The sequence below is a fragment of the Mustela putorius genome, unplaced genomic scaffold, assembly GCF_011764305.1.
Source record: "Mustela putorius furo isolate JIRA1106 unplaced genomic scaffold, ASM1176430v1.1 tig00000698_pilon_pilon_pilon, whole genome shotgun sequence".
NCBI classification, from domain to species: domain Eukaryota; kingdom Metazoa; phylum Chordata; class Mammalia; order Carnivora; family Mustelidae; genus Mustela; species Mustela putorius.
Window position 1 is genome coordinate 1435093 of NW_025421449.1, and position 263657 is coordinate 1698749.

At 52.0% G+C, this 263657-nt stretch overlaps 1 protein-coding gene and 1 long non-coding RNA gene across 11 annotated transcripts; one reads left to right on the forward strand and one right to left on the reverse strand.

The window, feature by feature from the left end:
* Nucleotides 1-5520: 5520 nt before the first annotated feature.
* On the reverse strand, nucleotides 5521-14387 carry LOC101670095. Its single transcript, XR_200698.3, has 4 exons — nucleotides 14018-14387; nucleotides 13705-13915; nucleotides 9067-10999; nucleotides 5521-6460 (listed from the first exon to the last, which is right to left on the reverse strand). It is a non-coding gene; the product is annotated as an uncharacterized LOC101670095 (long non-coding RNA).
* Nucleotides 14388-78303: 63916 nt separating this feature from the next.
* On the forward strand, nucleotides 78304-219953 carry COL13A1 (collagen type XIII alpha 1 chain). Of its 10 annotated transcripts, none has more exons than XM_013044277.2 (41): nucleotides 78304-79274; nucleotides 93931-94003; nucleotides 136675-136682; nucleotides 141148-141174; nucleotides 143917-143952; nucleotides 146398-146424; nucleotides 148748-148798; nucleotides 155159-155194; nucleotides 156018-156044; nucleotides 157071-157097; nucleotides 161001-161027; nucleotides 161128-161154; nucleotides 161983-162009; nucleotides 164952-165017; nucleotides 168476-168583; nucleotides 170697-170723; nucleotides 171556-171591; nucleotides 180793-180837; nucleotides 181686-181718; nucleotides 182415-182441; nucleotides 184960-185013; nucleotides 185791-185877; nucleotides 187390-187443; nucleotides 188270-188314; nucleotides 188714-188782; nucleotides 189763-189786; nucleotides 191956-192018; nucleotides 193052-193096; nucleotides 193463-193615; nucleotides 194224-194322; nucleotides 195587-195631; nucleotides 198046-198087; nucleotides 199004-199030; nucleotides 199980-200060; nucleotides 203309-203344; nucleotides 206055-206108; nucleotides 207212-207265; nucleotides 208275-208310; nucleotides 214886-214963; nucleotides 217686-217724; nucleotides 219626-219953. In XM_013044277.2, the coding sequence occupies exons 1-41, from the start codon at nucleotides 78981-78983 to the stop codon at nucleotides 219626-219628; spliced, it is 2217 nt and encodes a 738-aa protein (XP_012899731.1). In that variant the 5' UTR covers nucleotides 78304-78980; the 3' UTR covers nucleotides 219629-219953. The 10 variants fall into 10 exon arrangements, with proteins under 10 accessions (XP_012899731.1, XP_012899737.1, XP_012899733.1 ...); XM_013044275.2 differs by lacking the exon at nucleotides 214886-214963 and adding an exon at nucleotides 213877-213963 and having other exon boundaries at nucleotides 78308-79274; XM_013044276.2 differs by lacking the exons at nucleotides 164952-165017; nucleotides 214886-214963 and adding exons at nucleotides 163815-163871; nucleotides 213877-213963 and having other exon boundaries at nucleotides 78310-79274.
* The last annotated feature ends 43704 nt before the right edge of the window (nucleotides 219954-263657 follow it).

Consider the following 263657-nt stretch of genomic DNA (forward strand, 5'->3'; position numbering starts at 1 on the left):
TGGGGCAGAATAGGAGTCAGGGCACCCTGCCCAGGTTCCGGCTGGGAGGTGTGAGAGATTTCAGGTCCCTGACAAGGGCAGTCCCCAGGCAGCTCCATCCACTCCCAGAGGGGTTTGTGTGTGTGGGCAAGAGGGAGCCACTGGTGGGGTTCCTCCTCCCAGCACACTGTTCCAGGCTGCAGACCAGGCTTAATGCCTACCCCGAAATCTCTCACAGATGCCAAGGATAGGGTGATGGGGCTCCTGTACCTTAGATGCCTCTACTCAGAGGAGCTAAGCTTGTTGTAGTCCCGGAAGCTAAGGATTAATAATAATAATTATCAAAATGATTTTATTCATTGAGAGATTACCAAGTGCCGGAACCTGTGCTAAGTGCTCTGCACATATTGATCAATCTATTCCTCGCCACAACCATATGAGCCCATTTTACAGATGAGGAAATGAAGGCACAGAGAGATCGCATAGCGTGCTCTGAGTCAAACGACTCGTCAATGTGGAAGGGAGCCAGGATTCCACCCCAAGCTGTCTGACTGCTCTTTATGACGTTACATGACGTTCCCCATCAAGCAGGGGCTCTGGGGGGATCACACCGGGTTTGGAGGAAATATCCCTGGGAGGGAATGTTCATTCATTCATTCCTTCCATCACTCAGCATTATTGCCTGCCTGCACCATGCCGTGGCTGGGCCAAGCTCTCAGGTCACAGGCTGAGCCTGGGAATTCCTGGCCCCAGGGAGCCCTTGAGTAGCCTGGGTAGGGGATAGGGAAGTGGAAAAGATGCCAGACACCGGACGCCAGTACCCACCACTGGGTGATGGGGGGTCACAGAGCAAGGGACCATGCCCCATGACTCAGTTTCTCTTTTGCCCTCTGGGCTAGGATTTCCAGGGTGAAGAGGAGTTAAGCCAAAGGGAGAGGAGGTCGGGGACTCGGGCTGAAGGAAGAGCATGTAGAGGGCCCTTCTCCCAGTGCGGGGTGCTGGATTAGGGTGGGATGAGGGCCAGCAGAGGCGGCGAGCAGTCCAGGAGTCTGCACTGAGGTCCAGATGATACAGCCCATCTCCAGACTCCAACATCACCCCCACGGCCGTGTCTCTGCGTCAGGTAATAATGGCTCCATTTACTGACCCTACTGTGTGCCAGACATCTCGCTAAGCCCTCCCTGTAAACAATCTCACTGAATCTTCCCAAAAGCTCCGTGAGGGGCAGCTCTTACTAACCCCATTTAACACAAGAGAAATGGGGGCTCCCCATGGCTGTGCTGTTTGATCATGCTGCACGTTGTGTGTGGTCCATTCGGCAAAGGCCTAGATTTAACCACAGACGACATTCAACTCAATTTTGACAACAGGGGCTTTGGGGACCCTGACCCATCAGTGAAGTACTGCCGAGGAGCCTGCCGGAGTCTGTCAGCTGAACCCCCACCCTACTGGTCATCCAAACAAGTACTTGGAATTGTGCTGGGAAGAGAGTGGGCACCAGAACCTTTTTTAGCTCTTCCTTTCCTTGTCATTATTTTCATTATTAATTACTCTGCCCGGGATTCTGGGGAAAGCAGGCCATTCTCTTCCATTTCACCATGCGTTATCTTCCAGATTTTCTAAGATCTTATTTATAGGTTATTGTGCTGCTCAGGAATCTTCCAGATCTCCCCCTTGTCTGTAGGAAAGAGGCCAGTTGCTCTGCTTGGCACAGCTCTCTAGGACCGGCCCCAGGCTCCTTCTCCAGGTAGATCCCCCACCTCTCCCTCAAGGAGGCCCTTCTCCACCAGGCTGCCACCCCGCCCCGCACCCCCCGGCACTGGGCCTCTCCCTATGGTCTTCACCAGCCATTCCTCCTCCACAAATGCCTCTTCAACCGGCCATCTCTGCCAAGAAGTGTCAGACTCTTCTAGCCCTTAGGGGGCACCCACTTTTGAACGTCCTCCAACTGCCCCCGTTCTATTCCCTCTTGTCCCCTTGTCAAGCAGCATCAGACACAGACCTCCGTCTCCCCACAGGGCAATCACAGAAGTCACTGCTAAGGTCGGGAGCTGTGGCGTTGCTCCTGAGTCACTATTTCCTGGACTTGGATGTGCTCACGATACCCCCCTGGGGATCTTGAAAAGCCAAGATCCAGGTTCATTAGGACGGTGGGCCTCACTCTGCCTTTTTGACCTCCGCCCAGGTGACCCTGATGCGGCTGGCCCTGGGGCCCTGCTTAGAGCAGTTGGTTCTCAATCATCGAGACCCCCCCTTTTAAATGGCTGTGGGTGGGCCAGGCACTGGTAGTTTTGGAAATGCTCTTCCGGTGACTCCAACGGGCATCCGGGACCAGCGCTGTGATCCAGACTGTGTAGATTCAAAGCTCTTGGAGGACAGGGTCTGGTTCGGGACACAGGGACAGGTGAGAGGAGTCCAAAGCACCCTCGCATTTCACACTGGGTGCCTACTAACTGTCAGAGCACTTGGAGGGCGTCAAGGGAGGGCATTCCCCCCTACCCCCTGCCCCCGACAGCCCAGCCCAGACAGGATTTTGAACCTACCAACACCACCCACCCCTGTCGCAGGCAGAGCAGAATTCGGGAAGGCCTGGCTGTGGGGAGGAGAGCCCAAGGAGACGGGTGCCACGAGCTCCCTCCTCCTGCAGCTGCCTGGTGGGGCCAGGGCTCACCGAGGCCCCTCACCCACACCCCTGCACCCAGGAAACAGTCCCCAGTGCCCACTCAGCAGGCATGCGGCGCCCTCTGCTGGACGTTTGAACCACTTCTCCCCAGGGACACCCAGGGTGAAGAGTGGCCCTGAGACCACTTCCTCTCACCACCTCCGCCCCCCCCCCCAACACACACACCCGAAATCTGGCAAGGTCAAAACAGGGCGGGCTGTTCTGGGTCTCCTCTGGATCTCCCTATTCCAGGACGGGAAATACTTGCTCACAGAGCCAGATGGCACTGAGGCCCTTCCTGCCCCTCCACCTTTTCCTTCTCATGTCACTGGGCCACATGTAGAGGCTCATGTTTAGAGGCAATGGAACTGAAAACATGACTTTTGCTGTGTGTCCCCAAGAGGGATTCAGCCCTGAGCTCCCATGATTCCTTGTCTAGACTCCCCCGTGGGGCCAGGGAGAGGTGAGTGTCAGGACCAGCTGTGATGGGAGTTAGCATTCTGTCTGGGGCCTGGGCTAGGCCCAGGGGTCAGCCTGTGGCTAGGGCCTGGGGTCATTCTTGCAAAGTTTGGGGTCAGCGGTGTCCAAGGTTGAGGCTCAGGAGCCAGGAAAGCACCAGTGGCCAGGTCCATCTCATTACAGCCTCTGGCCATGTGTCTGCCCATGGTGATGGAGGTCAGTGTCTGGGAGACATAGGCAGGGCAGAAAATGCTGGAAACAGAGACAGCCCTGGTTTCTTCCAGCCCACTCTGAGTCTTTACTGTTCTTGGGGCTGAGAGGCAAGGCATCCATGCACGATGCCTCATGGGTGTGATCCATAGAGGGTCCAGGGCTTTGGCTCTGTCTCTGGGTTTAACGCCTTGTTGTAATCGCCCTTGGCTTTATCACACGCGCATGCTTGAGACCAGGCCAAGGTGGACAATACTGAGGGAAGGCACCCCTCGGGCATTACGTTTGGGGAGAGTAATTGATGCTGCTGTGGACCAGGAACGTGGAAACTGAGGCCTGAGGATGGGCTTCATGGGTATTCTAGAAACCCACACACTCACCTGGAATCCTATGTGGAGTTCTGCATGTGGGGTTTTCTGGGGCTTTCTTTCTTTTTTTAAAACTAGATTGTCATCTGGGGCTTTCATCAGATTCTCAGAGGGCCGTAACAAAAAAAATTAAAAAAAAAAAAAAGTGCTGGGAATCCATACCTAAGCCCATCCTCGGCTTTTATTTTTTCCCCCCAAAAGCACCTTTGTTTATCATAGCTTTATTGGGCTATAACTAACAGGCAATAAACTACACACTATATATTTATAGTGTCCAGCTTGGTAAATTTGACATTTGTATACTCTGTCAAATGATCACCACACTTAAGACAATGAACACAGCCACTGCCCTGAAAATTGGTCTGCTTTCTGATCCTATAGATTCATTTCTAGAATCTTATATTAGTAGAACCATACAATATGTACTTTTTCTGGAAGGGTGTCCCGTTTCTTTCACTCAACCAGATTATTTTGATATTCACGCATGCTGATGTGTCTATCAATAGTTTATTACTTTTTATTGCTGAGTGGCACTCCATTGTGTGGATATGCCACAATTTGTACATCCATTCCCGATTTTTGGCTGTTATGAATAAAGCTGCTATGAACATTCATGAATACATACCTGTGTGGACATATGTTTTGCCCTCTCTTGGGTAGATACCCAGCAGTGAAAAGAAATTGCCAAACTGTTTTCTAAAATTGTTGCACCATTTTGCATTCCTATTGGCAATGGACGACCATTCCAGTTGCTCCACATCTCGTACAACACTGAGGTTAGTCTTTTGAAGTCATTTTTAGCCATCGGACTGGGTGAGTAGTGATATTTCCTTCTGCTTTTTCTTTCTTCTTCTTTTTTTTTGCATTTCCCTAATGACTAATGACATTGAACATTTATTTATATGCTGCTTTGTTATCCAAATCATCCATGAAGTGTCTGTTCAAATCTTTTGCCCATTTAAAAAATTGGGTTGTGGGGCGCCTGGGTGGCTCAGTGGGTTAAGCCGCTGCCTTCGGCTCAGGTCATGATCTCAGGGTCCTGGGATCGAGTCCCACATCGGGCTCTCTGCTCAGCGGGGAGCCTGCTTCCTCCTCTCTCTCTCTGCCTGCCTCTCTGCCTGCTTGTGATTTCTCTCTGTCAAATAAAATAAATAAAATCTTTAAAAAAAAAAATTGGGTTGTGTGTTGTCTTCTTATTGAATTGGAAGAGTTCTTTGTACAGTCTAGATACCAGGCCTTTGTTGGATAGATTTGTTGAAAATGGTTTTCCTAGAGTGTGACTTGCCTTTTCATTTTCTAACCACATCTTTTGAAAAGCAAACATTCACAATTTTGATGAAGCTCAATTTATTTCCTTTTCCTTTTATAGCTTGTGCTTTTTGTATCCTATTTATGAAGTCTTTGAGAAACCCAAAGTCACTAGGATTTCTCCCGGTTTTTTTTTCTCTCAAAGTTTGATAAGTTTAACTTCTATCTTTAGCTTAATGATCCTTTCAGTTAATTTTTGTAAATGGTGCAAATTACTAATCAGAGTCCTTTTTTTTTTTTTTTTTTGTATATGAACATCTGATTGCTCCAGGACTATGTGTTGAAAAGATTATCCTTTACCAATGGCCTGGCCCCTCTGTCAAAAATCTATTGACTGTGAAAAAAAAAAAAAAAAATATATATATATATATATACGCATACATACACTTTTGGGCCACCATTTTCCTTGATCTTTATGCCAATGCCATACTGTCTTGATTACTATAGTCTTCTAATTAGTCATAAAATCAGACAAATTAAGATTTTCAGTTTTGTTATTTTTCAAAGTTATTTTGACTGTTCTAAATCTTTTGCATTTCCATAAAATTTTAGAGTCTGTTTGGCAATTTCTCCCAGAAGCCTGCTGGCATTTTTACTGGGATTCCATTGAATCTATACATTAATTTGGCAGAAAATTGGCATTCTTATAATGTTGAATCTTCTAATCCATTAACATGACATATCTCCCCATTTATTTGGTTCTTTTGCTTAATTTCTCTCACCAATGCTTCATAGTTTTCAGTGTGCATGTCTTACACATCTTTTATCAGATTTATCCTTTAGAATTTCATAGTTTTTCATGCTCCTTAAGTGGCAGTATTTTTAAATTCCAATTTCTGATTACTCATTGCTAGCACATAGAAATACAAGTAATTTTTGCATATCAATCTTGCATTCTACAATTTTCTAAATCACTTATTCTAGTAAGTTTTTTGTAGTTGCTATAGGTTTTTGTGTGTAGTCGATCATGTTGCCTGCAAATAAAGTTTTGCTTCTTCCATTTGACTGAGATGCTTTTTATTAATTTTTCTTGCCTTATCACATTGGCTTCAACCCCAATATACTGTTAAATAAGAATAGTAAGAATGGATTTCCTTTCCTTGTTTCCAGTCACACATAGTAAGAAGGTATTCATCCTTGGTTTTTATTTGCCCTGTTAAGTTCTAGACAAATTCAAAGGGGTGGCCTTTTAGGACTGATTTGAGGGTCCTGGAGTTAGCCCTGGGCAGTGTGCTCTTCTTTCCTGTGTTTTGGCCGTGCATCATGGCGACTTCAAGTGCCTCTCGAGGGCAGAGGTGGTATATTTGACTCCAATCCTTTTGCTGTGCTTGGCGTGGTTGGTCAGCTTGACAAATCCTCAGTGCCAACCAGGTCACCGAATCACACAGAAAGGGCCTGTTGTGTGCCCTTTGTTTTCCCCCTAAACCAAAAGCAGTCATGCTTTCCTCCTTCCTTCTCTTCTCCCTCCAGAAACCTGAATGGAAGGAGACATGAAAGAGAAAAGCTCAGGTTTCTCCAGCATCAAGTTACTTTCATGAAGTGTCCTCATTCAAAAATAAACCTGAGGGGATGAGGGGAGGAGGGTGACAGAGACAGGAGGGAGCTGTTAGCATAGCTCTGCTTCCAGGCTGTATTTTTATTTTAGGGCTGGCATTTAGGTTTGGCCTGGGGACAAGCGGCTGGAAAATGCAAGGCATTTCCTCTTCCTGTCAGCTGGAGACACTATGTGTGTGTGAGTGTGTATATGGGCCTCTGCCACCTTCCACTTAGCACCTCTGAATGACCAACAAAATACACTTCCTCTACAGGTCTGCTACGTCCTTGGCCCCACCAAGCCCTTCCAATCCCATCTCATCTTTGGACACTTTTAAGACTCCCCCTACCCCGGACCATTGCACATGCTGATTCCTGCAGGGAGAAGACCCCTTGCTGCCTCAAGGGCAGACTCTGTGCTCTCTGAGGTCCTAGGTGGGATATTTCAGGAAGACTCGATGATGTAACAGGCTCATTTGTTCACTTATTTACTCATTACTTGCTGTGGGCCATGTGTGAATTACTTACTTCCTTGGTCCTCATTTTCCCCATTTGTAAATGAGGATGGTCATAAAACCTGCCTCATAAGAGGGTTGAGAAGATTCATTAAGTTAGTAGGTATAACGTCCTTGAAACAGCACCTGGAAGGTAGTTAGTTTTCAGTAAAGGGTGGTGGTATCATTTGATCGTGTATACTGGCCTTGAGCTTGGGCAGAGGCGGGGGCTGTGGCGGTGGACTAGACAGACATGGTGTCTGACCACTTGTGACTTATTCTGTTGGAGATCTGTATGCTGCCTGTGACTTTATTTTTTATTTTTTTTTAAGATTTTATTTATTTATTTGACAGAGAGAGTGCACAGTAGACAGATAGGCAGGCAGAGAGAGAGAGAGGGAAGCAGGCTCCCTGCTGAGCAGAGATCCCGATGCGGGACTCGATCCCAGGATCCTGAGATCATGACCTGAGCCGAAGGCAGCAGCTTAACCCACTGAGCCACCCAGGCACCCCTGCCTGTGACTTTAAATTCTCAGCTTTGGAGCAGAGCACTGCTGTCTCTACAAGGAGTGAAAGGTCTCCTTTATCCCTACAGGTTGATGAAATATATAGTAAGAGACATGATGATAGTGATGTCATTGGCACTTTGTGGAGCTCTGGCTGGCTTTGCACCTTCTCTGCTTTATCTCACTTTTCAGGGGCTCATTTCCCTTATTTGTAAAATGAGAAAAAGAACAGTTAACATGGATGCTCACCCAGGTCCGTTCTGATTCTTTTCTTCACGAATGAATCATCTTTTTCTCTCACTCCCTATCATCTTCTCCTTCCCATACAGGTATCAGGGCTGATCTTCCCCAGGACCCCAATGGATGGCACTCCCCAGAGTTGTACAGTACACAGCCTGTTCAGCTGTATAACCTAGCCTGTTTATGATCCACCTAAGTTCCTAGAATCCCATCTCCTGAGTTTATGTAAAGAAGAAAAATATATAGCCTCAACCAGATGAACTAGGAATGGCAAACAAAATACACTTATCTGAGCCCCCTTTTTATTATTCCATAAATTGGGAAGGATGTTCCACTGTTGGTTTCTTTTTCCTGAGCCTTAATTAAACAAGCACTTATTGACATTCCAGTCATTCATTTAACAAATATTTATTAAACACTTATAGTGGGTGAGGCACCGCAGTAGGTGCTGGGGTACAGCCGAGACCGAGGTCCTTGTTCTCATGGAGCATGAGTTATAGTTCAGGGAAACAGAGAAGAAACAGGCAGACAAATAGGCAAGACAGTTCAAGAAGGTTGGGTACAGTGTAGACAATGACAGAGGGTCCTTGGCAGGCTGGTGTGAGGGGACAGCTTTAGACCATCATGAGGGAAGTCTTCTCCAGGGAGATGACATCTGAGAGGTCACCTGAATGACCAGCAGCCTGCCACATGGACATGGATCTCTTCTCACTGGCTTGGCAGGAAAGGAGTGAGGCCACCTCACACTCTAAGCTTCTTTTCATCACTCCTTGCTTTTTCTCTACACCACTACTCCACTTCCCCTTCCTCCGAGACGGGATCCCCAGTGGCCCTCCATCTGGAGAATGGAGAAGTCTGCAAATGGAGACTCATATATCTTCATTCAGACTAAAGCTGCCCCTTCCTCCTTCCTCCTCTGACAGTCCCAAGCAGAGAAGAGGGAATCTTTCAGGTCTTGCTGTGGGAGGATGTTTGGGGCAAGTCTCCCCTTGGAGCCAGCTGTCACATGGCTGTGCGAGGGGCACCTGGAAGAGAGGTCACTCATGCCTGCCTCGCTTTCTCAACGGCTGCCCTGCCTGGGATGATGGGAAAACCAGAACCACTAGTTCAGGCTGGTGAACAAGGATAGTGTTGTCTGCACTCTCTAAAGGAACGTGTGTAGGAGCACAGCAGCTAGAGGCGGAGGGCTGGAGTTCAAACCCCATCTCAGGCTCTTACCGGCTGGGTGACTTGGGGGAAAGGTACTTGACCGCTCAGGGTCTCAGTTACATCATTTGTTATAAGAAGCAAGGAGTAATAGTACCCACCTCACATGGTGCTGGGAGGCTCCTGTGAGTTTATACCCATGGAGCCTGGAGCGGCGTTTGGTATGCAAGAGCACGTGTGTTCACCCTGATCTCATTTTTCAAGAGGATTATCTAGCCGCTGGCAAGTTTTCATCCATGTGTCAGAGACCTCTTTCCCAACTCTTGGTGCACGCATAAGAAACTTGACCTGGAAGAAGCAGAGCTGTACGCAGGTCAGAGGGAGTATCTGAATGTGTGTTTTTAGTATAGGGGAGGGGAACAGGGTGTGGGGGGGATATAAGTGGGGCGGGGCTGCCCTGGTTTTCTGCACCAGTGTTTTTAGCTTGAATATGTAGGTATCTACGTTTGCATCTCTAAGAGGCATTTCCTCACTCTGTCTATTGTGAAGGTTTCCATCCATCCACCTATCTGTCCATCCGTCCATCCATCTATCCATCCACCCTTCTTCGGCACTTATTTTTGCTGAGTGTTGTGTTGGATTTACCAAAGTCAACCCTTTTCAGCTTGAGTTCCCCCAGAAAACAGAACCTGGAGCAAATCTTGTGTGCTTAATGGTGAGTGCAATGCCCAGGAAGCAAGAGTGACGGGACAGAAGTAGAGCAGGGTGGAAGGAATGCAACGCCTAGGCGACGTATTTCCAAGCTGGCCTCAGTGTCTCAGAGAACGTGGCCATTTGCTCAGTTCTGAGGACCGTCCCAAGAAAGGTCCTGTGGAACCACTAGGTCCAGAACAAGCCACCACGTGGGGAGAAAGTACAAACGGTGTTTTGACTGGTTTCTCCCCGCCCCCCCATGTAAGTGCCGTGTCATTCCACACTGCATGGCTGTCCTCCCCCCAACACCCCCGGCAGCTGGCATGATGTCCACAGTGTCCAAGCACGGTTCTGCCACCAAGTGATTGTGTGCAACCCCAGGCACATGCCCTGAACCTCTGTTGTCCTCTCAGGCAAGAAGCCCTTGGAGGCTTGTTGTGTAGGGGTGCAGGAGGCAGGACACCCACTTTCAGGTGGGGCATGTGGCAGTGCTGGAAGCAACTGCTTTTGTCCTGTGTCTGCGTGGAGGGAAGGAGCATTCAGCCAGGGTCACAACACCAGACCGCAGCCTCTCGACCACCCACTAGCCCGGAGAAACAGGGTTCCCACCCACGAGTCTGTGGGGACGGCCTTGACCCGGCATGGTTTGAGGGCTTCAGGGAGGAATTTGCCCCAATGACACCTTCACCCCCGACTTTCCATTGCTCCTGAAAGGAGTTTTGAGTTAATTATCCTTGAATTTAGAATTGACCTCTATAAGACATTCTTCAAATTAAAAAAAACATTACGGAAAGACACATGATATTTACCATGTTCACCATTTTTAGGTGTGTGGCCCAGTGGTATTAAATACAATCACACTGGTGTGCAACCATCCCCGAGAACTTCTTGTCATCACAAACCGGAACCCCACAGCCATGACCCAGTGATTCCAGTTCCCCATCCTCCTGGCCCCTGACGACCACCCTTCTCCTTCCTGTCTCTCTGCATCTGATTATTCCTGGCACCGTACATGAAAACACGCAATATGAGTCCTTTTTGCAACTGGCTTAATTTCCCTTGGCATGACTTCTTCAAGGCTTGTCCATGTTGTTGCGTGTGTCAGGAAGTCTTTCGAGGCTGCATGGTGAGCCACTGTCTGATTACAGCACATTTTCTTTGTCTATTTATTTGTCCATCGATGGGCACTTGAGTTGCTTCTGCCTTTTGGCCGTTGTGATTGGTGCTGCTCTGAAGACGGGTGCACAAATATCTGTCGGAGTCTCTGCTCTCGTTTCTTTGGGGGTATGTACTCAGAAGTAGAATTGCTGGATCATACGGCAGTTCTATTTTTAACTTTTTGGGGAACCTCCATATTGTTTTCTATAGCGGCTGCACCATCTTATATTGTGTGGGACTTTCCTGTAAAATAGGAGGTTGTGGTGTGAATATAAGAGGTCCCCCGAATGAGACACCCACCAGATGCACCGAATTTCCCTCTTTCCTTTTTACAGTGGCTCAGGGTTGCCAACTGGCTGTGAGGTACAGTCATTACCCCCTTTCATAGAAGAGCTTGTAGACCGTCCGATTTTATGGCAGGCAGCCGCTGTTCTTGCGTACAGCCTCTACGCGCCCTCCTTCTGGGTTTTCCTTTGGGAAACCTCCTCTACTCCCAGCATGTGCTGATCCAGTGGGGGCTGACCCTGCCCCAAAGATCCAGAGTTGAACCAGACATTCCATTTTCCCTGGACATGTTGATCAATTCAGCAGGGGTTCCATGACCCAAACTCGGCCAACAAGAGCCTGCGAGTATCTTCTGGAAACTTGCTAAGTGCTTGGGGAAGTGGACTTTGTTGTCAACTGGCGTTGCCAAACGGTTAGAAAGCGAGTCTTCAGCTGCTGATAGCTGTGTCTGCCACTTCTTGGAAAGACCCTAATGGAGCTTGAAGCTAACTTGGAAACACAGAGCAAAGAGGTGGAAAGAGGGAGACTCCAGACCATGCCATTGGAGCACCTGGATCTAACTGTACCTGAAACTGTGAGATCTACTCCTGGACATTTCCATACGGAAGGCAAGATATCTCCTTACTAGCCTAGGCAATTGAGTTGAATTTCTCTCCTTGGCACCTGAAGGGAATCCCAGCTAATTGAGAGGTTAAGAAACTTGCTCAATGTGCCTCAGGCAGGCAATGGTAGTACTGAATACTTAGACCCCGAGGGGAGTTCTTGGCTTAGATCTGGATCCCAGCTCTGGGTCAGGACGAGCCCCTGTCTAACTCTCCTTCAGAACTCATGCTGTCAGAACTCATGGGACTCTTCAAAACTCCTTCAGAACTCATGGGTCAGCATGCTGTCAGGGCACAGCAGCCTGGGACAGCTGGAGAATTGCAAGAGCCAGCCCAGAGGCGAGGCCTGGTGGAAACTGAGCCCTTCTGGGAGCTGGCAAGTGACAGCCCTCAGACCAAATCCAGCTCTCCTGTTTTTGTAACAGCCCACAAATTAAAAGGGAAAAACACCAAAACAAGAATATTCTGTGACACATGAAAATGTTATGATATTCAAATTTCCTCTTCCATAAATCCCATCTTCTTGGCTCAAAGCCACGACCATTCTCCAGCAAGTTGTCTCTGGCTGCTTTGGTTGTGCAGTGGCGAAGTCTAGCAATTGCGACCAAGATGACTACAATAGTTACTGTCCAGCCCTTTAAAGCAAAGGTTTCTGACATAACCTCAGCTCTCCCTGGCTCTCTTCCCAAACCACATGTCATGCCCCCTCCTGCTTCCTCTTCCTCCAGCTTTGGTCCTTAAAGGAGCAGGACCCCACAAAATCAGTGAACAGATGGAAAGTACTCAGCACAGCACCTGGCACATCATTAGTGCCCCTGAGTGGAAAAGCTGCTGTTGAGCGACCTGACTCAGCAGTTAAGGACGCACATCACGGCTGTGTGTCGTTTCCAACACTCACTCCCTTTGTGACCTTGGACAAGCTGCTACAGTATCTCTGGCCTCAGTGGCCTCCTGCAAGATCAGATCATAATAGTATCTATCCCAGGGTCCTAGTGAAGGTCAGATTAGTCATTCTGTGTAAAGTGTGCTTGGCACACAGGAAGTACTTGGTAAGATCCTAATCGTTTTTCCTATCGCTTAATCTCCCCGAAGGAGGCTGAGGTCTGCCTACTTCTGAACATGGCCCTGTTCTCACTCAGGGTCCCCCAGCAAGGCCAAGGCTGTGCCAGGAGCTAAGAGCCAGCCTCCAGACTTAGAGCACCGGTGCCTTGTCAGGTGGGGGCTTCGTGCTGGCCCTGGCAGAAGGCGGCCGAAGGTCTCACCAGCCAGGCACTTACATGGGGTCTGAAGCCAGGAGATCCTGGGCTTGGTCTCCCTCCTGTGAAAGTGCGTGTGTATGTGCATGTGTGTGCAGCTGGAGGAGACGGGTTCATTTTGAGGGAAAGAAAGAGCATGTGGGCCCGGGGTAGGGTGAAGAGGGCAAGCTAGGGACAGCAACCTGGACAGTGAATATGGTCCCATCTCCTCTGCCCAAGTCTCTCAACCTCCTAGACCCTCAGAGGGGGATGGAGGAAAATCGGCAGGATCAAAGGGTCCTTGGGACTTCTGCCCAGGCTCAGGGCCATCCACAAATATGTTCTAGAAGTCGCGTAGGAGGGAGGATCTCTGTGACCTATTGCCTGGAGTCCCCAAGGCTCCAGGTTGGTCAAGACCTCAGTGGGAGTGTGCTGAGTAGCCGGGGCCTGGCTTTCTGACCTGTCCCTCATCTGACCCAGCCCAGACCCCTCCCTATCCCCTCCCTGCAGTGTATAAGGGCCAGAGCCTAGCCCTGCCACTCCCCATGGGCATAAGTGTCCCCTCCATTACCTGGAGGGCAGAGTGGGGGGGGGGGGCAAGAGGAACTTCCTGGACCATTTCAGCCTCTGTCCCTCCCCCAGCAGTTCTCACAGAGGTGACAGGAGAAAAATGGGTGCCGAATGGACACACACGCACACATACAAGCTCAGTGTAATGCAGTATATTCTCAGAGACACACGTGCATATATCTAATGACACACAAACCCAGGCACACACCCTAGACAGATATGATCACACTCCCCACACATGCAGAGAGCTACATACCCTTGACTGTCACACACGCAGCCCCACTCCGACCTCCGCTCACACAGGCATGTCCTGCAGGCTCTTCCTGACCTGTTAGCGCGACTGTGCTTATCTGGGCCAGAGCAAGCTGATGTCAGCCTTCCGGAGTGACTGTGAGAACCGCGTCCAAGGGAGGCCACCAGAAGGTCAATAGGTTCTTACACACCATCTGGGCCAGTGGCTCCCATACCTGGAAGCACACCTTAAAATTAAAAATTCCCAAGCCCTGTTCCCACCCTAGACCTAGTGAAAGTAAATCTCAGGGAGAGGTGACCCAGGTAGGAGGGCTAACCTTGCATAGGCTTTCTGGGTGTTCTGAGGCTGGCTGGATTTAATCACCACTGGTCTAACTCAGCCTGTCGCTCTTGGCCGAATGGAGGCCAAGAGACAGAGAGTGACTTGTCCAAGGTCACACAGCAATGGCACAGGAGAACCAAGGCCAGAAGCCACATCTCCTGACGGTCAGTCCCTGGGCTTCGGTTCCATGGAGATCCTGCCCCCTTTCCCACACCTCCTGCCCCTGAGTGCCCCTCCTGACTTTCATCTGGGCAAGGGGGTCCGCTGGCCCTCCTATTCTGCAGGGCCTGGAAGCACCAGGCTCTGCCCGTGGCAGGCAGTACCCTGGAGCAGGGGGCTCTCTCCAACCCACTTCTCCCACCATGTGCCCCCCGCCTCCGGGGCGGAGGCCCAGCTCAGGGAGGGCAGGGGCTGGGCTTTGTCACAATCCCACATGTTCACCACAATGGGCCGGGCCCCCACCCCACTCCTGGGGCAGGCCGGAAAGCGGAGTGCGCACACTGCCCAGACATCTCCACTTCGCACAGAGCCAAGACACACTACCCAGATGTTCACAGAGCTAGAGGCTGGGTGTCAGGGGGGAGCAGACCCCTGGGTGGAGGTTGATGCTTATGTTGGAGAGGAGAGGGTGTATCTGGTGCAGAGTCAGGGTAATTTGGCCCAAGTTGGGGGTGGGGGTGCAGCCTCAGGATGGCAGTGTTCCCCCCCAAGCCCCCCACCCCCATGTGGTGTGCTAAGTGGGGCAGATGTGGCCTTTTCTGAATAGGAACCAGACCCTAGGGGCAGCAGCCAGGGTGCATAAATATAACACTAGCTGACTTATCACGAGCACCCGCCATCTGAGCTCTGCCCCAGCATCTCATTTAGCCCTGGCAGTGACGCTGTGGGTGGAGCACACTTACTGTCCCCTCCTCTGGGCAGCTACACAGGGAGGTCACATCACTGGCCCAGGCTCACTGCGGCCCAGGCTCACCTAGTGAGCCGGTGATCCTGCTGGGTTTACCCCCTCCCCTCTCTGTCCAAGAGCACCCTCAGCGGTTTCTCAGGACCAGTCCCAGCATGCCCTGGGATGCTTCTTTCCCCCAATATCATTTGCATTTGAGAGAATTTTCCTTGTGAAGATGGGAATCTGGGAGGTGGCCTTTTTCCTCGTGGTTGGAACTTGGTGGGGGGTGGAAATGGTAGGAAGTCAAGCCAGGCACGACCCCCATCCCCCTTCACTGGTGGGTGGCTGGGGGAGGGGATGCCAAGTGTCCGGGGACTTCCTAGGCAGAGAGAGGCTGCTTCTTGAAGAGAAAGTGTGGTGGGGGCCCTGGGCTGTGGAGGAGAGGGACAGAGAACTTGGGACAGGTGACGGCTCAGAGGAGGGAGGGGTCCCATCAAACGGTTGAGCAGGACAGCCTCATAGCCAAGGTGTGGAGGCCCTGGGGTTTGACCCTGGATGATGGCTCAGGGATGATGGGCCCAGAGACATTCCACATCCCTCACGTGTTGCTGATGCCCTCCAAGGACATCGTCTTTGGGCCTGGGGTAGTGGACGGAGAGAACAGGGTGCTGGACTCAAACACGGGGTTCTGGGCTCTCAAGTCCGTGCTCTGCCACTGACCTGCCGGTTAGCCTGTGACTTGCTTCGCTGGCTCCTGGGAACTGCTCTCCTGGTTCTCTTCCTTCACTTATTTGCTGCTTCTTCCGCATCTCTCCCGCCTCACGGAGCATGGGACCCATCCTGGCCTGTCTCTCCACTGCTCTCGTCCTTCAGGGACACTCAGGCGAAGAGGATGGAGTCTTGCATCGGGAGAGCAGCACGAGTGAAGGCTTGGTGTTACGGGTGGGGGTGAGGTGGTAGGAATTTGGCAAGTTGGAGGTACATGGTGTATTAAGGTGGGGAGAGGGCAGCAGTCTCCTGGGCCCATAATGAATCATTTCCAGAACCTGTAGTCTTTCAGCTAGGGGACTATCAAGAAAAAGTAGTTCTGGGGTGCTTGGGTGGCTCAGTGGGTTAAAACCTCTGCCTTCAGCTCAGGTCCTGGTCCCAGGGTCCTGGCATTGAGCCCCACATCGGGCTCTCTGCTTGGCAAGGGAGCCTGCTTCCTCCTCTCACTCTGCCTGCCTCTCTGCCCACTTGTGATCTTTGTCTGTCAAATAAATAAATAAAATCTTAAAAAAAAAAAAAAGTAGTTCTGTTAAGGCATAGAAGGTGTTTGGGAGAAAGTGACCACCAGACTCTGAGTTGTCTCCTCCTGTGCATTGGGGTTCCTCCGTCCTCCTGGGACCATTTCTTGGAGGAAGGGATCGATGTCAGAAGGGACTGAGGATCCCTCCCAGCAACTCCCCATGGGACCCCTGCACTGCCCCACCCCACCTCAGCTGCCCTTGGGTAAGAAGGTTCTGGGTTGTCCAGGGCTGAATGAGGTCAGTGCTAAGCCTGTGCTCAGACAGGTTAATAGATCCACGCCAAATGCAAACACTGACAATTTTCCCACCTCTGGAAGGGCCTCCTGAGAGGCTGTCCACAGGGCTTTCTTGGCCAAGGCGGAGGCCTTCCCTACAACCCACCATGGTTCCCTGGCCGGGACTATACCAAGTAGCAAAGGGATAAAAGAGCTTGGACCTGGGGTGTTTGACCTTAAAATTGCTTGTCTGCCTGGCAGTGCTGGGAGGAAGGGAAGCCTCTGTCCCTCTTTGGCACTCCTTGACCATCTTGGGGAAGCCTTGGCTGCCCCGGCCAAGGGAGACAGCAGACCAGTGTGCATGTCACCTCTTGGGCTGCTGTCCTGGACTTGAACTGCCACAGAGTTGCAGCATCTAGGCTCTGTCCTCCCCAGCATACTGGGCCATGGGGCTATCATCTGTTCTGGAAGGAAGGGGACAGGATCCTCTGGGTGTTGTGCTCTGGGGACTGGGACCTGGCTTCCAGGGACACCACCTTCAATCCCCTTCGGTGACCAGCTCACCAGTCAGACCCAAGCTGGGTGCTGTAGTAGAGAAAGAACTGGGTGGTGCTGGTGGGGGGGGGGGTACGCAGGCAGGGGTCACCAAGGAGTTTGTCAGGGAGACTGGCTCTCCCATAACCTGCAGGGCGATCTGGAAAAGCTTCTTCCCCTCCCTGGGCCCCATTTCCTCCCCTGTACAGTGACTCATTGGCCTGAGGCAGCTCAAGGAGTCCCCTTGTTCTGCCTCTCCTGACCTGGATGCTTTGGCTGCAGCCAGGCCTCACCTGACTGGGAGGGGACAGGGGTTCCAGTCCTGGCCGCAGGTGACTAGGGACAGCCCACTGTTCAGCCGCAGCTACAGAGCAGCCAGGATCAGCGGGGTCACCGCCTCCCACATCCTCCCCCATCCTCGCAGACCCCCGGGGTGCTGTTCTGCTCCTCACTTCACCGGTCCATTTGGCCCTTTCTGGAGAGTCCAGGCAGGACTCTTGGAGTGAAAAACAGTAGCTCCACGAGAGCCTTCTGTCCAGGGAGGCCAAGGCCTGCAGAATGTTCCCGCCCCATGAGGGCCTACACGGCATGCCAGGCACAGAAGGCATGAACTGCTCAGAGCCTGGGGGCCAATGCGGGTCCTCCATGAGTCCCCTGAAAGGCAGGCAGAAGGACACCCGCAAAACACTTTTGAAACCTGCCTCTGCTGGGAACAGGCCAACTTCGGGGCCTGGATTTAGTTCTGTTTCAGCTCCCCGGGCCGGGCCACAGAGTGGGCCCCCTGTGCCGAGCCAGGGTGCACGTGCACTAGCACGGAGGTGGGGGCTGAGTGTGCACGGCAGGGGAGGGAAAGGAAGCTGTGTTTTTATGGCTCTGGTAATCAGCTCCTTTTAAAATTCAGTTTCAATTTTCTTGGACATCACTAACATCTCCTCCCAGCCCTCCCCATGAAAGAAGTTCATCCATTACTTGAGGGCTAAGGGCAAGAAGGCACCGAGAGGTCACTTCTCTTGTCCAGGGTTCCATAGGCCCTTACAGGGAGGGGGTGATGTTGCCCACTGCCACCCCCCACCAGCTTCCCTTGCCCCACCTGCGCCCCTGTTCCCCAAGCCTTGGAGAAGCTCCAAAGTCACCTCATTAGGACCCCGGGTCTGTCCTGTGTCTGAGACCCAGCTGGGGGCAGAAAGTCGCCGAGACCAGAAGCAGGAAGTGGCTGGAAGTCGAGTGGGACTCCAGAGTGAGCACCTGGCCCCGAGCTGGGATGACTGTGCACTTGACAGTTCCTGGGGGGCGAGCCAGTGGAGCAGCTGTGGCCTGAGAGCTGGCCTTGGCCCCTGACCTGGACTTCAGGGAGCCTGGCACACCCTGGACTTCCTCCCTGGCAGCCAGGCCCTGCCACAGGAGCCACTCCTGGCAGGACAGCTGATGCCCAGGCCTTCGTGGGGTGAGGGGGCCTGGCGATGAGGGCACCCACCAGCCTGTCATCTCCCCTGCATTTAGTCCACAGCGGCCTGTGGTCTCCGCATCTGTCCCCTGGCACGCCTGCGGTCAAGGGCCTGGCAGGAACCTCCTCTCTTCCTTAGTCTTCCCTAAACCAGAAAGGGGCTCCTCCATTAGGCAGTGCGGCTTGATTTTTTGAGGGGGGGATAAGACTTGGGGGTGTGTGTCCTGATATAGATGAAGAATATCCAAATTAATGAATGTACCTCCATTGCCTTGCAAAACTCAGCAGTGGCGTGACTGGATACCAACAGAGCTGCGCTTGGCTGTCCCTGGGTGTCCCCTTTAAGGAAAAGACCAGAGACTCTAGAGACAAGCCCAGGTAGGTAGCCAGGCAATGAGAAGTGGCTGGCAAGTCTGCCTTCATAATATTACCAATAAAATAACAATAATGGTGAATTCATATACTCCTTGCCATTGGCTGGACGCTCTGTTCAGCACCTCTGACACGTTCATTCATTGAAACCTCACAGCCCATGAGTTAGGTATTGTCATATTATCCCCAATTTACTGATGAAATAAACAAGGAACAGAGATGCTGAGTGCCTTGCCCTGGGTCACAAAGCCAGCAGGCTGACCACACAGCCCCTGTTCTCCAGCACTTATGCAAATGGCCTCTGCACTCTCAGGGGGCTGAGGGGGCCCTCTGTCATCCTGTTCCGTCCTAACTCGTCCTCTGATTTGGCTCTTTCTTCCTGGGTGATACAAAAGCCCAAGTTTGTTCATATTCACATGTGACCTCTTGCAAAGGAGCTACAGGAATAGATTTTTTTTTTTCCAAAGATTTTATTTACTTATTTGACAGACAGAGATCACAAGTAGGCAGATAGGCAGGCAGAGAGAGAGGAAGGGAAGCAGGTTCTCCGCTGAGCAGAGAGCCCGACACGGGGCTCGATCCCAGGACCCTGAGATCATGACCTAAGCTGAAGGCAGAGGCTTAACCCACTGAGCCACCCAGGCGCCCCTGGAGTAGATCTTTTTAGGTCTGTGGGTCTCCCCTGCAGCTGCCCTGGTCTCACTCCCCCCCCACCCTGGCACCTCTCTTCCCATGCGCTCAGCCCCATTGCTCCTCTGCGGGAGTCCTGATTACAGCCTCTCCCTGCGGAAAGCAGCCCTCTGCGTCCTCCCTGACGCTGCGTCCTCCCCAAACAGCTGAGCCAGTGCAATATGAGAAGGGAGAACGCTTGCCAGAGGTTTCTGGAAAGCATCCAGAGGTCATGCTGGTCTGGCTCAAGTAGCTTGGGCCTTGACCACTGCCCTGAATAGCCACCGTTCCGCCCCAGGGCCACTCCCTCGGCACCAGAGCGGGTTAATTGGCAGGTGGGGAGTCCATGGGGCTGGAAGCTGGTCTGCAGTTGAAGGAGGCAGCAGGGGAGCCTGGCATTTGATCCGGTAGCTGCCACACATCAAATGCCAAGGAGATCATGGAGTGAAGAGTCCAGATCTTCAGCCTAAAAGTGCCTTCCTGGGCCCGATCCCAGTCTGTGTACTCAACCCCCTCCCAACAGGTGGCCTAGCCACCCACCCACCTGACCAGCCCACTCTTACCTGCCACCATCCAGCTGATACCCGCCAGCCTTCTGAACACGTGTTCCCAGTCCCCTTCCAGACTCCCAGCACTTCCCCCTACTCCCTTGCAGCCTGGGGTATCCGCCTTGCCCACACCAAGCCACCACCCTACGCAGGTCAACTCCAGCTGCATCCACCCACCCTGATTGCTGGCCAGCCCGCTCAGCACCCAGCCACCCCTGCCACAACTTCAACCCACCCACGTGGCCCCTAACCCCCCATTCACAGCATCGACCAGGTCACCAGCCCACTTCCCAAATACACAGACCCCCAGACCCCCATTTTGTGAATCAGTGCTGCTATTTCCCAATCCAGCTCTGTCCAGGCTGTAGTAACTGTGCCCCTGCCAGCTCTTCCAGCCCACCCCCCCAGAATCATTTTAGAGACCTCAGCTTTGACAGAAGTATGCTTTACTCAGGTCTTGAAGGAGCAAGACAAGTGGGGCTGGGCACTTGAAAAAATCGCCGCTCTCCCCCTGAGTGTTTGAGTACCGCCCTCCTGGGGAAACACCGGAGGGCTTTGCACATCTCGTAACCCCTTCTACTGCAAGATCTCTTTGTGAAGAGACACCAGATTTCAGAAGCGAGGAGGCAGACTAAAGGGCTCCCCAGCGAATGAAGGTGAGGAAGCCCCAGACAAATGAACAGAACTCTTCTCTCTCCCTAGAATCCAGAGCTAGAAGGGCAGAGTAGAGCCCTGGGAAGGACTGGAGGAGGGGGGCGGGGCTTGGCTTCCTCTCTCGGCCCCACCACCCCCATGGATGACCTTGGGCACTGGACTGTGGGAGTCTGGGTTTCGGGGTTTAGATCCAGCTGTCAGGCTTGGGCACTCCAGCTCTAACAGTTCCTCAGCCTCTGGCCAAGCCCCGCCTGGTGTCTGGTTCTCATATTAGCCCCCATGCTGAGCAAAAGGAAGAGCAGGCAAGGGAGGCCTCTCCAAGGACTTCCTGAGCTGAAGCCATGTCAACAACATCGCCACGGCCAAGGGATGGAAATAGGCATTATCTTACACGTCAAGATCCACTGACTGCGAGGGGCTGCCTGGATCACAGTTCAGAGAAAAATTCTGTGCTCGGGGATCAACTAATGATGTCTGCATAGATAGCAGAATAGGAAAAAATGGACAGGAATGCCAAGAACTTGGAGACCCTAATGCCAGCCTCTGGGTTTATTTCCCTATTAGTACCTTCAACCCTACAGTAAAATCTTGTCTAAATGAGCCTCCTCTCAGCCATGCTACAGGTGAGCCTACCCCTGGGCCAGATACCAAATGGAAAGCAGAGCCCTCCCTCCACTTCAACTCAGCATCATGGTGGCAGGGGTGACTACCTGGAAGTCTTCCCCAAAGCCTGGCTCTTGGGCAGCAAAGTTGCTGTAGAGTGTGATACCTCAGTGGGCCCTTTTTCCTTCTTTACATTAAAAAAATTATCAAATTTTCCCATGAAAATACAGTCCATGAGGGCAGAGTATGCTCTTGTGTCTGCTATTTCCCCGTGAATAAACTTCAAACCCTGGAGGATCTGAATGTGTTATTCATCATTCCTTCACTTCTTCCTCTCTTCCTTCATTCACTCCACATTCACTTCATTTAACCATCCACCCAGCTACCCACCCACCCAGCCACCCATCCACCCACCCATCCACATACCCATCCCCCTACCTACCCACCCACCCACCCATCCATCCACCCACCTATCCACCCATCCACCCACCCATCCATCCACCCACCCATCCACCCACCCATCCACCCACCCATCCATCCACCCACCCATCCATCCACCCATCCATCCACCCACCTATCCACCCATCCACCCACCCATCCACCCACCCATCCTCCCACCCACCCATCCATCCACCCATCCACCCACCCATCCATCCACCCACCCACCCACCCATCCTCCCACCCACCCATCCATCCACCCATCCACCCACCCATCCATCCACCCACCCACCCCACCCATCCACCCACCCATCCATCCATCCACCCAACCATCCACCCACCCATCCACCCACCCATCCATCCACCCATCCACCCACCCATCCTCCCACCCACCCATCCATCCACCCATCCACCCACCCATCCATCCACCCACCCCCATCCACCCACCCCATCCATCCACCCACCTATCCACCCATCCACCCACCCATCCACCCACCCATCCTCCCACCCACCCATCCATCCACCCATCCACCCACCCATCCATCCACCCACCCACCCACCCATCCACCCACCCATCCATCCACCCACCCATCCATCCACCCAACCATCCACCCACCCATCCACCCACCCATCCATCCACCCATCCACCCACCCACCCATCCTCCCACCCACCCACCCATCCACCCACCCATCCTCCCACCCACCCATCCACCCACCCATCCATCCACCCACCCACCCATCCCCACCCATCCACCCACCCACCCATCCATCCACCCAACCATCCACCCACCCATCCACCTACCCATCCATCCACCCATCCACCCACCCATCCATCCACCCACCCATCACCCACCCATCCCTCCACCCACTCACTTCCTCACTCAGCCAACATTCCCCAGGCCTGGCTCACCCCCAGTTGCAGGGAGTCTCTGTTAACCTTCTCACCAAGGCCAGGGAGGCTCTCAAGCTCGTGAAGGGTTGAAATATAGACTAAAGGAAGCCCCACCGTATGGTCTCGGGGAAGTCACTTCCCCTGTCTGGCTTTAGTTTCCTCACCTGCACGTGGCCAGTTGCATAAGAAGGAAAAGGGAGAAACTGCCAAGGTAAAGGGCAAGTGAGACACTTCCTGGCCATGATAATGTGAGTCCTGCTTCCTGCCCAGACCCAGGGGAGCTGGGAGGAAGTTAGGGAGCCTGGGCCAGTATCTAGGAGCCGCTTCAAGTCTCCAGCTGAAGACTAGATCTGGGGATTGTAGCCTGGTGGGGCTTCCCCTGCTGCTGCTCCAGTGAGGTCTGACTCTGTGTGTGGTGGTGTACAAAGACTTCTTGAGGCAGTTGTGTGTTCTGTGTGTGTGTGTGTGTGTGTGTGACACGCTTTGTATACATACACACAGTGTTTCCCAGGAACATGGATGGCGGTACGCTTCCACCCTGCAGCCCCTCCTTGGAAGGGAGTCACAACCCTCCTCTCTCCATCCAACTCCCCTCACCTTCTACCTTCCTCCTTCCCGTTGCCTGCCTCCCTTTGCAGAGGCCCTGTTAGCAGAGGGGTAAGAATTTAAACTCTCGACTGCTTGGGTTTGAATCAGACTCTGCCAATTACTGGCCAATCATGTGACCTTGGGCCTAGGAGTTTCCCCATCAGAAAAATGGGGGTACTGGGTGACTCTGGGGCCAGTGCAGCCGGTGTGTGTACAGCCCAGCACTCTTGCCTGCCCTATTCTCCCTGCCTTGGCGCAGTGCTCCACTAAAACCCCAGGGCCTCCGGTCCAGATGGGGGAGGTGGGGGCGGGGAGGAAGACCCATTTCCCAAAAATATTGACTTCAGCCCTTAACCCAAGCAGCTGGTCGGAGCTGGTGGCCTCTCTCTGAGATTGTTTATATAGCTCTCCTTGTAAACACAAAGGACGGAAAACAAACCCTAAAAATGTTTGAAAATAAATCAATGAATGAGAAATCATTTGTGGGCGGCATGGGCAGGATCTGGGGCAGAGGGGACAACCACTGGCCACTACCTCAGGGATTAAACGCTGGAGTGGGGCTGGGGCCTGACCCCAAGGCTCTCTCTAGCTGCACCCCACCACCACCACCACCATCGTTGTCACAGCTCCCAGCCCTTCTTATCTTCCCAGAGAGACCTGAACCCTGCAGCACCATCGCCTGGTCTCAGACATGATGTAAGCTTGGGAGCCCTAGCCAGGATTCGGCCCACCTGTGCCCAGCTCTGGGTGTGACCTCGAACAAGTCACTTTCCCTCTCTGGGCCTCAGTTTTTGCAGATCTCCAAGGATCCTTTCAGGATTAACATTCTGTGATCCCTTCTAGCTTGGAGAGTGGTCATGGAAGCCCTTTGAGAAAAATAAAGCATCCCATCATGAGAGACTCATTCACACAATGCTGGGAGGATAGGGCTCACTCCACCTCTTGGCTGCCAGGAAGAATTCTTTTTTTTTTTTTTTTTAAAGATTTTATTTATTTATTTGGCCGAGAGAGTGAGAGAGCATAACCAAGGGGAGCAGCAGAAGGAGAGGGAGAAGCAGGTCCTGAGCAGGGAGCCTGATGTGGGACTTGATCCCAGGACCCTAGAATCATGACCTGAGCCGAAGGCAGACACTTAACCATCTGAGCCACCCAGGTGCCCCAGGATGAATTCTTTTGGAAAATTCTTGAATTGTCTGTTTTAGGACTGTTTGGGCAAAATCTAGGCCTGAATGCCCTCTGAAATATTTTGGGGGCATCTGTACAAAACAGAGAAGGTCTGTCCACTTCCTGTCCAGAGACAGATGGTATGTCCTGGGACTGATTGTCCCCCAGGAACATGCCACCCCCCCCTCCCAGTTCTCTGGCAACAAAGAACCACTCCATGTTTCTGGTCTCTCTCTGGCCCAGAGCAGATCCAGTGTGCAATTCCAGCAGCCACCCTGAAGCTGTGGGGCACAGCAACCTTCTCTGCCAGCCAGATTCTCCCCCAGTCTGGGCCACCAGCAGCTTTGGCTTTCGAAGGTCTGTGTAGAATGGGGAAGGCAGGGGCGCCTGGCTGTCTCAGTCAGCTTAGCATCTGCCTTCTGCTCAGGTCATGATCTTAGGGTCCTGGGATCGAGCCTCTCGTCGGGCTTCCCTGTGCAGTTGGGAGCCTGTTTCTCCCTCTCCCTCTGCTACTCCCCCTGCTTGTGTTCTTCCTTTCTCAAATAAATAAAGTCTTAAAAAAAAAAAAAAAGAAAGGGTAAAGGAGGCTTTTAATCACTGTCCTGAGTTGCAGACATGGCTAATCCATCACAGCACCCCATCACGCTGAGCTCGGACAGGACCTCAGGCTCTCATTGAACGCAGTCCTCCAGTGTTTCCAGTCAACTAGTACCAGGTGGGGATCTCCCCTGCCCTGCTTGCCTTCTGGGGTCACCCAGCGAATAAAACAAGATGGCAGCTGGAGGAAAGGAACATACTCCAAAATCAAGTCCAAGTGCCAAGTCTGTTTCTAAGTGATACAAGCCTGCAGAGCTGAGGAGAGGGCGCCCTTCCTGAACATACAGGAGAATTAACCCATAGAGCCAGGAGCAACTTGTGGGCAGGGACGACGCCTGTGCCCTGGAGCCCAACACCTAGCCTGGCACACATGGCCTGCTCACAAATTCTCGTTGTGTGAATGAGCGCACACCCTCCCATCTCTGCCCAGCCCATGGCCACCGACCTAACGAAGAGGCAATGCTTCCTCACTCCTCCTTTCTGGAATAAGCCAGCCTAGGCCTGAGGGGTGCAGGGACAGACAGCTCCTTGGGAGGCAGATCCAGGGCCCTCTGCTGCAGAGAACTGCAGTCAAACACCCTCCCAGGCCTTGTCCACGTGTCTTCCTTCCTTTCTGGGCCAGAGCCTCCTGGGGGCAAGTCGGCCTTAGCAAGGGGAGGGGGGTGTCTGTTCAGCACCTTCTCCTGAGTCACCAGCTAGATAAGCCAGTATCCAGGCTGCCCGTGGGAGCCTCTGGGGAAGCTGGGGCCCGCATCACAGAATATGACAACTCGTGTGTGTTAGCGGAGGGAGAGGAGGCCGGGCAGGGAGGCGGCTGGCTAGCCCCTGCTTATTTCCAAAGCAGGCAGGTGAGGAGAGGAGAGGTGGATTCCCGCAAGGGGAAATGGAGTCTGGGCTTGGCCGGCTCTGTTCTGTGTGTTTATGAACAGGAATCTCACGCAGAAGTCTGGGCCTGCAGACTTTTCAAAGCCCTCTTCCATATTGGGTCTGAGATGAACCAGGTGAGGCCCTGGGAAGACGTCCATGCAAGGTTGGTACTGCTGCTCTGTGAGGAAGCTGGACCAGAGAGGTAAAGCAGCTCACCCAATGGCACCCAGCAGACCACACTGACTCCATCTCACATGAGTCCTAAGTCCCCGGAAGGCTGTCCCTTAAGAGCCATAGAGCACTCTGAGAGGGTGCCTAGGCCCTGGAGTCAGGCTGTCAGGACCCAAACCTTGTTGCCACCACCTTCAAGCAATGGGACCCTTCGGCATAAGACTTGACCTTCCTAGAATTCACTTTCTCATTGGAAAACTAGGGAATATTTTACCCACTTTATAGAGGTTTTGCAGAATCATCTCTCTCTCTCCCCCCTCTTCTCCATGTACTGAGGTTTAGTCATTCTGTGTCATAGTCTTGAAAGTCATGAAGTACAAAGATAGACAAGTTGCCAACTTCGTCCTGGACTGTGAGAGCCAACAAGCAATCAAACACAGTGCGGGCAGGGCCGCGACTCTACATATTGGCCTGGCAACGCCGAGGAAGGACAGACTGACTATTGGGAGGAGGGAGGGAACTGGGAATCAAAGTACTAAAGGCTGAGTTGGAGCTTCCCAGGTAGACACACGCGTCAGAATAATATGAGGGATGAGGAAACACTCTTGCAAGGACCTGGAGGTGTGAATCAACACGGCAAGTCTGGACAGCAGGGGGTGGTTTGGTGTGGCTGGGCATGCTTCCTTGTAGAAGGGAGCCCCGAGGGGTTGTGGGGCCCGTGTCAGGAGATTTGCAGCAGGCCAGGCCCCACAATAGACCTGGGGAGGGTTTCTTGCAGGGCAAGATCTGAGGCCTCTGACCTGGGCTGCTGCTTCTAGGGCTGAGATTCAGGCCAGGGCTGCTCCAGCATCCTTGGGGCAGCAAGGAAGGGAAGGGAGCAGAGGAAGATCCAGAAACGAAGACCTGTTCCAGAAGCCAAACCAGGAGCAGACATCCCAGGGCACACTGATGCCTCTGGGTCCCCGGTTGTCCTCTAAAGATTCGAGTTCCACAGCAGAAGTATGACCTCAGGAGGGCACAGCCCTCATTGTTCGCTGGTTTCCATTCCCAGGCATCTGGGGACCCCTGGGGAAAGAGGCTCCTGGGCAGGGCAGAACAGAAACCTCACTTTCTGGAGCAGAAGCAGAGAACTCAGAGACATCGACCGGCCTAGCCAAGGGCACCCAGCAGATCTGGGACAAAGGAGAGGCTGAATGGAGGGCTTCTGCAGTTGGGAATGCTGGAGCTCTGGTCCTAAAATTATGGGGGAGGACTGGGAGTAGGAGGAAAAGCCATTTAGGGGGCCTATGCCACTGGGTTAGGGGATTTTTGTTTCCAATGCCAGGGATCTCGGAAGATCCTCATGCTGACTACCATGAGTGGGCATGACATGGGGAGAGCAGAGAGGATGGCTCAGAGACAGGTAAAAGCTCTTGATGAGATGGGCTTTTGGGAAGATCCCCCTCTGCCTCGGGCTGGGGAGAGAAGGGAGGGCATGGGACCTGAGGCTATGGAGACCAGAGCCCAACCCCAAGGATCTCTGATGGGAAGGCTATGGGAGGCAGGAGGAGTGGACATCAGGAATAGCGCTCCTGGGAGCTGCAGTCAAGGACCTGAGTCCTTCATTGGACCATGGGAGGAGGAGGACCACGTGGCTTCTTCCAGATCTTTGCAACTCTAGAGAGAAAGGACCTCCCAAAATAGGACCCCTTCGTATGCTTTTTCCCCTTCTTCTGGGGAACCCAGAGTTATCTCAGAAATGATGTCATTCCTTTGATGTTTTACCCAGAACAGTAACCCTAGGGTGGAACCTTCAGACAAAAGCATAGGAGAAAACAGCCAGGGAGTTTGCGGGGGTCAGGGGAGGAGAAGCAGCTTGTAATCACTGAACACCAGGGGGGCAGCAGGAACCAAGGGAAGGAAAATGAAACTCTCCTTCTCTTTGGGTGACCTGGTCTCAAGTCCTTGCTCCACCCGTGTGCTCTGTGTCCTAGGACTCACTGCAGGAGTCTGGCCGCCGCAGGGCTGGGTTAGTACAAGCAACTTAACTGGCAGGAAAAGACTTGAAACAGATACAGCCCAGAAAGGGTCAGAACCCATAATATATCAGGAATGGTTACAAACCCATAATGTTTTGTTTACAGACAAATGTTTGTTATAACATGCTACAGACAGAACATTTACAAATGACACAATGGAAAAGCAATAGCAAATACTTTGAACAGACATCTTACAAAAGAAAGGCAAATGATTGATACATACATGCACACATGCTCATCCTCATTAGGAATCAGAGAAATTAAAACACAATGACAGTGTTATCATCAGAGTGACAAAACCACCAACATTATTATGGTCAAAGGAAAGGAGGGAGGTGGCACTAGGACCCACCTGCACTGGGATGGGAGTATAAATTGCTATAGTCGCTTTCCATAGAAATTCAGCCAAAATTAAACCTGAAAATGCATCACCTAGGATCCAGTAATCACACTTCAGGGAACCTACCTGAAGAAACACTAGCACATGAGCAGTATGTTTGCTCCAGCAACGATGGTGAAACAAAAAGGGAAGGAAACAAAATAATCCCAGTTGGGAATAGCTGAACTGAAATATGGTTTCTTCCCCAATGGAACACAATATACTAGTGGAAAGATAATCCCAATGCACTTAGATGCATGAGTCTCAGAATCATTGTTGAGTGCGGAAAAAAGCAAGCCATAGAACAATATATACAGCGTAAGTCTGAATCAGGGTTTCATTTTTGCATTAAGTAACCAAGCACCTACTCTCCTATAGCTTAAAGGAAAAGGAGTTTATTTTTTCTCTTGAACAAGGAGTCCAGAAGTAGCAACTGTTGGAGGCAGGTCAGCTGCTCAGCAACACATCCTTCAAGATCCTTTTGGATTCCCCTTTTGCTCATTGCCTCATGGTCACGAAATGGCTACTGTGGCTCCGGACATCACATTTGTACTCAAGGCAGGAGGAAGGGAGGAGTAAAAGGCTTTTCTCATCACAAAGTTTTGTCTTTTTCTTACCTGCTGCAGTAGAATTTCCTTTACATCTAGTTAGGAAGAACTGGGGCATCCGCGAACCTTCAGACCTTTCTGGTTAAAGGGATGAGATTATTGAAAATTGTTTAGAACAATAATTATTCATTCTCCAGGGGGAGAGGAGGAATATATTCATCCTGATATCAAGAGATTTCTGCCCACTACTTGAATACATCAGGACCTATTATCAGGGAAGAAGAGTGCCATTGGTTGTTGGGTAAGAACTGGACAGTCTCTGACACAGATACAATCTATGGTACAGAAAATACATCCCTGTGTCCAACATTGTCTATCTTTGTACCAAACACATATCTTTGTGGGGGAGGAGGTTGTGGAGAGGAATTGGGAGTAAGGAATGCATTGGGACATGGCGCTCAAAGGGGCTTTTGGTTTTACTCACAATTCTCTGAGAATTTTTAAATTGGGAGGCTAAAAAAAAAAAAAAAAAAAAAGGAGACTGTATTCATTTATCATTTGTGTAATTAAAAAAGTCAGTTTCTGAAAATCTCCGTGGCCAAGTTTGGCACCCCTGGCTTTGGTTCGAAGCCAACGCAGCGGAAACACGGCCGTAACCAGGCTAGATTCTCCAGAGTTCAACTCAGCGCCCATGGGAGAAGAGGAAGGAAATTGCCTGAGTGACTGAGCTCCAAGAGGAAAGTTGGGAGCTGATCACTTAAGGCTTTGAAGCCCTGTCAGTGGGGCTGTGTTTGACAGACAGCAAGTCAACCTGCTGCCGTCGTAGGTATCTCCTTGCACGTTCTCAGGCCTCCCTCCAGAGTCTGCCCTTGATCTTCAAACAGAAACTGCAGGCTCTGATTCAACTGCCCGTCAGACCCAGACAGACACAGCTGGTGTCCTGAAACCCGCTTGGGAGATGCTCTGGGGCACAGGGGTGGGACGGACCTATGGACAGACAGACCCAGGCTCGGGGGAACAAGGAAGGAGCGGGGATACCTTGGAGTCACTGGGTCTGCCTGCAGTGTCCCAGATCCATGCGGGGCAGCAGGCAGAGCAGCCTTTGCTGAGGACCCCATCCACCTTTACACTTCCTATTATTTCCTTTTGCAAATCGAGCTCTGGGGAAAGGATCTGCCGAAGTTCATACATCACAGATGGTCTCACAGGCACCTCTGACCCACAGTTAGGGCTCCCCAGGAAAGCTGGAGAAGCAAACGAGACTTCTGGGGATGGGGGAACCCGCCAGCATGGGCTCCTTCCTCCAAGGCCTCAGTTTCCTCCCTGAACCTGGGGTGCCTCAGAGATAGCCCAAGCCAAAAACCCCTGCCCAAGAGACTTGGGTTCTCAGAAGGTCCTTGGAGACCCTTTAGGTCAGTATGGTTTTTCAAGAGTGGGTAGATAAAAACCAGCTTTGAAAAAAAAATGAAATAAACAAACTAGAAACTAGAAGATTTTGGCATGTCCTGCTGGTCCTAAACATCAGTGTTGTTTCATGAAATTGATCTGTGATGTTTTTACTGAGTCAGTAACAAGGGTATTTCACACTCTGGCTTACAGATTTAAAAAAAAAAAAAAAAGGGAAGGCTGCTGATTTGATCTGCATGCTTCATTTTACAGATGGGAAGACTGAGGCCCAGGGGAGGGTGTAACCTACTCAGGGTCGTGCTGCGGGCTGGGGTGGGGGGTGCGCCAGAACTTCCAGGATAAGCTCGGAGTCGAGGGTCAAGCTGCTTCTCTGGTTCCTTGGGGCCCCTGAGCTTCTGGGCCCTCCTGGGGCTGCTGGGATTTCAGGAAGCTCTTCCTACCAATTCCCAACATTTGGGCTGCTTGTTTACCCAGCTCTGCTGCTTGGGTCTCAAGCTAGGGGGGCCCTATTCCTTTGCTGCTTCTGGTAATCATTCTTGCTACTGTAAATACCCAGCTGTAGTCACCCCACTTCTCTCTGAGGCCCCCAGCTGGCTCTTCTTTCCCGTTTGCACACACACCAGAGCTGGCTGGGAAAGAACTCTCTTTACTTTACATGGATTTGGAAGCTGTCTTCTCCAGCGACGGGTGTGGTCTGCCTCTGGCTGGCTCAGCCCTTGGCGGGGGGCTCAGCCCTTGGCGGGGGTCACGGACCAGGCCCCATGTTTCCGTTGGCAGGGCAGTGGCCCAGGCTGGCTTTCTTGGTGACGCCACGTCAGGACCAGGAAACCTGAATTCGCACCTTGTTCCATGACACTGGACAATTCACAAGGCCTCTATGCCTCAGTTTCCCTCTCCGTAAAATAAGCGGATGATCCAGCACCCTCGCCACAAGGAGCAAATGAAATCAGTGTTGACATGAAAGCCTATCGTCTTGGATCTCTGTGACTTTTAACCTGACCAGCATCCGGGTCTTACCACTCACCTTTTCTGGTAATGGTCTCCAATTTTCCATTGAGGGACCGACCACCTCTTTCTCAGTCAGTCCCCAACATGGGCATGCGGACCGCCCCCCAACCCCTAGACTCACACCCTCGACCCAGGCCTGCTACACCAGGGACTTCTTTCCTCCTGGCCTCACGATACTTGAGGAGTGAGGTGTGAACCAAGCCAGACCGAGGGGGCTGAGGCCGAGGTCATTGCCAGCACCGCGGCTGAAGGAAGAGCCCGGAGCCACAGGGAGCATCGCGTGATGAGCCAACACGCTGAAAAATAGATCCAGGAAACAAGAGGAAGAGACAGCTTGCTGACATTGCTTGGGCCTCTCAGTCCAGATCGACATAAAGCAACCACTGCTCCCAGCCTCCTGAAGCCAGGGAACTCTCCTGACGGTTTAAGCCAGCTTGACTTGAGTTTCTTCTGCTGGCAGCTAAGAACGTTGAGTATATCAGTGGCCAGAACATAGAAAGTGTTTGGAAAAAAAAAAAAAGGAAAAGAAAGTACTTTCTTTGGGGCCTCAGGAGGCCCCCCCTCCAGCTTCTGCCTCTCCTGCTCTGCCCGCAGCTGCCCTGCCCCACACTCTCAGGGCCTCCTGAGACCCTCTGAACCCACGGGCTGGGGTGGCGCTGGCCTCACCTGTCCAAGAACCCATCCCGCACAGACCAGAAGGGAAGAGGTTCCCAAACTGTCCATGGCTGGTTGGACGTCAATTTCTTAAGGGGGCCCCAACCCGCCCGGCTCTGGCCCATCCTGCCTCAGCTGGCCCCCTCTCCTCCTGTGGGAGGCCCTCCAGGCTTGCAGCCCACTTGGCCTTTTCAACCAGGCAACTTCTCAGCTCTGCCTGGCAAATTCCTTCCACTCACCAAGCTGCTCAAGTCCGTTACGTGCTCTGGTTCTGCCCCTCCTCCCTGCCTTGCCTCCTTCCTCTCCGCTTCCTTTTCCTCCACTCTATTTGGGATCTGTCCCTTGGCTACTGCTTCCTACCAGCCCCCTCTCTCGGCAGCCTCTGTGCTGCCTTCCGCAGACCTGGCAATGCAATCCATGTGGCATTTCCTCACTGATACAGGTAAGGAGAGCCCTGCCTCATGTCCCGCTTGGGCTGCTGGGACCTCCCCAGTCGGTGGGGGCACCCTCTCCCATCCTTCCTGAGACATGATGGCAATCAATTCTCAGACATCACGGCCTTTCACACTGAATTCAACACACTGATCCCAATGTGGACTGTGCTCCAGCCTAGGGGTGCTCCAAAGCACCCCCTCTCCCATGGGACGAGGCAGGTCTTCTCAGGTTGCAGTGGGAAATCAGGGTTTCGAGGCTAGTTCCCAGCTGGGAACGGATTCTACACTCACAGTCCATGGTCAGCATCAGTCTGAGATGGAGTCATGGCCAGAGCTCCCGGATAAAACCCAACAGTTTCCAGTTCCCTTTGAATTTCAAATAAACAATGAATTATTTTTAGTATAAGTATATCCCAAAGATTGCCTGAGGCATACTTATCCTAAAAAATTAACTTGTCATTTTTTTCTGAAATTAAAACTTAACAAAGTTTCCTGTTATGATGTTTTTGTTTTGACTACATCTGCCAACCCTTGCCCTGTGGCCAGAGCTGGTGAGATGGCGGTAAGTTAGAGAGAGAGCACTTACTGGCCACAGAACTCTGGAACAGGTGCCTGTGGCTTTTCTACCTCTGGAGAACTTCAAGAAGTATATATATATAGAGAGAGGGTGGTGCTGGAAAACAGATCATTGTCATTTCAGAGGTAAATGAGCTCCCAGGACCGTCCCAGCTCTGAGCTGGTAACTGTGGTTCCCACGAGCCTAAGTTTGGGGATTTGGCTGTATTTAAGCATCATGGGCTCTGATCTCCTTCCCAGACGGTCCTTCTCTCAGGGGTTAAGCTCAGGATTTCATGATTGTCTGTTAGCACTGCAGAAAGCAACAGCAAGGGGCCCTAGAGGCCCGGAGAGTGGATGGGAGAGGGGAGGATTCCAACAGACGGAGCGGGGGGTGGGGGGAAACGATGCGAAATGAGTTGCCACGTATCAAATGCTAATTTTTCATTGACTTTAATTGTTAAATTGGAGATGGATTCCTCTGGCGGGAAAATCTGGACTCCAAGATGTAAGGAAATGACATTTTTTTAAAAATTAAAGTTAGTTTTATAGTAAAGGGAAAAATAGTTTCCAGTTTAATAATGGGGAATATGGACAGCAAGTGGCCAGGCATTAATGCAAAGTGATTACAAGTGCGTTTCTGTGTTTGGCCCACAGCTTCAAAACACCCAGCGACGACTTCATTGAGCAGAACACCAGTCTCATAAACCTCTTTCCTCAGTTTGCCTACAGCCGCAGACATCACTGTGTTTCTTGGCTTCCTGGGGTGCATTTCAGGCACACAGGTTGCTGCTGGGTCTGTAGGTGTGACTCAGGTTCCCCTAGGTGAAGGCAGGTGGAGGTCCCGACTTAAAGTGAAGCAGGGGTTCCCAAGGGGGCACAGGTGAACAGACGTGGAAATGAACAGAATGTGTGGCTGCAGAGAGGAATCAGGGAGAAGGGTACCATGGAATATTCTAGAAAGTATCTCTTTAGGGTTTTGAACTCAGGACCAGTGTCTAAAGTAACACTAAAACCGAAGCATATTTCTTTTCATTGTGTTTCTACATTTTGGGGGTCCCTCTATAAATAAAAAGCCCGGAACAGGAAGCCACGGCCCATCAGAGGTGCACTGTAAAATAACTTTGCAGCACCTAGCAGACACATGTTGCATGACCCAGCTCCTAGAAGAAAAGAGAAGTCCTCTGGGACTTCTTACCACGTGGGGGAGTCTGCATTACAGAGCCAGCCTCTTCAGAGACTGGGAGTGGAGGCGGAGGGAGTGAGGACAGGCAGCTTTGGCTGTGGTTTTTGATATTTGCAAGTTTGGCCCACAGCGTGTTTCTCCATTTCTCTCTTGCTCCACCCTCCCTGGCCCTGTCACCCCCTATTTCCCCCTCTTGTCCACATAGTCCTCCTCTGCTTCCACCAGGCCAATGTGTGAGTGTATCCTGGTCTGGGCCAGTCCCTTGGCTCTGGCCTCCGAGTGTGCGTGGTGGGTGCCCCAGGGGTGGTTTGTGGCTCATTAGGATGGAAATTGTTTTTCCCAGTTTGGAACGCTGGCCTTATGTGGGGGCTGCTCAGATTTTTCCAGACACAGTGAAGAGGAGATTCTGGAAGAACTGAGAAACTTCTGGAGAAAGGGGTCTGAGGTTCTGAATAAGAAGGAAAAAAGGAGAGAGGACCATTTCAGAGAGCAGGTTCCAGGAGGCTGGATGCCAAGATTTGAGGAGAAAGAGGGTTTGGGGAAGGTGGTGCCATGGGAACAGATGGCACATGTTTCAAGAAAGAAGTAAACCTCCCCTCAGGCCAGGTTGGGTAGTTCTAAGGCCCAGGGAGCCTGACTTAGCAGAATCCCCATGCATGTTGCTTAAGAAGTTTTCATTCTTTCTTTCTTTCACTCATAGGCATTTATTGAACACCTACTGTGTGTCAGGCTTTATGCATCCCACCCTCCGGAAGCTCCCAGGCTGGCGGGAGAGCCCAACTTACATAAAAACTCCCAGGACTGCTGAGCAGTACAATCTGGGCAGACCAGTTCTCTCAGGTGCTGTGATGGAAGCTGTCAGGCCTGTCCATCAGCCAGCTGTGCATGAGGCCTTTGGAGGATGAGAGAGCTACCCAGTGAGCCTCTGGGCTCCTCCCAGACTCCCCCGAGCTGGCCTCAACTCCCCCTCTCTGTGGTCCACCCAAACATCCAGGGCTGGTCCTCTTGCCTATTCCAGGTCCTCTGCCCCAGCCTGAGCACCAGGACCCTTCTGCCCTGACTCCCAGGACTCCCCACCCCGTCTAGTCTTTGCTCGCTGTGGCATTTGTACTCTGGAGCCTCCCCTACTCTGTATAACCCCTGGGGCTCCCTAGGCTTCACTGGATTCATTCCCTCCCACATGCCAAGAATGGGGAAGCCCATGTTTGACCACTCAGAATCTTTGTTGTTACTGGCATCATCACACTGTCATTGTTTTGCTTCTTACAACTTCTTAATGACTTTTGTCTCCAACAGTCCAATGAAACAGACAGGCAGAGACGATGGCTTCCATCTATGGTGGGAAAAGCCTAAGGCCCAGAGAGGTTCAAAAATTGCCACCAGTCACCCAGCTGGAGTGAGAATGATTTGACTCCACCCCCAGGGTCCTGTGGGAACAGGATGTGGGTGGCACAGTAGCACAGTGAGGGGAGGTCTGGTGTTTCCCTACATGCTGCAGAGTACCTGGGTGGTGATGGAGGACAGAGAGGAACCAACTGTAGTCCCCACATTACACTCAAATGAAAAGCTTAGAAATGTAAATGTCAAAAATACATTTTACATGAATGAAATGTAAAATTCCACTTTTAAGTGGAATCGTAGAAGTGAATATCTCTCTGGTCTTGCAGAGTATGGAAGAATTTGTTAACATCCCAAACATACTTATTTTAAAATAAAATATTAAGATTAACACATTATATCTAAGATGAGACATCAAAAGTTGGGACAACTGGGTATCTACTTGCCAATAGATAAAGTTGGACCCCTATCTCACACCATATACAAAACTTCATTCAAAAATGGATCAAGGGACGCCTGGGTGGCTCAGTTGGTTAAGCAGCTGCCTTCGGCTCAGGTAATGATTCCAGTGTCCTAGGATGGAGTCCCACATCAGGCTCCATGCTCAGCGGGGAGCCTTCTTCTCCCTCTGCCTCTGCTGCCACTCAGCCTGCCTCTGCTCACTCTCTCTCTCTCTTTCTCTCTCTCTCTGACAAATAAATAAATAAAATCTTTTTTAAAAAATGGATCAAAGCCCTAAAGAACTAGAAACTATAAAACTTTGAGAAGAAAACATGGCTGTAAATCTTTGTAACCTTGGACTAAGCAATGCTTTCTTAATATATCACATCAAAAGCACAAGCAACCAAAGGGGGGGGGGGGACAGTTAAACTGGACTTCATCAAAATCAAACACTTTTGTGCTTCAAAGGACACCATCAAGAAAGTGAAAAGACAACTCACAGAATGGGAGAAATTCATTGCAAATCCCATATCTAATAAGGGACTTGAATCTAGAATATAAAACAACTTTTGCAATTCAATTTTAAAAAATCCCAGGGGCATCTGGGTGGCTCAGTCATTAAGTGTCTGCCTTCCGCTCAGGTCATGATCTCAATGTCCTGCAACCGAGCCCCGCTTCAGGCTCCCTGCTTGGCAGGACCTTCTCCCTCTCTCACTCCCCCTGCTTGTGTTCCCTCTCTCACTGTGGCTCTCTCTGTCAAATAAATAAAATCTTTTTTTTTTTAAATTAACAAAAAAATTTTTAAGACCCCAAATAACCCAATTAAAAGATATCAGGAGACAGGTCCCCTAAAAAGTTATGTAAATGGCCAATAAACATATGAAAACGTGCTAAACACATTAACCATCCAAGAAATGTAAATAAAAATTACAATAAATGATTACTTTACATCTATGACTAGAATGGCTATACTCAAATGGACGGATAATAACAAGTATTAGCCAAGAGGTGGAGAACTTGGGACCCCCTCATATGCTGTTGGTGGGAAAAGAAAATGCTGCGTCACTCTTGAAAACAGTTCTTCAGTTCCTCTGAAGGTTAAACGCACAGTTACCGTCTGACCCTGCAATCCCCCTACTCGGGGTATACGCAGGAGAAGCAGACACGGACGCCCACACGAATACTTGTCCCGGAATGTGCCTAGTAGCAGTGTTTGTAAGAGCCGAAGAGCAGAAACCACTTAAATTTCTGTCACATGACAAATGGATGAGCACAATATGGCCTGTCCACACGAGGATGTACGATTTGGTAACAAAGAGTTTATGCGCTACAACGTGGATGAACTTGGAGGACATTCTGCTGTGTGAAAGAAGCCTGTCACAAAAGGCACGTATTAAAATCTTTAAAGAAAAAAAAGGTGGGGCGGTGCCTTGGTGGCTCAGTGGGTTAAAGCCCAGGGTCCTGGGATCGAGCCCCGCATCGGGCTCTCTGCTCAACGGGGAGCTGCCTCCCTTCCTCTCTCTCTGCCTGCCTCTCTGCCTACTTGGGATCTGTCAAATAAATAAATAAAATCTTTAAAAACAAAACAAAACAAAAACAAACAAAAGGCACATATTGTGTGAGTCCTTTTATCGAAAAGGTCCAAAACAGGCAAGTCTACAGAGACAGAAAGCAGCGTGCGGGAGGGTGGGTAGCACGGGTGAGCAGAGACTGGGAGTGACCGCTGAGGGGTATGGGGTTTCTGTTTGGTATGAGGAACATATTCTAAAGCTGTGAAGATACTAAACATCATTGAATTGCATACTCTTTTTTTTTTTTAAGATTTTATTTATTTATTTATTTGTCAGAGAGAAAGAGAGAGAGAGAGCGTGAAGGCAGGCAGAGACAGAGAGAGAAGCAGGCTCCCTGATGAGCAGGGCTCAATCCCAGGACCCTGGGATCATGACCTGAACCAAAGGCAGTGACCCAACTGACTGAGCCACCCAGGTGTCCCAAATCGTACACTCTTAAGTGAGGGAGTTGTACGGTATGTGAATTATAACTCAATAAAGCTGTTATTTAAAAGGAGAAGAAGAAGACAACTAAAGAAAACTGAAGAAAAACCACAGAGTAGGGGAAGGGGAAACAGAGCACACGACAGCCCAGTGGCGATGCCCCTGTGAACAAAGGACTCTAGAAGCCTCCTAGACCACTCCTGGGATGGTACCCTGGCCTGGCCCTTTCCTCTTGAGCCATTGGCAATCTGCACCATGTTAGAAAAGTCGAGGCTTCCTGGTGGTGATGCCCAGGACCTGGGACTGGCTAGTCCTTTCCCGGCTAAGGAGAATCCTATCTCGGGGAATGGAAGACCTTGGTCAAATCAGCACAGAATGGGTCCTCTCAGGTACAAGTGAGATTCCGGCCAAGGGAAGCATTCATCGGTGGGCGGAGCGACATCACTGGCTTCTTGGGGTTGGATTAGGTGCTGTCTCAGATTCCTTCCTGAGTCTGGGTCCTTACAATACAATGACATGTTTCTCTGAGACATATCTTGGCTCACCCAACAGCGTGTCCCTATCCACATACACCATTCCATCCTGAGAGAGAGGAGAAGAACCATGCAGTACGTTGGGATTTGGAAGTCAAAAGTAAGGGACAGGGACCCCCTCACCAGTTCCTCCTGATCTAGCTTTGCCTTCTAAACCCTGCCACGGGAACATGTGACACCCGTGCCCCGAGGTGAACAGGTTCTAGAAGTCTCTAGTTAAGTCAGCCCTGCACATACACCCAATCGGCTGGCACCCAGAGGCCAGGACACACTGCTGTAGGGGTTCAGGAATTCCTCACCTAGACATCGCCTTTCCTCTCGTGGGCTTACCCCTGCCAAGTCAGGTCTACACCCCCTGCCTCTCTGATCTTAGTGATCCTGAAGGCAGGCATATCTGAAGCCTCAAGTCCACACACACACAGCTTACCTCGATGCCCTTGGGCCATGCTGACTGGCTGGACCTCTGTGACCAACCACCTGAAGCTTTTCTGAAGGACTGCATTCTATCTATCTATCTATCTATCTATCTATCTACCTATCCTCCATCTATCCCTCATCTGCCCATTTGTCTTACAAAGCTGACCCAAGCAGGAGGAAAGATTTATCATGACAAAAGAATACAAAATAAAACACGAGTCCTCATTCCCTGCTGAATTGGGTTTATTTCCTTCCAGACTTTGCTACCAAGCGTGTGCGGACATACGTAATATCCATATATTTTTATCAAAGGTAGTAGTGCATTTTCAGAGAGAATTGCTTGTTCGTTCGTCTGCTTTCACGTAATGGCAGGTAAATCATTCTCCGTGGGATGGCGAAGCACCGGCCTTCTGGGAGGCATGGAACAGACTCGAGCCAGAGGTGAGCGGGAGGGAGCAGGGCAGGCTTGAGAAGAAGGCCTGGACCTTGTCCCTGCTCTGTCCCTCACGGGATCCCTGTCCCTCACAGGATCCCCGTCCCTCACAGGTTCAGGGAGTCGATCTGCATGGTGAGGGGGACTGTCCCACTGATTCTCAGAAGCTCTTTCATCTTTGGCTTCTCTGATAATAGCTCATGTTACAGAGAACGTTCTGTAAATGAGCTCATTCAGCTCCCATGAGCCTGAGAATGGGTGCTGTTAGGATGCCCATTTCGTAGACAAGGAAACTCAGGCCCAGAAAGGTTAGGTAACTTCAAGTTTGCACAGCAGCGCATAACACGGTCAGGACCGGAACTTCAGAGAGCCCGTGAACTTAGACACCAAGCCACACCAGCGGCCACTGTGTGCCAGGGAGCATGTGGGCGGGCCTGGGAGGGCAGGTCGGACTTGGGCTAGTAAAGACCTTGGCCAAGCATCACCAGCTCATAGTTTAGAGTAAAGCAAAGGAGACAATCTCCCAGAATGAGCTGAGCGGCTGGGGCTCCCTGCCCTGGGGTGGGGGTGGGGGTGTGAGGCGGGCTTGGGGTACAAGCTCAGCTGCCCTTGGGACAAAACCACTCGGTGTCCTAGCCTCTGGACCTTCCCATGGGGAGAGCAGGTCTGGCAGGTCAAGCTGCACAGTCCCCAGAGGGGCATCCAAGCCCATTCTCCCGAGGCTGAAAGGCTCACAGAGCAGGTTAATCCCATGGGTGGCTCCGTCTGCCTCCCAGGAGACTCTACCACATCCAGCCACCTCTGCCCAAAAATCAACCCTGCCCTTGAGCCGACCATCTCGTGCAGATCAGCACGGCCTTGACAGCACCCTCCATATACACCGTGCTCCCTCCACATCATCTGCCCGGTCTTGGCGGCAGTGACCCCACAGGGAGGGGGCACCGAGGCACTCTGGTCTCATCCATAGTGAGGCTGGGAAGCCACAGCCTTTGTTTTCCCTCTCTTCCTCCACCACCACCAGCACCCGCCTCTATCTGCATCTGGACTCGGATGCCAGGAGATATCTTGGTCATTTGGCTCAAATGAAAACACCCGCTTAGGGCGTAAACCCTTCTCTGTTACAGTTACATTACTATCATCCCCGGGAACTGGGAGATGAAGAGAGGGGCCTGGGAGGCTGGTGACAGGTGCTCCCAGTCCTGAGCAGCGTCAGCGTACTGGCTGCATGGAGATTTGGTGGGGAGCAGGGGAAGGACAGAAGACCTTCCATGGTCCTCCCCATGATCTCTTTGCCCTGCTTCTCGCCGCCTTTCTAACAAACTTGAGATCCCAGGTCCTCGTCCTGACCGATGCTCACTGGCTGTGTGATGTTGGACAAGTCACATCACTTCTCTGAGCCTCCACTTCCTCTTCTGTAAAGTGGTGATAAAAATGCCTTCTTCCCAGTATTGTTGCAGGGTGCAAAGGTACTTTTGGGAGTGGAGAAATGGCTGGAGAGTACAATGCCTTTATAAACAGACCTGTGGTCCCTTATCCACAATTCCCAGACCCAGAGGATCTGAGAACCAAAAGTAAGTCGTTTGGTGGCAAAAACCAGAGCTGAGTTGATAGAAGACTGTTTATAGAATATGTTTATCCTGCTTGGTTTGAATAGTCATATGTTTGACTCAAAAATATTACTATGTTTGATCACGGGCTGCTGTCCCAGCCCCACTTCATGTGTTTATATATGTATATTTCAAATCCAGAAAGTTCTGAATTCTGAAACACACCCAGAAGCAAGGGTTTTAGGTAATGGCTTGTGAACCCATCTTTGGAAATGAGGAGGAAATTTATTTGTTGTTTTAAGAGTTGGGGGAGGCAGCTGGGGGGGCCGAGTTGGTTGAGTGTCCAACCCTTGAATTTGGCTCAGGTCATGATCTCAAGGTCATGGGATGGAGCCCTGCACTGGGTTCCACACTCAGCTGGGTGTCTGCTGGAGATTCTCTCTCCCTCTGCCCCTCCCCATCACTTCCTCCCTGCCAATAAATACATTTTAAAAATCTTTAACCAAAAAAGTAGGATGTCTGAAATTGTGCTAGACTTGAGATCTTTTTTTTTTAAGCCCCTTGCACTGCCCAGGTAGCAGCTGTGACCCAGAAATGGTTAATGGGTGCATATATCAAGCACTTATTATGCATCAAACACTACAAGAATGCTTTATAAATATTATCAGTGTTAACCGCCCAAGGGGTCTGTGAGATCTTTCTATGATTTTCTTATTTCCGCAAGAGGAAATGGGGCTCAGCAGAGGAGGTGCGCCCCGCTCATGGGAACAGCTGGTCTGACCGACACCAGAGTCGGTGACCCCAGGCACCGTAACATGGCGGAGCTTGGAAGGGACTCTCTTGAATGGGTGGGTGGGGGGTGCATGCAGGGGATGGGATCCTGGGCAGGGCAAGGGACCCCGGGGATGCTCCTTCCACTGCTTGCCTCTGGAGGGTCTCCAGCTCTGCCTCTGCGGGACACACTTCCCAAGCCTAGACCTGTAGGTCCTTCCCACAGGCATCTGCCTGATTCCCTTTTCCAGCAAGGAAGGCCACTCCTAATGGTTCCTGAGATCCACATTTTTCCCCCACCATGGGATCGTATACCCTCCTGCTGGCTGCGGTTCTGAGTCACGTCATCCAACAAATGGGCCTGGTAACTTGCATGTGGCTCCTTGTGAGGGGCTCAGATGGGCCGAACCAGGCCCACAGGCCCAAGATGGTACAGACCGCTTTAGGCTGCAGGGTTCTCCCATGGGATTGGGCTCCCCCACTGAGAAATCCACCCTTGATGCCTCCCTCTGAGAGCTGCCTGCATCCGGGGTTTGGCTTTGGATTTTAATCACACAAGTGGCTCATGAAAGCCTTCTCATTAGGGAAAACACACACAAGCAAACAGGAACAGTTCAACATTTTCTCCTTTATGTCCGCCCTCTCCAACCTACCCTCTCCCTGCAGTCACTACTGTTTACAGTTTACTATGTATCCCTGCAGCCTATTTTCTTGGCATTTATTTACCCTCACATATCATTGGATCTGTCTGGGACGTTTTAAATACCCACCTCACAGTGTTCTGCAGTTTGCTTTCTCCTGCTTCCCAGATGTCTTGGAGATCTTCCCACATCAGGGCTTATATGTCTGCCCCATTCTTTGTAACGGCTGCCTCATAGCCACCGGGTGGATGCATACCCGCCCTCCACTGAGGAACACATAGGGCATCTGCAGTGAACCTCTATGGATAGGCAGCACCACGCCCATAGGTCGTCTGTGATGAAGAGCCATGTGTGGGGACCATTGGGCCTACAGGTGATTTGATTCTAGAAGAGGAATTCTTGTGTTGGAGAGTGGGGCATGTTTTAATTTTGCTAGCTTCTGCCAAATTATCCTCTAAAAGGCTGAATCCATTTAGACTTTCACTAGTTGTATATCAGACTCTGAAGCAGCAGTCCCCTGCCGCTCCCCTCTGCTGGCTGGGTCCCAGGTTTCCGGGCAGGTGGTTCTGAGAGGGCTGGGACTCATTTCGCTCCTGGAGGAGACTTCGGGGGTGGTGAAAATTGCCTCCTCTGCAGCAGTGTGCGGAGGCGGACTGCAGGTGTCGGTGGGTGATGTCAGGAGTAAGCAGCAGAGTGTCGTGAGGACCTGCTGGGGACTGGGAGCCAAGAGGACTTGGGTTTGAGTCCTGGCTCCACCATCCATGCATTGTGCGATCTGTAGCTAAATATAACTTCTCTGAACCTTTCTATCTGAAAAAGAAGAGCAATGATAACCACATCCGGCAGAGAGGTGGTGTAAGGCTTTGGCAAGATGGCACATGGAAAAGCACTTAGCATAGTCCCTGCATAGAGTACGTGGCAATAAATGGAAACTGGCATTTAAAAGCTTCTGATTATTCATATGTTTCCAGAAACAAAGCCCCCTTTTCTCGGGGTTGGGGGGGAAATCCTCACATCCCCACCTGTGCCAGCCACTGTGCCCTGCCCAGGGTCGGGCACCATGTTAGTGGGCTGGTGGCCATCTTTTGGTGCCCACTGTGGGCAGAGGTCAGAGCCCACAGGGAGTGAGTGATGGTACCAGGAGGCAGCATGAGCAGCTCTGGCTTCCAGGCTAGAAGGGCAGACAGGACACGACTGGATAAACACCAGTAAACAGAGGTGCGGAATCTCACAAACACAGACCCATGCCAACGCTGCTTCTCCGAGATCAACACCCAGAGCCAAGTCGCCAGGTGGGAGCGGAGGGAGTGGTGCGGATACGGAGCTCGGGTGGGTGGAAGGCGGGGTCAGGAGGCTGTGCCAGACGGATGGCACAGCCTGGAAAGGGGAAGCGGAGGACGGAAGTGGGGCGGAGGGGGGTTGCTTCGAAGGTGGCCGGGCTCCTGGCAGGCTCGGTGGGGACCAAGGTGTCCTGGACTGGCTGGCCACCAGAGTCCTTGCTTCAAGTCCTTGCCCTGCCTCCTCTTTTGACACGGCAGTGTCTGGCCTCGGGTAAATCATCCTCCTTTTCTGGGCTAGTTTGAGCATCTTAAAATGCGACATGCGGGGGTGTTGAACTAGATTACTCTGTCTAGAAACATTTCCAGCTTGAGACTTGTAGGTGTTCCTACCCTGTAAAAAAAATCTCTGCTATCAGGAGTCCCATCTTGAATTTGAGTCACTGGTGCCATTACTCGAATCTCTCCAAAGTACAGGTACTTAACAGTTTGTAAACTATGTTCCCCTCTGTTCCTTCACCCAGTTCTGCCCTAGAACTTTGGAGGCAAGTGGAGCTGAAATGCAAACCTCATTTCGCATGAGATTAGCTGATGGGCCTGACTGCAGAGGCTGGAAGTGAGAGGAGCTGGCATTGTGCCTCTCCAGATGCGGTCCCTGCCCCTCCCGGGCTGTCCAGGTGCAGACTGCGAGTCTGACAGGAGCACTTGGTGTCCCCACATCAGTAGTTGGGCCCTGGTCACACTCTCCATGTCAGGTTCTCTGCCCACGTTACCTTGTCTAACCCTCACTGATAGGCACGCTTGTGATGCTCACTGTACAGATGAGGAGGGGAGGCTCAGAGAGGCTGACTTATTGCCCAGGGTCACCAGCTGATGAACAGCAGAGCTGGGCTTCCCAGCACCCCACAAGCAACCTTCATGCCTCCTTTACCCCTGCTTGGAGAGGGAGGTCACACTCTCAGTGACACCTGACAGCTCCACTCACCATCCGTTTCATTCCATACCATCCTCAAGGCCCAGCTCCCTCACTCCCTCCTCCAGGAAGCCCTCCCTAACCACTCCTGCCACTCCCAGGCATTTGTGCCATTGTCTTTCCCCTGCGTGCACTCCTGGCCTTCCTGTCTGGGGGATCCAGGGCACACTTCACTGGGCAGGAAAGGGCTTCTCCTCCCCTGTGGCAGGAGCTTGTCTTATCAATGTGGGGTTTACAGTTTCCTAAATAAATATATTTATTTTATTTTATTTTTTTATTTTTAAGTAATCTCTACACCTGACTTGGGGCTCGACCTCACCACCCCGAGATCAAGAGTCATGTGGTCTAGTGACTGAGCCAGCCAACCGCCGCTAAATAGACAGATTTTTAATGTAATGGCTGACTTTGACACAAGGATGAAAAACAAGTAACATATGTGTGAGGTTTATTTGGGACGAGCTGGTAGTTGAATGGGGAAGTAAGAGGGGTTATGGAAGAACTCAGGAAAGTGTGTGTTTCTGGCAGGGCTCCACAATGGGCAGCTGGGGCTCCAAATTGCTGGGGGACTCTGGGAGCCAGTGTACAACCTGTGACACAGAGTCATCTCCCCCAAAGGGCAAGGGACCTGGATGTTCATCTAACAGCTCTGGTCAGTTAATGGTTGAGGGCTCCTTCTAGGCAGAGTAGACTCTGGTAGCAGAGAGAAGCCCCGGAGCAAAGAGACACAGGCCCTGGAAGGTTCGGGGAGCTCCGGGAGGGGGAGGGGCACTGGTGGCAGCTGCCATACACTAGGCTCCTGGAGACACAGCAGTGAAGGAGGGAGAGCAGGTCTCCACGGGCAAGGCCCACGTCCCCTCACAGGGCGGGGGGCCAGATATTCGTGAAACACTACAGAACAGATCCAGAGTAAATAAGCCAAGGAAAAGTTCAAGGCTCTGGGCTCAGATGGCCAGTTGGAACCCCAGGTCTACCTCTACTTCCGAGCAAGTTACGCCCCATTTCGGGGACTCAGGTTCCTCCTTTCTAAAATAGGAATGAGGAGATGATGAAAGTAGTAGCATCTGAGGGGGGTGGTTTGAGTCCGTTTAATCAAGACACGCAGAACTCTCAGCCCAAGGCTGGGCAGGGTGCCGCCCGTGAATGCTGGCTGTCATCATCGTCACCGTGAACGCCGGGGCCCCACGGCCACAGAGAAGAAAGGGAGATGGCAGGCTGCTCAGCCAAGGCTCAAACCCGTCCCCCAACTGTTGGAGGAGCACCTTGCGATCCTCCCAGAGCCCTCCCCTCATAGGAGCCCCTAAGCCATCTCCCGATCTCCTTCCTGCCTCCGCTGGGAGGCTGTCCTGAGCCCATTTCTCCGCTGCCTGGGTTCTGGTGAGATCTGAAGCTTCTGTCCTATGCCCTCCAGGGAGAGCTGCACAGCAAAAAGCAGCTCAGGGGAGTCTGGAGCGGGCTTCTTGGCAGCCAGGTATCTCACAGTGCCCACTGCCCTCATCAGGCCCCCATGGTCTTGCTGTGTGGGACAAGGACCTGGGAAGCTGGCACCACCCACCCCTCTTCCATTTGCTCTCCAGGGGAATAATAAACCGTATGATCCCAAAAGTGGTTTGTTGTCCTTCCTGGTTGAGTCCCTCCGGCCCTGGTCTTGGCAGTTCTGCAATACCAGGAGAGAATGAGTGGACGACAAGACCAAGGAAGGTGGGCTGAAGTGGGGGTGGGGGTAAGAGATGGTGGGAATAATACCAACAAGAGCCATTTATCCATTGCCCAGAACTATGTTAAGCCTTTATTTATTTATCCTCACAATAACCCTATGAGCTAGGTATTTGCCTTAGAGGTTAAATAACCCACCCAGAGTGGTTGAGTAACTTTCCCAAAGTCACATAGCCCATAAATGACAGAGCATGGGTTAGCCCCAACGCCTAAGCTCTCAGCTGCTGGTAGGAGGACGGGGTGGGGAGGGGTCTTTACAGACTGGAGCCTTTGGCTCATCATGGCCTGAGCTGTTCTTGCCTGGTCCTGGGCACTGCTTGGCAGGGATAGGAGATGTGTCCATTCTATGAACTCGAAGGAAAGGAGGGGCAGCTGGAGCCTAACCCCTCTTGGCCACAGAGCCCTGTGCCTTGCTAACCCAGCTGACTCGAGATCGGTGCTAAGGAGATCAGCACTAAGGAAAGAGGCAGCTGCCCCACCCCTGCCCCACCTGCCAGTGGCCCCGTGGCTGTGGTCGCTGGTGGTCGCTGGTGGCCATGCTCACTGCCGGCAAGCAGTCCACACAGCTGCTGTGCACAGCAGTCAGACTCCAAGGCAGTTCCCTGGGGCCAAGGGAATGTTCCAGGACAGCTTGGAGTCATTAGGCACTCTCTGCTCACTGTTTGCGGTGAAAGCTGGGTTTCAGACCCGGGGGGCTTCTCCCGCTGTCCGCCCTTCTCTCATTACTTCAAACAGCTGGCAAGCTTTGTGGGGAGAGGGAACAGGAATGTGCTCGGCCCTCCAACACTGCTCCCATTTTCTACCTCGCCTATGCTCCTCTCCCCAGGGTTCTCTCTCCTGCTGCTCAATTTGAAAGGAGCCACTGCGTCCCTTGGAAGGCAATAAAAGGAAGCCGGGTCCTGGTGTGGAGTCTGCTGTGTGACTTCGGGCAGGTCGCATAACCTCTCTGGGCATCTGTCTGTTTTGTTTGTCAGCAGGAACCTCTGGTCCCCGCCTCCCCCTGATTTGTGAAGATGAGGAAAGTGTTCTGGAAAACATTGACGTGGGAAAACAGATGCTTGCTCGCAGGGCCTGGAACACATGTCACCTGGGAGGGTCAGGCCATTGGGCAACTCAGAGCACACGGAAGCATAGAACTGAATGGACGTTCAGGAGCATCAAGGAACCTGGCTCACTTTTTTTTTTTTTTTTAAAGATTTTATTTATTTATTTGACAGAGAGAGAGATCACAAGTAGGCAGAGAGGCAGGCAGAGAGAGAGGAGGAAGCAGGCTCCCCCCTGAGCAGAGAGCCTTATGTGGGGCTTGATCTCAGGACCCTGGGATCATGACCTGAGCCGAAGGCAGAAACTTAACCCACTGAGCTGTCCGGGCACCCCTGCCTCACTTTAAAAGTGGGGAAACAGGGGCGCCTGGGTGGCTCAGTGGGTTAAAGCCTCTGCCTTCGGCTCAGGTCATGATCTCAAGGTCCTGGGATCGAGCCCCCCATCAGGCTCTCTGCTCAGTAGGGAGTCTGCTCCCCGCTCTCTCTCTGCCTGCCTCTCTGCCTACTTGTGATCTCTCTTTCTGTCAAATAAATAAATAAAATCTTTTTCAAAAAAATAAATAAATAAAATAAAAGTGGGGAAACTGAGACCCAGTCCGTGACAGAGGAAGCTGGGGTTGGAAGCTTGGCTTTCTCTCCTCTGCGTCACCTTGCCATCCAATGACGCTGGGATTCACTGACTTAGAGAGCATTTGGTTGCCAGACCCTAGCCTTGGAGCCTTCCATGAGGCATGTCCCTTAAGCCTTTAAGAGAAGGGTATTAGTGGCCTCCAGCAGGAACGAGACTGGAGTGGTGGGCTGGGTGTGCCACAGTCTATTTGCCTAAACAATGGTTGGGTTTTTTGTTTTGTTTTGTTTTGTTTTCTGAGCATACAACCTTAAGAGGAAATGTATGTTTTGTAGACATAGGAAGAAAAGATTACCTCTCTGGACTTGGTGCCTGGTTGGATGAGAGACAGGTTATGAATGTTTGCTGGGCCCGGTGTGGCTGGGAAGGGGCATGAGGGCCATGAGCTGGCGCCGAGGAAGGCTGGTGAAGTCTTGGGTTAGGCACGGGTGTGAAATCCCCCAGGGGAGGGGACATTTATGCAAGAGGAGAACGGACCAAGGGGTATCACCAACTCAGGTTTGACTCCTGAACCCCTCATTCCCTAGCTGTGCCTCCCTTGACACGACGTAACATCCCTAAGCCTCAGTTTCCCTATCTGTAAAGCAACCCGTGTTCTACATTCCTACTGGGGGGACTTGAAACAGCTCACTGAGGCTTTGGACACTCGGCGAGCCACTAGACTCAGTGAGCCACGAGACCTCGGACAGTGGGATACAGTCGGTTCAGCCTGAGGAGAGGGGGGAGCTTGGTCTGCCCAGAGGACGGCTGGCAAGAGGTGCAGGGAGCAAAGACTTGACCAGTCTCCCCAGCACCCTTGTGGTGAGAGCTGGCAGCTGCTCAGACCCTTCTTGGCTGGGTGATTCTGGGGGCCCAGGCCAGACGGGGTCTGGCAGAAACCCTGCTTTCTTCTCTGAACATTGTCATCCTTCCAGCCAAGGGCAGCAAGAGGTGGGCCAGGGAGCTGACAGCTCCGCGGAAACTTCCTGGCTCCTGCCTGCCCTTCCCTGGCCCTCCATGTTTGGGTACATCCCTCAGCCTCCCCGCCAAAGTTTTGTCATCTGTGAGGCGGGGATAGAGTTAGGCACCCTCTGCGCCTTCTCAATCCTCAGCTGGTCAGACTCTTAGCAGCTCGGGTGGCTCTGCACCCTTGTCCCCGAGCTAAGGGACCCCAAGGGAGGCATATCGGAGTTGCCTTCCTCTTCCTTAAGCAAAGGACTGGAACAGCGGGCTCTGGCCTCAGGGTCATTTCCGAGGTGCTAAGAAGCGTGTGGCCCTCTCCCTAGCGCAGAGGTTCTGAAGAAGGGAGACCCTCTCCACACAGACGCATGGGTGCGGGCATGAGTGTGTGCTTGTGTGTGTGCTCGCCTGAGTGTGTGCGTGAGCATGTGTGTGTGGATACGTGCGCAGAAGGGTCTGGAGACCGGAACTTCTGAGTGTAGGTGCTGGCAGCGACAAGCCGAGGGTCATGGGCTGAGCTGGCTTCCTCCCCTCTTCTTCTGTCTCCCACATGCTGTTCTGGGTGCTGTGGTGGCAGCATGAATGAGAAAGGCCCATTTCTTCCTTCATGGAACTCCCGGTCCCTGTGGCGACACACAAGTCCACCAACGAGACGAGCTAGAGAACAGCGCAAGACAGGAAGAACGTGGGCTCACGCCTGGAGTCGTGGTGGGGGTGCTGACCCCGCTGTCCTTGCCCTCCCCTGGTTTTAGGGCAGGAGGGAATGACACGTGAGGAATGGCAGCAAGGTTGTGGAAACGCCGGGGGTTGGGGGGCCTCCAGCCCAGTCCTTCCCTGCTCCCTGGGACAGCGGAGGGCTGGCCTCCAGCTCTATTCCAACAGCCAGGGGCATTCCTACCTTTTCCTTTCAGAGCCTGGTAATTTGTTGTTGGGGGGAAAAAGGGAAGAAGAAAAAGTGGCAAAACTCCATTTAAACTCTTTCAGCCAAAGCTCAAGTTTTTTCCTTCCTCTCTCCCTTCCTCCCTTCCTTTCTCCCTTCCTGCCTGCCTGCGCGCCTTTTCTTTTCTTTTTCAAAGAGGAGAAAGACCAGAAGAATGTCAACACAAGAGGCCTGGCATGAATCAGGCCATCTCGTTCCCAAACCCCAGGACAGAGTGTATTGCCCCAGAAGCTGGGATCTGAGCAGAGAGACAAAGGAGCCTCAAGGCCAGCTGGGGTGAGGGCAGGGCTCGGAGTCAGGATGGGGTCTGTGGGGCGCCGGGGGAGTCCCTGAAGCAGCTGCCTCTTGGGGTCCAGATGTGCTCGCAGAAGGAGGGTTGCAGTCCCCAGGGGCAGGCTGAGGTCCCAGGAGCCTGGGCACCCTGTGGAGCCGATTTGCTCAAAGAACAGGAAAAGCCTTGGTGTTAGGAGAATCCTGGGCCCCCCTCCCAGGAGGTCCCTCCAAACCACAAATAACTCTTTCATGTGTACATTGATGCCTGAAAGACCTTCTAATCATTCAACCCACAGATGGCTTTGTCTCCTCCCCGAATGCAACCCTCACCAAGAGGCAAACCCGCAGCCATGTCAGTCATTTACACTTTAATATAAATGAGTCATCTGGCCCATTTCCAAGGGCAGGTTTGGATAGGAAGAGCAGAAAGAGCATGAGAATGCTGGGTTTCAAAGAGAAAGGACATGACTTTCATGGGGGTTAGGGATCATAGGACAGGGAAAGAACCAGAAAAGGCAGGGAGTTGCTGGAGAAAGTATTCTCGGACTTCATACCTCAGGTGGGGACAACACTTCCCAGAATAAAATGGAGGCTTTGCGAGGTCATGATAACCAGAGTTCAGAAAGTCTATATTCTCCTGGATGGTGAATTTGGAGAAAGGCAGAGCTTGCCCTTACCTAGCACATGTTCCTAGGCCTGGGCTGAGCGCTGCAGTGCAGTAACCCACATTACCCTCACAACACACTCGTGAGGCCAGGGCGACCCAGCCCAAGAAACCAAGAAGTGGAGATCAGAGAAGCAGCTGGAGCAGGGCAGCTGGGGGCGAGCTCACGTCTACCAGTTTCTAAAATGACATGCTCGGAAGAGGAGGCATGACATGACATTTTAGTATTGCATCAGACTTTCAGACTCGGTGGTAGGCTCATTAAGGGGCTGTCGGTGCAAGGGGCCTGTGGCCTCAAGGGAGAGGCAAGAAGAAGTTTCCAGGGAGGGCTTATGCTGGTGGGTAGATTATCCTTCCTGCCCCCTCAGTGCACGTTTGTGGCTAACCACCAATGAGTTGGATGCCCAAGGCATTTCATCGGGCTTTTGGTGCCTCTTTGCCTCCTGAGTCACGGGAGCGCAGACACAGGAACAGAGCTCCTCTGAGCAGACCCCTATCGGTTAGCTACAGCCACTGTCAATCTTAGGTCCCTAGCCAGCCTCGGGACCTCCCCGAAACGGCAGGGCCCGTTATTACCCCGGGCGCCCCGTCATGGCAGAGGCGGCACAGAGACGGGGATGGGTAAATCACATCCATCCCCGGGATTGACGGGATTTCTTTCCGGCATCCTGGGCTCTTCCAGCCTGGAACCCGGAGTTCTCTAACTGGGAAGTGTACAAGGAGAGGGTCTTGGAAGGAGGAGGGGATCCTGGAAGGAAAGACCGGGTCGGGGTCGGAGGGAGTTGAGCCTGTCAGCAGAGACGCAGCAGCGGGGTGGGAAGTAATGCTCTGGAGTCAGCAGTCCGGGCTCAAAGCTCCGCATGGATGAGTCTGGTGGACATAAGGGAGGGACCAAGCCTTGCGAACCTCAGCTTCTTCATCTATAAAATGGAGACGGTAAGAGTACCTACGTCCTAGGATCACTGTGAGCCTGAACTGAGCTATCCCCTGCAAGGGCTCGCCTCAGTGTCTTGCACTTCTCAAGGACTGAATGAATATGAGTTATTACTATTGTCGTTCCATAGGAACGGAGGAACTCCTCCAACCCCAACGCTATTGCAGGATATTAGGGCCCAGGGCACCCCCCTCTAAGCCAGTTCTTCCAACATAGCCGTTTGACAGAATGGACGACTGAGGCCCAGATAGGGGAAGGGACTTGCCTAAGGTCACACAGGTTTCTAATAAGATGCAAGGGTGGGGCCCAAATCCTAGTCTCTGACTCCCCACTTGGTGTCCTTCCCACTCTCTTTGCTCAGCTTTTCTAGAGGAGCGAACTCAAGGAAGCCCTTGAAATGCCTGACCCAGGGCTCCCCTTCGTCTCCAGCTTCTGCACACCAGAGATTGTAGGGCTGCCCCCAGCAAGGGTCTCAGAAGCCAGTTCCACCACGGGGCCTGGAGAGTGCAGAGGGACACAAACAGCAAGGAGCAGCAGGCTCCTCCCCGAAGCCTGGTTCTCACTCCTTCCCAGATTCTCTCTGGCCCATCTCCATGGCTGTCTGGACTGGATTCCCAGGGGATCTTGGGGGGCCAGAGACTAATGATGACAGGTGAGCTCGTCATCTTGCCTCTAGCACCTGAGCGCAAGTGCCCCTCCCGAGACGAGGCTGTGAAAGCTGGCCCACAGCCTGGGGTCTGGGCTGGGGGTCTCATCACAGGGCATCTGGCACTAGAGGGAGACAGGGGTGCAGACGGAACATCCCCGCTTATGTCCGGAGTCTTGTCTGGCTCGACCTTCTTCCTGCCTCTCCTCCCTCGCCACCGCTTCCCATTCATCAAAAGCCCAGCACGATGACATGGCGCTCACCGGCGGTGGGAGCCATGGCTCCCATCAGGCTGGCCCACAGGATGTGTGGGGGGGTCCGCTTGCTGTGTTGGGGAGCTCTGGCCCTGGGGGTTGGTCCAAGATGAGCCACAATTTCCTGCGTGATCTTGGGCAAGTCACAGGTCCCCTCGATCTTCTTTCTCCATCCAGAATCCCTTAATAGCTCTTCCAGGTCTGATAGTCTCATGTCTTTTCTGACACCTGCCAGCAAGGCTCGCCTGATAACTAAAGACTGTGCACTCATCGCATGTGCTCCACCACTAAGTGCTCCCTGTTCTACCCTGGCCAGTTAGCTACGGCCACCATCATGCTGCATAACAACCGGCCCCAAAACTCAGTGACTTAGCACAATAATCCTTTATTCTCAGAGGCACTGGCTGAGGCTCAACTGATTCAGGCAGGGCTTGACCAAAGGCTCTACTCCTTATTTCTCTTATCCTCCCAGGATAAGGGGTGTGACCCAGGCACATTTGGAAGTGACAGAAGCATAAGAGGGAAGCAGAAACACATCCAGTCTCCTAAGGAGCAGGTGTATTTGCACTTCGACCCCAGGCCACGGTCATGTGGTCTCGCCCGGAGGAGAGAGGCGGAGAATCATCCTCCACCTTAATGGGGCCATGACAAGACATGGCTGCCAAGAGGGGCAAAGAGAGGCTTATCATCCCATCCAACACAAGAATGATTCAGCCATTTTTTTAAACCATAGTCATTCTGATGTACACTGTATCCCTTGTACTTATTTATCTTACAGCTGAAAGTTGGTGCCTTTTGACCGCCTTCCTCTGATTTCGTCTCCTCCAACCCCCGGCCTCTGGTCCAACAAATCGGATCTCTTTTTCTAGGAGTTTGGTCTTTGTGGGATTTTGTTTTACCTTGGTTTTTTTTTTTAGATTCCACAAATAAGTCAGATCGTCCAATATTTGTCTTTCTCTGTCTGACTTAGCTCACTTGGCATACTGCCCTCGGGGTCCGTCCACATTGTTGAAAAAGGCAAATGCCTTTCTTTTCACAGCTAACTGATATTTTGTTGTATATACCTGTCACCTGTTCTTTACCCATTCATCTGTTGGTGGACAAGTGGGCTGCTTCCTCGCATTGGCTGATGCAGCACACGTGGGGGAGGAAATGTTGCTTCCACCCAGTATTTTCGTTTCCTTCCGATATATGCTCAGAAGTAAGGTTGCTGGATCATATAGTAGTTCTATTTTTAATTCTCTGAGGAGCCTCCATTCTGTTTTCCACAGTGGCTGCACCAAGACTCAGCTCCTTCAGTTTGGAAGTTAAACTATTCTTCTTTCCCCCATTCTCCATCACACTGGAAAAAGTTGGGCATAAATATTTCCTCTCACTTCCTCATCTGAAGGTTGCAGATTTGATTATGAAGCCCTGCCTATCATCGGGCAAAGGAAACTGGTTTCTCAGTGCCTAGGAGGCTGGATGGGTCATTAGGTGAAAGAACCTGAAGGAAATAAGGTCTAAGACCAGGGTGAGGGTGGGAAAGGGTCTCCCCCAGAGTCTGGGGTGGGGTGAGGGGAAAGGATGGGGACTAGAGTGTGGGAATGGTGCCCAAAAAGAGTCAAGTGAGTCGCCCTGGCAAAAGACCCTCATGGAAGGGTATGTCTGAGGGCCCAGGAGCCACAAGGGCTCTGAGTCTTCACCCGCCAACCCAAGAGCAAGAAATTCCCATAGCATGGGCATAGGCCGATACCATTCAATCCATGGTGACTTCAGTTGAAGCATCAAGCCAGAGAGAAACAGCCATTCAGGCCACTGAACTTTGTTGACTCCTGTCTGATGACCCTGTATGAAAATCCTCACCACCTTCCCAAAGGTACCCACAAACAAGTGCTCCATCATTTTGGGGTTCCAGAATAAGAGTACAAATGGTGTCCCACATACTATATGCTGGAAATTGTTCTCCTTACCATCTTCTCTAAGCTGGGAAACCTCTGTCCATAAGTGCCCCCCACATATGGAGAGCCCAGCCTATATTCAGGAAGTGTTATTTTTAAAAAGCCACTTCAAAAACAATGTCTCCTTAGAGGACCAGAAGACCTTCGACAAGGCATAAGTGATCACCAGAGTACCAGAGAACCAGCATTGACAGAAGTCCCCAGGGTATAAGCATGAGAATGGAAAAATGACTGTATAAGTGAGTTCAGGGCAGTTCACCCTTCATCTAGTCAACATCTACCAACGGCTAGGCTCTGTAACAGGCACCCAGGAGACGACGTTCTGCTCTTGAGACTCTCACAATCTTAAAAGAAAGACCTAGAGAGGCTTTGTGGGAGGGAAGGGATTGAATCTACATTTCAAAGAATAGGAAAAATTGCGATAGACAGAGGAGGTAAATGTTCTCCAGGCAAAAGAAAGCAATTTCTGGAAGGAGATAGGGGCTTCCTTCCACAGGAAGTTTGGCTTGTAAGAGTTCCGCAGGAAAGGGTGATGGATAGTCAAAAGAGGTGACAATCTAATGGTAGAATTTTGGTAAGTGTGATAGACACCTGGCAGAAAGGAACAGTCCAACATCTACCAAGTTGCCCACATCCATAGTCATGCCCCTTATGGATGCTTAAGACACATCCTGATTTCCACGGCCTAGAAAAGTTTTCCAACAACTTCTCAGATCCATGCCATGCTTCTGTTAATATTTTTTATTCCTAAGCCATGATTCTTTGCTTCTGGAAACATAATACCCTTTCCAAGAGAAGTGCTATGGAAACTCCACCACAAATACACTCTGGTCCCTGATTGTACTAAGTAAACGAAAGCGTTGGTGGGAAAATGATTTTAAGGAAATACAGTTTTATTATTTTTAAGTTAATCTACTTACTTGAGTGACCTAACCACTAAGCATTCCAGAGAGATGGCCTATCGGAGACCTGCTATAAGGAATTTATGGCGTGATTCATTTAGTTGTTAAACATTCATTGCACGGCTACTATGTGCCACAACCTGGGACTCAAGAGTAAGTACATCCCAGTTTCTGTCCTCAAGGCACTCAGTCTGGAGGAGGAGACAGACACACAACTGTGCTTGCAAAGCAAAGTGGTAGGCATGGTAGGAGTGATGTATACAAAGATTACTAGGGCACAAAAAAGGGTAACTATAAAAGATTGGTGGTGGCTGTTACCATGGAAGATTCTTGATGAAGGAAAATGTGACCTCCTACTCGGTAGAATGAATAGATGTTTGCAGGGAAAAAGCAGGGGATGAGGTAGAGTTGCCAGCAGGCATCTCAGGGAGGACAAAGTAGGCACAAAGACTTACAGGGGACAGGAAGCAGGATAACAAGGGACACCAGCCACAGATTAGTGTCACTGGGTTGTGACACGAAGAGTGAGAGTGGCAAGAGTTGGGACAGAAAAAGTCAGCAGAGGTCAGAACCTGGAGCCTTGGTAAGGGTTTGGATTTTATCCTATAAACAAGAGCAGGGGCATTAAAATGTCCTAAGCACGGGAGTGATATAGATAAATCTGATTTCCAGAAAGATAGATGCAGGGCAGAGGAGGCATTGGAAGGAAAGGAGTGGCTGCAAGTGGGCTAGGAGAGAGGCACCAGGGGCCTGTCCTCATTAGCAGCAGGAAAAATGGACAGGAGGGGCTATATCTGAGAAATGCTTAGGGGACACGGTTAGTAGGACCATGTGATTTATGGGTATGAATAGGAGAGGGAAAGGAGAGTTCCAGAATGACAACCAGGCTCACAGCTTGGGTTACAAAGCAGATGGTGATACTTTCAACTGAGAATGAGAATCCTGATTGATTTCAGATGTCGAGTTTGAAGACCAGGGCAGGATGTCCTATGGAGAGGACTGCAGGCAGGTGGATGTCTGAGCTTGCCTCTGGGGGGCAAGGGAGACGATCTGCCCTGGTGACAGTGACCTGAAGGTCACGACTTAGAAACCATAGGAGGTGTCCATCAGGAAGCTATGCTGTGGGAAATAGAATGCACACTTGAAGGTGTTTAAAATAAATAAGAGCATTTATTTCTTTCACTTAATTTTGAAGAGAGGTCCTAGGCTCCTTCGTCATCTCGATATGTGATCAAGGACCCAGATCTTTAGCTTGGCCACCTCTGTCATGTATAAATGTATACCCTGCAATAACATGGAGACAGATGAAGTATCCAAAGGACTTGTAACCCCAGGGACAGAGGATAGAAAACACTAGGAACCTCTAGTTAGTAGATGTGATGCCTGCCTTTGGCTGCCCTTGGCAAGAGACAGGCTCAGGAAAGAACTGGCTGGTTGACTAGCAGGAATGAGAGGGAATTAAATGTCCACGAAGTAGTGCCTGTGGGGTTGGAAGAGGCAACTCTGCTCAACCCCAAATGGTAAAATGTAAAATTGAGAAATGTTATTAGTCAGCAAGGCTGATGAAAACTTACCCTGTGCGCCCTTCTGCTTTGGGCTATGATGGAGTCACAGATACTGGGCTAGCCCCAGCCCACCATAAACAAGGAGAAAACTGGATAAAATACACAAAACATCTGTTTTAAGACACTGGTTAACCAGCAGCACAAGACCTTGTTCCATGAGGGAAGGAAAACAAATAAGATGAACTCTCTGATCAATCTGACTTTCTGCCTAGAGGCATTTACCAGACAAGGGCCTGGGAGGGGAAGCTGGAGTGGAGCACAGAAGTGTCCCTGTTTTGGGAAGACAGAGATCAGAATTCAGAGGAGAGATGCAGCTGGGATTTGCCGAGCAGAATACTGGAGAGAAGGGAGCTATGTGGAAGGAGAAAGAGCTTCAGACGGTCATATAGGAGTCATCTGGGGTCTTTGGTTAAATGCTACACTGTGCGCGTGTACTATGAGTCTCCATGAGGTTGGGCAAGAACATCGGAGACAGAATAATTACTGGGAAGCTGTAAACCAAACAACTCTCCAGGCTCAAACAGAGCTGGGAGATGTTCAGGTTCAGGCCAACCAAGGGGGAGAAACCTCATTAAGCACCCAGAGTATTTCATGGAAACTTACAAAAGGCCATACCTAAGGAATAAAGATACACTAGCAAGCCCTAGAGTGAAGACTGTTACAGACCCCTCCTTACAACGTGTACAGATGGGCTTTGAAAGGATCGAGCTGATCTCTGAGCAAATTGCCAGAATAGAACTCAACACTTTTTAAATAATGATAGCAAAATTCGGCCCTCAAGAAGGTAATATTCAAAATGTCCATCTTCCAATCAAAAATCACTAGATATGAGAAGTGAAGAAATGACACTCACACCCAAAGGGGAAAAAAAAAGTCAGTCAAAAGAAATCAACTTAGCCGTGAGAGACATGTTAGAACTCGCAGACAAGAATTTTAAAAAGCCATTATAAGTAGATTCAATTATGTAAAGAAAAACATGAAAATCATGAAAAAATAAATGAACATATTTTTAAGAAGCACTAAATGCACGCTACAAGTGAAAAATATGGGGTGAGGGTAAATTTAATGGCATTCACTGAGGCAGATGTCTCACTAAACTTTATTTCTGTGTGTGTTAGTGTGAGCATTTCCAGAAGAGATTAGTATTTGAATTCACAAACTGAGTAAAGCAGATTGCCCTCCCCAATGTGGGTGGGCATCATGCAATCTGTTGAGAGTCCCAACAGAGCAAAAAGATGAAAAATCATTGAATTGTCTCTCTCCACCTGACTACTTAAGCTTAAACATTGGTCTTCTCCCACCTTGGACTCATGCTTCTATCATCAGCACTCCTGGTTCTCTGGCCACTGGTTTTCCCCAGTTTGCAGATGGCAGATCATAGGACTTGTCTGCATCCATAATTTTGTGAGCCTATTCCTTTTAATAAATCTCATTCTTGACAGATGGATATAGAGATAGAGATAGACTCTGTTGGTGATGTCTCTCCAGAGAATCCTGATTAACACATACAGTATATGAAGTGAGAAATTCACTGGATGGCTTACATAGCAAATTAGACAGGACAGAAAAAAAGATCAATGAAACCTGAAGACTAGAAAAACTGAAACACACAGACAGAAAAAAAAAAAAAATTGGAGAAAGCATTAACTAAGCTTCATTGACCTGATGGACAAATGGTCATACACACATGTAATGAGTCGCAGGAAAGGAGTGTGAGTATTTGGGAAAAAAAAAATGACAAACTAGTTTCCAACTTTGATGAAAAATATAAACTCACAGATTCAAGAAACTCGATGAGTTTCAATCAGGTTAAACACAAAGAAAACCACACCAAGATACATTGCAATCAAACTGCCAAAACAGATCTCAAAACAAAAATCCCCTTAAATGCAGCCAGAGAAAAATCTTAGCCTGTGCAAATATCAAATGGATGGTATGGCTGCATAGCCATTGTTGAAACTTTGAAGAGACTAAGAAGCCAACTTTTCAATCAGAAAAACTTACTCAGGGGAAAGAGACTGGAAGGGAGTCTCTCCTATCTATGACTGCCAGACTTAACTTACCTGTGATAAACTGCCTACAAACTTAGTGGCTTCGAGGAAGTGGGGCCAAAGAGGAAAAGAGAGGAAAGAAATTCAGCCAATTTAAAATGAATATCTAGAGTAAAAACTTATGATGTAGCTAATGGTATATGAAGTTGTCCCGAATCAAATAAGAAGATTGCTGCATCTTTAAGTGAGTGGTACTGCAGGGAAAAAAAAAAAATAAAAAACAAAAACAAACAAACAAACAAACCACAGTTCTGGACTTAAAAGGCCTATAACTGTTCAAGGTTGAACTCATGGGCTTGCAACATTCTACAGGCAGGAAACAGGCTGAGAAAACGTCCAAGGAGGGCATTTTCTTCTTACTTGCTGTTGATGTGACCAGGAAGAATAATGGCAAAAAATGTACTTTCCAGAATCGATGTCGTAGCACCAAGTACCATGCTTAACATGACATTTAAAAGCTGCAAAGACAGTCTCTCGTTAATTTCCCTATATTTATTAGTTAGAGAAACCTTTCTCAGAGCACACAACAGACTATCCCTCAGGTCCTTAGACCAGGGTTGGATCTTGTACCCCTACTCTAACTGCAAGAGAGGCTGGTAAAACAAGTCTCTGGTATTTTCAGGCCCAACTATGGAAAGTGGATTCTGCCAGCAGGAGAGAAATAGGGGGTGTGGGATGATTACTGGACAGGCAACCCCCAGTGTTTGTCCCACTCCAGCAGGGCCAAGAAGAAGAGATAAGGTCACCCGGAGTAGAATTCCACAGAACAACATTTCATGGAGCTCCATTATGGGGTCAAGGTAAAGGACTCTTATTAATTTCTGAGTAACAAGTTGCCCTAAAATTTAATAACTTGAAGAAAACATTTATTTTCTCATAGTTTCTGAAGGTCAGGAACCTGGGAACGACTCAGCTGGGTGGCTATGACTTAGGGTTTCTCATAAGGCTGCAGTCAAGCTGTTAGCAGGATCTGCATTATCTAAAGCCTTGATTTGGGCTAGAGGATTCACTTCTGAGAAGGCTCAATCATGTGGCTATTGGTTGGAGTCCTTAGATCCTCACTGGCTGTTGGCTGGAAGTCTCAATTCCTTGACAATTAGAACTCTCCACAGGCTACCTGAGGGTCTTCAATATACGGTCGCTGGATTCTCCCAGGTAATGAGCCAAGACAGAGGATGAGAGAAAGACCAAAATGGAAGCCAGCCAAGACAGAGAATGAGAGAAAGATAAAAATGGAAGCCACACGGTCTTTTATGACCTAATCTCAAAAGTGACATATCATTACTTCAGCCGTATTCTACTGGTCACACCGTCCAACTCTGGTACAGTGTGGGAGGTAACTATGTAACTAGGTAAACTAGATAAATGCCAGGCAGTAGGAATCTTTGGGGGCCATCTTGGAGACTGGCTACCACAGAGCTCTTTAAAGGGACAAAGAAGACAGCAAGAAACATGAGGTGATATCACAGAAGCCAAGGGAGAAAGTTCCAGAAGAGCAGTGTTTGATAGTTAAGGATTAAGTAATGTCCACTTGTTGGTCAATCAGGATCATTCAAACATTAAGAGCAATTAAGAACAACTTCAGTTGACCAGCTGACACTGGACTGAAGTCAAATGGGTACTGAGTAATGGGAGAATGGTGGGTGTGGACTACTTTTTTGAGAAGTTTGGATGAGAAGGAGACAGGGGTGGTTTAGACAGAAGCTAGCAGAGCATATGGTGGGGTTTAGGGGTTTTTGGTGTTTTTTTTTTTTTTTGCATATGAGAGGCCTGAGTGTATTTTTAGGCAGAAGACAAGCAGCCAGAGACCAGAAGTGAAGATCCAAGAGAGGGAAGGATGATGGATGGGGTAGCCTCTCACAGGAGGCAGGAGAACTGGAGGTCAAAGACACAGGTGGGGTGGTTGGCTTTGAACAGAAAGATGGCTCATCCTCTGAGACTGAAGTGAGGGAAGCAGGCTGAGTCTGGCTGGTGCAAAAGCTGGGGATGAAGATGCCTGGGAATTGAGAACTCATTCCTGATGGCCTCCATTTTCTCAGGAAGAGGCAAGGTCTCGGTGAACGATGAGCTGGGAGTGAGCAATGATGTCAATTACCAAGGTGATTGCTTACATATGAAGGAAGGCTTAGAAACAGCCTGCTCTCATAGGCAGGGCAAGCCCTTTCCTTGTGATCTAATTTCACATCTAGTTCTCGTTTACCATAGGCACTGATGCCTTCAAACAGAACCTGTTTTATTTACGAGATATGGATTAGTGGGATTGATCGAATGAAAGTGGAGGATACCAGAACTCAGTGGCAGTGAAGAATCATGACATCTCGGGGTGGGGGTGGGGTGGGGGTAGGCACCTTCAAGGTCTCACTGAACATTCCATCCAATGGTCTGTCTTACCATCATTGCTCGTGGGCAATGGATGGGAACTACTTCAGTTCTTTCTCTCCCAGGATGGTCCAGCCAAACTAGTGGTCACCCAAGTTTTCTCACCATCCCTAAACATGACCAAATACTTACCTTGGCATCCAGAAGGAGGTTCCAGATTCTCATTATGAATCTGTGACTAATGATATTACCTTTACAAGGTCACTTACACCTCTCCAAATTTCCAACGAGCCTTGACAACACCTCAGGTTTGAGTTTTAAAATATTAACCAGTGTTTCTCCCCTCTGGTATTCCCCCTCTTCCATACCATGCTCCTTGCCTTGACTATAATTCCCGCATCATTTGCTCCCCACCCCATCATACTCCAGGTCCCTCTTGGCTCCTCAAGTCCCTTCATCTCCAACTAAACTGAATGCAGAACTATACCCGATAAACCTTAACCACACCTGCATTTGCTTTAGATGATGAGATTCTGGGCTTCGAGCTGACATTTTTGGGGGGCCTGGGAAGGGGTGAGTTACTTTCACATGTGGGAGGGTCATGCATTGTGGGGGCTGGCAGGAAACACTGAGCTAGCTAGCCTCCTGACTCCTTCAGTCAGCCCCTCCCACACAGAGCTAGGATGGACTGATGTGACAGACAGACACTCAGTCAGCTGAGTCACCCAAGCACCGTCCAATTATTTTTATCTCTCCTAAAGGAGGCATGGGGAGGCTGAATGGTGGTCCAACACCCCACAGCAGAGCTACCAAACTCTAACAAATAGTCAGTGTCTATGTCCCAGATCCCGCTCCTGTGTCTGCCCCACCCCTCTTAGCTCCCCCTCTCCTCTCTGGGCCACATCTTCATTCAGCCCATACTCCCACCCCACCCCATCATCACCTTTTGGAAACAGAATCAGCACCACCACCCCCCCTTCTCAAAACCATTGTGCTCCAAAGCCAGTCCCCTACAGTGAGGCAATGGTCACACCACAAGCAGCAGCCCAGGAGTTCACATGGCCAATCTGTTTGACAGACAGAGTTTGGAGCCACAGTATTTGCCAGTGGGCTCTCCTGCAGTAATGTAGGTTAGAAATCACGGGGATGCTACAAGACATACAATTCTTGGCTTTGCTTTGAGCTTGTCGGATTGGCTCAAAGAAAGGAGGGTCCTGGCCAGAAAAGCAAGAACTTAATTAAGGCTAGGAGTCATAATATGACCATGAAGTCTCAGTTTGGAGAGTTAACCCCTTGAGCATGATATTTTCATAACCTCCTTTGAGCTCTAGATGCAGAAACACAGCCAAAGGAAGATGGGAGGAAAGATGAACACAAGACTTCGTATTATTTGCGTCCCTGCCCTTGGCCTAGAGAGCCTCCCCACTCTCCCTGAAATGAGCTTCTCCCACCATCGCAGGGTAAGTGCCAAGTCAGAGCCTGTGAGTCCCACCATGCCTGCATCCCCCGTTCTCAACAGTCTCAACCCGCAACCCCAGCCCTCACGTGCCCTTATTTCTTTCAGACTGGCATCATAGCTTGTTGCACTCACATCTTCCGTTCCCCAACTCTGAGCTCTCTGAGGCACGTGGGGTGGCATCTAAGTCACATCAGACCACACTAAGGACCCCACCCACCACGGTCCTGGCAGGGGAAGACACTTGGTGACATCTGCTCAGTTGGACACAATCAAAGCTCCACAGAAGACTGTGGCCACACAGTTCCTTTAGTTACGGGAGTCCATGAACTTTAATTCTGCAAGAAGAATGTCTCTATCGGGTTAAACTTGGCTGGCTGGGCCAGGCGGGCAGAGCAAATAGTATGTGGAATGAAAAATACGTAGCAAAACTCTTCAGATTATTTAGCCATTTGAGGAAGGGCTCGTGTAGGAATTTGCTGCAAAGCCAGGCACATTCTCTTGGGAAACATTCCTAACAGCTAGGCTTAATTTCCCCAGGGAGTGGCCCACAGTTGCCCCAGCGATGCCTTTGTCAGGGTGGCCCATCCCTGCCTTTCTCTTCTCCTCCCTTTGGAACACCTCCTTCTTCAACACTTCACAGTAATGACCACAAAGATGATGGCCTGACCACATGACTTTGACCCACTGTAGACAAACGTTTTTTTCTTCTTAATAGACCTCATGTTTCGACACCCCCAGGAGGAAGCATTTGGCAGGGAAACAGTTTCCTCATTGAAAGTCTGGGTCTTGCACCTAATAAATCAGCTTTTAGCCCACAGTGCGTGGGGGTGGGGTAAGTCAGACACGTGCTCTACCAGTTAGGACACTTTGGGGTGCCAGTGACAGAAAACCCAATGCATCAGCCTTGGGCAAAAAGAATTTCCGCAACCTATTCCTGAAAATCCAAGACAGCCCCAGCTTCAGATGCGGTTTGTTCCAGGGTTTCAGACTGTCACCAAGAAGCAGTTGTGGTCCACTTCCATTTCTCAGACTTACTGTTTTCTGATTGTTTTTGTTCTCAGGCTCCAAGTTGTGGGAAGATGGATGTCAGCAGCTCCAGGAGACACACTTCTGGATTCAAACCCAACAAAAGAGGAGTTTCTCCTTTCCTGAGTACAGGAGACAAGCTCCTGGACCTGGCGGTCACTGGCTCAGAATGGGTCACGTGTCTACCCTTGACCCAATCACTGAAGTCAAGAAGGCGGCGTGGCACTACTCAGCTAATCCTAGGCCACTGCGGTCCCACCGGTTCCGCCCGGGTCACCTAGCCCATTCAAATCACATGGACAGAGAGTGGGAAAAACGGATTCTTGCCCAAAGGAAATCTGGGGTTCTGGTCATGTGGAGGGTAAAGACCGCATGAGCTGTACTAAAAACAAATATCCCATAATACAACAAAAGAGAGAACCACACAAGCAACAGCCTACAATCCATGCTACGGCAGAGAACTGTTGGAGTCCCAGAAACACCCTCATCTCGGCATCAGTTGTGAGAAGCACGAAACTTAGTTTGCTCTTTGTTACATAATTTTTTTTAAGTGACAGAGAAATGTTACAGCAACATAAACCATGTGGGCGCTGTTGTTCCAGGACCCAATTGTTCCTCCCAGTAGCCCTGTTTTCTGTTTGGGGATGGTGACTCGGGAGGGTGGGCTCTACCCGCAGTCCACACTTGGTGGAAACCAGCGAGCACCTACCACTCTCCTGCCCCCACTAGGACAGGTCCGGGGGTGAGCATGGGACCTGAGCTGGTCCGATGAGAATGGATCTCAGGACTCTTGCTGGTAACACTAAGATGTTCCTTCTCTCTGGCAGGAAACGGTCGGGAAAGCCGGTAGTCCTGGTTGCTGTGGGCACCCATCTGAGAACCAGAAGGAAAGTGAGGCTGAGAGCACCACAGCAGAAGAAGCAGGGGTGGGGGAGGGGAGGGGAAGAAAAAGAAAAGAAAGAGCAAGGGAAAAAGGGATGGAGGGAGAAAGAAACTGAGTCCTTGCCGACACTGTTAAACTCTAGATCAAACACCATCTGAAGCCAGATCTGCCTATGGGTTTTTCAATTATGTCAGTCAGCTTTATTGTTCCTGCCAGTTTGGATGAAAGGTACCCCGCCCCCCACTGCGGTGTGGACCCCTCTCTAGGGGCAAACCCATTCTAAGGTGCCCTACCCCTGGCATAGAAAAGCGAACTCTCTCTGGGGTTCCAGCCAACTTCTCCAGGGATCTCACCCCATAGGTGAGACTTTGTATTATTTGCAACCCAAAGCCTTCTAATGGATTTGCTCAAAACATTTTTGAGCTGCTTCTAAGGCTGGGCAGCCTGCAGAAGTATCCATACAATAGTGCTAGGAAAGGAAATGTAGTGGGAAAGCACAGACATCTTGTTTGCATTTCATTTAAAACGTTTTTTTCCCTTAGAGGAGCAATGTGTGTTCATTGCCAAGAAAGTGGAAAATTCAGAATAGGCAGATCCATTCATCAATACCCCCTAAATCCTTCCATGAGAAACTATGATTTTTTTCTGTGTGTGCATTTGGAAGTATATATTGAGTCCTTGCTATGTACCGTGAGTAGACCATGAGTGACCTTCACGCATCGGCCACTTTCTGCAGAAAAGACAAGTAAGACTCAGGGGGGGTAGTGACCTATAGGGGGATGTGGGGGTGCCGAGAGTATAGTCAGACAGCCCGTGGCTTCTAACTCCGGATTCAGGTCTCCTTACCAGGCCCAGACCAACAAGCTGATGTCAGAGTGTTTGGAATTTGTGCTTCGAGGGGACAGAGGGTGGCAGGTATGGGAGGAGATTAGGCCAGGATATCAGAACCTTCCTTCTAGTTCTGGCTCTGCCATCTACTGACTGGATGATCTGGGACAAGTATATCCCTTTTTAAAATTTATTTATTTATTTATTTATTTATTTATTTAACAGAGAGAGAGAGCGAGAGCATAAGAAAGGAGAACAGCAGAGGGAGAGGGAGACAGAGACTCTCCGCTGAATAGGGATCCCAAAGCCGGCCTCAATCCCAGGACCCTGGAATCATGACCTGAGCCAAAGGCAGATGCTCAGCCAACTGAGCTACCCAGGCACCGCTGGGGCAAATATTTTCATTTGACTGGGGCCTGGGTGAGGGGTGCCCCACAGAGGTCAACTGTGGGGAATGGAATAGAGTCAGTGAGTGCAGTGGCTCGGGCTGCCTGCAAGGGGGCATTACTGAGAAGGCGGGGTGGGGGTACTAAAAGAAAGGGAGTGACTCCCTTGCCCTCCCCCAAAGAGGCATACCCTCTGCAGAGCCCCCAGGGGCCTCCCAGGGACACTGGAGATGGGGGCCCACTCCTGAGGCTGCCCTAGCCTCTGGCAAAGCTCCAGCCACGTCAGAGTGGAGGCGGGAGCTGGAAACTCCCATGTCTGTGTGAAAGGCTTCATTTATCTTTCTTAGTTCTGCTTGGCCCAGAGAAACGACAGGAGAGTGTTTTACTTTCTTTTTTATCTTTTTTTTTTTTTTTTTTAAGAAATTTTCCATTGTGGAAATGGCATGTGTTTGTTTGTAAAAGTACAGTTACAGAAATCTGTAAGTTCTGGGGGAGGGAGATGGTTCAGGGGCCAGTACCCACCCTCTTGTATTAAAGTCAAGTCTGGGTTTCTTAAGCCCCAGGATTCTGCCCTCCGAGGCCTTTTTCCTTAGAGCAGAACAGAAATCTTGCACATGAGTGAGAAGGCAAATGCAAAAGAAGAAACCTGAAATCCAGGGAATTGAAACATCACTGTAAGAACTGGCTGACATTTACTGAGCACTTACTGTATGCCAGGCACTGGGCTAGGCGCTTTACCCATTGAGTGCTCTCAACAACCATGGGGAATGGGAATTATTATCTACACCTTACAGGGGGGAAAATCGAGTCTCAGAGAAGTAGTTACCAGCCCAAAGTGGTGAAGAAACAGTTGTGTACCCCAAAGTCTGACCTCAAAACCACAGTCTTATGCCTGTGGCCGAAACATAGAGCTCACTACTGCTAGCAAGAGCCTTCTATTTGGGAGAGAGAACTAAACCCCAAGGAATAGTTTTGGTCTCCCCAGTACCCTAGCCCTCCTCCATCAGAACTCCTCCCCAAATGGGAAAAGGCATGACCAGACAACCCCCTAAAGCAGGTGGCTTTTTGCATGGGACCCCCAGGACTTCACTTTGTCCTTATTGGCCTTAGACCCTCCTGGAAAATACTTTCTTGGGTAGAATGGGATAAAAGGGGAGCCACTGGGGAAGGATCAGGACCAGAAGCATTCCGGATGCTCCTATCCACACTGAGCACATTTCCCAGAGGGGTAGGAGTCAGGGGATGGGAACTGCAGTCCAGACCAGCTGGCTTCCCGCCCTGCCTCCTTCCTTAACAACTTGGCTCTCTGCATCTCAGTGTCCTCATTTGTTACATGGCAAATAGATATCTGTATGGTTGGGAGGATTTCATCCTGCATAATGGTCTATATCATTAGAATAGTTTTTGGCACATAGTAAATGCTGAACAAAATTAGTTTCTATTATTCTCCAGAAATAGCTCCTTTCTACCGAGTAGACCATGATGAACAAATAGTCCCAGATCTCCATGCTTAAACTGTAAATGGTCAGATACAAGATGCAGTGATCTCTTATGTTTGCTGGCCCACCCCAAGTTCATCTTGCCTGATGTCTGAAACTCAGGAGACACTTGGAATTCTCAAAAGGACCTGGTTGGGAATCCTGGGTCTTTCTGTTCCAGAAGGTTCCAATATAGCTATGAAATTCTATGGGGTACCATCTGTGACCCTCCTCTCCAGGTCCAGGTTCAGCTAGGATTTATTGAGTTAAGTAAAAGGACAGCACCTGACATTCTGGAAAAATTTGTTCTCCTTCACCCATCCATTCTTTATGGCCATTTCTTGGATTATTCAGACCTGTGTTTTTCAGACATATACCCAGATAAGGCTGCTAAAGCCTTAGCATCTTCACCATGATTCTCATGATCAATCACATGATCACTGCCATCATCACCAATATCATTCCTGTCAATATCACCATCTGATGTAAATCACGTTCACTATGACCTCTGATATGGGCAGCAACAATTCATCACGACAACGCCTCCAACACTGACGTTGTCTTTGCTATTCTCATCGTCATCATCATCTCTACTGTCATCCCTGTTAGGCTTCCTCTCATGTGATCATCTTAACACCCCCACAATCACATATTGCTCATGGTCAGTCAGAGCCCTTTGGTAGCAATTGACAGAAACCCAAGTCAACAAGCTTAATGAGAGAGAAAGGAAAAGACAGAGAGATAGGGGTTTACACACCAAAAATCAAAAGGGCAAGACCATCCTAGGGATGATGATGTCCTGGGGACTCAAAGATCCAAACACCAAAAAGATGCTTTCCTTCTGTCCATCGCTTATCCCTGCATCTCTCTGCTATTCATTTAATTCTCTCCTTCTACAGACAGACCTCTGTCCAAGTGAGCCAGGGATTTACATTCTTGCTACATTGTGACCCCAAAGTAAAAGAATTTCTGTCTTCCCATTTCAGATTGGATAGTTCAAGCAAAGACCCTGATCAGTGTGACTTGGTCATCCTTTGCCAATCACAATGGCAGGATACATGTGTTCTTGCAATTGGTCCAGCTTGGTCATGTGCTGTACATAGACTTGGCAACTGGGAGAAACTTGGTGAGCACATGGGTATCCTAGTTTGTATCCACACTCACCTAACCATTTACTACCACCATCTCCACCATGACCACCATAACTATCACCACCATCAGCACCACCTCATCTACCACCATCGCTATCACTACCACCATAACCACTGTCACCTCCACAACCATCTCCACCATCACCTCTACCCTCACCAACACTTCCACCATCACCATCACCTCTGCCATCACCACCATCACCAGCATTTCCACCATCATCACCACCATCTCCACCACCACCATCACCACCACTTCCACACTACCATAACTACCAGCACCACCAGCACCACCTCAACTACCACCATCACTATCACTACCACCATAACCACTGTCAGCTCCAACACCATCTCCACCAACACTTCCACCACCACCATCACCTCCATGTATCACCACCACCACCACAACCATCACCACCATTTCCACCACCATCACTGCCATTTCCAACACCACCTAACTACCACCACCAGCACCACCTCAACTACCACCATCACTATCACTACCACCATAACCACCATCACCTCCACCACCATCTTCACTATTTCTACCACCATCATCACTACCATCTCCACCACCACCATCACCACCATCACCATCATGACCATCACCACTATCCCCACCATTATTACTCTTTTTCTCAGAATTATAAGGTGCTGAACTCTGAACTTCACATTTGGAACCGCAACAAATTTGAATTTGATGAAGATCCCAGCCTTCCAGGAATCTTCCATCTCTGAGAAACAAGAAAGGTGACATGTTGAAGGAGCTTGGCCACGGGATGGGAACCAAAAGGGAAGTTTTGTGAACAGGGTTCAGCACCTCTGCAGCACTGTCCCTAATCCCTGGGCAGGCCCAGCATGACAGGTGCCTGTGTCCAGCCCAGAGTGGGAGCCGCTCCTTCTGATGTGCTGGGCTCCCACCCTTGCCCTCACCCAGCACTCACAGCTGCCATGGCCTTCAGCACATCTGCCCCCACTTCCCTGGGGGCGGGGCCTTGCTTTTGGCCCACTGCCTCCTGCTCCTGCTCCATCTCCAGGCAAACATCTGTTTCCAGATGTTGTCCCAGAGCCTTATAAAGCTGAGGGAAGACTAAAGTTAACACAACCACAGCAGATGCGACTGTCAGCAGCAAGCTCATGTCAGAAATGGATTGCCCAAAGAAAGCAAGACCCCTCATTTCCTGATGGAGGGTAGGGTGTGTATGAAAGACAAACAGGGCATTTCTCTAACTTCAGAAATAACCTCAACAAAGCCACAACCTTTAGCAAAAAGAGAAAGGAAAAAAAAGGCCTTCTTAATGAGGTTAACAGGAATAAATGTTCCAGGCAGTCCTGTGTTCACAGCTACTGCTGGAGAAAGAGCTAGAGGGCAAAGCGTCCTCTGGATCTACTGGCCGTTGGCTGCAGTCAAGACACTGGGTTAGGCTTGAACTTGGGGGCTGTACTACACCTGGTACAGAAGAGGCCTGGCCCAGCTTTGGCTCTGTACTAGTGTGCTGTGTGACCTTGGACCACACTCTGACCTCTCTGTGCAATTTCCGCAGGTGCCATATGCTCATGGAGGCTTGGGTGATTTAATCAAGTTTCTTCTGGGCAAGGGGTAGGGACAATCCCCACTTCAAACCAGGAGAGGTGTTCCTAAGGGGACAGTTGATGACAGAGCTCCAGGGTCAAGACAAAGACTGTCGCAGTGGTGGTGAGGGTGGCTGGTGGGGGTGGGCAGAGGGCGGGGAACAGGAGACCCCCAAGAGACATGACACCATAACTTGCAGTTCCCAGATGCTGGTAAACAGGGATCGGCTTCAGTAAACTAATTGTGCTCTTCCTTACCCATCTGTCATCAACCAGAAACATCTGTCCCTTAACCCACAGTTGCTTGCCTTTCTGACAGCCCTTCCCCCCACCCCACCTCCCCATCAGGGGGAACCCATATCCTGGGCTGTTCCTCTGAGCACATGCTTGGGATGCCCTTACACCCTCCCCGTGCTGAGGCCCAGATTCTGAGCCCTGTGTCCATAGCTCACAGCTCAGAGGATCTGCCCCTCACTCCCACCCCTCAACTGATTGTTCTTACTCCAAAAAACTGCAAATGGGACCCGAATGGATGCCTTTGCTCATCGTTTCTGACGTCTGCCAGCAGTACAACCGTCATCATCATCTCTTCTGGATTTTGAACTGTATTAGAGCCTTGTGCACATGATCTAATTTAAGGCTCCCTGGTTCCTCTGAGTAGGAATTACCATTCCCCTGCCTCCTGTGGGAGGCTGAGATCCAGAGGGGATAAAGACACTAAAAGGCACACAGTTTGCACATGGAGAGGCCAGGACTCAGAGTTTCAAGGTTTCAAAGACAGTGCACTATTTCAACTTGACCTGAGTCAGCAGAATGCTTTCACCCCAAGCACTAACCTCAACTAGTTGATAATAGCTTTCTGCTTTGAGAAGCCTAAGGGGTGTGTGTGTTGTGGTGTTCTGTAGTTGATTAGTGATGTCTGCCTATGGTGTGGGAATGGGAGTATTGGTATGTATGCCAGACATGCTCCGTCCCTGCCATCTGGGAAGAATGGGATGGAGGACACAGATGGTTGGAGCCAGTGGGGGTCAGAGGATCACATGATACAGGCCTGGCAAAAATCAACTACAAAAGTTTAGAAGTTCTGTTCTATTCTCTCAGCCCTTTTTAAAATCTGGATCCTTCCAGGCTCCAGAACACCGCTCAGGACTCACCTCCTCCAGGAAGACTTCCTGTCTTCTGGATCTGCATCTTCACCTCAGGGATCTGCATTTCACCTCAAATCCAAGTCTCCATCCATTTCTTCTTCTCCAAATCCCAAGTCACTCATCTGCTTGTACTTTTGGCCTTCAGCTCACACTGCCTGGCATGGCACATAGGTCCCTACAGAGGCCTCATGGGGTTGAAGACTCTCTGAGCTCTGACTTTGGCTTTTGCTTCCATCCAGGAGCTCAGTAACAGGTGTAGAATGAATAATGGATCAGTGACATCCACCATCCCTCCTCTCAGCAGCGGGAACACAGGCTTTGAGGGGAGGTGTGAACTCCTATTTGGTCTTTATCGAGTGTCCTCATTTCTCTGCACTTATTATAGTCACCGTGATGGCTTCGTGTTAAGTGCTGACATGGCACTGAGCATGACCACTGCATCCAATCCTCATGGTGGCCCTATGAAACAGGACTTGCTCTCCCCAGATTTCGGATTTTAAAACCAGTTGCAGAGAGATGCCATTATTTGCCCAAGATCACACTGTCAGTAAACAGTGGGGCCAGCTCCCAAAACAACACAGAACAGCCTCCAAGTGAGCAGAACTTGGGCCCCAGAGGTGCACCTTCCCAGTGATGGAACGAGGCCAGGTGGGGGATGTCTGCTGAGTTATTCTTGGACCATCAGACAGAGGGATGTGAGCTATTTGGAGCTGGTCTAGGAAGAGTGTGGGCATTAGGATGGAGAGTTGGGCATGGCCTTTGGGGACACAATAGGCCCCAAATACGACTTTTTCGAGTCACATGAACTTATAGACAGGTCCTACCAAACATTCTTCTCAGACTGCAGGAGACAGTTCCATCTGTGGCTTCCAAGGGAGCGCACATCCTGCATCAGGCTCTTGGATCGGCCCCTCCCACACGAATCTGGCCTTGGCCATGTGACTCGTTTGGGCCACACGTCAGAAATGAGCAAGTGTCATCCACGCAAGGCATCATAAGCATTTGCCCACTGGTGCTGGTCCTGTTGGAATGCTCCCTTTGAAAGTTGGCTACCATGCTGTAAAGACTCTGGAATGTTGAGAAGCCACCTAGAGCGGCCCTGGAGAAGGAGAGGCCACCTAGAATGTCACAGCCCCAGAAGACCCTGTGCCAAGATTCCCCAATGCAGCCATGACTCCATGGAACAGAAGAACCACTCTGCTGAACCCTATCAACTCACAGAGTTGTGTGAAAGAGCAAATCATTCTGTTGAAGGCAGGAAGTCTCGGTGTAGTGTGCTATGCAACTGCAAACAGCTGCAGTCCTGTCCGTGGTTACAGCCATGGTCACTCCCAGACACGGTTGGGATCCCACCTGCTCAGAAGCAGGTATGTGTTCCTGTGTGCATGTCTGGACCCAAGCCCTTTATAAGCACAGAACTCAGCACATGCCCCTTTCTGGGCACATGCATGGGTGCACACACACACACACACACACACACACACACATGCACACACAGGGAGTGACTTGGAGATAGCCCACTGGCACCATGGGGCAGCTCTGGTCAGCCATGGCATCAGCACTGCCCCTGCATGTGCCCTCCTGTGCACGGGTGCAGAAATGACCATGACGTCACGTGCCCTGGAACACAAGAGCCCATAAAGGTTAGTACCCGCAGTGAGAGCAGAGCAAGATGGCAGCTAGGATCACGCCCGCCCCCAGACGTACACACAGTCAATTGTGGCCTGAGACTATGTGCGCCCAAATGCCTCCAAGCCCCACGGACAGCTTGAAGGGGCCCCTGGCCATGTCATCAGTGCAGCCTCCGCACCTGGCCCCACTCTCTACTTAATGAGCAAGTTTGTTTTGGCCCCAGTTAACAAGGCTCCCAGGGCCCCCCCCCCCGGGCAGGCTGGCCCTCCCCCGCACATCTGCAGCCCCTGCTCCTTGACCCCGATCCTCTGCTCTGCAGCCACAGCCGGAGAACTGATTGGCGTGGCTGTATGGGAAGGAAGTGGGGACTCAGGAAAAGGCATTTCCAAATGTCTGATCTGCAGCTCCAAGCAGGGGCCCTGGGCTGGCCCCCAAACCCCAGAGCGCTCTCCCCAGAGATGCTGCATGCTACTGTACTCTAACCAGGGCAGACGTTTCATTCAAAGCTCGTACAAAGGCGGGATTGACAGCTGGAGCCCAAGAGAACTGCTTTGCTCACCTTCTCTCTACCCGGAGCCTGAGCTCAGCTCGTGTTCTTTGGGAGCTGGGCTTCCCAGTACCCGGTGCAGGGGCATAGCCCCTGCCTGACTAGCTCCCCTTCGCCCTTGCAGAGTCCAAACCTCTTTGTTGTCTTGCCCAGCCCTTGCTTGCCTCTTCACCCTAAGCCCTCACTCTCCGCACTGCGTACTTCAAACACAATGGGCCACTCATAGTTTCCCCAAAGCACCAAGTTCCTTCTTACCTCTGGGATTTTACACAGAAAGATCCTTCTGCTGGACAAACCCTCCTCACACCGCAGTATCTGACTAACTCAGCTCGTCCTCCAGGCCCACCCCTCCCCCAAGCCTACGAGGGGCTCCTCTTCTACGCTCCGCATGACCTGTACTGTAACGCTGTCCCTGTGCACCTCCATCATGAGCCTGCCACGTGGCACAGGCGTGTCCCCAACACCAGCGGGGGGCCTGGCAACAGAAAGCACTCCGTGAATATTCACTAAGTGGATGAATTTTTGAGCTGGGAAGGCCTTTAGCCACCCCAATTCTCCTTTCCCTCCCTTGCCCACCAACCTCTAAATCTTGTGTAAGAGGAGGAAGATGCGCAGGGTAAGATAATATGACAAGGAGAGAACAGGAACCCGAACTCATCCATCATCCGCTCACTTGTGGATTCACTCAAACCCCATCTCTCGGGCATCCACGCTGTGCAGAGTGCTGAGCATACAGGGCTAAATGCAGTCCACCCCTGCTCTCTAGAAACTCACAGCCTAGGGGAGAGGGCAGCCACAGGTCACAGGACCTGATTTGTGCAACACAAGACAGACTGAATAACAGTGGCTCTAATGAGACAGGTTACTTCTCCTTCACATGGAAGTCTAGGCTTGTCTGGCAATTTGATCCCACAAAGCCCCCGGGGGGCCCAGGTCCCTTCTATCTCATTGCTCGATGCATGAAACAGAGCTGGGAGGAGTGCTGTCTGTGCCAGCGATCCTAAAGCGTTGGAGAGAAGTAAGCAGCAGGGAGAGTGCAGGGCATGGGAGATGCTCCGGCAGGTCCCGGGCCAGGCCCCCTTGGGCTCGGTTTCCCAGTTTATGGCTACTATACAGGAAAGTTGGGTCGGTTTAGACGCTAGGTGTGGAATAGGCAGTGGGAGCAGGGGAATCCAAGAGAAGGAACAGATCTGAAAGAAACTAAGGAGGTAGAATCAAGAGGACTTGGTCCCAAACGGATAAAGGATGTAAGGGGGAGGGAGAAGGCACCCGTCCAGCCTGAGCAGCAGGTGACGCCAATGCCAGATGCCAAAGGAATGACAGGGAGGAGGAATAGGGGACGCTGCATGTGAGGTGAGCTGGTGGGGAGGAGAGCTCTTAACGAGCTGTCAGGAAGCAGCTGGAGGTGGGTGAGGAGTGCTGGACGGGGGATGTGGGTTCACACTGGAGAGTCATCATGAGCTAGACAGAACCTGCAGCTCAGGAGGGACACCCTCACCCCAGGGAAAGCGCTCAGGGCAGTGATTTTCCACCCTGCGTGTGCACCCCAAAGTGTTGGGGAAACTCTATAAGCAAGATAGGAGACTGGGACTCCCTGTTCCCCTACTCTGACCACAAAGGGTTTCTGACTCACTCTCTAACACGGGGAGCCCCTGTCTGTGATTCTGGGTTCTTGTCCGTGTGAGAAAAAAAAAAAATTCAAACTAGCTTGAGCAAAAATGACTCCTGTCATGAAAAAAGTGCCGGCATTGATGAGTTTCAGGCACTGTTTGATCCAAGAGTTTAACATCTTCAGGACTCCCTCTCTCTGCACCTCTGCTTGCCTCTGTGCTCGCTTCATTTTCAGGCAAGATCTTTAGGAATTGTGGCAAGATGCCTCCTGCAGCTCTGGTTGGTACCCTCTTAGAAAGCCCTTCCCAATCCTAGAAGATAGAGCCGGGCATGGGGTCAGTCGCCCTGTAGTCACATGGACTGGTGGTAACGGATCCCTCAGGGGAAACTGAGCCAAAGATATGGGGACAAGTGAGAATAGGGTCTGGAGATAAAACAGGCACTCCTGTGGTCTCTACAAGTGATTCTGACGTGCAGTCAGATTAAGAGCTGTGGGGAACACAGCCCAGCAGAGGCTGATTGTCCTGAGGAGATATAACCCCCATTTTTGATCCGGGGAATGAAAGAGGAGTCTTCAGAATGGACTAAAAATCAGGCCAGAGAGATGGGAGTAGATAGGCAGTGGGCTCAGACGCTGAGATGGTAAGAGCTTCAGAAGTGGGAGGTTGAAGTTGCCAAAGCCCCAGGTGAGAAGAAGAGAAGTGGGGTTTGTGCACTAAAGTTGGACTTGGGGAGAATGACAGGACATTCAGGTGCAGAGAGCTGGTGAATGAAGGGTGAACATTCTGGCAGAAAGTCCAGCAGGAGCAAATACATGAAAACAGAAAAACACAGAAAGTACTCGATGAACTGCATGGCCCATGTACACAGGGCATTTTTTCTTAACTTTCTATTCTGGTACCCAGAATATCTGCTTTTCTCTAGAAGTAGAAGCATGGTCACAGAGCAAGGTCAAACTCTTTGAGTTAATGTCAAAAGCCTTCTTGCTACAAAAAAGAAAGTCTTCCTGAACCACAGGATCCCTGTCCTTCTTCTTCCTCCCCGAAGCACTTTCTTGTGGCCTGTGCACTGTTTTGTGGATTTTCACTGTTCTGCTTCATGTGGTGGTTGTTTCTGAACATACCCAATCTTCCCCGATGGGTTCTGAGCTCCTGAAAAGTCAGGTTTATTCAGCCCCGCGTCTGTGGGTCCCAGCCTCCACTTTTGCAAAAAGAGCATTCAAGATAAGCCCAGCTACTCTGTGCCCATGCTAGGCAATGCTTCCCTGGAAGCCAGAATTCCCCCAGAACATGCAGGGAGAAGGGACAGGACATCTGGGGATAGGGCCCCCCACTCAGCATCTACCCCTGGCTCTCAGGCTTGGGAAAACGGAGACTGTGACTCATTTGCTTTCTCGTGGGATTGACATTTCTTTCTGTTTCACAACTGGGAGCCCAGAAGTGGCTGCATCTTAGCTGGGACAAGCAACCCTGAGTCCTACAGAAGCAGCAGACGCCATTTCTGAGAGCCTGCTCTGTTTCAGCCCCGTGTCGAGTGCTTTACCCGCAACATGTCATTAAGTTCCCCAAGCTTGCACAGCTGTGATTTAGACCCAGGCTTCTCGGACTCTAGAGCCCCCTGGAAGCCCCCAAGGCTCAGACACGTCCATTGTGATGCTGGGGTCAGGCCTGCCCCCTGTGTCCTCCTTATTTCCAGCCACCAAGAGTGTTCCAACCCCCAATGAATCATTTCATTGCCATAACAGTCCTGAGCGCTCCTTAAGCCCAGGAAGGGGAAGACCAGCCTGTGCAAGGCAGAAGGAATGAAACTAGCCCCCCCACCCGAAGTTCAATCCCTCCATGCCCACTTGCCTCGGGGTGGGCTAGGGTGGGGGCGGAAATAGGGGATGCCAGTCCCTGAATCTCTGGCACATTCTCTCAGTGCGGAAATTCTCTGGCGCCCCCTGGTGGTCGCCAACACCAGGGTGCTCACTCGGATCCGTGTGCTCAGCCCAGTGGAGACATCCATCCCTGGTAGAAAAACGTGGGTTTCCCACACCAAGGAAATGCTCCCGCCAGCACTGACCTGGAACTCCTGGTCACCAGCGCTTTCCACAGCATCACTTTCTATCCCTGCGGTCCTCTATGCGGCTGATTGACCCATCAGATTACATCTGAGTGCTACCTTACCATGGTACTCTGTCGAATGTGCCATACTGTTAGGTCATCCCTGATACTCTGTTACACATCAGGCCCCACCAAGTCAATATGTACAATGTGAAGTTGGCACAGCTGTTGTTCTAAAATGGAATAACAACATTCTTGTCACCCCACCCACATTTCACATCCCAAAGGCCAGCTTTTCAGCCCCTGCCCCCACGTTCCTGGGAGATGGGCTTTCTCCAGGAACTCTATCCCGCCACCCCGTTTGCAGGAATGTCAAGAGGTGCAAGGAGATAAGGTCTCTTGGGATACAGTGTTACTCAAAGTGGGGGAGGTGACAAGAGAGGAAACTACAAAATGCCCTTCAGCCCCTAGGTTTTCTCTACCTAGGAAATGACAGCAGGAGGGAGCAGGGTTAGCTCTAAAGGACTCATGCCCGGGAGGGAGTCTGAGTGTGTGGGAGAATTGCTCACCTTCAATGGCTGGGCTGTTTGGGCAGGCTGCTCAGAGGGCAGAGGGATGGAGTGGGTCACAGATCAGTGCCAGGCAGGAAGGAGGGGAGTCAGGACCCGGACTCTCGAATACCTTGAATGGACCTTTCTGCTCAGTTTTATTCTCCTGTACCTTGTTATATCTTGCTTCTGAAAGAGAGAAAGGGTCAGTTCCGCCACCCCCTGGAGGGTTGACTTTTCACCCCAGAGTAAAGATGTTAAAGATGTGGTAGGTGGAAAGAGCCCCCACCAAAAGTTCAGGACAGCAGGGCGCAGGATGTACAGAAACAATGTGAAACTGATTTGGCGTGAAAGAGAGGGGGTGAGACCCCAGACACCTGGAGGTAAGAGCAATGGTGGCGGAAGGGATTTAGATCGTCCTGCTCAAGATCTTGAAATCCAACCAGGTGCCCAATAAGAACACCGCCAGTCTCCCTGGACTATCCTTAAGGCTGCCTTTGCCAACTTTTCCAAAAGCAGTTATCCTGGCCCCATGACTTCGGTGGAAGACAGACAGGGCCCTCGATGTGAATCCGGAGAAAGGGAGAGAAGTCCCGCTCCACTCCACACCCCCTTCCTGCCTATAAATAACCCCAAGTGTCACTTCAAAGGGGACAGGGAGCGCGGGAGAGGGGCTCCCGGTCGGGCGGGTTGGAGCGGCTGGCTCAGCACACCACGCCCCCCACCCCGGGTGAGTTTGCATAAATAAATAAATCCAAGCCGTCGGCCCCGCAGGAGGTGGAGGAGCAAAGGGGAGGAGGAGGAGGGAGGGGGGTGGGAGAGATTAGTTTGGGAAGTAGCACGGATTGCTCATCCGATCCGTTCAGCGGCGGCTAGTGTGTCAAGTTACAGAGGCGCCGGAATCGGCCCCAAAGCTCCTCGGCAGCGGCCACGACCCACCTCTGCCCATGGGGACCTCCATGTGCGCCCCTTCGCCCCGGGACTGAAACCGGCTCGCCCAGGAGGCGCGAGACACCAAGAAGGACGGACAGCGCAGAACCAACTCCAGGACTCTGCAGATACTCGAAGGGAAAAACGGAGCGGAGAGGAGAGCCGTCCAGATTCCCCTAACTTTTCTGGACTTGGAACGTTCTTCTAAGTAACTTTCTTCTCACCTGGGTGTACCCCGATTACCGCTGGTGGTGTTTTTTCGGCTTTCCCCTCCTGCCGCTCCTTTTTCCATCCTCTGCCGGGAGCAAAGGAAAGGGACATTTTCCGCTCCTGCCCACAGCTCGGATAGGCGCCTCAGGGCAGCGGCGCTCGCCTTTATTTATTCTATTTATTTATTTATTGGTTCTCAAGACTCGAGGGGATGGTAGCGGAGCGCGCCCGCAAAGCGGCAACAGCCGGTGCCCGCGGCCCCGGGGAGCCCAGCGCGCCCACGGCGGTGGCGCTGGCGGTGGCGCCGGCGGAGCGCTGCGCGCGGCTGCCGAGCCCGGGGTCCTGCGGGCTGCTGGCGCTGGCCCTGTGCTCGCTGGCGCTCAGCCTACTCGCCCACTTTCGGACCGCCGAGCTGCAGGCCCGGGTGCTGCGCCTGGAAGCCGAGCGTGGGGAGCAGCAAATGGAGACGGCTATTTTGGGACGAGTCAACCAACTGCTGGATGAGGTCTGTGCTCTTTGTTGCTGGCTTTTATCCCTCCCGGCGGCGCCCCCTCGCGCAGCCTCCGAACTTTCGACCGGCGGGCGCCCGCGGGCGCTTGCTCTGCTCCGAGTAGCGCGGTGCGCCCGGGTCCCGCAGCGGCTGTCTGCCGGTGGGTGGGGGCGGGGACGGACGCGGGCTTGCAGGGACTCGGAGGGCCCGGAGGACCCTGGCGGCTTGCGCGGGACCCTTCAGCTCCCGCGCCCGGCGGGACCCCCCACGTCCCGCGCTAAGAGCGCCAGGGCGCGCGGGGCAGGTGGAGGAAGGCAAGGGGCGGGGAGGCGCGCGGAGGCTGCCAAGCCCCACTTCTCTCTCCCGGCACTCGGCCAGGGCGGTGTGAGCCGTCCAGCGCCCACGCGGCGGGATGTGTGCCCAATGGCCCTGGCTGAGGCTGGCTGGGCCCCCGCGGCCCTCGCATCCATCCCTTGAGGATCATTGCTGCCAGACTTTTATTGCCATGTTCAGCAGGGAAGAGAGTCATCTAGGGGGCTGAGAGGGACAGATGGGGCTGTCCTTGCAGGGAATGGTGTCCTGGTCCTTGCCCACTGCCCCCAGGTCGTGGTTTCCCTGGTTCTGCTGTCCTTGGACTCAAATAAGCCTATACCCTCTTGTTTCTAAGCAACATTTCCTATCCCTGGTCCCCTGGTCCCCATCATTTTATGTTTGTGTGTTTTTCTGGGAAAGGGATGCTGAGATTTGCCCCCTTCTGAAATGTCCTTGAACCTAAGTGGGTTAAAAGCCATTAGTGTTTCTTAGCCATAGCAATCATGGGAGTACATGGAGAGAGCTCGCCCTCCCCAGGAAGGAGAGACATGCAGTCTCACTGGTGCCACCAGAGGAAGAACTAGCCAGTGGGAGTGAGAATCCTGGTGACTTAGGAGACTCTGGACAGCACAAGGGATCGGGGGGCTCAAATGAAGGAAAAGACCCACAGGTGAGGGCTGTGGTGGTCTGGGAAGAGGTTCTGGATCAGGCTGGCCATGGAAGGTTTCCCTGAGCAAGAACTGGGAGGGGACTGGGAGGTGGTGTGGAACAGGAAGGAGCAGGGAGGAGGTTTTTATCCCCACTCTGCTGCTTAGAGCCTGTGAGCAGCAAATACCCTCACCCTTCTGAGCTTGCAAACTGGTTGTAATGGTTGGCGTCGGAACCCAGTTCTAACTGAGGTGAGTGCTGTGGCCATTCTGGCACAAGGCTCCAGTGCCTTGCAGCTGGGCTCCTCTCAGGTCCTACTACCAGGCAAAGGCTGGTAGTTGCCCAGGCAGCTCTCTGGTGGGCTCAAGGAGAGGGAGGTCCCAGGACCAGAGCAGAACGGGTGGTCTCAGTCCTGCCAGCAGCACATTCCCATGCCCCACCAGGACCCAGGGGATCCAGGACTCTGCCAGGCCCCCTGCAAGTCCTCTGGGAAGTGTCTGGACCCAACAGCATGAGCCAGTAGCCTCTGCCAGATGTCTGAGAGTGTTCCCGGGGTGGCTGGGTGGTGGAGGTGGTGTCAGGGCAGCAAGGGCTCCCCCCATCCCCCTACCTCCTCACCCCTACCCCCCTACTCCCCGCTGCCACCAAGGGGCCCTGGCTGCAGAGGGGCAAACATTTGACCCCAGGAGCTCTGCTCAGTGCCTCTCTCCGTTGTCTCCCCTCCCCGGCCCCTGCTGCTGGCCAGGGCATGCCCCAGATCCTTGCTTCCTCCCCTTGAGACTTAGCCCTGTCAAGTCTCATGCTTGCAGGGCCTGGGGGCCGACACTGTTATGGGCCATGCTGATTCCTCGTCTGCAAACCGGAGCTTCTGGGGCAGCCACTGACTTCTAGACCTCTCATCTGCCTGAGCATCTGAACTGACCCCATCTTACAGAAGGCGAAATAGAGACCCACAGAGGGGCTGGGGGCTACCCCAGTCACGTGGCGAGATCCAGAAGTAGAACTCAAGTTCCTGACCCCACTTCCAGGGCTCTTCGCTACGTCCTGCCGCCTTCCCCTGTCCATCTGCAGTCGGACAGGCAGCAAATATTTCCTGAGAGCCAGGTGTGGATCAGGCATTGTGGGGGACACACTTCTGCCCTCCTAAACTCCCAGGCAAATAGGGCACAAAGAAGGCCCCGGGTGGTGACCCCGTCCATGTGATGGGAGCCGAGGAGGTCTGGGGAGCGTATTAACATGTAACATACATGAGGGCAGTGGCTTCCGGGGAAAGTGATTTTTGAGTGATGTCTTAAAGGGTGAATCAGAGTCTTCCAGGCCAAAGGGGATAGTGGAGGGGCCTTGTTCCAGGGGGCAAAGGGAACAGCTTCTGAAGGTTGGAAGCCAGAGGGAGGGGTTGGCTTTGGGGAATGGAGTGGTGGAAGATTCTGCTGCAGAGAGCCAGGGTGCCTGGGTCAACAGTGGCCTCAGAGATTGTTAGATCTATGTGAAAGCACTGGGGAGCCATGGAAGGGCTTGAGGAGGGCAGTTGTGCTCCTAGAATGGGATGGAGAGCAAGGCAGAGCAGGAAGGCAAAACGAGAGGCCGACCCAGGCCACAGGGGCCTGGGGCCTGGACTGGGCTGCAGGCAGGAACAGAATGGGGTGAATGGGGACGGGGGCTGCCGTGGGGGCCACAGGTCGGTAGCCAAGGGCCGTGGAGCCAGAGGGAGTGCCGGTCCTGGGGGTGGAGGTGGTGGGCAGCCCCCTCTGTGGGGAGGTGGCCTTGGGAGGCATCCCCTAGATGGGGCCTACAGTCCAGGGCTTCATGAAGGGGCACTCGAAGGGTCGCACTGCCCCATACAATTACGTGTGACTCATTATCCGTACGTGAATTCATATCAAATACTACTTAAAATTAAGTTTATCTGTCACAGTGGCCTCGTTTCAGGTTAGTGCTCAAGAGACACGCAAGGCCAATGGCAACCCGTTGGAGAGTGTGGATATAGAACGTATATATCATCGTAGAAAGTTCCGTGGGACAGCATTGCTCTAGGAGCAAACCACTTCTGGGCCAGCAAAGGTGTCTTGGAGCAACTCAAGGCCTCCCTATGCTCTTGGCCTTCCCTTTCCTACGTGTGCTCTTCCAGTGGGAGCAAGGGCAAAAGTGAAAAAGGGGGAGAGGCCAAGAAGCAAGAGGCTGACCGGAGGAACCCCCAGTGAGAAGAAAAGGCAGAGGACAGCTGGGACGTGGTTTAGTTCACAGAGTGATTCTGTGACGAGACATGCAGAGGCTTCCTGCTCTAAAGGGTGCACAGGCACCCCATGCCATTCCCAGAACAGTATGGGTGCTCTCAGGAGGCCCCCGAGGATGTGGGGCAAACAGTCATCCTGGAGCAGGTGGGCCTGGGCCATTCTCTGAAGGAAGAAAGAAGGCCATCAGACAGGGCAGTCCTGGGGAGGCCCACAGCCTACTCGGTGGCCTAGAGGCAGGAACCCAGGGGCAAAGGCCCACCACCCAGCCCAGTGGAGAAAGCAGGATGCTGGGCAGAGACCAAATCTGGGACGCTGGCGGAAGGCCAGGCCAAGGGGACCCCATGGGAGAGGAGCCTGGAAGGAGGCAGGCCAGAGGCAGATGTGAGCAGCAGGCCTGGATCTGATGGGCCTGGCCACTGGGAGGGGAGGGTCAGGGCGGGGAGAAGAGGATGGGGGTGGGGAGCCCGCTTGCAGGGAGCTGGCAGTGTGGTTTCCAGACTTCAGGCCCCCACTCTTCCCCCATCAGTGCCTCTCTCCTGGGCTGGAACCCTTAACGAGCGCTCCAGCTGCCTGTTGCTTGATTTGCTTGCTGTAAAGAAAAGAACTGGAATGTCCCAAACGGAGGAAATCAGATGTCACCCAGGGCTGGGCAGCGGGTGTGCTGTGAAAGAGAAGGGACTGGAGTGGAGAATAGCCAAATCCACGTTGTTGACCAAAGGGCAGGGGAGGGGGCACCGGGTGTCAGCAGCCACCTTCCAGGTGGGCATTGGGGGATGCCAGGCAGACTCCCCTTCCCTTGACAGTAGAACTAACGGCACCCTGATGGGAGTGTCTCATGTTGATATGGTACATACCATACCACAGCCCATGCTGTGCGTGATATGTCTTCCAATCCTCACAGCCTCCCTAAGGGGCGGACGCTCTCATTGCCCCATTTTACAGATGAGAAGACTGATGTCACTGTACCCTCCATCCTGCTACCTGTGATAGAATCCTTTGGGTGTCAAAGGTATTTTCCACCTCTAGGTGTTCAAGATCAAGAGCCATTTCCTGACTCTCAGTTAAAAGAAAAATACAGAGCAATATCTATTACAGATAATGCCTGGGAGAGTTGTTAACGTTTTACAGCTTCTCCAAAGCCCTTAAAACTAGCAGGTAGCTCTGAACCAAACTGAGAACCTCATTAAGTAGCCACCCCTCATGGGAAGTTGGTGGGAAAGTCGAAGCCTCTGAGACAGGATGCCATCTGCCTTAAGCATAGTTTGACACTCTCGGAAAGATATCTTTTTCATCTTACTCCTAATCATTTTCAGCTTGCGCCAGCACCCTCTGGAAAGCCTTCCCCGGACCACTCCAGTCCCCCGTGGGCTGTCTCCCTGCTCTGACTTCCTGAAGAACTTGCTGCCATGCCACACATCTAGCTCAGAGAAGGAAAATGTAGACATGGCGTGAGCCTAGACGGACCTCAGAATCCTTCGCAACACAGCCCTCCAGACTGCCACTCCTTGCCTGTTAGAGTCAATGCCCATCTATTTGCCACTCGTGGCTTGGCCTCAAGCACGTTGTACAGGGTGTTCTCCTCTTTATTGCCTTTAAATAGCTCATCTCTGCATTTGCACACACCCAAGCCAGCGGCCAGGAGCAGGGCCCACAGTCACCAGGTCCCTTACTGAGCCTAGCCCAGGACTTGGCTCACCACTTCGTTGCTGGTTTAGGTCCCTCTGCTAGGGGATATGGAAGCCATCTCCGTCGCTGCCCCTCCCACATGCAGACCCCAGATCCGGCTGTAGGTTCAGCCTTTGCTCTGGGGGCGCACGATGGAGGTGGGTGTTTCCCAGCAACCGGCAGAGAGGAAAGGACGGATTCCACCCAAGTCAGGGCTGCACCATGGGGCCGGCTGAGAGAGTGGGGGTGGCTCAGTGGGCTGCCCTAGACAGGGCAGCTGGGGATGTCCATCCCATCCTATCCCCTACTCCAATGGTCAGGAGCTTCCTCTTCACCTGCCCAGGCTCCCTGGCACATTTTTCATTTGGGCAAAAGAGTCAAGTGGGCAAGCCCACAGCATGTGAGGTCGCTTGGACATCTGCCACTAACTGGTCATGTGACCTGAGCTCCAGGGTTCTGATCTGGAAAATGGGGATGCCAACATCCTCCTTACAGGGGGGTTGTGGGATTAAATGAAATCATTCAGTTCATAGCAGCTGCAATCATGACCACCGCCCTCAGCATCAAAGGAGGTCTGTACCAAAGATGGGGCTGTACCACATCTGTAAATTTTATTACTACCTAATATCTATTGAACACTCTTCAAAGATTTCTATCATCTATTGATTCATTTAATTCTCAAAACAATCCCCTGAAGTTATTATATACCGGTATTTTTTTCTATTTTCTATTTTATTTTATATTCTTACAGAAAAGAAAAATGGAGGCTAAGAGAAGTTAAGTGACTTTCCCAAGGTCACACAGCTAGTGCGTAGCAGAACTGGGCCTTGAACCCAAGAAGTCTAGCCCCAGAGCTTCCACTCTAAAGCCGCTAGTATACACCATCTATATAAAGTGCCGTACCCTATTAGGCCAGCTGACTATGACCAGGGGCTAGGGACCGGTTCAGTCTGGTTCGGCTCCCACAGAGCAGGCATTGACCGAACTGACTTGACATCAGACCGGCATCACTGTCTTTGCTATAAAGTGACATTTACAGGAAAATTTGTGACATCAGACCTTGGTGAGGAGGACCCTTAGGAAAATCATTGTCCAGCCTTGGTTTCTGGAATGCTTGGCTTCTCAGGAGGGATGGATGGAGTCTTATCTCTTGGACACGGAAAGGTTAGCACCAAATCTGGGTTTCACCCTGTGGCCCGGGCTCGTCCTTCCAGCAGAAGTTTCTGCCTAAGCCCCAACCCCAGTTCCCACTGATCACCCTGCCCTTCCTTTCTCTCCGTTCCCCTTACCTCCCAGCTCCCTTACGGTATAATCTGTGTCTGGCTGTCTGTCCATGCAGCCGCCCGAGCATATCCTTTTGGAGCAAGGCAGGAGCAGAACCTCCACAGCAACTAAACTCTTTAAAGTCACTCTCCCCTCCTCGCATCTGCACACCCTCACAGAGCTGGCCCAGCTCCATGGGGAGCACAGCATACCAAGGCTGACCCCTGTTCCCAAAGCCAGAAGTGAATCCCTATGGCGAGGGTCTTGCAGTGGGGGTGTTTAACAAGCCCCGCGGGAGACAGATTCTAGCTGTAGCCCTGTGCCCATGCCCGTGCCTGTGCCCAGGGCCCTCCCCCGGGTCCCCAGCAATGCCAAGAGGCTCACGCCGGTGTTCACAAGGATCACAGGACGTGTCAATAGAAGGGCCACCACTCACTGCCCAGTTCCAAAGTCGAGGGGGCTTAAAGAAGGGAATCGATTCGGGTTTGGGGGCTTGCCGTTTGCCCTGTTTTGTTTTTGAAAAAATCAAATCAGTGGAGGGTTTGCCATCCAGAAGGAAGTTTTCAGAAGCCTTGGGAATCCTCCCACCCCTTTTAGTGGGATCATACCCCTTGCAGAAGCTGCTTGTTGAGTCCTCAGGGAGTAAAGGGGGTCTGCAGGCTTCTCCGAGGGAAACTGAGGCTGGGATCTGGGGAGGGCCTGGGGAGGCTGTGGCAACAGGGGTTCCCATCTCTCCTGGGTGTGCTCTGTGCTGCCAGCAGACCCTGGCAGGAGCTCCGTGGGGACTGCCCCCCACTCCCATCTGCATGCCAAATGCCCCTGCCCTGGGTGGGGGCCTCCCTGCAGAAAATTCTTTGTGTCCAAAAGGGTGGAGATGGGGTTGCTGGCAGCAGGGGCTCCCCTTCAAAGGGCAAGAGCATGCCACACACAAAGGGGAGGAACTGGCTGCCTGAGAGGCTGGGTGCAGCCTTCCAGGGCACATGGGGCCCCGTCTCCTCTCTTAAGGCCTCTTGTGGGCTTTCCTGAAGCCCTGCATTGCTAGAGGCCACACAGCTTGGGCCTCTGCTGCTTCTTCAACGCCTTTTCCTCCCCTCACTACCCCTGCCCACTCCAGCCACGTGGGGTGCCCCAGGCCCTTTGCTCAGCTGTTCTGTGTCTAGCCCACCCTCCCACCACGAGGCTCCTGCCTCTCTGTTGGTTCAGTTCCAGCAGGGAGTGCTTGCTGCCCTCAGAGGACACATGTTCCCCCGGAAGGCCGTTGCAGAGCCCGGGGTTCTGTCATCCAGGGGACTCCATGCCTTGTCTCTTGTCCTACAGATGCTATGAGAAAGTCCCTCTTAAGCCGTCACTGGGAGGTGTTCTGCATAAGGTCTCCCTCTGACTCAGTGGCCTGGAGGGCAGGATGGGATGGGGAACCTCTGGGGACAAGGATGCAGGAAGGGGGCTGGCTGAAGGGGCATTAGCTGGGGCTCTTCCAGGAAGAGCCTTGGTCTCTGTGAGCTGGCCTTTGCAATTTCCAAGGGGTAGGTGGAGACCCAGAGATATGGGAGATCAGAGGATGGCCCTGCTACCTCCAGCTTCTCCCCCACTCCATAGAATCAGAGTGTTGGAAGAAAGGGAGCCATGAACTGTACCAGGAATTCCCCACAATATCCCTGGTTCTCAGGCTTACATGCCCACAATGACAGGGAGCTCACTACCTGTGCGGCTGACCGGTCCAGCTGTCATGTGTGTGTTTTCATCTGGTCAGAGCGCCAGATTCTTCTTGATGCTTACCACCCCACCCCTCCAGCATGTCTTGAAAGCACCTCAAACTCGACATGCTAAACTGAGCAGGAATCCCACCCCTCCCCAGCACCCCTTCATCTCGGGAGGTGCTGGCCTCCAGGTGCAGCTACTCCAGACCCTTCCACCTGTACCATTCAGCCTCCTGCAGACCTGTCCCCATCTCTCCATCCCTGCGTGCCCTTCCCCAGCCGGCTGCTTCTACCATGGCCTTCTGGGCTGTAGCAGGGGCCTCCTAACGCACCTGCCCTCGTTCACTCTGCCCTGTCCCTTTCAACATCCACACAGCAGCCAGGCTGCTCTTTTAAAAGCTCTAAATACAGTCACCACATTCCCCTAATAATAGCTCTTCAGTAACTTCCTATTGTTCTCAGGCCAGAGACTAAATTTCTTAATGTGGTCCAGGAGGCCTGAAGAGCTTGGGCCCTTGCCCCGCCGACCTGCATCTCTGGCCTTAGGGCTCCCCCCCCCCCACTTTCAGAGTCCAGCCACATGGCCGTAATGTGGCATAGCTGGGAACACAGCCCCCAGAGCCAGATTGCTGGGTTCAAGACCAGCTCTGCTAGTTCCTGGCTGTGTGGTGTTGGGCAAGTTGCTTAACCTCTCTGTGCTTTGGCTTGTCCCTCTAAAAAAAATGGGGAGGTGATAATAAAGAGTATCTCCCTCTTACTGGGTGCTTTTTTGAGAATTTAAAAAGGTAAAATGAGCACTTTGTGCAGTGCCTGGCCCTCCAGTGGTCGGTATGGCCGAGTCCTGGAAAGTGTCTTCCTGGCTTCCTGGTTTGGATCCCACATCTGCCCCTCCTGGTTGCCTGTCATTGTGCAAGTCAGTTTGCCGCTCCCTGTCGGGGTTCCTCATTCATGGGTGGTTGCTGGGTGCACTAAATGCATTCATCAAGACAGGAGCCCTGCCTGTTTCATAAGAAGCCCATTATGGTGTCAGGTGTCAGCCGTTTTCCCTGTACCCAGGCCCTCCCCTAGGTTAATGGCTGGTTACCCTCAGGTCTCAATGCCAGTCACTTCCCCATGACAAACCAGCCTGGAGCACCTCACCCTTGCTTGACAACAGTGGCTGCTGCTTCTTGGTGTGTGTGGTTTGTAGACAGTGTGCCCCTGCCTGGAGAGTAAGGGCCATGGGGCAGCCCTATCTATTCTCTCGCATGTCCTGGCACTTTGCATGGCTCTGCTCTACGTAGATGCTCAACTCCCATCTGCTGCAAGGCGGGAAGGAGGGAAGAGTCTCCTGGCTTCCAGCACTCTCATCCAGGCCCTCCCTGCTCTGTGTCAGGGACCCTGCTTCATCCCGCACCAGGCCCCGAGACAACCTCAGGCCCCTTGAACCTGTGGTCCCAGCCCCCTGGCCACCTGGCTTTCACCCACAACCACACAGTTCCAGGGCCTCGTTCCCTGACTCCCTGAAACAGCAGCAGGGCCAGAGGTGAGCTGAAAGGAAGGACTTCCTCATGGGAAGGCTGGAAAGCTCCCACAGGGGCATTCACCTCCTTCCCCCGACCTTTCTGATCTGCAGAGTCTGGAGCAACACCACTCTGTGGGTCTGCTGAACCCGGGGATGGGGAGGAGCAGAGCAGATGCAGCCTGTGGCCTCTGGCAGACCCCAGGTTCCCCATGTCATCATGGTTCTGGGAGTCTGTGATTGGATGCCAGGTCTGTGGCACAAAGAGAATTGTGGAGGGAGGAAGCGGACCGTTCCCCAGGCACATCCCATAGCACCCGCTCTTGGCATCCCCAGGCTGACCGGGCGAGTCCCGTTTGGGTGGATGTGGGTTGAGCGTCTCAGTTTCCTCCGTTTTGATTTCCCTATGCTGATCTGCCCATGCTCCAGGGCAGGCGGATGCCCATGGGCCTGTACCCTTAACAAAGCCCATCTGTGGGACCGTCCCTGCGACTGGGCCCAGGGGCTGGCTCCGCACAGCTTCCGTCCTGCCTCGGAGCCTTTGCTCTGCACCGGAATGCCCTCCCTCTCCCATCTCCATGCATCCAAATGCTGCCCAGAAATCCGTGTCCTTCTAGCACCCGGTGCTAGGGGACAGAACTCAAAAGTGATTAATTCAGTGCAAGTGTGGGTCAAAATGCCAGACGAGGCCCTTCCCTCAAAAAACCGGTTCAGTCTCCGCCAGGGTACCGGCCCCGCGGTATGGCACAGGGTAATGAAAAGGGCTCTAGCAGAGGCCATCGGGTACCACTCTGTGCCAGGCATTGGAATCAAACGCTGCTTCAAGGACGGGAGCTTTGCTCAGTGCACTCATTTCAATAGGCAGCTCCTTCTTTCAGCCTCTAGTTATCAAGGTCCAGGGCAGGGCGTCAGGCAAGGAAGGACCTTTGTTCACCCTCCCTCTTCCGGGAAGAGGGGTTCAGAGTTTCCCAGGAACCGGGCCATGGCAGGAGACTTAACTACCCAGCAGCTCCTGGGACCGGGCCAGCCTCACCATGGTAAATGGGAGGAGACAGGCCTGGGACCGGCTCGAGAGAGAAGGGGCCTTCCCCCGGCCACCAAGAAAAACAAGCAAGTATAGCAGGTGCTCAACTTTTCCACATATGGATGCTTTTTTTGTTTTTTGATCCTATCTCATTTTTTTCGCTCTCTCTGTCCTGTGTAGTCCAGGGGGTAGCTGAGATTAGCCCCGTTTTATAGATGAGGAAATCGAAGTCTGGAGGGATTGTGTCTCTTGCTTAATATGCAGTGGGAGAGCCGGGAGTGGACCCCAGGGTCCTCGGACCCCCGAGTGTAGTGCAGGCCCACATTCGCCCTGCCCAACCCTGCGTGCAGTGGACTCTTCAGCAGAGTCTGAGGCCATCTGTGCTCACCCAAAGTAGAGTCCCACTGCCACCTCCAAGGGCAGGGGGATTCTGATAGGAGTCATACACTCATGATATCAAAAATGAACTATTAAATGACATTTTCCACCAAAATACTTAGCACAGCACCTGAGCTATACTGCTCCATAAGTGTAGCTATTAGTATTAATGGTAACTTATTTAACAATTCCTATGTTTGTTCTCTGTGGTTTCCAAGACACTTTCCACAGCAACACTGAGGAGCCTGGCTGGGGAGCAAGAGCCCCATTTTACAGATGTCCCCAGAGGAGAGATACCAAGGTCAAGGTCCCAGCTGGATCTGGGCTCCATTCCTCCACACTATGACTTGGGCCCACACCTATTACAGAGGCCCAGGTAGAGCCTGAGCCCTTTAAGAGCGCTGGGACCAAGTGCGGGGAGGGAGTGGCCCCAAAACCCAAGACCAGGCCTCTCAGCATTCTCTGGGGGGAGTGAATAGCCGCCTGGCGTTTTCCCTTTGATACTGATACAGGAATTTTAATAGCTGCAGAGATCAGGCGGGTGCTGTTTCGGCTCTGGTCGTGCAGGGCATTCCAGGAGGCCATCAGCAAGGGAGTAGTGGGAAGGCTGTTCTGTCCAGGGAGACTGGGGCCTTAGAAGGTTTTCCACTGACCCCTGAGCCTCAGTCTGGGCATGTCCCACCAGGAGTCTCAAACTCAGATACCTAAGGGGGTCAGGCTGGTGGACCAAAGCAGGCGAAGCTGGCCAGGGGAGGGTACTGTGGTGACCTGGGCAGCACATGCCCACCCAGCCGGGGCAGCTGTCACTCAGCACCAGTCATCAGCATGGCCCAGTATCCACCAGATCCTTCTGTTGTTCAAGAGAGACTGGAAATCCAAATCTTTCTGTGAAATCTCCTGGTTTGTAAGCAACTGCTCTTTACTGAGCACTTAGCATATGACAGACCTTGTTCCAGGCACTGGGGATATGGCAATGAATAAAACAGATCAAAATACCCATATCCTTGTGGAGCTTACCTTCTCGTGATCCAGGTAGACCATAAAAGAGATAAAGGATCCAACAAATCCAGAGGAAAAAGATAAAACAGGGAAGAAGGAATGTAAGTACATTGCAGGGTGCGGGGGGCAGAGGAGGTCTCACTGAGAGCGAGAGGGTGGTTAGCCGGTAAATGAATATCCCAGGCAGGCAGGCCCACAAGTTCAAAGGCCCTGAGGTAGGAAAAAGCCTGGCATGTGCAGGAGCATCTAGGAGGCCTGTGTGGCCCCCTGGCGGCCGTGTTGAGAATGCTCTATGGGGCAATAGCAGGGGGACCCATCAAGTTATCACCATGACTGGGCCAGAGAGGACCAAGCTTGAGCTAGATGTAATGAAGAGGTGGTAGAAAAGCATCAGATCCTGGATTTGTCTAGAAAGCAGAGAGCAGGGGTTGTTGACCAAATGGGCATGGAGTGAGAGAGAAGAGGGCATCACTGATGATCTCAAGGGTCTGGCAAGATGGAGTTGCCATTCCCTGGGACGAGGAAGACAACAGAGGGGCAGGTCTGGGGAAGCGGGGACAGACTGTGAGGAGCCCGGTTTTGCCGAGCTGATTTTGAGATCCTATCAATGGAGATGTCAAGGAAGCTGCTGGATATATGCATCTGGTTCTGGAGGAAGATCCATGTTAGGGGTGCGGGGAGGGGGGCATTCTCACGTACAGATGGCGTTGAAGACATGAGGTGGGGTGAGGGCCCCCAGGAGCCAGAACAGAGAGAAGGCAGTGAGGCTGGGCCCTGTGGCCTCCACGTAGATGAGAAGCAACCAGCAGAGGAGACAGAAGGAGCACAGACTGGCAGGAGGGACACTGGGAGAGGGTCATCCTGGCAGCCCGGTGAAGAGAGTGTGTCAGGGAGAAGGCAGGGCCAGCAAGCCCTGTGACAGGCTGGGAGGAGGACAGTCCCCTGGGCTTAGCAGCACCAAAGTCACTGGTGACCTGGGGAAAAACTGTGGGCAGGGGGCAGGTAGGAGCCCGGTGGGCGTGCTCCAGGAGAGAGAGGAGGAGTTTGCTCAGGAGAGAGTTTGGTCAGAGAGGAGTTTTCTTTTCCTTTCTTATTGGCCCAGCGACGATGTTAACAGTGGGTCGGTGACTACCACATCCCACCCGAAGCCTGTTTGTGTAAATATGTCTCTATGGGAACAGAGCCGTGCTTCTTGGGTTTTCATGTTTTCTGTGGCTGCCTCTCACCTCTGACGGTAGAGCTGAGGGGCTGTGTCATCATGTGGCTCCCGCAACCCAAAATATTCACTCTCTGGCTCTTTCCAGTGAAGACAGAGCTTGAGGAGAGCCAGGGATGGACCGCTGCTGATGCAGGCGGGCGGGGAAGGCCCTGTGCGCAGCTGGACAGTTGGCCTCTCGGGAGAGGAGCAGAGAGAAAGGGCAGGTGCGGTCACAGGCACAGGTGGCTGGGCTGCCCAGTGGCGGGAGCCTCTGTAGGCCTCTTCTGCTTGCTTTTATCTCAGGACCCTGCCCTTGACAGGGGCGTGGTGGGAGGGGTGCTGGGTTGGGAGGGTGGAAGGCTGAGAAGCAGGGGGCAATGAGCTGCGCTGATGGGGTCAGGGAGACAAGGTATGGCTGCAGGGCTCTCATCGGGATCGTAGTGGGGAACGAAATAGAGGCCAGTCGGCGAGGCCTGGATGGTACACCACACCAACTCACTAGCACCACGTCTCATGGCTGTCACAGAGCCGTGGAAGGGTCAGGAGTCTGTGTCACTAGAAATTCAGACTCTGCCAGAGAGGAGGCCAGTGATGGAGAAGTTTATGGCGGGGTGGCCAGCTGGCCTCCTAACCACTTCATATGGCAGGGACTTCAGGATTCTGGTCATTGTCAGTAACTGTGAGCCGCGGGACAGGCCCCCCGTGGCCGGGTCTTCATGTGAAATCAGTCACTTAAGACTGCTGAAAACAGATCCAATGGGGGGAAAAAAAATTACTGTAGGAACCAAATAAAACCAGTTACCAGGCTCTCACTGCTACACTAACATCAGAGAGCAAGGTGCCGTTGTCCACCTTTGACCTTGGCCGTGTTAGTCTCTCCACCTCACCCCGCCCCACCTTCCATCTCGGGGCCCTTACCTGTAACACAGAGTATCACGAGAGCGAGCATTTACTGTGTGCCTCCCAGGTGTCAGTCCCCTTCCCTTCTAAGCCCTGACCACTCCAGTCCTCCCATGAACCCGGTGCAGCAGGGACTCGAATCCACCCATGAGAACCATGCATGAACCTCAGCAGCCTCTCCCTGACATGTCCCTTGCAGCCCTGTGCGAGTGAGGCCCACCCTGTGTGGGTCAGTGCCCCGCGCTTTGAAAATCAGTCAGTCTGGACACTGGGGCTCCTGGCCATGTGCCCATTTGTCACCGTGGGGAGTGAAAGTTGTCCCAGTCTCCTCGTTGCCACTCCCTTGGAGCCTTCCTGATTGGCTCCATGATTTGCAAAGAAGAGGTTCAGTAGAGGGGCACGTGGCCTGCTCAGCTCTCTGTCCCATACCCCTGCCCAGCTTGCCTGGGACTGGCTGTGAGGGACCCCAGAAGAATAGTCACTGTCCGACGCTGGGATCAATCAGGAGCCCAGACCTAGACAGGAAACAATTAGCAGAGAGCCGAGAAAAGCGAGTCATTGTGCCCATGATGGTGGAGTGCAGGAAGGCCACTACTGGTTTACAGGGCCTTGGGGTTGGCGCTAATTTCTTTAAGAGCACTCCGAAGACATCAGACACCGAGATTCCCTAGATGGGACCTTCTGCATCTGCTTCTTATTACGCAGACGCCCGTGGCCAGTCTTTGATCCTGGAATAGTCCTCCTGCGGCCCCCAGGCGGCCTTTTCTCCCCCTCCGTCCCCACCAGCCACAGACCCTTCCCGGGGCTTGGCCTTCCACTTTCATGACTCCTCTCCTCTGTCTCCTTTTGCAGAAATGGAAGTTCCACTCTCGGAGGCGCCGGGAGGCCCTCCCGAAGACGTCTCCAGGGTGCCACTGCCCACCAGGTAAGGAGCTCTGCGAATAGCGGACAAGGATGGGGACAGGCGCCAGGGCCATTTTCACGGGTGTGCTGTAGCCGCAGCAGTTCAGAGCGTCGCTTTTCACTTGAAAGATGGGGATCGCCAAATCTGTGATGTTCACCTTCCCTCTGCGGGTTTCAGTTATTCAAGCATTCATTCGTCTGCTCCTCTGTGGGGGTGCGCGTGGGGTCGTGAAATCCCATACGATGATGCGTGTGGCCACCCACGTTCGAGTTACCATGGGGGCGGGGGCGGGGACCTGGCTCATCAAGTTCACGGTCGTGCCCCCAACTCCTGACACACAGTAGGTGTCAAACATGTTACAAGGAGGATGGATTAGCCCATCCTTGTAAAACTTGCCTGCCTTGGCTGGACGGCTCAGGGTGCCATATGTTCGCTGCAGTGTGATGTGGGGCTTCATCTGGACTCAGACCTTGCTTTTGCCATTGACCTGCCCTCTCCGCTCTGGTCACTGGGGAGGATGCCTGTTCAAGTACTCTTCCTCTGCGTCTCACCCAGAGCACCCTGCTGGGCATTGGGTTTGATGGCACTGTCCACCGTTAATAATGTTGACAAGTTATAGCTCATGAGGACTTTTCTACGTTGCTGGCCACTATGATGAAGCTATGAGAGTGACAGATGGGCAAGCCTCACTGTTCCCATGAGTAGCTGGAATGAACTGCCCTTCTTTGGAGGTGAGGAAGGAAGCTGCCAAAAAGGATTTAGGTGGGGGGACACTTTGGAGTAATCGCAGAGGTCCTCTGCCAGCTCCAGGCAGGCCCCCTGCCACCCTCTGTGGGCACGTGACGCAGGCAGGGCCGCCACAGGGCACAGGCTACCAGGGGCCCCCAGGCCAGGGAATGGAGGCCAACAGGTGGTGAGCATATGGGAAACAGAGGGCCCACATCCTCAGAAGAGTGAGGGAGCTGGGGTGGGAGTCCCAGTTCAGGGCGCTGCCCCGGGAAACAGTGGGGCCATGATGGGATTCAGCTGGCCCGTAGGGAGAGGGTCGCCCAGGTTAATTAAAAGGGTGTCTGAGTCCTGGGAAATTCCCTCCCTCCCGCAGGGCCCAGGACATTGGATCCTGGCATCTGGGAAAGCTTCTGGGAGAAGAATGCCAAGATTAATGAGAGGGGATGAAGGAGAGGGGAGGGTAGCCAGGCCTGGGCAGAGCACCCGCAGCATCGGCCTTTCTAAGGCGGCACGTGCCTCAGATAAACCTGTCCATTCAAATAGTACTTAGTGCCCATCCTGACTGCTAGGAAGCACTGTTTCCGTTATTCCCTCAATTCCTCTCAGACTCAAAAGATGTACAGAAATCCTATCAAACTGTGCCCTGGTATGGGGGGCGGGGGCATGGGCTGCATTTTTATGATAAGGCAGAGCCTGGACTTTCTCCCTCTCCATCCTGCTTGGGCTTCACGTGTCCTGTCCACCCGCCAAGTGGGTGTCTAGCCAATAGGCATCAATTTTGTGCTTGCGAGAGTCTGGCTCAGGAGGTGCTGGGAGGCTGGGAGGCGGGGGGGGAGGGGGGTTAAGGAGGGATGTGACGGGAAGGAGGACAATTCCCAAACTGCTTCATCTCGCCTCACTTCTGGGAGTCTGTAGGCGCCCTGGGGTCTGGGGCAGGGAAAGGGAGGGACGCAGCGGAGAGCAGAAAAGCCTTGATGCCAGTCCTCTGCGGGGAGTAGCCACCAGCAGGAGATGGGAGGAAAGCAACAGGGCTCCTGGGAGGGGTGTCCCGAGTGTTTGAGAATCACCCAAAGGGCAGTTTGGTCCAAATTAGAGGTCAGAGCCAGGTGGGTAGCACCAGGAGAATTTAATCAGAGGACCTAAAATTGAGACAAGATTGGAAGAAGACTAAGATGTTCTCCCAGGTTCTTGGAGAGGCAGCAGGAACGGACTGGAAGGGCTGCACAGAGAGGCATCTCAGACCGTGGAAGCATGGAGTCAAGTGCATCTTCTGGGATGGCCTAGGTCCCATTGGGTGGATCCCTGCACCTGCCCCTTCTGCCTAAGCTGAGGGTTCTCACCACACCGTGTACTTACCTCCTTCACACGGAAGGCTGCCCACCACGGGGCTGCCGAGCCATCATGAATAATCGTGCTCACCACCATAGCCCCTAACCCAGCTCCTGCTGCATGCCAGAAACAGTACCGCGTACTTCCCGTTGGATGACCTTCTAGAACACTCCAAACAGGCAGAGTGGGTTTTTGATGTTCTAAAATAGTAGCAAATCTCCAAACCCAGAAGTGGAACGCCTTTCTCCCTCTTGGGTCCAAATGATGCCTCTCAGATTATTTCCTTAAGGTCAGAGTTTATAAACCACTTTAGGAACCACTTTGAGGTTCCCGATATTTGCAGAAGAACTTATACAACTGGAAAGTGCTACCCACAAAGTCAAAGCATTATCATTTTTGTATTGCCAGCATCTGATTAGACGCCTGCACATAGTAGATGCTCAATGCATCTCGGGTAAAGGATCATCAGCTAACCTTCCTGAATGATTATATTCTTTCCTGTGTTCCCCCTTCGCCCTCTGGCTGGTTTCTGATACCCTGCCTTCCCATACCACACACCCCACCCCACCCTACCTCAAGCCTGCCCTGCATCTTGCCTGATGTAGATCTTTCACGGCTGCTGGGACACAACACATAAACACGCAATTTTTTTCTGCCTTCTGTGGCCACTGGGATCCGAGCCTAAGATCTTGAGCCCGTGCCTGCCCCAGTCCACCGCTGCGGCTGGCTGGGCTAAGGCTGGGTCGTGGGTGTGTTCTTCCTAGTGGCAGCCTTGGGCCCCTGGATAGCCTCCAGAGGGTTCAGGACACATAATCATGGGCAGAAAACCCACCTCCTTCCCTTCCAACTCTGACCTCGCCAGCATCCTCCCAGGATCCTCCCTGTCCCAAAATAGCCATGCCCTCGCTGAGGTCTGGCTGCTCCTGGGACACATGGCCTGAGTTCCACGGTTGTGCTGGGCCTGCAGGGTGCTGAGGGGTGGGGCTGGGCAGGACAGTCACAGCCTCCACAAGTTCAGAGAAGTAAGCTTGGCCATTCCTAAAGCATACAAACTGGTGGGATGGGAGAAGAGCCTTGGGAACCAATACAGGCACCGTGAGACTTCCCAGGCCACTTGAGAAGAAGAATACAAAGATTAGGGAAACTCCCGTTTTGTCCCCGTTCTCAGTAACAAATGGGGAGCAGGACAATAGAGCCTCCGGCCAGCAAGGAAGCAGCTCCTTCAGGCCCGCCACTCTGGGGCTGGCAGTGTGAGGGGTTTCACACGGAAGGAGTCACAGGAGTAGGTGGCTCCACGGAGTGTCCTCATTTCCAAGCGGAGAGAGGAGCCCGGAGTCCCAGAGGTTCGGACTACAACAGCGGGGGCGAGGGCGTGGCCTGCTGGAGTCTGTGCATTAGCACCTTAGCCGGCTGCGGGGGGAGGATGGATGAGCGGGAGAGAAGTTGCCCTAGCCTGGCTTGAGGGAGAGACCATGGCCATCCCCTGGCTCACGTGTGCGAATGAGAGGTGTGCGGCGTGACAGGGATCCCAGGGGAGCCTGGGACTCGGGGAGAACTTCACTGAGGAGGTGGCCCTGGAGGCTGGCGGAAGGGCGTCCGCTCAGGGTACAGACTCAGCTACCACCGCAACAACAGAGTTCGGACTACAAGGGACTCCAGCGAGGCGGAGGGGACGTCTCTTCCTTAGCGGGTCAGAGGACAGTGGTGTTGCGCTGGGAAGGTGGCCTTGCTATCTCCTTCATGTGGCACGACGGTGGCATTGCTCTGTTCTCGCCATCCCCGGCTAGTGTGGAGGAGGAAGGAGACTGGGGGAATATAAGCCCAAACCCTTAAGGGCCAGGGTATAGGTGGGTGGGGGGGAATCCTGACACGCATCACTTCTGCTGGTATCCCAATGGCCAGCACTTAGTCACGTGGTTACCAACCCCCCGGGAGGCGGGGCAGCCATATGCCCTGATATAGGTCTGTCTCTGTTGGAAGCTGAAGAACAGATAACAGAGAAGCAGCTAATAGTCTACATAGACGTCATGCCCGGCTGAGGCAACTGCGTGCACAGAGGCTCTGAGAAGAAGAAAAAGGCAGCATATTTAGGAATGACCAACAGTTGGAGGAAGTTGGAGCATAGAAGCAGTGATCTGAAATGAGGGTGGGAAAAGGTGGCAAGAAGTCAGGCTGAGGAGTTCCAGCTCTCCCCCTTTAAGACAGGGAAACGGTTTCTATCCTGAGGGTGATTGATTGATTAGTAATAGCTGCCCGGGGTGTGCAGAGTCTGATTCGGAGGCTACATCCAGGCTCGGTGGAAGACATGGTAATCGTTTGATGATGTCTGTTGTGGGTGCAGGTCCGGGGAGCTGTTACACCAGTGTCCTCTGGAGGTGATGTGGCATCAGAGAAGGGTTGGGGAGCAGGGATCTGACCTCATCCAGTTTGTATTCTAGAGCAATAACTAACAATAACGTGGAAGTTGGCTTGAGGGCAGAGAAGCCCCTTCCAGCAGCGAAAGTTGGGGATTAGTTTTCAAGTTGGAACTGCCTCTCTGGGCTTGGTTATTTTCCATAGGTGGTAATAGCCGGTGTCCACCTGTCCTGAAGCCCTTTCTTTGTCTAGCCTTGCCTTGTTTGCCCTGGTGGCAGATTCCCCCCTCCCCAACAGCCTCAGGGCATTTTCACAGGCAGGGACTACGGCCAGAGTTTCCATCCTAGACTGGGCCGCCCCACCTCTGTTGGACTGCAGCAGAACAGACCCACAGCTGTCCTCCCCTGCGGTTCTCCTCATTTTAGACTCAGCTAACCCAGAAAAGGGAGAATTTAGACCAAAGGGTCCCTGGGTGCCATTAATAAAGCAAAAAACTGCTGAGCTGATGGTCATTAAGCAGAACATTTACACTAAAGAAATACCGTTTTCAGGTAAACTCTGCTTTATAGGCAAATAATTGATGGGTTAATTCTGAGTCATTCCTAGCTAATCCTTAAAGCACATCCCTGAGGGCCAGCCTGATGAGCCCCTCCTATTGGATTCCAACTCACTCTCTTTTCTGCCTTGGCCAGGCTCCTGTGCTGTCAGCTCCCTCCCCCCTCTGTCACCCCACCGCCTCCTCTGCCTTTGCAGTCCCATCTCATGTCCCATGTGACCTCCCAGACTCCCAGGCTCCAACCCAGTGGCAGCATCAATGCCTCCTTCTTCACCCACATACTCCGTCATCGCTGGGTCCTATCAATTCCACTTGACTGCTCAGAAACCATCCATGGCTCCCTAGTGCCCATACACCCCCCCCTCCCCTCCCCCCTCAAGTAATAAGGTCATTTGTTTCTCAAGCCTGGGCTCTGACCGGTCTCTTATTATGCTGTACTCCTTGTCTTTCAGTAAAACCGACCTGCTCGTCTGCCTGTCCCGTTCACATCTGCTTATGCTGTTCTGACAGCTTTGTTCTGTTTCTACCTGCGGACTCTTAACCCCTCCAGGCCTGCTACCGCATCCCCGCAGCTCCTTCCATCCTTCTCTCCTTCCAGATCCTTGCTCCTTCTCTCTGCTGTTTGGCTACCATGCTAACAGAATGCCTAATGTGTGCTCAGTGTGGAATCCAGGCGCAACCACCTACTGGGACAAGTAATGTGTCTTCGGATGGGAAGTGAAAACAGACCAGGAGGTATACACCTGTGAAGGTTTCTCTTGGGCTGTGCTCACTGACCATTTGATTTAGATTCTACAGGTATTTGACAGCAAAACTCAGCATGAGCCTCTTATACACTGAGAGGAGACTCTGTGGGTTTTCAGGCAGGAAGAACCTTCAAACTCACGTACACACCACACCAGGCAGCCTCCGTGACATCTGCCCCAGGACATGGCACAGGTCGCCCGTCCTCGAAGCACACACCACTGAAGCCAAAATCTTTCTCCCAAACCTGGCCCATAGCCAACATCCCCAGTCCCAGGGAATGGGGCCGCCGCCACCACACAGGCTTGCACTTGGGCTGGAACCCAGGCTTTTCCTTCTATATCCCGCGCACCACCAAGTCCCACTGATCCCACCCCACCCATTGCCTCCAGCCCCCCCCCCCAGCAGCCCACCTGTTCCAGCTGCCAGGACCTCTCTCCTCGCTCCCTGCAGGAGCCCCTCACAGCTCCCTGAATGGTCTTTGATAAACGAAATGCACAACTCTACTTAAAGCCTGTCCTTTCATTCACCCTTAGGCTAAAGTTCCCAATTCCTAATGTGGCCTGCGGCCCCCTCAGGCCTCCCTGCCTGCCAGTGTCCCTGCAGCGGGCTCCCTGATGACACCCAGGTGCCAAAGCAGAGGCTGGAGGGAAAGGGAGGCAGGGCCGAACCAGAGCCATGATGTTGTGCCTTAGAAATCAGACAGCCAGTCAATAAAGCTGAGACCCTGGGCTCCAGACACAGGCACTTCCTGTGGCCTTTTGGCTCTGTTTCAGGCAAGCAGCTTGCCCAGTGGGAGGCCGGCTGTTACCTCCGGGAGGTAAGGAAGTCCCCAGCCAGGGGAACCAGCGTGGGAAGGGCCCCTCCTCCCAAGGCTGCCCTCTCAGCACTTGGGAGCCGCCTGGGGCATTCTCCAAAGTTCATTTCTTCCCCGTTTCCTCCTGAAAGCACTGCCAGATCCCCAGCCCTCCTGGACAGCACTGATAATGTGTTTCTCCTAGATCGGCTCTGATAAGGCCCGCTGGGTGGTCGCTGGGATTCGCAGCAAAATAAAAATCAGGAAATGGAGGGTTCTGGAAAGGCAGTGTGCTGTGGCTCGAAGAGCCCTGGACTGGGCATCGGTCCCAGACCCTGAGGGACTCTGAGCAGGTCACATCCTCTCTCTGGTCCTCAGTTTCCTCACGCGTAAGGAGAGGCAAATAATGGACAGTATCTGATGAACTGTGGGTTGGACCCCACAGAGCTGCCCCTCCTGAGAAACCCTTACTCCTGCATAAGGGAGGAAAGGGCGTTCCCTGCAGCCCTGTGTGCACTGCAGGGAAAAGGGAAAAGAAAGCCTAAATATTTGTCAGAAGCAGAGTGGAGACACACATTGTGGGATGTGGGACTGTGGGACTTTCACCAACAAAATATCATATACAGGGAGCGTGGATGAACTTGACCTCCAGGCCAAGCAATGCCAAGGATGAACCTCATCCTATCGAGGGAAAAAAAGCAAATTACAAGACAGTAGGTACAATGCAACTCATTTATATAAAGTTGAAAAACATATAAAACAATAGGACACATCGTTCAGGGAATATATGCCTACGTCTTAAGGGTATAGGGAAATGCACCGGAACCATAAGCATCCCATTCTGCGGGGAGGAGGGACGGGGGGCGGGGGGGCTGCGGTCCCGCAGGGTTTGGCTATATTGGTAACTCTTTTTTATTTCTTTGTAAATATTTTATTTATTTATTTAGAGAGCATAAATGGGGGAAGGGCAAAGGGAGAGGGAGAGAGAGTCTCAAGCAGACTCCACACTGATCACGGAGCCCAACGTGGGCCTCCATCTCACGATCCTGAGATCACCACACAAGCTAAAATCGAGTCGGACACTTAACCCACGGAGCCACCCAGGACCCTCAATGTTGGGAACATTTAAGCCGGATGGAGGACATGCCAGGCTTATGTTACTGCTTGGTAACACCTTCATTGAGATACAATTTTTCTATAAAATTTATCCATTCGAAGTGGGTACCGAAGTGTGGTTTTCAGTCCATTCACAGAGCTGTGCAACCCTCACCACAATCATGTTTAGAACATTTCATGACCCCAGAAGAAACCCTGGACCTTTTGTCTGCCATCCTCACATCCCCACTCATCTGCTTCCTAGTTCTATGGATTTAGTGTAATGTTTGCAAGGTTCATCCATGCCGTGACATGTAACACTCCTTCATTCCTTTTTATTGCCCAATAATAGATTATATCATGTTTATAGTTCTTTGTCTGAAATATTTCAAGATAAAACATTATTTATCATAAGGCTGAATGAATAGAGGCTGTGGATAGAGGAAGTGGGAGGAGCCCTTTGGGCTTGACTCTAACTAACTGGCATTCTCCGCTAATAAGGATGCAATGCTGCTTGGGGCTTAGATCCCGTGTGTCGCCAGCCCTACCAGGACCCACGTCCATGGGGCCAAACCCGGCTCAGCTGGACTCTAATACCCAACACCCTCCCCTCCCTAATGCTGTGCTGCCCCCTTTCCCCTCCTCTGCCCCACTCTCTGTCCCCACCTCTCTGACGTCTCCTGTGACTCTCCCAGGCACAGCTGGTGGCCTTTCCTTTTGAGCATCCCCCAGAGTTGTGCTCCCACAGCAATTTGGCCCCACTGCAAAGGGACAGCTGCCAGCCCTGCAGGGTCCTCAGCTTTTCTGGGCATCTGCTTCTGCCATCGTAGCCTTAAGGTGCCCATGCCTGCCTGCTGGGCTGGAGATGCAAGTTCCCTGGAATAAGTCACATGTCCGTTGTGCCTCGTCCTGTCTAGTTCAGGACAGGCTTTCCCCACTCTGACTCCCGCATCATGGGGACTGGTCCTGGCAGTGCTGTGCCATCTGTCAGGAAGAGTGCTCACCGTGTTCAGTGGCCACAGTACCCCCGGGGAGCCGCCCGAGGAGAGGCGGGCTAACCCAGCAGCTACAAGTGTGGGCTCTGACTTCTGGGCAACCTGGGTTCAAATCCCAGTCATCCTCTTCTATTCCTTATGAGTCACGGGGGCCATGGATGAGTTAGCCCTTCACATCACGTAAAGTGGGGGTGAGGCTAGCACCCACCTCGCCAGGATGCACACAGGACCTGACGCATACATGGCTCGAAAGGATTGTTAGTTGCCGTGATGGGGATGGTTGTGTTGAGTGGGAAAGGGTTCTGGTGAAATGAGGTCACGAGGAGAAGTTACAGCCTCCACACAGCTGCACCCAGCCACGTGAGGTCCTGGAGGAGAGTGCCACGTCATGCCACTAAATGTGGTGGGGAAACGTGGCTCAGGTTGCCAAAGGCATCAGCTTGCTCCTACTTCCCTCTCTGCCCTGCTGGAGACAAAGTCATTCTAACACGGTGGAAAATTCTGGATGTTTCTATCCACAGGACAGCATGCAGTGCTCTGCAGAGGTTGCAAAATGGGTGAGACACAGGCCTGCCCTCAGAGAGGGCGATGGCAGTCTTTTCCGTGGGGCAGGAGACCCCCATGTGAACCCCAGCTCCCTGTGCCTCGCTCTTCAGCATTAGACAAGCCACTAACGCTTCTGAGTTTCCATTAGCTCATCTCTTACATATAAATAATGATCTCACAGGGTTACTCCAAGAATGCTCGGTCAACTCTGGAGTCCTACACCATGAAAGATACTGGAGGAGAGCAGCAAAGCTTGCCCACAATGTAGTTACTGAGTGGGATGTGGGCTGTGTGAGGGCTGGGGGACACAGAGAGCCATGGACTGTGGCAGAGGGAGGGGTAGTCGCAAGTCGGGTGACGGTTGGATCCTCGGACAGTGTGTTTGAGATCACTGCCGCTACCATGGGTCAGAGGACCTTGCAAATAGAGTTTATGATGAGATTCACGCTCCCAGCACGTCACTGTGTCTAGCCACAGCCTGGAGCGGGAAACAGTGGGCAGTGGGACTTTTCTGAAAGGTCATGTTCCTGCTCCTTATCCATACAGAGGCAGGCTAACAGTTTTACTCTGTGTCCTGAGAGGGAAATGAGCCACATTTGCAGCAGCTGTTGCTTGGGGGTGTGGCTGAATCTGGAATTTTGCAGAAACTCCAAAGAATCAGGGATGGCTGTCTGGCGGGGGAGGGGCGGACTCACAGGTGAGCAGCAGTATCTGCTGTGTGTCCATTTCTCCCTGTCTGTCTACCTCCCTGTGTCCGAGAGGCCAACAGAGGAGAGCAGGAGAAAGAAGAAACTATACTTCCTGGGGTCCAAGAGAGCCATCCATGCCTATGATGATTCCACATGTTTGCAGCAGACACTCAGCTATCAATCTTTCCCTTAGGACCTGCCCTTTGAGAGCAGACACCATGGCCAGAGGTATTAAGTGAACCCCCACCTTCTATCTCCTAACCCCAGCCCAGCAGAGACAGGCCACACCCCAGCGGCCAGACTTCTGGGCTGACTATATACCCATGACGGATCTGGGCTGCCTGTGGGCTACATCAGCAAGTGACCTTGACCCACAGAGGGCTATCAGCTGCTCAGTGCCCTGGGGACACCCAGTGAATCACAGTCCCTCATGTCCAGGGTTGGGTAAATGCTAAACAGGGCTGGAGAGTGCAAGAGAAGGAGTGACGACTTTTAAAGGGAGGAATCAAGAAAGGCTTCGCAGAAAAAGCGGCGTTTGAAGCAAGCCCTGAAAGATGAGTAAATCGTCAGTAAATAAAAATGCATATAAAGACATTGTGAGCTGAAGGAACAATGTAGTACAAGTGCAGGGACCTAAGGAAGAGGATTTTCTGCTCCCTGCCCACTCTGGGAAGGGAGGAATGATCCAGAATGACAGTAGCAAGCTTCCACGGAGGGATAGAGTGAGAGATAAGGCTGGAAAGAAAAGTTGGGGTGGGGGAGGTAGCCCCGGAGGGGGTTGAACATCACCCTGAAAAGGCTGTGAGGGTCTCCAGGAAAGGAAGGAACATGATCCACCTGTGCAAAGCTGTAGCTGAGAATGAGCTAGAATCAGGGAAGGAGCCAGGAAGAGGCCGCATGGCCCTACTAAGAGAAGACATGGAGTAGCATGCAGAAGGGGCCAGGGGGCGGAGGGGGGGGTAAAATCGCAGAAGGAAGATGGGCACGTGTTGACTATTTGGTATACTTGGGCAAGGGACAGCATAAGGCAGGGGTGAGCCTATGAGCCCAGGTAACTGTGAATGATCCCGCAGGTATTTACATTAGGAGAAAGCGTCATACAACAGAGAGCAGAGAATGTCTGCAACCCAGTACAGCTTGCAAGCGGTCTGGGGGGTGGGGCTGCGATTCTCCCCGGTTCCAAGCTGAGACCACTGAGCCTCCGATGTCTAGGGATCACACAGGGGCGTTGGCTGGGAAACGGAGCCAGGACTCAAGCCCAAGGCTTCGTGGGCTAGTGCCCTTACCCACAGGGAGAGAGCCGAGGGCCGGCAGGGGCAGAGGAAGGATGCAGAGCTCTATTCTGGAGCATCTGGGGGTGGGGTGGTGGGGGAGGCAGGACATCCCTTGTGGAAGTGCTGAGGGCCCTGGGAGGGCTTATCCCAGGGACAGTGGGGTAGGAAAGCTCTGATCCTTTGGCCTGGAAGAAACGCCGTCTGGCTGGCTGCTGAGGCCGCTGCTCAGGGCACAGAGGGGGCAGGGGCTGGAGAGTCACTCCTCCCATGCCAGCTCCTGCCCCATGTGTACCGAGCCAGGGTCTTGTGCCAGGCTGCTGAGGGCGGAGGAGCTCCCAGCCTCAGACTCCGTCGAGGGTCCCCAAGTCTAGCCTCTGCCCATTCTGCCCTGCCCTGCCCTAGTGTCGCCAGTAGAATATCAGGGCCACTTTACAGAAAAGGGGCAGTCAACAGGAAAAGCCTGTGGCCCTTAGAAGGAACTAGAAGGTGGGATATGCTGGGCACCTGGCTGCAGCCCCCAATTCCTCGTCCCGATGCTCTCCGGTGCCCACACCGTCCCAGGCTGCCCCCATGCCTGGACACAGCCCAGCCAGCCTCCCACCTCGGAGACTACCTGGCGGGTTCCTGCTCCCCCATTGGGGCGACCTGGGTGGTCTCTGATCCAGCCAGTGTGGTGGCCCTCATCGTGCCTTGTACACCACACATCCTCCTCCCCACGCCTCTCTGAGGTACAGGCTCTCGTGGCCATGATTTCCAGAGGAGGGCCCTGAAGAGGGCAGAGTGTTCCCATCAAGGATCCAGGGTCAGGCAGCCACAGGTCTGGGACTGAAAACCAAGTCCCAAGTATCCAAAGATGCGTGCTTCTGACGCATGTCCTCCAGGGTCCGTCCCACCACTGGCGGAGCATTGCCCTGGGCCGCGGCAAGCAGATGACTTGGCAATGGCCAGCACGCTTGTCTCAGAGATTTTGAGTGTCCCCACAAGGGACAGCAGTGCCCAATGAGGCTGGAGGACATTCGTTAATAGAGGCGATGATGCGCGTCTGTGCCTGGCGCCGTTCTAAGTACCGTATCCCATTATCTCGTGGAAGTCTCTTGTACATACGCTACACAGCAGATACAATGGCTATCTTCATTTTACATGGAGAAGGACCGAGGCCCAGGGAGGTGTGTCAGGCGGCCAAGGCGCCAGAGCTGGTATGTGCTGGAACCACGGCGATTCTGCACAGAGAGAACCAGAGGTCAGAGGCAGGCTTTCTTTCCCTGCCTCTCTGTCTCCGTGTCTTTCCATCACTCTCTTGACAAACAGCTCTTGAGCACAAGCTCTGTGCCCTACCCTGTCCTCTCCCAGTCCGGCTAGAGAGATGCACAGGTTGAGCGGTGGCTGCAGAGACCTAGGGCACAGATGGGGCAGGTCCGCTGGTGGGGGCAGGTGCGTGCCTTGCGAGCCGCCCAGCTGCTGTCCTGGCCCCAGCCCTGGGGATCCCAGCCCCTGGGAGATGGGCCATGGGCCGGGCAGACACCCACATGGCTGATGGTGGCCTGCACAGCTGGCCTTTCTACTTAAGGCCCCAGGGCCCTGGGCACTCAGCCCCCAGATGAAAAACAGGGGAGGTCCCCAGCACAGAGGGGAGTTGGCTGGGCATGCAGGGGTGTGGCAGAGGTTGTGGGGGGGTGGGGTACAGGGCAGACAAGAAAGGAGGCGAGGATTACAAAAGGCTCAGACCCTCCAGAAGCTGAGTGACAGCAGGGCTGGCTGTGGGCTTGCCTCTCATTCTTTCCAGCTCGCTTCACAAGCTTGTTTTCGGACTTACTGCCATACCCTCCAGCCTCTGCCATCTGTCTGTGTGAGACAGGTAGGACAGGGCCGGGGACTGTGGGTGTATCTCGGGATGGGGGACAGGGACGCAACTGAAAGAGCCACAGGTGGCTTAGCTGGGGACTCCTCCACCCAGCGGAGGCCTAGGGAGGCTCCGGGAGCCGGGGGTGGGGGTCGAGCCAGCCCGCCACCTCAACCGCCCAAGTGGGGAGGAAACGTGATGAGCCCAGCCTGGCGGAGAGCCCTAAGAAAACGCCCAGCAAGAGATGGGTATATAAGTGGCTACTGTCTCTCCGCATAGTTATGCGAGCCGTCACGGCTGCGTGGTGTGGCCGGCTCCCCACGACAAGCCAGCAGGGAGGGCGGGGCAGGCCCCTGACGTCCTAGGAGCAGCGTGGCCATGTGCCTGCGCGTGGGCACAGCGGGCTGAGCCGTCTCCGTCCCCAAGGCTCCGGGCTGCCCGGGGCTCGAGAGCTTTGGCAGCCCAAATTGCTCCCCTTGTTGCCCTTTAGGCCTGGAACCTGGTGCCAGTCCTTCTCAAATGAAGAATTTCCGTTCCCGCATGGTGCTCCTGAGTCTGGGCATGACAGCCGTACGCATTCATCACAGCTGGCGTTGGTTTGGGTTGACGGGTCCCGCGTTCTTAGAGTTCCAGACGCTTGACAGCATCACCCCTGGCTCTCTTGTTCTTTGCTCCTTGGCACTCAGAGGCAACGACCAGCACGTGATGCTCTGTTTTTACCTTAAGGAACAGGGGGGTGAGAAAGGGGTTGATGTTTCCCGGGACTAAATGTGCACTGAGTCTGAGACGCGGCACTAGAAGTCCACAGAGATCTTTCTTGCATTGCTATTATGTTATAATATGTTATTATATGTAATATAATATATATAATATGTTGTTATTCTTGCATTGCTATCATTTTATAATATGTTGTATATTATGTTGTTGTTATGAAGTTAGGTGCCCCTTTCTCCTACAAGGGCATGTTTGGGATAATTGAGTTTCCTTTCTGCTTCATCAAGGTTGTGTGCTTCCATGATGCCCACCATGCCTCATTTTTGATGGGTATAGGTTATTCATTTCCTGTTTCCACTCCAGCCCTCTGTTTCTCCTCCACCGACCGTGCGCGAGGACTTGACTTTGGAGAGTCTGTTCAATTCTAGAAGAATGCAGCTCCCAACATGTACAGTTACAATACTGGTATCTGCTAATGTGCTCCCCAGCTTAGCTGAGAGAGATACGGGGAGACCAAGCCACGGGTTAGGAAACTTTACTCTGGGGTTAGTATTGGCATCAGTGTGAGGGATAGAAAACAGTCTATCAAGGCTGAGGGATAGAAAACAGTCCCAGCAAGCCCTCCGACCCAGTATGGAGCGGGTGTGTCCCCCCCCCACACTCCTGCCAATGCCCTGTGCCACCCAAGGTGCCCCCTGCCATCCCTCTGGTGAGCGTGGGGTAGCTGTACAAGGGACACGCATTCATCTGTGAATGATGTGACCATCATTCAAATAGGGTGACCATTCGTTCATCTTGCAGTGGGAGAGAAGGAGGCCCCAAGAGGGCAAAAGGAGCTCCCCCTAACCTACACAGTCACCTGGGGACTGGAGACGGCCCCCATTCCTGCTGAACTCATTCCACCGCATCTTGTCCCCCAGATGGTCCCCAGAACCACTGCTGGGGTCACAGGGGGTGGGAGTTTTACGAAAATGAAGACAAGGCTGAGGGATAGAAAACAGCCCGTGGCCAGTATCAGCCAGCACCACAGAGCCTTGCTGCCTCCCAAAGCCAAGAGCTCCGGCCAAGTTGGGTGTCTGGTTCCGGATGCCAGCAGACAGCCTGTTCTTCCTGACAGAACAAAACACACTGCCACAGCCCTGAAACCCACGGGCCCCTGACGCCCCCACCCACCGCACAACTATTTCTAGGAATGAAGTCAGGTCCAGCCTCCTCTGCTGTCCCTAGGGCACTCGCTCACTCATCCTTCTATGGGCTTCTGCGCAGGGTAACGGATCCCACAAGAGTTAGGAATTGGCCTTGGCTCTCAGCTCTCCATCCGCCATGCCCATCCCCCTTGGGGGGTGGACAATCAAGGCTGTGCAATCATGTTTTTATAGAAAAAACAGACTCAAAATCTCTGAGAAAGGAGGGAGGGAAGGAAGGAAAGAAGGAAGGAAGAAAGGCAGGCAGGCTGGGAGGCTGGGAGCCCATTTCTGATGTTCATTTCCGTGGTTCTGTAACGGCGTGCAATCCTCGTAGCATTTGCCCACTTTAACTACCCCTCGGCCTGCCCCCGTGGATATGATGAGTCACTTTCTTGGTAGCTCCAAGGTCTTCCAGCCCGTGTCCACTCCCGCATGCCCCTGGTCTCTGTCTTCCAGCCAACACCAGAGGATGGGGCCCTGGGGATGGATTGTTCCTGGAAGCTCCAGAGTACCGTCTGCCCCTGCCCCAAGGCAACCAGGTAGGCCTTTCCTGAGGTTCCGGGGGCCAAAGGACACAGCAGTGGTCACACACCCGTGTGTGTCGACAGGCCTAGACAAGATCTTGTGTGAGCCAGGGCTTTATAGGTAGGCTCTTAAACTCAAAGAGGACAAAAGGCTCTTTCAGGGTCACCCAGCCACTTCTGGAAGTGCCCCAACTAGCCAGTGGCACAACTGTCTGCTGGCTGAGTTCCGGGATCCAACTCTGTGACCACGGGAAAGTGACACAAGCTCTCAGAGCCTCAGCCTTCTCGTCCATGAAATGCGGGCAAGGACAACGTTTACCCTGCACTGTTGCGGGCATTTAGGAAATGTGTGCAAAGCACTGGGTACTGTGCCTGGCACAGGGAGGTGCCTAGTAAATGGTCTTGAGCTGCTGTCACCCTGCTCTCCTGAACCCCAGCCCAGCGTCCTTCTAAGTGCTCACATTGCCTCTCTTCCCAAGTGCCCTGAGGACCAGCCCTTGCAGCGGACTGTGAGTAGGAGCCCCTCCAAGGAGCCCCAGGCTGGGTACAGAGCACCCGTGCTCCGGCGGACCCAGCCCTTTGTAAAGGCTTAAGATCGGCGCTGGGAGATGGGGGCGAGTCCTGGCTTCTCACGTGCATACCACCTGGCCGTGACTCCCTGGGCCTCAGCTCCCACATCTGTAAAATGGGGCTCTGAGAGCCTCACTGAGTAGCTGGGAGAGGCCCAGGAATTCACATCGGGGAAGATCCTTTGAAAGCGCGACAGTGGATTGCCATCCACTCTGAACTTGTCAGTTGTTGTTTCTGTAGTTATTATGAAGGTGGACAAGACCTGACTCGCTCCTTCAAGAAGCCCAGCCCCTCCCTGGGTCTCCAAGCAGTATCCACAGGAAACATTTCCCACTGAGATCCTGCAATTTGTACATGCCAGCTGTGGGGCTTAGAAAGCACGGTGGTCTTAGAAGCCTCTTGGGGAGAGGGGACCCCTCCATTCATTCCTTCTCACGGCAGACACGGTGCTAGGCTCTAGGGATCTGTCCTCCTGGAGTTTCATTCTATTGGAAGACATAGCCAGTATGCACTTAAAGCAATAAATAAGAAAATACCATTGATGTTATGATGAAAGTGAATTGAGACGTATTTTCTATAGGGTCTGGTTGGCTTGAACAGCTTATCTGTATTTGATGGTGATCATGAGGAGGGGGCATTTGACCTGACAAGAGGGAACCAGTTGTACAAAGAATTAAGAAAGGAATCCGAACTCAAAATGTGCTGAGAGCAAGCCTGCCATAGAATAAAGCACAATGAAAGTGCCAATTGAATGAACAAACTAAATAGTTAAATCAGAGACTGGGGAGTGAGCATTCTGAGCAGGAACAGCATGGGCAAAGGCCCTGAGGTAGAAATGAGCTTGAAGTGTCTAAAGAAGAAAAAGGTCAGAGTGGCCTGCTGGGATGAGGGAAAAGGAGGGAGAAGTCAGGGAGCTCCAAGGGGTCGTGAGACTAACCCTGTGGCACCTTGCATACCTCTGGCGGTGGGTTTGTAAGTTTTGCCCTCAACGAGCCAGGAAGCTACTAGAGGGTTTTAAGAAGGGGAGTCACACACTCAGGTTTACATTTTACCTTCCTCTTGACCCGCATGGAGAATGGATTACAGAGGTAGAAAAGCAGGGAGAGGAGAGCTCGTTGTGGGTGCCCAGGTGAGAGGCGACAGTGACGTTTTGGATGATGCTGGCCCGCCTTGTTGACGGTTTGCCTGTGGGGATGGGAGAGGGAAGCGTGCAGCTGGGCTGTGAAGGGCAATGAAGAGGGGTTGCAGCCCTGAGGTGTCCTGGAGGGATGGGACAGGACTGGAAGAACAGGAGAGTCTGTGGGATTGAAAGAGTCTGGTTGCCTGGGGGTCCAGTAACAGACATGCCCCTCTGCAGTGGGGTCCACGTGCTAGAGCAAGAAGTCAGCCGAATGGCCTGATTTCACCTCTGGTTCAGCAGGCTGGCCTGGCTTCGAACCCCGCAGAGAGGGCCTGGGCTTGGGGGGCAGGGAGAGCCGGGGGGCCCGTCCTTATCATTGTGGAAGTGCAGCGTGTTGGTTGATGAGATGCAGAGGGCCCCAGAGTCAAAGATGTCCTGAGTTCCCCTTCCTGCCTTTCCTCCCCCACTGACTCTCGAAATTCTAGGACATTGGGCCCCCTTTGAAACTTGAGTGAGGTAAGTTTAGGACAAATTAAAGGAAGTCCTGCTTCTCACAGTGACTCAAGAGCTCAGGGGACTGGTTACCCCACAAGGTGGTCCAGGCTGGGAATGTCACCGGATCCCAAAGGGATCTGGATAACAAGACAAATTGAAGCCCTAAGTGGCCGCTTAGAAGAGACCTGGGATCTGTGTGACCTTTACGTTGACGTCAGAGAAGAAACCGGTCCCCTGAGGTTTCTGCTGGCAGTGACTCCAGAGCCTTCCCAACCTAGCCCCATGGGCCTCATACCATGGGCGCCAGAGCTGGAGGTCCCCCAAATTGCCCGCTCAGTCCTCTCCTTTGACGCAGGACCCTCCCCGCTCACTCCTCTGCTTGAAACCCCACGATGGCGCCAGGGCCTTTCCAACAAAGGCTCATTCGGCTGTCTGGCCCCTTCTGTCCCCACGGCCCCCCATCCACTTGTGGCCTCACTGGCGCTCAGTTTCCTTGGGCTCTCTCCCCTCCAGGCCTTTGCCCCTGCTCTGCCCTTGGCCAGAGGGTCCTCCCACAGAAACTTATCTAGGGAAGCCCTCCCCGATTCCCAGTCTCCCCGCCGCCAAATGCCGCTCTTAAATGCTTGTGTGTCTTCTAAGCAAAACCTTACTGTGCTGTGTCATCATGGCTTGTCTGTATGTCTGTCTCCTCTCTAAGCAGTCAGACTGCACCCTTCCCAGCATCTGGCATGGAACAGATTCTCAACAAGTCGTCACTGAAGGTATCAGGCCCAGAGATCAAATTGCCTTGTACCTCCCAATAGCATCCTTCCATCCACGCTTACATCCATGCATTCAAGTCCTGCTCTTGAGCGCCCACCCTGTGCCAGGCCTCGGGTGGGTGCTGGGGACCCAAGGGTGAGCAAGCCATGATACATGCCAGACCTTACGGAACTAATGGTTTAGTGGGGGGGGGGGGAACTTCCATCAATTGCACCAGCAAATGTAAAATTGCCATGGTAACCAGCCCTACTGAAGGGATATACAGGGTTTCATAAAAAACTAGAAAAAGTCCTTAAGGTCAGAGAGGTGTAGGAAGGCTCCCTTGAGGCAGTGATCCTTAAGGAGTAGAAATTGAGGACACCTGGGTGGCTCAGTCAGTTAAGTGGCTGCCTTCAGCTCAGGTCATGATCGTAAGGTCCTGGGATGGAGTCCTGTCGGGCTCCCTCCTTAGCCAGGAGACTGTTTCTCTCTCTGCCTCTCCCTTCTGTTCTGCTCTCACTTGTTCTCTCTCTCTCTCTCTCTCTCATAAATAAATGAAATCTTAAAAAAAAAAGGAGTAGAAATTGAACAGACAAAGAGGAACAGCTTATGCAAGGGCCCTGGGGTGAGAAGGAATATAGCAAGAATGAGGAAAGGAAAGAAGAGCAGGGTGGCCAGAGCAGGGAGTTTGGGAGACAGAGAGGTATGAGACAGGTGCAGAAGGTCAGCGGTAGCTGGAGTATATGAGGCTTTGTAGGCCATGTTAAAGTTTTGGTCTTTATCTTAAGGGCAACAGGGAGCCAATGAAGTGTAGTGAGCAGAACCATGACTGATCAGGTTGGTGTCATGAAAAGCTCCCCAACTTCTGTGCAGAGCGGGGACGAGAACAGGTATCCTTGTACCCAGCCCCATGTGATGTTCATGTTCTGTAGCACTCCCTTCCCCCCAGGTCATGGCATCTCTAAAGGATTGCATCCGCCCCCTGTAGCATTCATCTGTCCAGGCTCTCGGGGCACTAACCTGATCCCTAGCCCAAACACTGGCTTTCGATAATGCCATAGTCTTTTCTATGCCCTTGTTTCCAGCAGCCAGCACAGGCTATGGGCGCCAAGATGCTGACCCCCACGCAGTGAGAGTAAAGTGTCTACGATCCCTGGCTTCAGAGCGAGTGACCAAAGGCCTCTTGCAAAACAAAACAAAAACAAAAACAAAAAAACAACCTATGGTTTGTGGGATGTTACCGTGGGAGGATGTGGGATCGTCTCCTCCAGTGCCCAATGTCAGAGCAGGAAGGGGGCCCAGGGAGGTCCAGAATCTCATGGAGGTTGACCACAATACACAATACACAGGAGTCCCCTGGGGACTGCAGAGGTTGCCCCCCTGCATTGGAACTCATGTGGTGATGCTAACTCTTCCCCACTGTACCCACGGTCTAGGGCAGAGGTGAGAAGATGGAGTTACAGCGCAGGGGTGGGGGGTTCAAGCCTGGGGGACAGAGTCCGACACCCCTGACCATGAGTCCCACCTTTATCATCCATCAGATGCGGGCTCTTAGACGAATTAGCTAACCTCTTGGCTCTTCCTTCATCCACACTGTCAGGTCCATCGTGACTGCCACTAGCTACATGGGAGCCTATATTTAAATTAATTAAAATTAAATAAGATTGACAATTTAGTTCCTGGGTCACACCTGCCCTATTCCAGGTACTCGTGTGGCTCTTGGAAATTGTATGGGACAAGCACAGGTGTAGAGCATTACATTACTTCCTAAGGTTCTGTTGGACAGCTTGGATCTGGAAAGGCAATTAGAAGGCTCGCTCTGGGGATCATGACAAGATTAAATGAGCCAGCGAGTGCACAGCCAGCTGCACGGCCCCAAGCATATAGTAAATGCTCAGCTAATGTTGACTGGGATGGCGAGGTGGTGATGAGGTTGGGAGCGGTGGGGTCACGTCCACGTTCGCTCTCCGCTTCCTGCTGCAGCCAGGGAGAGGTGTCCCCGACTGATAAGAACATGCACCCCGTGAAGGGAGGTGAGTAGGTCCTGCCGTCGAGCTCTGTCCCGCCACAAATACAAGGTCCCTTGGTCCTTGTCTGTAAAACAGAGAAATAACAGTAGCCCCTCCATTGTGGTGTTGTGTGGATCAAGTGGGTTAATGTGTGTAGCGTGCTTAGCACGGTAGAGGGCACAGTGTGAACGCTATGGAAGGGTCAGTGTCATCATGGGCATGGGGATGACAGAGATTGTCATGCTCGTCTTGGAGAAGAGAAGTGTTGGCCAACCTCTTCGATCATTTGAGCAGGACTTGAAGATTCCTAGAATCATGGCTGGCCATGCCTCATCTAGTTTAAAGGCGTTTGAAACCATAAAGTACTCCTGTCAGGTGCAGGCACACGGGACAGAGGAGGGAGCCACCCTGTCAGTTATGGCCATGCTGGGAAAGCATGTGGGACTGATCCCAGTTCCTGAGCTGACATACTGGTTTTGTTCTGAAGGGCCTGGTTCCTTCTGGGGAATCCCAGGGGAGGTGACTTCCTGTGGGTGTTGAGGGATGAGTAGGAGTTTGCTGGAGACAACTGCAAGAGAACTGTGTCACTAATTACTCTCCTAATTAGTCATTCAATTCTCTGTCCCTCTGTTTCTTTATTTGCAAAATAAGATGTTTGGTTAGACAGTGCCAAAAATCCTTTCTGAGTCACATCTTCTGATTTGTTCCGTGGAAGGTTTGGTGCTTCTCTGGAGGTCGTGTCCCAGAAGGTGCCACACTGGAGCAAGCCACAGGCACTCTCCCACTGCCCATAACTTCTATATCTAGTGGTGTGCGGGCATCGGGGAGGATGGAAGTCACGGGATGGGCAGTCTGAGCCTGAGTTGCAAAGGATGTGGCTGATGCAGAAGGGGCCATTGGCCAGGTCTTTGGGGCTGGGCAGTCTCTGAGCCAACAACCACCTCCAGTCTCCAGCTCCCCACACTGTACCCCAGAACTACTGTCCTAGAAGGTCTATGGGAAGTGGATGGTGGGCCTCCCCAAGCTCCTGATAGAGTCTTTTTTGTGTCATGGCCAAGCTCACTCCTCCTCACTCCTCGGGCCTTAGAAGACATGTCCCGTGCAAGGAGAGCCATCTCAAACCCTCACCCCAATTAGTTTAGGTGCCCCTAGGTTCTGGGCCTGGCACAGGGTCTGGCACATAGTAGGCCCTCAGCACATGATAAGAGCCTCAGCTGCAGGGACAAAGGCTCTTCCCCCTGAATCAGCTCAGCCCTCTTGTAGCTCCAACCTCGGGGAAAAGCAGCCCTTTCCACCCAGCTCCAAGACTAGAAACTGGGGAATCTCTGCACCTCTTTCCTGGCATCCCCTCCATCTTCCAGGCACCATGTTCTGTGGGCTCAGCCCCCTTGACATTCGCGATGACTGTCCGCTCCTCCCCACCTCCCACCACCACCTTACTGCGCCCTACCATCGGGCCTCACTGAGATTCCTGCCATGGCCTCCTAATGCCTGGCCCCTGCTCCATTCTGGTCCCCTCCACCCATTCAACTTGGCAGCTAGAAAGGTCTCTCTAAGCTGCAAACCCAAGCAAGACCTCCTTTGCCAAAGACATGACCCTCCCCTGGGGGTCCTTCAGTGATTTCACCTCTGGCTCAGCCTGGTCTTTTTTCCTGTGTTCCAGCCACACCACCCTCAGCCTCAGCCAGGCTGGTTCACCCTTCCTCTCCCTCAGCCTGCCCCCCACCTCCCCACAATCAGCTCAGGCCACCAGACCTGGAGAGTTCTTCCCGCCTCCTACACCCGCCCCTACATGCCTTCCTGGCACCACCCCCAACCCCTACATGTCAGCGTTCTTCCCGGTCAATACCGACATCCCCTTGCAGCAGAATCACCCATTCTGCTTAAAAATGCAGATGCCCAGGTCCCACACCAGACCTACAGCTTCAGAATCTCCAAGGGTGTGGCCTAGAAATCTGCATTTGGATAAGACTTCCCTAGCGATCCTTTTCCTGTTGAGCTCTGGAAGCCACTGTTCTATACACATTTCATTTGAGCGAATTCTTTATGCTCTTCTCTGCCCACCGCTCCCCCCACCCCACCCCGCCGTGGGATGGCAAGGTCCTGAGGCAGGGATAGACACAGGGCCTCGCTATCCATTTCCCAGTGCCAGGCACAAGCCCTGGCACAGAGCCGTGCCCAAGCAGTTCTGAATGAACCATTCCTGGACGTGGCATGGATCCAGCACCCCCCCCTCCCGCCAGGCCCCAGCCTGGGCAGGAAGTAACCTTTTATGAAGGCTTTCCTGAGTGGTTTGCAATCTCTCTGGGAGGCCGGGCACGTTTCCCTTGGTTACAGGGGAACCTAGATGAAGAGTGGCCCAGCACTGGGTGACAAGGGCCCGGAGGGGGTGTCCCCAGGACAGGGAGCCTGGATGAGGAGGGGGTCTGGTCAGGCTGGAGCGGGGGGTTGGGAGAAGGCGTCCTGGTTCCTAATCAACAGGAAGGGCCTTCTTCCTCCAGGATCACTTTTCAGCCCAGCTGCTTGGACATAACCTGAGCTGGGGTTGGGGCAGTGGGGGAGGGGCGACGACAGACAGACAGGCTGATGGGAAGGCCAGCATCTGGACACACAGCCCAGGGCCCCGCACGCCTGCCCGCCTCCCACACATCCCCAGTGCCCAGGAAGGCCTGTCCAGGGAGAAGGCTCAGCTGGTAAACACTTACTGCTCTCCTGTTCCCCTCCCCCAGCGCTCTCCTCCTGTCCTCTGCTCTCTCCAAGCCCAGGGACATTCAATCCTTCCTTTGATGGACAGCCAAGAAAAGACTTCTTCCACATCCTAAATTTGTTAGCACCAGCTAATCATCTTAACCTTCCTCCCTCCTGTGCTCCCAACAGGCGCCTCCTTAAAGACACAGAGAGCTTTTCTGATTCTCAGCAAGGAGCACCCCCCCGACCCCCACCCCTGGGGTGGAGAGGGGATGGGGGGGCACCAAATTCCCACCCCCTGAGCTCCCTCTGCAATGAGCAAGCTGTGCAGGAATTTGGGGTGGGGGTCATGGTGGCTCAGAACCCTCCAGTTCCCCCTCCATCGTTCTTAGCTGGGCCTTCCCAGCAGGAGCTGCCATCTGCCCTCCTCCCTCCACCATCCTCCAGCCCATCCTCCAGCCTTTCGGGGGTTTCTCCCCACGATGCTGGAAAACAGAAGCTGGCCACTCCCAGGTGGAGACAGGCGATGAGCTCTCATGCTCAGACATTCCATCTTACCCTCCTTTCTCCTTTTCTACTCCCCCCCCCAATCTTTCCTGGCCCCTCTCCCTCCTCCCCATGACAGCCACCGTCTCCTGCAGGTGGCTTGACCCCAGCTTCTCTAGAATTCTGGCAACCAGAAATGCTCATACCCATTCTCCAGATGACAAAACAAAGGCTCAGAGAGGTGCAGGAAAGTGTCTGTATATAAGGACATCCTTTAAGAGTCAAGGCTGGTGCTTGGACCACAGCCTGGCTGCAGGGCCACACCGTTGACCAGGACCCCATCCTATCCCCCCATCCTATCTCCCAGCACACGGCCACCCTGCATATGCAGGCACGCTGATTAGAGACCCACCGACCGCCATCTCTTCAGGGTAAACACCTGCAAACATCTCCTCCAAGACTAGGTGCAGAGAAGGCCCTCTGCTGAGGAGTGCCCCTTCCCCCCATCTGTCCTTTCATCCCTCTGTCTCTCTCTCTGCCCTTTTTCCTTCCCTCCCTGCTTAAAACCCAGGTGAGAAGAGCCAGGACAGAAGAGAATGTGGCCACAATCTCATTCTGGCCCTCAGCCTCCCAATAAATAATGGGTCTGTGTATAAACCACTGGGTCTGCAGCATCTCAGCCTGGGAGGACAGGAGTTTGCAGGGGAGGGATTAGGAGCCCTTCGAGGGAGGGACTGGGACCTTTGGCCAAGGTGGGGGAGGGGCTCTTATTCCCCTTTACCCTCCCCATCTGTGAGCCACCAAAGCCATATGGCAGGCCCCACGAAATCAGCCAAGAATCTGAAAGAACGTTCGATAGATTTCCCCATCAAGGTCCTCAGCGGGGGCAGGGCTGGCCCAGGGGGAGAGGAGGAAGGCAGGGAGGGGGGCCCTGTCCTTGCACAAGGCTAGAGCCTCACCCAGAGGGATGAGCGTCAGCGGGCTCCGGAGTCAGCATTCAGGAAACACAGCCCTTCACCCTCCTTCCTCTGCCCACTTGTCTGGATCCTGTAGTGGGTTTGGGTCTCTTGCTCAAGCCCTCTAGGTCAAGGCTGGGGAGGGACTGGAACAGCTGAGATGAGGGGCTCTGGAGGGGCATGTTCCCAAGCAGATGGGATCAGACAGCTGCCCGAGTGTCCACGGCTACTGACAAAGCAGGAGCAGACCGTGCCTGAGATACATCAAAAGCACCCACGGCAGATATCTTCAACCCTCGGGATGGCTCCCTAGCAAAAGGCAAAGCTGGAGTTGATTGAGTGTTTATGAAGTGTTTCTGTCCCTCTCTCCGGCCCTCTCCGGCCCTCTCTCTGGCCCACTCAGTAACCTTGCAAGCTGGTACTATTCGCTCCATTTTATAGATAATGAGATGGAGGCTCAGAGACAAGAAATTTGCCGGGGGCTCCACAGGTACTGAGAGGTCCTGGGATTTGAACCCAGGTCTGTTGGGCTCCAAAGCCCAGGGAGCCTCAGGGAAATGTCCAATCTGGTGTTGTCAGGACATCAGGAGTATAAACAGATCAGGCTCTGTGAAGGAGAGTTCAGCCCGCAGGCGTACACTGACCTTCCGTGTCCCCTAGATGCCGTCTGCCTCACCTGTCTTCTCCGCCCCAGAATTCTGTTGTGTCTTTCTGGAGACATGTGGACGAGGACGTTGCATTGGACTAGAAAGGGACACCCCCCATCCCCTTATGAAAACAGAACACAGCATCGCCCACAGAAGAAACAGCATGGGATTTCCTGCTGTCCAAGATACCCTGACCCCCCCTTCTCCGTCTGAGCCATGAGGGGGTTTGTCTCCATGTCCCCTTCCAGCCGAGATGAACTGCAATTGCCAGAACAGTTTTACCAAAAACAAAGAGAAATACCCCAGATGGGTTTTGTTTGTTTGTTTGACTGTATCTTAGAATTTTAGACGGATTTTGAATCACCGTGCTTATAAGCAATATGGTCTCGCATCCAGGTACTAATCAGGCCACACCCTGCTTAGCTCATCAGATCAGGTGTGTTCCAGGTGATACGACCATAGACTCGAGCAATAGGCTTCTAGCCCTGAACCAAAGGAAGGTCATTTCCAGGCGTCAGCCACATTCTCTGGTCTCGCCAGAGACAAGAGTTTCTCTCCCCGTGGAATCCCTTTCCCACTTCCTCCAGGAGGGCAGCTGGTAGCTGGCAGAGATGTCCTGGTGCCCTAGCTGGGCCCCTTGCCCTGTCCCATGGAGGTCCACAGTGGGGATCAGACTCAGTGGCCAGGTCAGCCCTCCTCTCTGTTCTTGGGATTATTCCCTCCTGTTAACAACTTTCTATTCTTATTTCTTTATAATGAGAGGAGAAGCTGTTGTTTCTTTTTTTTTTTTTTTCCACATCTCCATTTGATCCAGGCCCCAACCCTCCCCAACCCTGGCCCCCCATCCGGAGGAACTTTCTGGCCCTAGTAACATAGGGGAACTGTCTTTTCAGAAACCTTATGTAGCCTTGTATTGTCTTGTGCCGTGTTCAGGGGCTGGCAACAAGAAGGGTATCTCCTGACATCTTCCCAGGCTGCCTCAGCTTGTCCCCAGAGAGGGTCACCGCTGTCATCCCCAAGTGACTCTTTTATGGGTGTTTTTTCCCATCTGCTGAAGTCAAAATGTTCCTGGCCTCCTTCCAGGCCTTGCCCACTGTGGGCTGCCTAGCGGACTGCAGCTTCCCTGAATTGTCCTGCCTCCATGCCTGGGATACACACAGGTCCCACAGCCAGCCTCGTCAGGAGACGAGGTCAGAGGTCAGGAGAGCAGCCTGGCTTGACCATCCTGGGTTCCACTGAATGATTTATAGCCACTGTCTCCATTAGGGGCAGTTAGCACATCAAAGCCATGTTTGTAGAGCCTGGAAAAGTAGAGAGACCATGACAGATGACAGACAGTAGCTGTGGCCACACCATCAAGCGCACTCGGTGAGCAGGGGGTGGAGGGAGAGGGGGTCACTTTGGTTCTTGACTCCAGCACAGGTGAGATGAGAGCCAAATCTCCATGCTCCTTAACATGGATTTGTCCTGCGATGCACGAATACTTGGGTGGGGAACTCTAGGGGTCCAGGCTACACGGTGCAATGCAGGCAAAAAGAGTGGATTCTGGAATCTAAGACCAGAGCTCAAATCCCAGCTCTGGCCTCTGGGAACTGTGGGAAATGGGGCTCATCATGGACTCTCTCAGAGCCTAGGCCTTGCTTCCAGCAGATGCTGATTACAACACTGCTCTGGGAGGCCTGAGGAGAGGCCTGGGGAGGGGACATGGGCCCACATGTGTGAACTATGTGGCTGGGGGAGCTTGGCAGATAGGCTCTCTCAACACAGGGCTCTGTGACGACCTCCCAGTGGCCACCCCCACTCAGGGGAGGACACTGCCTCTGGTCAGGGCTGTGTTGTCTGGCTTCTCAGCTGTCTACCCCCACCCCCACCCCCACCCCCATGTGCTAACAGACAGGCCGTTCTCCTGTGAGCCGAGGGGCTGAGGCGGAGTGTGGGCTCCAGGAAGCTGATGTCCAACATGGGAGGGGAAGAAAGGAAGCAGGAGTGGGCGAAAGGAAGGGGAACTGTGGCATGGTCTCAAGGAGGGCCTCGGCCCCCTCAGGTAGCTCTGGAGCTGGGAATCCCTTCAGTGCTATCCCACGTCAGGCGTGGGGGCCAGGCCCCTGAGGGGCCCTAAGACAAGGTGGTGCTCGTCAGCCAAGGCAGCTCCAGAAGAGAACTCATGACGGCAGCGTTTTCAGCATCTGGGGGACAGTCCTTCAGCCTCTGAAGGGGAACCAGGGTGCACAGTGCAGGACCCACGCTTGGGGCCTTTGTCTAGGACCAGAAGCTCCTCCCCGGCCTTCAGGACAAGGAGCCACGCATCCCTTGGGAAAGTGCCAGGTCCCTGGAGGTTTCTGTGGCATTCCTGTTTACTCTTCAGAACTGGGAGGTTTATCAGACTCAGTGAGCCCATCTGTTCCCCTTCAGCTCTGACTATTGAGGACTCCTCTGCCTCAGATGAGTGGAAGAATCTGAAGGTTCTCCTTCTCTACCCTTAAGCCAAAGTCTGGACACCCCAAAGTTCTCCTAGTGCACTGGGGACAATACCAAACTCCTCAGCATGGCCTCCTAGATCCTTTGAGGTCTGGCCTCTGCCTGGTCTTCCTGCCAAATCTTGTGTCAATCTCTTCTTTTCTCCCAAAGCTCTAAGATAGAGCCTCTCATTGGAACTTTCTACAATGTGAAAATATTTTATACCTGTGCTGTCCATTAGTCACATGTGGCTAATTAATTTTTTTTTTTAGAGATTTTATTTATTTATTTGACAGAGAGAGATGACAAGCAGGCAGAGAGGCAGGCAGAGAGAGAGAGAGAGAAGGAAGCAGGCTGCCCGCTGAGCAGAGAGCCCGATTCGGGGCTTGATCCCAGGACCCTGAGATCATGACCTTAGCCGAAGGCAGCGGCTTAACCCACTGAGCCACCCAGGCGCCCCCACAAGTGGCTCATTAATACTTGAAGTGGAGTTAGTGCGACTGAGGAACTGAAATTTAATTTTATTTAACTTTAACATAAATGGTCACAGATAGCTACTGGCTATTTCCCAGAGACATAAGCTAGTTCCTACCTCAGGGCCTTTATACTTGTTACAGTTTGTGTGGCGTGATCAGACCTTGGATCCTCTCACACCGGCTTCTTTTCATTTTTTAAGTTTCAACTCAAGTCACTTCCTCAGAAAAGCGTTTTTCTACCCCTGAGGATGAAGCATTTTCCCCAGTCCCAGCCTCCTCAGGTGTGTTACCATGTACCTCTTCGCAGCCATTATCAATGTCTGAATTTTCTCGCTTAATTATTTCTGTTCAATGTTTGTTGCTTACAACAAGAAAGAATAGTAACAATGCAAAATGTAATAATTTATGTGGACGCCCCATGTGTTGGGTCCTAGTTTGAGCACCTCACACACGTTGTCTCGTGGAATTCCCACAGGTACCCCTGCGAGGTAGGTGCTGCTTCATCCCCATTTTACAGATGAGACCACCAAGTTCAGAGGTTGACTTAACCAAGGTCACACGCCAGGACTCACTCTTTTTTTTGGTTCTGTAAACCCAGCAGCACCTTTGGACAGTGCTGGACACGGAGGGCAAGGTCTCCAGAAGTGACTGTTGACTCTGGGCTGGCTAGCACTCAGCTGGATGAGGAGGCTGGGCCCACGTGGCCCCAGGAAGGCCCTGGCCCTAGGTGTGGGCACTGGCTCTGCAGCTCTGAGGAGCCCCAGGCTGCAACAGCGAGCTAGGGGCAAGGTCCCGAGGTGGCACTGAGTATGACCTAGAGTCACACCCATTCAATCCTATGAGACTCCAGTGGGCTGAGTGTGGAGAAGGGTGGGCCTGGCTGGGCTAAACGGACAGATCCTTCTCCTGGGCAGTGAGGCATGTTCTCAGCCAAGGTGGGCTCTCAGTAGCTAAGGCTTGGCTGGGGTTGGGGCTGGGGCAGAGGGAGGCCTGGGGCAGGGCTAGGGCTGGGGCAGAGGCTGGGGCTGGGCTGAGGCTCGGCTGGGGAAGAGGTTGTTCAGTCTGTGTTTATTGTGCTTTCCTGGTGCCTCGGGCAGAAAAGGACCAGAACTCTGGAGACCACCCAGCTTTTTCCTCTGCAGAGAGCTCTCCCACTCTCCTGCTCTCCCCACCAGAGCCCAAGCCTGGGGCTGTCCAGCTGCAGGAAGGTGGAGTGGAGGGCTCTGTGCAGAGGCTCAGTGGGGAGATGCTTCCCTGCTGTGAGCTTCTTCATGGGAATCAGTGCCCGGTAACACAACCTGGTGTCCTGGGGGACCTGCCTGCCCCACCCGCCCATGCTCAAATGACATCTTCTCATTTTTTTTTTAATTTTTTATTTTTTATAAACATATATTTTTATCCCCAGGGGTACAGGTCTATGAATCACCAGGTTTACACATTTCACAGCATTCACCAAAGCACATACCCTCCCCAATGTCCATAATCCCACCCCCTTCTCCCAAACCCCCTCCCCCCAGCAACCCTCAGTTTGTTTTGTGAGATTAAGAGTCACTTATGGTTTGTCTCCCTCCCAATCCCATCTTGTTTCATTTATTCTTCTCCTACCCACTTAAGCCCCCATGTTGCATCACCACTTCCTCATATCAGGGAGATCATATGATAGTTGTCTTTCTCTGCTTGACTTATTTCGCTAAGCATGGATGCTTGGCATCTTCTCATTTTTAAAGAGTCGGACAGGGCCTCCTGTGGGGAAGGGACATTCCACAAGGAGGGGCAGCTGGTGGGCACAATTGAGGGAGACTTCACCCTCCTCTTGATGCTGTGGTTCTGTCCCCATTTCCTGTGTCCCCTCCCCCTGAACTGCCCCCTACCTCCACCCCCGCCACTGCACATGTCCCTCAGGTGTGCAGGAACTTTGGACAAAGAGCCTGAGCGACATGACCTGGTTCCAGTGGAGCCTCTTTTCTGCTGGGCGACCTGGAGTAAGCTTCCTAACCTCCAAGCTTGAAGTACAATGCTACAAACACTCTCGGGAGTTTATACGTGTGATGTCAGAAACAAGCGCAAAAGTCGTAACGATGTCCATGCAAAATTTCTGTGTTGACCCAACAATCCCACTTCCTTAGCCTACGAAAAAATCAAGGGTGCTAAATGCACAAAGGTATTCACTGTAGCATAAAATAGGAAAAAAAAAAAATAGAAACTTCCAGATCTAGCAGCCAACAAATCTAGGTAAATCATGATCTATCATGCAGCTCTTTGAAAAACGGCATTTGGAAGGCTGTGCGATGTGGGAATGTGTTTACCTTGTCACTTTCAGGGAAAGAGGCAGTGAGCCGCGGTCCATGCACTCCCCTTCCCACTCTGCAAACGTAGGGCTGCATGTGGGGGAGGATCAGAGGCAAGAAGAGAAACTGGAAACAGTTGTGGGAGAGCAGGGGTCTGGGGGGTGAGGGATGATGCTTTTCTTTCACAAAATGTCCTTTAATGTTCTTAAAGAGCTGTTTTAACAATAAATAAATGTCAGAAAAACAAACCAAACTTTTTTTAGAAAGCAAAGCCAAATGTAAGATCCAAAGTGCTTTCACTCTTTTCAGCTCAGATGTCTCCAGTTCCTTGGCTCCTCCTTCACCCCCAGCACCCCATGGTCCCGCCATGTACTTGCAAGGTCCCCTGCCAGCCCTGCCCCCAGCCTGTCCAGCCTGGCTCACAGCCCACAGGACCTCACCTCATCTTCTCCTTTTCCTCCTGTCCCTTCTCCTGTCACAAGGCTAAGATAGTGGTTTCCACTATCTCTGCTGGCCGCCAGACTGGCTAGCGCTTCTACAACCTCTGCTATGGAAGTTCTTTGACTTGCAGCTGCACTGAGACGCTGGTCAAGGAAGGCAGCTCTGTTTTCTCACAGGTGCCAGCTGCAATGGATTGATCATGCCTGCCAGAAGTGCACGAAGCTGCTCTGAAATCAACTAGTTATGTCTGCCATGGGCCCTGGCTAGAGCATAACAGTATATGTCTCAGGTATTTGCTTTCCCAGAGTCACCTGGTACTAAAAATAGGGCTCTGACTTCTGGGTTTCATCTCAACCCTGCCAGTGGTTCCTTGGAGAATGTTGGCAGCTGTACCCCTTTGTCGTGTGTAAGGAAGAGTGGACGCACACAGTGCTCCAGGCAGTGCAATGGTATGGAAAGAGGACGGGCTTTGCAGTCTGAGAGACCCAGGTGAGAATCCCAGCCCTGTTGTTTATTAGCTATTTGATCTTAGACAATCAAGTCAACTTCATAGAACTATCCTGTTTCTGCCTGGAAGTGAACATATTTGCAGAAAAGTTGTGTTATGAAAATTAGAAGTCGTGACTGGAAAGTGCTCGGTTTGCTGTCTGGCACAGACAGTTTTCATGGCCATCCTGGGGTTCAGGAGGGTAGTGTGACAGCAGGCTCCCATGCAGGGGCTCCAGACATTTTCCTGTGCGTCCACATATTTCTTTCTGGTTCCCTGGCCCACAGCTATACCCACGAGCCTTCACCACGGCCTTGTGGGCAAAAAACACAGCTGCTTGAGACATAACTAATTGAAAGACAGAGACAAGCAAATTTTTCACTTGATCATGCCATTATTAATGAAAACACTCTGTACTCTGACCATGACTTAACATTTATTCATTACTGATCACGGTGTATGGTTTTAATTGTGTAAAAATTAAAGTAAAATTTAATAAAAATAGATAGCTGGAGACAGTTAAGTACCTCACAGACTATTAATTTATCCCGGTCACTGCTCCATGTAACCCTGCTTCCCGTCCAGGCCTTTCTTACCCACCTGACATCCTGAGGTTTGGGCCTTAATCACTGCTAGGCCCCGACTCTGGGCTTCCATGCCTCGTGGAAGGAGGGAGGCAAGTGGAAGAGATATAAGGACTCCGGAAGGCAGCAAAACCAAATAATTCCACGCTGGGAGAGAGCTCCCTCTCCAACACAAGTCAGTTTCCAAACGCTGTGATGACATTGTTCCTTCACAGATCCTTAGTTCAGGTGCTAGACGGTGACCTGCCACATACGCATCGCGAATTCGGCAGGGATTTATCCAGCACACGTTCCGGGCCGGCAGCTCCGGGCTGTAGAATTGGAACACATCATGCCTAGAAGGCGCCCCAGAGACCGCGAATTGCAAATTGGTAACTTGCGCTCCAAATGTAGCTTCTCTTTCGGCTTGCAGAGTCGTTTTTTATATTTTCGTCAATTAATTTCAACTTTAGAAACGGGAAGGTTTTGTGTAGAATATCCATTTTTCTTGAGTATTTTCAAGATCCAACAACCATGAGCTAGCAGTATTTGGTTGGGACTGATGAGTGGTCATTCCATTGTAGACTCACAAGCTAGCCCTTAGCACTTTGCCCCAGTCTCTCTCCCACCCTATTGACTGGCCTGCTTCATTCATCTGTTACTTATCTGACTCCCTGCAGGCATTGGGGTGTGCAACATCTGAGCTCCCTAACCTCCTCTTGGACTAGTGACTAAAAAGTAAATGCGCACACCCATCAGAAAGCTTACATTCTAACAGAAAAGCTGAGGAAGGAAAACAGGAAATTAGCATCCCTATGAGAAGAAACTGAATATTTGGAGGACTTGGAAGAGAATCGAGCATGGTACCCTGTGGTTGTGGTAAATCAAGGTCAGCTGCTTGGAAGAGGTGGTGTGCAGCAGCTGTATTTATACTGTGACCTTTGCTGGAGAACCTTTTACGCATTTTAGATGTGGCAAAGGAGAGCAGTTTGCTGGACTGCTTGAGTGCCTCCCCGGCTCACTTCCTGGGAAGGACCTGAGGGGAGGGGTAGGGGTTGGGTACTTACTCTCCTTGCAAGCTATCTCCAGGTCACATGGGAGGACCTCATTGTTCTCGGAGATTCAGCCCAAGGTGACAAGATCAGGTGAGACTCCAGATCCATATGAAAATAGAGTTGGGGGTCAGACCCAGCAGAGCTTGATGGGTGCCCTATCCTTTTTTTATTTTTTTTTAAAGATTTTATTTATTTATTTGTCAGAGACAGAGGGAGAGAGAGCGAGCACAGGCAGACAGAGAGGCAGGCAGAGGCAAAGGAAGAAGCAGGCTCCCTGCCAAGCAAGGAGCCCGATGTGGGACTCAATCCCAGGACCCTGGGATCATGACCCGAGCCAAAGGCAGCTGCTTAACCAACTGACCAGGCGTCCCGATGAGTGCCCCATCCTTGATGGGTCTCTACCCCGACTATACAGGGGGATGACTTGATAGAGAACTTCTCCCCAGCCCCCCAGCCCACTGCCCTCCTCTGTGCTCGGGCAGCCCGGCCCCTCTGACCTGAACCTGAGGCTGTTCCGGGAAGCCCGGCTGCCGGAGAACAATGCCAACTGTCCTTGGCCTGGATCTACAGAATTGGGCCTGTAATCTCCACCAGCAAGACATACCCCCCACCCCAGACTTCCTCACTCGGGACTTCTGATTCTGACCCCAACAGGGAAGTGTCAGGGGCCCAAGGAAGCAAGAAAATGCGTAATCTGTCCCACTGGTTCAAAGCTGAAAACTTTAATCTGTACTATTTTAGTCAAATGTTCACCCAGCCCCATCCTGTTCTGCTGATCTCCGCTCACTCTGACCCCTGTCTGTATGGTCTCCGGGCTTTCAGGGGCTCATCTGAGAGTCAGTACAGTGGAGAGATTAATACCAGGGGCCTTGGAGTCAGCCTGTCCCACCCTGGGACCCCAAGCAGGGACGTACCACCTCACTGTGCCTCTGTTTCCTTGTCTGTAGAATGTGAGTGGTAAAGACCACCATCCTATAAGGCTTAGGAAGGGCTGACTACAGTAATATTCCTAAAATGTGAAGAACGATGCTTGATGCATGGAAATAGCTGAGAGTTAGCCGTCCTTCTGGTTAGAACACAAAGGAAGGTAGCAAACCCTTCTGGGAGAGAACATCATCATTCAGAACCAGAAGAACTGTCAGAGCTCTCATCTACCGAGGGCTTCCTCTACGCCAGGACCTGAGCTAAAACACTTTGCCTGTATTCTCGCATTTAATCCTTGAAATCCAATGAGGTTGATACTATCATTACCCCATTTCACAGAAGAGGACCCTGGACCTCAGAGAAGAGAAGTGACAGGCTCAGTGTCACACAGCTAGCAAGTCACAAAACTCTGATTTGACCCAGTGGCTTATTGTCTCCCAAACCGATGCTCTTACCCACAGTTCTGGGCAGGAGCCCAGTGTGATAAGCAAAAGACCCAAGTGGTGGAGTCACGTGTCATATTCCAGTTTTTTTCCGTAAAGGAGGGAACAACGAAACCCCGCATCCATGGGGCAGGTGGCTGGCTGGGGTTCCTGCTCAGACGTGCAATGTCTGCATGGGGTTAGCAGCAGGCCTCAGTGGGGGCCACTCAGAGCACTGGCTTTAAGAGAGGGATGACGGAGGTCTAAAGTAAGCCTGTGGATGAGATCGCGCCGCCCTCAGAGGAACCAGAAAGGGCTTGCTGTGGATTTTCTCTTCTCCACCATCTGACCCTCTCACCCCCCCCCCATCTACGTTTTATGGACTCTTCTTTGCTTCCACGGTTGAAGCCATATGTGCAGGTATTAAAAAGAAGAGCTTTAGGGTGTAGCTAGTTCCAGATGTCAGCTCGGCCACTTACCAGCTGTGTGGCCTTGGATCCATTCTGTAACTTTTCCATGCCTCGAGAGCCCCATCTGTAAAATGGAACAAGAATTCCATGCCTGTCGGGGTGGTTGTGGCTCTTTGGTGAGGTACCGCATAACTCTGGGGCTGCAGATACACTTGGGTGCCCCTGTCTGACTGCGGGCTGTAACTTGGCCTGTGTGCCTCAGTTCCTTATCTGTTAGGTGTGGATAATCAGAGTGTTACCCGTAAGACTAGCATTAGTGAGATGATGTATGACACACTTGGCTCATGTTGGGAGTTGGTGAGTACTCAGGACCTATTAGTGTTGATGGCAACTCTGAGGTAGAAGATTCGGGATGCCAGCCCCTACTGGGTCATCAATAAATGTGACTTGAAAATAAAAAAGCCCTTCCTCAGGAGGTAGAGGCCTGTGTCTAAAGATATGACTCCAAAGCCTCTGGTCTGGCCCGGGCCTCTGAGGGAGAATGTCCTGTGTGGGTCTGACCCGGGCCACAACCTCTGGCTGGCTGACCCCACCTCTCTCCTTCTAGCAGTTGCCCCTTGGGACTCTGCCCACGGGGCAGTGACGTGTGAGCTGCCCCAAGCAGGGCCTTCCACAGGAACATCGGATACGGGCGTCCAGATCCGGCGTCAGGAAGAAGGACCAGGGTCAGAGGTGTGGTCCTCCTGCAGGGACCGATGTGACAGTCCAGGGAAGAAAGGAAAGCCTGGCTGGGGGTCTGAGAGTGGCAGTGGAGGGTCTCGTGAGGACCACCTGTCCCTAAGGGCGCAGTCCCTGTCAGTGAGCCCCGGTCTGCAGGTGGGAGCTGCCCAGAGGGCTGGAGCCAGAGGAGAGGCTCTCTGGCTGGGCAGTCCCCAAGAGGCGGTGGGCAGCATGTCCCCATAAGTACTCCCAGCACTAACTCCCTTTCAGGGTTTTTTTTGGTGGCTCAAATGAGGAAAGGTGAAACAAAATCCTCGAAAGGGCCAAATCCAGCCACGGGCACCCCAGGCAGGAGCGCCCTGGGGAGTGGGCACCCAGGTGGCTGAAGGCCCCGAGAAAGAGGAGAGAGCAAGACTCACAGCAGATCTGGCCCAGATGACACTCGGGTCTGGGGCTGAGCCAGGGGGGCATGTGGGGGTCCTGGGCTCATTCGGGGGTCTGGGAGTTCCCAGCTGGATGGAGAAGCTGGCCGGAAGCTCAGGCTCAGGGACAGAGTGTCAGGGTGGGGGTCACTTGGGGTGGGGAGGCATCTCCTGACCTGGAGAAGAAGCGTCCAAGAACAGCAACAGTGGGTGATTTTCACCATCTGGCATAGCTGGCCATTGGGCTGGCATTGAACGGACGTTCACGGTAAGAAACATGTGCAGGGAGCATGGTGGGAACTCAGCTCAAGTGTGCCAAGACACACTTCTTCACCATCCTAAACCTGCACCCAGCACTGCCTTCAAGCCCCAGCCTCCGCTGAGGGTGGGCAGGCTAGACTGGGCTAACTCAGACACTTCCTGCCCACCACTTAGCCCTCTAGGCCCCCTTGCTCCCAGGGCTGCTATGGCTAAGGGGACATGGGCGACTGGTGACCACCCCTGGTCTGAACTGTTATCCATCCTGCCTGGGCCTGGGCAGGTCCCCACGCTCCTCTCCTCCCTGCCTATGGGAGCCCTCCCAGCACCCTCCAGCTACTTCCCGGGGCCTGAGGACTGCTGCCCCGGGGGATAGAGCCTATGGGGGTCTGGGGTAGAGGCAACTGCAGTTCTTCCTTGGGAAACAGATCCCCCATCCCTTGGTGTCTTCATCTGTGGGCTTTCCCCCTTGGTCTGCTCAACCCTCACCCCTTCTTAGCTGGGCCTGGGGTGGGCTCCTATGTAGAACTGGAGCCGTCTGGAGAATGGTGGAGACCCAAGGAAACTGGGGGTCACATTAGGAAGGAGACGGGGAGAAGAAGCACTGGGGAGGCAGCCGACAGAGAGCCCAAGTGGCAGGCAAGGCATGGATCCTGTTCTTGTCCCTCTACCCTCTGCCTGTCCCCAGGCACTCACCGAAGAAGATGGGTCCCTGAAAAGGGACAGGCTCCAGACTGGAGGGAAGGGTTTGCCGAGGGAAGAATGCTCTAGAAACCCCTGGAGCTGGCCTGAGGCCCCTCCAGGGATGAAGTCCACCTCTGTGGTGTCTGCAGGAACTTAAGACTCCATCTCTGCTGTGCCCTAAGTTTAGACTAGTTCACCCGATAAGTCAGAAAAGGACCCTCATGCTTCTCCTACTTGCTTCCCCATGTCTTGGCCCCCAAGTAGCTCTAGTTCCAAGATGACTAATAGGTTCCATCTCACTTGCCATTTCCTGCTGATTTATAGTGGCTGTGTTGGAAAGAATGATGAAACCTTGTCAAGTCTCATTGGGGAAAGACTAGCTGTGATTGATTAGCAATGTCTGCAATGAGTGCAGAATGAGAGCATGTGGTGTGTGTGATTTTAACTGCTGCCCACTCCTCTCAGGACGTTACTCTCCACCAGCCACACTGGAAAGGTCTGTGGATGTCTTGCGGCCAAGAGACATCATCATGGGACAGATCTAAGCTGCACTGTGTTGGGAAATGATTAACAGATGGCTCTTGGCGGGGGGTGGGGCAGGTCTACTTTGTAGCTTTTGCCAATTTCTGTGGTGTGAGTACTCTCATAATGGCCAATTTCCAGCTGCCAATGCAGAGTCACTGAACATGGAGCTGGAAAGAGATGCGTACAGTCGGCTTTCTCAAGACTATAGGATGAGCTGGCTTCTGGCATACCACTGTCTGAGTAGTTGTGTATTTATTCCTCAGAAATGTAAAACCCCCTCCCCACTTTAGCACTCTGCCAATGATAGCCTACTCTGGGAAGAGGACTAGACTAGGATTCAGGATCACTTACCCGCCATGAACCATAGGCAAGTACATCCCTTCCTAGCTCATTGTCCTCATCTGCAAAATGGGAGTTGGGTTGTGGTGAAGCTCAATGAATATTCTGTCGGTCATAAAGCAGGATTTGTCAGGCACGCTCCCAGAGCATCACGTCTAGGGGGCCTGCCCAGAAATCGGCCTTGGCCCTCCCTTGAAAGCCAGTGTTCCTGCCATGGGGCTGGAAGGGAGAGGGCTTCTTTTTCTCTCGGATGTCAACCTCAAAAGACCGAGGCTGCCTGGGAGCTCCTTCAGTTTCCCTTAACAGGCCATCACACTTGTCACTGATGAGTTTCTTAAGATTTTTGTTTGTTTGTTTGTTTGTTTGATTGATTGTTTTGGTTTTTAAAAATTTATTTATTTATTTGACAGACAGAGATCACAAGATCATAAGCAGGCAGAGAGAGAGGAAGGGAAGCAGGCTCTCTGCTGAGCAGAGAGCCAGATGCGGGGCTTGATCCCAGGACCCTGAGATCATGACCTGAGCCGAAGGCAGAGGCTTAACCCACTGAGCCACCCAGGCACCCCTCTTAAGATTGTTTTTGAAGCTACTTGTGTTTCTGTCCTTTATCATTCCTTAAGTCAGAAGTGGTTCCATGTACTTCCCATGTACGCACATTCTTCAAACTTCAGGGAGCCCACAGTCCCAGAAGGCTGGGCCACGCTGCATTCATACTCCGTGGCATCAGGCAGATCTGGGTTCAAGTGCCAGCTCGGGCTTGCGTGAGCTGTGGACTGTGAACATATGTCTTAAACTCTTCCTGGGCCATAGCATTTTTATCCGTAGAATGGGAATAATAATAATGAATAATAATAATAATAAAGCTACTTCACTGGGTTGTTGGGTGGATGGAGTGACATAAAATACCTAAAGTTCTTTGCATCATGCCAGGCACAGAATAAATGCTCAATATAAGAATTATTATTTTTCCTAACAAGGACTTGAGTGGTGGTAGAACAGGCCAACCTATAGAAGAATGGGATCCCCAAAGCTGGCGAACTACAAGGTTGAGTGAAGACTGGGGCTTCAATGTAGGGACCCAGGACTGTAGACGCACAGGGAACTCCCAGGAAGGACTGGTTCTATTAGTCTGGGGCAGGGTTTCTCACCCTCATCAAGGTAAACATTTGGGGTCATCTCATTTTTTTTGTAAGAAGCTGCCTGTGCTTCTTGGGACATTCAGCAGCGTCCCTGATCTCTACCTACCGGAAACTGGAAGAAGCCTCCCTGTTGTAATAATCAAGAAGTTTTCTAAAGATTGCTAACGAACTATCCCCTGGAGTGCAAAATTGCCTCCGCTTGAGAAACCCGGCTCCAGCAGACACAGTGACCAGCACTGTTGGTCTCCCCAGCTCCAAGGAGAGCCTGGAAGCAAAGTATTTGTCCTGGCAGAATGGGTGGGTCGGCACGTGGCAGAGGCAAGGGCAGGTGGTCAGCTGCGGGTGGCTGGCAACAGGCAGCAGGAGGCGTGGGTTGAGGCTAGGACCCCAGCTGCCAGGAGACCTGCTGTCAAGAAGTGTCAAATCTTGGTTCATATGACGTGGAACCTGGGCACACCCTGTGGCTCTCTGCTTCCCCCTCCAGGACCAGGAGAGGATCCAGGGTCAGGGCAGAGCCAAACCCTCAGAGGAGGGGGAAGATCCTTACCTGTCCCCATTAGAAGCATATGAGGTTGAAGGCCAGGCCTCCCCTCCCATCCCTCATGACTTTCATGACCTCTAGCTCAAGAGCACAGGCTTCTCGGTAAGAGAGACCCGGTTCAAGTCCAGGCTGTGCTGTGTGGAAATTCAGCCTAAAAAAAACCACACACACACACACACACACACACACATAAAAGCCAGACAGCACCACTTAAGACAAGGAGATCACCTTAGGCTGGTCGCTTAGCCTCTAAGCCTCAGGTTCCTCGTGTATGTCGTGAGGATGTCAGTGGCTGCCTCACATAGCTGTTGTAAGCATTAAGTGTGTATTCTAAGGACTGTGCTCAGCAGGATGCATGGCACATAGTAGGCACTCAGTAAATGTTGTTGATTGAATGGATACGTCCTCCTGCGGCAAACCTGTCTCCCTAAACCCTTTTGTTCATTTCAGTTCTCTTCTCTGGAATGTCTCCAGCTTTCTAAGTAGGAGACTACTGCCTTACCAAGGGGAGGAGATGAATTATTTATCTCTGTATCACTAGAGCTTAGCCTGGGGCCTGGTAGGTATTAGGTGCTTAAATAATAAAGTTTTGCCTCCTCGAAGGGCAACGATTGTGCCTTATCCCTCTCCACATAGCCACAGTCCAGCACAGTGAATGACACATGGCAGGCAATCGTCAAATGTTTGTTGAATGAATGAATGAATGAATAAATGAACATACAAAAAATGGTTGAAGAAAGGCACATCCCAGAACACTACCTCAGGATTCTTCTTAGAAGCCCATTCCTACATATCCATTCAAGAGGAATGTTGCTGTTTACCTGAAGGAGGTCAGCCAGACCCTGAAGAGGATAGTGGCATCCTCACTGAGGTAGTAGGTGACAGATATCCGGCAGAACCTCTTCTGTGGACCCTGCCCCGGGGGCCTCACTGCAGATGCTCTGCTCATCCTCAGGGCACTGCCACAGTTGGTCAGGCCCAGGGGTGGAGTCAGGTGTCTTCCTCCTCCCTCTGGCTATGGCAGTATGGGTGTGGGCTTGGTAGGAAGACCCAGAGCTTGGTAGGAAGACCCAGAGCTAGGAAGACCAATCAGGAGCCCTGGGTTCTGCTCCCGTCCCTATGCCCACCTACAGAGTGACTGTATGTCACTCTCCAGGCTTTGTCACTCTCCGTACAATCAGGACTTGGTATTGCCTTGTTGTGCGCCTATCCTTCGGTGTCTGGTTGTGGGATAGGTCAGTCAGTGGCCACGTTACTGAGGATGGCCAAGTGGCCACACAGGAGACCCAGCTGTAACTTCAAGGCCCTCGTGGACTTCACAAGCCACCTTCCAGCTGCTGGGCATGGAATAGGTATGCTTCTAATGGGGAAGCATAGGTAATGGGAACAGCATTAGGTGATGTCCAGTGCTGGAGAGGGGACAGGACAGCAGTTAGGTTTTCCAAGGGCCTGACGATTTTCCAGGGGAACACTTAAAGTCTGGGTAGGGGGTGTGGTGGCCTGGAAGAGACTGACACAGCCAAATTATAACCAAGAGATGGAAGGATCTAGAGAGAGAAGACAGGTTGAAAAACTGGGCATGCAGGCGAGGAAGAAGTGTGGAGAGGGGGCAGATCTGTGAGCAGCTTGGGGGTAGGTGTGGAGAGAGGCACTGTAGTGAAGGGCCTAGGGACCGTAGCTCAGATTTTCTGTGCCTTGGTGTCTTCATCTACAAAGTGGGTATATAACAGAACCTTTCCCCAAATGCGAAACACATCGAATCATGCCAAGCATCTAATAAGGACCATGGATGATAGAAAAACCCTTGAAATCTCCAGTAGAAGTTCTGTTCTGCCCACTCTGGGGTGGACCCAACAAAGAGCTCTCTTGGGAGCCGGCTAAGTGCCAGAGTCCCGGGTCAGCGGCCTGGCTGCTTCCAGCATACACACACACAGCAGTGGGGGCTAACAGCATTGCCGAAGCAAGGCTCTGTCACCAGAGATTCCTCCAGAGCCTGCGGTCCTGGCAGCTGGGGTCCCAGCAGGCGCGGACGGTGCAGGACGCCTGCTCTCCATGTGGCTCAACCATCCCAAATGCGCCGCGCACTGAACTTTGGCACCAGCCTGCTTCCCACGAGATCGCTTCCCTTAGCCAGGAGGTCCGGACTTTCTGGTCGGACTGGCCCCTCCGGCAAGCTGCACTCAGGGGATATTTTCGGATTCTGGGTGACACCGCCTTGCCCCTCCATCTAATAGGTCCCAGATGCTCCCCTCTTCCCGCCATCCCCCTCCCTCTGGCTGTTCGGCAACCATGCCGAGCTGTCCCAGGGCCTCCCCACCCAGTCACTACTCCTCTTGACTTATTATTTTTGTAATTTAAAACATTTTGTTCCCCCTTAACGTGACAGCTTGACAGGGGCCAGCATGAAAGAGGCTGTTTCCTCCTGGCCGGACAGGAGAAGCAGGCAGATGGAGGCAGAGAGAAGGAGGCCGGCTTGGGGAATGCGAGGGGGGAACAGAAGGAGCCTTTCTTGGCGGAGCATGAAAGAAACAACAGGAGTAGCAGCTGTGTTAACGTAGCCAGGTCCCTAGGGCCCCCCCCCCCCCCCCCCGGCAGACACACCAGGCAGGCCCAGCTGGGAATCCCACTGGCCCTGGGGGTTTCATGACTCACGTTGGTGCCGAAATGCCTTCAGTTCACCGTCCGGCAGCGGCTCCTTCTCCCCCTTCCCTCCGCACCCATCCTCCTGCCCCCTTCCTGGAACACAGGAATTTGTGATTCTTGGCTGTCAGGGTCAATGAGATGGGGCTAATGCTGAAGGCTTCCAGGGGACGGGGGATGGGGGCAGGGTGGACAGAAGCAGGAGAGAAGAAAGAGAGAGGCACAGAGGGAGGGGACCACTGGGCACAGGAGGCCAGGGAGGAGGAGGGTGTGGGCAGCAGACCCAGGAGGGGAGAAACGCCCGACTCACGGTTTAACAGAAACCAGGACAGGCCAGATAGACATGAGGCGGGGAAGCCAGTGAGGAATGTTCTCCCGAGCTGCTTGCTTCCTGCTCGTTCTCCGGGCACTTGACGGAAGCATGGAGAGGACAGCAAGCAAGCTCGTAACCCTCGTCTCCTGAGGTTCTGTCACACCCTCGATGTTTTGCAATGTCGCCTCGGTTTCCAGGGCCCTGTGTTCTGCAAAGCAACTGTGTCCCCGGGGTTGAGGCGGGCCCCAAGGAGCCCATCTTCTGGGATGGGAAGTTAGGGCCCGGCTGGGGCCCAGACCTCTGGATTTCTCATCCAATAATGAAAATATGGAGATGAAATAGAGGGGGAGAGATTATATTGGGGAAGGCGGGCCAGGAAAATACAAACGTCGCAGACCAGATGGAAACCCCCAGCCAAAGGCTTTTTGGACGCTGCTTCTGAGGCGGCTCTGCCTGTCCTCCCAGTGTGACACTGACCCTGGCATTTTCTCTGTCTCTTTCAGGACCTCCTGTAAGTAACTCCGGCCACATTCCAGGCTTGCACATCTCAAAGGCCTCGCTCCCTGCTGGTAACCGGGCCCTGGGAGGGGGGACTGACAGCTGGGCCCACCGTCTTCCAGGGGAGCCCCTGTACTGTCCGTATGCACAGGAGTGTGCGGGATCCCTCCGAATGCTGACGGGGATGGAGGCCTCCATTTCGCCTTTTAACCACCACCGCTGCACCTCTCCAGGGCCAGACAATGGCTTCCCCCAGGCCCAGCTGGTCCCAATTTCAATCTGAAAGGCAGGCTTGCCCCATTGTTAGGCCGCTCCTTGGTCCCCAGAGGAAGCAATTGGACTCAAAGAAGCTCTAGGTATGAGAAAGAAGAAAGATAATCTGTACTCAGCCCTGGTCCTGAGAGGTCTCCTGGTCTTTCAGGAAACAGGTCAGCGCGTGGCTCTGCGTGGACTGCTTCCTAGGACCTGCTGTGCACGCTGCCTTGTGTGTGGGCCGCTCCCTTCTGGCCAACTTAGGTGGTTAGCAGGTGGTCGTTGTCGGTGGTGGTGGTATTTTGATGGGACAGATCAGTTTCAGTGGGCAGACAGTGCGAGACAGCACAGATCACTGCGGGTCTGGCTCCTTCCCCTGGCGTCACCCTAAGGCCCAGGGCGGGGCCAGGAGCCCAGTTGCTTCCAGAGAACCTGAGAAGAGCCCAAGGAGACTGTCTCCCTGAAGTAATAGATCCAGAGAATAGGAGCACGTCTTCTTTGAGGACTGCATTTGATACCCCAACAAAAGGCCCAGAGGTTTCTGGGGGAGCTGGGGATTGGAGCTGAAAGGGAGGAGACCCCACCCCAGATCTTTGTCAAGTTTCCTGGCCTTGCTCAGAGCCACCCGTGCACGGTCGGTCCTCTCTCCCTCTGTCCTTCGAGAACAGCCAGCCCTGTTTGCTGTCAGACCATTATTTACTATCCCGTCTGGTCCTGAAAAGGCACGCTGAGCCCACACCGCCCATCCTGCCCAGCTCTCTGACTGCCGGCTTACGGAGAGAGGAAAATTGTGTCAGTCCCCGCAAGCCGGGGCGTGATTCATCATGGCGTGTTGTAGATGTCAGATCTCAATTCCTGTCATCAATCTTCCAAAATAAACTCTGCCATAGGAAATTTCAACAGACCACCTGCTGGAAATGGGCCGCTTTTCCCCTTCTTTCTTGACAAAGCCCAAAAGAGTCCTCAGTTCCCCACTCCTAGAAGCTCCCCCAGAATACCCCACCCCCCCCCCAGCACCCCACCTCCACCCCTGCAACCAGGCTGGGGCCAACCTGCCAGCATCAGGTCAGCTTGGAGTCCCTGCCTTGCCAGGAATGTAGCTTTCTGAGAGCATCAGCAAGCCTCACCTCCAGACAGCTTCCGGCCAGAGAAGGTGCTGCTGGCCCTAGGGGCTATGCAGTGGGGAAAGATATGGGCATCCCTCAGTCCCTGTCTGCCTGGCCCCCACCTGAACTGGGAGCAAGGGGCAGGAGCCGAGGTAGCTTCCGGACACAGCCTTTGGGTGTGACCTGCACCTTCACCCTATCCTGGTTGAAGCCACATGGAGGAAATGGGAAGCTGGCCAGGGTGGGGGTCACCTCCTAGCCCTGTTCTATCTGCTTCATATCATGCTGTTGGAGGGAAGGAAGAATGCTGTTGAGGAGGCAGCTGTTGAGGAATAGAGAGATGGCAGCTGGCGGCAGTTCCTGTCACCACCCTCTGAGTGTCTCTTGGGAGAACCCCTCCTGGCGTAACTCTGTACTCCAGTTGGAAGACCCAGGTCCCCAAGGACACAGGATGGCCACTGCCTAGAGAACACAACCAAGGAGGATGGATTTAAGTAGCTACAGGAATCATTTAGACAGTAGAAAAATCATAGGCACCACCTCCCGGTGCACCACCTCGTGCCCATGGCACACATTGCTAATGAATCAGGAGGCTTCTTAACATAATGCTTTGCTCAGTCGCTCCCAGTCCGTTGGAGTCGGCACATTGGAGCTGACATCTGCAGGCCACGCCTGCTATAGATTTCAGAGAACTTCTTAGTGGGAGCTGTGAGGCTGAAACAGAGGGTAGTGGGAAGTAGGGAGGTCTCTTTCCCTGGAGGAATACAGGGAAATATATGATCTCCAGCTGCCACCCTGGCTGAAGGTGGTCCTTGCTGAAATCCTAGCTAGCACTTACAAAGTGTCAGGCACTATTGTGTTTGCATAGTGATTGCAAGCATGGGCTGTGCAGCCAGACTGCCTGCGTCCAAATCCTGGTTCTGCCACTTCGAGCTAGGCCCTATGTCACCTAGGGCAAGTTGCTTTCCCTTTCTGTGCCTCAGTTTCCTCATCTGTAAAATGGGGTGAGTTATAGTGTTTGCCTCTTCTAGGAGTTGTGAGGAATATATATGCATGTATATATGTATATTTACATATATACACACAAGTGTGTGTTAGAACGTATTTCCAGTTACAATATGCTAACTCATTTAAATCCTAGATGATCCACAAAGATTCTGGTAAGCCTTTTAATTTTAAGGAGGGAATGATTATTCTGCAGGTTTTTATTAATTCATTTATTATTTCATCTATTTCTACCCACCTTATTCTAAAAAAAATACTCTGGGCGATTTACAAATGAGATATGGAAACAATGGAGGAGGGTGGAGAGCAGAGGCAGAAAAGCAAAGGGATTCAGAGCTGATGACATGACAACATCTTATGCAAAACAAACCACTAACCGGGCTCCGAGCTCCCTGGTGGCCAGAGCAAAGAGGAAAGCAGAGTTGTTCAAGTCAGGCTGTAGGAAATTAGGAGCATCCTTGGCACTTGAGTGAAACACAGATGTTCCTGATACTGACACCTGAGAGAAGTCCCTCCCATGTACAGATGAGGTAGGACGAGTAGGTGGTGGGTGCACAGGAGCAGTAGTAACCTGTCCCTTCGGTCCCTATTCAGGGTAGACCCACTGCGTGGGGTTGGAAACCCTCAGTAGGCCCGTTCCCTTCCCTGGGATGTGAAGGAGGTGGCTGGCCCACGTCTCAACCACTCCCTGGTGGCATCAGGATCAGGCAGCGTAAAAGTGGCAGGAAGTGGGTACTGGCTCAGTGCTAAAACTCTGGGTTAAAGAGTCTCTTTGGTGTCTGAGCTGTCTTCCCCGGGGGCCTAGCAGAAAAGGAGGCTGACTTCCCAGATCCAGAGCATCTGCCCTCAAGTTCATTCATTCACAAATAGGAACAAAGAACCGACCAAGAGCTCAGCACTCTGCAGGCACGGGAGACACACTCATGAACAATGCAGAAAAAATCCCTGCCTTGGGAGGTTACGTTTTAGTGCCGTGGGGGCAAAATCAAGCAGAGTGAAGAGATGGGGACGTGTCCTGTGCCCGTAAGAGCCATTCCCCAGCAACCTCCAAGGACTCCCTGGCAGGGCCTGACCTCAGTTCTCTGTGGGTGAAGCACTGCACCACCTCCTCCGGGATGCCCTCAGGAACAAGGGCCAGAGTGGGTGACTTATTCCTGGTGCTTCCTGGGTCTGCCTGAGCAGCCCAACAGCACATGGACTTACCTTCCAGGGAGCACCCCGGGGCCCATGCTTGGTCCTGCCTTGGCTTCGCAGGAAGAGCAGGATATCTGGAAGGAGAGAAACCACATCTGGTAGCAAAATCTCCGCAGGGAGAAACCAAGGCCAGCTGCACACGCCTCCTGCCAAGGCTCTTCTCCAGTAACCATAATAGCTAGCATTTATTTAGCACTTGCTGTATGCCAGCCATTTTGTGGCCACCCTCTTGTAGCAGATCCATCTGGAAATTGAGTGCTGGAACGAAAAAGCCTCGAGTCTCTTGGGATTTGCTTGGTTCCTGAGTCACCCGCTCTGCATGTTGGTCCGGTAATGATTAGTAGCTCTGAGACACATTTTGTGGAAGGTCTTCTTCTTTCCAACGGGATTTCAGATCCATTACATGGAGCGTTTAGTCTGTGCCCAGGGTTGGGCTGGGCAGGAGAACTAGAGTAATGGGGGAAGGGCTGAAAGGCACTGCACGGCCAGGGAAGACAGATTTCTAGAGCCACAGGGGTCCAGGAAAGAGTGGTAGGATACCACCCTGGCCAAGACAGAAAGGCTTAAAGAGAAGAGGCGTCAGTAAGCCCCACAGCCTTAATGATCCTTGAATCATGAGGGGCAGAGACACGAGAGGGGACATTCTTGTCTTTCTTTTGCTTGCACCTTCCCTGGGGTGCAAGGGAATGGAGGAGACCCCCATTAACTGCTTTTCTGAATGAATGAATGAATGAATGAATGAATGCTAAAACTGAAAGGAAGCTTAGTGATCAAGGTCCTGCCTTCATTTTGTTCATAAAATAACAGAGGCTTCTAGAGCACAAGGGACTTCAGGCCACACAGCTGATTGGGCAATGTGGAATGCTCAAGTCTTACTACCTTGACCTTCATAAACCCCGCTCTTTCCTCCCTTTATTTCAGGGTCCCGCTGGAAGACCTGGCATCCCGGTAAGTAGCTTTCATTTCTTCCTTCCTTTGTATCTCTCTCTTCTGCTCTCCTCACACCAAAGGGCTGGCTAGGCTTGGTGGCTGCTTTCCTTCAAGTGTGTCTGGGTGAGAGGGCTCTCTCCAGCACCTCTAACCTACAGCCAAGGGTGAAGCTCCTGGGTAGCCCTCCCGGGGTCCCTGGCAGGTGGATGACCACATGCGGGCCCTTCTGAGTCTGGATGGACTTGACCTCTAGACTGAAGGCTCTCTAATGGGGGCTGTAAGGGGAGGCAGCCCACTGGCCTTAATGGCTATTCTCCTGCATACAGGCATAGCTTAAGACCACTTCCCCTCTTTTGTCCTATGACCTCCAGTAGAAGGAGACTCAAAAACTTTGTCCCCCCCCCCCCCCGTTACCATTTCTGAATGCTAGACAGGCTGAGCCAAGTAACTGTGGGGATTTTGGATTCAAAGTAGAAGTAATACTGACAGCCAACCCTTACTGACCCTCGTCCAGGCTAGGCACTCTGCCCCTCACTCTTCATGTTTTTGATTTGTTCGACAACTCAGTGAAATGGCCATTAAAACTCATACCCATTTTATAGATGAGGATACTGAGACTCAGAGAGGTAGAATACCTCGTCCAACTGTCCAAGCTTCCGATGAGACCTGTGGGGGCCATGTTGTCACATAAATTTCATACCTCTGTTTCCTGCAGTCCATGCTTGATGTTGAGAAGTCTTTTAAGTCTTCAGAGACATGGCTCTGTGGGATGTAGCCTAGGGCATAGATGCCTTGAGTGCTGGATACCACCGTCTCTGGGATGGCTTGGGGAGTCGGGCGAGATGCAGTAGGCAGCACGAGGGCAGAGGCGAGCTGCCCTCCCTGCGCCGAGGGCCGCATCCATCGGCTTCCAGATCCTTCTATGCATCTCAGTTCCTCTTCTTTTCGACATGAATCACACTGTGACCCCTTGACTAATCTAGCAGCTTCTAGAATTCATGTCCAACAGTGACTTTCTTAATGAAATGCATGTGGGAGGGTGTTTAGCTTTGAAATTGGAAACTCTCCCAGTAAGCACCAAGCCCCGGAGCAAAGGAAGACGGGCGGTTCGGTCCCATGAAATCCAAGGAGGGGAAAGATCAGATGACTGGGGAGAACGTGGGCAGACTTTGTTTTTTCTGACAACGTCCACCTTTAAAAAGCATTTGGGGGCAATTCACTGAGCCGGGGCTGCCGCGCAGAGTTCCCAGTCTCTGGCCCTTCCATGCCTGTCCCTAACCAGAGCATTTTATGGCCAGGACTGCAAAGACCATTAGTTTTTTAAAAAGAGATGGACAGAAAGCAAAACGCACATCCTGCAATATCATTCAAAAGCTCCAGAGTGAGTGGGCCGAGGGGGAGTCACAGCCAGCACGTGGCAGGCCTGGTGTCCTCAGTAGGAAGGGCGGACAGCCGCTTGTGCTTCCACATGGGGGAACCTCGGAGGGACCCACAAAAAGACCTGCTGCTGCCGGCCCCTTGTGAAATGCAAAAAGGATGAAGTACAAACACGCTTGCACATTTCACTTGCCCACAGCTAGGCTGGGCTCATGGCATGTAGACCTCGATTATGCAACATGGCCCAGGTGCCAAGCCCTGAGAGAAGGCCTTCCAGGGGCACCATCGCCTGCCATCCTCCCAGCAGCCCCTTGAGAGAGACACAGGTGCTCAGGGAGGTACAGAAGGAGAACCAGTCTTCTCACCAACGCTGCTCCCCCCCCACTCTTGGGCGAAGGGTAAACGATCTACTAGAGACACCACACACCTGTGTGCCTAAGACCCTAATTTCAGAGTGCTTGCTGTTCTCGGGTATACCCACATACATGCTGAGATGCTAAACTGTCCCTCAAGGTGTGTTGTCTCAGTTGGGGGGGTCAGCAGACGCAGAATTGCCCAGAAGCGCCCACACCCTTCAGGGGAACTGACAAGCCCAGCTCTCTCCTGCCCAGGAAGCCGTGACAGACACCATCTGATTTGGGGCCCCCATTACTTTATGTCCTTCTAGACTCCTAGCAAACCCCACGCCCCACCCCAGCTTTTATGATGTCTGCACACTTATGATTGCAAAAAAATGTTTTCTACCAAAAGGGAGAGGAACAAAACTTACTAAGCAGATTTCCAGAGTGAGAAGAGGTAACTCCTGGCTATGAAACAAAGTACGTCCCTCCAAGCAGCTGAAACTTGGGGTGTGGCTCTATCCACGTGGCTCACTGCCCTTCTGGTCGGTGCCGGGGTGGCCGAGAGGAGGGCAGGGAGAAGGACTCTGTCGCAGCCTTCTCGGACAGAGAGCCTGGGGACACGGCCCTGCTCCTCAGCTCTGGCCAAATAGACCACTCCCCTGTCACATGAGTCAACCACTCATTCTGCTCTGTGCCTTGGAGTTGAGCGGGACAAAGATATAGCACATCCTGCCCATAGCCAGACTCAACTGTGACAGCAGAAGTGTAAAAGAGAAAGGGCCTTGGACGAATCAGGAAACATATAGGTAAACGGAGGTTCAGGCTGGGGACCAGACTCCTACGTTAGTGCACTTTCCACAGCACTGTTCTGAGTGTGGACGGTGATAGGGGTGGCTGCTTGCCTAACTGTCCTTAGGGACTGAGTAGGCATCATCTTAAGTGCTCATGCAAAGCAGGTCTTGAGTGCACAGCTAGCCCATGGGGTCCTTCACATGCTGGCCTGTCTCCAGCCACATCTAACTGTTTCTGCCTCCTTCATCAGGGGGACAAAGGTGCCATTGGGATGCCTGGACGTGTGGTGAGTTGGCGCATTTCTCTCCGCTTGCTTCTTCGTGCCGGCCTGTCTTCCGATCCATAGCAACCTCCCCGGCCCCAAGGAGGGGGTCAGACCTCTGTCTTCCCCCACCCAAGTCAGCTTCAGAGAGGGGCAGGAGGAAAGAAGGGAAGAAATTTTTTTCCCCATCCTTTGGCTCCTGCTATATGACTTCACTCTCCAGATAGCTGCCACAGCAGAGGAAAAACGCAGGCAGTAGTACTGATAAAGTTCTTTGTCGATCACCCAAGCCCAAGCCCCTCCTGACATCAGCAGGACTCCCCCCTGACTCTGCCCCCCACCCCATCCCCAGGCTGGCAGCTCACCCTTAGATTTCCAGCTGCTCTGCCACTAACCACCCCAGCAGGAGCGGCACCAGATGGTAAGAAATGTAGCCTCAAGTTGCCCTACGGAAGCCGCAGCGGGGCCGCCTTCCAGAGGCGCCTTCCCTTGGACAGAGAAGAGAAGCTGGTGGGGACAGGGCTGGCTCCCAGATGGTGCCCCCAAGTCCTCCCCAGGTGGCTGGGAGTGAGCCACTGAATGTTTCCTACTGAAAACTCAAGATGAAGAAAGGGAAGCAGGAATGTTCTACAGGGAGGGTAGAGCTCAGAAATGGGAAGGCTGACCGTAGGCCTCGGGGTCCCAGCGCCAGGTTTGTCCCCGGTGGCTGCTAACCTCCAAGGGGCTAGAAGGGGCAGCTCCGGCACTGAGGGCAGCCCAGGTGGGTGGTGGCCACACGCCAGCCTCACCAGTCCCGAGCGAGTCTAGGATGTGCCCAAGCTACGCTTCCCATCTACCCCCACCTCCCCACCAGCCTCAATCTCCACCCTGGCTCCCTCAGGCACCCCCGCACCCGACTCCCTTCCCATGCCCCCATGCCATCCTTCTGTGCCACTCACATACCTTGCCTCATGACCTCGCCTCCTCACGGGTCGGCCTTAGGCCTGGGTCTGGCATCCTTGCGGGAGTTTGCTTGCCTGGTGTGAGCTGGTGCTTGGAGGAAAAGCCTCCAAATCACAGCTAACGCCCAAGAGTGCTCACTCTGCACTGGGCCTTGTGTCGAGAGCCCCACTTGCGTCAGCTCATTTGGTCCCAAGAGATGCCTGAGGCAGGCACAATCTCCGCCCCCATTGTTCAGATGAGAAAACTGAGGCTCAGGTATAAAGAGTCTTTCCTGGGGTCCTGCCTGACCCTGTCCCTCTGCTTCAGTTCTCTCATGCCATGCGTGGGCCTGAGGCAGGCCAATTCTCTGCCGGAGCCCTTCAGGAACCCGTCCTATCCATGAGCACATTGAGACTCAGTTTACCTACATTGTGGGGGGTGGAGTTGGGACTTGAACCCAAGCCAACTGTCCGATGCCGAGATCCTGGCTCCCAACAGGTGGGCTTCAGGACCCTACACTCTGAGTTCTGCAGCCAGCCCTCCCCGCTCCTGCCCTCCTTCTTGGGCCCTTGTGGACCTGTGTCCCCAGGAAGCGCCCACCTGAGTTCTGAGCCTCAGGGGTAGGGGCAAGAGGGAAGGCCACAGGAGGCTGTTTTCCAACCACTTGGGGGTTTCCATGTGACAATGGACCCATTTGGCTACCCAGTAGGAGTCCTGGCCTGAGCCACCTGATAAGGAGAGGGGGCTGGGGGTGTGAAGTGCCTGATTTGCGCCTGTGGTTCCCCCCAGCACAGCCAGGCGCTTCGGTGGGTTAGGGGGTTAGGGTAGATCGGAGCTGTCTCTCCGCTCCTCACTATGGTTACAGGGGTTCTTAGCGACTGCCCAGTTTCCTCTGCATCCCAGACCCATCCTCCCTCCTCCCAGATGTCTGTGTCCTGCCATCTGTCTTCTATATTCCTTTATTCCCTCTCCCGACATCTTGCCTGGCCAGCCCTGATGGCTTCTCGCACGTGTAGTCTGGCAAAATTGTATGCTTGGTGCCCATTAGGACCTTCAAACCAACTAAACTCCATGTCACAACACAGTCCTTGGGCAAGGTCCCCCTCATGCCCACTCCCCCCAAACCACCACCTCCTCAAGTGACCCCATCAGCAGGGGACGTGGCTTCTCATGGCTTCTCAGGGTGACTTTCTGACCTGGATAGGTCAGTCTCTCTCTCTCTCTCTCTCTCTGTCTCTCTCTCTCTCACACACAAACACACACACAGAGAGACAAGTCTCCTGCCACTGTTTCTCTCTGCCATCTGGAACGACTGGCTGGGGCCAGGCCCCGGGGGTGAGGCAGAAGCGATCCATGCACTGTGCCTGTTGGACGCCAGACTTGTCATGTGTCAGCATCCATGTTTTGTTTTGTTTCTTACTTTGCAGCGATTCCTTTTGTTTGGTCGTTGTGCCTTTAACACAGATTCCTGTGTGTGCCTCTCTCTCACCCCTTCTCTTTTCTCTCCCCTCTCTCTCCTCCACCCTGTGTTGCATGCGGCTGCCCCAGGGAGTAAAGGGCCAACCAGGCGAGAAGGTGAGTCCTCACTTTGTCCTCCATCCTTCCGCCCCAGTCTCTTCCCCTTGGACCCCTGGGGGGGGGGCTTCCAGAGGCCCCCATCTCAGTCCCCCTCTCCCCAGCATGCAGGCCCTAGCCCTCTGCCCTCACGGGCTCTCCCAGCCCGGCATCCAGGCCCCTGACTCCCAGCTAAGGACCCAGCTTCCCTCCGGCGTGGGTCTCCCCACACGCCAAGGCTAACTGTGGCCTCGCCGTCCCCCTTCCCCAAGGCGAGGGGATCTCGACGGCTGTTTGGGGCAGCTGGCTCTAGTCCTTCCCCAGCCCACGGCTGGTGCCCTCAGACATAGAGATTCTCTTCGTGCTACCCCAGAGAGTCTCCCAGGGGCATAGAGCAGAGCCCCCTCCGAAGCCAGAAGCCCAAGGGACCGTTCTGGAACATTAGCCCTGGTGGATCCTGAGGGATCAGGGAGCAACACATCTAACCAGTTCACTTTACAGAGAAGGAAACTGAGGCCCAGAGTAGGGATGGGGCTTGCTGAAGGTCCCACAACAATAATGACAAGCAGGGGTGGGAAGCCAGACCTCTTGATGCCCAGCTCAGTACTTCTTTGTCTGTCCCTTGCAGTGTGTGTTTTCGAGAGTCTGTCCGTCTCCAAAATAATGACAATGGCAGCAAAACACTAGCAGCTACGATGCACTAAGCGCAAACCTCCAAGTGCAGAGGTATTTTGCCTCTGTTCTCCCAGCTAACCCGGACACAGCCCTTCCAAGGAGGCTTTAATATTCTCATTCACATGAGAGCACAGAGAGGCAGCTTCACAGACCCAAGGTCACACAGCAGCAAGTGACAGAGCTGGAGATGAGCCCCAGCCTCACAGGGTCCCCTCCTGGGGCTCCACGCTGCCTGCCGGGAGAAAGATGAGGACCATGGTCAATGGTGTAGAGAGTGTAGAGACGTAGGGACAATTGCAAACACTTCCAGCCCCTTCATGCCTCAGGCGTTCTTTTAAGCACTTTACAACATTATCTCATGAAACTTTCACACCGGTCCCAGGAGACAGGTACTATTCTCCCTCTCGCCTGCATTACAGATAAGAAACCAAGGCAGAAGGAAGTTAAGCAGCCCAAGGTGAAAAGCTGGGAGGGAGCAGAGCCAGGCTTCAAACCCGGGGTTCTGGCTCCTAACATGACACTACTCTGCCTTGTGTAACAATTACTGTATCCTTGCCGCGGTCTGAACAGTTAGGATCTGAGCTCACTGCTCACCTGGGCGTGAGGCATGACAGTCACGAATGCATTTAGGTCCTTTGCTTGGAAAGGTAGCAGAACAGAGGACGGATGTGGACTGGGAGAGGTTCTGTGACTTGTCTGCCAGAGCAGGGCCTGGGAGGGAGGCCCTGGGCATTTCCTCTGCCAGGAAGGGGGGGTTCCTGGTGTGGAGAAGCAGCCGGCCGTCCCTGCAGCAGGGCACAGCCTGGATCCTTCTGCCAGGGCATCATCTCTGCCCCGCTCTGCATCCCCTATACCTTCATCTTTCTGTCACCCTCCCTGCCCCCAGCTCCCATGCATGTGCGTGTGTGCACACGCGTGCGCACATGCGCGCACACACACACACACGGGTGTTCCATCCTCTTGGGGCTGAAAATTCTGGCTCTCTGTGTCACATCAGGACTAGGAGGTCCGAGGCCACTTCCATCTGCGGGCTCAGGGCCGTGGGACCCACACAGCAAGCGTGGACTTATCCCCACCTCTGTTATCAGCAACACCACCCATGGGGCAGCCACGCTCACCTGTTGCAGGGGCGGGCGCCACAATGGGCATCCGGGGGCTGGGGTGCGGACAAAGGCTTCAGGGGCTCTGAGGCTAGGGTGGGGCTGGGCAATTGGGAAGGAGCAGGGCAGGGCCTGGGGGAGGCCTCTGGGGTCTGAGCTGCATAGCTGAGCTGTGTGCCCTTCCCCTCCCCGTGCTGCCTCCCGTGCTGCCTTTGCTCATCCCTGTGCTGAATCCCTTCTTCCCTCTTCTGCCGGGGTCCTACCTGCCCTCTGTCTTCTGTCCCACATCTCATGCTACCACTCACCTCTCCTCCCTCTTCCTCCGGCCTCCCGCTGCCCTTCTCTCTCCCTCCTGGATGCTCCGTTTGCCCCTGTGTCTCCTCTGGTCCTCCACCTCCCTCCACACCTCCCCCCTCCTGGCCCCCTCTGACTTCCTGGCCCCTGGCTGGGCACCCCATCCCACCCCGCTCCCCTTCCCCACCTGCCAGCTCCTTTCTTTCCCTCCTCCTTTGCCCAACGCCCACTCCGGGCCCCTGTCCCTCTCCCTCTCCCCTCTCTCTCTCCCACAGGGGGCCCCAGGAGATGCCGGCGTGTCCATCATCGGCCCCCGAGGCCCCCCAGTAAGTGGCTTTTGCTCTTCTTCAGGGTGGGGGTGCTGGGCCAGGGAATGACAAGGGTTTGGGTGGAGGGGGAACGAGTCCCAGCTCTGCCTCTGGGCCTGCTGGCCACCGCCTGTGATGTGGTCAACCAGGCCAGGCCTGCCTAAATATACCTAAATTACAACCTCTCGGGAGGGCTCGCAAGGGCCACCCTTTGGCCAGGAAGCCACAGCTGCGAGGTGACCCTGTTGCTTACAGGCAGTGGAGAAAATGCTCACTGCTCCCCAGACGGCTGCTCCAGGTTTCTAGGGGGATGAGCCTTGTTTTCAGAAGCCCGTGGAGCAGACGCCCAGCAGATACCCAGTGTTCAGATCCACTGCCCCAAATGCCCACTCCTGGTCTCAGCAGAGGCCTCACCCACCACTCATCCTGAAAGGCCCCTTTCTGTGCAACCTGCTGAGTCCTGGTTCTTACTCGCTTCTACCCACTGGCCGGGGGCTCAGGGACATCGGAGGCTTCCCCTCTGACATGTTTCCTCAGGGACCAAAGGGGGACAGGGTGATGATGTGGGAAGACACTGTGACTGTGGGAAGGAAAGCCCAAAGCACAGGGCATCTGGGCAATCACCGAATGTCAGGGTAAAAAAACCCTCAGCAATGGTCTAGCACAACCCCCTCAGAAGGCAAAACAGGCCCAGCGAGGGGCCAGGGGCCCACACATAGAGGCTGGGACAGGAATCGAACCCAAGACGCTTGGCACCCAGGGCTTCCCCCATAGATCAGGCCACCATCTCCATGCTCCACTGTGCACTTTTCCTGTCCTGCCTGCACAGTGAGAGGGTGAGGGAAGCAGAGGGCTAGCCTCTGGGAGTCTGAGGCTAACCCAGCGGAGGCGTGGAGCCTAGCCTGCCCCTTCCCCTGCCTTCACCAGAGGGAGCCGGTGGCAAGCCAGAGCATCTCCTACCCATGGTCTAGGGCGCGGGGTCGGAGAGCAGATTGCTAAATCCTGTCCACAGGAGGCTTGGCCAACCAGGGCTGCTGGGAGGTGGGGGGCAGGTCAGAGAGGGGAGCCAAAGGGCAGAGCTAGGAAGCAGGGCTGGCAGACTGGGCAGGGGCCGAGGCTGGAGGCAGAGTTGGAAAGGTCCTGGGCTGCAGAGACCTGGCTTCCTGGGCAAGATTCCCTCTGGCTTGGACCCCAGCGATGATGTTCAAGGACTGACCCTTGGCATAGAATTTGTGGCAGGCAGCATCCCAAGACGGCTGCACACTGTAACTTACCCGATTCTCCCAAGAAGCCCACCGGTAGGTACTGTTATCACCTGAGAAAATCTGGGCGCAGAGAGGCCGAGGAGCTAGCCCAGGGTCACTCCCTTGAGGGTGGCCGCCTGGGGATTAAGGTGCTCAGCCTGGGCCTCGGGGCTCCCTGCTATGACACATGAGCAGGCTTTGGGGTAACCGGCATCATCCGGGCCTCTGGGCTCATGTGGCCATTGCTCGGATGGGCTGTAAGCTTCCGTGTGCATCAGAGGAGCTGCCACGCACACGCCCTGGGCCCAGCAGCTCCTGCCAAAGGTGGCACTCAGCCCGGGGGCCCCTAGGAGGTGAGAAGGTCACCGAGAAAGCCAGTCCCCAGGTTCTGATGGCCGGGACCAAGCCAGGGCAGGCCTGTGAGGTGGACCGAAGAGTAACAGAATACGGGCCCTACCCCTTGGCCAGCACCCCGGCCTGCCTCCCAGTCTCATCTCAGATCCCCCTGGGTCAGTCACTCCAGTCCTCCGACACCCTTTTGGCAGTGTCACGCCAACGAGTTACAGAAACGTTGTTGAAAAGGCCCCCCTTCTGAGAACACGCTCGGGGGCAGGGGTCTGCTTCAGATCCCCTGGCTTCTAGATCAGTGCATGTGATGAGGAACCGTACCCTGCCCAGGATTTGCCTCTAGTGGAGAAAAGTAGCTTCTCTTCAGGTAACACAGATAAATTCCATCCCCTGGGCACCTACCCTGTCCTAGGGCCTGTGCTGAGAGAGCCCGCCTATGCCGAGATCCCGCCTATGCCCAGGCCTCTGTCAGTCCTCCCGACAAGGTGGTGGGGCAGGCCTGCCAGCCCATCTCCCAGAGAAGGAGACAGAGTTTCACAACGCACCTGAGACCGCTCAGCAGCTCAGGGCTAGACCCTGGGCTGGGCCAGCTTTGCTTCCTGCCGCTCTCGAGGCAACCCTTTCTTCCATGTTTCAAGCTCTACTCTTTTAAAGGGATATTTACCTTCAGGAGAAGAAACGGTTCTCCGTGTGGGTGCAGCCTTGGTGGTAGGTACCAGGAGGTATAGTACCAGGAGGCTTAACCATGCCCGCCCCCTTCCCCTTTCACCTGTGTGGGTGCCCACACCCAGATGACTGGACCTTTCTGAGTCCTCACTGGAGACCAGAGCAAGCACGTCAGCTCCTCCCGGGAAGCCATCCAGAGCTGGTGAGAGCAGGGGGGCAGGGGAAGACAAAGGGAACGTTCATCATAAAGGGGAGACGCCAAGTAGGCAAGCCCTCTGTAGGGCCGAGGATTATGGGGAACGTGTGGCTTTCCACTCAGCTAGAAAGGGCTCAGAATAAATGCTCCTAATAAGAACCAGCCTTGTCACCCTCAAGGGCCACCTGCCTCCTCTCTTGGAGCTTCTTCCTAAATAGTCGGACCCAAGGGGGAGCCAGCTGGGAACTTTGGAAAAGGACGGTTTACATTCCAATGAGCAAGATGCTGGAATGGGGTGCCCCATTACAGCGAGGGGGAGGCCGGGACTCTGGCTGGCCCAGCGGACACCGAGCAGGTCATCTGCCAGGCTAGGAGATACCCTCCCCATCTCAAGGGGAGCCCACTCCCTCCCTGAGCCCCTCAGCTTGTCTTCAGGGGCCAGGAGGGAGCTCTCAGGGCTCTGAGGAACTCTCAGCCCTCACTCACAAGGAGATACCCCAGGCTGGATCCATACACCCACTGATAATAATATTTATTAGGCACCAACTGGAGGCTAGGTGCTGAGTAGACAGTGAAAATCTGACCCACCCTGCTTGTCCCTGCGCAGAGAGACCAGGAAGCCCATCTTGATTAGGGTACAGACCGTGCTCAGCCATGATGGCTAGGGAGCAGTGCCCACGTGGCGGAGGCACCTGCCTTAGGGTGGGGGCAGACAGAGAAGGCTTCCAGGAAAGGGAGGATTAAGTAAATGGTGATCAGGGAAGAACAGAGGTTCCCAGGTTATGAGGCCGGGGAGGAGCCCCCCATCCCCACCCCCCAGGGAAGACAGGTTCTTATAAACTGCCAGGAAACAGGGAAAGTGCTTTGCATAGTAGAGCAAGGGCAGGCTAGCGAGGGGAGCAGGGCCTGGTGGAGAAAGACCAGGACAGGGTCTTCAGGAGTCGGGACTCTATCCTGAGGGCCGCGGAGAGCCTTGCAGTGTTCAGCTGAGGATGGACGTGATCAGATGTGCAGTCTGAAAACATGTCCTGTCCCTCCCTGCTCCGGCATGGAACGTGTTTAGAAGCAGCTGCAGGTGGGGGACTGGCTGGGAGACGTTTGCAATAATCAAGGGCTGGGCTGGCGGCACCTTTTGGAGGTGGAATTGGCTGATTCACTAACGACAGAAGTGAGGATTGAGAAAGAAGGAGTTCAAGGTGACTCCACGTTTCTGACTTGAGTAACCAAGTGGACGGTGGTAGCATTCTCCAGAGAGGGGAGAGGATTTTGCTGGGGAAGATGAGTTTAACCAGAAAATGAGTGATGAACTTGAGATGTCCTTGTCACGTCCAAAGGGAGATGTTGCCCCTCCACCCCGTTTGTTGCTGGAGGTCAGAGCTGGAGCTGGCTCACCGGGTTCGTAAGAGCAGATCACTCACACCCCTCCCAACTCTGTGCTCAGTGGCATCACGTTGATAGCTTAAAATCAGCCATGGTGGGAGGTATATTTACACCACAGAGATTAGCAAATGCTGTACAAAGCAGGGCTCTTCTCTCCCACTCCCTGTCACCTCAGCCAACAATTAAATACTGACCAGCACGGGGTTTTGTTTGAAAGATAGTCAGCCTTGACGTGGAGTGGGAGGCCTGCTCTGGGCAGATACAGGACTGACCCTCTTTCAGGGGTCAGAAAGAAGGAAAGGGAGAGTTAAGCTTCTGTCTGTCTATGTGGATTTACCTCACACAAATTGCAAGTAGGAGTAGACATTGGGGTTCACTTCCAAAAAGCAGGGATCCACGTGGCTCCCTCTCCGCCCTGGCCTTGAATTAAGGGAAGAGATTTGGAAAGAAATGTAAAGTTTGTGTCCCTTGTTCTTACATGGAAGGACATAGTATTAATCCATTACTAATTTACAAATAAATTTATAATCCATAATTTTAATACGATCCTAATTCCAGTGAAATTTTTATGGGGGTTGGGAGTCCAACAGAATAATGTTCATTTCGTTTGGGGAGAAAAAAGTAAACTTTCATAAGGATGTTAGGAAAATTCTGAAAAAAAGAGTAAGGGGAATAGGGCAGGAGAGGACTGGTTGTTCTACTAGATATCCAGTGTATTATAAAAACAGAGCAGTTAAATAGAACAAAATGGGGAGGCCAGAAATACAGCCAAATGCATCTGGGAAGTTAGTCCCTGGTAAAAGTTTCATTTCACAGTAGGAAGAGGAAAATAGATTGTTTAGGAGATGATGCTGGGCTAGGGGACAAGTCATTTACTAAAAGGTAAAGCGAAAGAAAAAAAAAAAAGATGAACCTGTACCTCACTTGTTATACCAGAATAAAATGGATAAAATACTTAGAAGTAAAACACGAAACTAAAATACAAGGACAAAGCGTGAGCAGACATTTATGAAGTCCGCACTGGGGAGGTCCCCTAGAAACATGGCCATAGGGAAAGATTGATAAGTTTGTCCGCCCAAATGCAAAACTTCCATCGGGCGGGAAATACAGCATGAAAAAGACAAATGCCGGGTTGGAAGGAATATTGGCGATGCATGTGGTCTCAAAGAGTTAGCGTCCTTGACGAAGAGCTGCCCTTGGGTCAATGGGAAACAAACAAGTGAGGGGAAATTGACAGGAACACAAGCAGGCAGTTCACCGATAAATGACCCGCCTGTAAACACTGCGAGAGAGGTCCAGCTTCAGCGTGTAATTCAAGAGATGTAGATTAAAATCCAGTTCCAGGCCTCCCCGGGTGCCTTACCCAGCCCAGCATCTCCAGAAAGTAGAGCCCCGGTTTCCATTTGGTCAATGACAACATTCTTCCCAAGGTCCCGAAAAAGCCTTGGTTAGCCCCGGATTTGGCTCTGAGCTGGGGAGATGGAGCCTGCTCCCGGGCAGGCTCTGTAATTAGCAAACCATGTGATTATCCTTACCGTGTAAACATCTTCCCGAGTGGGACTTGAAGATGTTTCTGGAATCCTCTCCTCCTGACCTTTTTCCTCGGGCCTCTCGGCATGCAGAGTAGTTGAAAGTTTACACTGCGAGGTTCCAGAGGCCACAGCGCAGGGTTTCCGGGTTTTCTCCTTAGTGCTATTCTTAGCATCACTCACCCTTGACAGGAGCGAAGCCTGGGGCCCTCTGACATGTGAGCGGTATCTCCTCCCTCCTGCCCTTGGGCCGCCTGCCACAAGCGCATCCCGACCCTGTAGGATGCGGCTCACTCCCCACTTGACCGAGGCTTCCACCCTGATGGCAGGGTCCCTTTCCCACTGAGCTGTGTCCCCTGAGCAGAGGTCTCTGGGCATTCCTGTCCTGGGCTATGACCGGTGGCTTCTAGTCTCCAGCCCAAACGCCTACCTGCGTGGCACTCTGCACCTACAGGAGAATGGGCCTGAATGGACACAATGACCGGGGGGCCCCAAGATTGCCCAACAGCAGGTGGTGGGGTCTGCTGGCCAGGGCGAGAGAAAAACGAGCAGTCTGACCCATGTGGCCTAAAAACACCCTTTCTGAAGGTCGGCTTCTGCTATCCAAACCACCCTCATGTACATGGCCCGGGGCAATGACTGTGTAAATAAAATGGACTCAGAAGATCACAGCTGGGGTGTTCAGGGTATGGTGGGCCGGTCCGTGCCCTCCAGCTCCCTGTTCGCATGTCGGGGTTCAGGGCATGGAGGCCCTGAGGAGCTCTCAGCTCTGCTTCCCAGGGAGACCTGAAGGAGGCTGGACCCCTCCTTTTCCCCATACCCTGGGGAAGGCTTCCTCTGGTATTCCTTTCCATCTTTCTCCAGCCTCCCTGGTAGACAGCTCACTGTGGGGAGGATCTCCCCCCGGAGGACCCCAGAAGAGTGGGAGGGAACCCACAGGCACTCTGGGAGCAAAGGGGACTCGGTCTAACTTCATGCCCTCCTGGGCCCATCCTCACTCTTCTGCTCTTTCCAGGGTCAGCCGGGCACTCGAGGTTTCCCTGGATTTCCGGTAAGTAGGGAGGGCTGAGATGGGCTGTGTCCCCAGTGACCCCTGGGCCTGGCTGGGTTAAACTTCATGTGGGGCCAGCCCTCAAGCTGCTCTTGACCTTCCAAACTCTGGTCAGTAAGGACCCTTTCCTGCAGCCTCTCCCGGAGAGCCACTGAGGAGAGTAGCTGGCATTTGGCCCAGATCGCAAGAGAGGACAGGGACAGTCATGGGGGAAGGAAGTGACAATGGACAGGGACAGGCGAGGCAAGTCACAGGCTGGGTAAACCCCAGCAGGACACGGGAACATGGAACAGATGACAAACCTCAGGAAGCAACCGCTGACCTGGCTTGGAGAGGAGACCTGCCTGCACGAAGTGGTCATGGGGCCATCCAGGTGCCTGTGAACCCTGCCCCAGGGGTCCAAGACAGGTTCTACGGTGGAGGACAGGGGAGCAGCTAGCTCTTCCTTTTCCCTGGGCAGGCGTTGGTGTTAGCCAGCCCCCAGCTCTCTAGCAAGGTATAGTTCACTTTGCAGTAGAGGTTAGGAGGAGGAACTAGGTCTGTGATCGCCCTGGTGACTGTCATCCACCAGGCTGTCCCTCGTGCCTGGTAGAGGACAGTGGCACTTCGCTCACTCCTCACAGAGACCCCTCTGTTAACCCCACTGTAGAACAAGAAACTGAGGCTTAAGCTTACCCACGGTCATATAACCAGTGAGTGGTCAGGCAGACACTTGAACTCCAACTTGGAGTCCAGAACCCGTGCCCTTAACCACAGCCCGGGCAGCCTCTTTGGCAGGAAACCTGCGCTGCTGTCTTGACACGTGGCCTCTTTCCTCTTTCAGGGTCCCATTGGGCTCGATGGCAAACCGGTGAGTGGACCCTCTCAGGCTGTGAGCTCCTCTCCCTCGCTCAATCAGGGTCAATAGACCCAGGTCCTCAATCCTTCGGCAAGACCCAAACTCCATGGGAGAAGCTCCAGAACGAATGCTTGTTCTGGGGTGGGAAATCGTTACCTGTGGGAGGCACGAAGGGGCTATTAGAATGAGTCGCCCCTGACCCCCGTGGGCCTCCCATAGACAAGCTTGTCTCCCACCAAGCTGGGCTCTCGGCATCTGGGGCAAGAGCCGCCCCGAGAAGTTGGTGTTTCTGAGGCACCCTTGGAAGGGGTTGAGGTAGGGAGTGAGGCGGGGTGGCAGCAGGGAGGGAAGAGGAGCAGAGAGCTCAAGCGTGGAACCCCCTCCCCACCACTCCCCAGCACTGCCGGAGGGCTGCCTTCGCCTCCCTGTCTCCATGGGTCCCCCACCCCAGTGGAGGTCCCTTGACACCCTTGTCCACATGGATCCTGTGTCCCCATCCATAGCTCTCCCTCTGTCCATTTTAATCCTTTGGGCTTGGGCCCCAGACCCAAATATTCATGGGGGAAAGAGACCCCTCCCCACTCCTCGGAGGGGGTGAGCTAGGGGAGTGCTCTAGCCCTCTGGCCCTCAGAGATGACCAGGGAAGGCAGTGAGAGCCTCGCCCTCACCTCAACCCTGAACCACTGGCGGCCCCCTGATGAGGGTCTGGCCGCCCGCCTGGCCGTCCCCCACTGCAGGCCAGAGCTGAGCACAGCGAGGGGTCTGGTGGCCTTTCCCACTCAGCTCCCAGGACCCGGCCTGCCTCCAAGCGGCCCGGGGTGTGTGCATGGAGCAGGGTTCTTGGGGGGCTGGCGGCTGTTAAGTAAGATCCAGCGAAGGGTGGCGGGCAGGTGCCCAAGCCTGAGCCAGTGGGTCCAGGGGAGCGAGAGGACAGGTGAGGAAGAGAGACGTGGGCAAATGAGCAGTGGGTGATGGAGAGAGGGCATGGCAGGGGCTTTGGGGTGCAGTGAACCCGCGCTCACACTCTTCTCCTTCCAGGGCCACCCCGGACCCAAAGGGGAGATGGTAAGACCTCGGCTTTCCTGCTTTCCCTTTGGGGGTGGGGGGAGTGGTCAGCCTAGCCCTCATGGTCTGCAGCCAAGCGCCACTCAGCGAAGGAGACCCCCAGGGACCATCCAGCGGCTGCCCCCACAGTCACTCCCAGCTGTGTACAACATATCCCCCAGGTCCTCACGTGAACACGGTGGGGAGAGGCAGGCAGGGGGCTTCTCTGCCTGAAAAAGGAGGAAGAGGAGGTCCAGAGAGGTCCAAGGTCGCCAGTGTCCCACAGTGGAGGCAGGTGCTCCCAAAGTGCCACGCCTTTGCCTCAGAGCTGAATGTAAACTCAGCATGGGGGGAGCATCTAGCACTTTCTCTGCAACCGGATTTCCTCTTAGCCAGACCCTGCCCTGCTCCGGGCTGCCCCAGGACTCTCCACGCTCCTGCCCCAGCTAGGCACAAAGCCGACTTGCCCCCACCTTCCTTCCCACCCTTTCCACTTTCAGCAAAGCCTTGTATAGGGATTTCCTGTCTCTCTGATCTCCCCAGGCCCCTCCTTCCAGAAGGGAGAGCCGCCCCTTGTCAGGAGCCGCCCACTCCAGGGGAGGAGGCCAGTTCTCCGTGGAAGGGATGGCCCATTAAGAGTAGATGAGCCAGTCCCAGGCTTGGATGCTATCCAGCCTCGCCGGGTGGTCACCTCTACATTGGGAGGACCCTCCCTCCTGCGGAAGGGCCTGGAATGTGCAGCATGGCAAGGTTCCCCGCCTCCCTGCCCAGCGCGGTTCTGGTGTGTGTCTTGCTCCAAGTGCAGACATGAGGACACTCTCCACTCACAACCGGGGTGCAGCCATGGCACGGGAGGCAGAAACTCTGCCCGTCGAAAGAGGTGGCTAACTTTGTGGATGGGAAAGGAGACCTGGCCTTTCCCCCAGCTCCCCCTACATTGCATGGGACTCTTGGCAACTCAGCTCCCTCTGGGCTTTAGCTTGTCTGGTTAACTCAGACCCAGTTCACACTCACTGAGGGTTTTCTATGAGGTGGGCACAGAGCTAAGTACTATGCGTGCCTCATCTCCCTCATCCTCAGCATAAGTCTTGTGCTCCAGGTCCTACGAGTAGCCCCCTGAGAGCAGTGGGAACTGAAGCTCAGAGACGCTAAGAAACTTGCCTTAAGTCACACAGCTAGGGAGCCTCGGAAACAGGATCCAAACCCAATTCTCTAATTCCTTCCCTCCTTCCACATTTTATGGCCTCTCTTCCTCTTTCTTTCCTTTTCTCCTTCCCTATCTCCCTGCCTCCTGCCTTCCCTGGACACATTCTTATTGAGTATCCGCACTACTCTGGACACTGTGCCAGGTCCCAGGTATAAGGGAAACACTGTCCTTGCCATCCTGGAGCTCACCATCAAGAGGGGAAGCATGCATTTGAACAATCTGATGCAAAATTGACAAATTACCTTGGCACAGTGCTATAAAAAGGCGATGCCTGGTAGCCTGAGAAGCCTCCATGTTACAGCATGTCACCGGGGGTTAAGAGTCAGAGAGACTTTCTGATAAAGACATGAACTGTGGCCCAAGGGATGAGGGTTTAACTAAAAGAAAAAGGAAGGGAAAGAGCATCTGGACATGGGAGAACAGCATATGCAAAGGCCCTGAGGCAGGCAAGCCCTTAAAATATCCACAGAGCTGGAAAAAGGGCAGTGAGGTTCTGGGGGCCATGGATGGAAGAGCGGGCTTTGGAACCCAGGTGTCCATCCAGCTTTCCTGTCCATCACGGCCACCCCCACTGCAGGTGCATGACGTGTTGCCCCTCCCCTGTCTCAAGCATTGCTCTGTGCATGTGTGAAGCAGTGGAGACCAAGGCAGGAACCTTCCCATGCTGCCATTGTTCCAGAGGCGCTAGGGTTCAGATGTCAGGAGTTTGGGGCGCTTTTCCCTCTACCCCTCCCTGCCACCTTCTTCCCTTTCCTTGTCGCCCGACGCTAACCATAGCACTATCTGTGGCAACCCAGAAGTCATAATGATAGTCAACTAGGCCCTGCTCTGTAATCCTTGTGATAGCTTATCATCCCCACTCTACAAAAGGGGAGACTGAGGCGCCGAGAGGTTGAGTATATTGCCCAAGCCTCCACAGCTTTTAAATAACCGAGCTGGGGCTGAGACCCATGGGGTGGGACCTTACCACCTTCCTTTCTGCGGCCAGAGCCCTTTGTCTTGAGGGACAGGAACCATTCTATGGGGGCACTTCCTTTGCCATCCCGCCACCCCACCCCACTGAACCACCCATGCGTCTCCCCTGTCTTTGGAGGTCTGAGCTAACTTCGGGGGGAAAGGCTGAGGACACCCCATCTCCCATGAGCCCACACCAGTGTGATAGATCTCCTGTCTGCCTCTTAGTCATCCATCAACATCTGACGGACCCCAGAGCCATTAGGCTTCTGTTTGGCTTGGCACAGGGACTCCTCGCTATTAATTCAACACACCGTCTAGTGTAATTATCTTGGCCTGCTTATCATCCGCCTGTCTCCCACTCACCTCCATCCCCCGATGGCTTCCCCTCTGCTAGGCATGCAGCACAGGGGCCTGGGCCTTATTCACATGCTGAACCTGTGTCCTCACCTCAAAAGGGGATCGCCCCTGCCCCATCCACCCCAGAGGAGCCCCCAGAACCAAATGGAAGGTGTAGACAGGCCTTGTGCTGAATACCTGACCAGCCACATGGGTCACGGTGCCGCATGGTGGTCCCAAAGTCCACTTGTCCCCTCCCGCGAACCTGCTGGGAATTTCCCGATTTGGTGGTTGGTCCAGTTGACAAGTCGGGGCCCCTCCAGGGAGATCCTGAAGAGATGGGTCCAGCAGATGGAGCCTCACAGGCCCTCGGGATGGTGGCTGAAAGGGACCTCAGGGCTCCAGGGGCTGAGGCACTGCCTGTGGCTCCAGCCAAGTCTAGAAGCCCTGCCTTCTGAGCCCCAGCCCAGTTTGGAGAGCGTGGCAGAGTGGAAACAGCTGGACATTTGCCGTCAGAAGACCCGGGCTCTCGTCCCAGCATCCCCGCTCACTGAGCCTCAGGGCCCCTCTCCATTACCTCGTCTGGGAGGTGGAGCAGACATGAGCGTCTTCTCGGGGGGCCGGTGCGGGTATGAGTTCAGCACATCCTGAAAGCCTGCCTCAGAGCAGGTCTTCAAAGCATGAGGCACATGTCCTCCCCTCTTCCCTCCACACCAGCCTCAGGTCAGCTCCTGAGACAACCAGCTGAACCCTGCATCCTCCTCAAAGAACAGGAGTCCACCCTGAACCCAGGCTTCTTTCTCAACCCTGCAAACCTGACAAGACACCCCAGAAGGAGCCCCAAGACTACTTAGGTTCCTCTGAGGGGTCCAACCTCCTGGGTCCTCTCTTCACCAAAAGCTTCTCCAAAGCGCCCCCCACTGCCAACCATGTACCCCAAAGCCTTTCTGACTCAGTGGGTTTCATGCTGAGGCAGTGCTGGGTGGAAGACAGAATGTGCCGGCAGGGTCTCCTAGAGGCTTTGGACCTCAGCTTCTTGGCCCCATGAGAAGATGGGCACGCATGAGGCAAGGCAGCCCATAGCAAAGAGAACCACCTGAGGTCTCCACGCACCCCCCTTCATGGCTGGCCCATGAGGGGGCCATGGAGGGACAGAGGAGGGATGGCGTCTGCTCTTCATCATGGCCACGTGTGGGCGCAAGTCACCGAGTCATACCCACTGATGGAGGAGGAAGCTGAGCCGTCATGGACAGGCCACAACCCCTAAAAGGTCTCGGGCACTGAGGACCAGGCCGTGGGTGGAGGCCAGCCTTCAGGACTCCATGCGTTTGCACGGGTCCCAGCATGAGCCCCAGCGAGGCCCCCACCTCTGAGCCTGCCCAGCCTCGGTGTGCCCACTGACCCGTGTGTGCTTCCTCCCGCAGGGCCTGACAGGTCCCCGAGGACAGCCGGTGGGTACCGCGCCCTCACATTCCCCCCACCCCAGGAAGGCTTTGGGGCCCTGTGGCCTTAGCTTCACATTCTGACTCTGCCATTTCTGTCTCTTCACAGGGACCTCAAGGACAAAAAGGAGAAAAGGTAAGCTTGGTGGAGGTTTTCTAGAATTTTCATAGCAGGAAGCAGCTCCCCTAAAGAAGAAAGCGGTCCGGAGTGGTTATGTTCAAATGTTCATGTTTATCCACAGAACCGGGGGCCTTAGGGGGTGGTGCAGTGGATGAGAAAGAAGAGGGAGGGTGCTCTGGAGCTTGTTCCGTGCTTGGGGAGGAGCGGTGGCCAGGAGCTCGGCCTCCCTGGACTCCTTCTCTACCCCAGGTGCTTCCTGATGCGCCGCCATGAGCCTCTAAGGTTTTGAGGTATCCGTTTGTAAACCACTGGCCTGGCTCCCTCTCTGGCCTCATACATTCTCCATTTCCTTAAATTTCTGATGGAGACACTGATGGGCTGGCCTTAAGAGAACAGTACAGAGACCTGGCACCCCCATCTCGGAGAAGGCATCTCCCAGGGCCCCCAGAGCCCATAGCTCACCTCTGTGTCTGCACTTCCCATCCAGTGGTTCTTGCTCAGGGCTGCTGGGGCAGGGGCGGGGTACCCAGAGGGCCGACCTTTCTGCTATCTCCAGCCAGGCATGGAGCATGGCTCCTGACTGCAGTCATGGCAAGTGGGATAGGACAGCAGAATCCTGCCCTACGTTGCGCGGGGCCATGTCCAAGCAGGCCTTCAGGGTTTCTTCTCTGCTGCCAGCTATGGGTGAGGGAGAGGTTTAGCTCTCCTGCCTCCAGGAGTTACGGCCCCGATCAGCACAGGGCTGGTGAGCAGAGAGGACGTGTGCTCCTGGGGATGTCCCTGAGGCACAATTTCCCCCGAGTGCCTAATGCCCTCTTCTCCTTCCCTCCCTTTCTTCCCCAGGGTCAGTGTGGAGAGTACCCACATCGGGTAAGTGAACCCCTAAAACAGATCCATTCCTGGAGCATCACCCCCAGTTCAGCCTCATCCACCTGGGGGCCCCTGAACCCCCAGAGTTTGGAAACTAGAGGCATCCAGGCCCCCCCTGCACTCAGCAGCCAGAGCAGTGGCCATGGGGGCAGGTAGCCCCCAGAAGTGTGCCTGATGGTCCGTAGCGTGCTTGACCGGAGCTGGTCTCCAGTGGGCACGTGTTTGCCTACACGTGTCTCCGTGTGTTTGCCCCTGCAAGGCAGCCTTCAGGACTGTTTGCTTACAAGCCTTCCAACGTGTGCGTGCACCTGAACTCCAGGTTTCTGGCCCGATGTCCCCTCTGCGTGTTGCCTTCTCTGTAAGGCCATGTAGCTTGTGTGAGTCCATGAGTCTGACTCCCTGCCAGGTGTGTGTGTATGTGTGTGTGTGTGTGTGTGTGAGAGAGAGAGAGAGAGAGAGAGTGTCTGGGTGTGCATGTCTGGCAGCCTGCCCCGGCTGAATCAGAGGGACTTTTGGGTTAGTCACTGTTGCAGATGACCCAGACCTCAATGGTGGGAGATAGCTGAGGGCCAACTGTGTTGATTCAAGGCTAGAGCCTCTGCTTTGCCTCGTCTCCCAGTACCCCCTGCCCCGCCCCGCCCAGGCCCCAGCTCCTTCCTTTGCCTTGTTTTGCCCCTGGATGTAGAGCCCAAAGCCTGCAGCAGTCCTGTTAGGAAGCTGCAGACGTGAGCACTGGGAGCCAGGGGTTATTCTTGGGACAGGGAGGGTGAAGATGTGGGCCCCCCGGTGAAAGCCCCAGTGAGCTGGGACCAGAAACACGTCACTCTCAGACCCTAGTGTCTTTGGGTGCCCATCCCTATGCCACGGGCCTCACTGTGCCCAGAAGCATACACACGGTGTGGCCTCCCTGGCTGCTGCCCCTGTCAGGCAAGGAGACCAGGGAAAGAGGAGAGACAAGCACCAGTCAGGCCCAGAGTCACGCGAATCCAGAAGGTCACGGGGAAGTGTCTCACCACCCACACTCTGACCCCTGGGTTTCCCAGGCCAGCGAGAGGCTGCAGGGGTCTTCCCCATAAACAGCTGGGGCAGGGGTTGAAGCCAAAGGAGGGCTGGGCCCCGGGAAGGGGGTACCAGCCGGTAGCTGTGCAGACAGAGCCTGTCGGCAGCCTATGCTCCGGGGCCCTGGGGTTCCGGCTGGCCTGATCCTGGTATAATAACAGAAGGTCAGCTGTGCTGATTTGAAACGATGGGCTCACGGAATTGTTATGCTATCTGAAAGAAAGACAGTGTCCCCAGCACAAAAGACAACACAACGGCAGACATGTTGGCAGTATGTCATCACTGGTCCTTAGTGAATGTAGGGGGAGGTGGGGGCAGCAGGAGGAGGGGGAGGAAGAGAGAGAGAGCAGCAATAGAAGGCTCTAGGAGCACCTTGGCCATGGAGTGCAGCAAAGTTATGGCCCTGGCAGGGGAGGGAATGAATCTGGCAGGGGTGACCGCAGATTTGGGTGCTCAGCTGTTGGGCGAGGCAAAGCAGTGGGCACCCCATGTTGATCCGGAAGAGGGTAGGAAGAGGGCATCTAGGAAGAGGGCCCTATTGGTTTCCCAAAGGGTCTGTAGGAATGGTGGAGGGGTAGGCGTCCTCCAGGCCCACAGGATAACGAGAGATCCAGGCCTGCAGCATCCCAGAGAGGGGAGGGAGGGCAGATGGACCCTGGGGCAGGCGTCAAGCAGGTGATGTCTGTGGGCTCCCGCACTCACGCCCTGGTCGCCCTGTCTCCCACCTCGGTCCTCTCCCGCGCCAGGAGCACCTGAGCAGCACTCTCTCGGCTCTGCGCTCCAACCAGATCATTACCCTGAAGGTTGGTGGATTCTGGAAGGTCTCCGGGCCCCTCTCTGCTGAGAGACTCCCCAGACCACAGCCCAACATTGCACGTCCCCGAGCCCCACAGTGGGAGGTAGCCAGGCTCTCAGGGCAGCCATGGCCCCTAAAGGTGGCAGGGACCTGGAAAGACCATGGGTGGGCTCCCAGTTCTCAGCCCAGGCGGCCCCTGGTCCTTAACACTCATCCCAGGGGCTCTGTGGGAGTTAAAATGCTTTCAGAAACCAGAGGTCAATTATACACCATCTTTGTTTTCACATGGGCTCTAACCATTTCCTAAAGGCTTGGGGCTCTCAGCTGTCATTGGTAGAAAAACTGGAAGCAAGGAGAATTTCCAGAAATGAAAATCACATTAGATAATGCAATTGAACGTGGCCTCTCCCCCAAAAGTGGTTGAACATGCCGGAGACATCCTTGCCTGGCCTTTATTTTCCAAACCCACCGGCCCCAGGGGCAGACCTTGGTAGCATTTAGCTTGTGCCCACACAGGCCACACCCTCGGCCAGCTCAGCCCCCGGGGAGCCCAACTTGGCACTGCCCTTGACCATCCTCCCAGATCTGCTGACGCTAGCCTTTCTTGTTCAACCAGAAGAAGAGCCCAGAGGTTGCCACACACCCCCGCCTAGCTTCGAGTACCAATTTAGCTGGTCCTGTGGCTCTGCCCAGAGCCTCTGTATCTGCCCCCCCCCCGGCCCCGCAGCCCAGCAGCCCCCGTCCTCCACCAGGCACAGGCAGGGCCGGCGGTGCAATGGTGGGCTGTGTGTCAGGGGACCACTCTCCCCGTCGGGGGTGCTGATGGCCGATTCCCCAAGGGCCACACTCCTCCTTCCGGGATGGCGTGCCCTCCAAGGACAAGCTCGGAGCTATGCCCCTCAAACCGCGAGAGGGTGCCCTCCACGCCTTCCATCCCCAAGCCTCATGCCTGCTAATCACTCTTCTCTCTTCCTCTCCTCGCCTCCCACTTGGCCACCCTGCCTTCCTGGCGACATTCGGCATCCTTCTGAACACCTGCGATCTCTGGCCTTTGCCCTCTGGCCTTCCAACTCATCTTTCTCCTCAGCTGCTGCCTCTCCTCAATTCAGTGCGTCTGGCTCCGCCCCCAGTCATAAAAAGACGGACCTTCCAGGTAGACACCTTCCCTTTGTCCAGACCATGCGTGGCGTCCCCAGGGGCTGGGCAGGTCTCTGGGCCCCCGAGGGCCAGCTGGGACTGTAGACAAGGGCAGAGCCTCGCTCTGCTTCAGTTCAAGTCAATTAGACAAAACCAGACCCGTGAGTGTCATAGATGTGGAAGTACACAAGCCCAGGACACCCCCCCAACACCACACACCACACGCCACGGCTCCTCGAAACACCCCGCTACAAGAGCCAGCCCTGGGTTCCGGCCCCCGCGCTGCACATCTGACAGGTCTGATTTCCTTTCATTCTCTGGCTCGCTTTGCGACGTGGGCACGATCGTGCTTATTTCAGAGATGAGGAATCAAGGCTTTGGGGACATGAAGGCCGTTGCCTGAGGTCACGCACCCAGGATATAGCAGAGCACCGAGCTTCTCTGACTCTTCTGAGCGGTGGGATTGGGGACAAAAGCCTTAACCTCTCTGGGCCTCTGCTTTTTCACTTGTAAAACGAGGACATGAACGGTTTCTACTGCATAGGGCTGTTCGCAGAGCGCTTATTCCGGGCATTGTTTCAGTGCTGTTCTCAGACTGAGGCCCAGAGGGGTGAATTTGTGCCCAAAGTCACACAAACAGCAAGACGGGCAGAACTGGAAGCTGGGGAACCAAGACTTTAGACCCCACACTCAGGGCTCTGTCAGTTGGACCTATACCCTTTATATTTAGAAAAGGATGGCTTACCACCCGATCCCTTATAACCTGGGTTTGAGGAGTGAGGGCATTTGCAGAGGGAATGTAGCCCACGACCAGGGGTGTCATCGTTATAAGCAACTGCTTCCTTCTTCCTGCCTTACGAACCCAGGAGGCTGCGATAAGACTAGGTTACAAAGAACAGAACACAAGAGAGCTAGGGAGCCAGCATAGGTGTTGGGCCTGGATTCTAGGCTGGGCAGCCCAAAGCTGTCCTTATGCCCCCAGCCCTCCTTACACTGTGCAGGAGTTACCCCCAAGGCCGAGGGGATGCTGGAAGGGGCAGGGCTCAGAGATGCTCTCTGAAAGCTGGACAGCAGGGCCCAGAGCCACCATCTGGCCACACTCAAGAGTCAGGAGCCCAGAGTCCAGCAGTTCAGGCATCTGACTGAACAAGGCTGAAAAATCCCTCCAATTAACAGCTAAAAATACAGAGGGACACATGACACGTGTGCTACCCAAGCCCGCATATCCCATTACAAAAGCCAAATCCTCGAGAGCCTTTATGGGCTCCCAGCTCTTACTCCAAGCACGGCCCTTTGGGGGGCCCCCTGGCAGCTCAGAGAAGCACCAACCCCCCCAGTCACCCAACCCTCCCGTGTCAGACCCCATTCCAGAAGAGCTGTCCTTGCTCTCAGACTTGTCGCTCGCCTCAGCCCCCAGCAGCCATCTCCTGGCCTTAGTTGCATTAGGCACCCATCATGCCCACCTTATGGACAGAAAAACTGAGGAGGTGCCCAGAACTCCATCCAGGCCCCTGCACATTATGGCCTCCCTTTTCAAGAGCAAGGCATGGGCTAGCCAGAACTTTCTGTGCCGCTCTGAGCTGGTTTCCAAAGTAGAGAGGGAAGCGTGGGGGCCCGTGCTCGGCCCGCCATAGAGTCTGCCTGGAGAACAGTGCTTTTCTGCCCCCAGCCATCATGGGACGTAAAAAGGTCTGTCCGTTTCCTATCAATAAACCAATATTGATTTTACAGGCTCTGTAAGACACTTAAATATTGAGTCTAACATTTGCCAAAAGAGGAAATTATATGAAATATGATGTACTTAGCAGATGGTGTTGGAGGTCATTTCCAAAGTGCAGAAAGTTGGACAGTGAGCAGGTTTTTTTCTGGGGGCTTATTTGGAATGACTAAGAACAGTCTGGAGTTCTAGGTGTGGGTCCCAGCTCCCCACGGGATTCTCAGCCAGGGAGTTCAACCTCTCTGAGCCTATTTTCTCTTCCGTGCGATGGGCCTCGTGACCCATTTCTACCCCGGGCCTCTCCCCCACAGACACTCTGTGCCTTTGAGTGTCTTCTCAGAGGGTAGAGGGGATGGAGCCCGGGCCCCAGCCTGACCGAGCTGTGTGCCCTCTGCACTAGGACACCCCATCCCAGCGAGGGACCGCAGGTGCTGCTGGAATCTCCCAGTTCTTGCCCTGAGGTTGCTCACCCTGTTCTACTCATCTTTTCCTCCAGCAGGAAACTGCAGCCCCCTGTTCCTGCCCCAGAGGGCTGCAGAGAGCTCACCAAGAAGGCTGGCCAGCCTGCGGTTCTGGCCACCCTTGTTTTCCAGCAGCCCAGCCTGGAGCTTGCACACCTGTCAGGCTCTTCTGCTTTAGTCTGTCTGCAGGGATGGACCCCTTCTCACAGGAGCTGAGCCCAGATGGCCCCTGGAGTGCTCACTTAGAAAACAACACGACAGCTTTGGGCTAGATCTAGGATGACCCCGGTTGGTCCCCAGCCCCAGGAGGTGCATCACATGGACCAGGCTCTCTCCTCCTCCTCCTGAGGGAACACGATGCCACCCCCAGCTCCCTGAGTCTCCAGCCCCTCCTGGACACAGGCACAGTGGGTGACGGGGGCTGGGCTCAGACCAGCTGACTGACGAGTGGGGACAGGACGAAAGAACTCTCCTGAAGACCCACGCAGGCATACGGTGCTTTACAGTGACAAAGTCAACCAAGCTCAGGGTTGCAAACCCAACTGTCCTGTGAGGCTGGGCATGGATGACGGAAGAGACCAAAGCAGGCCGCAGGCAGAAAGGATGGGGGAGGGTGACTGAGGCACCTGGGGAACCCAGGCCACACCTGAAGGGTATGACTGCCCTCGGGAATGTGGGCCTCCTGTGCCAGGGCTCCCGGTGTGACATCAGAAGCCCCCAGTCCAAATGTATACACCACATCTTTTGTCCAACTCTTTAGTGAGCCAAACCAACTTCCATGGCCTCTAACCTAAGGACCCCCTTGGACACTGGGGTTAGAGAATCAGACAGCAGAAACAAAGAACTGCTGCCGTCATTTGATGCCTGGGAGGCCCAGCGTAGCCAGAGGATGTCACCGTCACATGGAGGGAGGGGCTGAGGCAGGCCGGGCTGAGGACCCCCTGAGCTAGATCCGGGCATCTGAGTGGGCCCGGAGCGTGCCCACTATTGGGCAGGGACACCTTGCTCACGCCTCTGTCTCTGCCCCCAGCAGGGCTCTTGCTCCGGGGCTGTTTGTGCAGCCGGTCCTCTCTGGACTCTCCCCACACCCCACTCTTGGGGACCTAATGTCTTGACCATCTCCTTGCTACCACGGGTCCCTGCATGCAGTCGCCACCACAGCCTCACCACCATCACGCCACACCGCCTGCCCACCAGAGCCCACCACGGGCCCTTCACCGGGTGCATGGCACTGGGACGGGAGGCGGTCCCTGGGCCCAGGGCTCTCCCTCTAACTCTTGTTTCCACCAACATCAGGGGGAACAGGGCCAGGCCGGCATCCAAGGCCCACCAGGGCCACCAGGCCCCCCTGGACCGAGCGGACCCCTGGGGCCCCCAGGACTGCCAGGGCCCATGGGGCCATCAGTAAGTATCTCCTTCCTCTCTCCTTTACCCCCCTCCCAAGATTTGTCCCAAGCATTCTCTGGAAGCATCCAAACCTTACATCGTTGACAAAAACCTAGGTCCCCATCCAATGGGCAGAACACCTTGGCAAGGTCAATGGCTGTGGGGGGCTGGTGCAAAAAGCTGCCCACCCTGACATACTCACCCATCACACTCCGGTTCTGACCCAGCTGCTGGGGCCAGACCCCAATGGCAGTCATTGCCTTCCAGGGAAGGAATCCTCCAGAGGCTGCCCCTTTCACTGTTTTAGATTCCCAGAGGTAGAATTGCTGGGTCGTGCTGTGCCAACAGGTGCCTCCCTTCCTCCAGGCAAGACCACGCTCAGGCAGGAGTAGGTCAAGCCCAGGGTCTACCAAGTCCCCCTTTTCCAAGTGCTAGCCAAGACCCTGCTCTCTTGACCTAGTTGGTACAGCAGAGCAGCTGGGCCGGCACCTGGCCTCCTTGGCAGAGAACAGGTTCTCTTGGTCTTAGAGCCAAGACAAATGTCCTATGTCACTGAAGGGACAGGATTAAGGACAAAGTCTGTCTCATAACGTTTCTTTCATGTGATTGAAAAAGAACCCGGTTATGTTTCTTATGACAAAAGCATCATGCATGCGGTGTGAAAAATTGGGAACACGGACAGAGAAAACGATTTGAATTGTTTATTTTGCCATATCCCGAGTTCACCGTCATTAACATCTCGGAGGGGCCTGGCATGTTTCTCCTTAGACTTGTCTGCCCCTAAACACTTTCCGGGTTGGTCACGTTCTGAGTAATATAACAGTTTGTGCCCCGTTATGTTTTTCATTTAACACCGCAAACCACACCCTTACTTTGGGCTGGAGTCTCCCGTGATCTGGATTTTGGGGCTGCTGGGCTGATTTCCGAGCAGTTAATGAGTTCCCTTCTGTGATATAGATCCTGAATGTAAATGTTTGTGTCCCTCTCTGGTGCTCCCCATATAATAGATGCCCAGCATTGGAATGGCTAGGTTGGCCGTGTCCCTGCCACTGGTCCCCGTCATTCATGGAGCATGGCCGCTTCCCCTGTTGCTGGGCCCCGTGGAGGCTCTAGCTGTCAGTGCTGAGGCTCCGTGGAGGGCCCCTCTGGGCCGGGCAGCAGCTCTGGCCACCCAGGGCACCCAGCTTGGCAGCTCCGCTCAGCGTGAAAGCCTAATTTCCCCCACTCTCCTTGCTGCAGCTTGACCCCCACAGTGGATTTTAAATATTTCTGTGTTTTGGGACCCCGGGAAGGAAGATTAGTCCCAATTCCCTGGGTTTGTAGATGGAAAAACGGGAAACCCGAAAGGAAGTGAAATTTAGGGAGCTAAACCCAACCATGCTGAGAGAACCCCCAAGAAATACTCAAAATCCGCTCCTTTGCTGACCGCTACACCCTGCCCCCAGACATGTGGAGTTCCCACTTGTTGAATGAACCCAAGCCCGGTGGTTTTCTTCGTTAGGTTGTTTGTAAAGAAAAAAACCCAGGAAGCATGTTTTGAAACCCAAGGACACAGACCAGACTTGGCCATCTTGCTTTTCTCCAGCCCATGTGTGCTGCCCAAACCTCGGCCCCAGACCGCAGCGGAGCCAGCCGGCTCTCGCCGCTCCCGCAGGCCCGGGGCCCACACCACCTCCCCACGGCTGAGTGCTGTGGTTACAGCGCCCCGGGCCGAAGGAGACAGAAGCCTCCCCTGAAAGCTGGCAGGGCCAAAGGCAAAACCAAGGCTCTGTTGGGCAAGGTCGGCGCCCCAGGGAGGGGACCCAATTAGGAGGCGGGAGGGCAGGGGCGCAGACCAAACCACACTGTCATTTTAACCGGCTGCCGCTGACCTATTTTCCAGTGGGCGAGCACAGCCGAGATGCCCACGGCGCCCACGTTGGCTCCAAAGGGAGCTGTGAGCCTGTCATCCCCAAGCGCCCTCCGCAGGTTTCTGACACCGTTCCAGGATTCTCGAGCTCTATTCTCTAGCACATCCAGAGCTCAGAACCCCTGGAGCGCTCCTCTGTCCCGAGCCCCCGCAGTGGACATGCTGACATGCCCTGTTCGCCACTAGATTCCATCTCCACTCACCTTGTTCTTGCTTCCACAGGGCTTACCCGGGCCTCCTGGACCAAAGGTGAGGGCCCTTCCTGATGCGGTGTGGGTGGGAGCGCTCTCTGCCGGTGGGGGAGGGTAGACGGCCCTGCCAGCTCCCGAGTGCGGAGCTGAGCGTGACCTCCGTGAGCGCTGGGTCCCACCTGGCTCCCTTCACAGTGCCACCCTCCTCTTGGGAACTGCTTGGGTCCCACAGAGCTTGCATTCGTGTGTGCCTGGTCATATCAGGCACTGTGACTGGTACAGAGGCTGCAGTCCCCATCTCCGAGGAGCTGAGTCTGGTTGGAAACTCTAGCTTGAATACTCTAGCTTGTGACAGGCCAGGGCTCTGTCACAACATCCCAATAAGAGAGGCTTTCCTATGGATTCAGAACTAGAAGGGACATACGGGATCGTCGGGCCTCTTAGGCCCGATGGGATGCCAGTGTCCTTTCTGGAAACCCACCACATCAAACCAGCTCTCCCTCTGAAGCGGGGGACCCTAGGGTTCTGGGGACCAGAAGCTGCAAAGCACTGAGCCTGTCCAACCATTTGTATGTGTGGCGGCTGAGAGCCCTTGCTAGGGAAGGGACTGGTCCAGGTTTGGCAGAGAGTCGATGGTGAAATCAAAACCAGAATCTAGGTCTCCTGGCCCCTGCCAGGTGGACCCTTTCCACCATGCATCTGCAGGTGGAGATGTGTTCTGAAGAGAAGAGTCCCTGTTGGTTTCCAAGGACGCAGAGCTCTTATACCAGGGAGGGCTGGAGGACTGGCAGTCATTGAGAAGACAAGAAACAGCAATGTGAGGGTAAGAGTGAAGCCAGAATGGAGCATCTGGGGAAATCCCACTGATGGTTTTCTCTTTGTTCCCCCAGGGAGACCCAGGAGTCCAGGGCTACCACGGCCGGAAGGTAAGGAGGAAGGAGGGGGAAGGACCCTTGCCTTCCATGGTAACCCACGTTGGGCTCCACCATAGCGTCCACAAGGGCAGGACTTGGTCTTGTTCACGCATGTTTGCACACGCGCTTGCCTGGGGTGAACCTCACCTTCGTGAGGTGGGCTGGACAGGAGTTCGTGTCTCCAGTTGTGGGAGAGGAGGGGAGGCTCAGAGGGGCAGGGCCTCAGGCCATCAGTGGCCTGGCCCGACCTCAGACCCCGGTGGGACTCCTACCACCAACCTGCATCCCTGTGTCTCCACCAAGGCAGGCCAGGTGGCAGATGACCAGGGCCCGCTCTGCACAGAGCGCCACACTGAGGCTGGTGGGGCTCTGGGGCTGAGGGGCCCAGCCCTGCTTTCTGGAAACTCCCGGTCTAGAGAGACAGAAGGACTCCTGTACAAATAACGCAGCGAAGGCAGATTGTGCTAATCGATCATCACAAAGCATTGTGTGAATATGGGTGGGCAGACGAGTACAGAGGTCAGGTCCAGGTTGGGAGGAGTCTGGGAAGTCTTCTGGGAGAAGACAGCCTGCGAGCTCCATCCTGGTGCCTGGTGGGTGTATGTTACAGAAACCATCCCAAACGTCCCGGCTTCACAGGATGTTTTCTCTCTCATTCTGGGTCTGTGGGCGCACATCTGGGAGCTCTGCCACTGTCCTCTGGGCTCACTCATTCAGTTGCACTGGATGATGGAAGGAGGGGCCAGCCGGGCCAAGCAGTCTAATCCGCATGTTGGGTGGCTGGTGCGGGCCATTGTCTGGGGGGGCTGTTCTCCCCGCCAACACCCTCTCGGCCCCCAGTAGGCTACACAGATTGTCTTCCGGCGTAGTAGGCCCAGGGCAGTGTTCAAACCTGCCAAGTCTGAGTACACGAGAGCTTCCCCAAAGCATCTACAGACATCACACTTTCTGGGGTCCTGCAAGTCACATAGCCAAGTCGTGCGGCGATGGTGCGGTGAGGGAGAGGGATAGCAAAGCATTTGTGGCCATTTTTAACCCACCTCTGTGGTCCTTCAACCACCAAATCTGAAGGCACATGGCATTTTAGACAGGAAACAATTTGAACAAAAGCCCAGAGGTGGTCATTACATTAACAATAATAAAAATAATCTTAGCCAGAGTCACCACTTACTAAATGCCTACCATGGGCCCAGGCTGTCCTACCCTGGGACCGCCCTGTGAGGCTGCTACTCTTCTCCCATCTAACAAACGAGGCACCAGAGGCTTGCCCAAAGGTTCCTGCCTCGCCAGGGGCAGAGCAGCAACTCAAGCCCAGGCGTGGGTCCTTCCCGGGGGCACCAACCGCAGGGAGCCCCACGCAGCACTCCGGACCCTGGACCCGGGCTCCAGGAGAAGACAGGAGGACAAAGAATTGGGGGGTATGGATATGGGAAAAGGATGGATTGCACGGGAGAGCACATTTCTCTCACTCTGTAATCGGGCAGCTGCCCTCACCTCATTGGTTTATGGGTGCTTGGGGGTCGGGGGAGGGATGAAATGGCAAAACCTGGGGACCGTTCATTAGCCCTACATACACTGAGAAGTTTGTATTGTGTCAGGAAGTGGAAACGATAGCCTTTGTGGTTGCTTCCATCCACACACACAGACTCTCAAGGTTTGCTGCCTCCTGGTGCAGGCAGAGGTCCCCCCAGGGTCAGGGGGATGCCAGTGGCTGGCGGTCATCTGTATTTGTGGGCCATCTGGAAATCTGGTTCATCCGGAAAGGAGCTGGGTTGGGGGGTGTCTACTGTCCTGAGGATAGAGAGGCCTGAATTTAAGGTTGTGGTGTCAGGTGACTCGCACAGGCTACAGGTGCCCGTCCCACAGTCCTGGCCCCACTGGGGCCTCGGGTGTCTTGAGTCAATGACCACTATCTCCAGGCAGAAGTTTGCTTCCCGTCAGAGCTCTGAGATAAAGAGGCGAATGCCCAGGGCCAAGTGCGGCGATATTTGTCCTCTCTGGTTCAGCCCAACTTCACTCAGTCCCCATCCCACCTGGTCCTTTCCATGGCCCGTTAGAGCTCATCACCCCCCCTGCCCCCACGCCCAGTGTCGATGAGAAGTTGCTGCTCTAGCCACGGTGGTACAGCTGCTAAGGGGTCATGCTGGAACTGGAAGCCAGGTCTCACACAGCCAAGCCCAGAGGCTAGTCTTGTTCAGGCACAGAAGTGAGTGCCTCCGCAGAGGGTCTCAGCTAGGCTGAGCTAACTGTGCAGCAACCCTCCTCCCTGTGCCTTCACCGGAGCACGGAGGCTTATCTCCCGAGCTCCTTCTTTGTCCGTCGGTTTTCTCTTTTTCTCTCTCCTCCTCTCTCGGCTTAGAATGGGGCATGGAGGTGTGGGGAGACAGCTGGCTCCTGGGAAGATGAGTTTGCCCTCACCCCACCATCCAGGGAGGAAGGAATGAGTGCTGGGGGTGGGGGGCAGGTATTGCCTAGCTGGACAGAAGCATGGAACCGCCCCTGTGTTTGGGGTATAAGGGGAGCCCATGAGGAAAGGGAAGGACACTCCGCACCTGCTTCATTGCCCTGTCCTGGAGACTCAGTCCGCTTGCAGGTATCCCTTTCTTTCAGCAAAGGTAGACTTTAACTCTTAGCAAAGATGTTTCCTGGCCTGTGGAGTTTGCTAATGAGAGTTCCACCCATCATCATGGCTGCTGCTACTGTCGCTGCCCCCAGGGCAGCTGGACAGCGCAGCATCCTCCCAAAGGCCAGCCAGGCCAGCAGGGCAGGCTTCCTTTCTAGCTCCTTCGGATCAAAGGCCAGTGGGGCCAGCAGACCCTGCGCTGCCCCCAGCTCTGCTTGGGACCAGCCCTTCCACCCAAATACCCAAGGGGGGGCTGCTCACTCGCCCACGTGGTGCCAATGTGATCCGAATTAATGACCGCTCATCGACTTGAAGTAAGTTGTAAGACACAAAGTGTGTTTCAAACATTACTCCTTGGCTCTCTTTCAAGGGGAATGGTGGGTATGTCCGACTGTATGTGGGTCACAAAACCTGCTGGGAGCTTATGTATAAGGGTGTTGGTGCTGGTCCGGCTGACTCTGACTGCCCTACTGGGCTTTCTCGCCTCTCCTCAATCCATCTGCAAAAGGCCTGATCATTCCACTCTGCCGCGCAGAGCAAGGGGCTACATGGGTGGACACGTGTTTGCAGAACGACAGCTAGCATTGTTACAACTGCCTCACTGGCCTTTTGGACAGGCCAGCTGTGGGCGTGCCACTGGCCCCACATCATATTACTGAATCCTTAGAACAACCTGGAGAGGAAGGCTTTATTTTTGGTCCTGTTTCACAGATGAGCAAACTGAGGCCCACAGAGGTCTGGAAGGTCCACAGCCAGGAAGTAGTAAAACCAGTTGCGTCTTATCCCAAATCCTTGCCCCGAATGACTTTACTACGTGGGCCTTCTGAGCCAGAAAAGGGAGCGGGCGTCGCAATTTCCACTTTCCCGTAGGGTCTCCTCTCCTAGAAGGAAAGAAGGTGGGAGCTGGGCTGATCTCTTTCCTGAGGGAAAAGGCTAGGGCTGGATTCAGGCTTTTCTCTGAGCTTCCTAGGCTCTCTGTGAGCCAACCTTGGGGTCCTTGATGCGTTTCAGTCAAAGAACCCAGGAAGTGGAGTGTCGGGCATGGGCACTGATCCCCCAGATGATTTCCATAAGGACTTAGCAAGGTCCTGAGACTCCCATTAAAGGCAGGAAAAGGCAGCTTGTCTCAGCTTGTCCCCCAGCACTGGACCCCTCTTGCTCTCAGAGGGCCTGAGGAACCCCAGGCCTCACACGGCATTCGTGCGCAGCAGAGCGCTCCAGGCGAAGGACTCCGTAGATGGCCGGGTCTCCTAGGATGGGGACAGCACTTTCTTTCACAACCATGAAATCCCCCTGGGGACATCCAGACCATTTAAAATAAAGCCGACCAGAGATCTGAGGCATGGGCCTCAGAAATGAGACCTCTCGGGGGCTGAGAGTCTCAACCCGCCGGCCTCCAGCCCCCAGCTTGTGCTCTCTGGGCCCTGTTTCTCCCACACTCCAAAACCCACAGATTAATTAGAGCTGACTTTTCTTTTTGGAGCTAACTACAAAATCAACTGATCTCAAATCGAGATTACAAGCCAGCTGCCCTTCCAAAGCCCTGGCCTTCGATGGGGCGCCTGACCCCGGTAATTCCCCAGATTACTTCCTGCCGGTCCTAATTACCAGAGGAGCTGGCATCTCCCCCGTCCCAGTCCTCTCCTGTCTGGAGCTGGCCAGGGCGGCGAAGAAGGAAATGAGCTGCCTTTTCCTGGAAGGGAGGCCTAGGAACCCTTTAGGGCAGAAAGAGACATGAGCCCGCCTCACGGGCTTTCCCAGCTCAGGAAAGGGCCCTGGTCCAGGCCCAGGCCTGAGCCCCCTGCTGGCCTCCCCCCACAACCCCCAACAGCCCTCACACAGGCCTTCCTCCTCCCTACAGAGAACAAAGGGTCTGTGTGTGAAGCGGCTTCATCCCGGCCCTCCCCAGGGCGCTGGGCTACTAGGGAGACTCACCGGAGCGAGGTCCATTCATCTCCCTGCACTCCTCCAGCCTGGCCTCTGTGTGGCTGGGGAGCTGACCTTGAAGCCCCCCACCTCCCTCCAGACTGTGTCGTCTTGCCAAGTCCCTGCCCTGCTTTTTCAACAAACAGTAAATCACCAATTAAGAGGCCACTCCCACAGGTCAGGAGCGTGGCCATTTGGGGCTTCAAGGAGCTGGCTTTCATCCCGTCTCAGTAACCAGGGGGTCCCTCCACCTGGAAGCTGGGACCGGAATAGAAAACCTACTGATGGTGCAAGGCGCTCTCTGCCCAACTGGAGAGTCAGTGGCATCGTGAAAGGCAGGGCTGGGACGGCCTTCAAGGTCATTCCAGGCAGCCCCCTCTCTACCCACCCGTGCTCACCCAGAACTTTCTTAGCCACAGTAACTGGAATCTACCCCTTTCTGGCCAGGAATCAGGCATGGGTTCTTGGCAGCCAGGATCCTCGGTGGTGGGGTGTTCTGGCCTGAGGGTCTCCGACCTGGTTTGCCAGCAGCCTCTGCCATCCATGCTTCAGGCCCCTGGGCAATGGGCAGAGTGCCCAGCTCCCCAGCTGCAGAGTGGACAGATGGGGTCTCTAGGAGCCCACCGGGGGAGCTCCCGGGGTCCTTTTGGGAGGATAGAGAAGGCAAAGATAGAGGGGATAAACTGGGGACCTTGGAGTTGGGCAGACTATGAGAATTCTCTCTGTACTTAAGAAGAAGACACTTGCAAGTTAGTGAATCTAAATTCAGCCCAATTCCAAACTTAAACCTTTTAAACAGGAACATTCTTAAGAAGGGAAATGGGGGAAAGGACCCTCACAAATACATACCAAGGGGGAAGGGGGAAAACTGTGCGAACAGAAGTCATGGTCCCCCCTTTAGCCATAGCTGCCAGAAACCCCCTTCTCACCCCCTGCAGACAGGTGCCCTTGTCCACAGGCACCCCGAAGTCCTTGACAATGACACAGTCCTGTCTCACCTCAAAGATCCAAGAACCAGTGCTTCCTGGTGTCAGACTGGGCCAGTCCCTGGGGCAGAGGTCAGGCTGGGGTAAGCCCCTCCTGATGAGAGTGGAATGAGCCTGCCGGGCGGGGTCAGCCGGGGGCACCCCTGCTTCCTGCCCGACGCAAGGGTGGGAGTGAGGGAGGCCCGAGATGGGATCAAGACATCCTGGGTCATCCGTAGAATTAAGAGACTTGACCCAGAGGGGAGGGAAGGGGCGAAGGTCAGCCCTGCTAACGAGGAGGGCTGCCTCCTTACAAGGCTCCAGGGGGCCCGGATTTCCCTGGAGAGGGTGGTTTTGTCTTTGCCTACAAGCCCACAAAGGCTGAGGACAACCCCAATTAGCAGGAAACCCTCACTCCCCTGGGCTTACTCTACACTGCTCCTGCTGAGATTGGAGACAGAAGCCCAGAGATGGGGCTGGAGCAGAACCCACCCCCGCCCCACCTTTGCTGAAGCATTTACAGCTGTCCCTCTGAGTAGGAGGCAGAGACCCACTGAGACCCGTCCTAGACCAGCATTTTCCCCCACAGCTAAACTCCCATCTCCACAGCCTTGCTCTGCAGCCACCAACAGACCCAACGTCCCCTCCCCCAGCTCCAACCTCTCTCCCAGCGAAAGGCCTCAGGTAGGCAGGGCTGGAGGTGGCTGGAGAAAGGGGTAGAGCCGTGGTGGGTAGATGGTCTGGAGTCTAACTCACTTCGCAGAGGAGAATCCTGGCCCCGAGAGGGAGAGAGGCGTACCCAAGGTCACACAGCCTCCCTGACTCCCGGCCAGTTGCCCCAGATGGAAGCGAGAGGAGGCGGACACCGGCATTGAGGAAAGGCTGAGGGAAAGAGGAAGGGCCAAGCTCCCACTTGTACCTCCCCAACCATGGGAACTCTGTCTCCCGGGTGTCTTCAGGGCTAAGTCAACCTGGTTGGGCCAGCTGGAATGTTAGCAGGAGAGCCTGTTCCTCTGAAGGAGAGAGTGACAGAGCCCCTCAGCTGGGGCTCCCAAAGAGGGGGCTCTGACTCCTTCGTGTTCTGACAAGGTCCTGTGGCGCCCTCTGCTGGCCACAGAGCAGATCTCTGCAGGCTGGCAGGGCCCTGCTCAGCTCCTTCCTCCTGCCCTCCTATGTTGACCCCTTCACCCTGATGCAGCACGGACCTGAGGGCCCTCCAGCTGAGAGGGGCTTGAGAATCTGCCCATCGGATGCTTGGCGTTGGCTTAGTGGGATGAGTACCTGGGCTTTAACAAAGACCTACGTTCCAGTCCCTGCTCGGCATGACCTTGGCGGTCATACGTGGCCTCCCTGAGCCAGTTTGTTCACCTGTGAAACAGGAGTAAAATCCATCGTCACATTGGAGAGGAGTCTTGGAGATTGAATAGAGGAAAAATGGAAAGTTTTAGCCTCGTACCAGGCCCATGGCAGACACAGTTAATGGCCTGCAAGAGGGATTTCCCAGAATGTGGAGCCTGTGGCAGTGACTCCGCTGTGTTTACTTCCTGAGGACGGCTCCACTCACCTTGCCTGTGGCGCCAAGGTCCTAGTGGGCCAGGGTGAGGAAGGGCTCCTGTGTTGGGAGCTAAAGATTCTGGGCGTTTTGCAGAATTCAGAGACTTAGCCCAAGGAGGACTGGGGTGAACCATCCCAGGCAGACATGAATTTGTACACGTCGATCACAAATGCCAAGTGGTCCCTCACTGCACCCAGGAACCAGCCCTGGGTGACGGGCATAGTGAAAAGCTTCATAGAGGAGATATTTTACCACGACCCCTAACAATGAACAGGGGGTCCAGTTGAGGGAACAACAGAGAGAGATAGAGTCCTGGGTGGCTCAGGTGGCTAAGCATCTGACTCTTGACTTCAGCTCAGGTCATGATATCAGGATCGTGAGATCGAGTCCCACCTCAGCTCCATGCCTGACATCAGGGTGTGGAGCCTGACTTGCTGGCAAGCAAGGAGCTTATTTGAGATTCTCCCTCTCTCTCTCTCTCTCTCTCAAAAAAAAAAAAAAAAAAAAAAAAAGGCATAGAGTCCTGAAAATGGGTGATTTTTTTCCAGGGAGACAGGTGGTAGGTATTAGGACGTCAGGTGATGAGGCTGGGAAGGAAGCAGAGGATGGAAAACCTGGCCCCTCTTCTAAGGTCAAGGCCAGGCAGCGGCTGTTTGGCAATAAAGGGGTGTTAACTGTCCTGGGGAGCTTCCCGGCACGCCAGCACCAAGGCCCAGTCATGGAGGAGAGAGGTCGGAAGAAGTGCTAGCTTTGGCAAGCAGGAGGGTGCATAGGACTTCCCAGAAGATGGCAGAGAAGGGATGAGGGCAGCGGAAAAGCTGGAGGCCAGGTAGGACCAGTCTCCCCTTCTGCTGGTAAGCCTGTGGGAACTGCGGCCTGGCCTGAAGGCCACAGCTCTTGAGACCTGAGCGGGGAGGCTGAGCTGGGATGCAGTCTGTCAGGACCCCGTGGTGCCGTGCCCAGCCTTCAGATGCCTTCAGACGCAGGCAGCTGCTGCAGAGGGCTCACCCTGTCCTGTCACTGCTGGCATTTGGAGCCCCGGCTGGCACTTCATCTGGGGCTCAACTCACAGAGACAGGGGATGCCCTCCTTCCTTTCCTGAGTGCCACTCCCTTCTCTGACACAGTGGATTAGTCTTGACTCCTCTACTATTTTTTTTTCTTAAAGATTTTATTTATTTATTTATTTGAAAGAAAAAGAGAGAGAGAGAGAGCACAAGCAGGGGGAGTGGCAGGCAGAAGGAGAGAGAGAAGCAAGCTCTTTGCTGAGCAGAGAGCCCGATGCGGGGCTCGATCCCAGGACACTGAGATCATGACCTGAGCTGAAGGCAGACGCCTGACCCACTGAGCCACCCAGGCACCCACTGACTCATCTGCCCTTGACCTCCATTTGTCACTGACTGTCATCTCCAACCCCATCTCCTTCCTGTCCGTCCTGAATTCGCATCCCTGCCCCATAGGTTTGGCATTTTCATGGGGAGGAAAAAGAGGTTGAGGAGAAAGACGGGACACCGCTGAGATCATAGAGCAAACCCCACGATGTCCCGAAGCCACAGCTCTCTCCTGGTGCCCCCAGGGTTCCAGACGGCACCCTGCCTCCACGCCCCAAACCACAGACTGGCCCTCCGCCGTGCCGGGCCAGGACCCATGAGCCCCCGGGAGGCCTTAGACTTAGCTGGGAGGAAGGGGAGCCCCAGATGGAGCAGAAAGGCAGAAGCCTGTGTGGCTCAGCCAGCAGGTACCACGAGAGCAAAGCTTCTGGTGTGAGAATGGTGCAGGAAGTGCTAGGCGGCGGTGAGAGGGAGGGCTGCTCAGGTGAGCGGTCAAGTGCACGGAGCGCTGACCCAGCTGCGCCTCCAGGCCGGTAGTAGGACCTTCACAACTCTTCCTGCATCCGCTCCAGGACTCGGACTCTGCTGGCTAGACTGTCTGTCTCGGGGGCCCTTCTGTGAGTTCACGGAGCTCAGAGGAGCGGCCTGCAGGGGCTGCGGGATCCTCGGAGCTCATCGTGAGCTGGACGGCAGTCCCGACCCTCCAGACCAGCCAGCAGGGAGATCTGGACACCCCCACAGGCCGAGCTTCAAGGGCCGAGGCCTCGGGCAAGTCCGGGCCTCTTCTCAGCGCTTCTTTTATTTCTTCCTTCAGGGAGAACGGGGCATGCCAGGGATGCCCGGCAAACATGGAGCAAAGGTACCTGCCCTTCCCTGCCCAGCCCTCCCCCCACCAGCCCCTCCCTGAGCTCCAGCCCTCTCTCCTAAGTTCTGGGACACCTGGGAGGCCCAGCTCCTTCTCCTTCCCAGGTCCACTGGGGAGACATGAAGACAGGGTACATGTTTCCTCCCAACCCTCTCTCCCTGCGGTGCCAGCCTGCTCCGGGCAGGAGCTTCCGTTTGGCCCAGGAGCCAGCACTCCCCAGTGCCCTCCTGACGTGGCTGGGCCTCCTCTCGGGCGTCTTGGTTAAGCTCAGCTCCAGCTGAGGAGTGGGGAGCATACTCACCCACATGGGGAGTAGGGACTCCCTAAAAATCACCTGCCCTTGGGATTGACTAAGTGGCACATTGGGCAGCCTGTTTACCTCAAAGTGGCTGGTCGTGGGCTGATGTGGAAATGGGGCTCACTCCCAGCTGCTCTGGGAGAATCCTACCCGCACACCCTCTCTCGTTCTCCCCTTCCACACGGCGTTCCCTCTACCCCTTTCCCTTCCCACTGAAGCCCTCCCCACGTGGCACCCCAGAGAGACCCCGACCTGGACACTCCTGGGCTCCCTGATGCGAGGGCCTGGGAGCTGAGCAGGTGGGTGGGAAGCTTGGGGGACTCAGCGGTGCAGCTCAGAACCTCTGCCTTCCTGGGGACCCAAGCTCCCGGTGCCAGACTCTGCCACCCACCTTTGCCGTGGGTCTGGGCAGCAGGCAGAAGCAAGCTGTCTGCCTCCATATCCCCTCCCCACCCCGCCCCAGGGGAGGCTAGGAGGCTGGCCACTCCTTCCCTGCTTGCCTCAGCTGTGGAAAGTCGCCATGCCCTTTTCTTCTCTCCACCAGGGAGCTCCCGGAATTGCTGTGGCTGGGATGAAGGTCAGTGGAAGGGTATCACTCCACATATGAAGGGCACGGTGGGAGGGAAGGAGAGAGGAAGACATAGCCGGGGCTTCAAGGACTCCGTGGGGTGGCTGCTGGGCCAAGGAGGGTGCAGACGGGATCCAGAAATATCTCTCTTAAGGCAACGTCTACGCCATTATGCACAACTTGACCGAGAGATGTTTAACTGAGCCCTGCAAAGTACATTGCAAAGGTTTGCTGGCCTCAGGGAAAACAGCGCCCTGCCCGTGAGCAAGGGAGCCCAGCGCTTTCCTTTATACCTCGGAATCCAGCAGCTGCATGCCTGCAGAGCTCCCGAGAGGAGAGCAGGAGTCCTTCCCCTGAACCCCACCCGAACCGCATCTGGTCAGCAGGCAGACGGATGGGGACCCCCAGAAGCACAAAGGTGGATCTCCCAGCAGGTCCACGGACAGGGGGCACTGTGTCCAAAGCCAATGCCCTTTCCTTCTCTCTGCCTGCTCTCACTCTTTTCACATCCCTCACTTGGGGGATGAATCGGGAAGAGTCCAGGAGGCCTCCCTTGTCCTGAGACCTGAAGCCTAGGCAGAGGAAAGTCCTGGGCAGGCCAGATGCTTCACACACCCCATGAAGACCTTTGCTCGTTTACTCCTGCACCAGCTCTCGCTCTTTCTCCTTCATCTCTTTACTGGAGTCTTCTTTGTTTCCACACAGGGTGAGCCAGGGACCCCAGGAGCCAAGGTACTGATTCAGAGGGAATGTTCTGGGCTGCATGAAGTATCAAGCATGGGGGGAGGCGGCAGTGGCTGCTATTATTATGCTCCTGGTTCCCCTGAAGCCGGCCTGGAGCTGGGGACCTGACTGAGCAGAGGAGGGCCCACCCAGGAGGGGCCTGCTGGCCAGGAATGCCTTCCCCTCCCTCTGGCCTGGAGCTTGGTTAGTTTGCCTGCATACCAGCTCCAGCAGGCAGTAACTCCTGTGCCCTGTGCCTGCAGGGCTCTGTGTCTCTTCTCTTGTTCTACAAGGGATGTAACATGAAAAAAGTTTCCATGCCAAATAAGTTTGGGAAATACAGACTTAAAAGTATTTCAGTTTTCGTTTTGTTTTGTTTTACTGCAGACCTTCTCAGAGCCTTTAGGAGGCTATATATATACTGGGGACCTCTAAAACTATAATCTCTGATGGTGCGGCATTTCCAAACATTTTGACTAGAGCTTCCTTTTTTAAAGAGGAACGTCATATGGGACGAGTATTCTGGAAATGCTAGTTTACCATCACTGTCCACCCTACCCCTCAACACCTCCCCCCAGTCCTCTTATCAGTGACTTTCTCTTCTTACCACAAAAGGAGACCCAGGAGCAGTAGGAAAGCCAGGGCCCCCAGATTTGCCAGGAAAGAGGGGGCAGAGGGTAGGATATTGTGTCTCTGAGCGTGTGTCCGCTTCAGACTGGCCTCTGCTGGTCCCACACTTCGTGCTCCAACCCCATGGTTCACGTGCTACCTGCAGTATGTTCAGGGTGCATGTGTCCCCTGGAAGAGGGGAGTGCCCGGATGGCCTGGGAAAACTTTAGAAATCCTACACTCGGGAGCACACTGTCCCTCCTCCAAAGCATTGGTTCCCAGGAGGAAAGGCCAGCAGGAGGAGGCTTTCCCTCCATCCGTCCCCTCTCCCCCAGGGTCTCTGAAGGGCAACACCTGCATCCTTCCCCTTTAGACTCAGCCTGTTTCGGGCTAGGCCCCAGCTCCGGCATACCCCAGGCACAGCGCAGGTGGAGCTGCGGGGAAGGGGGGGGTCAGGACTTCCTGGCCATCAAAGGGGACCACACTTGGCTCCCTCCCTTTCCTTGATGGGCTTCAGGCTCTTTTGTCATTCAGCTTCTACCCAAGGGCAGGTGGCAAGGGGATGACAGTCAAAGACTTGGTGTGGCATCCTCTGTGGCTTCAGCTGGAAAATTCACTGAGACACATGTCAAATTATGACCCCAGGGCCCTCCGTTTCTATTATTAGCTACAAGAATGGGCAGCCATCCAGCTATGGAGAGGGGTGCCCTCGGGTGTTGACCTGGTGGGGTACTCTTGGGGTGCTCTCCCAATACGGGCCACTCTGGGAGTGCCAAGTGCTGTCCTCATGGTATAGAAGAGGGAGCTTTGGAAGAATTGAGGAGACAGGCTGCTTCTGTCCCTTGAGACTGGGAAGGGGTCACGCACAGCCCTGGAGCCTCTTTATTTGTGCAGTGAGAGCAGGGCTCTGAGATGCGTGTCCTGGGGAAGAAAGTTCTTCTTGGTGGAAAAAGATGCTTAGGGCAGGGTGTCAGCTTGCAAGGGATGCCTGAACCAAGGACCACAGGCTGTGTGAATCAAACAACAAGGCCCACAATAAGGCCAGGAGCCCAAGGTCAAGGTGCCAGCAGGGCTGGCTCCTTCTGCAGGCTGGGAGGGAGAATCTGTTCCCTGCCTCTCTCCTTGATTCTGGCCATTTGCATCCCTGGTGTTCCTTGCATCTGGCATCCCTGGTGTTCCTTGGTTTGTAGAATTACCACTCCGATCTCTGCCTTCATTTTAACCTGGTGTTTTCCTGGTGTGCCAATCCCCCCATCCAAATGTCCCTTTTATAAGGACACCAGTCATACTGGATTAGGGGCCCACCCTACACTAGTGTGACCTCATAACTTCGCCAGTTATGTCTGTAATGACCCTATTTCCCACAAAGGTCACATTCTGAGCTACAGGAAGTAGCTGCAACACACGAACTTGGGGAGGACAGAAGCCAACCCATCACAGGAAGCAAACTTCTCAAAATCGTCCTCCAAAGGAGAAGTCTAGTGAGATGAAGTTTGTGTTCCCTGGAGGCAGGGAGGGGTCAGCAGAGACCGTGGGCCTCTACGCACTGGACATTTAAAAAATGAAAAGAACAGAGTGGTTAAAAGGAATTGTATCCCCAACTGCTGGCCTTCTATACCACTCAGGTCTCCCAGGAGATGCCCCGAAAAGGAGCTAAGCGTTCTTGGTGCCTCTTGATTGTAAATGATGAGGGCCCAGCCCATATGGGAGCAGGAGAACAATGACCCAGGCCCTCACCAGTGTGAAGTGGTTCAGGAAAGGAATCCGGTGCGGATGGGGGTCTCGGGGGGAAATGGCCCACGGAGGGGCAGGGAGGCAAGCAGAGAAAGCCAAGGTTCTCTGCAGGAGGGGCTGGGGCCTTCCCAGTTGGCCTGGAGAAACCGTTCCTAACCCTGCACTGTCTGCATTCCCTCCACAGGGTGAAAAGGGGGCGGCAGGCTCCCCTGGGCTACTCGGCCTCCTGGGGCAGAAGGTGGGTATCGGAAAGCCCAGAATGGTGGGTTTTATGTAAAGGCATTGGGGTTCATCCGCGCCTACATTCCCAGCTCTGGCCATCCAGGGGCCCCAGTATCAGAGGTGTCCTTGGAAGACAGAAAGATTCTTGCATGCTGTACCACGTGGGAGGCCCCAATTGACAAAAATGTCTGTATTCAAAGACCAGGAGCTGTGACCTTGTCCCATGTCCTTGCACCGGCTCTGAAAATTGCTCCCTAGTACACGAGCTCCATGACATTCCACTAAAAAGAAAAGAAGACTTGAGGTCAAATGAGTGTGGGGAGAGCTGCATGAGACAGGCCCCCTTGGAAAGTCACAGGACACTCTCCTGTCACACTCAGAGCACCTGGTGGGCAAAGAGCCTGAGCTGCTTCCTTTCCCTCTGCCTTCCCTGACATTCTTCGGCCACCAGACCCTTTATTCCACATTTCAAATATTTCCCATCCCCAGAAGGAGGGTTCCATGGACACACTCTGAGAAACAGTCTAGACCCAAGGCGTGACGGGTCTCTTGCTCAGCTTCATACCTGTTCCCCTGCAATAGCCAGGTCCTGTCTCTCCTTACATCCCATGGCCAGTGAGACCAGGCCAGGCTTCTGAGGGCCTCTGTGCCCAGCCTGGACCAAGGCGTTGTCTGCTGCCCCCACTCCTTGGAACTGGAAGGGGAGAAAAGACAGGGATGGGCCACCTCCCTCTGGAGCTGGGCAGGCCTACTCATGGTTACATTCCCACTCTCCCCCTCCTTCTGCCTCCAGGGAGAAAAAGGCGATGCCGGCAACTCCATTGGAGGGGGCAGAGGGGAGCCCGGCCCCCCAGGGCTGCCCGGGCCCCCTGGGCCAAAGGTGAGTTTCCCTGGGATCCACGCTCGAGGGAGACACTGCCTGTGTGGCCTTTATCTTCAGCCTGTTCTTGGGGACTCCATCCTGGGTGCCTTGCCTTCTCTCCTGCTCCAGATGTCTGATTTTTCCAGTGGATTCTAGAAAGACAATTTGGACTGAGCTCCTGATTTTCCGTGGTGACTGACTATCCAAGAGAAGCAGTCCGAGGGCAGATGGCTGGTCCCAATGATTCAAACAGCTACAGTGTAACTGAGTCAGGGATGGACGGCTGCAGGGCTTAGGAGAGCCGGAAGGGCCCCCTACCCAGGCTCTGAATATGAGATCAGTGATCCGTTGAGCCCCACCGGGTGCTGGCACGCACGGGGTGGGCGGGGGGAGGGGGTCCGCAGGGGGGTCAGCTGCAAATGGGACCGCTGTCACTTTCCTTACACCAGGTGGAAGCTACAGTGGTGAGATTTGGGTTTCCCGAAGCAGAGGCCTCCTGCGCTGCTTGGTTTGCTCCAGCAGCCCAGGGAGTGAGGAGGGCCTCTTTAAGGCGAGGACCCGTTGCATGATTTTTGGAAGATACACACATTCGTTCCACCAACATGTATTGTGGGGCTGCTGTGGCGGGGCTCTGCCTGGCCTGTCAGGCTGCAGAGCGCTGCCGTTGGCTTGCTCGTGGCCCAGCAGGAGAAGCAAACCCAGTTCCCAAGGAAATCGTGGCAGGGGCCAGAAGGAAGCCCACAGATGGGCAAGATGAAGTGGCAGGAAGGGTCTTGGGCAACCGCCCACGGGCCCATCGGACCAGCTCGAGTGCCAGCTTTGCCAATGGTGGCCCTGGAAGCAGGGCTCTGGGACATCCCCAGGGTCGGATTCTGTCTCCATGGGACATGGATCCCTGGCAGGTCTTGGGTTTTGATTTGGGGTTGAGGAAGCCTGGTCAGTACTGTCCCTGCATCCTGGGACACAAGAGGGGAAAGCTTAGAAGGCCGTGTCCTCCTTCAGGGAACGGGCAAAGTGCTGAGTGAGGGACGTATGCGCGGGGGACCTCCTCTCGTCTCTCTTTGCGCCTCCCATCCTAGGCCTCCTGTTTCCCCTCCCTACGCATACCCAGAGCCTTCATGGTCCCTTCCGTCTCCTGGGCAGGACCTGCTGAGGTGGTCTTCCCAAGTGTTCCAGGTTCTAAAATGACCTGCCTCCCTATAGTTAGGACCGGATGGCAGTCTACACCGGGGGTCGGGGAGAGGTGTGCCGACGGCAGTCCGCACCCCAGGGCTGAAACAGAGCTGGACTGTGTGTTAACCAAGAACTGAGGAGCTTCTGGCACTGCGGGCTGGGCCCCAGAAAGTGGTGCAGAACTCCGAGGAGGAAAGAGGCAGACAGGGAAGGCTGCCTGGAGGAGGTGAGACCGAGGCTGGGCCCACAGAGTGGGTGGGAGTCAGATGAGTAGAATGAAGTGAGTTAGTAGAAGCCAGCGCAGACAAAGACTGAGATCCAGAAACACCCAGCACCCATGTCTCTCCTCTTCCCCAGGGAGAAGCTGGCATTGATGGCCCGGCCGGCCCCCCAGGACGGCAAGGAGACAAGGTACAGAGGCTCACAGTTCTGAGATGAGGGTTGGCTTGCGAGTTCAAGACCTAGCTCAGGAAGAGAAAGCGCGGTGGCTGTCCCTGCAGCTGGACCCCTGGGCACAAAGCTGCCATCAGGGTCTTGAGGAGTCAAGTTCTATTGTCTTTTTATGTTTACTTTCCATCTTGATTTTTTAAAAAATTGTATTTAATGTTAACATTGTCTCAGAACCATCGGGACTGTGGTTTGTTATCATGTATTCCCCACAGTCCCATCCTGTTTCCAACCGGGACCACCCCCCACCCCACCCGGCGGGCGGAGGAAGGGGTGGAGTGCTCTGCGTGCCTTCTGCCAAACCCCCTTTCTCTGTCCTATGTGGGGCTGTCACACGCAGAGAGGCCCCTGAAAGAACCCACAGCCCCTCCAGTGGCAATTACGGACCCCTCAGGCGATGGGCAAAAAGTTGCTGAGCTCTTAGGCCCTGAGCCAACTGGAAATAAAGGGAAGCAAAGGGCGTGGTCCTTCAAAGCAGGGGTGTGGGGGAGGCTGTGGGGAGTCGCAGCGGGAGGGGGGGGGCAGTCCCTAACAACTAGCCCAGGCCAGGAAAAAGGTTATCCAGTGAGAAGCCGGGTGAGAAGCCAGAGGAGCTGGGAGGCCCAGAGGAGGGCAGGCTGGGGAAGATGCTCTGTGAGCGGGCGGAGACTGCACTTTCCTGCACGGGAAGGTCAGCGGCTTCCTGGCCTGAGCAAAGATGAGCCTCCCAACCCTTCCATGGCTCTCTGGGGACAGTAGATGCTCTTGTACCCAGCCTTGTCGCCATTTCACTCAAATTGTCATGCAACAGGGGGAGCCTGGAGCACCTGGAAACCAGGGACCAGCCGGCCCCAAGGTACGTGCATCTCCCCCCCCACCAGAGTCAGAGCCTGCACCTCGCTTCCCTGGGGTCATGGCGTGAGCAGCTGGACTCTGGGTCTTGAGGGGGAGGGAGGGAGAGAGACTTCTTTCTGCAGTCGTGGCCGCCGTGATGGGACTCAGTCTTCTCTAGGTCTGTCTAGTCCAGAGTTGTCGGACAGAGACGTCTGTGTTGGTTCTAGACCCTCTGGGCATCCTCGGTCAGTGTGGGAAACCCCCTGACAGGCTCCCCGGCCTGCTGCTCTGGGTCCTCCTGTGGGCAGCCAGACTCAGGCCGCCTCGGCTATGACCCTGTCTGGTGAAGAGCAGGTAGCCGTGCCCCGCAGCCTGTCCCTCCTGGCCCTGGCCAGCGGTTGAAACTGCATTTGTCTCGCAGGGCACCAAAGGGGAACCAGGGAAAGGAGAGATGGTGGACTACAACGGAAATATCAACGAGGCTCTCCAGGTACGTGGGAGCTGGCGTAGAGACTAGAGATTGGGAGGCGCTCAGGGGTGCCAGGCGCTGTGCCATGGCCCAGTGAGGGGGCGCTTCGATGCCCCAACTAGTGTCCTTGACATCAGACTATTGACAGAGCTTCCAGAAGAGCAGCCCCCTTGCTCTCTCTCTCTCTTGGCCTTTGCCTCCAGCCTCCAGGCAAACGCACCCCCTCATTTGGCCGCCAGGTGGCTGGCTCTGGGTCTGGCCCCGCTGGCTGTCTATCCGGGCTCCGGAAACTGAGCATGATAGTGGGTGGACCGGGGTTCTGGGGCCCCACATCTTCAATACCTGTGGGTCATTTTGTGGGGAGTTGTGGGGGAGGGGTGCCCTGTGTGTTGTAGGTTGCTTCACAATATCCCTGGTCTCAAGCCACTAGATACCTGGTCTTTCGCCACCCCTGGCTGACAGCAAAAATATGCCTCCAAACATCACTAAATGTCCCCTGGGAGCCAAACCCCACCCCCGGTTGGAGAACCAGTCCTCTAAAGGAAACACTGCCCCACTGGGGATCTGTTTACTTGGGGTACGATCCTGTCTACATGCCAACTCTTATCCCCCGTTTCTTGAGTGGCTCTGTATCTTCTTATTCTGCATTCGATGTTTACAAGGAAGTATGTTGGAGTCTTGAAGTCTGGTTCTGGGGGGAGATGTGGAGAACAGGGGAGGGTCCCAGTCAGCAATCAGGGAGAAGCAGAGATGTTGCCCCCCCCTGAAGTGAAGGCGAGTTTGCAGGGCCTGAGTCTGGGGTAAGACAGCCTCAGAGGCTCTGCAAACCTTGGGGAAATGTGGGGGCGGCATGGGGAGAGGCATGGAGCCCACCAAGAGGGCCTATCCCTACTGTGCTCCTAAGGGAGGCCCAGCTCTCATGTTTCCGTGCCTGGGCCAAGGGGACCCTCCAGATTACCCTTGACTTGTTCTTGAACTGATCGCATGGCATTGATTTTTAGGAGATCCGAACGCTGGCGTTGATGGTAAGTCTTCCTCCTTCCCTTGGGCACTGGGCTGAGGGCTGGGGCAGGAGGGCGGGGGCTGTGGGAGGGCAAGGACTTGAGGTCTCACCTCCAGAAAGTAGGTGCGGGGCTTCTAGGTCAAGGCTGACCCTGAAGTGGCAGGGCAGAGGGTGATCCGAGCCTGAGCGGGGGCTCTCCGGAACCTCCCCAACCCGGGTCCCAGCTGTCCTCTGGAGCAGCTCTTCACCCATTCCACGGCGCACTCTTATCTCGGTGTAGACACTGGGGCACTGTGCAGCCGTGTCAAGGAGATGGAAGTAGAGAAGAGGATGCGTGTATGTTTCTCCTTGAACCCAACCTTCAGCTCATAAAATCCATAACCCCAAAATCAGGAGAAACTCAACCTCCACTTTTTCACCTTTCCTAGAAGTCGGTTTCATTTTCTGCACTTGGAAAACCAGTGAATTCCAAGCCCTGATTTTGCGTGTGTGCCTACTACCACCAACAGGCCTGTGGATTTTTGTAGTGAACATTTCTAGTTAAAACAATTGCCATGAGGTTTAACTTTCAGGTGCAGAGAAGAAAGGAGATCCCAAAGTTCTCAAACTATCATTTAACTTAGTATTTTTATTTTTTTAAGGAAGTTATTTATTTGCAAGAGAGAGAGAGAGTGCACATGAATGGAGGGAGGAACAGAGGGAGAAGCAGACTCCCCACTGGGCAGGGAGCCTGATGTGGGGCTCGTTCCCAAGACCCTTGTATCATGACGTAGCTGGAGGCAGATGCTTAGCTCTATTTTTAACTCTATTTCTATTCTATAACTATTTTTTTAAGATTTTATTTATTTATTTGACAGAGAGAAATCACAAGTAGATGGAGAGGCAGGCAGAGAGAGAGAGGGAAGCAGGCTCCCTGCTGAGCAGAGAGCCCGATGCAGGACTCGATCCCAGGACCCTGAGATCATGACCTGAGCCAAAGGCAGTGGCTTAACCCACTGAGCCACCCAGGCGCCCTCTATAACTATTTTTAATCCAGACTCAAACACCAATCATATCATGTCCCAACCCCAGAGGTTGGTATAAACATCACATGATTCTAGAATCAGTGAGCTTCATTTGAGGACATTAAAATATATTATTTGAAATAGCTATCCAAAGCAAAACTTTCATGGAATCTTTTTCTCTTTTAAAGTTAACCTCAATGGGCACCTGGGTGGTTCAGTTGGTTGAGCGACTGCCTTCAGCTCAGGTCATGAACCTGGAATCCCTGGATGGAGTCCCACATCAGGAACCCTGCTTGGCAGGGGATCTGCTTCTCCCGCTGACCGTCCTCCTCTCAAGCTTGCTCTCTCTCTCTCTCTTTTCAAATAAATAAATGAAATCTTTAAAAGTAAATAAATAGAGTCAAACTCAGGCGTAATTTACATACAATAAAGTAGACCCACTTTCGCTGTGAAGTTTGATGAGCTTCAACCAATGTATATATCCCTGTAGCCACGCCTGGTGGGTTGGGTTTACCCATGGGAGTTATTCATGTAACCCCCAGAGCACTCCAGAAAGTTCTTTCTTGTGCCTCGGGAGTCAGTCCCGCACCTACCCGCAGGCCCCGGACACCACTAAGCTGCTTTCTGTCCTGGTGGATGAGATCTGTCTCTTCTGGAGTGCCATCTGAGTGGAGTCGCGCAGTGTAGCCATCTGCGCCTGGTTCTCCAGCTCAGCATGGGAGGTCTGGGTCGCATCCGTGGCATGGCCGGCACCCATGCTTGCTACATTGTTCGCTGCGGAGGAGTGTTCCAGGGCATGGGTGTCACACGCCTGCACCTGTTGATGGATATCTGCACTGTTTCCAAGAGGCATTTTAAAGTCCCGGGGTGGGGGGTGGGGGGGTGAAACGTATCTTCTCGGAGCCCCCGGGGCCCTCAGAGGGAGGAGGAGGGAGAGGCTGGTAGGCGTGGCTCCAGGGATCCCCGCCCCTCAACCCCGCCACTCTAAGCCAGACATACTCAGTGCTTATCCACTTAAACTGTGGAGTCCCCGTGCTCTTCCCTTTGCTGAAAGATGTTCCGGCCACTGAGGAGACGTTTGAAAACGATCGATCCCCATAAACCAGCCTCCACATACCCCCCTCTGGCAACAGGCCACTCCTTCTTGGTTGGAAAGTTCTTCCACAGGTCTTTCTTTTATTTCCTAGGGACCCCCCGGTCTTCCCGGACAAATCGGCCCACCCGGAGCCCCAGGGGTCCCAGGCCAGAAGGTAACGCTCAGTCTTGACAACGCAGAGACCCCACAGAGGGACTGCGTGTGTCCCTGAGTGCGGGCGCCAGTGGGTGATCCTCCCATCTTCCCTCAGAGCTACCGCTGCTCCCAGGCAGCCCAGGCCCTGCTTGTCCCCATCGCAGCCACCCCCTCTCCTGCCGCCTCACTCTGCCGTTCCTCCCCTGCTGTCTGACTTGGGTTCCCGTCATTCTCAGGCTCCTCGGAGAGCTGGGTGGAGCTTGGGTCTAGACAAGCCACTGCTCCAGGCAGAACCATTGGCGGGGGGGACCCCAACCCACTTATCAGGGAACATGACACTTGAGTGCCTCCCGGATCTCCCCGCTCCTTCGCTCCCCACCTTTGCTCCCCTCTGCCCCACCCCTGTGATTTTCTCAGAAGGTCCTGCGTGTTTGCACCTCTGTCCCCCTGCTCACGAGGGCCCCTGCCCTGACGTACCCTCCCCTCTTCCCTTCCTTTCCAAGTCCTCATATTTCAAGTCCAACGCAAAGCCACCTCCTCCTTGAAGCCTCCCCTGCTCTACCAGGCAAAATTCACTGCCCTGTCTTGTCTGCTCCTCTCTTAGCATCATTTTGCTTGGTGATGTGGGTCATTCTTTACTGGCCTCAAAAACAGAGGCCAGGCCTCCCTTATCTCCCTCCCTGACCTAAAGAAGAGGATTGGGTTGATGCGAAGATTCAGGGAGTTTTACCTGTGGGGCAGGCAGGATAGGAGGGCTGGGCTGGGGGTGAGGGGAGTGGGGCACTGGGAGGCAACACCCCTCCCAGCCAGTACCCAGGGTCCTCAGAGACAGCGTGTGAGGCCATGGCTAAAATGTGGACTGCGGAGCCAGGATCTAGCTGCCCGCCGCCCACACCGCAGGCCTCGTGCATGCGCACGGCTCTGCCCTGGGGGCCTCACCGTGAAGCGGAGGCCGTGTAAGTTCATAGCTCCAGGCTGACCCCGGCACAGAGGCAGTGCCATAAATGACAGCTCCTCTGCTCTGACGCTGACCTTCGTTGTTCTGGCCCCAGGGGGAGATCGGACTGCCAGGCCCTCCAGGACACGATGGAGAAAAGGTAAGAGCAGATACTCCCAGATGAGCCTCCAAAGATGGACTTTGACTGGGGCTAATGGGGGATGGTGGAGCTTGGGGACCAAAGGCTCTGGAACAGGCCCATATGTGAGCCTGTGGGGAAGGGAGTGGGAGCGTGGGGCCAACCCTGCAGGAGCCTGAACCCCACACTGCTGGCCCCAGAGGAGCCGGGCAGACCCCGCTGGGACGGGCTGGGGCTGGTGCTGAGTCTCCCCCGATTCCAAGGGAGGTGGACAGAGCCAAGTCCTTTTGGACTTCCCATTCTTTTGTGCACGTGCTCACTCTCTCTCTCTCTCTCTCTCTCTCCTCCATCATTGTATATAGTAACAATTGCTCATATTTTCTAAAGGGACCTCGAGGCAAGCCAGGAGACGTGGGCCCTCCTGGTCCCCCAGGCCCCCCAGGAAAGTCTGGGCCTGCAGGAATGAAGGGAGAAGACGGACACGCAGGAAGCCCGGGAGAGAAGGGGGAGAAAGGGGAGATGGGACAGGCGGGCCCACCGGTGAGTGCCAGGGCGGGCCGGCCAGAATTCCGCCCTGGGACGCCTGCCTGCCCGCGTGGTGTGCCGCCCCAGCACAGCTTCTGCACGGTGCCTGCTGCAGCCTGGGCTGGAAACCTGGGGCCGGGAGTTGGGGGCCGGGGACTCCCCTGGGTTTCCCTCAAACCCCTGGCTTTATGAAGGCCAGCGGTCCCCCTCAAGAGACCGGGGCCTGTTCAGTCCTGTTGGGAAAGTCCCTGAGCCTTGCAGGACCTCTATTTTCTCATCTCTAAAATGGGGCTAATCATTCCCTCCCTGGATACTTCACTGGGTTGTTGGGGAGGAGGTGAGGTCACAGGGGTAATCCCGCCTCTTTGGCAAGTATGCAGAAGCCCGACACCCCTGGTGGGGAGGCTGCCTGTACAAAGAAAGCACCTTACCCGGTCTTATGAGGCTGCTGACTTGACCTGGGCATCTTCCGGGGTCTTCAGTGGCTTTTCATCTGTGAAATGAGCACCTTCTCGAACCCCTGCCCTTGGAGGAAGGGAGCCATGCCTGCATGCTGCAGTTGGTCACAGACGCTCAGCCAACACCCTCGCTCTCGACTAACAGAGATCTTTGTCGATCTGTAGGGTCTAGACGGCCCAACTGGGGAGAAAGGAGAACCAGGTGGCCAAGGGAGGCCTGGAGCAACAGGAGTCCCCGGCCCTATCGGGCTCCCGGGATTTACAGTAAGGCGAGAGGGTGGGGTATTGAGGTTGTCCGCGGGCCGCTGTGGATGTGGGCACGCAAGCGAGGGGGCCCCTCATGGGGTCACCAGCCTGGCGGATGCCTGGCCCTGTATCGAGGCTGCACTAACCCCCGCCTGCCTGGCCTTTTGCGGGGGAGGGGGAGGGTCAGAGGGGTGGATGGGGTCCTCTTGAAGAATAGCTACCCCGTGCGGAGCACCAGAGTGTGAATACTGGTTCCTGCTTCTCAGCTCACAGCATGGTGGCCTCTGCCTTCAGGCACCAGCCTGGCTCAAAGGTGCTAGAGTCTTGGGCTCAGAATTCTCTTATTTGAAGTATAGAGAACCTCAGAGGTCAGTGGGTCCCACCTAGGACCCAGGGCAGATGTCCCTCTGGCAGATGTCCTGCTCCCCGGGGCTGCCCCACTCAGCTGGGACAGGGAGGCAGCTCCCAGCCTCCTGACATGGCCCTCCACCATGGAGCAGATCCGGGCTAGAAAGAGCATGTGCAGAAGCTTCCTCCTCAATCTCGCAGCCCTGGCCCTCGCCCTGTTCCTAGAGCCACAGAGTAGTTTCTGTGACCACGTAACGAATCTCATATTCGGCAGCTGAAAGCAATGCGCTCTTCTGATCTCAGGGTCTATGGACCCAGAGCCCAGCTCGTCTCCGCCAGGCCTTCTGCCCCAGGGAGGCTCACGGGGCTTCAGTCAAGCTGCTGGTCTACATTCTCACCCGGCTGCTCCTCCCGGCTCGCCGCAGTTGGCGTAAGCAGGCAGTTCACATTGGAGCAGCTTGCTTGTTCAAGGCCAAGGCCAGCAGGAGTCTTTGAGTGCCTGCTGCCAACACAGGGTCATGTGCACATGCGTGTGTAACATAATCTGAATGTATGCGTGTTATAATCTGTAACATAAGCGTGGAACATAATCACAGGAGTGACATCCTGTCATTTTGGCCAGGTACCATATTCTATTGGTTAGAAACAGGTCACGGGTCCCCCCAGGATCTGTGCACCCCAGGGTCCACACATGGTATCAGCCTCTTCTCCCACATGCTGGGACCTCAGATCCCCGAAGATGGTGATCTTGGGCCTCTTGTCCCGTCTTCTTTACTGCAAGCTGACTGTCCCCTCAGCCTCCCAGGTGGCCCTTGATGACACCTTGACCTCATCTAGTCCTGGTCTGGTTTGTCACAGATGTGAAGGTGTCCCTGTGCCACCCCACCCCCACCCCGAGTGCCAGCACCCACAGCTTGGTGTTTTGTGCCCACAGGGAGAGAAAGGAGAGCCCGGGGAGAAGGGGGAGCCAGGAGTGGAGGTATGTTGCGCCACTTGGTCTTCTGTGTCATGGGGTATTTGACAGGGATCTCATCAGCCCCCAGTCCCTCTAGGACACACGGCATTTCCATGCTCTAGAAGGAAACACACAGCTGCCTGACATAGGGAGTGAGCAAGAAGCCGGACATTCACTGAGGACCATAACCCAGCCCCGGCGTCCCAGGTCATGGTGTCCCCACCAGTGTTCACAGAGCACCTGCCATATTTCCTTCCCGTGCTAGAGTCTGGAGTTAGGAAAAGGAACAGAACCACCTCTGCCAATGGTCCCCAGTAGCATGTTCTAGGATGGTTAGCCGCTCAAGGAGTTGATGAACATCCTAGAAGATGGGTCTTTTGAGCAGGATCTTGAAGACTCTAGGATTTTGCCTAGAAGCTCAAGAAGTAAGCTTTCCTGAGAAGCACATTCTACTCTGAGAGGTGTGGTGGTGAAGGCAAGAGGAGAAACAGTGGGGACAGAGGTGCTAGGGACGGAGGCCAGGGTCTCATAAGATGAGAGAGAATTGGCTTATTTGTAGGCTCAGGGAAAGAGCCAAGAAAACAGCAGAGCTCAGCCACATGTGAGGGAGACCATGTTTGATGGGAGAGCCTGTGCCACCCAGACAGAGCCAACAGAGGGACCAATGAGCCTTCTCAGCCCCCGGAGAGGTCCCCCAGCCCCTGTCACCGTCAGTGTCACCAGGGCCCGTTCCCCATTCAGGGAAGTAAACTTGATGAGGAGGTATGTTCCTGGGTTAGAGACGGGTGGCCTCCTGATGAAATGCTCCGAGATTCAGGAAAAGCACCACACACAGAAATGTTCCTTCCAGAAGTATTTAAAGTAACAATTGGAAACAGCCGACATTTCTAACAAGAAGGAAATGATTCAATAACTTATGGTAATAATATTAATGGTATAATAGTCCCCATTTTGGGAGCGTTCCTTGTGCCAAGCCCGGCTCCAGGCCCTAGCCGGGGAGTAACTCATTTCACGCTGCTCAGTAGAGACACGGAAAGGAGGCTTGTAGGGAACATACAAAAAAAAAAGAAAGAAAGAAAACCAGGTTTCAGGTTAAATGAAAAACAACAGAGAATCAAATTATATATATAAAATCATTGTTAAACATGAACATATATTCAGATACATTTTATGCATTAAAAAAAGAGTGGAAGGAAATCAAGCAAAATATTAGGAGTAGCCAGATTACCTACTCTTTCCGTTCTTTCAATTCCCTCTAATTTACAAAATATTTTAGTGGGTCTGTTATTACTTTATTTGTTTGTTTGTTTGTTTTCAGATCATCGTACAGTAAAATTGACTTTTGGGTTGAGTGTGTATAGGTCTGTGAATTTTTTTAAAACATTCATAGGTCTGTGTAGCTACCGTCACAATCAGGATACATGAATCACTGGTTTATAATAAGGGAAAAAAGCAGTGAACTTTTTAAGAAAAGATTCTAGAGTTTCCAGAGATTGAGCTGAGAAATCCACGGATCCGAGAGACATGAGAGGTACCCGGTCTGCCCAAGTTCGGGGGCTTCTCTTTGGTGGCCTGACAGAGCGTTCCCTCTGGCCACACTCCATGGGATTCGAACCCTGGGAAGGCAAGAAGAGCCTCAAAGCTGAGATGGTGTGACCAGCTTAGAAAGGAGCAGGCAGGCCTCCCTCCTGCGTCTTGGGTGGCCGAGGGTTGGTAAATGGATGGCCGTCCTTATCAGAAACAGAATCTGTAATGAGCACCATCTTCCGTAGAAAGAAAGACTCCCGGAGTCCCTCCACCTTCCCCGTCCAGCATGAATCTGTCCTACTTCACTCTGCCTTTAACTAAAGGGAAGAAAAGACCAGCAGTCTCTGTTACAAACCCTGCGGGACTTGAGGGGCATTCTTCCAAAACTGCTCTGCCCCCTCCCACATAACCAATCTCTGCTCCTATAAGCCAGAGGTCTCAGATTCAAATGCCTACAGGCGCCAGGCACACAACAAATGAATGCCAAGTTCCAGATCAAAGACAATAGAGAGTGGTGGGGACTGGGGTTATCTGAAGATTTCATGCCCCACCTGGAGGGCAAAGCTTTTATTCAGCTCCAGGCAATGTTGCCATGCTTGAATGAGAGCCTATGCTGCCAGGCTTTTCTTTTCTCTTTCTTTTTTTTCCAAGAAAATCTGGACGTCTAGACGTTTTGACAGGATTTCCTGGCAATCTGTGGGTTTGTTTTTGTTTTTTTTCCTCCAACAATGTGCAGGTTCACATGTTGCTATGCGTTTCTGCCCTGTTCTCAGCCTTCTTTTGGGAAACCGACAAGCTGGGCACTTTTGACCTCGTCTAGCAGTCCCCAGCTAGACCTTGAACCATGGTAAAAGGGGAGGCCACTCGGAGGGTAACAGAGGGTGGGCTAACCATCTCCCTTTGGATTCTAGGTTCCTGGGCCTCCAGGGCCAGAGGGGCCCCCGGGACCTCCGGTAAGTGTGGTGGACTCGTCAGCATTTCAGTCCACAGCTCCTGGATCCCTAATATCCCTTCCCCCTGGCAGTCACTGGGATCCATATCAGCCTCGGGTCACTGTCACCTCCTCCTCCTCCCTGGGTGGGATTTTTCTCATCCACAAACCTCTCCCTACTCCTTTGCACCCCTCCCCACATCATGTTAAACCGGCCCCGTCTCAGTTACCCCAAGTAGCGTGGGCATCACCAGCCGTCTTAGAGACAGCTGACTGGAGTGCCAGCCATGGGGTCTGGTCCCACAGCCCCGCAGAAGTCCCTCTGTCACTAAACTCTGCCCTTTGCTATTAGGTGCCCACTGTCCCCCTTCCTCCTTCCGACTAACCTGCAGCAAAAACATCGGGATTAAGATGGAAAGTGGTGTAAAACCAGCCCCACTGGATTAGCCTTTCCGGGTGACAGGGGACAAGATGAGGCCTTTCTAGGACCCCCCAGCATCCTAAACCAGTAGATGCTGGTCCTTCCGCTGCGGGGTTCCCAGTCCCCACAGCACCGTGTCACCCATTGTCATTGGCACAAGTAGGAGTAATAACAATGGTGTTTACCGCGACTTCTTACGTGCCAGACGCTATGCCCAGCACTTCACATGTATTAATCTAACCAACATTTGCTGTCTGTACTCCTTCTGCATCTTCCCTTCAGGAGGCTCGAGGCCCACTGTGAGGGTCACAGAGAGATGCTCTGTCAGTCCCTGGTTGGAGAGGCCTGCCTCAGACTCCACCCCAGGGAGCCCCAAACACGAACCCCCTTAGCACTCTCTCCACCATCCCTGGGTGGGGACCCCAGGCCCTTGCTCTTTTGTGGTCCGATGGACAAGGTGTTTTTGACTTACTTAAAAATGCAGCTCTCAGGTGCCTTGTTTTGATTCCAAATACAGGGGCTCCAAGGTGTTCCCGGACCAAAGGTAAGAAGAGGTCATATGAGAGGTGCTGAGCGGGGAGGGGAGGGAACGTGTCAGAGAGGGCCAAAAAGCAGGAAAGTCCTTGAGAGACTGGTGGCCCATCTGGTCCCTTCCTAAAGTAGAATCATGTGACAATGGCCAGGGGCGACAACCAGGAGAGAATGACATCCTTTTAATACCCGGCATTGACCCTGGATAGGCTTCCGATTTACAATTTCCCCATCCATTAATCACCCTACGAGTGACGAGTGACGGGTTGGATTCTTAGCATAGAATGAAATGCCTAGACCTTTCTGCCCCAGACCTTTCACGCACCCTGAAGTATAGTTGGAGACAGAGAGGGGTGTAGTGCAGGCCCCCTCTCCCCAGGTCCAAGCCCACTGGTCTCTGGCCTGGGGGGGGGTCTCCTAATCTCCCCCCTCAAAAGCATATCAACTGGATAAGAGGGGCTGGGAGCTGATGGCAAATTGTCCTGTGCCCCCCCCACCCCCACCCCCACCCCCACCCCAATATTCTTCAGGAGACTGTTGGGCAATTTCTTGTCCCAAAGTTCCAGAGCCTTGGAGCTCCCATGGTGATATTCCGGACACCTGCCAGTCAGTTTCTGCAAGGCCCCAGTTTTCCTGCTCTGCAAAAGGTCACTTACGCCAAGCCTGACCTGGAAATGCCCTTTGGGTCTGCCTTCACTCCACTCATCCCCTTTTCCTTTGGGGACCTCTCAGTTACTACAGGGATACCAAGGAGTCTAATGGAGGTAGAGCTAGGCTAGGAATTCAAGAATTCTTGGAGTCTCCTGCCTGCCATCCGTGGGCCAGCCACCTCTGCCCCTCCCTCCTCCGTCCTCTACCTGCCCCCGTGTCCCCAACCCACCCCTAGCTCCAGGACCCCAGGATGCAAGAACGAGTTGTCTGAGACATGCCTTTCTGTGATCTCCCCCTTCCCTTTCCTTCAGGGGGAAGCAGGACTAGATGGAGCAAAAGGAGAGAAGGGTGTCCAGGGAGAGAAAGGAGATCGCGGGCCGCTGGGATTACCCGTAAGTATCTCAGAGCCAGCAAACCTGGAAGGATCCCAGCTGGGTGGTCCTGAGGAGGCTGGGGCAGCATGCACAACCGTGGGAGAAGGCTGCTGCAAAACTGGGGGTTCTAAAATTCCATTGCAGAACACTCTGTTTGGTTTTGCTTTCCCACGTGGGCAAGACCGTAGACTCTAATTCCCTTCCCGAGGGCTTCCTCTGGGCCAGCTCCAGGCCTGGGCATGGGGGGACGATGCAGAGCTAAAGAAGACAGGGCCCCCCACCCAAGAAGCCCCCAGCTGGAGAGCCCCAAGAGGCCTGAGAACAGCCTCAGGCCCTACATGTGACTGATTCAGAGGCAATAAAAATCTGCCCTTAATGGGAGTCAAGCTTGGAGGACCTGGGAGCAGCGAGTCAGTGAAACGCTCAACATCTCTCTATTTCCCTACCTTCAGCACCGGCCACAGCAGAAGAGCTTGTACAAAAGCAGATTCTCTGCTCCCAGCATGCTAAGGCCACTCAGTCTCTTGTCTCAGGCTGCCCTGAGATCAGACCCCAGGTCGGGGCGAGGGGCTCCCTAGGAGGCAACTACTTTTGCAGATGTGGGTGACTGGCCTGGGAGAATCTTTTGCTCCAAGCTCCAGTGGATTCATGGCCCCGTCACTGCCTCCCCTGTGTCCAGGGCCGTGCTCTCTACCCCCCACCTCCCAGAGCCCTGGGTTTCCTTCTCCCTCATCCCTCAGTGGGGCTGGCACCGCTTGCTTTCCGAGAGCTGGAACAGATGTCAGGGATCCCTCTGCTCATTTTACTGAGGGTCCCAGAGAAGAGAGAGTCACTTGAGGTCACATATGAAGTCAGTGGTCAGGCCACGCCAGAGGCTGCTCCTTCACTGAGGCCACTGCCTCACAAAGGGGCTCATTCCAGCCACTGGGGCTTCCTCTGTCCTGGGCACAAGGCCAGTTCCCACCCTGGGAAGCCATAAGGAGCAGGAGAACAAAGAGCAGCCCAATTACCCCAGCCTGGCAGAGCTTGAAGGTCTGGTTACAATAGTCACAGCAACCAAACAGCAAGAGCAAAAGGTACGATCACATCCTCATTAGTGCATCAAATGTAGGACATTTAAGGAGCTGATGTGCCTGGCAGACTGTAAGGAACTAATGACTTTAACAGACATTTTCCCATGTCTTAAGCTGTGTCCAGAATATTTAAGTACTCCTTACTAGAGAAGAGCCTTCCTGCCCTGACTCCACCACAGATCTCTCATCCGCCTTCACGGCCCCAAGGCCCTAGTGAACGTGGGAGAATTTAGTCAAGGCTCGAAATGCAGATGGCACAGAGATCAAACAGGTTATATAAACAGAGAAAGTGCCCGGTGTGTCTTTAAGTTGTCAACTTTCAGTAGAGGCATGGGTGCAGAGAAATATTTTTGCTAGCTTCAGAAAACAACCGAGCGAGCATCTCCACAAACGGCAACGAACAGGGACGTCAGGGATGCAAGAGGGAGTGGTGGGGACTGGGGCGCACTGGAAGCCAGGCATTCCTTCTTAAGGAGAGAAACTGACTGTTCAGCTGCCTGTCGTCTCAGGGGAATGTGGGGCCAGTATTTCCAGATGGTCTCATGTTTCCAAGGAAGTTGGACATCTGGCATTTTATGTGAAATCTCCCCATTTTCGAACATTAAATCAAAATTACTTGCAACCCTGCAGACCATGCAAAATATGTCAGTGACCCACATATGGCCTGAAAACAGCCAGTCCGTGTCCTCTGCCCCAGATCTCTTGAGAAAACTCAGAATTGGTATGGCATAGGCCAAGTTTGTGACTATTTAGTTAAAGTTCTGATTTTCAGCTTCACCTCCGTAGTTTATGCCATAAAGTAGCAGCCTGTTTTTCTAGAACATTCTATGGAGTCCCTTCTAATGGCCCTACAGAAGTGGTTCTCAGTGCTGGCTACCTACTGGAGTTGCCTGGAGCTTGTCAAATATGCCATTACTCTGACCTCCCTGTTGGAGACTTGGGTTGAATTGGGGTGGGAGAGGGCCCAAACATCTCTATTATTTCATGTGCCTCCCCAGCCAGGAAATGCTGATCTTGCCCTAGAGTGGAGAACCTGGGTTCCCTAGGCCAGAAGCCAGGATTATCCCAGAGCTTCGTGATCCTAAAACTGAGAAGGAAGTCCCTAGAGGATCCTACTACCTCTTCCCTGTCCTCCCTTGCCTGGGGCATTCCCCTACCTTTAAAACCCCGAGGCTCATTTTTAAAACCTAGGCTCATTTCGGAGGCTCAGCTAGATGCCCTTTGATAAGAACTCAGTTCTCACTGGTCTAGACTGTCCCCACTGCCTTCTTTCTGGTTTGTCACATTGGAATCATTAGACAAATTTCCCTCTGAGTCTCCTAGGAGGGTCTTGGGGACAGTATCCCAGCCCAGCATTGGAGCGAGAGTTCCTATTGGCACCTCACAGATCATTGGGTGCTTCGTGGCGAGTGGGTCCCCTGTCAGCCGGTTTACTCCAGAGCATACGTGGCTTTAGACCTCTGTCCCAGTCAGCTGCCCCCAAAGTGTTTTTCTCCAAACAGGCCCTTGTCTGGGAGAACAGGAATGGACTGTGTTTGCCCTGAGCTTTGCAAACCACACAGTGCCAGCAAAAGGTCAGGCATCGTGAGGATTCACATCCCAGCCCCCTGCCCACCCCCGAGCAGAAGCAGGCCAGCGTCTACCCACATTCCCAAGCCAGGTGCTGTAACTCAGTACTGATTTCCTCAGGGTTCTGCAGCCTTGGCCCGGTCTCCACAGCAGTGCAAAAAAAGGCCAGGAAGACAGCCCACCCTCCACATAGGCTTGTCCCCCTGCAGGGAGACGGGTCCTGGGAAGGAGGCGATCCCTCTGTCTCCAGACATCTTTCCATGAATTCTCTTTCTGCGTCCCTTTTCCCGGAGCGCGTCAACCCCCCTGGCAGAGGGATTTCTGAGAGGGGCTACCGGGAGAGAGGGGGTCAGAGGGCACAGAGGATGAGATGGGCTGTCTGCACTGCTCCCCGCCAGCCTGTACGGTGGCCGGCCACACTGCCGCTCGGTGTCCGTTTTTGTCGGTTTCCGTGTGAATATCATCACCTGTCCGCCCAAGCTTATTTCTCCCGTTTTGTTTGATGACCAGCATTTGTGTCTGTCCAGAGTCACTGCTTCACTCACCTCTTCCCTCCCCGGTCCCTTTTTCTCCCTCCCGTCCCTTCCCTCCCCTTCTTTCGGCCAAACTGTCCCCTTCGTCCAGGGAGCTGCAGGTTTGGACGGCAGGCCTGGGCCACCGGTGAGTGTCACTGCTCCGCTACCCCTCAGCCCGCCCCGCCCCCCCCCCGCCTGTGGCCCCTCTCGTCTGTCCCTGTCCCGCTGTCGCCTCGTTTTCCCAGTGAGTCCTGCCTTATCCCACCACCAACACCAGAAAGGTACCGTCTATGCCCAGGTCAGACATGCTTCATCAGGCCTCTTGACCAAAGATGGGTGGCCTTCCTCCGAATTCCCCAGGCCATCGTCTGGACCCAGGGTCCTCAAGTCTGGGTCTCCGGACCACTGGATGTGGGATGGAGGTCTGCTCCCGCTGCACGGTCTCTGTTTCCAACAGAAGGCTGAGTACGGCCCGGGAGCCCAGCCCCAGGGGCTGGGACCACGACTCGTGCCCACCAAGCGTATCTGTATGTGCCCGTTGTGCTGTGTTGTCTCCATGCTGTGAGCTCTGTCCATCTCCTGTCTGCCCACGAGGGCTTCCTAGTCCTGTGCAGTCCCCTCTAGTGTGTACTAGGGTGAAGCCGGGTATAATTTCTAGGATCCAATGGGACGGTCCCAGCTTGGTGCTCTGCGGGCATGGGATCCTGCTTCCTGTGCTGCCCCAACCGCCCCGCAATTCAACGAAGGCTTTATGCAGAGCAAAAGAGGAACACATGGACCCCCTCTTTCTCCATTCTTTCTGATTCCAGAAAACAGGCATCACCTACTCAGGACTAGAAAGCACCTGGCCCTTCTTCTTGGGACAAACAACTGAAGCATCAGGAAAAATCTCTCCTCTCCTCTCCACCTTGCAGAGCACCCCATGATGGCTTTAGGGATGTGGTGTTCCCACTAAAGCCTGGCACTTTCCCAGGGTCTAGGGAACCACTGACCATCAAGGGCCCGGAGGCTGGACTTCCCTGCCCGGGGGACATAACCAGACCTATGTGTGTGCCCAGCCCCTTCCAGCCAGAGAGTCCCAGCTTGGCCATCGTGGGACAATTTTGAGGCCCGGAAGACAAGGTTCTAATGAGCTGGCTGGGATGATAGTCGAGTGACGTTGAATTTGCAGGGTTTCATTTATGGAGGGGAGGACAGGCCTGGAGGTGGACCTTACGACTGATGCGGGGGAGGACCGGGAGTAGCTGCACTCAGAGCCTCATCGTGTGGCCCGTGCCCTCACAAAGCTGAGGAGTAGACAGGCCTCACCCAGGACCACATCCTCTCCAGAGCCCCTCCCCACCATGCCTTTGCGGAGGCCACACTGGAGATTCTCCCATTCAGAGACTAGACCTCTTTTCCGGGCATCATTAGGGCTGTGCTCCCCTGCCCCCAAGCCCCTCCCTTTGCACCCTCCTCACATCTAGCGTGCCTTCCCCAGGGGACCAGTCAGGGCTATGGGGCCGATCTGTGACTGGAATCAAAGAAGCCAAAACAGTCCCCCATTCGTGCTGGACAGAGGGGAACAGTGCAAATTTGTAGATTCTGTCCCTTTTGGACTCCAGGTTTTATTTTTCTCCTTAAATCAACATCACAACCTTAAAGGAAAAGTTTTATAGGAAGAATAACCCCCTGCTATGCCAATCCTAACATTTATAGGGGCCAAATGCATGATGTGCATTCATCCGTTTCAACCAGGCAGCGGCCTCGAAAGCAAACACTCGTGTCATCATCCCCCTTTTACAGAAGGGGAAACGGACCCTCGGAGAGCCAAGAAGCTTCTCCAATATCTCCACATTCATAGGCTTTCGAGGCTGGACTTGAAGTTGCCCAGTGACTCTATGGTGCTGTTCTCAGCCATGACCCTGATCAGGCTGCTCTCATTTCTGACGTGTCCATCGTCTTCCCTCGTAGCTGGAGAGGGGCCATGGAGCACTTCTTACGGCTCTTTTTCTCCCCCTTATAACATAAATCAGCGTTTCCCCACTTGCTCACTGCCCACCAAGCAGCCCCATATCCTCAGGGCCTCGTCTGAGCAGGAAGCTTAAACACAGAGGCAGATCCATATAGACCTGAAGTCTAGACCTCCATCTAGTCGGGTGGAAATCAGAAACCTGGGGAAGGTGTTTAATTGCCAAGCCAGCCCGGCCCTGCCTCCAAGCCCAAGGTTCCAGCTGTCCCGACTCCCCTGGAACCCTGAGTCCGGAGCGGGTGGGACCCACCTCCCTGCCAGGCCCACACTCATCCCTCTCAGGTCCAGCCTGCCCTGTAAGGCCGGGGAGCAGGGACAGAGGCTGAAGGCCAGGGCGGCCGGCAGTGGGGCAGGTAGGGTGAGCAGTGGCAAAATGACCCCCCCACCCCGCACCTGCCTCTGTGTGTGCGCACGTCTGCATTGGTCTCCATGGCATGAGCCCTCCCCACCCCCGCATGTGAAGCTGCAACAGCAACAGGTGCCGGCCCCACCCCCACCCCCCAAGGCCTCCCACCCCTGCCAATCCCCCCCCCAAGCGCTTCAGGGAGCAAACAGAAGCAGCACTTCTCCTACCATTTTCAGCCTTGGCAAGCTTGGTGGTGAAGCAAAAGGGTTTCCCTCCTCAAATCTGGCTCTGAGCAAGGGGAGGCCTCTCTGCCCGAGGCAGCCACCCCAAACAGGGAGACACCCCAATCCAATGACTGCCCTGAATGAGCCTGGCCTCGCCAACCCTGAAAATGGGCCTTTGGACCTTGCTCATCATCTCCAGCGCCGGGCTGGGCCCCCGGGGCTCCCCACTCTCGCGACATCGAGCCTCTCACTCTGCTTTCTTTCTTTTCCCCAGGGTACTCCAGGACCAATCGGAGTCCCAGGCCCAGCGGGACCAAAGGGCGAGAGGGTGAGCGTTCAGGGGCCAGAGCCTGTGTCCTGGGAGGGGTCCAGTACCCCGGCCCCGCCGCTGGTCCTTGGCCCCCACCTTTCCCCTAGACCAGCACACCCCTCACCTGTGGCTCACCTGGTGATCCTCACAGAAGCCCATCGGGGATCCAGCCAGCCTGGTTTGCTCACTTTATCTCTACGAGTGTACAGGCAGACAGCTGCCTATGCCCAGTCCCTGGCCACCCAGCGTCGGTCATGGGCTCTGTCCGGCCAGGTCCCAGGTGCTGCTGCGAGCAGACACACCTAAGCCTTGTGATGATTTAGGAGACAGCTTGGAATGGAGCGCTGGGTAGTATGAGAAAATCCTGGGCAACATCAAGAAATCAGGAGGCCGGGGCATTAGACCTGCTCCCACAGTCATGGTCTCCCATGGCATGAGTGCCTGTGCGGTGCTGCTGGGGCGCTGGGCTCGGGGGAGAAGGCCTGCAAGGCCTGCCCGTCCAGTCCAAGTCTGCTTTTCCCGGCTAGCCCCAGGTTTCCGCACATCTGGGGTGGGAGATCACCAGAGGGCTGTGGGGGGCGCTAGATGCTTGCGGGGCATCTGTGGCCCTTCTGTCCCCAGGGAGGCTCCATCCCCCTCACTCACCCGCTCACGGACCATACCGCTGAGGGTGCGGAGGGTGGAGAGCTTCTGAAGAGGGGCACAGGGGTCCCTCCCCGAGATCACAACCGCTTTGGGGACGGAGATGGCTGCTCTCAGGATGACAGAAGAAAGCAAAGCTCTCTTTCACTCTTCCCCGATCTTCTGGGTCCGTGCTCAGCTCCTGCTCCTTGCTTCCCCCCTTGGCTTCTGCTTGAGGCCAGCTAGGACATTCAGGGCACCGTCCAGCCTTTCCAGAGGGCCTTGGGGGATGGGCTTTGCTGGAGGGAGGGTGAGGGGGGCCTCAAAACCCCCCCACTGTGGGGGAGTCCACACCAGTCACACCCTCTGCTGAGCCCTTGCTCCACAGAGGGCTCTTTGAAGGGGCCAGAGAGGTTTCCCAGGTTTCCTACAAAAATAGAGGCCATGGAAGGTTGTTCCCACATCAGGGAGGGCTCATGGGTTTCTTTCTCCGGTTTCAGGGCAGCAAAGGCGACCTGGGGATGACAGGACCAACAGGAGCGGCTGGGCTTCCTGTAAGTGTCATGCGACTGGGGCTTTCTGTCCCTCATCCCTACCCCACCCCCACCCCCCCAACAGAAGCCCTGTCAGCAAACATCCAGAGCCAAGGACGAATGTGATTTCTGCGACAGAGGAAGCTGTCCCAAAGCCATGTGGTTGTGGAACTTCCTTGCTGGGCATGGCTCGGGGCAAACCTGGGGACACAGGGTGGGGGTACCAGATCCTCAGCCATGTGGCCCATCTGACGGGATGTAGCGAACACGTGTGAGCCCCTCCCACCACAAGTATCTGTGTTTGATGCAACGGGGGTCCCATAGATGAACATGCCACGGCACCCCAATGCTGTCGAGGAGAGGCCGAAGCAAAGCTGAATCATTATAATGCAAGGAGATGTCTCGTGACAGGGGAAGCCTTCCCGAGAGACTGTCTTCCCAGTTTGCAGCAGATTTCCTGCTGTGTCATTATGAAAGCGGACAGCCTGAGAGAGCCAGGACCTCTGTTTCCTATCTGCCTAAAGGTTGTACATCTGTTCACCAGCTCCACATCTGGCTGCCCAAGCAGTTTTCTCTGGCCAGCCCCGGGCGGTCTTTGCCTTGTGCTGCTCCCCTAGCTGAAGTCATGGACAATAGCCTGTACCTTGAAAGGGGGTATGAGCAGCTTTGGGGTCACTTTTCTAGCAAGAGCCTTTCAGAAGAGTTACAGATACACTTCTGCCAGGAAAGTGCTCTGTGCCCAGAGTTCTCAGCACCTGCCACCCTTTGGAAGGAGCGGGCTAAAAGAGAAGGGTCACCAGCCAGGGCCTCCACTGCAGAGCAAAAAACATGGAACTGCGTTCTTGGCTTCACCCAGAACTCAATATATGTCTCGAGGTCCAGTCCCTTTGTCCCCCTTTTGTAAAATGGGGATAATTAAGCCTGTCTCTGATGAATTAGGTATCAGACCTTTCTGAGCCTGGAAGGAAGGCCAGGATGGCCATCCTGTCTTGTCTCATGAACGTGTCTTCATTTCTATGATTTTTTGCAGGGTTTACATGGACCACCCGGGGACAAAGGAAACCGGGTGAGTCTGAGCCCTTGCACTTCGGCCCTGGTTACTAATGTCTTCATGATGTGGTGGAATGATCAATTGGGGATTCCTGACCCAACATTGGCAAATATGGTTCTTCATGGTAAATGATCCTAGATTAAAAGGCTCTGTAGTGAGTGGCTTACTCTGTAGTGCAGGGGCAGCCTGAGGCCTCATCGTGAAACGGAAGCCTGTTTCTTTTCCACGTGGCAAGGGGAGACCGAATCCCATGGTGGCCATCAGATTAGCATTGCCCTCCAGCAACAGGAGCCGTGTGCCCACTCTCTACAGCGCCCTGCTAATGGACTCCTCAATGGTATTTTTAGACCCATCATTGCCTAGTCGTAGCCTTCTGAGACTTCATTTTGCCAGGCATCCCAGGCCATTGGTGAGAGACAAATACATTTTGGTTCCAAGCAAAAAGCACACAGCTGTTGTAAGCAGCCAACCCTTAAAAAAGTATCACAGCCATTATTTATCTTGGAAAGAGTCCACGGGACCATGAAATGAATTCTGCCTCCCAAGGTCCTTTGCTGTCCCTTTGGTTTCTGCCATTGTCCCAGCACAGAGCTGTTGAATGTCCACAGCACCCACAGCCATGTGGTAAGATGAGACACATGCCACATATCGGACACAGGCTACATATGGGCCCAGCAAGGACCATTTAACTGCCTCTGACCCAGAGATGAGCTGTGGGTCCATTCACAGAATTTCTTATTCACTGCTTCATCACAGCACTCCCCAGAGTGTGACCCACAGCGCCTAGAGGACCCAACGCATCTTTCAGTGGGTCATGTTGTCCAAGGGAGTAGGGACAGAGCAGATGGCTCCTAGATCCCAGGTCCTCCAGCTGATCTTTGCACACTGATAACCATGTTCATGGATAGGAAGTGCCAGAATCTGTATGCTTATATCTTGCACCAGATCCAGTCTTCTCCATTTAAGGTATTTATTGAACCCTTCTCTGTTATTTATTGAACTATCTTCTCCGCGATCAAAAGATACAAAGTGAAGGCCAAGCAAAGCTTTATTTCGCGCCAAGCATCGAGAATCAGACTGACTGGGCAGGGCCACCTCTTACAGAGAGGGCGACGACTCAGAGCCTCACAGACTAACTTTTATAGAGCAAAAGGCCATGTGGTTGAGCCTGGCCACACACAGGTGGCCAATGAGATTGCAACACACAGAGAAAGCTGTACAGTTATGCTAGGTCACACACAGGTGGCCAATTGAATTACAATCCACCCCATAGTAGCTATTTGAACTAGCCTATAACCTTGGTCAGAATTGGCGCACAAAAGACGGGGCCCACACTCCTTGGTAGCTAGGGAGGCAGTATGCGCACTCCACTGATTTGGATGTCTCCACCTGGCCTGACTCATCCCTGCATTCCAGCTCTGTTATCTCCACCTGACCTGACCCACCCTTGTATTTGGGCTCTGTCATCAGGGACTGGCTGACCACATTTTACTGGTTTCCCAGACTTGCTTCTAAGTAAGTTTCTTGGGGGGAGGGGCAGGGTCAGTTTAAGTTTTATTGCATAAACAACAAAATCACTGTTTAACCGAGATGAAATCACTCTGGCTAAGTAGGCCCTTACATTCTCTAGAGTTCAGTTCCTCTCAAGAAGAATTGAAATTCTTCTTCCTGGGAGCTGGTCAAAAGTAACTCGATTTTGTCCATATATTCTATAAAAGCAAGCAGAGTGACACCTGTCAAACTGTCCATGGGAGACCAAGTCTAGAAACCACTGGAATTATCAGACCTACTTCCAGAAATGTGCTGGCTGGGAAGGCAGATTGGGAAGCCCACCTTCCTTCCTGTGCCATCAAAGAATTTAGGAGAAAAAAAAAATTGATCATTCCACCTCTTAGCTGACATACTAATCCCCTTTCTAACTTATTTCTAAAGTGTGTTGGTTCTCTTTATCCTATTTAGTTAATACTTTTAACTATTTCTTAAGACTTTCTCAGTTGGCTTGTGGCAGTGAGACATTTGAAGGCCTCAAATCTGGCAATGACCACGGTGCCCCTGAACGTGGGGCAGGCAGGTGCCCTTGTCACAGGTGGAGGGGTAGCTGGCAGTAGGAGATGCTGATGCCAGGCTCTGGGGTTGTTGAATGAGCCAGTGAGGCCATAGGAATCAGTGGGAGAATATTTCTTCTCGACTTCTCCTTCCTAAGGCTTTACGAACCTTCCCCTGCCCCACCTGTCAATTAGAAATATGTCACTTAGTTAAAAGTCAAGTCCAGAAAACACTCAACTTGTGGAACCTGCTCTCCGGTAAACTGTAAGAATAACTGACTTATTCCAAAGAGCAGGTTTGAGAATCAGGGAACAGTTTGTGTCCTCCATTTGAGAGATCTGACTCTCAGGACACCAGAATGTCTTAGAAGAGTGCCCCCTGTGTCTCAGCTCCTCGAACAGACCTCTTTATGCCACTGTCCCTTGCAGACCTCTTGAGGGGAGATGTGAGGGTTTCGTAATAAAGCCTTCAAAATGAAGGAAGTCCTAAGCAGAATCATTGCTTGCCACAGACAGGTCTTTTTCCTGAGGACTGGGAGATCAGAATAGTGACACTTTGGTCAAGGGAAAAGGCCAGAGGGGCTATGATGACATTCTAGGTAGAAGCCTGCTCGTGAAGGCCAAGCTGCAGGTGTTCCAAGCCCTAGGCCCCACAGGGTGTGAGAAGGAGGCTGCCTAAGGCCCCTCTCAAACTCCACTCCACCTGCTGCCAGGGCCCGTTGGAGAGGCCCAGGTGGGTGCACCATAACCCGTTGCTCCATCTTCCAGTGAAAGGGGACATGGTCTTAAAACAATGCTTCTCTGTGACCCACCATGCAACGGTCTTGGAGCCTCTTCCCCATTCCTGAGAGGAAGAAGTTCCTGGTCCTTGTAGTAGCACACAAGTCCCAGAGCCCAGAATAGGCCATTTTCTAAGGAAACACACATGACCATGGAAAGACTGCCCTGGTCTTATCACAAGGGACGCCATTCCCGGCCTCTAACAGCCCCAGGAATTTGGCCCAGGAGCCACATTTAGGATGAAAGAGTTCATCCCAAGATAAAGGGTGCCCCAGGGGCACCTGGGTGGCTCAGTCGGTTAGGCGTTGACTCTTGATCTCCACTCGGGTCTCTTGTGTCTGGGTGGTGAGTTCAAGTCCGACGTGGAACCCACTTAATCAAAAGGGGAAGGGGGAGAAAAAAAGATAAAGGGTGGCATGGATTTGGCATTGGCATCAGGAAAATTGGGTGGAGCAGCGGTAGCGCTCCTGCAAGCCGGCCAACTGGAAGGTCTGCGTGCGTGCGTGCTGGCAGGGAGGGGGCGGTGGCTCTGCCTGACGCCCCGCCCAGGGGGGTGTGTGCACGCATGTGAGTGTGAACGGCCTGCGCTGCCTGGTCCCCCTTGCCTCCTTACCTCTCCGTCCTCCCTTATCTCTTTTGGCCTAGGCCGGACTCTTCCTTCCTTCTCTCCTTCAACACTTCTCTGCGCAGACGCACTCGCCCCATCACCAGACCCCACCCCCTCGTCTTTCCCTGCCATTCTCCCAGCCTCCACTCAGTTCCTCTGAAATCAAGTTATGTATCTGTATTTATAAAGAAACCTCCGTTGCTTACTTTTATTTGCCCTTTCCCCTCCTAGAATCCCCTCGTTGCCTGGGCCTCTTCTGCCTCACTCTCTGGGGTGGGATGTACCTAAGGCTAGTACTCTAGCACCTTCGAAGGATGCCCAGGAAAGCCATTTCCTGGGCCCTTAGGACCTGGCTCCCTGTAGTGCAAGCTACACAGCCTGGAAGTCAGGACCACCACTGCCGACCCTGTGTTGCAGGCAAATCATCAGGGACCTGGAACCCCACTCCCAGCAGCTCCTGGGGAGCTTTGCCCACCCTCCAGACATAGGCAACTGCATTCACTTTGACACGGGCCTGACCCAAGGAGAAAGAGGAGCCCCTTTGGTGAGAAAGCTTACACTGGGGCTTCCCTTCCGAAGAGCTAACAGACTTACTGGCCCCCTGCTCAAGGATCATTCAGGCTCTGTCCTGTTCTCCCTGGTGGGCGTGGTTCAGAGCCAAAACTACAGCAGGTAACAGGCTTACACAGTGTCCTCCCGATCACATCCGTTTCCAAGGAAGCATCTGCACTTTAGAAAACTCACTCGGAACAATCCACTGGCAATTACAGGGAACCTCTGGAATCACGAAATCTGAGGCGTTTCCAAGGACTCCGATACGTAAGAAACGTTCTTGTCCTTGCCCCGCCCCCCAGGAACCTGCCGCCTTCCGCTACTGGGATGTGGTAGCTGGCAGCAGGCTCGGCTCCAGGACGGGCTCGCAAGAACTCACCACCGTCACCACTGTAACCGTTGTGAAGCAGCTATCATTGCTGAGCACGGACTCTAGGCCACTATTAAATGGCACAATTAAATGTGCACAAAGACATCACTACAAAGTTCTGAGGCAGGTGTTACGATCCGCATGGTGCAAGTGAAGAAAAATGAGGGTCGCAGAGGTTGAGTGATTCCCAAAGGCACACTGCTGGTCACAGGCAGGACTTGCTCTGGCTCCAAGCCTTTCTTCTGATGCTGTGCTGCCTGCCTTCAAGGCCTTGTCCACCTCTAGGAGCACAGTGGAAGGCCCCCACCATGAGACAGTCAGCCTTCTCTAGCGGCGGAGAACCATCCCCAGGAAGACTCCCCACAGACACCCTTGGCCTCTTTATAAGGAGACCCAACATGGGAAAATCCAAACTCAAGTCCATGAGGAAGCATTCCCCATAGCCTTTCTTGAAATGGAGAGTGATCCTAACACATACAAAAGGGGGTTCGATTTAGAAAGATGATGCTTACTGAAGTTTTTCGGAAACAAAGGAGTTCCTTGAACCAAATTGTCTATATACAACCTAGCTGCCTCTGATTCAGACCAGAGACCAGAGACCCACGTACAGTGGGAGGACCTAGCTGAGAGCCAGGGGCCGCCCAGGAGCCCTGGACACATATGTACACATGTGTGCTGTACACTCACACACAAGCACACACTTTGCACATGCACACACTGTAAACACACACCCAAGCACATATATACACATGTATGTGCAGACATTCACACACACACATGCACACACGCATACACACACACCCCAAGGCTCTAAATAAAATCATCTCGCCTCCAATACAAATGTCAAAGGGATGAAAACCAACAGGGACCAAAGTTGGCAGGTCAAAGTCTTTAAAAAATGTGCCCTCCAAGAGAAAATTGGCCCTGAGTAGCCTCCTGTTGCCTTTCCTTCCACCTCCAGCCCTGAGCCCTACTGCTCCCGGCCCCCAGGTCTTGACTTCCTCCCCTGCCCCCCTGCCCACCAGTGTTAGCCACCCGTCCCAGTTTCTAGAAGGGTTGGGGGTGGCTGCTGACCTCAAATCCTATTGGAAAGAATATCTTCATTAAGTGATGCTATTTTTCCCCTCTTTAATTTTTTTTTCCTTTTCTGTTTTTAACCTTAACACATGAAGGATCCTAAAGTTTTGATGTTATTTTTTTTCTCTCGGACTAAACCATTATTTACAGGGGGAGAGGGGGAAGAAAGGCTCTAGAGGGCCTAAAGGGGATAAGGGAGACCAAGGAGCGCCTGGATTAGATGCCCCCTGCCCGTTGGTATGTCTTCATTTATCACTTGCATTGTTCTGGGTTTTTCCTTGAGGTTTGCAAGCCGGAAACCAAGAAGGCAAATAAGTTAGGATGAGAAGGGGATGTCTGCACTGATGTTACCACATCTGTCCGTGCACTTGGCCGGGGGAATTCTGACTGCGGGTGCTGGTGCCCTCAAACTGCGGCTGCAAGCCATTCTGGCAAAATCCCTTTCCTTTGAAGATGCTGGACAATCGATGTGTGGAAAGAACTCCCCCCAACCCCACCTTTCCCCCCCTTAGGCAGGGGATTTGGAGCAGGCCTCGGCTGTTTGCTCCAGGAGAGCTCTGGAACCCACTGTAGCATTTGTAAGCTACACATTTGCCTTCTTTGTTTCATGGCCACTTCTGTGGCCAGCAGTCCATGCTGTTGGAATCCTCTGTCAGGATGCAGGACACCGGGATCCGTGTCTCCCCGGGGTCATCCAGGCCCCCAGATGGGGTAGAACCAGGCCAGAAATTGGGCTTTTAAAATAGAGCCTCCCTGTGCCCACATAGACCCCCCCGCCGCCCGGGAAACCCCCAAACAAGCTTATAAGGAATAATTTGTGGCATTAGCTGGGCTTCCCAAGTGCCCTCACAAATCCGCGTGAAGGCTCTGAAAATTATGATACGCTAAATTTGAAGTTCATCTGTGTTCGTTCCAAGTGAGTCTTGAAACAGAGAGGGGGCTGGCTCTACGCGAGCCAAAGCTCGGCTCTCGCGGGAGCCAGAGAGAGCACCACCACAGCTGAACCTGGCAAGTGGGGGTCCGCTGGGACTGGGCCCCTGCTTGCAGCCGCCTCAGGGGTCCTGCATCCTGGCTGGGGTGGGACTTGGGCCTCTCTGCTCCACAGTCGGAGCTGGCCAGCCTTGACCTAAATAATCATCGTGGTTGGTTTTGTGAACAGGGACACCGAGGTTTTAAAGGAGAAAAAGGGGAGCCGGGGTTACCAGGGCTGGACGGACTGGATGCCCCATGCCCATTGGTATGGCGTCACCCTCCCCGCCTGCATGGCCGGTTCCGGCTTCCCCACGTGTGTGGTTCTCGCCCGCATGCCTCTCTGGCTGCGCCCCCCCTTTTCCCCACATCACCAGCCCTTTCTCCTTGTAGACCCTGAGGGTCACCCTGCCATAGCCGGTCCTCAGGGGTTCCCACATGCCCCTTGCGCATCCCAAGTTTGCCGAGATGTTTTCTTGGCCTCCTCCTGCAGCTGCTTCAAAAGCACCCTCCCCTTCATGCGAGCCGTCCCGCCCGCCCCCCTAAGCCAGCTTTGGCTGCAACTTAGCCTCCTTTCACAGCTGCTTCTAGCCATCCTGCCCCCAGAAAGAAAGCTAGGGAAGTAGCGTCTCTGGATGGATTCTTAGCAACCGTGACTTCTCTTCCTTCACACACTGCAGTTGCTTCGGCAATAGCTCCCGCTGAGCACCCGGCAAAACTGAGATGCTGAGCCGGTCCCACAGGCCTTCCTGCTCCATCTCGCGAGGCGGCAGGGGACCGCTGGGCATGCTCCTAAACACGGGAGACTGAGAGGTTCTAGAACGGACATAGAGGAGGCCGTGGGGTCGCTGCCCCGGGGATACCACCAGAACTAGGGAATGGTCCAAGAGCAGGATTATAGATGCTAAAGGCCTCATCCCTTTTGCTGAAACCTTGGAAAACACGAAGAGATCCTCCCTTAGACTCCTCTCCTTCCATCTTTAGAAGGTTCCCCTCCAGCAAGGGTGGAAGAGAATGGAAAGGTTGGGAATGTCGTTGAGGAACAGAAGAGAGGAAATGAATGGGGAGGCACTTGGGAACCCTTTCCAAGAGTGTCCCAGCGGAGTGTTCACCGCGCAGTTGCGCTGCCCCGGGTCCCGGCCTCTTCGGGCAGGGACACTCTCCCCCCCACTGCCATCCTTTCACTGCCCTGCAAGGAGAGCACGCGATGCTGCCTCATTGCAAGGCCATGGGCTTAAATGGTTCCTGCCCTCCTAAATGTCCCCAGGAGGCCTGGAGTTCTGGGAGCTCTTTTCATACAAGTAACAGTCAGATGAGGACTCCCGGTCCCACATCCCGCCCCAGCATCCCACGATAGAGACTTTTTAGGACCGGTATATGCAACAAAAGAAGAGCGCAGAGTAGATTGCTTGCTGTTTCCCTGCCGCTGAAACCCCCGCTCGCTGCCCCCACGTCCCCACTGCCCTGCCTGATGAACCCGAGCAACCATGGGACTCCTGGGTCCCTCCCGAGCACCTGCATCAACCCCCAGTCAGATCTCCCCCTGCCTCGTGCCTCCCACGGTCTGACACCTCGAGTTCTGCCAGCTGCAGCCCCAGCCACCGGCTCCTCTCTCCCATGCTCCCACTTCCCACCTCGCTCTCCTGCGCACCCCCACCCCCCCGCCACCGTCATGTGCCAATGGGAATGCCGCTGTGGCCCGCGGAGGCTCCTCTCCCTTCCAGAGTTATTGTGAAAGGATGCTGGGGAAAGGGGCAGAAGGTCTTCATGAGGCCTCGGAATGTACCACCTCCCCCTGCAGGCTCTCCACGATCCTGGGGGACAATGAAGGTCATCTTTATTTGATCCTTAATGCAAACCGTGTTTCTCACCATTGCTCCCATGCTGTGTTTTTGTGGATGTAGGGTCAGGGGGAGCTAGTTTAGTACAAGATAAGTAGACTTGTTCGGCCCTCCATGTCGGGCCAGCTGCCTGCTGAACGCCCGGTGAGCGGTTTAGGCACCTGTCATGGTGCTGAAATTGGTCTGGGGCGCAGAGGGCTCCTCTTCAGCTGCCTCTCAACTGACCACTGGCTCTGGTGGCTGAAACCTTGTGTCCATCCCTGCTGTGCCCTGGAGTGTGAATTCTAGAAACTGGGCTGCAATTCTAGTAGACACAGACTGAGAACCAGATCTTTGCCCCACTTCGGCCCCAGCCTCCCCACTTTGTCTCACGGAAGTTCCGGGCTCCCCAAAGGGTGTGCCAGTGAGCCCGGGACATCAGGGCCCCAAGAAGACTCAGGTGTTCCAATAGGGGCTGCCAGCAAAGAAGACAAACGGCACACAGTGTGATTCCCATCCTCCACTCCAAACCCCCCCCCCCCCCACCACCTCAAATTCCCAGCAATGGCTAGGGCCGTGCCAGGGGCCAGCGTCACTTCGCTGAAGGCACCTCAGAGCCACATGGCAATACCTGTGAGTGAGGTGGCTTGCCCCTTTGTGTCCCGTCCTCTGCCTTATTGATGATCACACTGGGCCGCCTAGACTTCCTCTTTCTACAGGTAGGGAAAAGAGGAACTAAGAGAGTAGGAGAGCTGGGGGCCCCCTAGTGGCCATTTCACACAGCCATGCCTTACCAGGTTTTACAGAGGAAGATGCAGGCCACCAAGCGCTGAGCAACTTATCCAAAAGGGCCTAGCACTCAGTCCAGCCAGAGCAGAAACCCGAGGGGCCTAGGGCTGTTCTTAACACGTTAGGGCTGACCTCACAGCCTAGGGCAGCCCCTCTTGGCGATGCACTAAAACTCATGGGGCACTAGTCAATGGGAAGTTTGCCTCCTTTGCTTCCCAGCCCCTTCTGAGGCTCTGCCCTGTGGCAGAGAAGAGAAATAGACCAGAGGTGGGCTGTATCCTGATACGCTGCCGCAGGGTGTGTGGCCCTTGTCCCCCCCATCCCGCCTGCTTGGGGGGCTGTCTCAGAGTCTGAGCCATCTGCCTTCCTTCCTCACTGCAGGGCGAAGATGGGTTGCCAGTCCAGGGCTGTTGGAACAAGGTAAGGCTGCCCGGAGGTTTGCGGTGCCCCGGGGGCACAGGCATACTTGTGACCTCCTTCTCAGGGGCGTTTAAACACGCGCGGTTTCCATCCAGGGCCTCTCTGCAAATGGCGTGGGTCAAGAAAGGAACGCTCCTCAAGGCAGGGTGCCCACGAAGCGTCCCACACACTGCATGCACTTAGAGAACTTTTTCAAAATGCTTTATAAGGCGTCCGCAGACCCCAGCGTCTAGAATTTCCATGTAGCCACACAGCTGACCTCTTTATGCTTTGTGTGCATAATTTCCACAGCACCTTTCCTCCAAGGACTGCTAGACCACGTTTTTATTATTTATTTTTAAGATTTATTTATTTATTTATTTGACGGACAGAGATCACAAGCAGGCAGAGAGGGGGAGAGGAGGAAGCAGGCTCCCTGCTGAGCAGAGAGCCCGATGCGGGGCTCGATCCCAGGACCCTGGGATCATGACCCGAGCCGAAGGCAGAGGCTTTAACCCACTGAGCCACCCAGGCGCCCCAAGGCCACATTTTTAAAATTAGTTATCAGTAGCTGTTCTCCCAGTAGCTGTTCACATGAGGTCATTTAAGCCATCAAGCCACATGATGACATTTATCCAGATGTAGGAAATCTGCCAGAAGGAAGGAAAATATAGGGAAAATGCCAGAAGTCTGAGGCATCTTATAGATTATTTAAAAGGAAAACCTGCGTATTTTGTACAGAAAACACCGACCTCCTTCCCTTTACTTAGACTATACACTCACGTGGCTTCCCTACTTCCTCATGGAGACTGGCAGGTTCACCACTCTGCCCTTCCCCTTGAACTGAAGCGGCCAGAGCCTCACGCTAGCACACAGCAGTCCTGCAGCCCAGCCCCTCCCGGGGTCCCAGAATTCCTACCAGCTGTGAGTTTTCCTTCAATCACCCCACTCGGTCAGGGCCCCTGGGGCACGGGGATCCTCCACCTGACAAAGGCCATCGGCTTGCTAATCCAGTTTGCTGGCGGGTCCGGCAAAGGTACAGCTGCCGAGCCGCTCACCTTCCGTCCGCAGCCCCCCCGCAGCTTGCTCCCACTGACATGTCTCATGGCCCTCACCCCTGGTCTCCAGGTGTTGGGTTGTCCTCAGAAAAGGGCCGAAGACCCCAGCATATCCAAGAGCTGGTGCTTAGCTCATTGAGCCCTGTCTCAGTGACAGCAGACGCACACTTAGAGTCAGACAGGGCTCCTCGTGCTAAATGGCCAGCATCTCATTAGTTCACAGGACTGAGTTAAAAGTAGTGAACCCACCAAGACCCCAGGCCCAGGGCGGAGTCTCTGCACACCCAGGCACCCAAGGCGTCCCTGACCACAAAGAGGGAGAGCTCGGTCAGGGAAGAGGCCACCCCGAGAATCTGCCCCTCATCCCCTCGCTGAGTTCCCCTAGTCCTGGTTAAAACTCCACAGACGCAGGAAAGAGGCAAGAGGAAGGATGTTTGCAAGATTTCCTTCTTCGCGGTTTCGGCTGATGGTTAGGAGATGGGAGTGGTTGAGCTCAGCAGGGGAGGAACAGCTATACTATGGAGGGCTAGAGCTACGGTGTCTTGGGGAAGCAGCCCCAGAGCCTCTTGTCTTTTGGTTCACGCTGGGAAGATGCGGGAATTCATTTGCAGCCGGGCCCCGCCAGGCTACATGGAGAACAGGTGCCCTCTAGTGTCCGCAGAGGGGCTGACAGGAGGACGAAAGTGATTTTTTGCCTTTAGGGTGCAGACAGCAACAGGGCTTTCCACCCAGGGGGCCATGGCAAACTTATCCAGAGCTGCCCGGCACCCCGGCCCTCCAAAGAGCCACCACTTTCCCACAAGGGAAGGAGACACCCACAAACCCACCGACACTAACGCTACTTTGTGTGTTTTTGTTTTGCAGTGATGCCTCTAACCTGGGATGGCCTGTGTGTGTGTTTGTACATAGAATATTTATTTTTATACAGTTTTCACTTTTTGAAAATGCCAGAAGTATGATGCATCTTACAGATTATTAAAAAAAAAAGAGAAAAGAAAAACCTGCATATTTTGTACAGAAAATGCCAGCCTCCTTCCGTTTGTTTACAAGATGTTTTGTATAAGTCTACGACTCTAATACACTTTTTGTTTATGAGTATGGGCATACGTTTGCATGATATTTGTGCACACTTATTAAGTCCTGAAGCTTAATAAATTATTGTGTTCTGGTGCCAAAGGGGGCCAACCCAGCACCGAGGTGCTCGCTAGTTTACGTGTGAATTCACAGGGACGTGGGGGTCAGTGGTGTTTGCCAACCAGGTGTGTCTAAGAATTTTTTAAACTCTTACGGATTTTCACCATTAAAAAAAAATGAAACATGGCAATTTATGATCCCGATCAATCATTAAATTAAATACATTCTTTCTTGCAAAAGCAGCAAGTCCCCGAGGTCCTCAGAAACGTATAACGTGTAGAAATGTGAGGTCCAACGTGAGAGGGGAGGAGGGGTCGCTTAAGCAAGGTCCTTTGTATGTAACATATCCCGAGTTCCTTGGGGTGCCCTTTGAGAGTTTCAAGTTCAAGTTCAGGTCCGCCGCAAGGCCCTGGGTCCCCAAGGTTCCAAAGGCTATTTGTTATGGCTTTCAGTATTGGGGGGGATTTTGTTTGTCTTCCTTTTGAGCGGCAGTGAGTAGTGACAGCCACTGCTGCTGCTGGTAGTGGTTCATGGGGAGCAGATCGACAAGGTCCCCTCGCCCCTAGCCGCTGAGAGCTGTGCCTCATTGCCATTCGACTCCAACCAAGAACATTCAAACGACACTCACAAATCAGGGCCACACTGGCCATCTGAAGTTGGGTTTATTTTTTTAAAAATCAGGTTTTATGGAGTTCGGTTCACACTGCAGAGATTAGTAAAGGTCTCAGGAACCTTGCCTGAAAGACTACATAGGACCCTGCTGTGGTGTGGCCCACAGCTTTACCATTCGAGGTTTGAAAACATAAACCGGTGTTGCTTTGGGCCTCAAAATAACAACCTGCTTGGGTAGTGTGACCATACCCCATCATTTTATTTCATTTTCATTTTTCTTAATAGATCCTTTCTTCATAGGCAAGACAGGGGCACACGTAGACTCAGATTCTGTCCACACACAGTCATGGCCGTGAACTCTGCATGAGGGGGCTTTGCAGTTAGGAGACCCTTACCACATGGTAGTAATGGGAACTACGGTCTGCCTAGACCCACGGGGACCAACCATTCCCACTCCAGGTGTCCATTCCATGTTTTGGGAATCAGACAGCTTCCTCCTCAGAGTCTCAACTTCCTCGTCTGGAAAGCAAAATGGTGGCACTGGAGCTGGCCTCTGTGGTCATTGAACGGAGCTCATCTCTCCCCTCCCCACAGGGCGGAAGCAGCAGGGCCCCGGACCCAAGCCGCCAGCTGACACCGTTGCTATTCCTACGGGGAGAGTGTTCCAAGACGGGCCCTTTCCAAATCCCCCGGAGTCCAGGGACACAGCTCACCCCCAAGCCGGGGCCCATGTCTCAGGCAAAGGGCCATGAGCCTGGCCCCACAGTATTTTCAGGAGCTAAGAAAATATTTTCATTTTTATTTCTTTTAAATTCGGGGGGAAAAATGAATCTACAATAAATGAATCCAGCTGGGGTTACATTTGTCTTTCTACCAGAGAATGGCACAGAAATACGTGTGAGGAAAAGTTTAAAAAAGTTTAAAAGTCAGTGTCCAGAGAAATAAGTACAGAGGAGGTGACAGGAGGCCCAGATGGGCCAGCGAAGGTCCCTCACACATTTCCCTGAAAGCCGCCTGTGGTCAGAGGCAAAAAGGAACAATCCACTTGGTTCCGGGGACTGCGCTGCCCTTCCTAGTGGCAAGAAGTTCACGGAGGCGGACTCCATGTGCAGGCTCGTTTCTCCCTGGCCTTTGGAGCCTCGTGTCCCCTCAGCCAGATCCCTCCTCCCTGCAAGGCCTGACTTCGGGGCTCCCCTGGGCCCCTCCACTGGGGCATCAACTCAACTTGTCTCTGGGTCAGGGGTGGTGCGGGGAGATGAGAAGCGGGGAGCAGCACGGTCGAGACGTCTGCAGGGCAGCTGGGCATCCGCACTCCTGCTAGCACGAGGAGTACCGGGCTCCTGAAGGACAGGGATGCGAGCACTGCGGGAGCGCAGATCAGAGGAGGACAGCACCCAGGCTGGTACCAAAGAGCGCTCATGGAGCTTGGAGACACTCATGCCGTTCCTGGGACGCGCAGCCCCTTCTGAGAACCACTTGTCCGGAAATGAAGGCAGTGCCTAGGCCCCTCCGCACGGGGCAACTTACAGCCCTGCTGGCGAGCATCCTCTCTGAGTTATGGAGGGCCTGGTCTTGAGTCCTGTCACCTTCAGTGGCTCACTCCCGTGCCTGGCCCTGCATGCTGGCTCCAGCACCCTCCTATGGCCCAGTTCTGCCTACCTGCAGGCCTGGCTTCACGAGAGACTAAGCCAGGACCCCTGCGGGTGACCGTGGACCTGGAGGTCCCTGCCCAAACCACCACTCTCACCGAGGTCAGTGACCTGTGCCTCTGTGGCCACGTGGGCCAAAGGAAGCCCCTCCTCGCCAAGGAAGAAATGGCTCCTTCCACCCGGGACTGCCCGGCCCCACCTCTGCCTCACGCGGTGCTTCTGCCCTGCTGGCCTGAGAGCTGGCCTCCCTGAGGGGAGGGTGGCAGTGGGGAAGGGGGGAATCTTCACATCATCTGGCAGAATGAAATGCCACAGACCTGGGGGGCGTTCGGGGTAGCCCGGGACAGGGAAGGGTGCTGGCCCACAGGTCTGGAGGCTCAGCTTCCAGTCCCTCCTTCATGGTCAGCCCTGTGGCACGGGACAACTTATTCTAGCTCTCAGTTTCCCCAAATGTCAAATGAGGAAGCTGACTTGAGTGACCTCTGACAATCTTAAACCCACTGATCCCACGGACCAGTGGTCATCTGGGAGGACTGGGATGCTGGGGTGTCCCCTACCCCCCTAGCTCGTGCTGTCCGGCTGGGCTACTGTGATGCATGGAGCTAGCATGACCACATTGCATGCTGCATGCGTGTTGCCTGTGACCCTGACAACCGGGACTCTGGCACAGTCGGTGATTGGGGAGGTCGGCTCCCCTCGGGCAGGGATGGCAGCAGAACTTCTTTCTCTCAGCTGGCATCTATGCTGCTAAATTCATCAGAGATGGAGTGGTACAGGTGTACTCACCTGGAGCACAGGGGGACAGTCCCTAACACCCTACAAATGTTCAAGGACACTGTGCTGCCTTGACAAGTTTCTCCCTAGCCTCCCCCCATATCCGGCTCTCTGCACCCCTGCCTGTGCACCGCGCCCCCCCCCACACTGGCTCAGCCTGGCTGCCTCCCACCCCCAGACCCCGTGCCTGGACTCACTTTCAGACACCCCGAGAGTCAAACACCCATGGCAGCGGGCCTCTGGAAAGAAGGGAAGGATGGGCCACTGGTGGGTGCCCCGGGAGAGAGCGGGGAAGGAAGGACCAGGGAGGGACCAGCTGCTCCTTTCTTCAAGGAGCGAATTTTCCAGGTGGCATTCCCTTGAGGCAGCAGGCTCCTCCCTGGGGACGAGGGGAGATGGCGCAGAGCAAGGAGCTGGGTTCTGTGTGCTAACGCACAGTTCCAGACACAAAGTGACTGCCCCCGGACCAAGTCCCTAGGAACGGCCTGCCTAGAGCATTGTAGACAGAGCTGAGGCTGAGCACGGCGGGGCCTGCCCCAGCCCACGGCCGGCTCACAGGTCCCCCCACACACCCTCCGCTTTCCCCTCCCTCCTTGGCCCACGCCAGGCCCTTTGCCTGCCAGGCTCTTCTTTCTCACCTGCCAAAATTCTACCCTCCTTTCAAGGCCCAGCTCAGACCACCAGGGCCCCGGGAAGACTTTTCTGGGTTCCTAAGTTGGTGAGTCTCCCTCGTTGTAAAAACCCGGAACTCGGTGTTCTTTTCCTCCGCCGCCTTCTATTAGAGGAGGAAGAGTCCGTCTTCCACACTAGGCAGTGAACTCTTGGGACTTTCTCCTTCATTAGGCACCTGGTTCATTAACATCCATGACCAGCTGAGTCATCAGTCTACTTGATTAAAGCACCTATCGTGTGCGAGCAGGGGGCGGGGAGGCCAGAGCTGCTATGGACTGTGAGGCCCAGTCTGTCCTCCGGGAGTTAACAGGGATGCCCACAATGCAAAGACGTGTGGGCTAAGTGCTCGTTGAGGGCCACAGGACTCTGTGGCGGCCAGTGCGGCCAGAACACAGAGAGGGAGTTTGCCACCGAGGAAGAAGGGAGAAGCTGGCTACCATAGATGATCAGTCTCTCCCTTGCCTCGCCCTCCAGCCCCTGCCATGGAGCATCAGACTGGGCCACACCTGCTTCTCACATCAGGGGAGGGCAAATGAGATTTCCCGCAGAAGAAAGGGGGCAGAGAGGGTGGGTCCACCGGGGTTGGCCAGGTCTGTGGGATGCCCCTGGCCCAGGGAGGCATCCCCATAAGCCAATCCCCCAGTGAGTTTCTGTCTCAAACATCTCCTTCTCAATGTTTCCTCAAGGGCCAGAGTCCATGGTTGGTGGCCAAGAAGTGAAGCCCACCAGCCCAGAGTCTTGGGGAAAGCGCCTTGCCCTGGAGGAGTGAGAAGACGGAGCTGTCCCCGGACAGAGGGTCATGGGCCAAACCTTTCTCAGGGAACTGGCTTGAGGGCTGATTGGAAGGTGACCCCGAGAGCCAGAGCTCAACTAAGAAAAGTGAACCCTGGGCCTGCCTGTCTCCTCCAGCCCTCAGCTGGGATTTCTGCCGCAGCCTACAGCAAGGACCCTCTGTTGCTCCTGCATTTTTAAGGGGTCTTGGCTGCCCGTTTCTCGTGGATACTTACAGTTCTTCGAGCAGCCTCTCTGCCGGGGGGGCTTCCAGCTCTGACCTTGGAAAGCCTCCCCAGGAGGCTGGGGCCAGACACCTGTCACCTTCCTTGCTCCTTCTCAACACATTTCCTTTCGCTTCCATTGGTGTGTCCCTGTGAAGCCTTGCGCTTCCTGGGTTCTTTCAAATGCCGTGAGCTGATGCGTGTGCCAAGCTGGAAAAGCAGAGAGCATCCGTCTTCAAGAGGAAAGAGCAATGATGTCAGACAGGAGAGAAGCCCAGAGCAAGACCAGGCCCTGAGGTGGGACGCCTGGGCTGGCCTCGGAGCCCAGGGCCTCACGTGTGTAATCTGGTGTTCTGAGATGCTCCTGCCGGGTACGGAGCTGACAACGATGGAGAGAGGCAGCAAGGTACATATTTTGGGGAGGATCTAGAATAAGCCACTTTCCTTTCACCAAATTGCTGAAGGGACAGGACTTGGAAACTACCTATGCCCTGCCTTCCTTCTCCCTTGGTCACCATACGCAGACCCCTTAGCTACCTGCCTCTCCCATGAATAGCGTGGCTGTATCCTTTCATTCCATCGACGACCTTCTGCAAATAGAGGAGATCAGAACGGGAGTGGCATCCATATCAGGAGGGAAGGCAGGCCACAGAAAGGCAGAAACAAAGGGCGGTGGGTGTTCAAAGGAAAGCAACGTCTTCTTGAATAAACTGACAGCTCAGAGGAATTCCTCCCCCAAGACTTTTCCAAGAGGGAGAAGACTGGGTCACCGACACACATTCTGACCTCAATTCGGTAACATCTTTCCTCGGCCCCGCGGGTTAAAGAAAATGCATGAGAACAAGTTTAAGGTCATTTCCATCCTCAGTGTCTGGCCCACAGAGCTGTCCTGACCCTCATGGATATCTCCATATCCTCCCTTGGATTGTTGGCTGTGGTTGTTAGTAGGAACCACAGCCTCTTTCCCTGAGTGGGGGGAGCGTATCAAGGGCTGCAGACAAAAGGCAGGGGACCATCTCAGACCCGTCTGCGGTCAGGGGCTCTTATGCCTAAATGAATATGGCAAAAATCGTGGCTAATGGACCCAGGTGGTGCTCCAGACGTGACGTGGGGCTCTGTGAGTATGGCCTGGTTAGCCAGCCACACAACACTCCTGCCATCCTGAGGGCAGAGGAGGAGAGAGCCTCCCTATAGGACACGATACACAAGTGAATGCGTTGGAGGACTTCCGATGACTCATGGGATCCTGGGCTTTGGTATACCGTCAAAGGGTCTTCATCACCTGCCAGCAAACCACTCTGAGCCGATAACGGTCCAGGAAGACAGATCCAGCACGGCCACCATTTAAGAGAGGAAACTGCCAGGCCCTGGGCTCTCTTCACTGTAAGAACACAGTGAAACCGCCTGCTAACAGACATTTTTCTTGCACTCTGCTCATTCCAAAGACCAAGTGTTTTCTTACAAGCGTCCTCTGAAATAAACATGCCTGGGAGTCCTGCAGCCAGAGGGAAAGCACCGTGGCCTGGGGGACACAGGTGCACGTGACTGCCATCTGCTACGGGCTGCACTCCCGGCCTCCCCAGCCTCCCTTCCCTAGGCTGTTCTGCCTGCCTCTCCGCTGGGTGGAAGGACCCGGAATACATCAAAGCACTCTGTGAAGGTTAGATAAGCCAGTGGTTAGAGTTCGCTGTTCAGAAAAAAATCTTACTTTGCATTATCAAACCTCAAGTTAACTGGAGTCGCTTCAGCAAGGATGCATTAAACTTCCGGCAAAGTCAGATTCAGAGCAGACCCTCTTGTGTCCACCCAGAGGGCCTGAAGGACAAACCGAGGATGCTGAACCCCAGAGTCGTAGACATGGTGGTGGATGCGGGTGGGGGGGTGTGCAGAGGGGGGTGACGCGGCCAGGACAATGGTTGCAAACTCCCCCCACCCCACTTCCCTCTCCCTGGGAAGCTGCTCTTTAAAACTAAACCCTGTAAATACTCCTAGGGTTTCATTTTTCTTTTCCCTAAAAGGGGAAAAATTGGCACTTTTTAAAAAATTCTTCTTTTAAAATTCCCATTACCCCTATTTGTGGCTGAATGAGGATTCTCCTTTCGGCGGATGCCAACAGAAGATATTTTATTGGTGCAGGGCCACTCGCCTCCCCAGCAGCCCCCGCCCAGCCATCAACCTGTTGTCTTAAGTTGAACAATCATTACCTCGCTACTTCAGAAGAAGAAGTTCTATGGCAGGAAGCTTCGGTGTGGTTGTCACTGAGTTTAATGCATTTTTTCAAAGCGAGTCAGAATGTAATTTTCAGAATAGGATAACGAAGGTCAACAGCATATCTGACCGCTGGATAGATGAGGCAGTAGGGAGGAAAAAAGTTTTCAAGAGTCATCCCTAAATGATGAAAGCACTAACTCATTACTGTTTTATCTAGTACTGACTTTTCGTAAGGACCTGTCCATACTGCAGGCAGTGGGTCTTTTCTACAGAAGAAAACATTTACCTGTAAATAGTTTGCTAATAGTTTAAGTTTTTCTATCATTTCTGTTTTGGTGTCAAAGCAAGATGTCTTCTTTTTACTAATGGTATTTTTCCTATGACTTTTAAAAAGTTATTCCCCCTGCCCTGAGCTCTCCTTTGGGTCAAAAGCGCCTCCCGTGAAGGCATCATGGTGCTAAGCCCCCCTGGAGTGAGCCACCCCCTCGCACCTCTTCACTCCAAGGTGTCTCTATAACGTGCACAGCTGTCCCATCCTCCCTGTAGGAATCCCTTTCACACACAAGTGCCTTTTACCAAAAAGAAGTCATTTTTCAGCATGAAGGGCTTTCCTGGACTACAGATGGGTCACTGTTTTCCCTCTCGCCCTCAGACCACTTGGCTCCCTCCTGTGTCCCTGCTCCCATCTCTCTCTGTCTCCATCCCCATCCTCTGTCGCCCAGAACTCCCCGCCATTCTAGCTCACCTTCCCAAGACAGTCTCCTGGGAGAAAGACCTGCCATCTTGTCAAGTTGTGTGACAGTCCTGTTTGCCTCCCAAACACTCCCGATGTCTTTCATTTCAATGGTCTTTGATGGATGTTATCATTTCTCTTCTTAGGTTCCCCGTAAGTAGGGAAATGCACTCTTTTACTTTGTGTCTGGTGTTTATTCTGATAAAACATTGTTATTAGGATCTTCTGGTTTAAAAAATGCTTTCTTTGTTTTGTTGTTGTTGTTTTGTTTTGTTTCAGGGTCATAAGCAGATCCCTGGGGTTTTCTAGTGGTTTAAAGTTCAATATGTTAACAGTTAACAGTTAACTTATCAGGGCAGACCCGCAGTGTCCCACATCTCTGGGGGAAGGTGGCAGGTTGCCGAACAAAACTTCTCCATCCTCACAAGGGTGACACTAGATGTACTATTTTGCATATTTTGCGATTCTAGAATTCCTTTGAAGGAAGTGTGGTTTCTCTAGCTAAGGTCTTCTTTTCTGGAAAAGCCACTCATGCGAGTGTCACTCACCAAGTCCTCAGGAGGTCACTTTGTCTTCTTCACAATGAATGTGGTTCTGAAGAGCAGCGCTCACAGCTCTCCACACGAGCCCCCACCCCCAGCCTGCTGGCCATGGGAAGATGCAGCCTTTCTGGGGTGCCTGGAGACCTGGGGTTCTTGGGGTTCCTACTAGTAGCCTCAGAACATTGTGGTGGATGGTGGTAACCCAAGAATATGACAGTTTTTGTAGGGCCTCATAAGGCCAGAGCCTCCACCTTGACCTCTAGCTACTAATCAAAGGGACCCCTGCTGGACAGAATCCCAGCCTCTCAGACCACAGCTTTTCTTCAGCAACTGGTCTGTTATCCCAGACTCTACTGAGCACTGTGGCCTCTCCCATTAATGATTTTAAGAAGGGCTCCAAAAAGTTGTAATGACTTCACCATAAGTCTGAGGGCTTCCTTTATAAGGAAAAGGACACAGTCTCCCAGCAGAGCCCAGTGATTCTGTAAAATGCCATCTACCAGGAAAGCACTACTAAGGGGAAAGGTGCCTGATTTTTTATGGCCAGCATCCCCCTCTGCCCAGCTGCACATTGCAACCCTCCATCACAGCACAGGCTGATCTTTTCACTGAAACAATTGGACTTCATGCATTTGTTACTTTTTTTTTTTTTTCAAGTTTTAGTTACTTAAGTAATCTCCACAACAGCTGTGGCAGTGTGTGAGGCTCGAACTCAGGACCCTGAGATCAAGAGTCACTTGCTCTTCCAACTGAGCCAGCCAGGAGACCCACTTTTACTTTTATTTAAGCTTTTTTTCCCCCTCCTTGTTATTTGATACATTTAGTGTACAGTGTTTAAATGCACAGTGTTTTATTTCTATAATGAGCTTGATAATGGAACAGAGTTTCTCTTGCTTCCCACAGCTTTCAGGTGATTTCAGAGATGTTTCAATTTTACAGACCTATTTTATCTAGATTGTGCTGTTGCTAACTTCTTATATGTAATATCTTAATGTTTTAAGAACTGTCTCTTATTATTGTGATCTGTATCACACGTATTCTATGATCATTCATAATTTTGAGTATTTTTTCTGGTGCACTCAATTTCTTTTTTTTAACCACCCTTGATTACTTGGAAGTATGTCAGTTATTTGTATAAGTAGGCAGAGGAAAACACTTTGTTTAAGGAGTGAGCAAGCCTTTCATAGATACAGATTCTAGAAGCTTGGTCCTTTTAGATGCTGCATTATATGGTCTTCTTCCCATTATCGGGTGCTATTTCACCAAAACTTTGTTTCTCTGCTCAATTATTTTGTCCTTCCAAGTTCTGCCTTTGATTTTTAATTAGCCATGAGTCAATCCACCAAAGTCTGAACATAGAGGTCAAAAAGAGCTTCTCCCACTCCCGCCGAGGGAGTTTTTACTCCATTTCAGTAACATCCAAGCTGAAAGTGAACCAGAGGGAGAACATCCCGGGTGGCTGGGGTTTGCCTAAGGACCTATGAGTAGGTAGGTTTTCACAAATGCCTACTCAAGTGTTTTTGAAGTAGAGGGCAGAGCCCCACCACGGCACTGCTGACCCATAGCCACATCTCTTTGAAACTTCTGTCCTCCCACTTGGACACATCTAGGTAGACTGAAATCTGGAATACTGAACAACTCCATCCCAGCCAGTGGGACCAGGAGAAGATCCCTGTGCAGGGGTCAGAAGACCCAGGTTCTGGTCTCTGTTTGGTCACTGGCTCACAAAATGAGGGTCCCTTCCAGTCCTCGACCCTGTAAAATACAAGGATGGACATTCTTGGCCACATGCATGTTCTGTAGAAGACATAGCTAAAAAAAAATAAAAATTAAAATTAAAAAAAAAAATCTAACTATTCCTTGAAAAGTAGCTTTGCTCCTCCCGGATGGGGGGATTCCTAGCAAACGTACAATGGCTGCCCCACAAGGGCGAGTGGCCTGAACCATGACAGAATAGGTGTCCTAAGGATGAAACCCCAAAGAGTGTTGTGGAAACTCTGTCACTAATTGCACTGAAAAAAAAAAAATAGCTGTTTGAGAGAGGCCACCGAAGTTAAAAAAAAAAAAAAAAAGAAAGAAAGAGAAATAACTGGCTAAATTAGCAAAATGATTAGGCAACAGCTTTATGCTTCCGCTCATTAAGGATTAAAGTAGGAGCCAAAAAACTCTGCTCAAACTATAGTCTTTCCTGTCTGTATCATCGTGGATTTTCTATACTGTTTTGTACTGAATGTCTATGGTGTAAATATTTTCCTCTGTAAAAAAATGTAAATATAAATTATATATTTTATTTCTGTCTTTTCTAAAATGGAAGTTCATCTAAGTAATAAATTACAAATCACGGATGTCATGGTATGTTATCTTTGTCTGTGTGTTTGTTTAGAAATTATATACCTTTACTTTAATACCTTTCAGAAGGAAAAGAGAGTTTCAGGATGAAAGGGAGTCTTCATTCCTAACTAATGAAATGAAGATGGGGTTGTACAAAAAGGAAAAGATTAAAGGTCATTGGGGTGGGTTTTAGTTCTGACTCTTTGTTAACAGATGTGACACTAAGTCACTTGAAACTGGAGCTTTATCTCCACATAAAAACAGGGTTGTTTCAAAATTCTAAAGTTGCATGTGGAATTACTGTTTTAATTTTCATTCTGTTGATTGGTGGGTGGATGGACATTTTCTATAAGGGAAATTTCTGTTTAATATTTTATTTTGCTTGAATTCTATTTGGGGACAAAACCAAAAAGAAATTAAGTGTGAAGTTAACTTTTCCCGTTGAGACTTCTAAAGACCCATGATTAATAACTGTAATTATTTTATTAGCTTTAAGAGCATTTAGGGAAGAAATCTCTCTCTCTCTCTCTTTTTTTTTTTTTTTTTTTTTTTTTTTTAGAACAAGAGAGTAGGAGCAGGGGTTGGGAGTAGGGGCAGAGGTAGAGAGAGAATCTTAAGCAGGCTCCATGCCCAGTTCAGAGCCCAAGGCGGGGCTCCATCTCACCACCCTGAGATCCTGACCCGAGCCCACATCAAGAGTTGGATGCTTAACTCTTGGAGTTAAGTTGGAGTTGGAGCCCCAATCTTCAGTAATTTTTAATGAAATACTCAAGCTTTGAATACCTTCTTGGTTTGACCAAAATTTCTTCATCAGTGTCATCCCATGAAGAAAATTTGTCCCGGGGCAGAAATGTAATCCGATGGCCCAGAATGGACAATCTATCCAAAGTAGGCAAGACCCCAAGGAATATCTCGCCGGCCCCTGTGGGGGAGCCAAGGAAACCCTGCAGAATCCCGCTGAACTGAGAAGTGCCATCTTGTGCTTTCTGGATGACCAAAACAAAGCTCTAGAATTCAAAAGAAAGCCTTGACGAATAGCAGCTTGCTTCCCTCTTCATCCAAAGGCTTGACCTTGGCTTCCTACCGCGTCAGAGTAGAAACAAGCCTTCGAGATCATCAGCACCCAGCTCGTCTTCTAGAAGCAAGACTGAGGATGTTTGCGACTCATCCAAAGTCACTCGACACCATGAGCTCATGAGAGAAACAGCTAGAGATAAGAGGACTCTCCGGGCCCTTCTCCAGAGCTGTGGTCTCTTCCTCTCTGCCTGCTGCTCAAGGAGACCCACAGGGAGGGTAAGTAGAGGGGAATTTGCTGTGTTTACTTTTCAGTTATCTGTGGGCCCCTCTGTTGTCAGATTAAGGCATCAGGAATGCAGTCATTGCATTGTACACTTTGCGGGTCTGAGTGGGGGCGGGGGGCTTCTAAAAATATAAGCTTCTACCTCTCTTCTCCTTCTTTTCCCAAAGAACAGCTCAGACGTACAAGGAGATAACAAGTTCCAGATCTGGGTCTGTCGTTAGATGTGACCCGGAGCCCTTCCTGCTCTAAAATGATAGTACCGGGATGAAGCCCTATAAAAAGCATCTTTTCTCTTTCCTGTTTCTTGACAGTTTCTTTCCCGCTGTCCTCCTGCACACCCCCATCAACTTCTCTCAGCTCCTTGAAGCAAAATTAGTAAAACAAGTGAGTACTTTAGATACATAGTCTTGTGGTCTCAAATGAATAAATCCAACAGTGCAGAAAACAGCACCCCCCCCAAAAAAAGTTTCATCTGTGTGTTGTTTTAAAATACTGATGTTTAAAAGTTCTAGTAAAGAAGTCTCCAGAGACGTGGTCTGCATCACCAAATCTTAGAGAAACGGAAGAGGAGAGAGGCTGGGTTTCTTCACACACCACCGGCCTACAGAAGGATTTTGTGATAAAGATAATATTCAGGAAAATAACGATAATATTCATTATTCCCACACAGATATCAAAATGAACATGTGTTCAGGATTTTGATTCAGACGATGGGGAAACAAGACTGTTTTAACCAGCTCAGCCAAAAAGTCAGAAGGGCACAAATGTATATGAAGGAGAGAAACGTTGAGATCAATTGTAGAGATAATTGAACGGTCAGTTATCGCAATCAGATATGACAGGATTTATCACTCGATAATATCACTCGAAGACAATGGACTGATCTAGAATCCGCTAGCCCACCAACGTATATATACTCCAGATGAAGCACACTTTTCCGTTGAAAGACAAAAATATTTTCTACAATTGTAAAGCAATGCTTAGCTTTATTTAATACTCACCCCTACTTCACAGACACTGAAACCTATCGTCATTTTCAACTCACACATTATGCTGCTAAATGGGTAATCAGGAAAACCCCTGTGGACATAAGGATGGAGCCCTGTATTTGAGTATTAACCTTCTGATCCCTGCGAGCTCTGTGCCCTTCCTCTCCTCCCACCGCTTTCTCTCCAGCCCCCTCCCCCGCGCCCCACTTCGCTTGGGGCTAAGAACTCTTGCCCTAAATAAGTAACTCCCCAGAGTTTATCAAAAGCAGATGTCCTGAAGGATGTTGGCCCTGCGTCTCCTAACACTCATCGCTGGGTGAGCAATAAATCCCCACATTTGTATGGCTGAAGTCTTTCCTCTGAATTAAAGACCCCTGACCCTTCACATGTGTGGCTGTGAACAGGGACAGACTTCTTTGCTACTGGACCCTTAATTCAATGTTAATTCAATGGTTAAGATGTTCTCAGAATAATGAATCGTGGTCTCTCCTTTTTGACTTTATAGAGCCCCGTCCAATGATGCGCCAAGCATATTATCCACCTGAATGTTGTAATCGGGCCGGCGAATGCACAGCATGTTAGTCCTAAAGATACGAACCCCCCGCCCCACTTTCCTTCCGCTATTCATGCAGTTATGTGGCCCCTGACGAACCCTGGTTTCCTTAGGATTGCTGGGTCATTTCAAGTTTAAATAATAAATCAGAATATTAACTCAAGATGTGGCTATGGCACTAACAAGCTCTGTGGCCATCCCCAGCACTTCATCTCCAAGGCCCTACTTCTTCATTAAATGATGTCATTGGACTCGAAATCTCTTCTGATCCTATCACAGCTGATAGTGACCGCTGGAGACACGGTTGTCATTGGTATTTTCGATATAATATGACTATAGTTGCTGTCAGAGCTGTATGGGTGCCTGAACAAAGTCAGTATGCAACCTTCTGGAGAATGGATTTGTAACATGGGACCTGGAGAGACATTGGTTTGGAGATCGCCAACACACAGAGATCTCTTCCCCAACTCACACTCTATTTGAGAGAGCCGTAAACTCCCCAAAATAAGCTAGTGAATGGTGTCTCCAGGGATTCTGAGCCTGAACAGGCCTTGAGGAGTTTAGGTACTGGGTGTTCCCAAAGAAGACTGTGTATCTCCCTGGCTTTTCAAGAGTGAGGGTGGGTTATGCTGAGTTAAATACACTCTCATTCCGTTTCTCTACCTCCAAACTCTAGCAACACTGAGTGTAAGAATACGATGTAATGGGGATTCAACACCAACACTGGCCTGTACTCTTCAAAAATATCAGTGTCATGAAAGACAACGAAAGACGAAGGAACTGATCCAGATTAACGAAGAATAGACATTAAGGAGACATGAGAACTCAATGAATTCTGGGCCAGAAAAACAATACTATCAAGTCAATGATAGGGCTCAAGTGGAAACACTTGAGTACAGTTTGAGGCTTAGCTAGTTCTGTGGTATTGATGTTAGGTTTCCCATGTTTATCATGGTATTAAAGCTGTATACATGAATATTCTTGCCTTTAGAAAATACACACGGAAGTATTTAGAAGTTAAAGGGGTTGGATATCTACAGCTTGCTCTCAAATAGTTCAGAAAAAATCAGAAAGACGTAAAGACAAAAATAAAATAATAAAACAAACGTGGGAAAACGTAAACAGTTTGTAAATATTGGGGAAGAGTGGGCAGGAGTTCTTTATACTATCATAATTTTTCTTTGTTTGAAATTATTTTTCCAAATATATTTTAAAAGGGACACCTGGGTGGCTAGTTGTTTAAACATCAGCTCTCGGCTCAGGTCATGATCCCGGGACTCTGGGATTAAGTCCCACATCAGGTTCCCAGCTCAGTGGGAAGCCTGCTTCTCCTTCTGCCTGTCACTCTCCCTGCTTGTATGTGCTCTCCTTCTGGCAAATAAATAAGTAAAATATTTTTTAAAAAATAAAATAATTAAGAAGATAATGTACAAGTAACTTTGAAGTTGAGACAAAATAATTATGAGACGAAGTTCTATATTTAATCAAACTAGTGTTCAATTACTGGCACAAAATAAAGACATATTCAGATACACAGGACTCGGAATATTTCTTAGACTATGAATTCACACTGTAATTATTTCTAGTTCTGGGATCAAGTCCCCCATCGGACCCCCTGTTCAATGGAGAATCTGCTTCTCCCACTGCCCTTCCCTACCAATGCTTGCTTGTTTTTTCTCTCTCTCTCTCAAAATAAAATCTAAAAAAAAAAAAAAAATTCCCTTCCAATAGTGCATAAAACAGGGTACGTGGTCAACAAAAAAATAGAAGACTTGAACAAAACTACAAACAAATTAGATCCAAGAGACACCTACGGAAAACTCCATCCAAAAAACAACAGTATGCACATTCTTCTCCAGTGCACAGGAAACATTCTTGAGAAGAGACCATAAGTTAGGCCACAAAACAAGAATCGGTAAAACTTAAAAGACTGAAACTATACAAATTATATTCTCCGACAGCAAGGAAATTAAATTAGACGTCAATAGCAGAAAGAAATTTGAAAAAAATCACAATATGAGGTAAAGAACACACTCTTAAATAACCAATGTATCCAAGAAGAAATCACAAGAAAATTAGAAAATACTCGGAGAGAACAAAAATGAAAACACAACATAATAAAACACAGGATACAGCTAAAGCAGTGCTTGAAGAAAGATTGATAACTGCAAATGTCTATACTTTAAAGAAGGAAAGGAGGGAGAGAGGGAGAAAAGAGAGAAAGAGGGAGAGAGAAGTGGAAGAAAGAGAGAGGAAGGGAGGGAAGGAAGGGAAAAAATCTCTAATTAATAACCTAAATTTTGCCTTAAGAGAACAGAAAACGAAGACAAACTAAATGCAAAGGAAGCAGAAGAAAGGAAATAAAGACTCAATCCAAAATTAATGCACTAGAGAATAGAAAAATAAAGTCATTGAAGATAAAATTTTGTTCCTTTAAAAAAATTTTAAATTGATTGGGCTAGACTGAAAAAGAAAGAGAACTAAAATTGGTAAAATCAGAATGAAAGGAACATTATTACCAACCTTATAGAAATAAAGGAGGTTCCTCAAAAAGTTGAAAATAGAGTTACCCTATGACCCAGCAATCACACTACTGGGTATTTACCCTAAAGATACAAATGCAGTGATCTGAAGGGGCACGTACACCCAAATGTTTATAGCAGCAATGTCCACAATAGCCCAACTATGGAAAGAACCTAGATGTCCGTCAATAGATGAATGGATAAAGAAGATGTGATAGATAGATAGATAGATAGGTTATAGATAGATAGATAGATAGATAGATAGATATACATACAATGGAATACTATGCAGCCATCAAAAGATGAAATCTTGCCATTAGCAGCGACATGGATGGAACTAGAAGGTATTATTATGCTGAGCGAAATAAGTCAATCAGAGAAAGACAAATTTTTTTAAAGATTTTATTTATTTATTTGACAGACAGAGGTCACAAGTAGGCAGAGAGGCAGACAGAGAGGGGGAAGCAGGCTCCCTGCCAAATGAAGAGCCCAATGCGGGGCTTGATCCCAGGAGCCTGAGATCATGACCGGAGCTTTAACCCACTGAGCCCCTGAGGTGCCCCAAAGAGAAAGACAATTATTGTATGATCTTCCTGATATGAGGAATTTGAGAGGCAGGGCGGAGGGTCATGGGGGTAGGGAAGGAAAAAATGAAACAAGATGGGATTGGGAGGGAGACAAACCATAAAAGACTCTTAATCTCACAAAACAAACTGAGGGTTGCTGGGGGGTCGGTGGGGTAAGGATAGGGTGGCTGGGTTATGGACATTGGGGAGGGTATAGGCAATGGTGAGTGCTGTGAATTGGGTAAGTCTGATGATACACAGACCTGTACCCCTGGGGCAAATAATACATTATATGTTAATAAAAATTACTTTAAAAAAATTTTTAAATGATTCATAGAATAGAAATCACTAAAAAGAAAATACAGCCGGGGAGCCTGGGGTAGCTCAGTGGGTCAGAGCCTCTGTCTTCGGCTCAGGTCATGATCCCAGAACCCTGGGATGGAGCCCTGGTTGGGCTCTCTGCTCAGCAGGGAGCCTGCTTCTGCCTGCCTCTCTGCGTACTTGTGATCTCTGTCAAATAAATAAATAAAATATATTTTTTTAATTTTTATAAAGAAAAAATACAGGATTAAATATTCATGGCTTTGGGGTAGGCAAAACCTTTTTAAGATAAGATACCAAAATCACAAGCAACAAAATTTTAAAAAATACATATTTTGGACTCTATCAAAATTGAAAACTTTTGTGCTTCAAACATCACTGTCAAGAAAGTTAAAGAATTGGGGCATCTGGGTGGCTCAGTGGGTTAAAGTCTCTACCTTCAACTCAGGTCATGATCCCAAGTTCCTGGGATCGAGCCCCTCATCAGGGTCTCTGGAGCCTGCCTCCCCACAACTCTCTGCCTGCCTCTCTGCCTACTTGTGATCTCTGTCAGCCAAATAAATAAATAAAATCTTAAAAAATAATAATAATAAAGTTAAAGGGCAACCAACACAATGGAAGAAAATATTTGCTAATTATATATCTGATAAAGTACTTGAATCTACAATATAAAAAGAACTCTTCAACTTCACAATTAAAAGACAAATAATTCATTTTGAAAACAGTAAAAGAATTTTAATAGACATGACTCCAAATACAATATACAAATTACCAATAAGCACAAAAAGATGATCAACAAGTTAAATCAAATCCACAGTGAGGTATCACTTCACACCCACCAAGATAGCTATAAAAAAAAAAGATAATTATAAGTGTTGATAAGGATGTGGAAACACTGGAACCCTAATAAACTCCTGATGGGAACATAAAATGGTGCAGTCACTTAGGAAAACAGTTTTGCAATTGCTCAAAAATTTAAGCCTAGAGTTTCCATATGAGCCAACAATCTACTCCCAAGACCATACACAAGAAAACTGAAAACGTGTCACACAAACCCTTGTATGTTAATACTCATAGCAACATTATTCATAATAGTGAAAAAGGATAAACAACCCAATGTCTATCAACTGGTGAGTAAAGGATGAACAAAATGTAGTATATGATCTATACAATGGAATATCATCCAGCCAACAAAACAAAACAAACAAACAAAAAAGAAATGAAGAACTGGCCCATGTTACACTATCGATGAACACGGAAAACACTATGCTAAAGGAAAGAAGCCCAAGCTATTGTAATGCAAATACAAATTAAAGCAATCAAAAGCATGCAAGTTACCAAAAAATTGTTTTGTGACGTGAAATTTGACAAGAATTAAAAATGTATACTAGTATACTAATAGAAAGGATGTAAATTCAAGTCCATTTGGCAAAATCTCTCAAATTTTTAACATGTCTACTATGTGAAGTTGACATTCAACTTAAAGGGACCCACCGCATAGAAAGTCTCACACAAGTTCCAAAAAGTAATGTACAAGAATATCCACTGCAACATTGTTTGTTATAAAAAAAAAAATTGGAAAAAACTTGTATGTCCATCAATATTTTTAAATTCTGAATTTAAATTTTTAAATTAAATATTTAAATTCTAAATCCATCAAATTTTTTAAATTCTTAAAAATATTTTAAAATTCTGGTATAATCTCGTCTACAGAATAAAAAAACTAATTCAAAGATACCTTGTAAATTGAAAAAGCAAGATACAAAACTACGTAGAAAACTTACTTGCAAAAAGAAAAAAATAGCTAAAAAAAAAAGAAAGAAAAGAAATAGCTGTATATATATTTGTATGTATGTAGCTACAAAGGAATAAAATTGGAATCATGCTCATCAAATATTGAATAGAAATTTACTTCCAAAGGGAGGGGGGGTGAGAATGCCAAAATGAAGGGGAACTTTACTGTTTCCTCTCCACTTAATTATTATTTTGATCTTTTACAGCAAGAATGTACTCATGTATTCTGTATTTTTTTAAGGCAAAAGACAAAGAATGGAAAGAAAACAAATCTGGGGGCAGAAAATGTACTAATAAAAAAACAAAAGTGGAAGAAAATACTACAGTGGTAATATCAAAGCTGGAATTAAGACTGTTTTTTTTCTTTTTTCTTTTTTTTTTTTTTTTTCTTTCCCTCTCCAAATTTTTTGTAACAATCTTGATTGGCTTTTGTAATGTAAAGTTTTTCAAGATTTATTTATTTAGAGAGAGAGTGTGTGTGGTGGGGGTGGGGGGTAGGGTAGAGAGAAAGGGAGAGAAATCGAGCAAACTCCCCACTAAGCCCAACACTGGGCTTGATCTCAGGACCCTGAGATGACCACCCTGTAATGTAAAACTTTTTTTAAAGATTTGTCTCTGAGCTGGACCGTAGATTCCCTAAACACCTGGTGTTTCTCTGACTGGCATCCCCCAAAATAACTTAGCACTTCTGAATACAGACAAAAAGACCCTTGCATCTTTGGGAGAAAGGGGTGGGGGAATCTCTCCCTATTGTGTTTTCTTTTTTTTATTTTTTCTTTTTTCTTTTTTTAAAGATTTTATTTATTTATTTGACAGACAGAGATGACAAGTAAGCAGAGGGCAGGCAGAGAAAGAGAGGGAAGCAGGCTCCCTGCTGAGCAAAGAGCCTGATGCAGAGCTCGATCCCAAGACCCTGAGATCATGACCTGAGCCGAAGGCAGAGGCTTAACCCACTGAGCCACCCAGGCACCCCTCTATGGCATTTTAGAATGGTTTCCATCAATATGGTACAGTAAATGTGCTTCATCTCCTCAGATTATCATGCAATCGTAAAATCACACGATGATGTTCATGATGTAACTAGGGAAATGTGTTTGACAGTTGCAAGTGAAATAAAAATAAACAGAAAATGGGGTGCCTGGGAACATTTTTTCAACATTCCTTTTAAAAGTGTTCCATCAAGGGGCACCTGGGTGGCTTAGTTGGTTGAGCTCAAGAGTCTGTCTGTTGGTTTCAGCTCAGGTCATGATCTCTGGAGCCTCAGGATCAAGCCCAGCCTCAGGCTCCACAGTCAGCAGGAGTCTGCTTCTCCTTTCCCTCTCCCCCTGCCCCTCCCCCGACTCACACACACTCTCTCTCAAATAAATAAATAAATAAATCTTTAAAAACAAAATAAAAAATAAAATTGTTCTATCAATAGATAAAAAACAAAGAGAAGAAAGGGCAATTGGGAAGAAGACCAATGGAAAACCATTTCTCTGAAAGAAAAATATTGTCCGCTGCAAGTAAATGCAGAAAAATTCTGATCAGTGGTTCCAAAAACTGCCCTTTGCACAACTTCAAAATATTTTTCAAGATAATCTATATAATTTATGTACATGTGTGTATATTTGAGATATGTATTTTTTTCTATTAGAAATGAGTTGGGAGGCATTTTCTTGGAATGAAATTTAGAGGCATACAATCTGTTATGAACTGAATATTGGTGTCCTCTCAAAATTCAAATTCAAAAATCTATTCAAAAATAGGTTGAAGCCTTATCCCAGAATGTGATGGTATTGGAGATGGGAGGTAATTAGGTTTAGAGTAAGTCATGAGGTTGGGTCTGCCGTGACAGGAGTGGGGATTCTTACAAAAAGAAGATGAGAGATCTCTCTCCTCTCTCCTCTGCCATGTGAGGACCCACCAGGAAGGCAGCTGACTACAAGTCAGGAAGAGGTTCTCACCTAGAACCAAATCTGCCATCACCTTGATTTTGAATTTCCAGCCTTCAGATTATGAGAGATAAAATCCTGTTGTTTAAGGGAGCCAATCCACGGCATTTTGCTATAGCAGCCCAAGACAAAGATCTTAAAAAGCTTTGTAATCTTTAACACACTAAAATTAACCAGATAATTGCATTCCCAAAGGGAAGTTGCAAAACATTTCCATTTCCAAGAGAAATTAAAAACAGTAGACAGTCCATCCCTGAATAGCAAAATCTCATTTTTTTAAAAGAAATATTTTATTTATTTATTTATTTGACAGAGATCACAAATAGGCAGAGAGGCAGGCAGAGAGAGAGGAGGAATCAGGCTCTCTGCTCTCTCTCTCGGCAGAGAGCCTGATGCGGGGCTCGATCCCAGGACCCCGGGATCATGACCCGAGATGAAGGCAGAGGCTTTAGCCCACTGAGCCACCCAGGCGCCCCCCAAATCTCATTTTTTTTAAAAAAGATTTTATTTATTTATTCGATGGAGAGAGAAAAAGCATAAGTGGTGGGGAGGTACAGAAGGAGAAGGAGAAACAGACTCCTTGCTGAGCAGGGATCCCAATGTGGGAGTCAATCCCAGGACCCTGGGATCATGACCTGAGCCGAAGGCAGACGCTTAACCGACTGGGCCACCCACATGTTGAAAATGTCACTTTTTTTAATCATTGAAAATAATATCAGTACAACAGGCAAATGACCCCAAAGGTTACTCAAGAAAATGATGTAATAATTTTTATAAAATAAATCATAAGGATTTGGAACCTATAGAAAAATCTTTCTGAATCTCTACAACACTTACAGCAGAAAAGCATCCACTGCCACAGAGAACAAATTCCCAGGGAACAACGGTTGGGCCATGCTGGTTACCAGAGCCAGCCAAACATAAATGCTCGTTTCCATGAAGCTACCCTTGTCACCTTGTTGAAAAGTCAACTCTCCCAGCAAGGAGGGAGAATTGAAATTATCTCTTCTGCATATACTGCTCGGAAACTCCTGGACCTCTTTGACATTTTTCTTAAGAATTATCGCTTCCGGGAATAATTTTCAGACTCTATAACCTCTGTTCAACTTCGCAGCCAACTACTAAACAATACCATTTGTAATTTACAGTCTTTCAAGCAGATTGCAAGCCACGTGAATAGGTTTCTCATTCCAAGGCATCTTAAATTTTACTAGCAAAATTTTCAAACACTAAAATGTGTTGCTAACATGTCTGCATATAATGTCTACTGCATCTCCTCCAGTTTAAAAAATATTAAAATAAGTCGCAAAATGTTGCCCGATAAAACCTTTTTTGTTTTTCCTTAATAAACCCTCTGTGCTTAAAATTTCCAACGTTACCCTCAGACTGGTCATTAGCCAGTTCTCTCCATTTCCTTACCATCCAAATAAAAATATCAAAGTCAGGGGCGCCTGGGTGGCTCAGTCGAATAAGTGTCCAACCCTTGATTTAGGCTCAGGTCATGATCTCAAGGCTGGGAGATGGAACCCTGCATCGGGCTCCAAGCTCAGTGAGGAGTCTGCTTGAGATTCTCTCTCTCCTCTCCCTCTGCACTTCCTTACCTTTGCTTTGTCTCTCTCTAAATAAACAAACCTTTAGAAAAATAAATAAAAATAGCAATGTCAGCTGTATATATGATTATTAAGATACACTCATCTTCTCCATTGACTCCTAATGCTATCTTCCATGATAGCAAAAGAAACATAATTTTCAGTAACTAGATAGCTACTTTTTTCCAACTTCAGCCCATCACAGGTGGGCCAGGGTGGATCTTAGGAGGGCTGAGGGAAGCCATCCAGTCAAGACAGTCAAAATCTGGGAGAGAAGAAGAAAGCCAGCATCCTAGAAGGGAGAGTCTTAAGCCTAAGTTGGGAAGAACCACCGTCAAAGTCAATCCCTTTGGGGGTAAAACTTGAGAGGTGAATCCAAAACGTAAGAGCAAACAAAGCTGAAGTTTCAGGGACTCCAGACAAGAGAGCAAATGCTAGAACCACCTTTATGGGAGCCTGGGAATTATCTTTATGGCCAATTCTGCTGGGTACATGATTTACATATGATTTAAAAGATGGATGACCTGATCTTGAGTATGAATTACACCTTCTACACTGGATAAGACCCACTTCACAAACCTCACAAATTTTCTCTCTCTCCCTTTGCAAAGTTAATTATTCAAACAAGCACCTGGCCTATTAGAAGCCATCGACATATTCCTGCAGAGATAGACGTGTCCTCCCCATCTCCTCTCCCTCCACCTCCCCTATGCTCAATGGAAGCCTACGTAGGTTAAGGTTCCTCAAAGCTCCTTCTCATGCCAAGCTGGGGAGCCTCCTGTAGCTTTTACACGTCTGGCCTGGGGTCACCTCACACATCGCTTGTGGGGGGTGGGGATTCAACAGCACCCCTTAAAAGTTATTGGCAGTAGCTATGGACATTCAAAATGCACATACATTTGACATGTAAGGACCAAGGGCCAGCCACTCCCAAGATGGCCGCCACTTTGACACGGGGATTATTTCAAATTAAAAAGCATCAAAACGGGGTACCCGGGTGGCTCAGTGGGGTTAAAGCCTCTGCCTTCGGCTCAGGTCATGATCCCAGGGTCCAGGGATGGAGCCCCACATGGGGCTCTCTGCTCAGTGTGGAGCCTGCTTCTCCCTCTCTCTCTGCCTGGTGCTCTGCCTACTTGTGATCTCTGTGTGTCAAATAAATAAAGAAAATCTTTAAAAAAATAATAATAATAATAAATAAAAAGCATCAAAACCCAGCAGATTCAGGAAAAGCTCTTTACCTCCCCCTTAACTGCCTAAAAAGAATTTAGATGGAGAATCCCCTCCAGGAAGACAGCTATCACTGTAGATAACTACATTATGGTATCAAGCAGGTCTGGTAGAAAGGGAGGAACAGAGTGAGGCCTGTTAGAGCCACATCCTCTGTGTCCCATTGTTCCTGGGGAGTGAGGGGCAGCAAACACTTGTTTCCCAAACACGAATCCTTTTTCATCTTCCTGCGAATTGCATTTCTTCCCTTTGAAGTCCCAGACTCCTACCCCCTTCTCCTGAACTCAGAAAGACACATATCCCTCATTTTGCCTGACTGTCTTTGGAATTTCCACATCCTTGTGGATTGCCCTTACATAGGAAATACAATTTTGATTTTCTCCTGCCTCATGTCAATTTAATTCCTAGTCTGACTAGGAGAACCTTGAAGAGCAAAGGAAGTCTTTCTCCCCGAAAGACACAACAGTTCCACTTCTCAGACTGGACCTCACCAAAAAAAACCAAAAGAATCATCCCAGAAGAATGGATGTACGAGAACGTTTCTTACAGTGTTATATGTAGTGGGAGAAAGGGAAAGTGTTGAAGGCATGTGCTGTAGTGACACTGCGATATCGTAACCAACTTCTCAAAACAATTAGCTAACCGAAAGCAAGAGAAAAAAAAAAAAGAAAAGAATTAAAATTAAAATGGTAATAAGGAAGAAAATCCTGGTGACTTACAGAGGTATTAGACTGAAGGCATAAAAGTCTGAGGTTGGGATTTTAATACCCACCAAAGGCAGGAACAAGGCCTAAGGATTATATGAGGCAAGAGCTGAGTAAAAACCCCTTGAACTGTTGCTCTGCCTTTAAATAAGGACTAAAAAAGACTCCTGATAGACCCAGGGATGCAGCAAAACGTCTTGTCCCCTGGGCCTCGGTGGGGATGTGTAATCTGAATTTACATTACTTACGCATACAGAAACTTAGATTTTTTTGTGTGTTTTTATCACACAGTGCACACACCATAAAACTCACACGTTAAAGTGTGCAACTCAGTGGTTTTCCTTTATTCACAAAGTTGTGTAGGGATCATCTCTATCTCTTCCAGAACATTTCCACCATCCAAGAAGATACCCCACTACTATTAATAATAATTCCCATTCCCTCTCTGCCTATAAACCTAAAATTAATATTAAAATTGCCCTGCCCGAAGATCATGAAACCCTTAGAGTATTACCAGAGGCAAATACAAACTTCTCCATGAGAACAGGACTATCAGAACTCCCACAGAAAGGACTCTTAGAGATTAGCTCATAGTTGAAAAGTACAGGACACGTGAGGCCCAGAGCTCCATATAGGAGAAAAAACACCCTAAGAGCTGAAGACATTAGAACACTGGGAGGTAGAACAGAAGCATATGCTTCAAATGCTTCAAAATGTTTAAGAGCAGAAACTACACTGAATGCACAAGGCACTATGAAACAGATCCACTTTTTTTTTTTAATAAGCTATTCGAAGTCCTCGAGAAGTAGTTTAAAGATTCACCAAAATTCAAAGTCAGCAAAGTGGGTTCTTTCCTGAAAATGATGGGCTAGTTTGTTTCATTCTACAAAAAAAGCCATAAAAGTTAGCCTAGGGGCACCTGTGTGGCTCAGTCAGTTAAGGGTCCATCTCTTGATTTCAGCTCAGGTCCCGATCTCAGGGTCATGAGATCAAGCCACACGCTGGGCACCTCAGTCAGCCCAGTCAGCATCTCTCTCCTCCCTCTGCCCCTAACCCCGACTTGTGCTCTCTCTCACTCTCAAATAAATAAATATATCTTTTTAAAAAGTGAGCCTAATTTTTCTTAGAGATTTTATTTATTTATTTATTTGACAGAGAGAGAAAGAGAGCAGATGCACAAGCAGGGGAAGCGGCAGGCAGAGGGAGAAGCAGGCTCCCCACTGAACAAGGAGCCCAATGCGGGACTCAATCCCAGGACCCTGAGATCCTGACCTGAGCCAAAGGCAGATGCTTAACCGACAGAGCCATCCAGGCTCCCCTAGCCTAACATTTTTTAATCTACTTGAAGGTGTAGGAGCACTATCAAAGTCGTCAGCACTTACAGAGCCAAGAACTCAGAATGAAGGAAAGCCCAGGAAGGGGAATATTGGACCCACCTTTCCCCATGTCCCTATTTACCAACTGGAAAACAGTAGCCGAGAAGTGGAGCAGGGTTTTCAGGCCCACCAAGGAGGAGTCCCTTTCAAATAGGACTCTGGGGGGTCAAATGGAAGAGTGACCACCCCTCCCTGCAAAACCAGAGACACAGACGGGTGGAGACAGAGAGTCACAACATCAGCAGCAGGACTTCTGGGGGAACCAGTACCGAGGCAGGAAAACCGGAATTAGGACGGATAAGTTGCTGGAGGCTCCATGTGGACATGTCTGAGAGTTAGGAACTCCAGAGAGACCCGGTCACAGGGCAACCCCCCATGCATTTGTGAGTTTTACCTCCTCCAGGAGCTTGATAAGGTCTGCAGAGTAAATATCAAAGAAAAATTTCTTCGTGCTTCTGGCAGAGGAAGGGGGAAAAGAACCATTTTAAAATAGGTTTGAGAGCTCTGTTCTTCTTAACAAGGCCTGCCCTCAGGAGAAAGCGTATGGCCAAAGCCTAGCTAATGGGGGTTTTATCAATGCTAAACCAGCCTGCAGAAAGGGAGATATGCAACTCCAGCCCCCTGAAGCCATCTCATCAAACCCAAAGGAGAGTGGGGTTACTGAGCAGGACAGGGGAGGTTCTCAGTTCAGGGGCTTGGGCTCACCAAAGGACTCAGTCATAAGAGCAGAGAACACTTCCTTCCTTCTCCAGCTCCCCACCGCATTATTAAAGACCCTATTGATGCATTCAGCACACTATGTTCCCTTTTTAGCAAAAAATTGCAAGGCACAGGGCGCCTGGGTGGCTCAGTTTAGCTAAGCATCTGCCTTGAGCTCAGGTCATGATCCCAGAGTCCTGGGATCAAGCCTCTGCTCCGCGGGAAGCCTGCTTCTCCCTCTCCCTCAGTCCCTCCCGCCGTTGTGCACTCTCACTTGCTCTCTTTCTCTCAAATAAATAAAGTCTTAAAAAAATTTTTTTTCAAGACATACTAAAAGGCAAAACACTTGGTTTTAAGAGATTGAACAGGCATCAGAACCAGAATCAGATAGAACAGGAACTGCTGGCAAAATCAGACCAGGAATTTTTTTTTTTAAGATTTTATTTATTTATTTGACAGACAGAGATCACAAGCAGGCAGAGAGGCAGGCAGAGAGAGAGAGGGGGAAGCAGGCTCCCCGTTGAGCAGAGAGCCCGATGCAGGGCTCGATCCCAGGACCCTGAGATCATGACCTGAGCCGAAGGCAGCAGCTTAACCCACTGAGCCACCCAGGTGCCCCAGACCAGGAATTTTTTAAAGCTATAGCATGCTATCAGAAGGTTATCAGTAGCCTGATGCTACATAACAATGCCTACGTCACAAACCCTATGTCATTCACCTCACTTCATCTCCTCACGTGGGCATGTTATCATCCCCCATCATCATCAGAAGAAGGACGAATCCAGTACAATAAGAACTTTTGAGAGAGAGAGAGACCACATTCACGTAAATTTTTTTACAGTATATTGTTATACTTTGTTCGATTTTACTTTTAGCTATTGTTGTTAATCTTTTCTGTGCCTAATTTATAAATTAAATATTATCATAAGTACATCTGTGCAGGAAAAAGCATAGCATATAGAGTTCACTACTATCGACGGTTTTAGGCACTCATGGGGGGGTCTTGGAACATAACCTCTGTGGATACGAGACTACTGCCATATAGGTAAAGAAGATTCAGCAGATGAGGAAGAAGAAAGCTAAGGGGAACAGAGTAAACTTTCTTGAAATTAAAAAAAAAGTTTTGAACGACAACTGAAAAGAACACATCCCATGTACCTAAGATTATTGACTCAGAATGGCCCAGATCACAAAATATCCTAATGAAATTACTAAACTTTAAAGGAAAGGAAGAAAAAAAAAATACTTTGGGCATCCAGCCAAAACCACAGATGAATTATAAGAGAAAGAAAATTTGATTATCATGAAACCATTCTACACTAGTATAAAAGCAAACACAGAAGAATTTTAAGATACTCAGACAAAGAAAAGATGAATCAAGGATCTGAGAGGCAGGAAAAGTGACATTCAAGGGTAAAGGGACCAAAAAAGTCATCAACATGCAGATACAGGTCCCATGAGCCATCCCTGAAAAACACACTAAAGAATGAACTTCAGAAAAGACCAAGGGGCAGAAATTTTAAAAAAGTTTAAAGAAAGAAATGAACTTCAGTCCAGCAAAATAACTAAAGAAACATCTAACATAAGGAATGACGATCAGTACTAAACATGTAGTTATTTGTAAAAACAACACTAAATGAGGCCAAAAAGAGGGAGGTTTATAGTATGTCATGGCTGAAGCTCCAACAAGGTAGATACAGTTAATTATTTTTAAATGGGGGTAATTATTTATTTTACAGAGGTAATTAATTATTTTTAAATGGTGAGACTACATTAAAAAAAAAAAAAGTACTTTCGCTACTCTTAATAATAGCACTTGTGGTAGAAGCGTCAAGATTACTTCTCTGAAGGTGTTTGGTTTTAGTGAGAGATAAAGTAAATGAGTAACTGTGGAATGTCCTAATTCTAGCACCTCTTGTGTCGCTGAGAATCAGGGTTGGTGGTGTGAAAGAGAGGAGATACAGACTTCGCGGAGAAGAGGTTAAACTTCACAGTTCTGTGGCTCTGAAACAGAAGATCCATGGGAAGTCACGAGGAATTTGGAAACAATCTAAATTTCGTAAAAGCACACACACCTACAAAATTTAGTTCTGTTCACTAAAGAAGCTTGAGAACAACAACCGACCTACTAGAGGGATCGATCCCCATACTCAGATTGTGGGAAATACCATTTTCCACAAAAAAAGAAATAAGAGCTTCTCGGGGAAGTTTCTACTCTCGGTTTGGGGCAAGAGATCCAAGAGATCGGCACAAAATGAGCTCGGAACATCTCCTCACACTAAGCTAGAGAGGCGGTTTGCAAGCTACTACGGTGTTAAAAGGACCGAGAGCCAACCTGAAGGGCCCCCCCCCCCACCGCCCAGCAAAAGACAGGATAATTTAAGCTTCAGAAAGGATAATAATTGCAATTGATTAAAACCCATCAGTCAATGAGTTAATAATGTTATTAAAGATTTTTTTAAAAACTAATGGGTCATCTTGAGAGAATGATATGAAACCAATTCATTATCTTAAATGAATCATTTATTCAGCCTTCCCAGATAAACTGTACCCTGGGTAATCAAATAGTAATGAGGCTGTGTGTCTCTTTATAAAGGTACTCCATCTAAAAAATGAAAAATTAAAGAATTAGAATATCACCGTTTTGCAATCCTCAATGAATGACTAAATGTAGGCATTAAGCATTAATGTAACATCACAAAAAGAGAGGAAACGAGACATTATGTGCCTCCTGGTGAAAGGCAGCAGCACTGTAATCTTGCCAAAGAAACCAAACTCAGAGCTGACCAAACCTCAGGATCTGCAGCCCATTTGCAGGAAATGCAACAGACCAGAGCCAGGTGCTAAACTGTGCCACAAAATTGCAGCAGCAAAAATCCACAGTGTGAGAAGCTAGAGACCAGAGCGTCTGGTTCTTCCACAGATTTAACAAAACGGGAGGGGAGAAAGGCATGGTGAAAGATTCTGTATATTAAAAGAGACTTAAAAGATGTCTGATCTTTTTTTAATGAGCAAAACTGAAGTATAGTTTCTCGAGATAAAACTACAAAGTAGCATAAGGAAGCTGAAAGTCAGGATAGGGACCTCTGCTTCCCATCAAATGGAGTCACAGGGACCAGACTCGCCCTCCTGCCTGAAATAACTTAAACATGAGGCAACACGGAGGAGAAGCCCTGGTTTTAGACGTCAGCTGTCTGGCGGCCCAACAGTCATTCCTGGGAGAGGGAAACAAAGGAGATGGGCTTTACCATTGCCCCAGCCTCCTGCCTGCGGAAAACGTCAAGTCCAGAAGGCAGGGAGGAGGAGCCCTGCTCAGTCTTCCTGAGTTGAACAGACCAAGCTAGGAGTTCAAGGAGGCCACGTGGCAAAGCACGGGGTAGGGAGGGGCGGGGGAGGTCCCCAGCAGAAGGAGCTTGGAAAGGCTGCAGGGGAAATCCCTTGAGTATTGATCAGCATACAGACCTAGGAAACTGCCCCCTTTTGAGTGAAAGAATCACTCAAAAGGAGCGAGGTGAACAATTTCTGGAGCTCACATAGAAGCAGGACATGTTCATGGCCTCGCCAACCATGGTGGAAAAACCCTATAATTCATGATGTGTTCAGTAGCGCCCACAAATCAGCCCTAAAACCAAAAACGTCTCTGATCCCACCTGACAAAGCTGGAAAGCAAACTTTGGAGTGATCAAACGCTTGCCCGGTCACTTCAGCGAACTGCCCCCCCCCATGAACTTAAGAATATTTGCAGGAATGCAAAATATCCAGCCCTCTACATGTTAAATTACCTGGAGCCAATATCCGCAGCCAATTAAAAAAAAAAATTACCAGGCATGAAAAGGGACAAGAAAATGTGACCCATTATAAGGAGATGCAGCAATGATACAAGTAGAATTCAGAGATGAGAACCTAAAACAATTATAATGACAGCCCTTGTGTTCCATAAAGTAGCATAAAAACCCAAATGAACTTCCAGAGATGAAAACTGCAACATCGGAAATGTTTAAATAAAACACATGGGACAAGAGGAACAGCAGATTAGACATTGTATGGGAGAAAAAAAGCTTCAAAACATAGCAATAGAAATTATCCAAAATGAAACACATAGAGAAAAGATTGGGGGAAAAAAAAAAAAACCCAGAGCATCAGTAAGAAGTGGGATAACTTCTCGTGGCATAAAATATGCCATTTGAAACCCCTAAGGGTATGGGGGGGGTGGAGAGAAAAACTAATTGAAGAAATATGGCTGGAGTTTTTCCAAATTTTATCAGAATTATTAAACCCATAGATCCAAGAAGTTCTATGAACCTAAACACAAACAACCAGAAGAAAATTACAGAAGCATATCATAACCAAATTGCTTCAAACCAATGATAACGATAAAAATCTTATAAACAGCCAGAAGAGTGAAGATAAGAACACGACTGACTTCTGAATGGAAACAATGTAAGCCAGAGAAAAATGGAGTAACAATTTTATTTTTTTTTAAAGATTTTATTTATTTGACAGACAGATGTCACAAGTAGGCAGAGAGGCAGGCAGAGAGAAAGAGGAGGAAGCAGGCTCCCTGCTGAGCAGAGAGCCCGATGCAGGGCTCGATCCCAGGACCCTGAGATCATGACCTGAGCCGAAGGCAGCAGCTTAACCCACTGAGCCACCCAGGCGCCCCTGGAGTAATGATTTTAAAATATAAAACAAAACACCAAAAACCCGTCATCCTATAATATTACACTCAGGAAAAAAAGTCTTTCAAAAACAAAAGTGAAGTCAAGGTTTTTTCCAATATAAAAAAAGCTATAAGAATGCATTGGCTACAGACTGGCACTTGAGGAAATGTTAAAGGAATTCCTGGAGGCGAGAAGACAATCACGACAGATGGAAATCTGGATCCAGACGAAGGAATGGAGAGCACCAGAAATGGTAAATATCTAGGTAAATAGAGAAGCGTTTTTTTCTTCCTTTTTAAAATCTCTTTAAGACATCATTGACCATTTAATGAGAAAAGAGTAACAACACACCTTGGGGCTTATAACATATATAGAAGCTATAAATGATAAAATGTCATGCATGATAAAAACTAGAAGAGTAGGGGGTTTGCCTGGGTGGCTCAGTCATTTGAGCCATTGCCTTTGGCTCAGGTTATGATCCCGGAGTCCTGGGATTGAGCCCCACATCGGGGTCCCTTCTCAACAGGGAGCCTGCTTCTCCTTCCTCCGCTGGCTTCTTCCCCTGTTTGTGCTCTCTCTTTCTCTCTCTCTCTCTCTCTGTCCAATTAATAAATAAAATCTTTTAAAAAATATAAAGAATCTTAAAAAAATAGAATAGTAGTTACTTTTGTAGCAAGTGAGGGAGTTGAGATGGTGATGGGGTAGATCTAGGGACTCCTGGTGATGTGAGCAAAGTCCTGTTTCTTTATATGATACTGCTTCCAAGAATGTTCCCCCCGTGATACCTGATATTAAACGTATACATTTATACCATCTTCTGTATATCAGTTCTATTTTATTTTATTTTATTTATTTTTAAAGATTTTATTTATTTATTTATTTATTTGTTTGACAGAGGGAGACACAGTGAGAGAGGGAACACAAGTAGAGGGAGTGGGAGAGGGAGACGCAGGCTTCCTCATGAGTGGGGAGCCTGATGCGGGGCTTGATCCAAAGACCATGGGATCATGACCTGAGGTGTTTTTAAAAACAATATAGAGTAATTTTTTAATTTTTTTAAAGATTTATTTATCTGAGAGAGAGAGAGAGCTCAGGGGTGGAGGGCAATGGGAGAGAATGGGAGAGAAATACAAGCAGGTTCCCCGGTGAGTGTGGAGCCCCATGTGGGGTTCAGTTCCACGACCCATGAGATCATGACCTGAGCCGAAACCAAGAGTCGGACACCCCACCAACTGAGCCACCCAGGCACCCCTGAAGTAAATTTTTTATGAACGATATAGACAACAGGCTTAGAAAAAAGACAGGAAAGATGGGAAATAAAGTATCAAAAAGAAAGAAAGAAAGAAAAAAAGAAGGTGTCAGCGATGGTTGTTTTATGAATGTAGAGATTAAAGATGAGGACTACTATTCTATTTTTCCCAAAATGCTGACAATAAATATGATTTACTTTTGTAATCAGGAAAAAAAAATAAAACCAGTAAACACTTAAAGTAGAAATATTTTATCCACCAATTGTATATATTGTCCTCAGGACCAAGATTCACACCTTGGGACTCACTGCACTATCTTGGCTTCTTTGTTTTTACTACTTCAGCCCTACCCGCTCCTCTCCAGACTGCACTGTGGTGCGTTAGCAACTGGAATCTGGGAAGGGACAAAGACGTTCAGGGACAGAACTGAATTAAAGATAGTTAAAATCACATGTTTTCGGATCCGTTATTCTAACTAATAATATTTGGCAGAGAGACGAGGGATGAGGAACCGTTATGAACAAACCAGAACTGACCTGGGGCTTTCTCTACCCCGGGGATTTCTCTGGGAGGTGCTGGCATCTTCTAGAAGATCTTGTGGATGTTTGCGAACAGGAGACTGTATCTTGCCTTTACAAATTCTGTGGGAAGATTCTGCGTTTTCAGCATTTCAGACAGAAATACAGAGTGCCTCGTAATTTCGTATGACAGAAACATTATGCCTGAATATAGTTGTACCCCCGGACAAGAACAAGCCTAAAGGAAGACTACCACAGACCACTAACCTTCACAAAACATTCTACCCTGAGGGAGGAAAAAAATCAGCAAGAGGGAAATACCAGGTTTGTCTAGAAATCTGAGGACCTGACAAAGGCCCGGCCTCCTATAAACTTAATTGCTCACAGAGCAAGCAGGAAAGTGAAAAATATACCAGGAACATCTGCTGTTTGTGAATGAGTAGGGTTGAGTCAAGTAAGATTAGCCACATAAAATACCAGCCTCCTAGCGTTTCCCAGGGAAGCACCTCACGCGTTGTAAAGATCAGCAAAGGGACCAGAGGGCCCTTTGTTTTTAAAGGATGCCCAGCTTGATTATCGATAAAAAAAAAAAAAAAAGACATTCAGAAACGCGAAAAGGAAGAATGTGTGATGTCACATGCTCTCACCACGTGTAACACAGGATTTGTTTCATGGTGATGGAATTCAAAAATTGGGATTTTTTTTTTTTTTTTTTAGCTCAAGCAGCCAACATACAGTGCATCATTAGCTTTTGATATAGAAAAATTGGGATATTTTTAAAACCTAACCTTAGACAATACAAGGAAAATTTAAATAGCTCCAAAAGAGGCCCTGGGGGCTCTTCATTAAATTGAATCATTAATACATTCATTAATACACGTAACCCTTTGAAGGATATGTAGGTGTGTTGTAAGGTAATCTGAACACTCATTCTGCTTGGGAAGTAGAAACATTGGCATGTGAGGAGTCATCTACAGAATTTATTCTAAGAAAAAAAAAAAAAAAACCTGAGTGTGTCTGGTACCTGAAGGTTTGCTTCATTATGTTTGCTGAATTATGTTGTCCTCTACATAATTCTTACAAATGACTCTGTGGGTTACCAGAGCAAGCATACACATCACTCCATAGAAATCCATGCAGTCCTCTAAGCCTGCTCAAAAAGGCATAATGGAGAACTCAGGTCATTTCCTAGACAGAGGACCACTAGCAATAACTCTTAATCACCCAGGGTCCCCGGTGGCACATTTAGAGCAGGATTCTTAGAGCCTGCATTTCAGCAGCCACCATGGAAAGAAATAAACATTTTGCAATAGAGCAGGACACCCCGCTGTTCGGAACTGGCTGGTTCTGCGCCAATGGTTTCTCATCTCAACCAGCAGCAGCTGTCAAAGCCACTCTGCAGGGACGTCTTTTTGAAAGTTCTTAAAGATCTTAATTGGGACTGTCCCCTCTGGCTCCAAATAAGCTTCTTCTTGCTCACTTGTCGGATTATTTGGGAACACTCAATTTCATGATCATCAGACAGAACGGAGAGGAGAATAGACCCATCTAATGAGTCGGATGAAAGGGAGCACCAGGGAGAGGGCTGGGGTGGTGTGCTGGAAAGAGACCTAGTCCTCCCATCAAAATGGGGCTCAAAGGACAGACTGCTGTGACCTTGTGCAGGGGAGATCATTTCTTCGGGAAAAGGGGTGAAGATGTGTCTACACAGTCATACCCTCTGTGACTGTACAGTCAGATTCTTGGTAGATCTACTCAGTCCCCCTCTTTGAAAAATATCTTTTTATGAAAATAAGCGTAAGTCGATAGAGAGATTGGGCAGTATTCATTCCTCCACGTAAAACCCAACTGCAAAGAATTCTTTTTTTTTTTAAACATATTTTATTTATTTATTTGACAGAGAGATCACAAGTAGGCAGAGGCAGGCAGAGAGAGAAGAGGAAGCAGGCTCCCTGCAGAGCAGAGAGCCCGATGCGGGGCTCCATCCCAGGACCCTGGGATCATGACCTGAGCTGAAGGCAGAGGTTTAACCCACTGAACCATCCAGGTGCCCCCCAACTGCAAAAAATTCTTATGTGGAATTATTTTGAGCTTACTCCAGCCTTTGATGTAGTAATAGGATATCCTACACGTATTCTACACACACGCATTTGTACACACACACATACAGAGAGGGCTGGTGAGATTCAGTGGGGCATGAGGGGCCGTGGAAAGAACCTGGGACTCGATCAGAAAGCCCCAGTTCTGACGCCTGCCAGGCCACTGGCTGGCTGTGTGACTTTGGACACACAAGACAAGGTTAGAAGACAAATTCTTGCTCAGGCAGTGACCTAAGTGTGCCTCTTGCCAGAGATACTCCCAGAAAAGCCAAGCTGGAAGATGAAAGGAAGAACGTGCCCCAGATAAATTGCAATGAGTCGTTGCAAAGGCTGTTCTTCCTTGATTCAAAATGCTTGTTTTGAAGTACATCCTTAGTTTTTAAAAAATGTAATCAGTTGTCCGGTGATATGGTGGGAAGAAAGAAAATTCTACTGTGCAAAGAGAAAGAGGATCCTGTGGGTGGGCGGAGCCAGGGGCACCTTCTATGGCATGCTGGGAAGGGCCCGTCTCCACTCCAGAGTCTACCAGCCGGGCCATCCAGTGGGCAGGCCCCAGCTGTCGGGGGATAGCCCCAAAGCATGGCTCTCAGGCTATCCATTCCCCTATTCCTAAGAAGCTCCAAGATCTCCTTGCTTAACACAAAAAGACCAAAACCTCCCCCTTAAGGCCAAGGCTCCCTCCACCCGCCCTCTTCAGGGAACACCCAAGGACCCATCTGCTGGGACACTGGCCACTACCCCACCTGGCCCACCTCCAACCACCTCTGATCCTCTGCCCACTCACATCCCACAAAACCATCCTTGCTCAATTCAGATACCATTTTCATGAAATTCTTTTTTTTTTTTTTTTTTTTTTTTTTTTTTTTAGATTTTCTTTATTTATTTAGCAAAGAGAGAGAGAGCATGAGCAGGCAGAGTGGGCAGGCAGAGGCAGAGAGAGAAACAGGCTCCCCACTGAGGAGGGAGCCCCATGTGGAACTCCATACTGGGACCCTGGGATCATGACCTGAGCCGAAGGCAGCGGCTTAACCTACTGAGCCACCCAGGCATCGCTCCATGAAATTCTTTACCAAAGGGGTCGGAGGAAAGGGGAAGGGAGGGCAATGAGAGCCAGAGAGAGATCTACAACCCCGCCCCCACCCCCCATCGATGGTTTTGGCATGGCAAAGGCAAGCATATGCAGGGTTTGAGTCTGAAAACCCACATTGTTAAAATTCTTGAACAGTGGCTCCGGCAGCTGTATAAAGCCATAAAAGTTCCACCACTGAGGTGATAGAGGCTGAGTGACCATCTGCCCGGGCTGTCACATAGAGAATTCCCATGTCAGGGGATGTTAGAGTAGAAGACCCCATGTCCCCTTCCATGATCCTAAGCCGTGCTGTGGCCATGGGTTCCAAACAGTAATTTTCAAGTTAGAGACAAGTTTTGTTTAAGGTCCAGTTGTGGTTCTCTCATCTCACCTGCTGGGTTTCAATTTTTCATTTAAAAACCCAGATACAGGAGGTGGGCCTGGCTGCCTCAGTTGACAGAGCGTGTGACTGTTGGTCTCTGCCTTGTGGGTTCAAGCCCCAGGTTGGGCATAGAGTTTACTCAAAAAAAAAAATAAATCAGATAATGGGGTGCCCCAGAGGCTCCTGTTAAGCATCTGCCTTCGGCTCAGGTCATGATGCCAGGGTCCTGGGACGGAATCCCCCTCAGGCTCCCTGCTCAGTGGAGAGCCTGCTTCTCCCTCTCCCTCTGCCTGCTGCTCCCCCTGCTTTTTCTCTTTCTCGCTCTGACACATAAAGAAAGAAAATCTTTTTTAAAAACCCGATACAACATTTTAGGAAAAGGTGGAATGGAAGGAAGAAAACAGGAGAAAGCAAAGACATCAGAGTCGGGGTAGGGATAGGTGTAAACCCTTGCCTTAGGCAAGTTGTGGGACCACCCACCCGTCACTGTCCTCCTCTGTAGAGTGGGCTGGTAATGGAACTGTCCTAAGTGGTTCTTGGTACATGGCACGCGGCAAGCATGCCATCGGTTTTATTAGTATTAGCCTCGTTCCCATTATTGAAGGGCTTTGCAGTCCCAGGCACATGGAAAGTGTTCAGTAAATAAAAGTTAGGGATATTATAATACACTAAGCTTATATGTGAAGTAACGTTCATTTTAAGGATTCACTTTAGAGCAACTCTTTGAAGATGTAATTCCAAAAGCAGAATTTGGTCACCTCCCCCTCCCCCCCACCCCCATTCTGTGATCATCTTATAGATGAGGAAACTAAGACTCAAGGAGATTCCATCCCTTGACCAACATCACACAGTGGAGGAGCTGGGACTGGGCCACGTCTTCCAGCGCTAAGCTCATTTTCCTTCCATGAACGGTGCGAGCACAAATGAGACAGGTTGGAAGGGTGGTGGTGTGCCAACAGTTCGCCTCCTCTCCCAAGAGAGGAGTATTTCTTCCTCCACCTGCTGGCCCACCCTGAGCCATTCATTCCCCTGATGTGGAAAAGAAAAGAAATCTCTTTTCCACGTAATGAAGGGTCTCCTCCTGTTAAATATGGTGGTTTGAACACAGGCGGTGGATGAGTCGGGATGCACTAACTGTTGAGCATTTGCAATCAGTTGTGATGACTGTAAACACTACCTTTGAACCCGTGCTATGAGAAATGTCATCACCCCTAAGACAGAATTCCATTCTTCTCATTTAGAGACCTGTATTACCAAAAAAAAAAAAAAAAAAAAAAAATTGTACTCTACTCTTATTATAGTTAACATTTTATCAATAAAATTGTTACGGAGGGGCACCTGGGTGGCTCAGTGGGTTAAAGCCTCTGCCTTCAGCTCAGATCATGGCCCCAGGGTCCTGGGATCAAGCCCCACGTCAGGCTCTCTGCTCAGCGAGAAGCCTGCTTCTCTCTCTCTCTCTCTCTCTCTCTCTGCCTGCCTCTCTGCCTACATGTGATCTCTGTCTGTCAAATAAATAAATAAAATCTTTTAAAAAATATAAATAAAATTGTTACAGAAATTTCCTTTCTCTCTTGTTATGTGAGTACCTATGTATTAACCTCCATTTTGCCTCATGACAAAGAAGTCTAAAATATTTACGATCAGGCCCATTATGGAATAAGTTTGTCCCCCTCTGCTATAAAGGGAGGAATGACACTTTCTCCTAGCAATGGAGCCAGAGTTCAGCTGGTGAGGACAGGAGCCTGGCACAAGGTGGGAAAACAGAGTCAGCACTAGCTGACGTTTGTGGCGGGAATCCCTTTGAGAAGCTGCCAAAACATAAGATGGGTCTTCTCAACAGAAATGCACATGGACACAAAACATTCCAGAACCCCAGTTTCTTCCAAGAGCCCTAAGTGCTCCTGGTGGATCTCCAAGTGTCCAAGTACCCAAGCTAAGAGTTTCGAAGGGGAGGGAAGGGAGAAGGTGAGGGAAGGAGGAAGGAAGAAAGAAATTGAGGTGGAAACCTTTATAACTAGCAAAGGTACGAGTGACTGAGTCTCCTTTAGCATTAACTCCTTCCGCTCTCACCTTGGGTTACTCTTTCCCAACCCAAATGAAATGGAAGGAATAATTATGTGAGTCAGGGAGTGGCATTGAGGCCCAAGGGTGGACACAGGATTTCCTCTACAAAGGGTAGGAGAGGGGCAGGAAATTTCTGAAGACCAGAGCAGAGGGGGCCATAGTTAAATGGCTGTAGGAAGCCCTGAGCTTCCATCCCAGCCCCGCTAACCCACAGTCCTAGCGGGCCTTGGCTGTCTCAACTTCCTGCCCATGCAGCACCCAGGGCAGCGTTATGCCCAGGGCCATTACCCTCAGATTTCCCCAAGAGCTGGGTGCAGCCATCCTCCTGATGGGAAAGATGGCAGCCCAACCAGAGAGCACCAGCCCTAAGTGAAGGTGACCCTGCCCGTGGACCCCAGCTACAGAGGTCCCAAGTAGAAATGCCCTCCCAACCAAAAACCACCTCATCGTTTCTGATGCTCTTTGCAGTGTGGAACTTGGACGCAACCAGACTCAATCTAACTCTCCTGAGAGACCTGTCCACGTAATGGGGGTCCAAGGCAGTGTCCACTTAATCTCTAGCTCCATGACTGGGAGGTGTTTGTCGGCAATAAGGCTGAGTGGCATCTGGGCATCTCCAAGGATCAGGCCATCAAAAGTAAAGGGTGAGTCCTCTTATCTTCTTATCTTCACAGAGGTGGGATTCTAGACTGTCAGCCTGAAAGACAGTTCTGTGCCAGATATGTCCCAGAGATCTGACTGATGCCGTGTGAGGACTTTCTAGGTCTGGAGATGAAGGTCTTTGCTTTGCAGCACTGGCAAGAGATCCCGAATCTGTACCTTCTCCAGTGTCTTGTCTCTGAGCCTCTGCATCCACTCTTCTGCCTGAGACCTCAGCAGAGGACAGTGCATGGGCTAAGTTGTCCCCTGAAGGACTAAACACTAAGACTCTTCTAGAGTCCAGGGAAGACAGGGAAGACTTCTTCCCACAATAGGGAGAAAAGTCCCTGCTTGGAAGGACACCCAAGAAAAGTAACTTTGGGTACATTGGACAGGGCAGCTGGCTGCCTGGAGGTACAGGCCTATGGATTGTCAACCTAGGTCACTTTTTGTTTTATTCAAGTATTACCTATTCTTAAAATGTTTGAAAACCAAACAGTAAATAAAATAAAATATTTGGGGGAGAAACCTGGTTTAGCTCAACTTAAGAATGCTTTGGAACACCAACATGTAGGAACTGGTGTCAATTTAAGAAAGGTGTTCAGAGACAAGGTAGCTCCTAACCCTTGTCACCAGTTTTTCATTGATAATTTCAAGGTGATTTCTGCACCTGCTGCCATGCCCTCGGTTATCAGACGGCAAGCTTCCTGAGAAGAGAAGATGCCTCTCTGTACCTCTCATGTGACCTGGCCCGGTTTCTTGCAGACAGTGCCTATTAAAAAATATTAGATTCCATTTGGAAATAAATATTTATAAATATTCACTTGAGTGTCACCTTTGTGTACAGGGGATGGGAACAGGGAGCCTTCCCTCCTCTTCCACTTCTCTCTCTCTCAGCCTAGAGTCCTTTTAGTATTACTAGTAAGATCTAATTTCCAGTAAGAGCCATCGGTGGTGCCTGGGGATCAAGTGGCCAGGGTCATTCAATAAGGATTTGTCCCCTTGTCCTCCAAAAAGGAACCCAGTGCTTGAGTACAAGCCCATGTCCCTGCCGCCACCCATCAGAGCAATGAGCTTCCATGTGGCCAAAGCTCTCCAAGTGTTTTTATTTGGATTTTTCTCCCCAGAAGAAACATGTTTTTCATGCAGTAATCTTAATAAATGCAACTGGGCTCCGTTTCTTGGCTTCAAGGTAATGAAAATTAATTACCATACTTTACAAGTAATAGTTTCCACTCACAGCCCTCCTGTAGAAGTAAATATATCATAAATAGTTGCTATTATACCAATGCTGGTGAATTGGGCAGCCTGTCGTCCATAAATCCTTTTTCAACAGACATGTTATTTCTTTTGGGGGAACAAACAGATTTGTTTTAGATCAGAGAGTCAACTGACAGATGGCCTTTGTAAAAACACACCATTTGTATAAATAAATTATAGTTTTACTATGGTTTTCTGCTTTTGTGGATTTCAAAAATCTGTCCCCCCCATTCTCTAGAATGGGTCTAAATTGTAAAGAGCAATTTTGTTCGGGTGAGAGGCCACATTGCACAGATCTCCCAACACAGATGCTAAGGTCCAATCTCTGTAGATGCATGCTGCCACTTCCCACCGCAATCGTGGCAAAGAGCTCTGCCTGGAGGTAATGGGTTGATCTCCCAGAGAGCTCTGGCACCGGGCACAGCAAGATCCCAACTGGCACACTCCCCTTAGCTCCGGGTTTTGTTTCCATTAATAATGACATCTCAAAAAAAAAAAAAAATAATGACATCTCATGCCTTCTCTTCCTAACCACAACTTTGCATCACTGGGGCTGATAATGTATTTCTCTTGAAAACCTGCAACATTTAATTTTCTTTTACAGCGTTGTTCATCATCAGTTAAATGCTAAACATTTAGTTGATTCCTTTAAAATCCCGATCAGCCTTACCTCTGAGCCTACTGCTGTAGAAGTCATGACCCATCTCATAACACACACACACACACACACACACACACACCCCAAATGTTTATAAATTTATATTGAGATGTATATACATAGTTAATTATCTACACACAAAAAGAGACTCACTTATGTAAATCTCCCTGTCCCAGAACCAAATGGTAAGGGCTTAGCAATGAAAAGGACATATTTTGTTGCTGTTTTTAAAAACCTGGGCTATTAAGATGTTCCTTTTGTTAGGAGACTGCGATGTTCATTTTAACCAGAGCTACTAAGAATAGGCGTTGTTGGCATAATAAGGGCCTATGTGTTTCTTTAAAGACATCATTCCCTTTCTTAAGTGATTAAGATCCTAAAGCTGCCAGTTTTGGTGAAGGAAATCAAGTGATTAATTAAACATTAATCAAATGTTCACCACTCAAAATATAACACCAGGGAAGACTTTGCATATTTCTAGCCAATAAAAAATTTTGAGTCAGATTGCCTAGTATTTCTCAGGTTATAGGGTACATTTAAAAGCTGTGTACTTTTTAGCGGGGTACTTTTTAGCCTGGAGCTTTGCCTGCACTCATAACCTCAGGCCTCCGTGTTGCTATTTCAAGTTACGCCAGTTGGTGCCTTGATGGAATTAATACAGCATCTAGAATTGCCTAACTTACATTCAAAGAAGAGCTTAAACCAATGATTTCCATCTGTTTTTATGACACTCCCAGGGAATCTCAAGTTATTTCAAAGGGGAGCAGAAATTCTCAAATGAAATTAATCTGGATATATAAATCTTAGACACATAATACGCATACACTCACGTAGGCCAGATATAGATATATGCCCACACGATACATTCCTTCTGGAAGAGACGAGGGTCAGGAAATTAATAGGGTCATTGCATACCAACATCTCAGAAGGGTAAAATGACCACAAATTATAATAGGTGTCATGAACTATATTGGAACAAATCATGGAAAATAAACACCCACTCAATTCACAGAACATCATACACTGGGATCATAAGAAAATAAAACTGTTTGTGGGGGGCCAAAATCAATGAAGCTGTCTTTAAAATAGATGATTTTGTGAATGAATGACTAGTAGACTCCACAGACTATGAATCTAGCTGCATGGCTGGTTCTTTTTTTTTCCCCCATCTCTAAATCATGCTGTATGACTCCCTATGTGGAGAAGAAATCCATCCTGCATCTCAATAAAATGTTCGCTAGACTCCTTGTCGTTGATGGAGTCAACTCACAGCCAACCCATTTATTCATAATGTTATCTACACACACAGTCAAAGGTTAAGAAAATGTTTTCAGCGCGGTGGTAATCAACCAAACCTGCTACACCTGGGCTTTTCGCTGCATCCTTGAGTATATGTATCAGGAATGGCCAAGGGACATCCCATCCTGTGACTGATCACAAAATTACTTCACCTGAAGAGAACGCATACTTTCCCTCCCACCAGATTAGCACAGGAATTAAGAATATGAAACCGCCACTTCCTAACTCTATAACTGGGGGGCAAGTTTCACATTCACTCTTTGCCTCAGTTTCTCTGTCTATACAGAGAAGGTAATACTGCCCAACCCACAGAGTGGTTGTGAGGACTAATTGAGTTAGTAAGGGTAAGAGTACAGTGCACTCTGGAAAAATGCAGGAAGTGCAAACTCTCGTTATTCCTATATATTATTCCCTTTGTCTGAGATTCCTTGAGCTAGGTCAATGCAGAACTTAAAATTACTGATGAATTTCTAATTATGTTGACCATTTTATTTTTATTTTTTTTTAAAGATTTTATTTATTTATCTGACAGAGATCACAAGTAGATGGAGAGGCAGGCAGAGAGAGAGAGATAGAGGGAAGCAGGCTCCCTGCTGAGCAGAGAGCCCGACACAGGACTCGATCCCAGGACCCTGAGATCATGACCTGAGCCGAAGGCAGCAGCTTAACCCACTGAGCCACCCAGGCGCCCCTGTTGACCATTTTAAATGGTCGATATTATCCGTGTCAAATTTTTGTTCATGTGTCAAATGTCCAATAATAAATACATATAATTAAACTAGATCCGGATATTAGGTTGCTTATTTATCCTCTGTACATCCTCTGAGGTTTGGAGTTGGGGGAAACGGCTTTAGGCTGGGTAACGGTAAGTGAACTGGAGTTTCACCCATGTGGCCTTGACTAAGTCACCTGACCCACCTGAAGATCAGATTTCATCCTATAACATATAGGCAGGTGGCCTCTATGATCCCTTCTATTCAAGGAACAAGAGCCTTATGAAGCTGACACCCCTGTTGACTCTCCAAGTTGTGACTACATCATCTATTGGAAGAAAACCACCAGGAGGAAACAGGAGAATGCTGACCAGTAAATTCTTAGACCAGCCTTTCTCAGATAGCACATAACAAAATGCTAGGATGAAATGAGTTACATAAAATGCACATAAAAATGACCAAGTGTACCATTTTTATGGCAAAGTTACAGGGAGAATGTGAATCTAATATATATTGATGAATTATTCAACTATATCTCAGTCAGCCAGGCTGAGTGGGTCACAGGGTAGGAGCATTTTTCAAGCACTCCCAGAAGGCTCCTGAACTCTTTTGAATGTTGGCCTGGAGGTTATTTGTGATCAAGAATGGACACACCAAAAATCTATATAAGAAGGGAGATAGGCACTTCCTCTAGAACAGGAAAATCGAAACCATTTGAGATGCTCCCAAGGGATCATTTGAAACCCTTTAAATATATGTCTCGGGAAAAGACTAGAGTTCTGACCTGGAGAGTACCTTCAAAGACAAAGAAGAGTGAGGTCATATACAGAGAGGGTAAAAGGGATAGGAAGAAGAGTGAAGGAAGTCTCCATAAACTGAGACTATTGTGTCCCGGAGAGCTGGAGAAGCCATATGAGATTTCAACAAATGAGGTTTTATTTATACCTTTCGATATATGCATGATCTTTTGGGAAGCAGACAGATTTCTCAGCAAAATACTTGTTTAAAAGGCATACGGTCTAAAGCCCTATCTACTAATTCCATCAACAGCCCCCAT

Excerpts from the sequence above, each read along its gene's own strand:
- COL13A1 (XM_013044275.2), top strand. The coding sequence starts at position 78,981 with ATGGTAGCGGAGCGCGCCCGCAAAGCGGCAACAGCCGGTGCCCGCGGC. Across the intron at positions 181,719-182,414 it reads TTGCTGTGGCTGGGATGAAG|GGTGAGCCAGGGACCCCAGG; the intron begins GTCAGTGGAAGG and ends GTTTCCACACAG. Across the intron at positions 194,323-195,586 it reads TCGGGCTCCCGGGATTTACA|GGAGAGAAAGGAGAGCCCGG; the intron begins GTAAGGCGAGAG and ends TTGTGCCCACAG.